Source organism: Biomphalaria glabrata, chromosome 2, assembly GCF_947242115.1.
Source record: "Biomphalaria glabrata chromosome 2, xgBioGlab47.1, whole genome shotgun sequence".
NCBI lineage: Eukaryota > Metazoa > Mollusca > Gastropoda > Planorbidae > Biomphalaria > Biomphalaria glabrata.
The window spans coordinates 42,955,489-43,243,846 of NC_074712.1; the positions used below are offsets into that span (position 1 = coordinate 42,955,489).

At 36.8% G+C, this 288,358-nt stretch overlaps 3 protein-coding genes and 1 long non-coding RNA gene across 18 annotated transcripts in view; 2 read left to right on the forward strand and 2 right to left on the reverse strand.

Moving 5' to 3' along the window:
* Nucleotides 1–28,554: 28,554 nt before the first annotated feature.
* LOC106056006 (uncharacterized) lies at nt 28,555–39,346 on the forward strand. Its single transcript, XM_056020704.1, has 12 exons — nt 28,555–28,737; nt 32,253–32,371; nt 34,530–34,649; nt 35,508–35,594; nt 35,803–35,866; nt 36,026–36,088; nt 36,368–36,408; nt 36,507–36,593; nt 36,742–36,824; nt 38,192–38,261; nt 38,460–38,499; nt 38,882–39,346. Exons 1-12 carry the CDS (start codon nt 28,575–28,577, stop codon nt 38,914–38,916), a joined length of 972 nt encoding a protein of 323 aa, XP_055876679.1. The 5' UTR covers nt 28,555–28,574; the 3' UTR covers nt 38,917–39,346.
* A 5,406-nt stretch (nt 39,347–44,752) lies between these two features.
* Nucleotides 44,753–183,041, reverse strand: LOC106050505 (transcription factor 7-like 2). 14 transcript variants are annotated; one of them, XM_056020706.1, is made up of 11 exons: nt 182,123–183,041; nt 181,894–181,963; nt 124,435–124,529; nt 88,554–88,671; nt 82,525–82,621; nt 57,008–57,208; nt 55,791–55,959; nt 54,433–54,706; nt 53,699–53,798; nt 50,421–50,519; nt 44,753–48,601 (listed from the first exon to the last, which is right to left on the reverse strand). In XM_056020706.1, exons 1-11 carry the CDS (start codon nt 182,276–182,278, stop codon nt 48,052–48,054), a joined length of 1,929 nt encoding a protein of 642 aa, XP_055876681.1. In that variant the 5' UTR covers nt 182,279–183,041; the 3' UTR covers nt 44,753–48,051. The 14 variants fall into 14 exon arrangements, with proteins under 14 accessions (XP_055876681.1, XP_055876680.1, XP_013060927.2 ...); XM_056020705.1 differs by lacking the exon at nt 55,791–55,959 and adding an exon at nt 55,402–55,612 and having other exon boundaries at nt 53,699–53,783; nt 182,123–183,040; XM_013205478.2 differs by lacking the exon at nt 55,791–55,959 and adding an exon at nt 55,402–55,612 and having other exon boundaries at nt 48,441–48,601; nt 50,453–50,519; nt 182,123–183,037.
* A 67,557-nt stretch (nt 183,042–250,598) lies between these two features.
* Nucleotides 250,599–253,702, forward strand: LOC129924828 (uncharacterized). The gene is made up of 3 exons (XR_008776761.1): nt 250,599–250,735; nt 251,739–251,906; nt 253,389–253,702. It is a non-coding gene; the product is annotated as an uncharacterized LOC129924828 (long non-coding RNA).
* Nucleotides 253,703–282,805: 29,103 nt separating this feature from the next.
* LOC106050506 (uncharacterized) overlaps nt 282,806–288,358 on the reverse strand; it is an 18,485-nt gene continuing 12,932 nt past the window's right edge. For both annotated transcript variants that reach the window (XM_056020717.1, XM_056020718.1), the window contains one exon: nt 282,806–288,046. In XM_056020717.1, the coding sequence (XP_055876692.1) occupies nt 287,825–288,046 (222 nt within the window). In that variant the 3' untranslated portion in view covers nt 282,806–287,824. The remainder of the gene's footprint in view (nt 288,047–288,358) is intronic.

Genomic DNA, 288,358 nt, shown 5'->3' on the forward strand with positions numbered 1-288,358 from the left:
TGCAAGATCTAGTGTCATATTGGTTTAAAGCGCTGTGGTAACAGGTAATGGTTTCTAAATTGCTAAAAGTACATTTTATTTGTATCAAGTGGTGTCGTTAGCTCATTTTGTTTTAGATCTAGATCTAGACATAGAATCTATAAGAATAATGGAATTATTCGATCCTCCTAAACCGTTATCACTAGACGGTAATCTATCTGGAAGATGGAAAAAATGGAGACTAAGTTTTGAACTGTTTATAGTTGCCACAGAAAAGAATATGAAGCCCGAGCCAGTGAAGAAAGCTTTATTGTTACACCTGATTGGTGAACCCGCTTGAGACATCTATACTACTTTTCAAATATGTGAAGCTAAGACTGTAGACAAATTAATTGAAAGGTTTGAGAATCATTTTTTGCCTAAGTCCAACACTGTGTATGACAGATTAAAATTTTTCACAAGAAATCAGAAGACGGTGAAACTTTGAACAGTATTATACTGATTTGAAGAATTTGGCAAAAGAATGCAAGTTTAACAACCCTCGAGATTAACTCATCAGAGATCGATTGGTGTGTGGCATACAGTCGGATCGAGTGAGAGAGAGAGAGAGACTTCTGAGAGACGTAGACTTAACTTTAGAGAAAGCAGCAAGCATAATTAGTCCTGACGAACATACCCAGAACCAAATGATAGATATTAAAGGACCAGATGTAGATGCTGCTTATAAATTAAAGAAGACAGACGATAGAAAGCCAGTCAAAACCTCACAGGAAAAAATGGCTAAGAATCACGTAACAAGTATCATTAGAGATGCCCAGCATTCGGACAGACATTCCGAAAATGTAAAAAGAGAAATCATTTCGCTGAAAAATGTCTCTCGAAACACTTCAAGGCTGTTGATTTACTGGAAGACGAAAGTCAAGTAATGTTTTATTAAACCCTTGAATCAATAAAGCCTTGAATTCGGAAATTCCCGAAAGCAATAGTCCTTTCAAGAGCGCGATAGTCCTTTCAAAATCTTTCAAAATACTTCTAGATCTCTAATCAAATTTAAATTTGTTTTTTTTTTACTTAACAAACTAGAGTTTTCCCCGTGTGGCCAACGAGCTAGTAATTCTTTTCTCAGTGATATACATCAACTGTTAAATTTCTAGAAAAATCGTTAGAGCCGTTTTTGAGATCAGCGTCCAGGTTCCTCAGCCCTCTATGAAGTTCTGACTTGAATAGAGGTATTGTAAAAAAAAAAGGCTTTATCTTTTTTTAACCTTTGCTTGTTTCACGCTAGAGTTACATGCTACAGGCATGGCTTCATTGCATTCTATTTATAAACAGCATGGTTAATATGTCTAATATTTTAACCATTATCTACCAACAAAGAACTGAAGCAAACTGTTTATCTCCGGGGAAGGGAAGTAAATACAATAACAACAAAAGTGACCTACTGACTTAGATCTGCAGAGATCATTTGACCTTTAAAGAGTGTGACATTCAATTTTTAAAATGTATTTCTAAAGATTATTTGTACAAAGTTTTATCGAGATTAATCTTGCATGTAGATAGTAGCCTGTATGCTTAATTTAAAAAGACAAAAGGAATTCAAAACAACAGTAGCCGTTTAACTTAATTGGAGGACCATTCAGGCGATGATCAAATCAGATATTCAGTAGCAGTTTCAAATAACCACGTGACAGGCGAGAAACCACAAAAGAATTATATTATATATTATATATATATATATATATATATATATATATATATATATACATGCCTATAAAAGTGTGAAATAGTTTTATACACAGGTGCGCTTTTCAATGCTTCCATTACTTCAAGCAGTTTTTAGTGCATTGGCGTCCATTTTATGTGGTATGCGTGCTGGATTGTTGTTCGGACTTGTCGACGGTCCCGGGTTCATACCCTGCCCGCTCCCATCCCCCGTTGTCTTGCGGGAGGTTAGGACTAAGAAGTTAATTATCTTCAACTCTGAAGGAACATCCGTAACATGTAAAACATTTTACAAACAAACAAACATAACTGTGACTTCTTGTAAGACGAGCTTCTAATCCAGTCAACGGATCATCAAAAGCTTTTTCAAAGAAATAGAAATAAAAGAAATGTACTTTCTACTAGCAGACAATTCAACAAAATTTTATTAACTGGTAGCTAAAAACAGGAACATGTGGCTTAGTCCATGAAACAATTACAAGAGGCATGAACAGGTTTGATTTTCATGTTCAGAGTGTCAGAGTGATCCTCTGTATTCTAGCATGTCCTTGAAAAAGAAGGCCAGTGTTAGTGGGTTAACTTCATGTATTAAGGCCAGGGTTAGTTAACTTCATGTATTAAGGCCAGTGTTAGTTAACTTCATGTATTAAGGCCAGTGTTAGTTAACTTCATGTATTAAGGCCAGGGTTAGTTAACTTCATGTATTAAGGCCAGGGTTAGTCAACTTCATGTATTAAGGCCAGTGTTAGTTAACTTCAAGTATAAAGGCCAGTGTTAGTTAACTTCATGTATTAAGGCCAGTGTTAGTTAACTTCATGTATTAAGGCCAGTGTTAGTTAACTTCATGTATTAAGGCCAGTGTTAGTTAACTTCATGTATTAAGGCCAGTGTTAGTTAACTTCATGTATTAAGGCCAGGGTTAGTTAACTTCATGTATTAAGGCCAGTGTTAGTTAACTTCATGTCTTCAGACGTCCTTGTAGATGTTTCATGTTTATTAATTAAATAAATATGTGCCTTAAATTCATTCCAAGTGTTGCAATAGTTTGCGGGCTTCGACTCATATAATTAATAAATATTGCTATAGATGTTTATCGTAATTAACAATTATCAAAAATTTTCAGAAGTGAATGTATAATTTTACACACTTTTAAACCAGGTGCAGAATAAGTACCACTTTAGGTAGGCCTACTTTCTGGGAATTCGTTGTTTTCATTTTGTAATACGACAGAGAATTGAGTAATAATAGTAGGATTTCAAGGATACAATATAGTCACAGAGTGAGACTTTTCTGTAAAAACTGAGTTAGTGCACAATCTCTAGCAATCCAACTCAGATGTTTCACCTTGAAGTAATCTAACTCTATCTACTGGTCAAGTGGATTAAGCAAACACAATTTCTTGTTGACTGGTCAGATCTAGGCGTGCCATTATCGTGGGACGCTTTAATGTCTTCATATCAGGCCACTAGCTGGCGGCAAATATAATCGCCTATCAGCGGCCTATGTGTTTTGTTTTAGACAGATACTAGTACTAGGCCTAAATAGATGCCTAATACATTTTCATTACTTTAGTTTTGCTATCAGCATTTTCTAATACAAAGGTGCAATCTACCTCTATTTTTCTCTCTAAAGTGCACCTTTGTATTAGTATTAGTAGTATATAAATATAAATATATATATATATATATATATATATATATATATAGAGAGAGAGAGAGAGAGAGAGAGAGAGAGAGACATAGACACAGATCATTAATATAGTTAAATGGAAAAACTCATAAGTTTCACCTCTCAAAATACGGTATGTATATGTGCGTCCCTTAACTTTTGATGAAAACTTTTTTGGTTCTGTACAGTTACATCCTTTAACTCTAGCCCCTAAGTAAAACCATATAAAAGTGTCTAGTAAGTAGTATTAGTAGATATTTGAAAGACAGACAGATGGTCTTATTCGTTTGGTCTATAACATTGCCCCTCCCTCTCTCTATGTTGGACATTTATTATAGATTGTAGCTAAAACGTTGTAGATTACTGTATGCGGACACATTATTATGTGTGAACAGAATGCTGCGCTCAGCATAAAACAATCGCTAAGATTGGCTTCTAAAGTTGTTTTTCTGTTTTTGTTAATGTTGTATTCATATAAACAAATGTAATCATAATAAGTGCAAGAGACCTACCTACTGGCAAACACAAGAAAATCATTTAGACTCTGTTTCTCATTATTATGAAGTAGGTTTTGTTACACGTAGCAGTGAAGGGGACACACTGGAGAGGACATAGTTGTCCTTGAATTAATGTACTATTTCAAAGCTCATCTTCATTAATAAATGTAAACAAAAATGAATTATAAAAATAATAAAGCGTGTTATTTTTCTTTATTTGATGTTTTGTTACATAGTTGTAAGTAGATCATTTCAATTTAACGAGCAAAAATGTCAAGTTTTTTTTTCTACTTCAATGTCGTCTGCTCCTGATTGCCAGACGTCATCAAAAGCAGGATTCAGTTTTGCAGATTTTGTATAACGACAGATGTAGGTGTGTATGTGTGTGTGCGTATGTGATTCTACTTACGTGTGTAAAAATATTAGTGAAAATCTAATTAAGATGATAACCAGGGACGCCACGACCTACTGTGCAATGTGTGTCACACTCAGGTGACCACATTTGGGGGCGGTCCAAAAAATATTCCAAGGTTACCTAATTGAAAAAAAAAATGGTTTTAAATCATAGAGCGTATGGACGGTGTTCAGCCCACAATCTTAATTTAGTAATTAGGGATTCTGCAAAAAATGATCTTCGAAACCGTATCTGTTTAACATTGTCCAAGAGCTTTTTTTTTCTCTGTATCCAATTATATATTTAATATCCTGACAACAAAATACGAGTACTTCAACTTTCACCCTTTCTCTGAAGTCAAATAGTTGCAATAACTGTCCATGTCTCTCATATGGTCTTCTTCTACAACGGCCTTAACTTTTACCAATTTGTGTGTTACTAGAACTATGGTCTGGATTCTAAACTGAGGAATTTTAATTAGATTTTTTTTTTTACAAAATATTAAGTCGAATCAAAAACGTAAATAAAATGTTACAGAAATCTAAATTAAATATTTTATCAGCATCGGCAGCATTTGAAAAAGTTTAACATTATTTTATATACCAAAGATTTTATACAAATTTCGCTAATATTATCCTGGAAGCAAGAGAACAGAACCCAGCTATAATCACTGATTTTATTCTGAATTTCAGGATTTTTTTTACGAACCTGAGTCTACATAACTCTAATGAGTACCTGACATTTGTTTGGAAAAGTAAAGGCGGTTGGTCGTTGTGCTAGCCACATGACACCCTCATTAACCGTCGGCCATAAAAACAGATGACACACATACATCATCTGACCTATAGAGCGCAAGGTCTTAAATGTGTTTAGTTTATTTTTTTTGTACAGGCTCTGATTCAGAATTTCCAACATCAGATATATGGGATAAGAAAAAGAATAAACATTTGATTACGCTCATTATAGTGAAAGTGTTATTGACCCTAAAAACATGTTTTGAAATCTTCCTTGTCCTAATGTATTAAATGTCAGATTTGAGATGTTGAAAGTACATACAGACATTTTTCAACTTTAATACAAAGAAAGAACATTTGCAGATACATTGTTCCAATTGATAGTTAAAACTGATCCTCCAGTAAACTGATCAGCTCTATGTGTAAAATATGAAGAATTAAGAGCAACATAAATGTATTAAAAATCTGAAATGAGGTGCTGTTGAAGTCTTCTACTGAAATATATTTGTAGAGTTCATTTGTCCTCAACTGGTTCTAATTTTGTCATTTAAATGCGAATTTTATTTTTCTAACTCTACCCTCGTCAATGGTGGATAAAAAAATCTCATACAAGAATGAGTAGCAGCTCTAGAGATATCAATCAGACAAGAAAGTGACTTGACTTAGAATCGCTCAGAAAAAAACAAAAAAATTTGCGTCATTGAAAGCAAGGAAGAAGATGCTTTTCAATTCTTAATTTTCAATTAAAACTTTTACTCAGAGTTAGATCCCCTGGAGCCGTTCGGCGCATAGGGCGGCAAGCTTTCTCCATAGAGATCAGTCACTGACTGTCTGACAACGTCTGCAGCCTCTTCGCAGCCGATGTTTCTGAGGTCCTCCATAAAGGTTTGTCGTCATGTTATACGAGGACTTCTCTTTCCTCGTATTGGCCTCCATGTTCCCTCTGTTTGGAGGACGTGCCCACCACATTTCACAGACTGCAAGGACGTCCAGCTGGTAGGTGTCAAACTCTTGTAAAATTTAGGGCCAGTTTAACGCATTGGTTCAGAGTTCTTACTCTCCATGTACCAATTAGGATCGGTTTCTTTACATTGAAGGGCTTGCCATTGGACGTCCTGTTGGCTTTGGTCCAACGTCGTCATGTTGGCCACCCTCGCCGCATGTAAAATAATCTCTATATTTAAAGTTTGAAAATTCTGTAGCAATTGGGGTTTTACCGGGTGGGGGTCGCTAGCCTCACGCCAGACCCTCCCCCTTTATCACCCGGGCTTGATAAGAACTTATAGTGAAAATACCTGTAGGGCCTATGTTGTTTTTTTTTATTAGGAATATTCACAGTGAAAACTTATTTTAAATGATTTGTTATAAATGTTCAACTTTTTACACTTTTAAGAATTTTTGTCTGGAAAATAAACAAGGAGCGTCATTTGTTTTCACACGCAACCCTCGTGACGGCCCCGCTAAGCTTCATTTAGTATACTACAACGGATGGAATTGTACAGCTTGTGTAATTTCTCTTTTAATAAAAATAAAATTTATAAAAATAATGAAAGAAGAATGGAGAAAGGCTTTCCACAGATCATGTGTGGTTCCCCAAAGGTCCAACAGACTAAACCGTCACTAAGGGATAAGTGAAGATGAAGATTAATTATTTGTGACTAAATTCTTTATTGAAAAAAAAAAGAGTTTCCAAACGGTATTAAAAAAATACCAGTCACATCAGAATTTGTTTGAAACAGAGAAGACCGCAAACCAAATGTTACAAATTGCTGTATTTGACAACACTATTATTTCAAACAACTTGGCCTATACATCTCGTCATTATCAAAAGATCTAGGACAAAACAATGTGTTCAAAAGTTCAAAACGAAACTTAGCGCTCAAATAAACATGAACATTTGAACATTTGGCAGCATCTCTAAATGGTTACTTTTATTTTCTTTCTTTTTATCACTGTCTCATTCGCGAAAAAAAAAATAAAGACCAGTATTAGCTCTAGATCTTGACTACAACTTCTTATTGGCTGTCTTGCTGACCCATCCTAACTTGGTAATCTTCCACTACTAACATAGATTGTTACATGTATGTAGGAAGTGATTAGATCTTTTTTGTGAAGTAACGTCTATATTATATAAGATGTCTACAGTCTGGAAGTCTGGAGACTGTTTGTAAGACTGTTTTGTTCTTATCCACCTAGCAAACAAATATCCATAGATCCTAGATGTAGGTTAAACAAATATCCATAGATCCTAGATGTAGGTTAAACAAATATCCATAGATCCTAGATGTAGGTTAAACAAATATCCATAGATCCTAGATTTAGGTTAAACAAATATCCATAGATCCTAGATGTAGGTTAAACAAATATCCATAGATCCTAGATTTAGGTTAAACAAATATCCATAGATCCTAGATGTAGGTTAAACAAATATCCATAGATCTAGATTTAGGTTAAACAAATATCCATAGATCCTAGATGTACTTTAACACCATTAAAAGAGAGCATCAATAGAGAGTTCATATGAGAGCCCCATTTACAGTGAGACTTATTAGTTACTACAAGAGACGACTTTGTTTGGTACTTTTCAAATATCTGTCATTAACATTCAGTATATGATGTTTAAGTTGGGACTTTTTTTTTCTTCGTTATGACTCTTGTTGATAAGAATGTTTTATCTGAAATATTGAGTAGATTATTAGAGAGAGAGAAAACAAAATGTGTCACGCTAAAGTACAATCAAACCTAAGAAGTATACATAGGCGTTACTAGGCGTAACTACAATGTTATTTAACCTTGGTTAGGCCAATAATAGAATATGCTTCCTCCGTTTGGGACCCCTCAACCCAAGAAAACATTAAGAAACTGGAACAGACACATAATAGAGCAGTGAGATTCATAACAAACGAATATTCACATTTGACTAGAGTAACACCTTTAGTAAAATCACTAAATTTAGAAAGCCTTCAGGACAGAAGAATCAAAAGTAAAGTAGCAATTATACATCAAAAACTGAACCATAATCTTCAAATACAAAAACAAAATTTAATAAAATACTCTGAAAGACACAAAGATAAAGGCACATTCCTCATCCCATATGCTAGGACAAATTTGTACAAATACTCCTTCTTCCCTAGTGCTATTAGAGCATGGAATGGATTGTCTGAGCTAGCCAGGAAAACCAGTGACTTGGCAGAATTTAATTCATTGGTTAATATGCATGACTAAATGCATGACGCGTAGGACGTAATCATCTTCTTTTTTGAAGTAACGTCTGTATTCTATAAGATAAGGTACCCTTGATAGTTAAAAAAGGACAAAAAGAGATACATGTATTCATTAAAGTCGGAAACAAAAAAAAAAAGGAAGGGGGTCTGGGGGGGGGGCACTACAAACATGTTGTTACGTGAATTATACAATGTATACCAACAGAAGGAACTCAGCTTGCTTTATAGCCTCATGCAAATCTAACACAACCAGATCAACTGTCTGGTAAAGCAGTGGTTCTCAAACTGGGGTTCGAGAGGCGACCGAAAGGGGTCCACAGAAAGATACAAATTTTGATAGATAGATAGATTGATATATTAATAAGCCCTTACGTTTGGTTTCCTTGCATTTAGCCTACGTAAGATACCGCTTTAAAAAGCGCTTTGTAATAAATGCATAATTTGGTAAAGTAAATTGCTTCAATAACATCTGCAGCTCTCTATTGTTCACATCGTCCAAATGAAATAAGCCAGCTATTGTCCATCAAACTGAATGACAACAATTGTTTGCCTACGTGGGCTCTGTGAACATTGGCTACAGGTTGTGAGATGTCAACATCCAATGGTTCCCTTCATTATTATGGTATGCAAGCAACATTTGGTTAAAAATAACATCAGTTTTTACTTAGTCAACACGTTTCGCGGCTGACCTATTTTAGACCTCAAAGCAAATGTCTTTTTAAAGATAGCTGAACTAGAAATATGCACTTCTAAAGCTCACCATGCAGGAGGCGGTCTCCCAAGAGTTATAATGAGTTCACCTTCCAAGACTTTTAATGTATATAATTATGTCATGTTTCTCGCTTCAAATATTTTAATCAATAAATTTGAAAAGTGATCCAACTGCCATCAAGTCCAAGAGACCAACAGATCTATTTGCGAAAACAATGGCCCTAGGATTGATTACACGATCTCTGGTGTACGAATGACAAAGATCCAAATTTAGCAGTTATTCATTCGTTTGAAGAAAAAAAAGTATGGTCAATGGGAAGTTTTACCATTTATCTCCCCTTTAAAACACGTACCTAAATAAGGAAGATCTAGATAAAAAAGTCTGTGGTAACGCCATTGCCAGAAACGTTACTTACTAGTTTTTCTTCTAGAATTGTAGTTTTTTTTTTTTTAAGCACATAACAAAAACAACTTAAAGGATCCTACAATTATGCAGTCGGGAAAAAAAAAGTGACTCTGGCAGCTTAGCGAAAACGTTAAATCTGCTTAGCAAAACTCAAACTTTTAAAAAATCTCATGAATAAAATATTCTGCTTATTAAACTCAAAGTCGAAAAACAAACAAACTTGCATGACTACTTCATGACTACTTCATGACTACATGACTACTTCATGACTACATGACTACTTCATGACTACATGACTACTTCATGACTACATGACTACTTCATGACTACATGACTACTTCATGACTACATGACTACTTCACTAACAAGTATTATTGAACGTTACTATGCCCCTCAAATTAAAATAAACGTCCTATTAATAACTTTTTTGTTTGTTTTATTAAGCAAGACAATTATTTAAACTCGTAAAAGTTCTTTTATTGGAGTTGTTATATCGCAATGCATAGTTACACAGAGTCTAACACTCATTGCAAGATAAACACTGGACACTTTTCTCTGTATTTTTAGTAAAGGTCAGCATACAGTGTAGGCCTATCATACATTGACTTCTCTGTTTTACATGTTTCGGACACTCCTTCAAAGTTTAAAATTATTACACCCTAGACCAGTGATGCCCAAAATACGGCCCGCGGGCCAAATCCGGCCCGCGACGTGGTTATATCGGCCCGCCGAAACGTTGACACAAAGTGGAGAATATCCCCACCAAAAAAAAAAAAAAAAAGGTTGAAAAATATTTCTTTACCTACTTAGGACTCTCATATTTTCTCTGATGTATTGATACCATGACCTTTAACGTTTGTGAACAGAGACTCTGAATGTAGAATCTACCAGGAAAAGTGGGAGGATCTTTACTAGTTTGTGGAACATGATAATACGCCTACATCTTTGTTTTATAAAGAAAGTGTGGCTGTTTAAAAAAACATATATATTGGCATTATAAAATAATTATGGCGGCATTATTGGATTCAACCACGAATAAAAGATTGTTTAACTTCAACTAGAGATTTCAGGATCGATGGGAATATTAACCAAAAAGAGACCTACACTGTTGCTAACATTTGAAGTAGACAAATGAAGTTATTTTCTTACGCCTAAAAAATATAATCGTCAAATATCACATAAAATGATAAATGTAGCACTACATCCGAAGGGTTTTGGTAAAATAGTTTCAGAACAATTTCATTTAGTTTTTGTAACTTTTCGGTCATGTGGCCGCGAAAGGAGTGTTGGAAATTAAAATGGCCCGCAGGTCGAATAAGTTTGGGCATCACTGCCCTAGACCAAGCTTCTCGCAGGACGGTGGTTAGGGGGATCGAACCCGTGACCATAGAGAGTTCAGAGTGCAATTCCACGCGACCTTTGTCGCAATCCAGCAGTAACATAAGCCATAAATTGCGTAACTTGACTAAAACGAATTTAGGCGCGCGGTACTGCGTGGGCTGAAACGCTGTTCGCTTGACTAGATCAAGAATAAGCCGACAAACAGTAGATCTAACATGCAAAGCCATAAATTGCGTGATTTGACCTAATTTCCCCAACTCTAACATCCACTTTATATAAATTGGTGTGTTTTAGTCGCCTTTGTTTTCAGAAACTGGCATTCCTGTAAAAAGGAATAGGGAAATACGCTAAGCCATAAACTGAAAAATTTGACCTAATTTCCCTTAAACTACGTCATCGACCTTGGTTGTCTGGTAAATACTGATCTCGAATGGCTTCGAGATTGTGAAATTTAATAGTCCCTAAAACGCACATTAAATCTAAATAATTACAAAGAATATATGTCTAATATTTCGTATGTATGTTTTTTTTAAGCATTATGAAACTAAAAAAAAGGATTACACCGGTTTCCGCGTCTGACCCCAAAACCTCTTCAGTTGGTCTTTAAGGCTTACGATAAAGCTTTTCGGATCCAGATATAAGCTTTGTAATAAAATAGCTAAAACTAGGCTTAACACACCTTAGACTAAAATCTAGACCTAGACCTTTTGACTAACGTGCTTGTTGTCTCCAAAATGTAGGTTAGCTTGGAAAAAAAAGAATGCGCTGTATCGAGATCACTATAGCATTGACACTAGCCTTAACTTTAAAAGAGCAGGTGAATGGCGAACGGGGCGTGGCTAGTTAGATAGCATAACATATTACGACATATGTTTGTAAACATTGTATGCCTTCAATGGAAGAAGAAGGCGGCGGGGTGGGAGGGGTAGTTCCTGTTTGTCACATGATTACTTTGTTCAAAATATATACATGACATGTATCTCCAGAGGTTCTCATTCCGATTTTATGCGGAATATTTTTTAAAAAATTCTGGATATGTATTCGTTTTTTTTTTATTTCTACATTTACATTCGGAATGTCAATGTTTTAAAGATTAGATTTGAACCTATTTACAAAGTTCGCGGCAGTGGCGCTGTGGTTGAGGGGTTAGGCACTTGGTTTCCGAACCTGAGAGTCCTATATTCGACTCTCGGTGAAGATTTTTAATTTCGAGATCTTTAAGTCCTTCTGAGTCCACCCAGCTCTAATGGGTAGCTGATATTAGTTGGGAAAAAGTAAAAGTTGGTTGGTTGTTGTGCTGGCCACATGACACCCTCGTTAGCCATCGAACATAAAAACAGATGACACACACATCATCTGCCCTCTAGATCGCAAGGACTATTAGCTTTGAATATGAGTAGTGACATGTAGACAAAATATTTAGAATTGTGGGTCCATGTTTTCAAAACAAAGAACTGGTCTAGAGACAGAGCATTTTGTTTGTTATTGTGGGTCCAAGTTTTCAAAACAAAGAACTGGTCTAGAGACAGAGCATTTTGTTTGTTATCGTGGGTCCAAGTTTTCAAAACAAAGAACTGGTCTAGAGACAGAGCATTTTGTTCTCTCTCCATAAATAAAAGAAAGGAACAAGATGAAACAAACATTTCAAACGTCTTGACACGTCACAGCCAACAGACATACGAATAAAAGCCTAAGTATTACAATTGAAGATAGCAGGTTTTAATTCTCTTCCCCTTTTATACTCTAACCCCAACCCTCAAAAAAAAAAAAAAAAAAAAAAAAGGTCCAACTCAGCGAATGTCTGAATCCACCCTTTTACTCCTTTTCAATTTAAAGTTTTTAGATTAAAAAACATATTGACAAAAAATGATGGTAATTTAATAAGCCTACATAATAACGTGACAACGTGAGTTTGTAATACACAAGCTGTCTTTTGACTAGATTCAAAGTAGCAGCGCCTACTTCGTTCAAGGCATTGAAGAATTTAAATTGGATTTTCAATAGCCCTTTTATTTACTTATTAGAAGATTTTAAAATGACTGATAGACAGTACGTCAGACGCACAGAGAGACCGAAAATAAAAACAAAACAATAGTGGCTTATACCTACTGGCAATCTAAAAAAGTTAGAATGCATTTGTTAGGGGAAAAATAGTGTTTCCTGACATGTTTCTACCACATTAGAAGCCTTTCAACACGATATTACAAAATAATTTCTTCACGACCAAGACCATGGTTTTCAAGAAAAAATAAAATAAAACTATATTATTGTTATTTCCAATAAAATCTAAATATAAACCTTACTTTCCATAAGGCACATTCCTTGTTCCATATTCTAGGACAAAGTTATAAAAATGTACCTTCTTTCCTAGTGCTATTTGAGCATGGACATAGATTGCTTGAGCCTGCCATGAAAACCAAAGACTTGTCAGAGTTTAAGTCATTGATTAACATGCATGACTAGATTGACGTAGGGACACTGGACACGCGTAACACATAATCTTCTATTTCGAAGTAACGTCTGTATTTTATAAAATACTAGCTGGGTATGACCCGCGGTCTAAGGGTCTTAGTTTGGGTATTACTGATCTATTGGATTCGATTTAGATCTATCTCAAACATTTAGAATGTACCCTTGACATTTTTTTAAAATTTTGCCGACATATTCATGTGCAGGAGTGTACGCTCTGATAACCGGTTTACCCAATTTGTTTAAAAGTTTCGTTCTTTAAAAGTGAAATGGTTTAGTACTTTTGTTTATTTGTAGGGCCCATTGGTTATGGGACGAACATTGAACATACACTATGGTCTCCGCCATGATCTAAAACTAAGGAATAGTTATGTCAAGTTTTATCAAGATTTGTCGAACGTTTTTGAATTTTATTCCTACATACATACATACATACATACATACATACAGAAATACAGAAATACATACATACATACATACATACATACATACATACATACATACATACAAACCATGGGCGTAGCCCCCCCCCCCCCGAAATGAAAATCCCCCCCCCCCCAACTGGGCGGGGGCTCGGAATTTAGTGACTTATTTTTGCTTTGATTCTGTTTATTTTAGGTGTGATTTTAATACTAAAGCATCACTTGGCCCAGCGCAGCCCAGGGGATTTTGAGTTTAAAACCCCCTACCAGTGTTTTTTGCAGTCAAATCCCCCTCTTCTATAAAATAAAACAAAAAAAAAAAAAGACGGCAAACGACAATCCCCAAATTCCAAGAGCATAGCTAATGAAGCTATTGATTTTAAAAACCCCTCCGAAATTTACGATAAACACCCCTCTTCAATATAAGACTATCCATACATCAGTGATCAGATTCTGTGAGCGTAGTCAAAAGAGGTTTTTGTGTTTAAAACTCCCCTCCAGCGGGGTTTAGAGCTAAAAACCAATATAAAAAATATATATAAAAAAAGCAAACTACACACTCAAAAAATTCTATGAGCGTAGCCAAAGGGTTTTGAGCTTAAACCCCCCTTCAACGGGATTTGAAGCTAAAATATACCACTTCAGTATAAAAAAAAGAAAATTACACACTCAAAAGGTTTTGAGTTTGATCCCTCCTTCAGCGGGGTTGGAAGCTAAAGCCAAGGGTTTTTTTTTAGTTTAAACCCCTCTCCTCCAGAAGGCTTTTTTAAAAGTTTAAAACCCCTCCTGATGGTTTTGATTCACCAAATTCTATGAGAGTAGCTAAGGGGTTTTGAATTAAAAAAAAACAAACTCCACAGATTTTTTAGTTTAAAACCCCCGAACAGATGACTTTGACGATATTACTTCCCTTTTCGATATAAAATCTAAAGCAAACTACAGTCAACTAATTCGAAGATCGTAGGCAAGAGAGGTTACACATTTCTACCAGTCGCTGGGCTCCACCATCTGCCGAAATTGAAAAAGACTAAATCATAATGTGGCTCAACAAAGAAGGCTAAGACGGATTTTAGGAGTCATTTATACAGATCAAGGAAATCCTATGCCGAACTGGAGTCCAACCTTAGTAAGAGGTTTGCGGGTTATGTTCTCCGACAAAATGAATTGCACATAATAAGAGTTGCGATCACATGGAGGCCATTACGAAGAAAGCGCAAACAGGGACATCCTAGTACAACTTAGTGCAACACTTTCATGGAGGTCTTCAGAGCAGGTGGGAAGAGGCTTCAGACATAGCTAGTGACAGATTTTTGTGGAAGCATCTTGCCGCCCATTGCGCCGAACGACGCGGGGGTGGGGGTGGGGGGGTCTAAGTCAGTAAGAATAGCACATAAGGTTTTTGAAAGTTTTTTTTTAACAGCAGGATAATGCACTGTAGATATTTCAGAATATGCATTTTGAAGACTTTCAATACCGGAAATAGTGCTTGGTGGCACGCTGGGGGAGCTCACAGGGCATGCAGTCTACAATTTTTCCACAAACTCTAGGAAGAACTGTAGGGTACAATATGCGTCTTCCGAAAGAATGAAAGGTCAGAATGTAATAAAGATTAATTATTTACACACACAGACGCACGCACACACACACCACATACACACATATATATGTATGTATGTATATATATATAAATATATATATATATATATGCAGGGTTCCCCCCCCCAAACCCACCCCCCGAAAAAAATCCTGGCTACGCCCATGATATATACATACATACATTAATACATGGGCCTACATATATACGCTCAGTGACGTGAGGTAAGGGGCACAATGCCCGTCTCGCCCTCATCTTATTTTATACAGTGTTCATGGAACAATGGGGGGAGGGGGCGTCAATAAAGTTTCTTGTCCCGGGCGCACGTTTTGCTGACTATGCCTCTGCATACGCCTTACTTTCTGCTTTATATTATAAAGAAAAGACAAGATACATTTTCCAAAAAAAACAAAAACAACTAGGAAGTTAAAGGGAAGCAATACGCAAAATTCATATTAGGCTTTTGAGGCGTCAAAGGTAAAGGGAAACAATAAAACATTTTTGATCAAAACATTTTATAGTAATAGTTGTGTCCCCTTACAAAAAAAAAAATCCAAATGTCTGATTATTTTTGAAAGAAAATTTTTTTTTCCTTGCCGGATTTACAGCTTCCAGAGGCATCACTTTTAAGTGGGCTTCCACACACTTAAAAAAAGTTTTTTAAAATTATAAAATAATGAGATACAAAAGTACCGTCTACTTTGTGAGCAACTATCAAATACCCTTTATTATATTTCAAAAAAATTACATTTGTTTACCTTCATTGGTAGGCTATATAACATTGTTGTGCAATTCCACATTTATAAACAAGCAAAATGATCATTAATAATTCTGTCGGAATGATTATACACAATTTCCATCTTATTATCTGCTAGGGGTGTAAACAAAATTTAAGTAGTTGACTACGTTTATATTTCGAATTAGCTTTTTAAAACTTCTTATGTATTTTTATACCACATCTGTGTATATCAAATTATATAATAATTATATATCTACTTTTAAAACATTAATGAGCATTGAATATCATCTTGTAAGACAGATTAACTTCAGCATGTTGATCATAAACTTCACCAAAGCTAAGTCTTACTGAACATCATGACTGTACGCACATCCTTCACTGGTATATACAATATTTATTTTGTAATCCAATAATGTTTCCATTCCAATCTGATTTTATAGAGTACACAATCAGGTCTTATCACCAATACAATGTTAATGTAAAATATTATTTCGAAATAAAAATTGAAATGCACTATTTCTTCAAAAATATGACTTTTTTTTTTTTTTTAGTTCAGGAGCCTTCATGCAGGGCCGCCGCGAAGGTTGTAGCCGCCTGCGTGCGAAATTAAAAAATACCGCCCCCTTTTTTTTAATTCCTTAAGACTGAGCTGGACACTGTATAGTACTTTGATTTAAATCCATTTTTGTTGACCATTTCTTTTTTTTTTTCATATTAGCACCCTTGTCGTATCCCCATGCCCTCTAGGATGTTTGATTTTTAACTTTCACTTAGCATTTTTTCCTGTAATGAAATGGAAAAGAAAAGTAGTCAAAATTATAACAATTTATAAGTTTAATTTTTCATTTATAATAATTTAACATTATGTATAGAAAATCCGAATTAAAGCAATGAAATTTCACTTCAACGAGCCATCTCTCTCCTTTTCAACTTCAGAAATTCTTTTCCCTGGCGTTTACAAAGCCTTTTTCTTGTAGTGAGAAGAGAGAATATAAAATAGGCCAGAACGCACAACTCATCCTAACAAAAAAAAAAGTCGATGGCCCTATAAAGCCTAATAATAAAGAGGAAACCCTGGCCAATAATATTATACGAGGAGCATTATAGGTAGGCCTACATATTGCGCACGGACTTCTGTAATGGGCGTCATCTTTTTTAGCAGTCCCACGAAAGGGGAAAAGTCGCTATTAGTTTTGTGTGAAATGTCTGTCCGTCTGTCCGTCCGTCCCGTTTAGATCTCGTAAACTAGAAAAGATAGTGAAAATCCGACATCACAATATTTAAAGCTCTTGATTAGGGGAGACCACCGTTTTCCATATTTTTAACACATTTATGCAAACAGATGTAGATTTTTTGTCAAAAATTTTTGTTTTTATATTTGTAGTTATGTAAGTTCTGTTATACTAAGTACTCTATTTACACACAAACCAATGTTTACTATTTTTTTAAAGAGGAAAAATCTATTTAATATGCATTATAAGTTACATAATTTAAAACGAATCTTGTAAACTGCATTTGCTTTTTTTAATTATTTTTTTTTGATTTACGACACACGCAGGGATGTTTGTTTATTCTTGAGGATTCGAATAAGAGATGGAGCCTTTTCAACACAATTAGATCAATTATAAGACATCAGTTAGGCCAGAGGAGGCTCTGTGGCTGAGCAATATAGCGCTTGGCTTCCGAACCGGGGATCCCGGGTTCGAATCCTGGTGAAGACTGGGATTTTCAACTTCGGAATCTTTGGGCGCCTCAGAGTCCACCCAGTGATTTTTTTCCAAACCCTAACCCTAACGCCCAGTAAACCCTAACCCTACGCATAAACGTGCATACAGTGCGCGCGCGCGCACACACACACACACGCACACATACACACACACACACACATATATATGTGTATATATATATATATATATAAATATGAGAATAAAAAAAGCAGCATTTCTCAACCTTCGGCGAAAAACAAAACAACTGGGGCAGCGCTATAAGCGTTTTCTTGCTTTTTTAACTGCAGAAACGCATTCTCCTGACAAGTACAGCTCATTATTCATCAATGGAGTTCGGGGCTTCCATAAGCGTTTTCTTGCTTTTTTGACTGCAGATACGCATTCTCCTGACAAGTACAGCTCATTCTTCACAATGTAGTTCGGGGCGAAGCCCCGACGCCAAAAGCGTTTTCTTGCTTTTTTCACTGCAGAAACGCATTCTCCTGACATCTACAACTCATTACCCATAAATGAAGTTCGGGGCGAAGCCCCGACGCCAAAAGCGTTTTCTTGCATTCTTCTCTGCAGAAACGCATTCTCGTGACATCTACAACTCATTACCCATAAATGAAGTTCGGGGCGAAGCCCCGACGCCAAAAGCGTTTTCTTGCATTCTTCTCTGCAGAAACGCATTCTCGTGACATCTACAACTCATTACCCATAAATGAAGTTCGGGGCGAAGCCCCGACGCCAAAAGCGTTTTCTTGCATTCTTCACTGCAGAAACGCATTCTCCTGACATCTACAACTCATTACCCATAAATGAAGTTCGGGGCGAAGCCCCGACGCCAAAAGCGTTTTTTTTCATTCTTTTCTGCAGAAACGCATTCTCCTGACCTGAAGCTCATTATTCATACTATTAAAAAACGACCTTTCGAATAATGTTGTACTTGAAAAATATTCTAATATGAATTTATAGTCCCTGAATACATTGCAAATAAAACCGATTTGTTCCTTGAAAAGATAGGATACCCCACGTATTTAGATTTTTGCTTTGAGGATCGCCGCCGAAAAAAAACTTATTCGATATATAGTATTCAAGAAAACTCTAGTATAAATTGTGAGTTATAGTCCCAAATTTATTTAGCTAGAAAAATATCAGATTGAGTAAAGGTTGGGAAAAGGCGACTATGAAAACGTTATTTGAGTTTAGAACTCATCTCAATCATGACTCTTATACTGAAAAATTTCGTTTGAATTCTAACTTTTCCAATGCAAAGTCTTTCTTAAAATACTTATGATAACTTCATGTGAAATTACAAAAACTCTGTCTGGCAATGGGAATGGCGGTAGAGTGAAAACGATTAATCCTCGCTCCTTTACTAATTTCTGCTAAAGATTGCATTTGGCATTAAAGAATATGGGTGGGGCGACTCGATATAAGAATTTAATTTATAGTATATATAAATAATATTAGTGACAGATTTTTTTAATTTTGTAATTTCTTAACTATAATACAAAAAGAAAAAGTATTGATTTGTCCGATGGGGGAAATGCGATTGCATGTATCGCCCCTCCCACCTGGTACAACCCTTTTTCATTTAAATTTAGGCTACTAATGATACAATTTGAGATTAGAGTGTGGTACGACATATTTACAATGGGTCACATATCAATACGTAGTTTATATTATATAGATATTCAACTAATTTTATTCACAAACTATGATTCTCCACAAAAATAGGACCGCCCCCCCAGCACTCAGAGAGCTAGAGTGGGGAGGGCAGTACATGCAATCGCCCCCCCCCCCCACCCCACCGAATCGGCCAAAATACCAGAAAGGGAGCGACATAATATAAAATGTATATATTAATTCAACTAATTTTGTTCACAAACTATGATTTCTCCATAAAAACGGACCGCCCCCCCCCCCACTCAAAGGGTTTAGGTGGGAAGAGCAGAAGAGGTATTCGTCCCCCCCCCCACCAATCGGCAAACAGGGAACGACATAATATAAAGATCGGTTATCAATAACAAGTTACAGGGATATAGATATTTAATCGATTTGTTAGCAGGCTGTGATTTCTACCAATAAATTGGACCGCCCCCCCCACTCGAAAGTGTAGGGGGGGGGGCGGAATTGATACCATCGCCCCCTCCCGACTCCACCAAATCGGTCAACATACTAGAAGGGGGGGGGGGCGAAATAATCTAAAAATATGTTGAAATATAAATAATTAGTATATATTTTTAACATAAGTAATAAATTCGTATACAAATTGTGTGAATCCCCTACCGCCCCCCCCCTGGATCCGCCAGTGCTAGTCAATAACAATATTGCATATAACCACAAAGGTTTAATGGATTAATGATATGATGAGACATACATTACAAATAAATATCAATAGCATTTACAAGGCAACTACAAATTACATTCAAGGGAACTATAGCACACCTTAATCTCAGTGCCAGAGTCGATCAGGGCTCACAACGCCCCACCCCAACGACACGGACAAATACCAAGCCTACAACTCAGACTCGACTCCAGCAGAGTCCCAAGCCTGCGTCCCTAGATAAGAAAAATACACACTCCTTTGAGACCGCCATTCTCACGATTATAAAAGAAACGATTTTAGATCTACGACATTCAGAAGGCAGTAAAATAAACTAACTTACCCAATACTGGGGCAATAAAAACACCGAGAACTCCATCTCAAGGCACAACAAGAGAACTCCATCTCAAGGCACAACAACAGAGCAATGACACCAATATAGCGCATCCTTAGAAACTAAAACTAACAAAACCTTATGGTGCACAAAAGACAATACCAAGCAAGATGCGCACGACAACAAGGTCTTATTAGAAGATGAAACAACGTCTCTGCTAATGATAATTTAATTTGTAAAACTTTGGTAAAATGTCATTTTACTAATATTCAAATAAATTACACTGCAAATAAAACATTTTTTCGCCGCTCCCTACCCTTGTTGTCGGTTGGTTGTTAGTTTGTCGCTGCGAATAACTAATAGGCGTCTTATATTTTTAATAAATAAACTTCAAATAACTTGAACAAACTTCTTATGTGAACAAAATTTCAATATAACTGTTATTAAAATATTCAAAATTTCAACTTGAGATGAGAATAGATCTAATAGTCAGTGGCGTAGCATCTATGGTTCGAAAGGGTTCAATGAACCCGGGCCCACGACCATATTAGGGGCCCATCGCCGGTAGCGTTGCAACAATGGCGCAACCGGTTCATTGCGCTTAGGCCCATGACTCATGGCCAGTTGGGGCCCACGTGAAAACATCAAAGTGAACAAAATAAAAAATTTTAAGAACCGATTAAAAATTACAATCTAAAAAGCTCCCTCAAATGTCATAAAATGTATACCAAAACTTTATATTCATTTTAAAGCATTAATACGTGTTTTAAGTTAGAGTGAGTGTACCAGAGCATTGGATTACTTTATATAAGAAACGGCTTTTTGTCAGATTTATTGTAATGGTGTCTAGCCCTGATCGTGCATTGGAGGTGACAATTGATGCCAGATCGTTCCATTCTTTTTTTGTTTTAACCTTTTCTAGTCATACAACCATGAATAGTATTACAGGAATTGGGGTGGGAGAGATCGAGTTTGTTTGAGAAAATATGTGGTATGTGCTGTATGTCCAACAAAAGGAAAGGGGCGCGGGATACAATAATAACTAGGTCTATAGTCTATAGAAGTAGTCCTGATTGTCATGAATAAAAATTTCGACAAAGCTGCTAATTATTCAATTTTCTCAAAGCTGAATTGGTTTCTTTTTTCTCTATTGAAAATAAAATTTTCAAAGACATTTGTAATCCAAAGCACCGTAAGATTAAACTTAAAAAACAAGATTTTTTCATGTTGTGGTAATTAAATAACGAGCTGCAGCACTTACAGAAACAATAATAAACATTCGGGGATATTGTTCTGCTTATTGTCCAGTTCAATATTGTAAGAGCAATGAACGCTGTGTCAAAACTGTTGGAAAGTGAGCAGCCAGATCGACATCAAGCAGAAAGTCAACCAAAAAAAGATTTAGAATGAAATAAATTAATGGAGAATGACTTTCAAAAGTGTAAAAATAGAAGCTGCTGAAATAGCTGGGTCTTGAGTTATTCACATAGTTTATTACACACGTCATTTACCCATAGGGAATACACGTCATTTACACACAGGCAATGCACGTCATTTACCCACAGGCTATACGCGTCATTTACCCACATGGAATACACGTCATTTACACACAGGCTATACACGTCATTTACCCACAGGCTATACGCGTCATTTACCCACAGGCTGTACACGTCATTTACCCACAGACTATACACTTTCATTTACCCACAGGCTATACACGTCATTTACCCACAGGGAATACACGTCATTTACCCACATGGAATATACGTCATTTACACACAGGCTATACACGTCATTTACCCACAGGCTATACACGTCATTTACCCACAGGGAATACACGTCATTTAACCACAGGCTATACACGTCATTTACACACATGCTATACACGTCATTTACCCACATACTATACACGTCATTTACCCACAGACTATACACGTCATTTACCTACAGGCTATACACGTCATTTACCCACAGGGAATACACGTCATTTACCCACATGGACTACACGTCATTTACCCACAGGCTATACACGTCATTTACCCACAGGCTATACACATCATTTACCCACAGGGAATACACGTCATTTACCCACATGGAATACACGTCATTTACCCACAGGCTATACACGTCATTTACCCACAGGCTATACACGTAACTCGAAACGATATGGTGTCCGAAAAAAAAAAGGTCTAATTCAAAGACAGCCAAAGCTCTCCAATTGACGTGGTCCTCAAAAGTGGCAATGTGTCCTTTGTGTGTGTGTGTGTGTGTGTGTGTCTGTCTGTCTGTCTGTCTCTTACCATAATACACAGTAAACAAGATCGAAGTTTACAAACCAAAGTTTCAGAAATCTCTCACCAAAGAAACACAATTTTGTTTATAAAGTTTATTATTTCTGATCTGGAACCAAACTACTTCCTGGTGTGTTTTTGTGTGAGACGTTTCTTTTTTTTTTAGATATCTCTAGGTAGCTTTTTTTTTTGTAGAAATAATAGCAACAATAGTTATAATATAACAATCCTCTGTTTGTAGGCCTACTTTTAATGTAAAAATAGTTAAACACGCCACGAGAATATAACAATATGTTACTATCCAGTGAACGATTTATCGGAGAACGATTTATCGGTGAACCAATTGTCAGTGAACGATTTGTCGTATGAACCAATAGTCAGTGAACAAGTTGTTGGTGAACAGGTTGTCTGTGAAACAGTTGTCAGTGAACGATATGTCGGGTTAAAAAATTGTCGGGTGGACGAATGTCGGGTAAACGACTTGTCGGTGAACGAAATGTCTGTGAACGATTTGTCGTGTCCCCGACGACATTTAATGGGCACTCCCTCACTACACCGCTGACTTAATGAACACTCCCTCACTACACCGCTGACTTAATGAACACTCCCTCACTACACCGCTGACTTAATGAACACTCCCTCACTACACCGCTGACTTAATGAACACCCCCTCACTACACCGCTGACTTAATGAACACTCCCTCACTACACCGCTGACTTAATGAACACCCCCTCACTACACCGCTGACTTAATGAACACCCCCTCACTACACCGCTGACTTAATGAACACTCCCTCACTACACCGCTGACTTAATGAACACCCCCTTACTTCTCACCCCTTCCCTGATCCTCGTCTTAAGAAAATGAGCTACGCCACAGTGCAGGCCAACAGAAGACGTCGGTAAGAGTGTTTGTTTTAGGTTTTGAAACTCTCAGTTCGTTTCACTTCAAGATAGAAGATGCTCTAATCTCTTTCACTCATACTTATTGGCGCCCAATGAGAGTAAACACACACATATTGGCCTACATATCTTGTTTAACTAATATTGGTTTTAGACGTTGTAACCAGGGCAGACGACAGGACTTATGCTACTGTATTTGTTTGGAGATAGGATGATCCCAACAGGTGAACAAAAGGTAGGCCTACGATCGAGTTTTTTTTTTTACTGCTTTAGGCAACAATTTGTCTTGGCTCAGTATCCTTCTATCCACACGTCTGTACATTGAATATGTATTATGTAATTATTTTTTTTCTAACCTAACCGTGGCCATTAGAAGAAAGGGAGAGTAGCATTTTAGATTAGATCAAAGTTACACAAATTGTCACCTAGTACGAGTTAATATATCACAGCCTTTGCGGTATTATATTAAATGTAGTTATTAAATTAAAAATTAATATATCAAGTAACATAAGAAAGTTTTTCTTTCTTTTAAAGAAAAACAACAACTATTCCGCCTTTATGAAGCTGACGACTTTTTGTAAACTCTCAATAACTAATGTAAAGTTATTATTTAAAAAAGGAAAACATTCTACTCGGTTCACCCCCCCCCCTTTTTTTTTCCTCAAAAAAAAATAATTTTGGTTGAGCCCATTCATAAATCTACTCAGAGTATAGAAGATTTTAGTTTTGTGATTTGGAAACATTAGAATCCAGCAGTCTCAATTGGAATACCGGTACTGGAACCCTGGTGGCAGAGGCAGCCATAGGGGGTGGCGAGTGGGGCAACTACTCCACGCCCAGCACCTTAAGGGGGCACCGTCATGAGCGTAGCCAGGGGGGGGGGTTGGGGTTCAACCCCCCCCCCCCCCCCGAAATGAATCCCCCCCCCCGAAGGGGGGGATCGGAATTTAGTGACTGACTTATTGCTTTGATTTTGTTTATTTTAGGTGAGATTTTAATACTAAACCATCACTTGCCCCAGCACAACCAAATGGGTTTTGAGTTTAAAACCCCTACCAGGGGGATTCGAGTTTAAAAACCCCTACCAAGGGGTCCGAGTTTAAAACCCCTACCAGAGGGGTTCGAGTTTAAAAACCCCTACCAGGGGTTTTGAGTTTAAAACCCCCTACCAGGGGTTTTGAGTTTTAAACCCCCTACCTGGGGTTTTTGCAGTTAACTCCCCCTCTTCTATAAAACAAAACAAAAAAAATGCAAACGAAAATCCCCTAATTCCAAGAGCACAGTTAAGGAAGATTTTGATTTTAAAACCCCCTCTAAAATTTACTATAAACCCCCTCTTCAACATAAAAAAAGCTAATTACGCACTCAAAATGTTATGAGCGTAGCTAAATGGGTTTTGACTCAGTTTTGAGTTTAAATCCCACTTCAGCGGGGTTTGAAGGTAAAAAATACCTCTTTAATAATAAAAAAACAAAGCACATTATACACTCAAAATGTTATGAGTGTAGTCAAAGGGGTTTTGAGTTTAAACTCCCCTTCAGTGGAGTTTGAAGCTAAAAAGTACCTCTTTAATATAAATCAAAGCAAATTACTCACTCTAAAATCTATGAGCGTAGCCAAAGGGGTTTTGAGTTTAAACCCCCCACCAGGGGGGTTTGAGGCTAAAAAATACATCTTCAGTGTAAGAAAAAAGCAAATTACGCACTCAAAATGCTATGAGCGTTGCCAAAAGGGGTTTTGAGTTTAAACCCCCATTCAGAGGGGTTTGATGCTAAAAATACCTCTTCAATATAAAAAAAGCAAATTACACACTAAAATTATTTGAGCGTAGCCAATCCAATCGGGGGTTTTGAGTTTAAACCCCTCTTCTACAGATGGCTTTTTAAAACCCCTCCAGATGGTTTTGAGTTTAAATCCCCCTACAGAGAATTTTGAGGTGGAAAAGCCACAACAGATGATTTTGACGATAAAACTTCTCTTTTCGATATAAAATCTAAAGCAAACTACAGTCACTTAATTCCAAGAGCGTATTCAAGAGAGGTTACACATTTTTACCAGTGGCAGGGCTCCATTAATAAACTGCATTGAATAGTCATCTGCCGAAATTGAAAAACACTAAATGTGTCTCAACAAAGATGGCTAAGACAGATTTTAGGAGTCAGTTATAGAGATCGGGTCTAAATCAAGGAAATCCTGTGCCGAACTGGGAGTCGACCCCTTAGTAAGATTGTGAGAGAGCGACGCATGAGGTTTGCGGGACATGTTCTCCGACAAATGAATTACGCATAAGAAGAATTGTAATGATATCCTAGTACTTGACGCCACTCATTCATGGAGGTCCTCATGGCAGGTGGGAAGAGGCTTAAGACGATACCAGTGACAGATTGTTATGGAAACAGCTTGACGCCAAATGCGCCGAACGTCAGTAGGAATAGCACATTAGGTTTTTGAAATAAAACTTTTTAATAGCAGGAAAATGCAGTGTAGATACCTCAGAATATGCATTTTGTTGGCTTTCAATATCAGAAATAGTGCTTGGCCTCGCGCTGGGGGAGCTCCTAGCGCTCCACAAGACCCCCTGGAAACAGCTTGAGGGCAAATGCGCCGAACGGCGCGGGAGGATCTAAGTCAGTAAGAATAGCACATTAGGGTTTTGAAATAGAACTTTTTAATAGCAGGAAAATGCACTGTAGATATCTCAGAATATGCATTTTGTTGGCTTTCAATATCAGAAATAGTGCTTGGCCCCGCGCTGGGGGAGCTCCTAGCGCTCCCCCAGACTCCATAGCTATTTATGGCAGGGAATCTACAATTTTTCCACTAACTCATGGAAGAACCTATTCTAGGGCACAATAAACGTCTTCCAAAAGAATGAAGGGTCAGAATGTAATAAAGATTATGTACACACACACACACATAAATACATATAATTTTTTTTGCGGGGAGGGGGGGCGGGGGGGGAGAAAAAAATCCCCCTCAAACCCCCCCCCCAAAAAAAAAATCCTGGTTACGCCCATGGGCACCGTGATAAATATTTTTTTTGTCACTGTCAGCCCATTGTAGCTTACAAATAGTCGTGGCCCTGATATGATACTCGCCCCTACCCCGCGCACTGCTAAGGCCGCCTCTGCTGGCGAAGAGGTTCAGAAGAGGAGATTTTGGCTGGCAGATAAAAAGATGTATGACCTTCAGTGGGCTCTCACAGTACGTTCTAGCAAACAGTTCTCGAAGGTCACTCGCGTGATGGCAGCCTTCTCACAGTTAGTGGCGAAGGAATTTTAGCTCTCGATTGCTTTTATCATGGACCATTACCAAACGTTCGTTTGCACCAAGAAGTTAAGGGTAGAGAAGTGTCTAAATCGAAACATTCAATTGGTGTGGGAAAACTTATCAATAAATGATACTTTATGATGACAACTCTGAGGTGAATTGGTGGCAATATAGCTTAATATTTGATATACATCTAAGCGAGATAGGGACAGACTATAAAAAACTAACTAAAATTGTCTAATATATTAGGTGACCAGATATTTGGGGAGCGAAAGCTGGACACATGTCTATAACTGGTTCATAAAAAGAGTAGGCTTTGATTTTTTTCGAGCAACATTTGTAAGTAACTTAAACGTTAGTACATCACAATGTACACTCACACGCAGTTTACACACAATGTAGGCCTACACACACAATAATTAAAATAATTACAGGCTTTCTGAAACGATTTTCAAGATAAATCATCTTTCTGTGCGATCCATCTGAAAGCGCTAATAGGCCGCTTCCATAGACTTATATATAGGCCCTACTATATCTAAACTGGACATGGAGACTTTTTTACACTACAAAAAATGTCGAAATTTTTTTAGAAAGTTGGATGAAGGCGTTGTTTTGTAAAGTTGTTAAAAGAAGTAAAGTTGTTGGTTTTTTTTTCAACCCTAACCTATGTAACATATAATTCAATTTTTAGATCTAGATCTAGTAATTGAACCTCAAAAATAAGAGTACTCTCGTCTCATAATTATTATTTTGCAATTTTTAGATACATAATATAGAAAGATCTAGATAATCATTCTATTTAAATGTACATGATTTAAATCAACATGAATTATTTCCATCTAGGATTTTGGAAACATTATCTCAATGGAAACAAACAGGAAATGGCTTTGTTTCATATATTTGCGTGAATATCCGAGAAATGATTTTGCATTATTTCTAAACTTTGAAAACTAAAGATCATTACTTTTCTAAGACAAAATAGATTGATTGGGGCGACTCCCCCTTGAGCCTGAAAAAAAGAGTTTACGTACATAAAAATCTATATATAGATACGCCTGTGAATCGATCAGTCGCGGATAAAAATTTATTTCCGGTTTCCAGTCTAAATATAATATATAAGTCTATGGCCGCTTCTCTCTCTGAAATACTCGGTACTATTTTTTTTTCTTTTTAAATTTTACGAATGTCGCTAATACATCACTTTTTCTGAACAACTCGCGACAACCAAAATAGTATAAATAAAGTACTGTACTGTATGCAGAATCAGCGAGAAACATGAGGAATGACAGCACGCCAAGAGACGACAAGGAACGTGCTGACATCAGTTTCTGAGAAGAAGGCATGATCATGCCAAGCACTACCCATGCATCAAACACAGGAGCCTGCAAAGCAGCGCACATGAAATAAGGATCAAGAAAGAAGAAAGCGACGCAAAACTTTAAAAAAAAAAAAAACATTGTTCGACTTTTTTTTTGATGAAATTGGGACATAGGCCGTCCCGCCAGAAATTTCTTGAAAAGCGTGACAGACGGTCCAAAGCGGGACTGTCCCGCCCAAATTGGGACGTCTGGTCACCTTAATTATATGCTTACAACATCTTTGATTATCTTTACTGTCGCTTCACCTATCCATTGAGATCTAGTGTTATTCCAGTTTAATTTATTGACTTTTTTTGTGTGTTTGTATCTTTGAAATAGATCTACAGACTACAGTCTACATTACTGTCTACACGTTTTATGAAAGTTTCGATTAAAAAAAAACAAAACAAAAACTAGGCCAGTTCTTTGAGCATGCGCAAAGGTATGCTATGCAACGAACAACCACTTCCGCGTCAATAAATGGGTACGAGATTGCTTTTTCCGTGTGCGAGAACGTGTTTCATTTCGTTTCGTCGTTTGTCGGCGACTGCTAGGTTGTTTTCAGCGAAGAAAAAATTGAAAATGTCTTATGTAGCGGTTGAAAGAGGCTCACCTAATACAAAAAATTACAGAGTTTTCTTCCGTGAGTGCTTTACATAAAAAAAATTACACTATTCTAAATGAAGGTCATGTTCAAATTTGTCAAAACATTTCTGACTTTTCATCATTCACTCTGAGTCTGAACTCGACTCATTCATAATCAAATTCATGTGTCGGCAGCAGCGCGAGTGAAGGAGAATCATATAAATTATAATGACAAAGACTTGACACTAGACTAGACTATCTTTCTTAGTATCTAGAGTCTATATACTAGTTACTAGTTATCTAGATCTATATATAATATAGTCAATATAGATCTAGTCTAGTCAGTCTAGATCATCATCATGAGAATACGATTGATCATTGAATATTATTCATATTGAATATCATAATCATGTCATATGAGCTAGCATCTAGATCTAGAATCTAGTACTCTATACTAGTCTATAGTATAGTATAATAGTAGTGACTTACACTGACTTATTGACTAGTGTAGTAGCAGTAGACCTATTAGTAGGAGGCGGAGGTCTAGATCTGTTGAGTATATAAATATTACTATTAGTATAGACTATAGTATAAAAATAACCAGTATATTATATATGTCTAGATCTACTTAAACTTAATGACTTAATCTACTAGACTCTATAGACTTAGTGACTAGACTAGTACTAAAGTAGAATTTTAGATCTAGTCTATCTATACTTATTAACTTAATACTAGATCCACAGGGACGGGATAGTCACTAGTGAGTCTATAGTGACACTATAGTCTATACTGTCTATAGATATAGAAAAAGTAAGGAATATAGTCAAGGTAGATTTAGATCTAGTCTAGTAACAATCTAGTTACTAGAAATTCTAGATCTATAATTTAATTAACTCTACTCTAGATGATCTAGATCTAGTCTACATTCTACATTTTGTTTAGAGCACTTGAGTTATTAGAATTGTATTGTGTATTATATATAATAATATATATATATATACCTTCTAGATATATAAAGATCTACTTTAGTGTAGTCAGTGTATTATTATTATAAATCTAGATCTAGTCACCTATAATGCCTGTATCTAGATATGATCAAGTCAATTCAAGTCTAAATCATCCAGATGTATTCTAGATTGTTCTAGTATGACCTACAAAGCTTATGTTCACTTAATAGTGTAAAAGTAATAAGATCAGGTCATTCCAACATGTATACTTATGTACTGCTCTGACCTCATGTGGCTCTACTATTCTGATGATGCAATGGCAACTGAAACATGGCCACTTGATTACTGATAGCCAAAAGCTTCTTTAGGGATATTTAGGGTCTAAGCTTTGATAGAAAATGCTCATGCTGCTTGAAATAGCCAAGTGATTCAGGATATTTAGTCTTGAAGATATCCATACAAAATATTAACATTTGCATTTATTCTTTATTGCTAACCCACTATTAAAAAATTTTTTCTCTATTATGGCCTGCAGGCCAGATGTTTACATATATATAAAGACTGGACTATATGTATTTATAAGGTTGTGTCATGCATGCTTTCTTTTTATGTGGCACAAATGTTTATGTAACTTATCATTAGTTCCTCAATGTTCAGATGATATGTCCCTTTAGTACTGATAAGGTTTTCTTCTGTCTGCCTTTCTATGCTTATTAAAGAAGAAAACCTCTTACAGAGTAAATAGGTATAAGATTATTTTAACATATATATAAAAGAAGTCTCTCCCTCTCTCTGTTTTCTTCTAGTTGCTAAACATGTTATAGATTAAAACTGACAGTTTAAGAGATAATACAATTAATAGGTTTAATTTTTAAAAAATACCTCTCTTCATTGGAATTTTTACTAATATTGGTAGGCTTACTACTATTAAGTAATAGTAATCGTAGGACGTAATCATCTTCTTTTTTGAAGTAACGTCTGTATTATATAAGATAAGATAATACGAAATCAAATATATAATTAACTAAAAATTATGCAGTAATAACTTCTATGCAATTATATCATGTTATAGATACAAATTTCAATCTTTTTCTATAGTTTTTTTTTTCATATGTAGGCTGACAACTAAATCATAAAATAATTTTATTGCTGACTTAAATGATTTATATCAATTGATTAGATTTATCTCAGGACAGTTGATGCATAGCACTGTTTAAAGAAAGATTAATTTGTTTTTCTTACACATTGACATTTTAGAGAAGAATAAGAAAATGAAAATAAATTATATTTATTGCAAGAAAAATTATAACTTTAAGGGGAGGTATGGCCCTGAAAATCTTATTTTTGTTATTTCTGAAGCTAGGCCTTTGAAATTTGTTATGGTAACATATAATGATATTCTAAAATAAATAATGCTAAAAAAAAGTTTTTTTTTTGAATGATGGTTGCCATGGTAACGGGGGCCATATTGTTTATTGTATACAAATTAAAACTCTGAATTTTGTAAAAACTATTGATCAGAAATACATGAAATTGAATTAAAAGATAAGAAAAAAGGATCCTCTAAATTGGTACAACGTCAGAATTAAAGATTTAAGTATGTTAAATTTTTTACAAATTTTTGAATTTTTAGTATTTTTTAGACCTAAAAAAACAGGATAAATATTAATTAAAAATACTTTAAAAAAAAAAAGTAAATAAAATATTGAAAAAAAATCATTGTACGAGTAAAGTTAATGATGTCCTTAAGAAGTGTTTCAAATATCATCAAAATCTGTCAAGTAGTTTAGGACAAATTCCTAGTAAAGCACAATGACATGTGCAAAAACTAACATTTTGAGAAAAATGAGTTTAAAGTATAAATTTTATTAAGATTTTGTCTCATAGCCCTTACAAAAACATTAAAAAAACATGTTTTAGACACAGATTTAAGCAATAAAAATGATTGTAATGTAAAGAAAAATGATTGATCTACTTAATTATGTTATTAGTTAAAAATCGATATCCTAGACCTAAAACTCAATTTTCTCTAGGGATACCTCCCCTTAAAGATTTCAAATTCTTTTTAAAAAGCAGATTGATCATGTCGTAACTTGCTTTTTTTTTTTTTGCTGGTGATGCTAATAAAAGGAATTCATAATTTGTTTTTAACATTTAATTTTGTTTATCAGTGGTTTAGTCTTATTTTTTTCAGGAAATTATTTAAAAAAAGGTTATTTCACAAAAAATTCAGGCCACTATTTAACTCTTTGTTTGTGCACATCATTTTTTGTCGTCACTGCTTTGTGAATTGATCACAAAACTCTCATTTGTATTCTGCTAATCCTATCTGCCAACATAGCCCTCGCATAAAGACATTTAGCTCTGCACAATGTGTAAGCTGGCTGAACTACTCTCTCTTTGCACTTATCAATGGTGAAATATAAAATGGGACTTCTGTTTCTCAAATTTTGTCTTTATCACCAGAATCTGCTGAATGACAAAAAGTTTTGACTTTCTAGAAACTCTGGATTGTTAACAGGTCATTTTCAGAGTGTTATTCTGTAAGTTACCATTTTTGTTTGGTGTTTTTGTGATATCCAACTTTTGGATCATGTTTGTATTAAAACCACTTTGTTCTCCTCAGAAAATGAATCTGGCTTTCCCATCTCCCCATTCCATGATATACCACTTTTGGCAGATGCAGAGAATCAAATTTTTAATATGGTTGTGGAGATTCCCAGATGGAGCAATGCCAAAATGGAGGTTTGTATCTTTAGTCAGAAAATAAATACAAATTAAATTTTTTTTTAATACTGTACTATTTTACTGCTAAAAAATAATATAAAAAAAACTTTTAGGAGTGGGGGGGGGGGGGGGGACTTAATAGCGAAAAAGTATACTATAGTTCTTCTTCTGCGTTCTCATACTATAGTTTAAAAAAAGGGCAAGCTATTCTGTATATTTATTTGTTTGAATGGGTTTAACAAAAACGTGTGTTAAGGTTTGCATTTCACAGCTGGTATGTTCTGTACCAGTATATAAAATAGGGGGTGGTTTGGCATGTAATACTCACTCCTTGCTAACACTAATCTTCCCATTGAAAATTAAATATGTTCCTGACAAACAGCAGAAGCTCTGCACATCTGATGAAGATAGTGAAAACATTTGCTTTTGATAAAATGTCAAGAATTGAGGCTTTTCACATCAGGATGGAATTAGAGAATGTCCCTAAGTTAATATTCTGGTAGGCCTAACAAGTAATTTTAATTCCAGCACAACCTTTTAGGATATCTTTTATCTAGGCCTGCTCTGGCAGACATATTTGGATATGTAGCTGTCTGAACTAGTTGTGTTTACACACTGGCTGTAAGTTAACATTATAGACCAGCTGTCATATTGGGCATTTAAATCCTTGATATACCTAATACATTTTGTGTTTGTGGTTTAAAATTTGACATGTTTTAAATTATTCTTTTAAAAAGTCTTAGAGTGGGGGAGGGGAGAGAATCCAATTTCTGGGGAAAAAAATATTCTTACTCATGAACATCATTTCTTATCTAGTGAATAGAAATTTCTTGGAAAGGCTTTTGACTTTTTTTTTTTTTTTTTAATACCTTTTTTTTTATCAATTTAATTTGAGTTATAACAGTCCTGGTTCACACAAGACTTAACCTTTTACTTTATGTTTGGGCATTCCAAATGTTACTTTGGGTAGCTAGTTTTTTATTTTTTTATTTTTTTTTACAGTTTTGTTCTGTATCTCGTACTTTCTACAGTTCTGGATGTCTCTACTATATTCTCTTCTTATACCGTTATCCTTTTTTCTAAATGATTGGTAGACATTCTTTACCTCTTGTGTCCTGTAACTGTGGTTTATCCAGTTTGACATTAATACTGCTGTCAGCATATTTAGGTGTGCTATATTCTGCCTATATATATTACTTAACACATTTTACTTAATATTGATTTTTTTCTCATCTCATTGACAGCTTTGTCAGCTATTTTTAGTTTATGTTATTGGACATCACACATAGACCTTTTTTTGTAAATTTTTTATTGATTCAGTCATTGACCAAATTGTAAAGACTGACTCTAGTTAAGTATATCTAATTCTCACCTTTTCTTGTCTTTTAGTTGGTTATGCTGTCCTACTTCTGACACCTAGCATAATTAAAAACTGGATGTCATTGTTGCATTAAAAGCACTGTTGCTATTCCATTCTTCTCTAAGTTTGAGAATTTGCTATAGGAGTGGTTGTGTATTGAGAAGGGAAGGGGCAAAGTAAGGCACATGCTTTCATATCCAACTCTTTATGCATCCCACACATACAGTTTGTAGTAGTAGTTACTATCTGTGTTTGCATTGCCCTCTTTTTATAATCCTGTGTATTTAGTAGTCACCTCCTAATTAATGTGTTTTAAATATATATAATCTGAAGTCTTAATGCAATTTTAACTGTTACTTTGATTGGCCCTGCTAATGACTTTCATTTGTAAGGTTTGCACTTATTGGCATCATATTCATCTTCCATTTATGTGTGCTCTTCACTTCACAATAGCATGACCTTTACCCCCAGCCTGACCTGTAGCTGTGGAACTTAGTTGAACTTTTAACAAACCATTCCTCCCTTCTTCCCTTCTTGTCTCATCTGGTTTAGATAAAAACTTGTATTAAGAAACTATTATTTAAAAAGTATCATTCCCTTTCATTCTTTTTTTTTTTCTTTCAATGATTCCATATTTAAAAAGCAAGTAATCTACAACATAATATTCTAAATGTAGCCCAGAAGACCTTTGCATTCCCATGTCATGTGGAGTAATAGACTTGTTTGGAAACTATTTTATTTATATAAAAAGTTATATTGGTGTTTAAACTATTATGTTACTAATAATGGGTTTAAAAATATTTTGTATCCCTACAGATCAACAAAGAGGAAGGTCTGAACCCAATCAAACAAGATGTCAAAAATGATAAGTTAAGATATGTGAAAAATATATTTCCTCATCATGGCTATATCTGGAATTATGGAGCCTTGCCTCAGGTTGGAGTTAATGTCTAGTTTTACTAGTTTCTTTACTGTTCATTACCACAGAGAATCTTGGACACCCTTTAATTCATATCTTATGCTTACTGATATCTTTCATGAAACAGCTTCCATTTTATTTTTGGGACTGTGATTGTGAATTGAAAAACATTTCTAAGACTTGTGAAACATACTATAACATTGTCAATTTTCTTTGTTTCCTTATAGACTAGCAAAACTTTCAATAGCTCTGATTTTAGAGCTACATCTACTTTTTGTTTGTAGTAGTCAACACAATAAGAAATTTAACATTTTATGGTTGGAAAAAAAACATGTGAACTGTTAACATGTGGGCTGGTATACATAACTAATAAGTGAACATTATGGTCAAACTGTAAAACTTGAGTCTTCTAGGCAGAGGAGAGTCCTAGTAAAGGTCAAACTTTTCCTTGTAGGATTTTAAGGGCTTTTTTTGTTCACATGACACCCTCATTAAATGTGAGGCTGCAGTAAGACGTCAGCTATACATCACATACCACACAGACGACTTGGTCTCAAATGGATTTTTTTTTACCATAAATATTAAAAGGACTGGACTTCTCAGAGCTAAGCCTAAAGCCTTGATGTTCTTCATCAACTTGTGGGGTGTGTACCAAGAACCGAAGTTTGCTTGAACTTGGCTTGACTACCTATCAAGAGTCTCGAGGTTCGACACCCAACTCTAGCCGAGTTATGTTTACTAGGCAGCATGGAAAACAGATCCCCCCCACCCACCTTAACTGGTCCACAAGTGAGATTTGAGCATAGTGCTCTAAGTATGCTACAAGCATAAAAATTGCTCTATATAAAATCCATTAATCCACTATTTTGTTTTAGACATATGAAGATCCAAGTCATGTAACACCAGATACTGGCTGTAAGGGTGACTCAGATCCACTAGATGTTTGTGAGATAGGCTTCAAGGTAAAATGTATTTCTTTTTGTAACTAAACTTTTCATATAAACACAGAATGACACTGCTTTAAAAAAAATCTTTATTTTTGTTTATTGTCATTCTAAGAAATGATTTCATGATGCATTTCTCAATATTTAAAGTAAACAGGAATAGTAGATAAAAAACAATGGCATCTATAAATTCTGATAAAAAATTTTATATTGATGTTTTTCTTAGATACATCCACGAGGTTCTGTTGTCCCTGTCAAAGTGTTAGGAGTTATGTGTCTTATAGATGAAGGTAGGCTACTAAAGTAGGCATAGTATAGGGAACACAATGTTGACACTTTGTTCTATAGTCCATGTAATGTGTCTCTGTTTTGTTAGGACTTGAAGTAAGTGGGATCAATGTGACAGTTGCATAGCTTCATCATTTTTTTAAATTTTTGTTTTTGTGTAGGTGAAACAGACTGGAAGATTATAGCAATAGATGCCAGTGATCCTCTAGCTCCTCTATTGAATGGTAAGTATTTGTCATGAGCTAAATGAGAAAATATTTTGATCCTATGCAAGTTTTCTTATTTAGCTTCCACCCTCAAACTAACTTTCTCTCAATACTCTTTTGTTTTAAAGGTTATCCTAGTATTTGTATTGTCCAGTCAAATGAGTCCTATTAATTCACACTAGTCAGCTTTCTTTTAGTCTTTCTATGTCCCAATCATTGATTCCACATTTTTAGTTATTATTTTATGCCCTTCATCTACTACACTGTAAACCATGTACAATTTCATTTGGTTCACAGATGTACAAGATGTAGAAAGCCAGTGTCCTGGTTTGCTGAGGGTAATACAAAAATCAAATTAGTTTTTTTTTAATATGTTAAAACTTTTTGACAGTGTAGTGAGGTTGACATGCTTCCACTCTTTTCATTTTATTTTCAGGCTACGTATGAATGGTTCAAATATTATAAAGTGCCTGATGGCAAACCAGAAAACAAATTTGCCTTTGATGGAGAAGCTAAAAATAGGGTTAGTAGAGGTAGTTTCATGAATTGATATTCTGTGTATTGTGTTGAAGGTAATCTGAGTTCAAACATTATTTGCTTGGTTGTGTGTTGCTCTCATGTTTATTTGAGAATTATGTCTGGTTTATAAAAACTAAAATGTTTTTTTTTAGGACTATGCTTTGAAAGTAATTCAAGAAACTAATGAACAGTGGCAAAAATTGATCAATTCCACAGGAGACTCTGCTATATCAAGGTTAGTTTTGTTTAGTACTTATCTTATATTATACAGACATTACTTCAAAAAAGAAGATGATTACGTCCTACGCGTCATGCATTTAGTCATCTAGTAATTCAGATAAGTAGTGGTCTGTAGTTTGTTTTACACATGCAGAACACTACACCTCCAGATTTTATTCACAAGCCTACAAAATGAAGCAAAACCTATTTAATATGGTATTAAAAGTTTCCCTCATTCTTTGCTATGACCTAGTCACTTCTAAAAAATGATCAATAATACTGTTTTGATTGGCTGTTGGCTCTAATTAATTTGAAGTAATTAATTCAGGATTTTGCTCCATTTTGAAACATTAGGTTAAACACATTTGGACTGGCATTTATAGTTTAATCTTGGTTGCCTAATCACCATTAGAATAGAGCTAATAGAGTTTACAATGCAAGTAGTAAAAGCTTCTGGAAAAAATTCAAGCACACAAAAATGAGCTTTAGCTTGAAGTATCTTGTATACAATTATTTCTAGATGACTATCTTCAGCTGCTGTTTGTCATAACCCAGTAAAAGCATTAATATTGTTAAAAAAAATTTTTTTAAGTTTGTTGTGTAATATTAAGAAACCTAGTCATCACATGAATTTAAACAAAATTAATATTTTGAATTGCTTTTTTTTTTCTAAGATGAAATGGAGTGAAAGAATTTTAAAAAAAAATCACCTTTCAAATCCAAGATGTCATACAGAATTATAGTGCAAATAATATAATAGTATTAATTTATCCTTATGTGTACCTAAAAAAAGTCATATTGGTAAAACTTGTACATTTAGAAACTTTTTTTTTTAAATTATATCTTATATTAAGTCTCTGTACTTTCATTGGCATGTAATCAAGTTAGTTAGTTTTCAGTGTAAAAAAATATACTTTTCTATTTATCATAACCAAAGAATAGAACTACTGGTATATATATGGCTCCTTTTGTCTCGAAAGGCAATGGATGCGCCCAAGTGAGTCACTGGTATATAAGACACCAGATTTTGACGATAGTTTTTTTTTATTTTTTTTATGTTAACTTACAGTACTTATAAATACAAATATCCCTTTTAAAAACACATATATAAAATAATAATTGCATTGTGTTCGATTCCAAAAGATAAGGATGAGTGCAGTGTTTCACATGACTGTGCAAACCCAGCATATTTTCCCACATCTGATGCAGACAAAACCACTGAGGGTTTTATAAATTTCTTTTTGTCTTCTTTGCCTGTCTTCAACTATTTGTTTTTCATTACAAGTTATGTTTTAACATGTTCCTAATTATTTTTCTTGCTCTAGCTAGCTCTATCTTTAAATATATATATATATATGACTAATTGCTGCTGGTTTGTTTCAGATTAAACACCACAGTGACCAATAGTCCAAATAACACTGATGTAGGAGAAGCTGAAGCTGTTTTAAATAAGGTAATCTCCCTTTACAAAAGTCTTTTTGTTTTGAGATCATGATAAATGATTTTGGTGTTTCTGTTGTAGATGTAAAATAGTCTCAAGTTAACATTTATAAATTTAGGCTTTATAAAAAAAATCTAACTGCACCCCTTTTTAATATGCCTTGTTATAGATCAGACAAATTGATTTATTTTTTTTTTTGTTTTCCTCCAGTCTCCTGAGCCTGGTCCTGCAGAGGAGATAAGTCAGAATGGTGAGTTCAGTGTTTCCACAGTTGTCTACTTACTAATAGGTGGTGCTGTTTTTAAGCTATTAATGTTTATAAGAATTACTTTTTTTTCAAGTGCATTAAACATTAGTGAACTAACTAAGGTCACACTAATTATTCTGAAAACCAGCTTTGCACAATTTTTTTATTGGGGTCTCTAAGAATTTTTTCTATTAAATTGACAAAAATTTATACTAATTTTTTTTTTTTTTTTTTAAGTATTTTAAATGTAAATAGAAAATCAACAAACACATAATCTTGTCACTATAACATCATTTACTCAACATTTAAAGCACCCAATTATTTTAACTGCTTGTATTTTCAATTGAAATAGTTGAATTCTAATTGTACATTGTTATGTCTCTAGAAAACAAGTGGTACTATGTCATCCCCAAACTGTAACCTCCAGTCAGTGACTGTGTCAACAGTTGTTCACTATCAATAACCAGTGCTACTACCAGAATCTTCATCCAGATTCAGCATCCATTGTTTCGAACTTGACCAAACATTGACATGATCTTTTCTATGCTTCCTTATTGTCCATGATTTGTGTGTGTTAGGTGCATTGCAATTCCAGAATGCTTCAAGAAATACTGTTGAATATATTTATGCCATAATTAATTCTTGTAATGTTGTCTGTGTTTTGATCAAAGCAAACTGATATCTAAGTGTTTCATTTGCTAATTGTACATTTAGTGGACTCTGATTTTTTTTTTCTTTATGTAATGCTACTTGGTGTTTATATTTTGTAAAGGGGGGGCATGTTTGTCTGTGTCATGGTTATGTTTACTACTGGTCTAATTCTATTGAAATAAATCTATATTATACAATACTAAGTTGTTTTCTTTTCCTCTTATTCAGTGAGACATTTCCAGGTTCTATTTTCTAGATTAAGTAAACTTTTATCATATCAGACCAATGATAGTGTAAATAAATACCTGTACTATTTAATGCCGAATAGGAAAGGCAGGGAGCATTTTCCAAAGGCTGCAGCCTATTTGGACTAACCAAGCCATTGGACTCGAGACAAAAATACACCTCCTCAACACAATCATCATTCCAACTGCTACATATGCATGTGAGACGTGGAAGTCATTTGTCAAAATTGAGAAAAGACTAAATGTGGCTCAACAGAGATGGCCTAGACGGATTTTGGGAGTCAGTTACACAGATCGGGTCTCAAACAAGGAAATCCTATGTCGAACACTTGGTGAGGTTGTGACTGAGCGTCGCATGAGGTTTGCGGGACAAACGTCAAAATGAATTACGCACACCAAGAGTTGCGATAACATGGAAGCCAAAACGAGGAAAGCGCAAACAGGGACGTCCTCGTATTATTTGGCGACACACCTTCATGGAGGACCTCAGAACAGTGGACACCAGGTGGGAGGAGGCTTCAGACATTGCCAGTGACAGATCTTTATGGAGACAGCTTGCCGCCCAATGCGCCGAACGGCGCGGGAGGACCTATGTCTAAGACTAGCCAGCTTCACACTTTAAAAGAAAAAAGGGAATCTTGAGAATTAAGTGCCATTAAAATTACAAGGGAGACCATCATGATCAATACACTTGGTGGTATTAAGGTCCATCTATCATATAATGGTAGTAGTTATAATAATGTAATTAATAGAGCGCTGTTAACAAACATTATGTAGGCTCACGAGAGCTGAAATGAATCTAAATAAGTTTTGAACGGATAAGTCTTCATGTAAACAATGGGGAGTGAATCTCATCTTTAGTCCATACACTGAAAGTTATGATGTATGCAGTTCTCAAACTGTATTGCTGACCCATATTGAAAGAATGGTGTGTGTGAAGGCGATCAATTTATTTTTCAAGGGCCAAAAAATGTATTTCAATTGTAGTTATAAATTGTTTCAAACACCGGTATATTTTCTATGTCAGTTTTAGAAGACAGACTTTGCACCATTTTTTATAAAGCTTATATTAACTGTGTCTGTATGGTAAAAGGCTTGTAGACCTTGTTTCATCTCGATCAAGCTAAAATTTTGCACAATTATTTCTTTTACCTGACAATATAAGAGTCAATAAAAAATAAATACCAATTAGTTAATTAACTATTAGTAATTAATTATTTTGTTTGGTACCCGGTATCTCAAACAAAGAAAAAAATAGTACTTGACCGATGTGGTGGTATAAGCAGAATTAGTCCCCTTTATAGGTTACCGCTTTAAAATAAGTTTGAAACAAACTATACCGGTAGACAACTATACAATTTTTCTATTTTCATACGCACCTCACTCGCAGAGTGGTTAAAATTTCGGCTTGAAGAGGCTTGAGTTCGAATTCAGGTTGTTCTCAGTTGTTGCTTTAAAAAAAAAATGACGGTAAAATCCACCCAGATAACCCTTTCTCTTCCCCCCCCCTCCCCCCATTTTCCCAACTGGTCCAGATAAGTGATAGGATCATAGCGCATAGCTAAACGCCTGAAATTGCGCTAAACAAAAACAATTGGCAAAAAATATTTCTAATCGCACATTATTTATTTTAGTTAATCTAGATCTATTTCAAACTTAAATATATGACCGATCCAAACTAATTGAAAACAACTACACTTTGTATAAGCTTTTTTTAAAAAAAAAAGCATTTTAATGTTTTTCTTGTTACGCTATGCTTCTGCAACTAGGTTGACTTACGACTTTTCAATCGGCATCTCTGAGAACGCAATTCTTCTTTTTCTGGTTAGAACGGTCCCATTTTTTCTCGTGCATTTTTCTGTTCAAAACTTTTGCTTGGTACGGAACCACTGACGGATCCAGGGGGAAGGGGGGGAGGGTCGATCACCCCCCCCCCCCCCCACTCGAAAAGGGGGGACGGACGAATTTTAGTATAGAATTCACTCAGTTTGTATACGAATTTATTACTTATGTTAATAATATATACCAATTATTTATATTTCAACCAATTTTTAGATTATTTCGGTCCAATTTACTTGTAGAAATCACAGCTTGATAACAGAATCAGTAAAATATCTATATCATTAAAACTTGTTATTGGTATTGTAACCGATCTTTATATTATGTCGTTCCTATGTTGGCCGATTGAGGGGGGGGGGGGGGCGAATACCTCTATTGCCCTTCCCACCCTTTGAGGTTGGGGGGGGGGGGGGGTAGGGCGGTCCTACTTTATGGGGAAATCATAGTTCGCGAACAAAATTAGTTGAATTAAATTATAATTTTTCTATTATGTCGCTCCCCTTCTGGTATCTTGGCAGATTCGATGGGGTAAAAAAAGGGGGGGGGGCGATTGCATCTACTACCGTCCCCACCCTATCCCAATGAGTGTGCGGTCCTATTTTTATGGTAGACATTGATTTTTTGTAGGCAGTCGAAGTGATTTATTCCGCCAAACTCTCGCCTGAAGGTGTCCAAAAGCGCTACAGGCCCTGGCCAGACGGTTATCAACTTCCTTTGAAAGTGAGGCGTCATTTGATACTATACTATCCAGATATGTGAAGTGGTCTGCCACGTTAAGCGGCTGTCCGTTTACGGTGATCCTTGGGGCTGAGTATGTTTTATTGGGTGACTTCTGGAACATGACTTCTGTTTTCCCGAGGTTTATAGATAAACCGAAAGAGGCGGCAGCGTATGCAAATTCGTTTACCGCTTTCTGGAGATGACGTTCATTGTGAGCTAGCAGGGCACAATCATCGGCAAAGATAAGCTCTGTTATGACCATCTCCTTTGTTTTTGTATGGGATAGTAGACGTCGAAGATTGAACACATTGCCCTCTGAACGAAACCGGATGTAGATGCCTTCGTGCAATCGCTGCCTAATTTGACGCAGCATTAGGGCAAAGAAGATATAGTGTAGGAGCAAATACACAGCCCTTCTTCACGCCATTTTCTATTGGGAAGTGATCAGACAGGTCACCATTGTGTCTGGCCTTTTTGTCCCACGTGAAACTGCTTGCGGATAGATAGGAACGTAGGTGGTCATCCCAGCCTGGCAAAAATCCTCCACAAATCATCGCGACTGACCGTGTCGAAGCCTTGGTGAGGTCCACAAAGACAGCGTAAAGGTTTAGGTTTTGCTCTTTGCATTTTTCTTGTAATTGTCGCAGAACAAATATCATGTCAGAGGTACCTCTACCGGCTCTGAAGCCACATTGGCTCTCAGATAACACCTCGTCCACTAAAGAGTGGGTTAGTCGGTCGAGCAATTTTCGAGCAAAATTTTTTATTGCTACTGACAGAATGCCTCGATAGTTGGAGCAGTTAGACTTGTCACCTTTTTTGTATAGGGATATGATTACGGAATCTCGAAGTTCATCGTGTTGGTTATCGCAAGCTTTGCTTCAGAGCAGAGTTCCAACAGGAGCCTGTCGTTATTGTTGCAGTTGCCAATGCCATGTCTACCTAGGACACCCGGCCAAGCGCTGTAGTCTTTCCCCATTCGAGCGTTGAAGTCACCCATGATAATAAGTTTGTCAGTAGTGTCAACCTTGCACAGGACTCTCCTCAGGTCATCATAGAATCTATCCTTGGTTTCAGGCTCTGCCTGCAACGTGGGGGCGTACAACTCTATTCAGAGTACGGTAATATATTGAATAAATACAGATATTAAATTTAACAACAATTTACTAAAGAATAAGGGCTCAGTCTACACCATTAACTCTAAACAACAAGGCGGTCTCCTTTGTCGTCGTGTTCGTTTATTCTCGTCTATATTTGTTCGAACTTTTTAAATGATCTGTCGCGTCACTACGGAAATACCCGATTAAACCCCAACTTCTACGCGTCTTGCTATTGTGTCATTGCAACTCTTTCAGATCATCGACCTGGATGACCATGGCGTCTACGAAATGTTTTGTGTATTATTTTGTGTGTCATTAGCAATTAAAATATTTTTTCCTTAACAATCCAATTTTAAAGAAACTGGCTGTTGGTAGAATTTGATTCTTCAGATGCAGAGACGAGTGAGTCACGTGCATGTCAATTTTACTAAAACTATTCAATTTTTTTTTTTTTTAGTATTTCATACAGGTACTTTAACTTTGATAGGCCTCCTTCAGTCATAAGACAACTTGAAAGCCCTCCTTCTGTCATAAGACAACTTGATAGACCTCCTTCAGTCATAAGACAACTTTGATAGGCCTCCTTCAGTCATAAGACAACTTGATAGGCCTCCTTCAGTCATAAAACAACATTGATAGGCATCCTTCAGTCATAAGACAACTTGATAGGCCTCGTTCAGTCATAAGACAACTTGACAGGCCTCCTTCAGTCATAAGGCAACATTGATAGGATAATAGATCTAGAATCTAGACCAACAATAAATCTGTGCCTTAATAATATTTTTTACCAATTGTTTAATTGATTTTGCTTAGCGTTATTTCATTTTCATACTTTTAGCTTTCTCAATCCGCTATGACTGATCCTATCCTTTATATGGACAGGATTGAGAAAATGGGGAGGGGGGTAGGGAAGAAAGAAAAGTTGGATTTTTATTGTAATTGACTTTTAACAGCATTTACAACAAAAACAAAAAAAGGGAACGACTTGAATTCAAACTCGTGGCTAACGCATCCCTGGGCCGACATGCTAACCACTCTGCTAGTGACTAGAGAAGATTGTATAGTTACATATTGTTTGTTTAATTCTAGAGCAGCGCCCTTTAAAGAGGACTTATTCAGCTTATACCACCTCTTCACTCAAGTACAATTTCTTTCCCTTGTTCGAGATACCGGGTACCAAACAAAATAATTAATTACCAGTAGTTAATTGACTAACTGGTTCATTTTTTTATTGACTAGTCACTAGTATATTATCAGGTAAAAGAAACACGTGTGCATCATTTCAACTTGACCCATGTGTAGGAGACATAACGTGTACAAGCTTTTTACCAGATAATAAAGAAAGTAGTAATAAAAATATACTACACTGAAAGTTTTAGATTACAAAGGCTACTGGAATACTACTACTTCTAGAGCAAGTAACATGTTCATCTTTTAGATTTGTACAAGCAACATTTATTTATGGAATTTCCAAAGTTACCACCATGCTAATACTTCCGAGATTACCTATTACTTCAAAAACACTAAGGTACAAGTATGAACATTTGTTCATTGGAGCAAGCTGTACAGGTACGTGTTCAAAAACTTCAGACATTTGTCAAGCTCAAGTTTTAAGGGGAGACAAGTTTGGTTGATTTGACAATAGTAGAACAATCCCATTACAGACAACCAACATACAAAATAAATTAAGCCAATGTTGGATTGGATTTTCTTCTTGGTATTTATTTCTTATGCTGATATAAACATTATATTTGAAATAACACAAACACTAAACACATTGGATGAACATGAGATTGAGACAAAACACACACACAAGTAGTCCACACATGAAATCATGGAGTGAAGCCATGATCCGAAATAAGGAGAACAAATTAACAGTAAGAAAATACCCGCTTCTGTTAATTTCAATTATTTATTAGATTCTTACTTTAAACATAAAATCAGTTGTTGCAGATCTACACACAAAAAAAAAATATATTTCACAGCTGAATGCTCTCCAGGTCATTACAGTAAATGCAGTTTTAAAAATAAACAAAATACAAAATTTTTGAATGGTTATAAACCTCTCTCTCTCTCAATATATATATATAAACAAATTTATCACGGTCATATGAAAATCACCTAAATTTTCTAACATAAGTTTTTTTGTTATAAATGATAAAACACCTATGAATATCTAGATAATAATAAAGTACATTTAGAAACAACTTTAGTTAATAAGTTAGTCATAGGCCTTTGGCCGATTAAAGAATTGCCTTAAGTTATAGTTCAATAATGTGCTCAAAAGACTTCTCAGAAATGACGTGTGACTTGTGATATGGCATTGACAAATTGTAATAGTGTACACTAATTTAATGTCTGCTTTCGGCAAACAGATTTTAAAAAGTAAAAAAAAATCATCAAAAAAAAAAAAAAAGAGTTAAGTATGACAAGACATGGCTGAACAAAACACCAAATAAAAAAAAAAAAGATATGTTGTACACGTTATATAAATGCATATACTGAGGGTATCATCTGCAAATAGAAATATGGCAACTTGAAACGCTTAAAGCTCCTGCAAGATTCACACAAAGGAAAATAAAACAAAAGTGTCATTGAATGATTCAAATGGTTCTACCACATGAACATGTAACACCTCACATCTAAAACATCTTTGCCAGTGATTCAAACGGTTCTACCACATGACAAATCATACCACACATCCAAAACATCTCCGCCTATGATACAACTTACCATCACTCAACCTACACATTCTCCCCAGACCTTTCTCTCTCTATACATTGGTATTTATATATACATTATATATTTATTTTTGAATGTTTATATATATATATATATATTATAAATTCTTGATATAAAAATTTGTCAGCATCAAAGTACACAGACCATGCATGGCACACATTCATTATATACAGGATGTGCTCATGTTCTGATTTAAAACAGCAAGGAACTGGGAAACACAAACTGACAGCTGTAGATATCAAGTGAGTCCCAAACCAGCAAGTGACTGTCTAGGACAGGGTGATGTAACTCTTCATTCATTCACAACAGGGTCATGAATATTTTATTTTAAAAACTTGTGCAAGTTGCTGTCAAAATCTAGGCACTACCTTAAAGAGTTCATCATTTCATTACTTATTTGTTTGCTTGACTGAATGGGCAAATCACTATTTCTATTTATAAGAACTTTTTTAAAGGGGTAAATAATATGTATGGTCCTTAAAGCAACAGTTTAGAAGAGAAAAAACAACAACAAAATAACCCACAAAATAACCATGTCTCTTTCTCAATCAAAGCACAATCTACCCATGAAAGGAGAAGGCATGGAGTCTCTTCAACATTTCATTAATATGACTAAGCCACACTAGGATGTGAACAAAGGGTCTACCACCAAGTGCCTTAATAATGTAACATAAACAAATCAAATGAGATTTTGATTATCAATAAAAATATTTGTCATGTGATACCATTAATAAACAAAAAAAGAATTACTGTAAATCTTCTAAACTGTTAACCCTATGACACATAAACTAATATCTTCTTCTTACCCTCAGTAGCATGCATTCTAAGCAATAATAGTTCTAAGGACAAGGAAAAAAATGACTCTGAATAAAGTTAGTTGTACGGTACTCAGTCAAAGCATGAACCATGGAGATGGACAATAATGAAGGAGAAATTCAAAGATACTGCCTCCATTTAAAAACATGCTCACCAAAAACCTACTTAAGTATTTAGACAGCTTGAAAGTAAGAATGAGTCTATGAAATAATAATCAAAGAATGCAAGAACATTGGACACGCTAAGACAAATGAGATTATTCATAAGAATGGAGAATTGACATCTAAAACATTGCACTTAGCTATATAATAAAGCGTCAGATTAAACAGCTTGCCAAGTAACAATCTTTTCCTTTGTTCAGTGGTCACAAGGTTTCATTTTTTTTTTTACATTTTTTTTTTTTTTTTTGAAATTTCAATATGAAAATTCATTCTTTGCTAAAACATACAAAATATTTTAAGACTTTTAAAAGAATATTTGATCAAGTCACACACAATAAATTATAACTCTTGGTTTGAAATTAAACTAACAGCAAAAAGCATCCACAAAGTCTGTGATTCGTCCACTAACTCAGTAAAGGGCTCTACACAGTTCACTGGGCTTCCAAAAGAAAGACAACTCTGATCACAAAGTCTCAATTAATTCTCAAATAAGAACTAGGACATTTCCAAGAAGATCTAGATCCTAGGCATTTCCACATTTTGTAATCAAATGCTAGGAAGGAATTCCCCCATATGCCACATAATAAAACACAAGAATAAGAAGTTAAAAAGTTTCTTATGAAATAAAAAAAAAAGTAAATGCTTCATTTGTATAAGAAGAAATAATCCACATTTGTGCTTAGGACAGTTTGTTAGCTAATTCAGATACATTTAGATATATTTATTCTATTAATTTCTCAGGTATGTGGGTTAAAGCCAGTTGTAAACTTTTTTTTTTTTTGGTTTCCAAATTATGAGAACAAAATATGGTGAAAGTTGTTGTTTTTTTTAACACTAGACAGAAAAAAAAATCAATGACAAAAAAAAAAAGGTTTGTAACTCTCCACTTTCATCCACAAAGAGAAAACTTATGCTCTAGCTGTCAAGTAGTTCCATACACTGGACAGTTCATTCAAATATTTGATTATTACATTCAGGGGGGAAAAAAATAAAACAATAAACAACTTTCTGCACACAATGATAATTAGATTCTTTGACTCACTCGATTCACTCAATGCATTCCAACAATTTTCTCCAAATAGACTGTCAATTCAAGTTCATAGTGAATACTTTATATATATATATATATAAAATGTTATATACATTACAAATGGGCTGGACTTGGTGTCATCAAAAAACAACAACAACAAACAAAAAAATAAAGATTGCAGTTCATGGAGTCTCTGTGTCATTCCTACACTTCAGACACACAATCCCCTTGCTTACACATGATGACCAGGCTCAGAAAGGCTTGATGTCAAGCGAGAAGGGTGATCCATCCGCTAGTCTAGAAGTACTTGGGGGCTGAGGATACTGGTGCATGGGCGGAGGATAGCTCAAGTACGGCAGGGCCAGTGGAGATGGGGGCAGGGGGTAAGGTAAGCGGAGAGGCAGGGTGGGAAATAAAAACGAGTCCACTGTGTGAGGGGTTAGACGCCGGGGCGGAGGCAAACCCGGAGGTGTAGTTGGCAGCTGCGAGGTAACAGATGCTGGTGACGAAAGATTTACTGGCTGCATCGGAGATTGTTCATCAGATCTCATCTCAACCTCCTCATCCACGATGGGGGACAGGGGAGACGACACACCCCTCATGTTAGTCTCTTGGTTGGCATCACTGCTGCACTTGAGTGACCTGGGGCTATCAATCATGTTACTTGAATCTGACTCACATCCAGAAAGGAAGGAGGAGTCTGCAGTTCTGTTTCTGGCCCCGGAGTCCTCATTATCCTCTTCATCCTCTCCAGCTTCGTCACCTTCCCCCAGCTTATAACGTATGCACTTCTTCTTTCGTCTGCAAAACAGTAAAAACAAAGACAAAAAAAAGATGAAAATAAAACCAATGCCATGTTCACTCTATAATAATAAGGTCATGGAACAAACAGAATACAAATGCTTAAAGTTTCACTAACAATATGTTACAAAAGTAGGCTAGATTAAGCTTGTTAACAAAGTAATTTAATGTAAATCGTTATAAACTTCACTTCTATGTTATGTGCATACTACAAAACTTCAAGTATTTATTATTCTAATTATTTAAGAACTCTAACTCTGCATGCAATATAATCAAATTGAAAGTAGGGCGATAAAGGAAAAGCAATAACAAGAGGGAGAACTGATTCCCAACAATCCCAACACATAAATCAAACAAGTTTTCAGTAGGACCTGGAACTATACAACAAGACTTTATGTCATTGTTTAAACTTCTTTTAAACTTAGTTTGAGTGTCTAGCAATAAATGTTTCTTTTATAAAGTTATAAAAGACTGAGTGTCTTGCTTGTAAAAGACATGACAGCATGGAATCAGAAGTTTAAAACTCAAAATTAATATTTGCTGTTTATTTTCCCACTCTTGTTATTAAAGTAAGCAAATAATCCTTCAGCTTTGAAAGCCAGCAGTCATCATGCATTAACATTTAGATTGTCATACTTTTTCCAAAGCTTTGAGAAGCTAAACCTTCCCAACAGTATTGAAGCAGAATTATTTAAATAAGTTAACCCTAGAAAGAATAAATAATTTTAATTCAAAATGTTTCCAAATGGCTGGGTTCATGTTGCATTCCAGTCTATTCAGTGACTTCTTTCAAACATGTTAGAAACTAAACAGTTAGTAGCACAAGCTCTAGAGTTGCAAATTAAAAAAAAAAAAGTGCTATCAAGCATATAATAGAGATTGCAGAACACTACAAGTGGAAGATATATCAAGCATATAATAGAGATTGCAGAACACTACAAGTGGAAGATATATCAAGCATATAATAGAGATTGCAGAACACTACAAGTGGAAGATATACAAGAAATGCAGACGGGGAAAAAAAAGAATTCAAAAGAAAAAAATAAAATAAAGCTGAAAGTCAAAAAGCATGAAAAAAAAAAAAAGAGTGTTGTTTACTAAGCAGGCTCAATGTATTACATCTCCAACACCCCCCCCCTCTCCATTTAAAGAACAAATCAATTATATTTGTCAAATACTGGTTACTAAATAATTTTTTTTTCAGATTCATTTTAAAATTTGCTTGTTTCTTTAAAAAAAAACAGTATTGATTCCTAGGTACCGTAATTGTTTACATACTGATACATTGAGATGAACCTCACTCAGCTAAATAAAGAAACTTTTTAGTGCAATGGCTAGACTACATTTTATTGTATGCAGAGGTGTGAAAGTAAGGATGTGAACATAAATCTTTGCAAACAATTCTTCATGCAGTCACCTAATAAATAATGCTTGCCAATCACAAAATGAAAATTGTGTTATGAATTGTGTGCAGAATTTTGTAAGCATAACCAAAGCAAAGAATAGTTTCCAGGCAAGGCAAAGACATGGGAGAATATGATATACACACAAGAACACAAAATGCAACTATACAACCCATTTCATTTTCATTTGGCAGTCAGCAGTATAACTGATAGTTGGTTGAACATCTACTGAATGTTTCTTTAAACTGATTTGTCTGCTTTATGGGTTAAATGGCAAAAAAACAACAACAACACAACAAAAAACAACCCAAAAAACCCAAGGTTAACCCTATACTGCTGCTTGCTAAATGCTATGGTTCAAATGAGTTGTTTTCCACACTAAACCAAGCCAAAGAGATGAGAGAGGGTAGATATACAGTGTTCCATGCGTTAGGCTCGCGGTTGGTACCTTGACAAGGAGGAAATTTTTCTGGTCTGTCTCAACCAGAGCCTGATCGGATTTTTCATGTAATGACCTGCAAAGTGTAGAGCATTGGACATGAGTAGAAGTTGAAGAGGTAAGTTAGTTAGCAAAAACTCAGTAGTACATTTGTTGTTTCAAATAAATGTAGATATATCGTAACACTTCCTTAGTTAAATAATACTGTCAATAAACATAAAACATTAAAGTTCAAATAAGACTGTCAATGAATGAGCATAAAAATGGATTTCATTAGAATGCTATTAATAATGCTATGTTATCCTACTGTATAAGAATACTTCATGAGCTTTGTTCAATGATGAGACTAAACAATTCAGAATGAGTTTATTTGCTTTTCATATTTTGGATGTTCTTTCAGATTTAAAGATAATTACATCCTAGCCCAAACCTGCCCAGGAGGGGATGATGGCGAGCAGGGTTCAAACCCAGGACCCTTGATTGACAGTTAAGAGCACATACCACACAACCAGGCAGCCATCTTTAGGTATAGGACTGTTGTTAAATAATCCTCCTTTACCAGTGTGTTAAAATATTTAACAGATTTAAAAAAAAACAACAAAAAAAAACAACAAAAAACAGTAATAACCCTAAAACTCATGTATGAACCTTTACTTGTACCTTATATTCAACATTTTCACTTTGTAGATAGAAGGCTAACTCCCATTTTTTTAAATTATGTCCTTTGTCAATACATACTATACTGTTTATTTAATGATTTGCAATTTCTAACTAAAAGTATTTAAATGGTATCTGTTTAACTAGATTTTACTGGATGAAAAAAAATGCCTGTTATTATTTTCATTAAAAAAAAGTTTTTTTTCTACTGGGCATAGTACAGCTTAATTGGCACTAGACAAATGGAAGCAGACTGGTTAAGAAATTAAGAAAAAAAAAGAACAAAAGATTAATGAGCATTGACTGTGCAATTAGCCTCATTAATATCAGCTTCTAAGGTGAACCTATATCAGCAATAGTGACAAAAGGTGAACTCATTTTATTAGTTTCAACACTCATTCAAACTGGTGTCCAAATTTTCTACATTAATTAGTAGTCCAAAGAAAAAAAATTCTTTCACATAACTGAAAGTGCTTATAAACAAAATGACTTCATTTGCATTGTAGAAAATAAAATAGTTGGAAAGGCAGTGAGTCATCATACAGACATTTTAAAAATGAAACTTGACATATTTTTTTTTTATTTAACCTTCCCCCCAAAAAGTTATCCACTAAATTGTAGCTAAATATTGAGTGGACATTAGATTTGGGAACCTGCACAAGCCTATATAAAAATAAATGAAACCCAAAAAAGTTCCTATGAACATATTCTGCTTTGTACAAAATTGCCTGAAACTATCAATTGAAGTTTCTACTACTTCCACCCTAACAGTGTCAGCAAGATCAAAGAGAACCAGCTATTGATTTCTACTAGGATTTAGTCAGGTTTTAAATAAAATTTCTGTCCAAGAAAATCTTGTCTGATTCCCGAGGGATAAAAAAACGTCTGCAGTATTTCCATCAAATGGGTGAACAAGAGAGAGTGCGATTAGAAAACCTAAAAATAATAAATTTTTTTTGTACTTGTATGAACTGAACTTGACAGAGCTGACTAAAAGATGTAAACACAGTAGGAATGGAGTCATCAATACCAGATTTCAGAAAATTTGTTTGTGCACACCTAACATGCCAAGAATGCTGGTGAAATGAAACTTGTAATTTCTAAGATGAAAAGATACAAGTTGAAAAGAGGGGGGGGGGGGATGGAAGGGAAGTAATTTTAAACTTATGATAAAAGTTGATTTCAATTAATGTGTAGAGAACTACTGCTGTGGAGATAAAGAATATAGAAAATAAATCTACTTGGCAACTTGGTATGCCAGGGAAATGGGAGGGGGGGGGCAGATTTTTCTTGGTGATACATGCCAAATGAATTATCATTTGGTTCTCATAAATCAGGCAAGAAAAAAAAAAGGACAGTTGTTGAGGGGCAGGGGAACTAACTCTGAGGGCTCCAGTGAATGAAACTAGATCTTCACAGATAACTTAAGACTAGGAGGTCTGTTGCAACTGATCCATTGTGTACTCTTCTGCTAGCATTAGATCTCTGCCTGCATAGACACTATGTGAGTCCAGCAGGTGGAGAAGGGGAGACAAGTGAGATGATGTCAGGTGCAGGAACAATTGTGAGAACCTGACCACCAACTATTTGCTCCCCTTTCTCTACACCCTGACACCAAACTGATCAGTGAGCCTTAATAAACACTATTTGTTTTGTTCCTTCTGCTATCTGACCAGAATCAATCTAGTCAGCTGTTGTTATATAGGCAATGTCTGCTTGTTCACAAAGTTTGGGGGGGGGGGGGGGAACTGTTGAGGGAAAGGAAAAGTAGATTATGTCCCCTTGATTATGTCAATAACTTCCCTTGTGTTGGATCATAATTATGTCAAATAAGAAAAGCAAGGCCCACGACACTAGCTCCAGCTGGAATAACCTGCCCAGTGTGCGGCCGAACATTCTGGGCTCACATAGGTCTCACCAGCCACATGAGGAGGCATAAAACCCCAGTGCAAAGCCCTCAGCCCCCTGGATGACAAAGTGGTCATCATCGAACCACGATGGACGAACTATATATATATACATCACTATGGTCAAAAATTAGAGAAGCAGTTTGTGATGTAATAATTTGACATAATTATGTAGTGATGACTCTTTATAAGAAGCACTTTGATACCGTTTCTAATGTTAACATTTTGTACTGATGCAGATTGACACTAACATTTGGATACTTCAATTGAACATCAACTACTTGAGCTATGAGACCTTATTATTAACTAAATTCTGAATCTTTGCCCATTTGTAATTAGACTATCACTGGTATATGAAAAATGGCTTTATTACAAAATAGTTCAGCAGATGGTAACCAATTATTTCATCATGTCTAAACACACTGTGTACTGATATTAGTAGTTTAAAAATGTAATCATAAGTGAAATGATGTAGCTATACAAAGATGTAATGCATATGAATGTCATAAATACATATTCATGTCACTCATTTTAAGTTTATAAAACCAACTTGCTTGGAGAAACTATTACAAATCTTTAGATCTAATGTTTAATCGAAAGCTAAAAAAAAAAAAATAATAAAAAAATACCCCCTCACAAAAAACAATGTAATTGCCAGGTCTAAAAGTTATTATTTAAGTCTTATACTGACCTGCAAGGCTTACACCATCTCGACTGTTGATCCATTCCATATCGCGCACGACATTTCTTCTCATTTGGACACTCCCCTGAAAAGCCTGAAAAAGGAAAGCCTACTCACATTTTATATCTTGCACACACAATTAGCTTTATTTATTAATTAATTATATACATTTTAATACTTACTTAAAATGATCAATTAACTAATTAGCTATTAGTACTTATAGTTCTTAGCACAAATCATATTGAAAATGTGTTTTACAGTTTTACATAAGTGTCATATCCTTTCTCTATTGTCATCATTTACAGTGACAGGATTTATTGAATAAAGGAATCTCTCTGTTTGGTTTAAAAGTTGTAATTTTTATCAGAGTAAAAAATCAGTACGCAAATTTTTAAATTCTTATCTGGTAGTTCAATAGATGGTTACCTTCAGGAGCCACATAGAAACAGTCGATAAAGTTGTCATGACAACCTTGCAGTGTTCACAATTTATGCACATTAATTTAAAGTCAGGGATATACAAGTAGAGCTTACACAATCAACTATCTACTATATTTACTTTCCTGAGTCAACACAAATTTTTAAAAAATTTAAGCTATTACACATTACACTCCAATTTCTTTATGTGGGTAATGCCCCTTTCCAAAACATACCTGACCTGCTTTTGAAAGCTTTCCTATCACCTCTATTACACTGCCAACAGATTTATTTTGTTAACCTTGAATTGCAAAATTATAAACTAACCTGATTTGCTGTCAGACTCCATACACATGCCACCGAGATGACCACCGGAACTCATGCTACTGGACCCACCCATTGGGCTTAGACTGCTGGAGCCCATGGAACCGCCCCCACTGCTGCCTCCACCAGAGCCATCCTTTTTCCGTTTCTTCTTTTTCTGGTGTGCTGCGTAGTTATCTCTGGCACTCCAGCCTGGATAGAGCTGCAGGTGTAGTTCCTTCTCCTTCCTGGCCATTTCATAGTACTTGGCCTGTTCTGACCTGTCCAGTGCATGCCACTGAGAACATTGAAGAAACAAGTGTCAAGGCTTCTACACATGGACACACACAAAAAACTTAATGATAATCTTTTAATGTCCATACAAAATTAATTCTCTTTTTATCTGTTATGTTTTTTTTTCTTTGAATTCTCTTTATATTTACAAAACAAGTAAATAGTGAATTTAATGATAAATTACTTTGTACTTTTTTGAAATTTTCAAATTTAATGTCTAAAGTGACTTGTCACGAGAAAAAAGCAAATTTTATATAAAAATACAATAAGCGAATAGTTCTTGTAGAGTCAAACATTACAAATCCTTTAAGGAAACATAAGGGGATCAACCTTTACTCTGAAATAGATTCAAGAATGATGAACCCAAGACTAAATGTATAACATCCAAACATGTACAACACTGAGCCCAATCAAAGCCTACTAATATGACTGACACAATGAGTCATATATCTTAAGTCATGAACTTTTGATTATCCTTGAGCATGAACTAAATATAACCCTTACTCATTACCTGTTCAAGAGTGTCATTTTGGAATGAGTTGGTCAAGGAAGTCCTTAAGAAGATTCCACCCACATGAACTGACCCAACCTATAGGGATACTAAATATCAGTCAGTATGTATTCTAGCACTAAGAGAAAGGATGAGTCTCTCCGCTGGAAGGCACTCAAGTTATTTCCCTTCACCATACAAGTACTCACCCTCCGGCCTAGAATCTGGTTAATGGCAGCCGACTCCTTCAGTGTACACTCAGAGATTACTTTGGGCCTCATTTCTTTCATAAATAACATAAAGGCGTTTAATGGTTTCTTTACGTAAGGTTTTTTTCTGGTCTCCTCGCCGGACCCGCCGCCATGATGCGAGGACTTACAACCAGAGTTCTCGTCCCCATGAGAAGAGGAGTTTAGCTGCCTGCAAAAATAAATGTCGTAGGGAGGGCATGACTACATACTCAAAGATAATCATAAGAACATATCCCCTCACCCCCCCGCTCCAGCTGACTTCTACTGGCATATGGGTGGGGAGGAGAAAGGAGAGGAAGGGGACATGACTGGAAGAGTGGGGAGGAAACTTGCACGCCAGCACTTACCCTCCGGCCGAGAATTTGGTTGATGGCCGAGGACTCCCTGAGCGTGCACTCTGCGATAACTTTTGGTCGGTGCTCTTTCATAAATAGCATGAAAGCATTTAATGGTTTCTTTATATGGTTTTTTGTCTTCTGTTGAGGGGGGTCAGCTGAGTGGTGGCCCGAGTTACGACTGTAAAGAGAACAAAGGGGTTACATGATGGTCACATAATACTAACTGGAGGGGGTGGGTGGTGGGCTGACCTGGTCATCAGAAAATGTGTAGAGCCTAAAATAAACAAGAAATCAACTACAACAACAAAGGAATCCCTGCCATGTGGTCTCCACATCTTGCTTGGGGGTCACACTGGTGGATGTCAAGTTTGGGATCACTTGGTCTCAAGGCTGCTTATAGATGGAAACTTGCAGGACAAAGTCATTATATAGGCAAACACAATATATGAGCATACACACAAATATCAAGATGAATGGGACATATTACACAATTATTATTGGTACAAAAATACATAAGAGACCTGTTGATTTTATGACATTCTTCTTCACAAAAGTAATATCAAAATAAATACATAAAAATAATAAAATTTACAAAAAATGGAAGATTACAGCTGTGTCTTAATAAATGTAAGTTTATTTCAAGTGGCAGTTGGGAGGTCAGGGTTTGCCTAAACAGACATTTATCTTCCTTTTATTTTTCAACTTTTAAAAAGTTTGGTTACGTCTGGAACAAGTAGAAAAAGATGGCCCAGCACAGGGGACAAGGGAGATTATTTTTTTTTTGGCGGCTCTTATTCCTATAGGGGTGACAGGCTGTAAGTAATTAAGCATACTTTCACCACTGTTGAAACATAATGTGGAAAAATAAAATAAATCTACATTTTAATAACAACACTTGAACTCCAAAGGCTGTTGAGTATTAGTGTATATTTGTGTAAGGCCCATCCTCACCCATCAAGAAGCATCTCATCTTAATTGTTGTTTAAAACTTGTATCAGAATGACGTCACTACATTTCCCCTTTACTGTGTGTTAAGAAATGCTACTAAAATAACTGACATACAAGACTCTAACACTTGGTAACATTGTACATCATACTGTGGCCCCACCCCATCGCTGTCCTCTTCATGTCAACCAAGCCCCGCCCTCTCGGATGCTATAAAATATATAACGTATTAAAACCATCATCTCCATTGTGTTGGACGAGGGCACCCTAACAGAACTCACCTGTGGCTGTCTTGTAAGAGCTGTGGGGACATCAGTTCGGATTTTGGTACCGCCCCTAACGACGCTGGATGTGGAATGCCTGGATGGCCGAGACCTGGGTGGGTCAGCAGGCTCGGTGGCCCATATCTCGACAAGGACGACAATGAGGGCGGGAATGAACCCGCGAAGGCACCAGAGGTGAGAGGATAGCCTGGTCTGTGCCTGGGGATGACAAGACAGCAAGTTGTGAACACAAAGACGTACATAGCTAGTGAACTTAAGGAGTCAAACATGAAATGCATTCGTTGTATGCACGATCCACATTCATTGTACAGAATAATTATTAAAAAAAATAATAATAACGTGACTCACTCACAGGTATACATGTGTAGAGACACACACACACACACTCTCAGTGATACACGTCACACGCGAAGACACACACACACACACTCAGTGTGTACACGTGTAGACATACAAACAACACCACAACACGTCAAGTGGTTTAGTTTCATACATCACAATGGTTCGTGCAAGCAAACGTCTGTAACACAGACACCCCCCCTTGTGTTCGTTTTCCTATTCACTGAAAGTGGTTTAATAGAACTTTACATCAATAGTCGATACCTCTTCCTCCTCTCCCCCTAAAAATATATATAAAATGCTGATTTCGTCACAAATTGACGTGAATGAGACTTTTCTAGACTCGAGTAATCTACGTCTAGAAACAAAAAGATGTATGCCACATTTATTTGTGCACGGCACGCAGTTGTTAGTAAAGTAAAGTAAAGAGTAAAGATCCACTTTTAGTTTTGTTTCTTCAAGCCCCACTACGTGGCTCCCAGAAGTCATGTCTGATAACTCTCTCAAGAATCTAGTGTGACTTTCCCTTCCACCACTTCTGTTAAGACTCCACAAGACTTAACAACGACACGAGCAGACAGCTTTATTATTTTCATTTCAAGTTATAGTTGTCTTGAACTTTAGGAGTTCCCCGGTGTGCACAGCCTTCGGCCTCGCTTATAACCTGGCCGTCTAGAGACACAAGCCATCGGTGCTAGGGATAAAACAAATTTAAGTCGGCTTGGATCAGTCCCAGACCGAACAATGCATCAGACATGTCGGTGAAGGGAAAGTTCCATGGACCTATAGTTTCAAGTCTTCGACTCAACTCTTGTCGGCACACACAAGGTTAAATTGCAGAATTCTAGAGCGTTGGCGGAGACAGGACTTGTCGGAAAAAGAATGACGTCACAGGGTAGAAATAAACGGAAGCCATATTGTTTCTTACAAGAGCCAACCCACCCACAAACAAATAGCCAAATGATCAATTGAAAAGCTTGACTCGGCCTACCGATAGTTCACCCTTAGCTCCAATGGCCTAAACCCAGGTTACTAGTCAGTGGAAACAAATGTGCCAAAAGTTGTGTGACAAGAATCAAAAGTAGTCTAATCAATGCAGAAAAGTTGTGGAAAATAGAGGAGGGGCCAGGCGAAGAGGCGTGTCTATGATGCTCTGAACTGTGCGTACCTTGACCACAGCAACTGTTCACTGACTGGCGTGTTCATTGAGCGCCCCATCACGAAGCGAACAGTAAAACGAAGTAAACAAACAACAAAGTTGTAGATTTTTATTATTCCCCAACATAACCGTCCACTGAAGCCGGGGCCATGGATTAGTCTTTGGTTGAGACAATGCTATAAACCGAACTGGGAGCTGGAGAGTTCCAACAGCAATGTGTGGCTCTGGGCGGAGCATGCGATAATTTATGACACGTGGAGGAGTTATCTTGACTCAAAACTAATAAAAACAACTGCTGAAAATAGATTGGGGGGGGGTGGAGAGAAAGAAAGAGGAGACAAACAAACCCCCAAACAAACGAGACTGAAAGAAAGGAAACAAGTCGAAATAAATTCAAGAAGAATATGTCAGAAATTGTTTGTTTTAAAATCCACCCATCCACCCCCCACGGGTTTATGTCACATCGCCAACCCCATGGAAGACCATCTCAAGAGTAATTCAGGAGATCAAGGGATAAACTCAGGTCTTGGAAATGGGTCTCATAAATGTGCCAAAAGGTATGACAGGTCTCATGCCACCGATACACGCACGCAGACCCAAGCACGTACACACACACACACACTACTGACATATAAAACTGAGGTGTCTCCAGCACACAGACGTCTCAAGAGACAAGATATTTATTGTTATATACAATCATCCCTGGCTCTATAAGGGAGCTAGTTTTTTTTAACTACTTTCTGTTTGTATATAGTTAATTTGAAGATATCAGAGGAGCGTGTGAACATTGGCTGTGCTGTAGAATAAGTAAACCTGACAGGCAGGCATCTATCGCAGACTGCCAGAGTCGTAAAGAGTCAAAGATTAGGGGAGGTGGGGGGCCTTCGACATTTATTAGCAACGAACCCCCTCCCCTCCCCCATTTTCCTCTTGTTTTGATGCAACTGAAGCAAGAGGTCTGATTCTAACCCCCCTCCCTCTCTCATCGCACTTGGACTTCCATAAACGTGTCACGCGCCTGCTGCCTCGCACATCTGCGCTACACGAGATGTCACAACAGAGGAGTGTGTTGTCACAGTGTCACGACAGGACACCCCTCCTCTCCATCCTCCCCCAACGTCACACCTTGTACCACCGCCCCGTGTTATCATCCGTAACGGTCCAAGTTCTGTGTAACAAAGTAACAGATCAAGATAAGACAATGTGAGCGATGCTCTATGGGTAACGAGAAACTCACATGATAATGAATCTGTGGATGAGTCAAGCTGCCACAGTTTCCCTTCAAAAGGTGACCAACAAATAAAATATCATCATCACCAGACTAGACGAAGCTAAACATGAGAGACATTTAGAGACTAGACGAGGCTAAACATGAGAGACATTTAGAGACTAGACGAGGCTAAACATGAGAGACATTTAGAGACTAGACGAGGCTAAACATTAGAGATCTCATCAATAGTACAATAATATACTTTTGAAAAATTGCCACAGACTTCTTAAGGACTCATTAATGTTCGAGTCGGCCTGAAGAGATACAGTTCGCAGAAGATACGAGTCAGTTATTTCTTATCTTGGTCTAGGTAATTTAAATACAAATGAGAAGCTAAATGGTGAAACAATAAATGATGCATACTTGTATAAAATTACAAGGTAATTTATTTTTCTAACGAGAATAGATTTTATGTGAACCAATTAATTAGCTTCTAGAAATAAGATTAACAAACGATACAAATACTAGTGAAACTGAGGTCGCTAACAAACGATACAAATACTAGTGGAACTGAGACTAGACGAGGCTAAACATGAGAGACATTTAGAGACTAGACGAGGCTAAACATTAGAGATCTCATCAATAGTACAATAATATACTTTTGAAAAATTGCCACAGACTTCTTAAGGACTCATTAATGTTCGAGTCGGCCTGAAGAGATACAGTTCGCAGAAGATACGAGTCAGTTATTTCTTATCTTGGTCTAGGTAATTTAAATACAAATGAGAAGCTAAATGGTGAAACAATAAATGATGCATACTTGTATAAAATTACAAGGTAATTTATTTTTCTAACGAGAATAGATTTTATGTGAACCAATTAATTAGCTTCTAGAAATAAGATTAACAAACGATACAAATACTAGTGGAACTGAGGTCGCTAACAAACGATACAAATACTAGTGGAACTGAGGTCACTAACAAACGATAGAAATACTAGTGGAACTGAGGTCGCTAACAAACGATAGAAATACTAGTGGAACTGAGGTCGCTAACAAACGATACAAATACTAGTGGAACTGAGGTCGCTAACAAACGATAGAAATACTAGTGGAACTGAGGTCGCTAACAAACGATAGAAATACTAGTGGAACTGAGGTCGCTAACAAACGATAGAAATACTAGTGGAACTGAGGTCGCTAACAAACGATAGAAATACTAGTGGAACTGAGGTCGCTAACAAACGATAGAAATACTAGTGGAACTGAGGTCGCTAACAAACGATAGAAATACTAGTGGAACTGAGGTCGCTAACAAACGATAGAAATACTAGTGGAACTGAGGTCGCTAACAAACGATAGAAATACTAGTGGAACTGAGGTCGCTAACAAACTATGGGTTCAGGTGTTAATTTTTTTTTCTTCAAGCTCGATGATCTTTAAATCAATCTGCGTACATGAATCCATACAGAGCAAAGGGGAAAATTCATTTCTGCTATTCTGATAACTTGGCATTAGTCCATCCCGTGTCCTTGGTGCCAATAAGATATCACGTGTAGAGTGAATGTTACTCCAACGGAGAAGACTTCCACCCAGTGCTCTATTTCTGCTGCACATGTTGTAGGCTTCCAAATATGTTAGTAGAAACACAAAATTAGAGCTACTCTTTTCAAAACAATTGTGTACGTCTTTGAAAAGATTTGTCACCGTAGTTAGATCTAGATGAATTCTGTTTAGAACTAGTCCAATGTTTTGGATCACACTAAGAACTCCGTAAAGGTTGAAAAGCTTCAGAAACGTGGCGGAGATATATTCCCACAGCAGAGGATGTTACGTGACGTTAATTAGGCTTAGTTGACTGTATAGTTGCTAAACACCACGTCCGATTGACTACTGAAGAGCACAAGGCTAGGGTTCATTCTAAAAATATTACATCGTTGAAACGGCGACATTCAGGATTCGCCCCCCCCCTCTACACACACACACAACCATCCCGTGCTATTGCTGCCATCTTTACAGGTAGTTAGAGATTAAAAAAAGAAATGACAAATAGTAAAAAAAAAAAAAAATTGCATTAGAATACGTGATTTCAAACCATATCAGGCCAATGGCATCCTAACTTCAATGAAGTCCAGTAGGGAATCGGCGCCTGCAAGGGCGCCGTGATCCCGTTGATTGTTAGAAAGGCTTTTATCCAACAACCAGGCCTGGGCATGGGATTTCCCATCCCGTGTCCTGTCTGAAGGCTCCCAGTTGTATCGGCCATAATGGTGACTGGACGGAAACCGGGCCGTACCATGTACACGGCGCACCGCCCCCGGAACGGGCCCACTCGCTATAAGTGGTCAGGGAGCAGCACTTACTATGGGGAGCTTGTCTCATATTCCTATAATGTTACCGCCATTGTTCAGTGCGGGAACCGCCAGTCACTGATGACGGCCCCTTTTGTGGAACGGTGTGGCGGACTTTTTGGACTGGGGTCCTACTATCCGGCCCTTCTGTCACAGCACGTAGAGGATCGGTTCCATTGAACTCAACGATTTTTAAATTTATTTTTTTTTTTTTGATGATACGGTCAGTGGCAAATGACGGAAATGTCCTTGGCCTTCAGGCTGAAATAGTTAAGACATGACAGTGTTACATCCATAGCATGAAGTGAAATTAACTGAAATCATTATGGAGATTGCACCTCAATGAAAACTCCTTTGGAAAAAAAAAGGCTGACACCCTAAAGGTGATGCAGTACAATACATTATAGTTTTAAATGCATCTTGTTCTAGCTACTAGGTATAAAGACGGAAATGCTTAGTCTTACAGCTTCAAAAGTCAATGGCCTCAGAGGGCAATGTGTGCCAAAGATGACTCAACCTGCCCCAGGGCGTCATGGCAGGCAATATTTGCAGGGGCGAATCAGCTTTTTGTTCAGTCTACAGCCCTGGAGGAGAGCCCAGTACGTTCTGGCAAAACAGTATGTTCCAGTTCTAGTTAATCATCATAATAATAATGGCTATGCCTTCGATTAAAGATGAGTGCAGTCTTTCACATGACTATGCAAACCTTTAGCTATTCCTTGTATTAAAAATCAACATTTTTGATATTTTTACCACAAGTCATTGATACTACCGTTAGTTGTAGTTCATTGATTATGAGTATAAATGTGTGACCCAACTTATTAATTAATGGTCTGTGCATAGCCAAAACTATGGATCAGATTTTCCTGCTCCAAGTCTGTTCAATGATAGAACTACTTCTCAGAGGTAAAGGGTTTCTGGGACGCCCCCCCCCCTCCTTTTTTGTGAGTATTTCGAAGGTATACAGGTTCTGTTTGTCAACAAAGGTTATTATTACAGCTAAGTGCCATAGAAGACACGTGACTTTTGAAATGAAACAATTCCAGAAGTAACCTAACTGTTGAAACAAATGTCCAAATAAATGCTCTCTAATAAATAATTATGACTCCGTAAACCTACTCGCAGGGTGCACAAAGGAATTCGAGCAATGTGATGTAGAAGGACCTGAGGAAGCATGACAAAATAGTCTTTGAGAAATCTCCCTTCATTTTTTTTTTTAAATACAGGGTTTAATCATTAATTCGGAAGGTTTGGGGGGGGGGGGGACTGCCAAGATTTCGAGAATGAATTAAAACAAAGAAAAACAACTGTCCAAATGGGAAGTGGCCGGGCGAAGATCCCGGCGGTATTATTTTTTTTTTTTTTTTTAGCAAGGGGTGAAACACGCTGACAGGTCGTCGTTTATTCTTACAGTTTAGAAACAACCTGAAAGATGATCACGCGGATTAGCCACGGGAGACAACCACTGTCTACCTTTGACTGAGTGGCTAACTTGCTGGGGGAGGGGGCATCTGAATAAAATACATTTGTCGATTCAGCGCCCCTTCCTTTTTTTTTTAATTGTTCGGTCGGAATGAATAGATTTGTGTCACTCGACTGTATATCGCTCTGTGTGTGACCATAAATAACGCGAGGAATCAGTCTGTGTCTCGCTACCGTGTAACTTCTTTAACCATTCCAGACAGGGGCCTATTAATGTCTTATGCAAATGAAGGCTGCGCATTTTGAGCAAAATAACAGCAAACTAACTGCATATAAAACAAACAGCAGCGACATGTTTTCGGTGTCAAGAACAGACCAAAAGGACATGCATGTAACAAGGAGTTGAGACAAAGACTGGACATGCGCAATAAAACTACTAGTTTATGGCCTGGTTAATGACCTATGTAAGAGTGGAACTTCTTTCTATGACTGGCCGTGGTAAGACCCCTGACGCGTGGAAGGAGAGGGTTCGAAACTATCTGTTTAAGAATAACACTTCCATCAGGGGGGGGGGAAGGCGGAAAGGTAAGAGATTCTACATATATCACCAAGGCCGGCCTTAGATAATTGGAGGCCTTAGGCGAAGTGAATTAGGTAGCCAAAAATGAAATTAAAAAAAAAAACAGCGAAAAAAATGACGCAACTTATTTCAAACCATGTGTACTTCAGCAATAACATTGGGCACAAGTTTCGCTATTTCTTCTCTTAAAAATTGTTTTGAGACCTGTGTAAGTCCACCACTCAATCGGGGGCCCTAGGCGGCTGCCTAGTTTGCTTACGCCTAAGGCCGGCTCTACTATTACGCCTCCAAAATGCACCTTATATGCTATGAACAAAACTCATTTCCTTCTCCCAAAACTTGCAAAGCAAAAAAAAAAGAAAAAGAAAGTGAGAGAGAGATTTACGGCAGCAGGACTTGAACTCTACCTCTACGTAGGTAATTCTTAGTGGTATTTTTTTTCCTCTCAAAAACAGGACCCAAATCAAGTTGTACACTTTAGCAGACAATTGACCCTAAGGCCCCCAGGTGTTGTTTTCCAAAATGTTCGCATCACTTTGGATTTTGTTCTGTTTTCTTGAAAGACTAGAAGGCATGTTGTTCCCATTCTTATAATGTCATTACAAACAGGAATTCAACACAGCAGCAGTTAAGATTCTAAACAAATTTAAACAAGGAGAGGGGTGGGCTAAGTAAGTTTCAAACTTTAAACACAAAATAACTTCAATGCTCAGGTGTAAGAAAGTCTTCAGCCTAAAGTGTATAACTGGAGGGGAAAAAAAAAGGGGGGGGGGTGTCTTTGATATGTTTTGAACAAATGTTTATTTTTTATTGTTGTGTAGTGATAAATACCATACAGGTCCTCGGCTTAACAAGTGACACACTTTGCCGGGTATACCTAGATGTATCATTTCCTTTCATTAAAAACAAAGAAGAACTAACCTGCCAACTTGAAGCGTTGAAACATTCGTGTACGAATTAAACAGGAACCAATTTCAAAATAAAATTTAATTAAAAAAAAAATAACTCGTTAAAATACTATGAGAAGTTTCGTTCTATACACCGCACATGTCAATATTTTGTCGAGGACCGCTGTAAGAACTATTGGAGTGCTATGAGATACACAAATATTTAAATGTATACAACCATCTATGCTAAGCCATTGGACTGTTGAAATAAGCCATCTTTGGTCCAATGGACTACATACCGGAGCTAGCTTGTGCCTTTATTTGCATTGGCTTTCAACAAAACGTTGAGGTCGCAGTTTTACTTACTCTTCAAGATCATGTTTAGAACATGCGATAGAGACTTCAAGGAAGTCCCCACTCACAGAGTCGGCCCTGGTCAGGGAGGCACATCAGACCACGACCTAGTTGTGGTTGATTTGATTTGATTTGATTTGTTGATTTGAGGCACATCGGCACAATTTAGGCCATGTCGTGCCTGCAGTCCCTCAAGGACCACTCTCTCTCTAAACAACAAGGGCCAGATTCTATACAGTCATATAATTAAAATCAAGGTCTATTCACAGTTAAAATAGTAAAGGTAGTAAAAATTTAAATATTTGGTAAAAATCTAATGTAAATAGTGCATGTTCACAAATTCAGAAATCAGATCTTCGTAGATAGCCCCACTTCCCGAATAAAGCCCAGTACCTTCCCAGGGTCGACATTATTAAATAGTGTTTTTAGATTAGTGGCTCTAAAATATTTCGCCCTGACATCCTGGTATCTGGGGCAATCAACGAGGATATGTTCCACGGTGAGGCGAGAGTCACAGTACTCGCAAAGTGGGGGCTCCTCTCTCTTCAGTACAAAAGAGTGCGTGATGTAGGTGTGGCCAATCCTAAGTCTGGACATGGTTGTGCTACCACGCCTTGTCAGACCCTTAGATGTGGGCCGCCACCTGACATCCGCCACAATCTGCCTGAGTTTACTGTGAGTCTCAGCCTCCCATCGGTTCTGCCACTCTCGATAGGTGGCAGAGGCAATACTTTGTCTCAGGTCCGAGTAGGGAATTTGGGTTCCTGACACCGCATGATTTAGGGCTCTCTTTGCTTCTCTGTCTGCGGCTTCGTTTCCCTCAATGCCAACATGGGAGGGGACCCAGATGAAGGTGACATCCCTACGGTCGGCTGTTATTAGGTCCAACAGCTTCAGGCTCTTATGTACCAATGGGATGTCAGTCTTCATCCGCCCCAAAGCTTGCAATGCAGATTTGGAGTCGGAGCAGATTATAAATTTACTCCTTTCTGATGCTTTTACGGCCATAAGTGCAAGCAATATTGCGTGCAATTCGGCCGTAAAGATGGAGCAGCCATCGGGGAGTCTACGGGAGATTGTTTTGTTCCGAAAGGAGCAGGCACACGCGACCTTTCCCTCCATTTTGGATCCGTCTGTGTAGATGGTGCCACAATCTCCGTAGCTCTCCTGCAGTTCCCTAAAGTGGACTTGTAGTATGCTTGGGTCTGTATTTTCTTTTTTGAAATTAAGGAGGGATAAATTTAATTTGGGTTTATTCATTAGCCAAGGAGGATTCTGAGGGGTTTCTATTTTAGAGATTTGGTCAATGGGTGGGGTTAAATTTTGGATGGGTTCTCTCATTCGAAGGCCCAACGGCTGTATGACGTTAGGCCTTCGATTGTATAATTCTACCTCTGTGGGGTTAAATATGGAGTCAAAAGCAGGGTTCGTGGGGTTGGATTTTAGCTTGACTATATACTGCATTGCAAGCTTTTTCATTCTTATATCCATGGGGAGTTCTCCAGCCTCCACATGAAGACTTGGGATAGGTGATGTACGAAACGCGCCGAGACAGAGACGCAGGGCAGCATTTTGTATTGGTTCCAGTATTTTTAGGTACGACTTCCTTGCTGCTCCATATATTATGGATCCGTAGTCTAGCTTGGATCGAATTAGACTCCGATAGAGCAGCAGCAAGGTATCTCTGTCAGCTCCCCAGTCCGTATGGCTGAGTACTCTTAGTATGTTTAATGACTTTTGGCATTTCTTCTTAAGTTCCTTAATGTGGGGGAGAAAATTAAATTTGGAATCTAAGGTGAGGCCTAAAAATTTTGTAGTTTTCACGACAGGGATCTTCTTTTTGTGTATAAATAGTTCAGGGTCTGGGTGGAGTCCCCTTAGATTACAAAAATGCATACTAACTGTTTTGGAGTCTGAGAATTTGAAACCATTATAGTTTGCCCAACCCTGAATTTTGTTTAAACATAACTGTAATTTCCTTTCTAAGGTGTTCATGTTTTTCCCATAAGTAAGAATGACAAAGTCATCAACATACAAAGAGCACTCTATGCCAGGGGACAGCGCATTTATGATGCTATTTATTTTAATGTTGAACAGGGTGACTGACAGAATGCTGCCCTGGGGTACACCCATTTCCTGGTCATGAGTGTCAGAAGCAGAGTTGCCCACTCGAACCTGAAATTTTCGATCTTTCAGGAATTCCTCCACAAAACGGGGGAGGTGTCCCTTAAGCCCCATAAGCGCCAGGTCACGTAGAATGCCATTTTTCCAGGTTGTGTCATAGGCCTTTTCTATATCGAAGAATACAGCTACTAGATGTTCTCTTCTGAGTAATGCATTTCTAATATAAGCTTCCAGCCTTACCAGGTGGTCAGTTGTTGTCCGCCCCTGCCGGAATCCGCACTGGTAGTTTGAGATCACTTTATTCCTTTCCAGGTACCAGACCAGCCTACTGTTAATCATTCTTTCCATGGTTTTGCAGATGCAGCTTGTTAGTGCTATTGGTCGATAGTTAGCTGGGTCAGAGCCGTCTCTTCCCGGTTTAGGTATCGGTATAACTGTGGCTTTCCTCCAGCTGTTTGGGAAAGCGCCTGTTTGCCACACACAGTTATAGACCCCTAGCAGGACTGCCAATGAGGGTTCGGGAAGGTGCTTGAGGAACTGGTAATGGATTTCGTCTTCTCCAGGCGCTGTGTCATGTGACTTGTCCAGCGATTCCCTCAGTTCCTCAAGCGAGAACGGTTTGTTGTAGTCTTCATTGTTCTCTGACCTGAAATCAATGGGGTGTCTTTCCTCCCTGGTTTTGACTTTTTGGAACTCTGGCGTGTAGTGTGCAGTGGATGATTTTTCTGCTATTGAGGATGCAAGGCAGTCAGCTATTTCTCTGGGGGACGTGACAGTTCGTCCTTGGTTTTTCAAATGCCCTATTGCATTTGATTCTTTCCCTTTGATTCGCCTTACTGCCTTCCAAACCGCTCTAGCAGAAGTTTTGGCATCCAGACTGCCGACAAAACTTCTCCAGGAATTCCTTTTGGCTGACCGTATGGTTTGTCTAGCCTTTGCTCTAGCTATCCTGAATAGCTTTAGGTTTTCCTGGGAAGGATTCTTTATAAATGCAGCCAGTCGTTTTTTCCTATCACCAATAGCACTTTTGCAAGCTGTATCAAACCATGGTTTGCTAGGCCGTTTTGGATTTGCAGAGGTTAGGGGTACAACTTTCCTGGCTATACTTAGTAGCTTGCTAGCAAAGGTATCAGCTGGGTTCTGTTCATGGAGGATATTTTCTGTGATATCCTCAGAGCATCTTTTTTGGAATTGTTCCCAATCGGCCTTATTCAGTTTCCACCGCTGAGGTCGTCCCAATGAAGGGAGATTGTTAGTAATGATGATTGGGAAGTGATCACTTCCCCGTAGATCATTGCTAACTGACCATTTAAAATCGTCCAGAAGTCCGGGGACGCATACGGTGAGGTCAATGCATGTGAATGATCCAGTTCCTGGGTGCAAGTAGGTCGGTGATGCATCATTAAGTATGCATAAATCATGTTGGAGGAAGATATCCTCCAGCATACGACCTCTTGTGTCGGTATTGTTGGATCCCCACATGGTGTTATGGGCATTGAAATCCCCAAGGATTAAATAAGGCCGGGAGAGTTGTTTCAATAGGTCCTCCATGTCTGTTCGGTTTAATGGAGCGCCTGGTGGTAGATACAGGCTGCAGCAAGTGATAACCTTGTGAAGGGTTATCCTAGATGCTACGGCCTGTAGTGTGGTCTGTAGTTCTACCCTCTCATGGGGGATGCTATCCTTCACAAGGATACAGACTCCACCTGATGCTCTCTCTGCATCCTCAACATTCTTGGTGTAAGCACGGTAGCTTCGGAAGCTGATGCAATCTTTCAGAAATGTTTCCTGTAAGCAGACAGCTACAGGAGTCTCAGAGTCCATCAGTAGCTGCATTTCCTCGTAATTGGCCTTGAGGCCTCTACAATTCCACTGTACAATTCTGGAATCCATGGCTTATTCTAGATGACCTACTTGGAGCTATTTGGCCTTGGGAGGCTTCCGGAGGGGTTTCCCTTTATTCCAGTGACCTTGGTATTTTTATTCTTGGGTTTGGATGGAGAGGAGGACAACCCCCTTTTGGGGGAAGTCTTTCTCTCTGGAGAGGGGAGATCCCTCTGGTTAGAGCGGAAGTTATTTCCTCCTCTCTCACCTCGGGCATCCTCTCCGCTTTGATTTCTCCCCTTAGGGAGTTGGTCAACCTCTAACTCGGTAGAGGTTTGGGTGTCTGGCTGGGTTCTCTGAGGAGAACCTGTGTCAGACATGATGTCTCCGGGTTCTCCCGGAGTATTGGTTTTGACATGCTGCTCAGTCTCCATGCTCTCATCAGCGAGCACAGAGAACCTGTTCTTTAGCATGACAACAGGGCTTTCTTGTTTCTTCAGAGGTGTGTTCTTTGGCGGTGTTTTCTTCTGAGTTGGGGGAGGAGGAGGGGGTGGTGGGGTCAATGTGTCCGTCTGTGTGGCTATGGATCTTCCTTTCTTAGCAACAGCCTGGGCGTAGGTCTTTGTCAAGCCGAATTGGCCCTTGGGTAGGGCCAGTACAGCCGATTTCGCCTGGCTAAAGGTACATCCGTTTCTTGCCTTGTACTCCTGCACGGCAACCTCCTGTTTCCACACAGGGCAGTCCTTGGAGTAGGCTGAGTGGCCAGCTTGACAGTTTGGGCATTTGAACTGGGCTGTGCAGCCCTTGTCCTCATGACCCTCTCCAGCACATCTGGCACACACAGTGTTCCTCTTGCAGACTGCCGCGCCGTGTCCATAACCCTGGCACTTGAAGCACCTCATGGGGTTAGGTATGTAGGGCCTCACTGGAACTCGTAGGTATCCTGCCTTCACATACTCTGGCGGTGTCCTAGTTCCGAATGTGAGGATAATAGTGGCGGTTTTGACCTCCTCACCCTCCCTGCGCCTGGTAATGCGCCGGGCATGGGTGACTCCTTCAATGCCCTCCACTATTTCCTTCTCGGAACATTCCAGTAGGTCCCTAGAGCTGATTACACCTCTGCTGGTGTTCAGACTCTTGTGTGGCATGACTTCCACTTGGAGATCACAGAGTCTTCTGCATCTTAAAAGCCCATCAGAGTGTGTCTTGCTGTCTACTTCTACAAGTAGTTCCATTGTTTTGTGTAGCTTAGACACACTCTTGGGCTCTCCCACTACTGACTTGAGTCCCTTATAGATAATAAAAGGGCTCAACTTGGTCAGGCTTTTTCCCTCCTCTGTGCATCTAACCACCAGAAATGATGGCCAGGTGGCACAGCTTTTTGGGACCTCCTCTTTTTTATCGTCGATTCGGCGTTTCTTGCCCAGACATAGGTCTGGGGCAAGTAGTTTTGTGTGTGTTTTTTTGTCCATATATATTTTGGTTAATTCGGCACCTGTGCTCCCCACCCGCCATCGAGTCCAACAAGGGGACGGGCCATTCGGATGTCCAGAATGAGCCCGTCAGGGCTACACAGGTGCTATACTCAGTCAGCTGCTACATCGGACATGTGTCCGATACAGCAGCTCCCTGATTGACCCTCCAGCCACCGCCCTCCAGCATAGGTCGACGACCTATGCTGGTAGCTCGGCATGACCAGCCGGTTGACCCAGAGCGGGCCATCTGGGTCTCAGGTCTAGGGGAACTTGGAGCCAAAGTATTGTGTTGTTGTGGTTTATCCTCAGATAGCCACCACTCAAACACCAGGATCTCTTTATCCCCCCTTACCCGTCGCAGTCCACGGCAAACGGACTGGTCTAGGACGTAGTGAGAATTTAAAGTTAAGGAGACAGTGTGATGATCAATGAAGGCAGACTTAGGAAAAGAGGAGGCAGACACAATGATAGAAAAGAAGTAGGGCACTTTTGAGCTCCAAAAGTGCTAAGGAAAGAGGAGCGCAGTTTAACGTCATGTCTCGGGACGCCCTAGTTGTGGGACCCGTGAGATATTTGCAGTTAATAAAATGGCATGTATCCTGACAGTCGCGGTTTGTCATCTTAACCCCGAGAGGACAGCACAGGTCTTGCCAGAAGTCAAGTGACGAGTGGTCACGTAGGGAATTGTCATGGCCCCTGTTTGGCTTCAGAAACGAGGACACGAGGCAGGTGGTCAACCACAGGTTGCTGAGGTGTTCGCTTATTCTTTTATGCAAATAAGTTGGAAACTATTTCATACCTATTTTAAAACAAAAAGATGGTAGAACATAGAGCTAGGGGTGGGCAAAAGAAAAATCCACAGGGGCTAGTTTCGCCCCTTAAAGTGTTTCTTGGAGTGGCGCGTAAGGGAAGAGGAGGGTGTCAGGCAAACAATCAAGGGATGATTTGTCTTCATTGCCCGAGACGGTGGCACACGTTAATGCCAGCAGCTATAAACGTCTCTCAAGGTCTTAGTTGCCGAGGTCTGACACCACTCAAATTTCGCCACTAGTGACACGTAATACATTTACTGCATCTCCACACACGGGGCCACTATTTCTAGCCCTCCGCCCCCCTCACTGACACAAACCTTTGCTTAACTTCTTGCTCACGAGAGTTCTCCCCACCCTTTTCGTTTCTCAGTCAATGATGCCTATCAGGAAATATTACCATGAATATTTAAAAAAAAAAAAAAAAAAAATTCGAAAGATTAAGGTGCAATGGATACTGGGCCGGGAGAAAATGGATTGGAGCGGAGAAGGGGGTGGGGGTAGGTGGAGCCCCAAAGCTTTTCAAAATAATGTCATCTACATTGTCAGAGCGAGGAGCTGGGGGAAAAATCACTTTTTGGCAGAGGCCGCTGTTAACCAATCAACGTGAGCACATCGCTGCTCCCCCACTGAGTTGCATAATGATGATGTAGAACAAGCCAGCTATGTAGGTAAAGACCCTATGAGTGTCTTGTGTGTGTGTTTGTGTGCTTCTATGCCTCACATCATCACTCTCAAACATGCACTGCAATGAAAACGAGGTTTGTGCACGCGCACTTTATGTTGACAAAGAGCTATGCGGCACAAAATGAATGGATTAATTAACTTTTGTGACCACATTAATTACGACACAAGATGGGGCGAGACTAAATTCACATGTTTACTGCTAGAAAGTCTTTTTCCGCGAAGAAAACGTGTACAGACTAGATCACGTAAAAAAGTAAATGTGCAGTCAGTCAAGAGATGTCCTCTTACAAGACCATACCGATTGGATAGTACAGATTTAAGATTCTAACTTGTTTTCCCCCTAATATGGACTTTACTGGTATACTACCAATGCACTTGTGCGCACAACATTAATCCGAGAGTAAATCAATAAGAATTGCTACAAATCATGGGAGTTTTTTTTTTTGACTAGGTCCATTATGTCTCGCAACATTTATAACTCCACACAAAGGCACCACATGCAGCCAAACCACGGCGTAGAGTGGGCATCGTTGCAGCATACTTTGCAATGCTCTATCCCAATGCCATCATTGTAGAGAGTGAGGGGAAATGATGTCGCATATCTTGCATGCCCCAGCTCCAGGAGCTGGAAAGGAGAGGGGGGGGGAGCAGGCACCTGGAAGGTCACTAGAATCGTAGGAGAGCTACGAGGCATCATAACGCCGTCAGTTTCTTGCAAGAGCAGTACAGGAAGAGCTTTCTGTCCTGATTTGTTGCCAATCGTTGCCCATCTCAATCAATTGACTTGCACATGTGCACATATTCATATTCTGTTGCACCTATTCATGTGCACAGAATATTAAAGAAACCTACTGACAGGTAACGACGATGGGGGAGGTCACTTCACTAAATGATAAGCAGATGAAAAATTCCAAAGTCCGCAAGGGCAAAGAGAGCTTCCAAACCTCTGACATCATGGACATTGGCAGGAGTGGACAAACTGCTGGACAACTAAGTCGGCTGTTAACAAAAAAAGTCGAGTCACTGGAACGTTGTGTTTGTTAGTTTCAATTCTACGAATGACTTCACACAGAAGGATCACACACTTGAAGTTGATATTTCAGCCCAGGGTTTATAGGTTTGAGGAAAGGCTGCTGATATTTAATTTTATATTAAGCCCATGTGTCTACACAGGAGTTTACAAATAAAAATATTAATCACTACTACCATTTATACTACTATTAATAATAATTTTTAAAAAATATAAAAACCAGACTTTTTAGGCCAACTAGATCTAGACGGTGTATACAAAATACATTTTTCTGCTCAGTTCGAAAATGATGTATGCCAATAATATAACGCTACACCACTGCAATGAAATACCTGCAAAAGAAATTAACTAGTTCGCCTCACAGCGCTTTAGCTCTGCACCGCGCAGCCATAAGTCTCTCCCCCCCCCCCCCCCCCAAGATACGCTGGTAGTGCCCTAAACAACATCGAAAAAAAAATGTGCTTACAATGAGCCAAAGACTTCAAAGCATCACACATTGAAAAGCAGTTAACTTCGTAACAAACCCAAACTAATACTAACAAGAAACAAATCGGACAAGACATGAAGAAAATCAATCCAGGCATTAAATGTGTACGTTGGTGGTGGGGGAGAGGGTGTGTGTGTGTGCAAAATGAGGTCGGGAAAGCCAATCGTGGACATGATCTGGAGTTTTAATTTCTGAAAGTCAACCTTCCTACGGGATGTCAGTTGAAGATGCACGGCGTGAACATGTTATCTTTTAATCTCAGGAATTCATTGCAGTTGCTGTCGGTCTCCCCCCTGACCCTTTCACGAGTAATTTTTTTGAGCTATTGGCCAATCGTCTAGCTGTATCATTTGAGCAGCTCAGGGCAGTTTGTTTTAGCAGACTTCTGTTTGAAGAATGAATGAAGCAATCAAGAGTATTCCGAGTGTTTTTCTAACTTTCATATAAAGAAATTACATGTAGATCTACTAGCTAATAAAACAAACTATCATCAATGACTAACATGTAGATCTACTAGCTAATAAAACAAACTATCATCAATGACTAACATGTAGATCTACTAGCTAATAAAACAAACTATCATCAATGACTAACATGTAGATCTACGAGCTAATAAAACAAACTATCATCAATGACTAACATGTAGATCTACTAGCTAATAAAACAAACTATCATCAATGACTTACATGTAGATCTACTAGCTAATAAAACAAACTATCATCAATGACTAACATGTAGATCTACTAGCTAATAAAACAAACTATCATCAATGACTTACATGTAGATCTACTAGCTAATAAAACAAACTATCATCAATGACTTACATGTAGATCTACTAGCTAACGGAACAAACTATCATCAATGACTAACATGTAGATCTACGAGCTAATGGAACAAACTATCATCAATGACTTACATGTAGATCTACGAGCTAATGGAACACACTATCATCAATGACTTACATGTAGATCTACGAGCTAATGGAACAAACTATCATCAATGACTTACATGTAGATCTACGAGCTAATGGAACAAACTATCATCAATGACTTACATGTAGATCTACGAGCTAATGGAACAAACTATCATCAATGACTAACATGTAGATCTACGAGCTAATGGAACAAACTATCATCAATGACTTACATGTAGATCTACTAGCTAATGGAACAAACTATCATCAATGACTTACATGTAGATCTACTAGCTAATAAAACAAACTATCATCAATGACTTACATGTAGATCTACTAGCTAATGGAACAAACTATCATCAATGACTTACATGTAGATCTACTAGCTAATAAAACAAACTATCATCAATGACTTACATGTAGATCTACTAGCTAATAAAACAAACTATCATCAATGACTAACATGTAGATCTACTAGCTAACGGAACAAACTATCATCAATGACTAACATGTAGATCTACTAGCTAATGGAACAAACTATCATCAATGACTTACATGTAGATCTACGAGCTAATGGAACAAACTATCATCAATGACTTACATGTAGATCTACGAGCTAATGGAACAAACTATCATCAATGACTTACATGTAGATCTACGAGCTAATGGAACAAACTATCATCAATGACTTACATGTAGATCTACGAGCTAATGGAACAAACTATCATCAATGACTTACATGTAGATCTACGAGCTAATGGAACAAACTATCATCAATGACTAACATGTAGATCTACGAGCTAATGGAACAAACTATCATCAATGACTTACATGTAGATCTACTAGCTAATGGAACAAACTATCATCAATGACTTACATGTAGATCTACTAGCTAATAAAACAAACTATCATCAATGACTTACATGTAGATCTACTAGCTAATGGAACAAACTATCATCAATGACTTACATGTAGATCTACTAGCTAATAAAACAAACTATCATCAATGACTTACATGTAGATCTACTAGCTAATAAAACAAACTATCATCAATGACTAACATGTAGATCTACTAGCTAACGGAACAAACTATCATCAATGACTAACATGTAGATCTACTAGCTAATGGAACAAACTATCATCAATGACTTACATGTAGATCTACGAGCTAATGGAACAAACTATCATCAATGACTTACATGTAGATCTACGAGCTAATGGAACAAACTATCATCAATGACTTACATGTAGATCTACGAGCTAATGGAACAAACTATCATCAATGACTTACATGTAGATCTACGAGCTAATGGAACAAACTATCATCAATGACTTACATGTAGATCTACGAGCTAATGGAACAAACTATCATCAATGACTAACATGTAGATCTACGAGCTAATGGAACAAACTATCATCAATGACTTACATGTAGATCTACTAGCTAATGGAACAAACTATCATCAATGACTTACATGTAGATCTACTAGCTAATAAAACAAACTATCATCAATGACTTACATGTAGATCTACTAGCTAATGGAACAAACTATCATCAATGACTTACATGTAGATCTACTAGCTAATAAAACAAACTATCATCAATGACTAACATGTAGATCTACTAGCTAATAAAACAAACTATCATCAATGACTTACATGTAGATCTACTAGCTAATGGAACAAACTATCATCAATGACTTACATGTAGATCTACTAGCTAATAAAACAAACTATCATCAATGACTAACATGTAGATCTACGAGCTAATGGAACAAACTATCATCAATGACTTACATGTAGATCTACTAGCTAATGGAACAAACTATCATCAATGACTTACATGTAGATCTACTAGCTAATAAAACAAACTATCATCAATGACTTACATGTAGATCTACTAGCTAATAAAACAAACTATCATCAATGACTAACATGTAGATCTACTAGCTAACGGAACAAACTATCATCAATGACTAACATGTAGATCTACTAGCTAATGGAACAAACTATCATTAATGACTTACATGTAGATCTACGAGCTAATGGAACAAACTATCATCAATGACTTACATGTAGATCTACGAGCTAATGGAACAAACTATCATCAATGACTTACATGTAGATCTACTAGCTAATGGAACAAACTATCATCAATGACTTACATGTAGATCTACGAGCTAATGGAACAAACTATCATCAATGACTTACATGTAGATCTACGAGCTAATGGAACAAACTATCATCAATGACTTACATGTAGATCTACGAGCTAATGGAACAAACTATCATCAATGACTTACATGTAGATCTACGAGCTAATGGAACAAACTATCATCAATGACTAACATGTAGATCTACGAGCTAATGGAACAAACTATCATCAATGACTTACATGTAGATCTACTAGCTAATGGAACAAACTATCATCAATGACTTACATGTAGATCTACTAGCTAATAAAACAAACTATCATCAATGACTTACATGTAGATCTACTAGCTAATGGAACAAACTATCATCAATGACTTACATGTAGATCTACTAGCTAATAAAACAAACTATCATCAATGACTAACATGTAGATCTACTAGCTAATAAAACAAACTATCATCAATGACTTACATGTAGATCTACTAGCTAATGGAACAAACTATCATCAATGACTTACATGTAGATCTACTAGCTAATAAAACAAACTATCATCAATGACTAACATGTAGATCTACTAGCTAATAAAACAAACTATCATCAATGACTTACATGTAGATCTACTAGCTAATGGAACAAACTATCATCAATGACTTACATGTAGATCTACGAGCTAATGGAACAAACTATCATCAATGACTAACATGTAGATCTACTAACTAACGGAACAAACTATCATCAATGACTAACATGTAGATCTACTAGCTAATGGAACAAACTATCATCAATGACTTACATGTAGATCTACGAGCTAATGGAACAAACTATCATCAATGACTTACATGTAGATCTACGAGCTAATGGAACAAACTATCATCAATGACTTACATGTAGATCTACGAGCTAATGGAACAAACTATCATCAATGACTTACATGTAGATCTACGAGCTAATGGAACAAACTATCATCAATGACTTACATGTAGATCTACGAGCTAATGGAACAAACTATCATCAATGACTAACATGTAGATCTACGAGCTAATGGAACAAACTATCATCAATGACTTACATGTAGATCTACTAGCTAATGGAACAAACTATCATCAATGACTTACATGTAGATCTACGAGCTAATGGAACAAACTATCATCAATGACTTACATGTAGATCTACTAGCTAATGGAACAAACTATCATCAATGACTTACATGTAGATCTACGAGCTAATGGAACAAACTATCATCAATGACATGTAGATCTACTAGCTAATGGAACAAACTATCATCAATGACTAACATGTAGATCTACTAGCTAATGGAACAAACTATCATCAATGACTTACATGTAGATCTACGAGCTAATGGAACAAACTATCATCAATGACTTACATGTAGATCTACTAGCTAATGGAACAAACTATCATCAATGACTTACATGTAGATCTACTAGCTAACGGAACAAACTATCATCAATGACTAACATGTAGATCTACTAGCTAATGGAACAAACTATCATCAATGACTTACATGTAGATCTACGAGCTAATGGAACAAACTATCATCAATGACTAACATGTAGATCTACTAGCTAATGGAACAAACTATCATCAATGACTTACATGTAGATCTACTAGCTAACGGAACAAACTATCATCAATGACTAACATGTAGATCTACTAGCTAATGGAACAAACTATCATCAATGACTTACATGTAGATCTACGAGCTAATGGAACAAACTATCATCAATGACTTACATGTAGATCTACTAGCTAATGGAATTGACCACTAACACTGTCTTGAGGCCAAAATTGAATGTATGGTTAAAAGAGCGACACCAACTTTTATGGTAGCAACTAAATGCATAGCAGCCGCTGCACACAAATAGTAAATGTTCACTTTTTAAAAACAACAGAGTGGCTGCATTTTATGGTCATGTGTGCGAGAGAACATTTGGCTAATGGTAATGTGTTCGCTTCATTTAGTTTGGGGCCGCTTTGTGGCTGTAGAACATCAGATTCAGTGAATGTTGTAGTGAGTACTGAAATCTACTTACTCTACAACAAGCCACTCACGTCATCACGAGTTAGGTCAGATCTAAAAGACCTAGCTAGTGTTGGATCTACACGACTGTGGAACTCAATCCTTGGTAATTTCAGACTTAAAACCAAATCTAATCCACAGTGAGTGCCTACAATGGCTTACATCAACTCGCCTGAACTCTCAAATTCCCCTCGTTTTACCATTGCTGGGCATAGCTCGTTTCTAACGTATGAATTAGTTGCTCAGTACGTTGTGAACGTGTTAGCTCGTGTAGACCAGAAGCCTATAGAGACCGAGCTCTGGGTCGAGATGGATTACGTGATACAATACTAATACTTCACACAGTCAAGTAACCAACGAAACTCTAGTTCAGATGATAAAGCTCAAGGAATAATTAGTAAATAAATGAAAATAAAAGACACATTTTTCTTTTTTTTTTTAATTCTTACTATAGTTGTAACATAGCGGCGATGCATTGATCACTTCAATAGTTTGACTAATCTCTTACACTGCGGGAAGAGATATCTACACGCTGACTGAACGCTCCAGCTTCTGACACAACATATTGAACTTTATTTAGTCGATACATTGGTTTATAAACTAGTCGAGGCGACTGGCAGATGTATGAGGAAAATAAAATAGATACTGGCGGCGCTGGAGGAAGTTGACATTTGTGTACACTGACGAGGATGCCGTAATGATTCGGGTACAATTCCAGTTCAAACACATTAAAAAAGTAATTTAAAAAAAAATATCCAGTCAAAATTGACCAATTCTCAAATGATACCAAACTACATTTTAGTTATTAACACAATATCACTCAACAACTGAGTGTTTGAAAGGGTGAATTGGTCCACTAAAGAATGTATATGAGATTCCAAGAGACTAGACCTAGAAATATTCAGGGCTATTGAATCAAGTTTCAAGCTGCATTTAAAATGGAATTCATTGAACATGCTAAAAGTGAGCTCTAGGTGACGCTGTATTAAACTGGCAGAAAGATGAAGAGATGCAATAACTCGACTTTTTATTTGTTTAAAGCTCGCCTGCAAGTACAATCAAAATATATTGGGGAAAAAATGTAATACATGCTTTTCAAAGCTTCGAGATCGCATTGAGTGGTCAGGTTACATATCAGTGTTGGTTCAGTTCAGTTGGTTCAGGGAAGATGCTAAAGATATTGATTTGAGTGAGGCATTATGGGTAGACTTCAAGACAACTTTACAATAGACTGCCAGTAGCTGGGAGAAGCTCATTGGTTTGAAGAACTGCTCTACAAATTGTTGCCACAGCCACTCCTCTTCACGTTCAGCCATTTCTCTACAACAGGGGTGGGCAACCTTTTTCTACTGAGGGCCGCATTAAAAAAGTTTGGGGACTGGCGGGCCGCATACATTTTTTTTTACTCCCGATTGAGGAATTATAACAACAGTTAGCAATTTCTTGAACTAATTTTACGAATAATTTTTTAAATTTTGTTATTGTCTCTTTACATTACAACATTTCACCACAAATGTACAATTGTACTTAATGTGAAGCATGTAATTGTTCACATGCTTGCATGATGTTCTGTAACTGTAGAATTAGCTTACTAGTTGTTTTGTTCTTGCGACTGCTATCAAATTACAGTCAGTGAGCATCGACCTGTTCTAACACTTCAAAATTTTCAAACAAACGAAATAAAGTGTGTTCACAGATGAATTAGGTTCCGAATAATGTGACAGCTTCGCAGCAAAGTTTTCTTAAGTATGGGAATACAGCTTCTGTGGAAGAACTCACTGGAATTACTCTTTCAGGTCATAATTTGCTTGGAGGTATGTCATCTGGAGCTAAATCAGCTTCTGCATTAAATGGTGAGCTGATGGTATTGAAAACTAGTTCCAAGATGTTGACGTCTTAAAATTTGCTTTCAAATTCCACAATCAAGGAATCCAAATAAGTCTTGTAATTTCATCCACTTCACTAGAAATAGTTTCACCATTCAGCTAAGGAAAATTATAAGACCCTATTTCACTCGCTGCTTCAAGAAGTTGAATAACTTTGTTTGAAAAGATTTAAGATGTAGATACATTTTATTTGCAAACAAAACAAGGCAATGCATCTAATGATAAACATTAAGTCTGTCTTCAACTCTTCATTAGAAATATTAGTAACAAAGTCACAGTCAATGTCCTTCAATGAACCTAACTATTTCTTCCTTGAGATTCCATATTCTTCTAGGCCAGGGGATACTACTGTGTAACCGAACATCGGAATGTTTTGTTTCAAATCTTCAAGTACTTCTCGGAACTGCCAGTCATGGCCGGCAGATAATTGGAGGCCCTTGGCAAAGTGAATTTGGTGGCCTCAAATAAAATAAAGTAAAAAAGCGACAACAGTAAAATTATTCAATTTATTAAAAACCTATTGTACTTCAACAATAACATTGAGGACAAGTTACGCTATTTCTTCTCTAAAATAAGAAGGAATAAGTCAATGCAAGATCCCCACCAATTGGTGACCCTAAGCACTATGTCTAGGCCTAAGGCTGGCCCTGTGCAAATAATAAGATCATTGAGAAATCAATTCCAACAATATATTTGATACTCAATGCCTTATTTTATTAAAAAGCCTGGTTTTTTTTTAGTCAAAGCTCGAGCTCCATTAGTTGTTACACTTACCATCTTGTACAAGCCGACCCAACACTTTCAACACAGTTTCTGATAGAATTGAATAAATACTGGCTTGTGTTTGTCTTTGACTGAATGTTTCGAAATATTGCCATTAAGAATAATCTTCGTTTACTTTAAACTTTTTATAATGACGTTTAAAGACAATGTTTCTTTAGCCTCTTCATAATAAGTGATGAGAATTAGAAGTTTCAACTATTTCTAGATCTATAGATATTTACAATTATTTATATAAATATATTTGCATTTTTATTTGTGTAATGTGTGGGAACACCTGATTTCTTTAAGCGTCGGCGGGCCGCATAAAACACTTCGGCGGGCCGCATGTGGCCCGCGGGCCGTAATTTGCCCACCCCTGCTCTACAAAGTTAATTGTTCAAGCTAGCACGACGGGAATGCAGACCAGAACTTCTAAAACACATTTAGATCCATACAGATGTATCAAAGAATCAAAGTACTGGAAAGTTTTAATAGAAAACATTATCCGCTCGGTATGGTGGAAGTCCAAATTGATGACGTGTGTCTTGCATTGGATGTGTTGATATTTTACACACACACAAACGAAACTCTTACATAACTTGATGAAAGCTGCTAAGGTCGTTTTATTTGAACAGTATCAAGAAGGGGAACTTGTAAAATGATACAATAGATCAAACCTTAGTTCGATTAACACTATATTGCTTACAACATAGATCTTGATATTAGACCCTCTACGAGTGTTTTCAAGTCTTGGTAAAACGTCAGCGTATCTCCACGGAGGGGAGCTGGTCCCAATGGTCTGGCAGCCGCAGGTACTCCAGCCCAAATAACCACGCGAACAGGGGCAACATTCATAAGCGCCACGGCAGATACATAGATGACATGTAGACCCCAGACATGGCATTCAGCTATCACACACGACATTTTGATACAACAAACAAATATACTAGTAGAGAGAGCACCAGAGCCACGTGACCGAGGCTCACCCTAACATAAACACACAAACATACTAGTGTACTCACCACGGGGAAGCACCTGTAAACTCCGGAGAGTAAAGCGGGTGTGAAAATTGACCGGGTGGGGCGGGGTAGGCTGCATACATGGGAGGCCGCGGTAAACCTGAAAAAAAAAAAGACAAAAAGATATTAGTCAACAGATCATGTGATACACTGGCAGGTGAATTGTGGTACGATATTGAGATCTATTGTAAACAACACGATATGCGAGTTTATGTAAGGACTCCAAAACTTAAGCTAATAGACATATTTGTAATATATAATAATCAGCAATTAGATTAGGAAATAATGCATATTTTTATTTTGGCGAGGCTACCCAGATCTAGCAGTGCCAACATTTTTTTTTACATCTGACGCAGATCAAGGCTCAAGAGTGAAACAAAACTATACATACTCAAGAAATTTAAACCAAAACGAAATATTTGAAATGGAATAAAATTTAGAAAAGAAGTAGTGCCAAAAGGTCATTTGAAAGCGTGTTCATACACGTTTAATCAATGGGGAGATGGGTGGACATAGACACAAACAAAGAACAAGGTTACAAAGACAGTTTGTGTGGAAACACAAACTCAAAATCGGCCCCCGAAGAGGTTCACCCAGACGGGTAAAAAGGCAGGTTTCAATATTTTCATAAAGAATATCAGAATGAAATTCTATCAAAGGCAAATGACAGAGAAGAATGGAGAAAGAATGTTGACAGATCTTGTGTGGTGCCCAGCGGTCCAGCAGAACAAGGGATAGGTGAAAGTGAAGGTGGAGTCTAACGTGAGCCTGGCCTAACATAACTGATGTCATATAATGATTATCTAATTGACCTAATTGTTTTGTAGAGGGCCAATGTCTTATTCAAAGCCTCAAGGAAAGAAAAAAACATTTCCTTAAAAAGCAATGTTACAAAGACAGTTTTTGTTAAAACACAAACTCAAAATCGGCCCCCGAAGTAGTCCACCCAGGCGGGTAAAAAGGCAGGTTTCAATATTTTCATAAAGAATATCAGAATGAAATTCTATCAAAGACAAATGAAAGAAAAGAAGGGAGAAAGAAGGTTGACAGATCTAGCGGGGTGCCCCAGCGGTCCAGCAGAACAAAGGATAGGTGATAGTGAATGTGACGATAGATGTCAACCTGGCTTAATTGATGTCTTATAATGAATATCTAATTGATCCAATTGTTTTGTAATGGGTCAATCTCGTTTTCAAATCCTCAAGAAAAAACTTTTCCATAAAAAAATAAAAGAAAAGAATATTTTTTCTGTACTGATTATACTCTTAGGATGCAGTTCACGCGATAATATAAAAACTAATGAATTATTGTTTTAAATTGTGCTCAACTTATATGCATACTGAATAGATTTTTTCTCTCTAGAAAAAGTAAATATTTTTTTTTTGTAAATGTAGTAGTTAGTATGACAGAACTTACTTAACTTAGCAAAACAAATGTAAAAAAAAAATAATTTTTTTTGTGACAAAAAAATCTAAAAACCATTTGGATTAATGTGTTAAAGATGTGGTATATATATATATATCGGATTATCTCTTACTAAACAGCTTCACGTGTTCGTTACTATTAAAAGTGAATAGTTGTAAAAATGGTGTAAGTTTATGAAAACAACTGCTTGCATAGGTGATTTTAAAAATTAAATTTTTCGCTTTCAGGAAAGAAAAAAGTCGCCGTTGCATCAGAACTTTGAAAGGTTTAAATATCACGATGTCGGATTTTCAAAATCTTTTGTAGTTTACGACATCTCAACGGGACGGACAGATGACGGACAGACAGACCACACAAAGCTGATAGCGTCTATCCCGCTAAAAATACAACCAAACTGTGAAATCAAATGGGCATATGATTTGTAGTGGATCAGATTTTCTGACTTCATATAAACAAATTGCCAATTAAATTTTGTTTTAACAAAATGTCACTAGGATATGTGCATCAAATGTGACTTTTCATTAGCCGATGCCGCAATGAACACATCTATACTCTTGTTATATTTGTTTTATATACTGCTTCATTTTAGGACATTTTTTGGACATATAACTAAACTGTATAAATGCTCATAAAATCCTATATGTTGCATTGTCCTCATGATTTCTCAGTGACAAGTATTCTTTATATTTGTATATAAAAAAATCGTACTGCATATTTATTTTTTAATACAAAAGAGTTCGATTTCAGAAAACTAAAAGTTGCCGTTGCAGTACATTTAACAGATACAAAATATAGTATAAAGTTTTTAATTTTTTTTTTACATAGAATAATGACACACAGACGGACGTATGGACGGACAGACAAAACTAGTAGCTGCATTTTTTTTTTTTTGCCTTTCATGGCCCGCTATAAAGCAGTGTACTAAAGTAATCACATCGAACACAAAGTCATTAGATTGCACACATTGAATTAGTAGCCTGAACTTGTGCGGTATCTTGAAGTCTCGTTTCTTTTGTTTGTTTGTTTTTACCGACATTAAGCTCTAACACTGTAGGTAGGTCTAAGGGTTCTAAGCGGCCCGCGCTGCCGTAACGAAACTTCTGCAGACAGTTAAGAGGCTCAGTTCCATTGGGCTGGACTATTTTTGTTTTAAAGTAATGCAGCCCGGGTGCCGTTCTATTGGCGCAGGGCAGGCAAAGGTTGGACATCAATGTCCTTTACCACCGTCACGCGTTAACACACTACCTAGTCTTGAAGAAAGTAGCAGCACGGACTCATGCAAACTTCTTCATTGCAGCTAGAGTACCATACGGCCGGTGGTTTCGTCCGGTTTCATCGATCAATCATATAAATGCTTTAGTCTTTATACCTTCACGATTTCTCTTTTTTTAAAAAAAAGTAATCTGGTGCAGTAATTTGGTGCATGGGCCCGAAACCCTGTTTGAGCTGGAGAAAGATAGAAGCCCGAATAGTTCAAAGGATGCTGAAATATATCAAGAGAGAGAGGCCCAAAGACATGCTGAAAAAAATTCAAGAACAAGAGAGAGGCCGAAATAATCCAAGAGAAAGAAAGGCCGATTTAGTTCAAGAGAAAGACCGAAATACTCCAAGAGAAAGAGAGGCCGAACTAATTCAAAAGAAAGAGAGAGGGACCGAACTAATTCAAGATGAATAGAGAGGCCGAACTAATTCAAGAGAACGAGAGAGAGAGAGAGAGAGAGAGAGAGAGAGAGGGGGGGGGCCGAACTAATTCAAGAGGAAGAGACAGAGGCCGAAATCATTCGAAAGAAAGAGAGAGGTCGAAATAATTCCAGACAAAATGAGGCCCCAATAGTTCAACATAGGTACATCAAACGTCCAGCGCGTATGAATGAAAAAAAATGTTATGAGGAGGAGTCAAACGTCCAGCGCGTATGAATGAAAAAAAATGTTATGAGGAGGCAGCAAACATCCGCTCCATGAAGATCACGTGTCAGGACAGCCAGAACCTAGTTTTGTACATTCTTGGCATGTCAACAATAAGTTTTGTTTTTTAATCAAACAGAATTTCAAGAGGGCACACACACACACACAGATTGTGACAAAGCGTGCTAATGAAACAATTAGATTCTGTTCAATTGGGCTAATGCGCTCAGAAGATTGGTCTCTGAAGGCGATGTCGGCATCAAACGTGACCAGACCTCAGTTTCTAAATTACCAGAAGCCAATGCTAAACGTGTTTTTGTGATTGTAAATAAGCGAGTTAGTTTGCAGGAAAGGCTACATTATTTAGATATTAATATGAATTATAAAACATTATTTAAGTGAGGTTTCATTAGCAGTAATATAAATCTATGAATTAAATCCACAGATACGTAACATAATCTATTAGTTCAATCCACAGATAGCTAACATAATCTATGAGTTCAATCCACAGATAGCTAACATACTCTATGAGTTCAATCCACAGATAGCTAACATACTCTATGAGTTCAATCCACAGATAGCTAACATAATCTATGAGTTCAATCCACAGATACGTAACATACTCTATGAGTTCAATCCACAGATAGCTAACATACTCTATGAGTTCAATCCACAGATAGCTAACATAATCTATGAGTTCAATCCACAGATAGCTAACATAATCTATGAGAGTTCAATCCACAGATAGCTAACATACTCTATGAGTTCAATCCACAGATAGCTAACATACTCTATGAGTTCAATCCACAGATAGCTAACATAATCTATGAGTTCAATCCACAGATAGCTAACATACTCTATGAGTTCAATCCACAGATAGCTAACATACTCTATGAGTTCAATCCACAGATACCTTTCATGAATCCATTTATTCCATGCATTCTAAAGGGGTCAAAATATTTTTGTATTGAATTGCTTGTGTACAGCATATCTATCACGCTCGGCGTTTGTAGTGCTGAATTTACCAATGGGCAACATAAGCTACCAGCTTGGCCTTCACATGTTGTGAAGAAATGACAAAAGAATAAGCTGCCTTATGTTGATTACAAGGGGCCCATATCACAAATTAGGGCTAGTCAGTAAGTCTAAATACGGTCCTGAGTGCTTCGTCCAATCATTTATCTTTTTTTTTTTTTTTTTTTTTTTTTGATGGTTGAGTGGATGGATCTATGAGAGGATCTCCGTGCTGCCTTGGGGAGCTCAGCAGACATTGACTCAAGATTTGAACCCAAGCCCCCTTTATACCTAGCGGTTTTTTTTTTTGTTTTTTTTTTGGCAATCCGCAATTGCACCTACGTTTGCGTCTACGTGATAGTTCGCTGAAAATATTTTGTTGTTATTACTTTGAGATGGTGACCCCAATGGGTGAATACACCACCGTAACACAGTGTTTTTATTTAGTGTTACAAGTAAATAGATACATGTGAAATATTAACATAAGTTTTAAATACAGTCTAAGGAATATAATACAATATAGCATTGAACAATTATCAGATTTAATAAAGTAATTCTTTTTAAAAAAAATGCTCTTATATATTAAACTCAGTGGCACATAGTTCCAGATTTAATGGGGAAAAACAAACCTCCCCCCCCTATTCAAAACATCAACGTAATCATTTGTTTGACACTGAATAGCAAGCATGTGTGGCTGAGTAACACGAACCGCTTGGTTGTTTATCAAGGGAGCTCGAGTTTGAATCCCGACTGTGTAACTAAAAGCAGCACGGAAACCTTCTCCCGCATACCGCTTCCGGTACACTGACCCACGAACGAGGTTGGAACATAGCGCAATGAGCATGCTGTAAGCATGGAAGTCAACATCACGTGATGCTAATCAATCTAAAACAGTGACATTTGAATTCCAACAAAATCTCCAATTCCTAACAATTACGCTAAGACATTAAAATATTTTCTTCTAAAAGATATTCTTTTAATATTCAATACAGATTCAAATTTCCCTTCTTCATTATTGTGACATATTTGTAGACCAGAAAACTAAATAGAACATTCGATTTCATGACCTTATACTATGTGCTAGCTACATAATAGTTGAAACAGACGACTTTGTTGATATTAAAGCAAGATAAGTATAGGGGGTTAAGGTCACCCTTGCAGACCTCGCAATATATGGGGGCAGATGATGTAAAGGTCATCTGTTTCTATGGCAGACGGTTTAAGAGAGTGTCGTGGCCAGCACAACGACCAACCGCCTTGACTTTCCAAATGTATGTTACGAGGGTCCTAAAAAACAACAACAGAAGTTTAAAATCCCAATCTTCACCAGGATTCGAACACAAGACTTATGGTTAGAAGTTCGCCTTCGTAGTCTGGCGCCTGCTAATGGCGAGATAATTCTGTCATTTCAAGAACATTTGGCGTTCTCATGCTTAAATAAATATGGTGAATATTCCTACATACCGATTGGCGTAAAATGTAAATTTCTTTTTTTTAAAATAACATTTGAACTATTATTGGGACCTCATCAGCTTTAATCTCAAAAACTATATTCAGCACCTACAGATCAACCCAACAACAGGAGGAAGGAGTCCACATGATTAGTTGGCTCGGTAGGAAGTAGCACAACATTTGAAGGCAACAGTTTGGGAACTATGTCAAGACGTAAACATACAGACTGTACTCACCTGTTTTGGGGTCTGTGTACACCGGTGAGTAACCTTTATGTGCAGGAGGGGGTTGAGCAAAATCATTGTACATGACAAGTCCTGGGTAGGGGGGTTGCACCATACCGAACTTGGCGGCCTAGGAAAGACAGACAAATAACACATAAGAGAAGGCCATACAAATACAATGAAACTTAAGATTTTAACAAGTTCACTCAGTCCTCAAGGGGGCTGATTCAATTTATACCACCACATCTGTCAAGTAGGATTTCTTTCCTTTGTTCAAGTTACCAAGTAAAATAATTAATTACCAAAAGTTAACTAATTGATTATTTTTTAAAAAGAAATAATTGTGCACAATTTCAGCTTAATTCGAGATTGGGGGGGGGGGGGGAAATAACGTGTACAAACTTTTGACCAGACAGACAGAGTCAGTTGATAAAAGCTTTGTAAACATGACATAGCAAACAACATCTACAAAATTTACCACTTACAGAAACATGTAAAAAAATAAAAATAACGATTCATCGCAAGAGTTTCAGTGACATGAAAATACTGAATATAGATCTGGAATCGATAACAAGCTAACATTGAACACTGGGATTGTATAATGTACAGAGCTACATTGCATAGACATGTATTGTATTTTTATTTTGTGATATTTTAGTCAGGAGATATTTGAATATTGAAAAGAAAATAGTTTTATGAAAAAAAATTTATAGCCTACAGTATAACAGTTTTCATTCCTCGCTACCTGGGCCAAAATAAAATGTTACGGGGGAAATTTCTAGATCTAGAATTAATTTAATGAACCAACTGAACAACAAATCAAAACGTTAATGAATAGAAAGTTTTCAACATAGTTTCTTGGCAGCGCCAATAAAACTCAAATTTCATTATTCCTTATGCGTTTGAAATCTGTGCAAATGCTACAAGAAGACTTCATTTCTGAAACCGTATCTTTGTGGTTTAAAAATGACATGCGTATATCGTCTGCATAGACTTATAAACAAGTTCATGTTTCGCACATTCATTTCTTAAGAGACTAAATGCACTATTAAAAATCGCAATGCTGCCCTGGTCTTTATTTAAAACACACACACTAAATGTTTAAAAAAAAAAAGCGTTTTGTTTTTATAATTATTCAGGCATATTTTATGCACATACATATTCACCAATTTAAAAAAAGGTACTTGTGTTACGCACGAACTTCTTTGGTAAATAGATGGTACCATTGAAAATCAGATTTCACTATTGTCTACTTCGTGTTTTAAATCTGTTCATACATGCAACAACGTTTTCTCTTTACCTATCGTACGCAGCGTGTGCATAAATCAATTTGAAAAGAAGATCACAAAGGGCAGTTCGTGTTCTTTACTAACTGCATGGGATACGGATAATTTCCCGCCAAAACAATGCCACCACAAGTTGGTCAAATCTCTCTAAGTCTCTCTCAACGGGCTAATAGTGGGTCCTAGGGGGTCAGCGTTGTGAAGCGATACATGTGTGAGGTTGTGAGTAATGTGGAAGTACGACTGGCCGGCAAGGTCCACCATGCGATTTCTTCTTTGACCTTTCTTATCGATCAGTTCAATGACATTGTTCTGACATTTCGTTACCTACACGACACACGCATTCTTATTATTATTCCATTCTTAATGAGGGACTTCATGATAAAATCCGTAAACAAATATAAAACACTAGTCGACTGGCGGCGTAGCATAAGCCGCTATTTTGCAGGGCAGGTCTTAGGCCACTGCAACCTATGCGACCGCAGGGGGCCCCGCACTTTCATAGGACCCACTCTAATTCAAGGTGTATAAATTATTAAATTAAACCGTATGATAACTTAAAACAGATTTCCCGCGCCCTCCTGTCGATTTACCAGGAGCTCCTGGAAATCTCCCGAAATTACAAAATAAACGAAAAAAATCCTTAAAATATTCGGAAATATATAGACAAAAATTTTCATTTTGGGGTGTCATTCAATATGGAAAATGCCAATCCTACGCGCAATATATAAAAACGGCATTATGCATTAGCCGTAATTGTGTAATCTGGTGAAAGAAGCTTCTCGCGCCTCAAACTAATGAAGAATTACTTGAAGTCAACAATTTTCAAAGATAGATTGAAACTTTTTTGTAATTCTTGCTATTGAGCGTGATCTATGTAGGAAACAGAATTATTATGATATACTGTATGGCTTTGCTACACGCAAGGCTCGTAAAGTAATTATGTACGTAGTAAAGAATGAATAAAATGCATAGACGAATTTATTTTCTAATACAAACTCTTAAATTTCACTTATTATCCGCTTCCCTGGCTAAGTTTAAAACATGCTCGAAGGGAGTGCTTGAAAAACTTGTTCATATTACTTTAATAAATCGTTAGTCGTTAGTCAATATCACGTTTACTTTACTAAATGTTGTTAGTCAGTGTCACGCTTAGTACAAGAGGCGTGCTCGAAATACAAGAGGCAGTCAATATTTGATTCCTCATGTAAAAAAAGAAAAAGTTCAAACTAGATGTTTTCCAACAAGTGTAGGCAACGGCTCAAGGCAACCGAAACAAGAGTAGCACCGGAAGATCACATATTAGGTTCAGACCAAAACTAGGGATTTCTACTCCACGGTGTAAATCCACCCACCCGGCCATAATTGTTTTTAACATTAATGGTGGCGGGTACTCATTTTTTTTTGTGCTGGTTATATGCCCCACCCCCGTCACCGACCCCCCCCCCCCCAAAAAAAAAAAAAAAAAAAAATCTTCTAAGCTGGACAATGGTTATGATTCATGACATTAAAAAAATAAAAGATTGTACGCACACAACAATTAGCTTGGTTATTTATAAGTTACACTTTCATGCCTCTAATGACTCTGAACCTGTACACCTATCGCCGTTTATTTATAGTTGTATATATACCGGTATATTTTTTTAAAACTTTTAACTCAGCTAGAAAAACAAAAAATCGTAAACATACACATATATGTCTTAAAAACTAGTCAAAGGTTTTTCAAACTAGCCACGCAAACGTTTAGAAAGTTAAAAAATCTGAAATATAAGAAAACGAATTAAATAGTCTACCGCTTAAAAAAAAAAAAAAGAAACACATTCGTAGCTCTAGTTCTATCAAAATCTGCTGAAATCAAATAAATACTTTATTAAAGTTTAAACATCGTGACCATAAAAACTAAATGTCAACATTTTTGATCAGGTAATGAAGACTTTGGTTATCTGAAAGGAAAAGGTTGTTGAGACTTATTAGAGAGATGACCAAGACGACAATAAAAAAATATAGTTAAACACAAAATTAAGAGCTCCCCCATCCCCCCCCCCCCCCAAAAAAAAAAATATATATATTTCGGCATTCCGTGACGGTCCGTAACTTCTGCGATGCATTTCCGCAGTGTACATCTAGATCCGGCACTAAAGCATTGATAAGCTAAACACACTAAAACAGTGTGATAAAAACGAAACCCGCTAATGCCCCAGAGGTGCAACAGGATAGCGATGCGTGCGAAAAGCACATTCGTCGGCTCTTTTCGGCTTGTTGGGCTCCGAAGATCTTGGCAGAGATGGGCAGGTAATGCAATCTACCTCTACTAGCCGCTATGACTTGATGTTAACGTACAGGTGAAGTGCCGAGCAGCAGAGATGGGGCAAGTCTAGTTGCCCGGGACTATTGCAGTGCCCATGACTGAAAAGTTAATGACGTTCAAACATGCAGCTGTATTAAACATGCCAATGAAAAAACTCAGTGAGGTCAATGATGGTAAGATGTTTAAACACGCCTTAAAAAAAGTTAATCATTTTGGTAATCAAAACAAGAAATCGAATGGATAACTCGTAGTCAGACCTTGTGATCCCCGTTGTTTATCGACAATTGCAGATTTTTGTTACATGTATATTTTTAAGATGTATATTTCATACTGTAAGAACGTATAGACTTTTAAATGCAACTAGTTAACAACAGCATTCACTGTTTAGAAGAAAATGGAGCATACCAATGGACAACAAAACAAGTTGTTGAGACAAAAGTTACTGGCAGACCACAAAGACGTCACATAGGGTTTCCCAATATGTGGCCTTCATTACCATTGTTCGTGACAGTCCAGGACCCACACTTATTTTATATAAAACATTCATCATTCACAAAATTATTATGTTGATATTGATGGATGGCTGTATGGTCGTGCGGTTTGCGCGCTGGACTGTCCTTCGGACTTATCGATGGTCCCGGGTTCAAACCCTGCCCGCTCCCATCCCCCGTCGTCCTGCGGGAGGTTTGGACTAGGAAGTAAATAATCTTCAACTCCGAAGTGACATCCGAAACATGTAAAACATTTTACAAACATATTCGTAATTGTCCGGAAGTTATTGAAACAATTGATCGCAACCAGCTTTTAAATTTATAAAACTTGATATACTATTTATTAATGTATTATATTATTTATAAATATTAACCTAAATATGAAGTTTTCCCTCATGTCATAATTGCTCTTGGGATATGCTATCAAAAGCTGCTATTTGCATATGATAATTAATTTTCAATAAATTGCCTTATGTGAACACACACACACACACATGTATATATATATATATAAAGAACAAAAACGTTTTTTCTTTTTTTTTACAGTTGTATTTTTTAAAATAAAGACGTTAGAATTTGTTGCCAAATATGTCTCTATTAAGGACATAACATTTCTTAAATCTATCACAGCATGAAATTTGAATTGCTATCATGTAGAGCGTCTTGGAGTTAGAAATTACCTTCCGAATGTTACAATTCTGAGCAGCGGCTCGGCATCAGGATTTAATTACCTGTATATAGTCGTCGTTTTATCTCAGACAAGGAAAGTAAATATTTGACAGTGTCATCCCCACACACCTGCACTAACCTGAATAAACAATACTAAGTATCGGCAAGATCAAGTAACAAACCGATTTCACTAAGACTGTAATGACAGCCGGAAGTAACCCAGTACGTCTGCCAGATCCAAGTTACTTCCCGCCATGATTTTCTACTTATACAATTAAAGGCTCACTATACCGCACACACACACACACATACACAATGGAGAGAAGAGGATATACATTAATACATGGAGAGGGCAGAATCGGCCTTAGATAAGTGGAGACCCCAGGTGAAAAGAATTTGGTGCCCCCCCCCCCATGAAATAAAAATAAATAAATAAACAGCGAACAAATCATATGACGCCATCAAACCTAGTGAACTAGAATAATAACACTGGGCACAGGGTTCACCATTTCTTCTCAAAACTTTTTTTTTTTGAGTCCTGTGAGAGGTCCTAGGCGGCTGGAGAGGATGAGAGAGACTTGGGGCACAAGGCAAAAAAAATAAAACAATACATATCTCTGTCGTCATTTACCCACCGCCACTGTCGGGCTTTGGCAGCAACAGCAAAAGTCAAATCTCTGACATTCATGCCCCCGAGAGGCTCGTATCACGTGACTCCCAAGGGACCCCGAGAAGCCGTCTGGGTTGTTGTTGTCTGAAGATGTTGTGATCTCCGAACGCTTAGAGAACAACAAATGTCGTGTCTAGAGGGGGGACCAGGCCCGTTGTTTTGTTCCGAAGGCACTTGACAATTGTCGTTTCCAAGGGAACAAATGTCGTGTGTCACTCTTCGGACCAGACCAGCATTGGCCATCAGCTGTCGCTTTAACTAGTTCATGGGACGGCTAGTTTCTGGCCAAAGTGGCACTCCGTGGCTGACTTCACCAGACCCAAAGGTTGTATAATCAAGAGTTTCGTATTCCTCGTTCAATGCTCTGCAGCTTGGCTTTGAAGTGTACAATTATGAAACATATTATATTAGAACAACAGTGTAGTCAAATAATAATCTAGTTGTTAGTGAACTTCAAGAAAAACCATCGATATAATGTTTCATATCAGTCTTCACGTGTATACCTAAACATGGCTTATTCTTGACACATTAAGGAATAAGATCTAGACTTAGGCATACAAAAGAATGTAATTAGAGAGTTCTATTAAATTCTCGATGTACTGTTTTAGATTTTACAAGTGTGTTTATATATGGAACATGGTATGTGGTTTACTGACAGTAAAGAAAAAGGTTTACTGACAGTAAAGAAAAAAATTATCTTTGGGCGTTTTGGGCAGGATAATGATTATATTTGTAACAGTGGTCGATCAAAGAAACGCTTCATACTCTATATCTTTAGCAATGGAAATATCCCCACCCTGCGCTAGAAATGATGTTTTGAGATGAAATGTATAGATCTCTATATAACTACGGTAGTGTTGAAATTTTATCAGCTTTTACTAAACAATTTTTAAAAACCATATAACTTGCATACGTTATCAAAATACCATAATAGAGATACTGTCCCTTTGAAAAGACAAATACTGGCCCTTTGAAAAGACGAACTGTATAGCGAATTGTCAGATTAGGAAACTTACTTCTTCAATTAAATATGAACAGGCTAATTATTACAAAGATCGTCTTCAACAGAACATAATACTAAAATTGTTTTCCGTTGCTTGTTTTCCATTGCTTTATCTAGTTTCTAAAATAATGATTCAAACAGAAGCAACTTGTTCCGAGACTATTATTGTTATATTAATAGTAAGTTGATATACATATCATAGGTATTGGATCGAGACACATTTATTCCGAGACACATTTATTTCAAGACGTCTAGTAATACTATATGAAAACTTGATAAATCTAAATAGAGAATAAGTTTGTTTAATTGATGACTTGAACTCATATTGACATAAATATATACTTAGATAGCTCTATATAGGCCTAAGATCTAGAGCAGTGTATCCCAAAGTGTGATCCGCGGAACCCAAGTATTCCGCGATGCCCAAATAGGTGTTCCACGAACTACTAGTAGGCCACGACGTGAATTAATCTCTCTAAAAAAAAAAATATGCTAACCGTTCCGCTAAATACCCAGAATGTGCGAAGTGTTCCGTTAAGGAAAAGGTTTGGGAAACATTGATCTAGAGAAATATTGTGAGCGTCTCGAGTTACATGAGTCGTTAGTATTTTTTTTTTTTACATGATACCATATTTTAAAAAATTATAAGAACATAACGGGTCATATTAAAAAAGATATTTACTTTATGAAATGTAATACCGATTCTTTATACCGAGATACTATTGTATATAAACATTATGAGTGTATATGTAAAACCAAGGTTTCCAGAGAAATTCAAATAATAGAAATCGGTGAAGGCCCAACAAAAGACGCTCATATTCAACAAAATAGTTCCTTAGAAACCAATTGTTTTAGGGGGCATTTTCATGTAATGAATTAAAAAAAAAAAATCCAAATCTGTATCCAAGACCAATGTGTGATCCTTTGGGGAAAGTACAGCACATAGATCTCTTAGTAGGGTTAGTGAACCACATAGATCTCATTTATAGAGCTAGTTAGTGAACCACATAGATCTTTGTAGGGTTAGTGAATTACATAGATCTTCCTTTGTAGGGTTAGTGAACCACATAGATCTTTGTAGGGTTAGTGAACCACATAGATCTCCTGTGTAGGGTTAGTGAACCACATAGATCTCCTGTGTAGGGTTAGTGAACCACATAGATCTCCTGTGTAGGGTTAGTGAACCACATAGATCTCCTGTGTAGGGTTAGTGAACCACATAGATCTCCTGTGTAGGGTTAGTGAACCACAAAGATCTCCTGTGTAGGGTTAGTGAACCACATAGATCTCATTTGTAGGGTTAGTGAACCACATAGATCTCCTGTGTAGGGTTAGTGAACCACATAGATCTCCTGTGTAGGGTTAGTGAACCACATAGATCTCCTTTGTAGGGTTAGTGAACCACAAAGATCTCCTGTGTAGGGTTAGTGAACCACATAGATCTCATTTGTAGGGTTAGTGAACCACATAGATCTCCTGTGTAGGGTTAGTTAGTGAACAGTGAACATCTCTCCCTCCTCTAATTCGTACTTTCCTAACACACTGCTTAAAGTTGAGAAATTTGCAATACGAATGAAAATCGTTAAAGAAAAACAAAAAAAAAGAACTTTTGACTTCGCACTGAGCCACCTCCCTACATGATGCTCTTAATAAAAAGTTTATCAATAATAGCCTTAAGAGACAAATGATAGACGCGTGTGTTATGATATACTGGAGGAGAGACAGTTTGAAAACCTTATTCAAACATACTGTCAATTTAGTGGTTTGCATTTCTTAACGTTCTCTGATGCCCAACAGAATTTTTAATTTTCAGTTTCTCTGATATTATAGATTTTCTTTTTTCAGTTTCTCTGATATTATAGATTTTTTTTCAGTTTCTCTGATGTTAAAAGAACCTTTTTTTTTAGTTACTCTGATGTATACAGAAATTATTTTTTTTTTGCAGTTTCTCTGATGTTAAACCAATGTTTTTCAGTTTCTCTGGTGTTAAACAGAATTATTTTAATTATTTTTCTCCAGTTTCTGATCTTCTTCGTTCTCATTTTCCATTTCAAAGGTTTCAAATAAGAAATACGTAATCCTATATCTGAGATGAACTACGCAGTGGTTTCCAGATCAGGCAGTTCTCCGTATAGTTTTTTCTGCTATAGGAGGGTTTTGAGGCCAGAGTCTTGTTCAGGACTTTTCATAAAGTATGCCCAGTTTCTCTGATGTTAAGCTTTTTTATTTCAGTTTCACTGGTGTTAACAGCATTTATTTTCAGTTTCTTTAATTACAAACAGAAATGGTTTTTAGTTGATTTTTCTTTTATAATTTCTATGATGCTTAAAAAGATTTTTGTTATTATAGCAAAAAGGCTAATTATCTACATCACGCAAGAGAAAATTCTAGAAAATCCTAGAAATCTTCTGAGCAAGTCTTAAAGTTGTTTAATATCTGACTATTTCTGCGACTTAAATAGTAGTCCCTTTCAAGTTTCTTTTATATATAAAATATATTTTCATGTTAGATTTCATTATATCTTTTGAAAAGTTGTAAGCGTACCCGGTAAAAATAACACATAAAACTTATAATACTCGTAGAAATGACTTAAAAAACACCACCCCTCTGCTCCTTAAAGAAAGTTATACTGGATGAGTTCCAGATTCTAAACCTCATTAAGTTCCAGCTATTGTAATTTTTATTTCGCTGCAATAAGAACAAAGAAGTCCGCTGTGGGCCCCAAACAATCAGTCCAAAAAGGGACTTCCTTCCAGCCACGAGTTCATTCAGTGTGACGGTAATCGCTGGCCGGAGCGACTGGTTGCCCTCGTACTCTTCCCCCACTCCCCTACACAGACACTCACACCCCTGAAACTCCTCAACGAGTAAAAAGATGAGATTAGTAACTTTATAATAATGCTGAGGTACAATCGCTAAGAAAGTAAGCACTTTACATCTGTACGCGTGTTCACCACTGTGGTGTAATAGCTGTAAGCAATAAACAGTCAAACATCGATGAACTGAAGACTTCTGTGACTTCGGATAGACTTTCATTATCTTTCTTAATATTAAGCAGAGCTTACATTGTCTTTATAGGTACATCAAGGAAATTCAAGTAAAAAAATGTAAAAATTTATTTCCAATTAAAATTTCGCACATGGAACTGTGGCTGAACAGCTAAAGCGTTGGGCTAATGACTTGAAGATTGTAGATTCAATCCACATATTTTTTTTGTTTTAACGAAATGCAAGGTAGCAATGTAGAACAAGCAGACAATATATATATATATATACACATATATAACTTGTCTTAATCATTCTTTCTCTCAATCAGTCAAAACAAAATGAGCTCCTAAGATCGGTTGGAATAATCAATGTTCGCTATAAGAAACAAAGACAACTCTAAAGTTTTATGTTTTCAAGTCACTTAACTTCCGACTGTCAGGTCTTTAAAGAGGTCGCACTCCGAAATACAAGATTTAAAAAATAAAAGTTAGTTTACATTTTTGTAAATTGCTGTAAGTGTTTATATTAAAAAAAAGTGCTAATTAATGTTTTGTTTTTTTGGTCTCCATTTTGTTTTGGTGTACATTCATAAAAAAGACAACTAGATTAATTAAGCCCACTGAGAATGTAATGTCTTTATTTATGTAATGACGTTATTATGTCCTACATTTATGTAACGGCGTTATAATGTCCTACATTTGTGTAACAGCCTTATTAAGTCCTACATTTATGTAACAGCCTTATTAAGTCCTACACTTATGTAACGACTTTGTAATGCCCTACTTTTAGATAACAACGTTTTAATGTTCTAAATGTGTACACCTATGTGACGGCGTTATAATGCCCTACACTTGTGTCACATGAACCTGATGTCCATGCTTTGACCTGATGTCGTGCAATTCAAGTTATTTAAGTATATGCGTTTCTGAGTACATCCTGGATAGAGGCTTGTCAAAATTAAAGAGAATCCGTGAATGTAACAGATCGAGTTGTTACTTCAAGAACTATTTGGAAGTTTCCCTCTGTGGGGATATCCCGCCTCTGTGTGAGGTTTTCTGTCGTACACGGGCTTCAGTTTGACGGCGGGGTCAATCATGCATCAGTCAGTTAACGCAAATTGTCAAATCTGAAATTTTAAATAAACATGGATACCCTGTCAAATATTAAGCTGGACATGTCATCTTGCCTGAAGGATCTGAACCCCAAGACATCGGGGATATCGCCAAGTGCGAACTACTGGAAGGCTATGTCATTGAAACATGCTCCTATTTCAATTTTCCATCAACATTGTTGATCAATGACATTTGTAGGTCGGATCTTCTTTTCAATACCACAATCTATTTTACGAGTTCATTATTAGGTTTGCTTGAGATGAGAAGACATATATGGACTGGATGAGACGTTAAAAAATGTCTCAGTGCAAACTTTATTAATTATTCCTAAATTAAAACACATCAACGAGAATTTGTATTAACACAAAATATACATAATGTAATCACTGAGGCTGACAGAGTAGCCAGGTATATAAACCTTGATATATAAGGGAAGCCAGGTAAGAAAATATATCTTTGGGTAGCACGGTATATCATTTATCTATGGGTAGCCTGTTATATCATTACTATGGATAGCTCGGAATATCATAAGCTAATGCAAGTCCGTAAATAATTAGCCAAGGGTATCTCGCTTTATCGTTAGCTAGTGATAGCCCGGGATATGATAAGCCAATAGTAACTAAGTGTACCTATTTCATTTCTCTAGAGTAGCCCAGTCGCTCAAGTAACATCTCATGTAAACACTTGAACACTGTAATTCTATGGTGCTCAGATCGGAATCATTACGCATGGAACAATGTCATGTCATCACAGAGTGGAAAACATTGATTTAAAATAAAAATACTAAAAATCCATGATAAAAAAAAAAAATTAAATAAATTTAAATTTGACTTAGAGAACAAGATCTAGGTCTAGGTCCAAAATCGCTTTTGAAAGGACTATCGCATTCGGGATTTCTGAATGTGAGGCATTACAGATTCAAGAGATTAATAAATTAATGTCCAGAAACATTTTGCGCATCGTCTTCTAAGTCTAAGATCTAAAAACCTATCATTGGAATATTATAAAGTATAGTAGATCTAAACTATACATTCGCTTAACCAGGAGTCTTTCTCGTGATGAGGGGGGGGGGAGCGTGGTAAAAAATGTTGGCTGTTTTTTAATCTGATAATCATTAGTAATCTATAACTATCTATATCGCAGAGCCATACAAAAACTCGTTCGTACCTCACTCGGTCAGACTATATCACCGCCAATCGTTGATCAAAGAACATGAAAAGCACCAAGATACCTGTGTGTAGTCGCTGAATGAACTCTTTATGTTGTGTCTGTTGTATTTATGTGAATGTTTCTGTTGTGTTGTCTTTATATGAGAAAAGAGTCCTTGTAATAACAACACATTTTCGTAAGGATCAATAAAACAGTCTTAGTCTATAACTTGTATAAGGAATGTATTGTCTTTAAAAATATTTTTTTTTAATTTTAAAATGTTTTTCTTGTTCAGACTTTATAGTAGAATTTGTTAACGAAAGATCAATGTATAGATACAATTTCGGACAAGTATTGAAAAGCGAATCTAAAGTCATTGCCATTGTTTGAAAAATTTTAAAAGCGAAACCGAATCCCATCGACTCTAGTCGTTGTCGGTATCCTCATGAGAGTAAGGACGAAATTTCTGAACACGAGATACTATCTACATGTATAAGAAAACAAAATAGGTTCACATCTTGTGAGGCTGCATTGGTACGTTCATAGATCACAGAGAGAAAGAGAAGAAAAAACGAGGTATAGATTGTGTCAAGACACCAGAGTATAACAATTCTAAAGTGACCCAACTGACTCTGCTATCTCTTTGATTGTGTGCTGGCACTCGGATGTCTCAATGAATAGAAGCATCTTTAGAAAAGAAAAAAGGAATAGTGTCAAAATCAAAGGAGCTGCTTCGAGAATATTATTACAAGGACGAGAACCCGGGGGGAAATAAGTTGATAAAATAGTGAGATAGCTTCTTGAAATTCCTGGCTTTCTTCCCCTGTGTTCGTCCTCTCATTGAATGCATCGGAATGGGACAGGAGAAATATAGGAAACGCACTAGGGGATTTCAGTGTTTGTCAATGCTTTCACTCTAGTTTCCCGCTTTGAATATCTACACATTTACCATTTCTTCTTTCTCTCTCTATTTTATTTCATTATGTCTCTATTTTATTTTTACCCTCCATTCCCCTTCGTAGTTTGCCCATTTTTTTTTATACAGGCGACAAGAGGTTGGGGTGGAATTCACACATCCTCCAAGCCCATTAAACAACGGGTACAATGGCGCCCTCTCCTGCCCCCTCTCACTGACGGTAACAATCACACCAAGATTTCGCCAAAACAGCCGCCCCTTTCTGTGCCGAGAGGGCTTTTTTTTTTTTTTTTTGTTGTTTGGTTACATGGCCATTAATCACAACAGCAATGGATATTGATGTTTCTAGTCAAGTTTACGGGGCATGACAAAAATGAAAATTCGCTTGGCACTTAGGCTCGTCCGCGAGCGAGGGTAGAGCGGGTTGCGATAAACGCACAGGTGAAGCCGTTTTCAAACGAACAAAAAGAAAGTCGGGGGAAGAAAAATCATACTTAGCAACTAATTAACCCCCCGGAGGACAATCACAGGTAACGGGAATACAGCAGTCTGACCCGGCTAGCTCCCGCCATGACCTTTCGCTCGAACAGAAATTATTTTTCTTCTCTTTACAGAAACAAAAGGTGCAGATGCTTATTAATAAGGTTTCTCGCAGCGGGTCTGACACCCCTCATCGAATAGACTCGCCCATTGTGACACCCGTCCATCAAAGCTCATGACTGCAGGGGTACAAGAGGCCTGCTTGCAAAAATATGGACTGTACTGAGTTAAGGAAAAGGGGAGGGCGGCAATCCTCTTGTGTTAGGCGCCCCCCCCCCCCCTTTCTTAAGAGAGGCACGATATCTGATAACGGGAGAGGATTTTGTGGGAGAATGCAGGCTTTTTTTTTTTTCGACGCTAGGGGTATATATGTATATAAAGTCTAGCAAAATAGGAGCACACAGCCTACTTAAAGTGTTAAGTAAAATTGTATTTATATTGTTGTTAGCTGGGGGAAAAAACACGTTTCTGTGTACTAGTCTATCCATACATAATAGCTAAATGTTACATATAATACCTTCTTTGTTTGACCATTTTGTCATAGGTTTGGGGGAGGGGGGGGGGGTAAAGTGTCTCTTTTGAGGAGACCTAACAGAGAAATAGGATTAAAAGCCTAAGTCAATCTTTGACAAGGTGTGTGTGTGTGTCTAGTCAGACGCATGTGTCAATCCCCCCTCTCCTTTCTCTTTTCACTTACCAAAGAGTTCGTTTGATTCCCCCCCCCCCCCCCACATGCCTACCCTTAGTTTTCTTTCAGATGCACACCACTCTATTAAATCCAGTAATGAGGGTGAGGACCCCCCCCCCCCCTGCTCCCCTCTTTTCATTCCCCTCAGCAGTTGACATCGTCCAGATACTATCGGGTATACATGTATGATAATTCTATTTTGACACGTTCATCCACTAGCTTTGGCCCCCGTCTTGCTGAAGATACAGTTTTCACCCGATAAATCTAATAGATAAGCCACCCATCTCCCCGTCAGCCTTGGTGCACTCTACACCCCCACATACTCCTCTTGTTAAAAAAATATTCTTTTTAGATATATATGGTAGGGTGGTTAGTGACTTGTGTTTTTCAGCTAATTTCACAAAGAGATTTGAGTCTGTGATCCGTTTTGAAATCACGAACAAAGAAAACAAATATGCATCATAGAAAGACCTAAATTGGCTCTTAAAACATGAGATACAGTAAAAACGTCAACCAGATGGTGGTCAAAATGAAAGCCATAAAATGATCAAACAAATTATGGGCATGATCATTATGAGAAGATTAGGACAAGATCGTCTCTGGACTACAATGTTGGCCAATGCACAAAGGGAAGAAACGATTCTGAATTATTGCTCCAGTCACGGCTTATATCTTGTATATTTTGACTTTTGTTTTGTTTGTTAAGACCGGCACATGGAGGCAGGATTCCGTGCGCCTAGAGTTCCAAAAGTCTGAAACTCAAAACTCTTTAGGACAGTTACGAAGTTTTTCTGAAACGTGGCCCAGTTTTAAATTAAACCTACGAGATACAGCACAAGCTGAATGTCCCTCAACTACATAGGCGTTTCCTTGGACTTTCTACTTAATCAAAATGAAGACTGAATATTGTTAGAGGTTCGAATTATTTAGAAAGAAAAAGAAAATGTTTCAATAATGAGATAATACATTGACACTTCTATTTGCCTCGCTTTGGTTTCACTAATCAATGTAAGACGTACCTTCAAAGAAAACAAAAAAGACTTGGTTCTCTAAATTTATTTATTTAGTCGAATTCGTGTCAATATGAACTCGTTTTTTTCCGGCTGATTCAGGCAGCACGTACCAAGCTTAGATTGCATTTACTTTAGTTATTATATGAGATTTTCCTAGCAAATGGCTTTTTAAAAAAATATTCTTGTGTCTGAAATTTGTGTTTATTTGGCTCTTTTTTTTTCTTTTCTTTTTTTTTTTTTTTTGCTAAGTTACAGTTAAGCATGTGTGCATTAGTAAGTTAGTAAAGTTTCCATTTCAGACATGTGGCCAGCACAACTAGTGTCAGCTACCCATTAGAGCTGGGTGGAGCCAGAGGCACCCTAAAGATCCCGAAATAAAAAATCCCAGTCTTCACCAGGATTCGAACCCGGAACCCTCTGACTCGGAACTAAAGCGCTTTACTACTCGGCCACCGTACCTCCATTTGTGTGCATTAGTTTCTCACAACTACGAACATTTATAATCAGCCAATTGATGGCACATTTAGGGATATGACACTTTCAGATTTGTAACATGCGAGTCAACTACATAAGAGAGAAATATTTCGCCTCTTCCAACCACTTCTATAGGCCTTACCGCCCTCACTGAGACTACCTCATTCGACCCCATCGCGGCTTAGACTACCTCATTCGACCTTACAGTCCACCACAGCACCCTAAAGTTGCATCCAAACCTGGCGACGTCTGTAGCAGAATATGTGGAAATCCTGGCACGTTTGAGTGACAGCCACTTCAGATGGGGAGGGGGAGAAAGTAGAACAAGCCTTGAAGAGAGAGAGGTAGGGGGGGTTGAGGTGATCGGTACATTGTCCCGACTTACTGGTCATAAGATGACCTCAAACTGGGGACAAGAAAAAAAATTTGGTCAAAACTCTGACCTCCGTGTCCGCTAAAGACCACGATAATGTTGAACTTTTTCCCGTTCGAGCAACCAATGCTTGACATAATGGACACGTCGGAGTGGACATTAAAACAAAAGTCTGGAGGAAGTTCTGAAAGTTAGCACAACAACAACAAACAAAAACATTTTGAAAACATTGAAGTGTGTCTAGTTTATATTGGGTGTCTGCCGAGAGCTAAACTTCTAACTTGTTAATCTAATTTCAAAAACTCGTTCGAAGAACAAGGTTATCAGTAACAAACAATACACAATACATATAGTGTCAAAGTATAGACTATTAGGACCGGAAAATCTTACCACAGAAAGCACATTTAGATGATGCGTTGCTATGATTGCATACTGCATGTATCCACAAGTCCTTCAAGAAGTGAGAAAATGAAAATCAATTTTTTTACTCCCTAAATTCAAAAGTGAGGCGCAAAATGACAATTTGTTTTAAAGATTCTACTTTCAAAGCGACTCTGTCAAGCAAGATCCAATAGAAACAAACGCCATCTTTTTTTTCCATTCATTTGAAAAACCGTTCATTTCTTACTTTAATATTTTCATGCTATTTACTATATACAAAAATAGCTATAACATACACTGATATTAACAAAAACCGCAATAATTATTACTATTGCAGTGCCACTCTATTAAAATGTTAAACAATCACCGGAAAACGTTTACAGAGTATAAAACTATGAAAACAAACGTTTATATACGTTTGAAAGTTGGAATAAAAACGTTTTCGAGGTTTTATTAACAGTGCCGAAAAGGGTTCAGCTAGATATCTTAGTGACTAGCGTAAACCTACAGACATCTTGTGGACTAGCGTAAACCTACAGACATCTTATGGACTAGCGTAAACCTAGACATCTTGGGAACTAGCGTAAACCTACAGACATCTTGGGAACTAGCGTAAACCTACAGACATCTTGGGAACTAGCGTAAACCTACAGACATCTTGGGAACTAGCGTAAACCTACAGACATCTTGGGAACTAGCGTAAACCTACAGACGTCTTGGGAACTAGCGTAAACTTACAGACATCTTGGGAACTAGCGTTGATCTACAGATATCTTGTGGACTAGCGTTGATCTACAGACCTCTTGAGGACTAGCGTAAACCCAAAGACATCTTGGGAACTAGCATAAACATAGGCATCTTGGGAAATAGCGTAAACTTACAGACATCTTGTGAACTAGCGTTGATCTACAGACATCTTGGGGACTAGCGTAATCCTACATATCTTTTGGTAACTAGCGTAAACCTACAGACCTCTTGAGGACTAGCGTAATCCCAAAGGCATCTTGATGACTAGCGTAAATCTACAGACCTCTTGAGGACTAGCGTAATCCCAAAGGCATCTTGATGACTAGCGTAAATCTACAGACCTCTTGAGGACTAGCGTAATCCCAAAGGCATCTTGATGACTAGCGTAAATCTACAGACATCTTGGTCGACTACGTAAACTTAAGAAGATTCTATTTATCAGCCATAGGGCGAGGCATTATTTTCTTTATTGTTATTGACATCATGAGACATGCTCCGACACTGGAGAGAGAGAGAGACTAGATAGCATTTATAGATCGAGAGATAGAAAGATACATAACATTATCACTTTGTTATTTTTTAAAATTATCTTCACACTAACTAAATAGTATCAATATAATAACTGTGAGATAAGCGTAATACAGATAATCAAGAGATCTTAGTCAAGTTTTTCATTAAAGTTATGGAATGATGATTCCAACTGAGGACTTAACATCAAGTCCCTAATGTACAGTTACTGTTTGTTTAGCTACCACAGCGCTTTGGTTTTGTGCTTATATTTCTGCTAGTTCACCAAAAAGAATGACATGGACATTTTGATAAACGAGATCTGGACCGATAGTTCCTATCTTCAATGAAGCATAAAACTAATTGAAAATATTGTTTAAGAAAAAAAAAAAAAGCAAACCAAAATGTGATTTGTTTCAAACTGCCAAACATTTGGCTCTGCACACCTGTACGTGGATGAATACGAGAGAAAAGTTTTTTCCTATACGTTAACATCTTGACAACTGAAATAGTTTCTGTATGGAGATAGATTGGATCACATTGTTCAATCAAGAAAGATCACATTTTTAAGTGGTAGTCTGAACAGTCGGCAGATCTGTTTGGTTTGTAGTTTGTAACGTTAGACGAACCAATCAGAACTGAATCGTAAGTCCTACATACGTTTGAGAAACAATATTTCTGAACCAATCAAAAATGAATCGCAAGTCCTACATACTTTTCAGAAACAATATTTCTTAACGTCTAATTATCTGGGGCAATAGTCTAATGACAAATGTGAAGGTTAGACTAGACTTGAAGAAAACATCAGATGTGCCATTTTGAGATGTCGAATCTAGGAGCAAGTGTCTCAAAGAAGGAGACATCAGATGTGCCCCCTTTTGAGATGTCAAATCTAGAAGCAAGGGTCTCAAAGAAGGAGACATCAGATGTGCCATTTTGAGATGTCGAATCTAGAAGCAAGTGTCTCAAAGAAGGAGACATCAGATGTGCCATTTTGAGATGTCGAATCTAGAAGCAAGTGTCTCAAAGAAGGAGACATCAGATGTGCCCCCTTTTGAGATGTCAAATCTAGAAGCAAGGGTCTCAAAGAAGGAGACATCAGATGTGCCATTTTGAGATGTCGAATCTAGAAGCAAGTGTCTCAAAGAAGGAGACATCAGATGTGCCCCCTTTTGAGATGTCAAATCTAGAAGCAAGGGTCTCAAAGAAGGAGACATCAGATGTGCCATTTTGAGATGTCGAATCTAGAAGCAAGTGTCTCAAAGATGCGTCCTATATGAGTGGGGGAGTGGTGTAGCAAGAAAAGCTCAAGAGCTGACCAACATAAAATCCCTTCCAACCATGTATCTAGCAAATATGGCAAGTTCAACTACACTTAACTACGAAACCTGACACTTTGTCACTAGCTACCAAGCAAATGAGCTTCACTTTAGGGTGTGTAGCTATCTACCTCAGAGACCGACCCAGCTCTATAGAAACTCCACAGCTATTAGAATCTGTAGATGGATCAAAAACATGTTAAATGTCCACGACACTACAATGTAGTGGTCAGGTCAGAGAAATAGAATAGAAAATAAGTGCGTTTAATAAGTTTAATAAATAATAAGTGCGTGAGTGTGGACGCTACATTCCCCCCCCTCTCTCTTTATATCTATATATAACTGTGTAGACTGTATACAATGTACAGAAGCGCCCCACTAAGAGACACGTCTAATTCGCCGCGTTAAGTTCCGGACAGACTCTCGTTCTGTCGTCATAAAATTAGTATTCCAGCCAGCTAGCCGTGGAGAAGGGCATTCAACATAAATGTGTCAAAAGACCATAAATAGGGAGTGAGAAATCTGGGCGGAACTCAGACTGTGGATAAAGAAAATACCCAACTTTGGAGGGCTGAGGTTGTTTTTTTTTTAAAGATTTCTTTTTCAACTGCGAACTTTTTTTTTTTTTTTTAATATTGCTACTTCGGTAGATCTATGAATCTTGAATTGCAAAATCAGAACATTTTCAGTTATTACTCTAACACTTCACCATCAAAAAGAATTCCACATATTAATATTGAAGTATCTTGTAAAAGGGTTTTTTTTTTTTTTTTAAATTCTGTTCGAAATTATTATTATTACTATTATTATTAAAAGTGATTCTTGAACGTTGGTCTCTGAAGAGATATTCCAGAAAAAGTCTCTTTCATTAACACCAACGCTCCTTCTTTTTATGGAGACGAGTCATTACGGGAGACGATGGGACCAATAGAGAAACAGACAACCCCCTCTCCCTCCCCCTCCTTAGGGTGCCTCAGGACCGAGACCAATCGTTATAGTAGGCTTCAACCCTAGCCTGCGACGTCGGAACCTGTGGGCAGTTTAGACCAATAGCTCATTGCCGCGTCACTGGTCTGACATATATATATAATCTTACTAAAACTTAGCCGAATCTTTCTAAAGGTAAGGTATAAATAACAAAGTTAAGTTTAAAAAAAAAGCTGAGGTGCTTAAGAACACAATACGTAGAAGTGGATGTCAGAGAAGAGGTTTATCAACTAGCAAGGTACGTGTCAATATTTATCTATTAATCCATCAAGCTACGCCCCTGCACCAGGGCCGCCTCTAACACATACAATCTAAGCAGGGGGCTTCAAGAGCGATTTGTGTCACGAATATTTTTTTCCCCTGAGCGCTTACATTTCATTCTTGTATAATTTGTATGGTTCTTGGTCTTTATAATCTTGGCTTTTCAACATTAGGAGAAATAGTTTCAAAACCCCTTCCCCTCCTATTGTACACTAAAATCTATTTGGGGTTGAGGAGGATAGGCCTAGACACCTTTGTTCTTTAAGAGTTCTCTGCATGAAGCACCATTTTGTGAAGTTTTTTTTTTTTGGTAATCTTTCTTCTTGTTTTATTATTTCTATTATAATATTTACAACCTACTTATTCATTTCAACCTTCATATTCATTTCAAACACCTAAAATGGTGTATCGTATAACTCGTATCAACTGTGTAGTATACAGTATAGTCTATGTGTTGAATACACATAATTCTACATGTGGCTTAAAAGTATAAAAGTGTGTCCTAGGTTCAATATAGACGAGCAACTCGCGACATTTAGCTGATGTCATTGGGTTCCGGTCTATTTTGGTGAACGTCTAATATTTGTTAAGAAACTAAAATGTCCTTTACTAAAACATATTCCTCTGTTTTCATCGCGCAGCTGTCTCAATTATGAGCATTGTGATATCAAGTGAACAATCAAAATCAATCATTTTGATACTAAATGAACAAGAAATTGAATGAAATATAAATCTTGCAATCCCTCAGAATAAATGGTTTTACATTTTAAAAAACAAATCAAGATACTGGTACTTTTCGCGGATTTATATGGAATATTCCCACATGTGGCAGCACTGACCACTACAAAATACTAGCACAATTCGTACAAGGTAAAAACATATAAACACATATACATGTTACATAGAGTAAAAAAACAGAAGTTCAAAGTCTTTGTTACGTGATGCAATGCAAGTACTGAAGGGGTAGGACCACGGCGTGGAGTACTTCTCTTTAGACCAAGATTTCGATACTTCTAAGTGGTACGGGATTATACTCTTACAGATAACAGCAAGTTCCCAAGTACCTAAAAGATAGTCCTCTTCAATGGGATTTTCCACATGTTTACTGCTCATTAAGAGGACACGGCCTCTTAACAAAGAAATTCTAAGCTAAGTAGCAAGACTCACTATTTTAATTTCTATTCAAAAGAATGAAAAAAAAAAACGATGTTTGAACATGAATAAAGGAACCAGCGTCCCTATACGACAGCCACTACGCCACCTCTTACCACTGAGCAGTTTTCACCAAGTTTGTTTTAGAGGGATCGGCGGGGGAAAGTGCATAGAGAATATGGCGGATAGAGTCATTTCTTGGGTAAGCAAAACCTCTTCGTGAGAACCCAGTCAAAGCGGTATATTACCCGAGTGTCTAACGCTGTTTGAAGTGTATCAGACAAATCTACTCTGCACACAAGTTCGAGATAGAGTAAGAGTGAAACGAGTTTTTGAGGACATTCCAACAACGACTTCTTTTGACAGATATTTCATTCCAAACACAGGTTTATCAAACTGGAGATAGACTATTCCAAAGCCTACAAGACTAGCTGGACAATTCAAACCTAAAGCCTATCCACACTAAATCTAGACAAATCATAACACAATACGTGAAATAAAATGCAGCTATACAAATATGAAACCCTACAGATCTAGCATCCATTCACATTGTCCATTTGTTGTCGTTATAACAAACCATAACACTAGACTGAACACTTTCCACCCCACCCCCCACTTTTTTCCCCTTTAAATGATTTAATTACATACTCGTATTAATAGACATTATACACAATTGAAGATAAATTACGGTATGCAAATCAACACAAAAGACAATGCTATTGAGAAACTGTACTGTGTCGATTATCTAAAAGCTTCCTATACAATTCTTCAATACGTTTAAAAAAAAAAAAAAAAAAAAAAAAAGAGAAGACACGTTGTTTATGATTATGAGAGTTATAGAGTCGAACGGTTCATGGTTCGTGCCCTGGTGAGAACTGTCCACTGTTTCGCTCTATTTAACTTCCAAATGAAAATGTGACCCTTATTGCTGCCTGTATATATGTTTGATGTCTGCATCATTCATTGTTTCAACACTTAAGTTTCACATGTGTATTTGGTTTTAAAAATGGCGCCGTAAGTCAATAAAACAAAAATATTAGCTCATAGCTATACCAGAACTCAAATGTAGCCAAGTGTTATCTCATGACGTTACATTCAAGATGATTGACCAGTGAGGACAATTATCACGTTAGATATAAGAGTTCAAGTTAAGCCAAAAAATATTTTTAAATCCCTAGAAAGCTGAAGACTCTGTGCTGTAGCTACCGGTCCTCACTAAATTAATAAATCGAAAAAAAGAAAGCGATTTTTAACAAAATATCTGGCACTGTGACACAAGTGTTTTGCTATAGGTCTTCATGCATAGTCAGTGGTAGCAATGTGTGATTGGAATAAGAACTTATGGAAAGACAAAGGCATGGCCCTCGGCACCAAAATCAGACTCGTGCGCTCGCTGGTCATGGCCACATTCTTATATGCTTGCGAGTCTTGGACGCTGACTGCAGAGCTAGAGAGGAGGATTCTAGCAATTGATTTGAAATGCTACAGAAAGATCCTAGCAACACAAACGAAGATATTAGAAACAGGGTTACTACAGCTATTGGACCCCATGATGACCTACTTACTACAGCTATTGGACCCCATAATGACCTGCTAAAAAAAAAAAAGCAAACTAAAACTCTATGGTCATATTACAAAGTCTTCGGGGCTCGCAGAGACCTTCCTTCGGGCAACAGTACCAGGAAAAAGAAGAAGAGGCAGACAGAGAAAGCGATGGAAAGAAAACATAAAAGAATGGAAGGGCCTACCAATAAAAGAGGCTCTATCCAAAGCAAAAGACAGAGAGGAATGAAGAAAGACGGTTGGTCCCCCACTCGTACGGTCGAGAGACTGTACACTGCACGTGGTAGGGATGTAACAAAGGCTCGCTAACCCGTCCAACCCCCCACTGATTCGTTCCCCAACGGGGGCCATACGCGCTGTGATGGACCCTCGCACGGGTTCGGTGGGACAGTATAGGCATACGAAAGGCCCCCACGCGGCTCGGCCTCCGGCCTCGCACGAGAGGGGGATACTCGTGTGGGGCTCAAGGGGGTCGTGTCCTGCGACATACCGGACGAGAGTACATGATCGTTTCGGATAAGTCGGGATTTCGGACAGAGGGATTGGTGAAGAGCCGATGCCTCATCCTGGCCATGGATAAAAGCCTTTCCCTGGTCAAAAGGTCCATAAAAGGGAACCGGAAGTTCTCGGACCTTCAGGACATCTGTAACAGGTCCCCCAACGGTCAAACAGACTTTGCGATAGGCAAAGGTAAAATCAGTCGTAACGATGTGTGATTGGAATATGAACTTATAGTTGGTGGAATCTGATGGTATTGAATTTATAAACTTTATAACACATTTATAACCTTACTGGAACTGTTATATCTTAATGACTCATTTGCTTATTATTAAAGAATGACCTAATGACCTAGTGGTTAAATGACCTTGTGTTGAATAACAGAGTGTCTGCAGATAATGAAATCTAAATTTATTCTAGTATAACCCGAAAAAAAAAAGTAGGGTATTAACAAGGGGGCGATATCGAGCCCAGGGTCCATCTTAAAATGCTATTTATTGTTTATTTCTATATACGCCTTCTAAATTCTGTTGTCCATTTATATTTTTTTCTATTCGCTACTGAACATATGCTTTAGTACCTAAATACTTAACTAGAAAATTTATATACCAATGGCACAAAGTCAAGATACGTAGTCCTCGCTAGATCTGTCGCAATGGCACAAAGTCAAGATACGTAGTCCTCGCTAGATCTGTCCCAATGGCACAAAGTCAAGATACGTAGTCCTCGCTAGATCTGTCCCAATGGCACAAAGTCAAGATACGTAGTCCTCGCTAGATCTGTCCCAATGGCACAAAGTCAAGATACGTAGTCTTCGCTAGATCTGTCCCAATGGCACAAAGTCAAGATACGTAGTCCTCGCTAGATCTGTCCCAATGGCACAAAGTCAAGATACGTAGTCCTCGCTAGATCTGTCCCAATGGCACAAAGTCAAGATACGTAGTCCTCGCTAGATCTGTCCCAATGGCGGAAAGTCTAGATCTATAGTCAGCAGAGTTAGAAAACTATCTGCAACTAGTATATATATATATATATATTTGTTGTGAAAGGTTGCCACCAGTTATTTCAAGATTCAATCTAGTCTATATTGATGAGTTACAGAAGTTTTTACCAGCATATTTTACACAAATACAAAAAAAAAAAAAATACAATGTATATGAGTGAAACATCAAAAAACAAAAATTCGGAAACTAAACAAGAACGAAGAGTTACTAGTCACATTTTGAAATAGTACCAATGATGTTGGTGACTATTTAAAAAAATATTTTTTCTTGTGAAATGTCAATTAACGTGACTATTTATGAGCTAGTATCAATAAAATGTAATATTTATATAAAATATCACTACATTTTACTATTGTTGAGATATCAATGACATACCAGCTAAATCCCTAAATTATATTATGATGTAATTAAATTATACCAACATATACAACATAAATAAAATAAATAATATTTATCTGATAATATCTATCAAATCCAATGGAGTTTATATGTATAAAAATATAATATTTCTTTGAGAAGTTACTAAATTATAATATTAAATAGAACTGTTATGCTTTTACCAATATAGTATCTATGCGAGATATAACATTTATACAGTAAAAAAAATGTGTCGAAAAGAAAATCTTACTTCCATAAATTGTAAGGTAGATTCGCAACAAACAAACAAAAAAAATAATCCGGAGTCAAGACTTCCAATGTACAAGGCTCAGGAACAAAATGTTTTAAATTTTAAATAGATTGTACGATGTTAAACTTCCAGATTTGTTGGTACCGAATACACATGAAAAGAAAAGTGTGTCTTGATCTGGTTTGAAAACTGCGGATCACAACTAAAAATAGAAAAGTGTGTCTTGATCTGGTTTGAAAACTACTAACATTAAAAATTCTTCAACTGGGAGGCACATTAAGCTACAGGAATCCAATGTTTTATTTATCGACTACATCTGCCTTTCACAGTTTCACCAAGTTTTGTGTTTATTTTGTCCATGAGCCCAAGTTGCTTGAGTTCCAATAAGTTTCCTACCATTTCACTGACTATATAAACGATAAAGTTAGGAGAGAGTCAAGAATAAGCAAACAATACCCCCCACCCCAACCTTTTTTTACTTATTATGACGTCAATATATTTTTATGACGTATTATCTACATTTTTTAAGTCTACACAAAACTTCTCACATTTTTGCTTTCATTACTTCGTACCGGACCGGGATCAAACTGCCCGGAGTAAAAAAAAAAACGTCGGGAGACCATTTGAAAACTAATATGTAGGAAAATCGTAGGTAGAATATTTGAAATGTTATATCTAGCCTATTAGTAACGGTCATACAAAACTATGTTCGTCTTTGAACAAATTAACCAATCTAGAAATCAATTCTACAAGCTATAGGAAAACTGCAGCACTTAATACGCTGATATTGATATGATGTATCCTATCTATACAAAGATATAGATATGATGTATCCCACCTATACACATAGATTTGTTTTTTTAAGTTGATTAAATGTCTAATTTACAAGATCTAGATTTAAATCTTTTCTTTTTTAATTAAAAAGGGTATAATTGGAAAGAAATCTGAAATGATTGTAGCATCCAGATCTTAAGTAGCTCTAGGTATCTACATTTCATTAAATTAAAAAAAAACAACCTGGCGTCAGTTCTCAATATTGTGTGTAAATGATACTAGGCTGAGTCTGATTTCGTCTGATGTAGATAACAAAAAAAATATTTACATCAAAATGGATTTTAATTTGTATCGTCTTGTTCTAACAGTTTGTTTAAATTTCACAGCTAGAGATACGAGGGACTCAATAAACACATTTCATTACTGAAATATTCAAGGCATCGAAAATAATTGGGGAGGGAGGGAGGGGGGAGCATCAGTATGTGTGAAATTACTTAGAGAAACTTCATTTTTATATTTTGCTTTGTTAATATTATTATCAAGTGTCAATTTCATTATTGAAAAATAAAAGGAATTGAAAGTGAGCTAATACTAGGAATAATGGAGGGGAAAAAAAACAAGAAAAATGTGTCTGAAGTAACTTAGAAAAACTTGTTCATTTGTATATTTTGTTTTGTCCACAGTACTATCAAGTATCAATCTGTATTGTAAATAACAATGCTATAAAAACGAGCACAAGAAATAGGAAACAGGCGACTAGAGACAAATGTCGACTGAAATGGAGAGAACTTCTCTTTGTCTCGGGTTGCCTCTCCAATTCTTTCTTTCTCCGGAACATGAGAACTTAGACAGGGCTCATTCAATTAGACAGTTTTGTGTGCGTTTTTAGGGGAATTTTGTTTAGGATAGATTTTTAAATATTTTATATTTCGTACACACACACACACACACACACACAAACCGCTTCAAGTTTTGAATGCAATTTGTAAATTTTGTCTAAAGAGATATAGTGAGAACAACAAGTCAAATAGGCCTACTCGTAAAACAAGTCTATCAAAAGTAGACACATCATTTCTAAAGAGATATACTGAGAACAACAAGTCAAATAGGCCTACTCGTAAAACAAGTCTATCAAACGTAGACACATCATTTCCATCTAATAGACAGAAAACCTCTTCGACATCTTTGTGCTTCAATTCCGCTGACAAAAGGTACGACATTTGTATTGAAATGTTCATGATGTTCAAACTAAAGACAATAGATAAGGAATAAAGACTGACTTCCCTCCACCAGCGTATTGCTATGTGTGTATTCACTCTAATTCAATTGACACCCCTTCCCACCCACCTAGCCGTTAGTGTTGTCTACATTGTTTACTCAAGCCTCAAACCAAAACCCATTGATAGAAGCCTCTATGTAATGATGTGTTGGGATCTTTACAACAGAAGGACATTCCTAGGTTGCATTTCTTGCTTTTACAAATTAGATCCTAACATACACATAGTCTAGATATTTCCTCACGTACACAGTCTAGTTATATCCTAACAAGCACATAATCTCGTTAAATAATCTAGAGAAATGATGTTAGCGCAATAGAAAATCTCTTTCGAAGATTAAATAATTTTAATTGTAAATCTTCTATTAATTTAAAACAAAAAAAAAATGAATTCTCAAGTTTTCTTATTTTTTGTTTCAAATTGGATAATTACGATAAATCACAGCGATGTGTGACATTTGAAAACATCATGCCTATTAGATGAGCTACATTTTCTAGGTATAAAACTAGATTTGAAAATTTAAAAAATCTAGAATGGTTTTAACTTCATTTACCTTAATTTTAGTTCAGTCTTTCAATTATCTAACCCTAGATCTGGGTGGTAGACCTTTTAAATTTGGAAACAGACCAAAATAAATTTCTTGGAAATAAATATATCAATTAGATCTAAATGCTCAAAAGTAGTAGGTCTAGTATGAATATTATTAAGTTAGCTTATTGTCTGGTGTACCTCTATCAATACAAACATTGATATGCCATCTGAATGTTTGGGGTGGGTCAAACATTGACTAGGAGTGACAAATTGTGTTTGCTGTTGATTTAGCTTCTAGTCTAGATCTAAATTTAGATGTTTCCAACATAAGGGAGAACCCCAAAGCGCCTTCCGAAAATCAGATCTAGACCTAATGTAGGTCAACTTAAATAAATGAATAAAAAAAAAATCTTTGTAAAAAGCACAGTGGCACCAGACTGATTTATATCTCTGGACGTTTGATAACAGATGTACGAGGTGTTTCATTACAAACTCAAGAATCGAATTGATCTATGCGTAAAGTACTTACTGGTAAAAGGTCTAGCACACATCCAATAGTGCATGGTTCCGGCAGAAGACACGGGCATACGGGCAGAGCAGGGGTCATCTTATCTAGCAGCAAAGTGCTGCACGTCGAGCACATGCTGCCCGGCAACACCATGTGACCGGCCGGACACTCGGTGACTGCAGCACACTGACCAACCAAACGATGGTCAAGTGCACGCAGGGATTCTCTGCTGAACGTTGTCAAGCGTAGGATCTCCTTAGAAATTCTCCACAAGTTTCTATATATATTTCTTTTTTCTAATCACTGTAGGAATTACTTCTATGAATCGAACACAAGAATCACAGCAAACAAAACACGTGTAGGTTATTCGCGTTATTAAAATCCACTCCACATGATACAACACAATGTATTCGTAAGTAGATATGTATAAGTAAATTACTTTAGATCTCGGTGTTTACACATTCCAACATCTAAGCATAAGAAGAAAATTATGCGATTAAACATACGCCGATATAGAGTAGAGATATATTTGCAGCCTATAGCAAACTGCTAAGTCTTAAAGACCTAGATCTATATCTAGTTAGTAACAATTATTAAGGATACAAATATGAAGTTAAAGCCCGATTTAAAAAAAAAAAAAACGAAGACTTCAGCCAATAATACAAATATCGAAAACACAAAAAAAGATCTAGATCTAGATCTATAAATCTTAAAAGCGATGACTTTGAAAATCTACCATTTCTTACGCATTCGGTGTATGACTAGTCTACATACTACCTAGGATCAGCAGTATACTGCACACACCAATTGATCTAGATCTACGTGTTGGCTATCTCTATCCAATGGTGCCGCGGTGAGAGTTTGACTTAGGACGATGCTAGGAAAGCAAATCGGAAGCTTCCATTGTGCTCGCCTCCACGCCTTGGTGTTTCAGATCTCCAGCGAGTAATTAAAAGTGAACTAACGGAACTTCTGCATCTAGGCTGGACGTATACCAGTGGCACTTCGGCAATTAAGGTAGAAGGGCGGGGTGAGGGTGGAAGACAGTGGGGGAGGGGGGCTTGTCTCTGGATATTACACAAACCTTTATCTTCTCAATATTTCCTCTTGTTTGCTCGTGTGCAGCACTATGGGGAAAGGGGGAAGACTAAAACAACGAGCCGCCTATCAAGTGGCGTAATTAGCGGGCAATCAAATGATGGATCTTATTAAGCATTCCAGACTAATCTATTTGCTTGAGGTCGCATTACCGAATCCATTTGTTTTATTCCCTAGTAAAAAAAAAAAAAACACAATCTCAAGAACACGCATCCGATCATCGAACAAGAACACACAAAAAAGGAGAAATTTGTAACTACAATGTAAGTATCATTAAATGTAGGCTATTTAGGATAATGAAAACCGTTATATAGTAAAATGTGTCGACATTCAATAGATCTAGATACGTTGATTCACCGTGAATACAACAGCACTTCGCTCAAACACCATTATGACTAACGTTTGAATTGAGCAGATTGTGGGGTGAAATGCCGCTATCTCCAGGTTCAAAACTGATACAACTACGTGGAAACAGAGCCGGCTCTACCTACTTCGCTCGTCATAAGGTTCGCATCGAGTGAAGGGCGGGCTATGTAACAGACGAGTGCAGCTGGCGAGCTAATCAAAACCTCCAGGTATGACACAAGCCGAACTGGCGAACTGACCTCGAGTGACCGCTTTCGTTAACATGCCGGGCACTAGAGTAGCCCCCTACACTGTACACACACACTTACACAAGAGAAGCCCGAGGTAGAAGCGACAACGGAGAACAGGAGACGTAATCCAATGAAACTGTACGAACAACACAAAATAAATTTACAAAAAAAAAACTCCCAACGGGACAACATCCTAAGCGAGGAGCGCTCCGAGGGCATAGTGCGACGCATTCAACTGACGCCCTCCATCGTACGCCAGCTCGACACAAGTACTAACACTATCCACCGAGCCAGAAGCGGCGCTATAGACCGCAAAAGGGGAGGGTGCACCGGGCAGAACATTGAAGAGTACGTGTGTGTGTGGGGGGGGGATTACATTTATCCATACAGTTTAAATGACGCTGCGGCCTCCACACTGACTGTAACCACTTTTTTTTTTAAAACAATTTCCAGTGAAACGAGTGGGGCTTCTGAATGTTAGGTTATTGTTTTGACTTGCTAGCGCCAAAACGGAAAAAGCACTTCAATATTATATTCATACGAGCGGAAGAGGAGGTGCCGGGAATGGGGTATAACTCCAGGGACGGGGGGGGGGGGGGGGGTATACCTCCAGGGACGGGTACTGTGCATGGGTGAGGGCGGTCGCAAAATGCTATAGCGACTCTCGAAATCTCTGGCACTGTCGCTGTAGGAGGGGGTGAGAGCTCTTAGATCTGCCTTTAACAGTGTTCAACGAGTTGAAAGTTTGTTTTATAAACTGATAGGGAACTTAGTTTGGAAGGTTGGGAAGAAAGCGCCCTGAGGAGTTTCAGACTGAAGTTACCTACTTTTTGTTTTTTGTTTCACCCCCACAGCCTCAACAAACAAACAAGAAACAAATTAAACAAAACTCTGGGATCAAAATCACTCCCCCCCCCCCACCAATTAAAAAGAGCAAAACTCTGGGATCAACATCACTGCCCCCCCCCCCCCCCCCAAACTTTAAAACATGAAACAAACAAACAAGAAACAAACAAAAAACAAGAAACAAAAAACATAAATTGCGATGGGAAAAGTTCAGTTTGAGGGGAGGGAGAGCATCCTCCTGTGTGTGCACCCCCCTCCTCCCGATCTGACTTCAGGGGCAATCTATCATGTCAGTTGTTAAGCCATGACACTTGACAGCCCGCCAGTCGGGGAGGGAAATCCCACACCATGTATACACGAGACGAGAGAGAGAGAGAAGAGGGAGAAACAGTCAAGACGGTGGGGTGGTATGCAAGGGGGTGGAGCCTAGCGATGCCAAGCATACAGTTCACAGAAATCGTCTCTCTCTCTCTCTGTCAATTAATTTAAAAGTTCTTATTGTTCTTATTAAATCTTCACTTTCAAAAAAAAATCTCTCTACCTTAGAAGTACTTATCAACAAACTTATTTCATTATTTCACGTCACGAAACATGTCCAACAAACAGGACTCCCTATGGCCTATCAAAACGTGAGCTCTTGGTCGAGGTCGGGAAGGACTGGGCTAATCGAAACAAGACTCACAAATCAGTTTACACCCCTCACTGATCGCCCTACTCTCTTGACAAAAAAAAAGGAGGGGGGTAGTGAACTAGCCTGGAATGGGAGAGGGGAAGGAGAGGAGCACTGTATCGACAGGATACGGCAGCCATGCGGCGGTATCTCACAACAGGTGTAAGAGCGGAGGTGGCACCACTACTCTTTCCCGCCTTACTCCTCCCCCCCCCCCTTTTTCTTTGAAACAATAGGCTGACCCCGCGTACATAATTCTTATAATGCTGACGTCCATTAGAACAATGCCATGTCGGTATATCAAAGAAAAGTACAGTCTCTCATTGCACATTGATTTATAGGACAGTCGGGAGTCATGGGGGAGTGGAGTTAAAACCTGTGACCTTCATGGCTGTATCATAGGTCCAGCTCAGTGACCTAAAGCCGCTAATGTACTTTACACCCAGCAAATCTAACAGGAGCCGTACTGAAATCTGTCATTTAAACATTGGAATTAACACCGGGATTCAAACTCGTGACAAATACATATACATACATACTGTGTCAAAACGATGGTGCTTGAACTGAAACTGGACGGCCGAAGTTAACAACAACGGCTACTGTTAGGAAGATATGACCTTAAGGGACCTTTCCCCTGTGGTCTACGTATCTATCTTGTAGAACAAATGTTATAATTCATGCTCGTGTACTGTATACAGTTTATTCAGACCACGAGCATATTTTTATTTCATTTTTTGTAATCATGCATCTGGATCTAGATGTAATGGTTGAAAAAAAATATAATGAACTTTAACATTAAAGAAAGGAGAGGGGAGACTACTGCATAAAACGTGTTTAGTGACATGGTTTCAAATTGTCACAATGAAAGTTATAGCTGACAAATTCAATGATAGGTTAGTACCAAAAGTACTTTGCAAATTATGTTGAGATAGAAATTCTTAATGTTGTTACTGATTTATTACTTCATAGTATAGCCATTCTTGGTACAGTACACAATAGTTGAAGTTTGATAAAACAATAGCAATGTGGTCGAGAATGAAATTATTCAGTTATAAGTATTTATCATAAAAACATGGGAAATAAATACGATATTTGTGTTAATTGTCCATCATTATCAAGTGAAAGCATAAAGGAAATATTTGTCACAAAATTTCTTTAAAAAAAATAATAAAAAACTTAGAGGCAAAAGCACAACTCCAGGTTTTTGAGGGGCTAGAGACTTTGAGTTAGAGCCTGACGAAGAAGTGCATTAGTCTTGTTCAGAGCGGCACGACACGCCAGACACTCTGGGACACGCTAGAGGGACACACGCTAGAAGAAGAGTAGCAGCACGTCGTGAGAATCCTTGAAGTCCAAGCAGTCTGCCCAGTGAAACTAATCGCCTTCATCAAATCCTGAGTTTGTCCATGACGCGTTACAATCAAGTCATCCTTTTGTCTAACACCAACAAATTATGATATTAATAAATAGACCGACATTAAAAGCATATCAGTACCCACCCCCCGCCCCCAACTCTTTTGTTTTCTTAGTGCCCAGCTTCCACGGTGCGTGTGTGCGTTGGTCAGAGAAGAGGGGGGGCACTCGTAGTCAGGCTCTAGGAGTCCGAGGTCTAACGTGTCAAATACCTGAGATATGACGGTGCATAATGAGAGAGAGAGAGAGAGAGAGAGAGAGAGAGAGAGAGAGAGAGAGAGAGAGAGAGAGAGACGTATGCTGGGGGAAGTCTATTCTTCTTTTTTTTAAAAAAAAAAAGGGGGGGGGGATTTAATAAAAAAAAAAACCCACAATGATTGAATGTGTTGGTTAAACGACAGAAAGTTTCGTTCAGGGCTATGGCCTAATATTCAAGCAACAAGAGCAAATATAAGCCATTCTTGTATCCACTCTTTTGTTTTACTTTCAACCTTTTAAGTTTTTTTTCTTTTAAAACTAAAAAATCAAAAAGGTTTAAAATTTCATTTAGTTCAAGGGGGTACAAATGATGTGGGATAATTGTTTCACACACATATATCGACTCCGCGATTGACAATTCCATTCATGAAAAAAAAGAATATAATTAGAGAAAAAAATATATTTCATTAAATTATCAGGTTTCTTAGAGGGATACAATTCAGGTAGTCAACTTATCAGTGTCAACCGGTATTTTTTTTTTTTTTTTTTTTTTTGGGGGGGGGGGATGTTAATAACGTAAAAGAAGTGAGTAACAACTAAGATTTTACACGTACGTACTCACTGTCTAGTTATACGTTTCAGAGCCAGTTATTTTGAAGAGTAAAGCGTTATAAATTACTTACATGTATCATTGCCCAGCGGCCTAATTGTGCACATCAGGCGTTCTAGACACTAGAAGAGCACTGCTCGTTTCCTCACAAAACATTGCCCTAATTTATCACACAATATCCCCTATTGCCTCCATAGACAGGGCTCTCTCAAGACATTACCCCCCCCCCCGTTTCCACCATGAAATCCAGACAAACTACATTATACAATACAACTTCAAATGAAATGTCGCGGCCCTTATACTCACCAAGATGGCTGGGGGCAACATAAAAAAAAACCTATGAAAAACTATATTTAAAAAAAAAGTTGGGTGTTATAAACAGAGGGACAGAGTTTAAAAAGTGTGAGGGGGGGGGGGGGAGTGCTAGGTCCAAACAAAAAGTCGTAAAGTCATTTTGTTTGAGATGTTCTCTAGCAACCGACATTCTCTTCCCAACGGTCTTTTAATTCCTTACACCGGCACGCAGTAGCGCTGACACATTGCTGAAATTCCGGAAAGCCTCACCCCCCTCCTCCTCCTGCACTATAGTTATCTATTCTTTCTCTCCCCCCTTCCAATTCCCCCCCCCCCCCCGTGATGGGGAGATACTGGGATGTTGGAGCTGAAGCTTGTCACGTGATGAGGGGGAACCTGTTAGAAAGATGTCCAATAAAGAGCCTGCAGTGCGCGTGTCATACTTTACTGACAGGCTGACTCCATGTTATTGTCTAAAGACATGACACAGATGAAATATATTTGTGACATTTGAATATCTAATAAGAAGGTAAAAAAAAAAAAAAAAGCAAATATTTCAGAATGCACCTGAAGAAATGAAACAAAACATGATAGCCCAGCAGGAACAAAGGAAATAGAAAATTCAAACATTTGCTGTTTAATGGAAGCAGAAAAAGATTTCCGTTAAGTCTCAGAATGTGGTTAAAAACAAATGGAAGTCGCAGACGACAAAGAAACCGTTTTTAAATTGTCCTAAGCCCATTCTTTATTGTATATATTTAATGTAACGACATCATTTCGCGTCAGAGACAGATAAATATACACCACCAGCAGCGGGGGGGGGGGGGGAGGCCCGATGTTTGTGTAGACCATGTATAAACAAGACTCCCCAATCCTCATTTTAAGGTAACTCCGGAGGGGTCATGGGACGGCCCCAATACCGTGAGAAGTCTGTGCTCTTGCATCACTGTTAAAATATCTCGCCAAGAGAGATCCCGCACCGAGGGCGAGCACAGGGGCGAGATCAGAATGCATGTGTTTATTTAACTTGTCTGACGGCGATCTATACATCACCTTGATTAATACACAATGTAATAGTTGGGAGCGCAAAATAACGACTAATTTTTACAGTGACTAATTGTTTTAGTTATGCAAATCAGGTCACATGGATACGGTGAGAACGGACAAAAAATGTGGCACAATATGTCATTCTCGCAAAAGAAAAAAAAATATATGGGGGAAAAAAAGGTGGGGGGAGATCCAAAATGGACCCTGTATTTAATTAGGACACGAAGACAAGCAAGTTACAAGCAGGTTAATTTATTCACGTCACTATCGTTATTACAGTAGACAAACGATTTGTTGAGTATTTTAAAGAGATATGGGTTTAGTGTGCAGAGATCAAGCAGGGGTAACTCTGTATGAGAAAGTGAGCAGACATATTTATTGGCGCTGAAAGTCGATGTGGTCAGTGGGCTATTTAATTTGGGACAAATTTGTTTCCCTACCTATGAATGAGGCATGCTTTTACAAATTATTATTTCTACTAAATGAGCTTTTGTTTCCTTTAAATTGAAGAGAGTTAGCTGGACTGCAGTGAGTTCATGAATCAAATGAAGCAAAGCAACTAAAAACAAACAGAGAAAACTATTAAATAGAGTCGCCCACTTGGAAAGTCCTATTATTGCCCTGAAGTTGTGAATTTTTAGTACTAATATTTAAACACGCAAGTATAAAAATAAATACTTAAAAAACAAACAAACCACAAAGCTTAAAATTAGGTAAGAACCGCTCAATTACTACTGTATTTCTTAATACTGCAAGATTTATATCCCTTTTTCTATATAAAAATAAATTAAGTAATTACCACTAATTAACTAATTGGTTAATTTTAAAAAATTGATTCATGCGTTTTCATCGACAATCAACAATTCTGCAAAGTTTCAACTTGATCCGAGAATGGGACATGGCAGAAGAAATGCGTAAATTCAAGAATCCTGCCAGACAGACTGACACTGACAGACAGACAGGGAGTTAATATAAGCCTCGTAACAAAAATAATAATATTACAAATAAAAGATGAAACAACAGTAAAACATTTGTGAAAACAAAAAAAAAACAAAAAAAAAAAACTATGTGATCCTAATGTTTTAAACTTTCAGACATTGACCATCTAGACCTAGTAGGCAAGAGAGTCATTGAAGTACTTTGTTGAAATAATATATGAATGTACTTCTATCACGTGGAAGTGAAAAGCCGATGCCTTACAAATGACATGTTTAACTGCAGCTGTTAATGAGCAGATACATTCTCTCACAAGCGGACACAAAAATAAAATGATAAACAATGAACAGCAGATCTAATAGCGTGACTTACCCCATTTGGGTAGGCCGAGGCATATGGAGGGATGAAGAAACCGAGAGACCCTGGGGGGCCGTGACCAGGTGCTGCTGGCCCAGACGTTGACTTTTCTGAAACAAACAAAACAAATAAAAATTAATTAAAATAATGCATTTATACTGAAATTAGAACTCAAATTATTTAAATAACAAAAGCAACTCATTAACAATATCAATCGAATTATATATTACAATAAACGCAATAACATCTTTATTATCCATTAGAAGAATTATTTACACAGTTTGTGTTTTACATATAACAAAATCATTCTAATGATAATAAACGAAATAGACGTTCATAATACTTTCTTCTCAGACATTACATGTGGAATCTATATATCTTAGTTCGATAGTATTGAAATGGTTTGATTACCAGGTCAATCACAGACTCTTATAGAAAATATATATTTAAAAAAATTAAAGAAACTATTTTAAAACAAAAAAAAAGATAACTACGTAATCCTTAATTAAACAGATAATACTAAACTAGAGATTATATGAAATAAATAGATGGATAGGTCGCATTTACCACATGTAGATAGGCAATATTGTCCAATAAACAAGTTCCCATAACTCAATAAATACACGAGGACAACACTGGTTACCTCCCTTGCGCTATAAAAAAAAAATCCTGTTGATTTTCTTTTAAAATGATAAAAATTTCGAATGGAAGATATAGATTGAGTATTTTGTATACTAAAGAGAAAAATATCAGTAATAAAATATTTTTTAAAATAACGATTGATTGTTCCTATCTGCTAAACGCGTAGCATGGTGGACTAGAGTTTTAAATAAGAAAACTAGAAACGAGTACTAAGCATAAAACGTCGATAACATTGTCGGATACTGCCAGTTTGTTACATACAATCGTGAAATATAATAAATAATAACACTTTTTTTTCAAAATGCAGATTATTATCTCCCACTCATGATTGGTTACTATGTGCTTACATTTACATTCCAAAACTAATCTAACTATGAAGTCATCAAACGTTATGGGAATTCATTGTCTCATTTCATCCTCCCTGGTCATTCACAATTTAAAATAATTAAAAATAAAACAACAAAAACTCCTTGTGTCATTATTTGAGATGAATAATTGGCTTAAAGAGCAAAGGGAGACCACCATTCTACTCGTGACAGTGTTGAGACTTTACTTGTTGCTGAACTTGACTTCTTCTCCTCACGTCATTGACAGTGCTTAGAACGAGCTCCAATCTAGACCAGCTACTAGCAGAGTAGTGGATCTGAGTGGTCCCCTTCACCTCGGAGGATGAAGAGATGGACTGTCAAAGGTGGATGAAACAATAGGACTGCTAGCCCTTACGCACAATGTGTCACGTATCATAAGGACATAGTACCATGTCACGTACCATGTGGCACAGTACGTCACGTACCATGTGATACAGCACCATGCCACGTACCATGTGACACATTACCTAGGCCGTAATCATGTTTAAAGTTACGAAAAAACTTCTATTCAGACATCTGATATGCCATCCCCCACCCCCTTTTTACTTTTTTCCCCAAATCATAAACACATACACATATAGAATGTTCAATAGCAAGACGCAGACCAGGCCAGTCCTCGACCTACTTAAGCGACCACCCCCGCAGATAGCATGTAAGCTTTCATGTTGCTTTTTTTTTCTCTTTTTGTTGCGCAAACGAGTTGAAGCTAAAACAAAGGAGATTTTCAAAAAAAAAAAAAAAGGTAGAAATAGTAGATCTACCCTTTTACCGAACACCCTCCCCTCCCTCCTTCTGTGCGCCCGATACACCCCGCCACAGCCTTTTGAAAGCAACACAAAATATCTCAACGGATATTTCCATCTCGCTCTTCAAGTGTTGGATCTTGCGTTTGATCTCGCCGGGGGTCAGAGTTCACGTTTAATTGCACCTGATGGGGCCAATGGAGAAAGCGACAGGCAAATAAAAACAATAAGTAGATGCACCTGTCGATAGGGGGCGCCCTTTGATCGCGGCTTTGCCTTGCACGTCTAGGGTGGCGCGGAGGCGGGAAGAAGTATGTGTGGGGGTGGGGGGAGAGAAAAGTTGTCGCTTCTCCTAATACTACAACCCTGACCCGTCATTCCATACATAGATATATGTATAATTCGAATATATATATAGCAGTATGTAAAAAAAAATATACAAGGATCTATCTACTTTCTATTTCTTATAACTGAAAGGACAACTTTAAACACTTTGACTACACTGAATATTTTGGCAACAAGACAGAAATGTCTTGCATGAAACATTGTTCAAGTGTCTCGAACTCTCTTGTAGATGTCAGTGACTGATGATAGTCCAAGCAACAAAAACAAAACACAAAAAACAAGCAAAACAAATTGTTGACCAGGTGGACAAACATAAACAGTCTCGTTTTATAAAGCAATACCTTACAAACCAACTGAAAAAAAAGAAACAACACCAACAACAAATAAATATACAATGTAGATAACCATCACGGAGAGCCAAAGAAGAGAGCAACTATTTTAATAGTCCATTCAGAAGTTAGTTAAGAACTCATACAGCGAGAAAGTTGAGGTCCCCGATTTTTTAATGATTTTTATTTCGCGAAATAAATACAACTAATTATACTTTTGATTGAAAGGAAACACATAGAATATAGATATATAAATCTGAAACTCAGCATAAAACTAAGAAGAATACGACAGGACTTGAAAGATCTAGCCCATGGTTTGTAAGTGCAGAGGTATGTTGGAACAAGCTCTAATTGTCTAACTGGTGCCATAACTGGTTTCGATCAGGCCGCTATGAACGGAATTTCAAGCCACCAAACAATGGGTCCTACTAATGAAGCAAGGGGGCGGGAAATACAAACAACTCTTCCAGAAAGCACGTCTTCAATGGTTCGATCGCCGCCTCGCCAGTGGTCTTCAGGGTTGAATGGCAAACAACGAGTGTCAAGTATGTTGCCTACTTGTACATTGCTGTAAACTCAAAGAGTTAAACTGACATTGTGGGGTGGGACAAACAGATTGTGTGGCGGGGCAAACAGATTGTGGGGTGGGGCAACTATTTCTAGCATGGAGTAAAAGACAGGGTGGAACGGGTAGACTGTAAGCTTCCTCTTCGCTTCCCACCCATGCGTGCGCAGACAAAATCTAGAAACATCTACAATGACATGCTACTGATTCGTCCAAGCTCTTAGTCTAAGTTTTTTTTTTCTCTTTCCGCATGAGTGATCAGCAATGAGTTCTTCTAGATGAGGAGAAACGCGTGGAAGCACCGACACACATCCACGCCCAAGAAGAGAGCAGAGATGTGCAAGGGATACACAGTGCGACAGAGACGGTAATAGCATTTACTATTGCTCAACAACACTCGCACCAAACACACACACACGCACGCACAGCTACCTCGCGGCGTCCTGAACGATCGGCGTTCGAAATCTGAGGACTCCCCAGAATGTGGTAACAAGATTTCCCGTACCTTTATGGGATCATATTAAAATATTAGCACTTGGGGTGTTCATTTTCAGCAGAAAACATGCTGGATAGTTCAATCATTCGCGAGAGAGGAAAAAAACAACAAACAGAAAGCCCTAATAATTTTTTAAAACGTCAGAATTTCTGAGAAGTTGTTGTTCTAACAAATGACCACAATTCTTTTATATTTTAGTCTTCAACGTATTTGGTTTTATTTTCAAAAAGGGAGATAAGAGAGGCAATACCAGGATATAATTCTGATCAAAATAGGGGGAGTAATAAGAATTCGGGGGGGGGGGGGGTGAAGAAGACACCGATCTAGATCTCAATAAAATCAATAGTAAGCGGCAAGTAACTGAGCCTCGACTATTAAGGACATCAAGGACTGGTCATAATTACTGGACGTTAAGCGAGATTAACCACGTGCACGTCATTTCTACATCTAGTCAGACAAGAGGAGACAAACACACGATTTAGCTACGCAACGCAGGCACTTACCTCCCTTGGATCTCAACCATACATTTTTGGGATAGATAGTGACAAACAAAACCATATCGCAAATGAGAGAGAGAGAGAGAGAGAGAGAGAGAGAGAGAGAGAGAGAGAGAGGGGGGGGGGTGATGGTGCATACATTAGCACTTTGACACGAGATTAAGGACAAAAACAACAACATAAACGCAACCGATTCCCCAACTTTCTGTGAATCAATCCTGTAAACATGGACATGCTAACCTATTTATGAAAATCGATTCCCTTATCCTTTGTACTTGAGCTCAGTAAATAGAAACATGTCACCATCATCGTCCTCCAATCTAGTGCAACAAATATATATCATAATACTAAAGGGAAGGCACACGTTTGGCCTAAAGCGCTGCAAAGTCTATAAATCTACTCAATTAGTCTGTGATAAATTAACTTGATTATAAAGCTCAGCTGAAAGGTCTTAATTACCAAGAACAAAGATTATCAGACAGCAATATTGGCGTAGGTCTATATTTACAGATGCAGAATTAAGCGCCGACCCTCGCCCCCCCCCCCCCCAAAAAAAAAAAAAAACAACAACTCGGCGGCTCCTCGAGGAACAAATCTTCCTCTCTTTCCCCCCTTCTCTCCATGCAGTACAGAGTAATAACTGTCTTTAAATTTAAACACTGTGTTCCGTAAGTCTCATTAAGCTGAAGGAGATGCCTTACAGAAAGCTAGATAGGCTAATCATTGGGCCTCGATGTTTCAGAAAGAAAAAGAAAGACATGCATCGATAAGGCAACCGGCATAAAGAACAAACCGGCATAAAGAACAAACTAGCTAGATCGATGATACTAATAAATAGTGATTGGTTACTTGTGTGCAGCACAGTCCCTCCCCCGCCCCGCCCCACATCTATCCACCCGGTAGCTCAATTCCCCAGTGCATTCTTTATTCGTAGCCGAAATGATTGCACAGGTTGTATAGTAAACAATGAGTTTATTAGTCAGGACTATATGTTTAAGGCATATGCTGATGTGGGGTCAGGGGACATTTCAGCACAATCAACTTCTTAACAGGCTACGCTCACTTAATGTGCTGAAAAGACACCAACACACCCTCACTATAAGTATCGGTTCGTTTGAAAGACCCGAGTGACAAGGGAAGTAACCCCACACCTCGTTAGCCAGCCCGATGTACAGCCCGAGACTTAGGTCGTGTGCGCCTTCTTCCAGAGTCAGCGGTAATCAGCGGTGGGAGCCCTCCCTCTACCCTTACGTCAACATTGCATCTCTGCAGCCAACTAAACTAAATGAGATGGTGGTGGTGTGGGGGGGGGGGGTACTTTGGGTCAGGGCGGGTAACAGATGCTAATTAAGCTTCTCGGCAGTATGGTTTCCCCTACCCCCTCCAGATTGTTCTTTATTCGGATGATAGCCCATCGCGGACCAATCAACAAATTAGGGCCAGCGATCATCAGACATATGCAAGGCAAGGACTAGTCGTGTTCATTAGTCAAATTTGGTCTTTGTTCGCTTCACCCGGCAATTTGCTTTCCCTTCACAATAAACTCTGATTGTGTGATTGTGTGCCTATGAGAAACATACAAGACTTAAATGACGTTTCCCACAGAATAAAACACGTCACGACTTTCTGCTGAGTGCTAATTATCTGGACACAAGTATACGTTACTAGATACTGTAGACTAACATGCAGAAATCATAAATACTATTGTTAAATGATGTATGCCAACCACTATATTATCTCCAGCGTAGTTAAGCAGATACCAAAATGGCTACACAAATCGAACAATGGATGAAAACAGTGATAAACATGGTCGATGATATCAAAGATAATTCGGGCTACGGCCAAGAGATCTTGTTAAATGTATTAATAACTGATAAATAAAGCAATTTTCGTTTCATCATTGTTTTAGTGCACGGCATATTGGTCTTACAAAAAATGTTATGAGCATTGCAGTGATATGCGCGTGATGAAATTGTTTGGGCATGAACAAAACTGCAGAGCCCATAAGTTTTCAATGTCAAGAAACAGCCTCAGTTATTTACCATTGGAAGTAGAGCGCTTCAATTTGAAAAGAAAAAAAAAAAAAAGCTTACAAAATGAAAGGGGAATAATTGTCATAACTAGGAACCAATAATAGTTTACTTTTTTTTTGTTTTAAATTGAGGTATCCAAATGAAAAACAAAATGCAAACCAAAACGCATCCATTCCTATTATAGCACCAGTTACAGTTGTTGCTAACATTACATTGGCTAATGTTCCATTACAGCTGAATCAACTACTGTACCATTAAAAATATTACTAAATATTAAAAAAAAATATTGTGTACAAAGGCTATCGCTACACATTAGTGGCTAGTACTGTAAAATTACTGCTATCGCTACACATTAGTGGCTAGTACTGTAAAATTACTGCTATAGCTACACATTAGTGGTTTGTACTGTAATATTACAGCTATAGCTACACATTAGTGGTTTGTACTGTAATATTACAGCTATAGCTACACATTAGTGGTTTTTACTGTAATATTACAGCTATAGCTACACATTATTGGTTTGTACTGTAATATTACAGCTATAGCTACACATTAGTGGTTTGTACTGTAATATTACAGCTATTGCTACACATTAATGTCTAATACTGTAAAAAGACAGCTATTGCTACACTATACATCCGCGTGTAATTATTATGAAGCAGCATGTAAGTGACTTGAAACATAAGCTTGTAACATCTGGGACCTGCAGCGTTTGACAACAAGCGAATCCAGCAGTGGGTGGTAACATACAAATAGTCTTGAAGTTCGAGAGGTCGAGAGTATCAATGGACTATGGAACCCTAAGACTAAGTGTATCCTATGTCTTTGCAGTGGTTTGGCATGCTTTGTGATTTTTCAAGAACACTTTGGCTTGTTTCAAAACCTTAGAGAGTTTACTAATTTTAAATCAATAATTTAATACGTAGGAATGCAGACTGGTTATCATAGAACAGTAGTGCCAGACCTGTGGTATTCGCCTATTTTAGAGACATAGACTTTCTAGGGTTTTTCACTTCGCTGTATTAGATGTGCCATTTGCAACTCTAAAATATAATGTACCACATTTTGTCTTAAGTAAAGGATTGATTAATCCTTTTTTTTTATTATAATATTTGTCAAAAAAATTGCATATACACACAATATTGATCAGTATCAGTTGGAAACAATACTAGAAATAGATCAACATTAAGTATATCCATAAACACAGGCAGACCCCCCCCCCCAAACACCCAGCCCCTTTCAGCCCCCCCCTCACACACACACTCAAGACATTACACGCTCTCGCCTGGGCCTCGCACATCAACTCAGTCAATTCTGAACACGTCGCCGAGCCTCGACTCCAAAAATCTCTTTCAAGTTCTGCCTTGCTCAGGACATCAAAGGGCCGGTGATAAACCAAAAAGATTTCTATGTGCAAAAAGGAATAGTCGTGTGGAGAGAGGGAGAGAGAAAGAGAGAAGAAAATCCTCTTAACTCTTCTCATCTTTCTTTTTTTTCCCACCCGCCCTTCCTTCAGACACCAACCTACCCCCACCTTCTTTATAGTCTCTATAGCCATGCTCCCCCACCTAACCAACAATAACGAACTTTTCTCGGGTTCGCCTCACGCACTTTGCCATCGGACCAGTGAAATTACTGCCGGTGTTTACCTCGGCTAGTCCGCAGAAAATTAACATCTTCAGATGCGCAGAAAATGAGGAGAAACAGAGTAAAAAAAAAAAAAAAAGGGGGGGGGGGAGGGGGAATATGCATGAAAGGGGCTCTTCTGGACATTTATTTTTTTTTAATGGTAGATCTAATAATGTCTGAATTAATTGACAAATACTTTTTTTAAAACTGACATATGCTTAATATTTACTTGTTCCAGACGTCTGGGCGCATAAGAGTCTATATATTAGTATATACAAGTAATTCATTTGACGGATAGAAATGCAGGATTGTGGTTAAGTCTCTCTTTTTTTTTTTTTTTTTCAAACGCACAATTCTATTTAAAGTTGTAAACTAGGTCATGATCTTTGCGAATAGGCTGCAACATCAATCGGAAGTTGTCATAACTAAAGAATTATTCCGTTAATAAAATTTTGGTTTGAGATTTTGAAATACATTATTGGAACTATCGCACAAGTCTCGTAGCCTACCTGTCAGATGAGTGACCATGTTGTACCAACACCTTCGTCAACCAGTGGTCTCAGACGCCTGCAGGCGGTTTGTTGGTGTGTTTGTTTTAATGGAGGCTATTGTCACAGCTGTACTTTTTCTTCTTCTTCTTCATCGTTCTCATTGTTATGTTGGAGTGTTCATATGACTAGACCAATACATGAGATGAACTGCGCAGTGGTTTCCTAATCAGGGAGCTCTCCATATAGTTTTCTTTCTATTGGGGTGATTTGGGGCCAATGTCTTATACGGGCCTCTTGGTAGAGAGAGCAGTTTTGGAGGACGTGGTCGGCATTTTCTGGTAATACTCCACATGGGCAGATTTCACTGGTTCCTATTTTGAGCTTCCGGAACATGTGTTGTCGCATTCAAATGTGTCCGGTCCTGAGTCGAAAGATTAGACGTTGGTCCTGTCGGGATAGCTTATAGTAAGCGTCATCTTTCTTGTGATTTGGATGAGAGCTCGTATATCTTCTATTCAGCTTGCAAATTCATGGGAACTGGGAAAAACCTGGACACGGATCTCGAAAACGGCTCTTATATTTTTTTCCTTGAAATTTGACAATTTATGTACATCTATGGGAAAAGAATTACTAGCGACGCACTGAGAAAACTCGAGTTTGCCGTTATAGTTCTTTGAAATATTATTTTCTAAAATTAAATTTGGTCTTAAAAATCTGTCTCTTGAACAGACAGGTCACAGCGGCTATTCCCACATGTACCGGTAATCATTAAAGAGTTCAAGAAAGAACTAGACGTTCAGGAACATTTTGCGCCCCGTCTTGTAAGCCCTGAATGTATAGGCTTAGCATTTCAATGTCATAAACTGAGTAGATTTAGACATTTGCTAAAACAGGATTTTTGCAAAGTGTTTTGGGGGGGGGGGGGGATAGGGGCGGAGTAAAAAAAAACAGTTCATTTTTTGTAAAAACCAGCATTCATTAGTTATTAAGCGCATTTTAAGGCAGATAACTGGATCTATTATAGAACACAGTAAACTATCTAGACCTAAAATTAATACCATAGAAAAACAAAATGATGTCTATTGGATTTTAGCGAGGTAGTTGGACTCTACTCGAGATGTTTGACAGTTACTCAGTGTGCGATACCATCTCTATCGCGTGAGTATTCCGTGCGTTTGTGAGTGTGTGTGTGGTGTCTGTGCTTGTCATGCCAAGCGAGAAATGTCACTAAATAAATTACGTGGACACAGCCTCGATGACATGATGGTTTGACAAGATCGAAACAAATCAAATACATGAGCCACAGCTACATCCAGAATAATGTCAAAAACTTGGAGATGCCGGAAATAGACGAGTAAGTCTCTGTAATTTAATGCTATTTACAAATAACAATGCTCAGGGATCCCCCACCATTCTGAGATTAGGATTTCAGGAGATTTCCAGGAGTTTTTCAGGAGAAAATATTCGAGTTCAGGAGCGGAAAAACTATATATTTAGTAATAAATATAAGAATTACCATATACATGTATATTTTTTTTCCTTTTCAAATTAGCAAATTCAAAAGTAACTGATTAAAGAGTAAAAAAAAGTACTTGTATACCAATAAGCCTATTTGCACTACTCTCTCTCTATATATTGCTTGTATTAGTCAACATTAGGAATTAATTAAAATCTCTAAAAAACAAATTGCAATGTATAACACATTATCAATATCAGTTTCCTATTTCAGTGTAAATCTCTTGCATTGATTGTTTTTATTAACAATAGCTGTCTTTAAATCTATAAAATCTAGCTCTGAATCATAAAGCTAGAAGTGAATTTGAAATTAAAACCATGAATAGTTTAATTTTATATAGCAGCTTATAGACTATATTACACTATATTCTAAGCCCCATCTACTTCACTATCTATCTAGATTTATAAAACTAAAACTAAGAGAGAGATTCCAGAATCTAAGTAGATCTCTATTAGATCTAGAATTCTAGAAATATAATCTAGATCTATACCATATATTATATATATATATATATATATATATATATATATATATATATATATATATATATATATATATATATATATATATATACATAGGGCCTCCACCCTAATCTAATATTAGTAATATCAGTATCTATAAAATAAAATTTTATCAAACTAGCTTTGTAGAAAGATCTAGTTCTTGATTTAGATTTTTAGATCTAGTCTAGATTATATCTTGGGTCTTAGGCTAGAATAGGCTACCAGATCTAGATCTATAGTATTAGAGTATATAGAATGACTAGTACTACAACTATATTAGATCTAGATATTCTAAGTCACTTGAACTTACTATGTAGCTAAGTCTAAGTATATAGCTTATTAGCTAGTCACTGCTAGTGACACTGTAATTCATGTAACAGTTACAGTTTTAAATTTAAAGACGTTTTAAATTTAATAACTAACTTAACTAAGTCTAAGGCGAAGACTGTAATCTACTTACTAGGTCTAGATCTAGATATCTATTTCTAGATCTAGTATCATCTATTAGTTAGATCTAGAGATAATAATAGTACAGTAAAACTGAGTAAGAAAAAGTCTCTAAGTAAGTCTAAGTCACAGTATAGTCTCTACTCTAATCTTCCCTAACTCGACTCTATCTAGATCTAGACTCTATCAGACTCTATCTATCTCTATCTAGAATCTAGATCTGACTAGAGATCTACAAGTAGTACTACTACTAGAATCTAGATCTAGAGGATAACTAGATCTAGAATTTAGAATAATCTAGATTGACTAGATCTAAATCTAGATCATTAATAGATGGCGGCAGATCTAGAGTATCAGTATCTACTGGACAAATCTAGATCTAGGCTACTAGATTACTAGAATCTAGAATAGATCTAATCTAGATTTACGGTCTAGATCTTAATTTTAATACCAAGTCTTTTTAGATTTGGATCTAGATAAAATAGATCTAGTATTTTCATTCTAATTCTAGATTCCAGATCTATCAAATCTATGTATCTAGATCTAGATTTGTTATTAAAAAATCACTTTTGTTTTTTTTAAAGAGATCGAGATAGTAGATAGACTTAAAATACTTGGATCTATATTATATGCCTGTGACTATTTAAGTAAACTAAGTATTAGAACTTCCGTTTTAGGTTTGAATTCGCCATATTATTACATTTTTATTAAATGAAAGCCGACAATGCCGTTTTTTTTTCTTAATCGCCCGTAGGATCGGCATTTTTCATATTGAATGACATCCAAAAGGACAATTTTGTCTATTTTTCAGGAGATTCTTATGACTTTTTCATATATTTTGCAATTTCAGGAGATTTCCAGCAGCTCCTGTAAAATGGTGAAATTGTGGAAACCCTAAATGCTTTTCTTGGATACATAAGTATATTAGCTTTTATGTTTCTAAACGGGTATCCTTGGTATTGCATATATTTCTAAAAAATTTAATTACAAATAATAATAATAACAATAATAACATAATCCTCATCTTTTCTGTTTATTGTACTAAGGAAAGTGACTAAGAAAGAAGCATCCAGGCGTTAGTAGGCCAGTCTGTTCATATACATTTTTTTGTTCTTTTTTTTTTGTAGCCCAGTGATCAATAAAACAAATCTTAAATTGAACAGTATTACATGTTGTTGTTTTTTTAAATCCCCTTCCATTAGATATGTTCTCTTTAGGCCGTCACTTGCTTCCTGCGTTACTCAATACAAACGAAACTAACGTTAAAAACAAAGCAAAATATAACCCAAAAAGAATATTTTAAAAAAGGAAAGAACTCCGCACCTACAACTATATCTATCAATAATGCAGAAGTTATTTCCCATATTTGATATCAAACAAAACAATTGCCAACAATTAATTGATTAATTTTTTAATTTGTTCATGTTTTGCTAGGTAGAAATAAATAATTGTTTAAAGTTTTAACTAAATTCGAGAATGGGTGTGGGGGCATTAACAAGTTCAATTATCTAAGGGGACGAGGCCATACATATTTAGCAGTATCTGTGAATACTAAAGGATCAATTGCCCTTATTGGTATCAAGCAAAATAATTTATTACCAGTAATTAATTGACTAATTGATAAATTTATTGTATTGATTCGTTTTGTTAGGTACATTAGGTACAGTAAATACTGGGGTAATGTTTCAACTTAATCCTAGAATGGGTGTGGGAGATAGAAGCTTTGTAATGATTTAAATTTAGATTAAATTCACGACAGGATTAAAAACAACCGTGATTATGGAAAGGCAACTCATACAAGGGGAGGTAAGCACAGTTAACAAGTTGGAGCCTAGAGTCAGACGACGCTCATTCATGCACAACAGGGCATGTGGTAACAATGGAGAAAAAAAAATCATATCCTATCGATCCTATCGAGCACATAATACACATACACACAAATAAATGCACACACACATACGCAAAGATAATAGGCGGCATTCAGTGTTTAGTGCAGATCGAAACACTTCTTTAATTGTTGGTTTGCTTGTGGATTCGAACAAGACATGTTATCATTTAGCTCCAGACAACAAGATATTCAGAACTCGTGTCAGCCTGTTTTTTTTTTTCACCTTCAGGAGGAGACACAAAATGTCAGAGCTAATGAGTAGCTGTAATAATAAACCAAACTAAACAATTCATTTATCTACGATTTGGTCTGGCTGCTGCATCCAATGGCGAATATTGAATTGTGGTGTCTTTTATTATTTTTTAACACATAAATGGGCATTTTTTTTTTTTAAATTACATATTGTGGAATGTGTGGCATAAGTGACATAAACTGCTTGGCTACATATCAAGGGCATGGGGGTGGGCTAGAGTTTGAATCCCGACTCGAGTTCAGGTGTGTTCGCTAAGAATACACTTAAGGATAGCCGCCTGGTCGTACGGTTTGCGCACTGGACTGTCGTTCGGACTTATTGATGGTCACAGGTTCAAACCCTGCCCGCTCCCATCCTGTCATCATGCGGGAGGTTTGGACTAGGAAGTAAATTATCTTCAACTCTGAAGGAACATCCAAAACAAGTAAAACATTTTTACAAGCACGTAGACTTGCTCCCCCCACCCCACCCCACCACCAAGGGTTCACGAAAGTTTGGGTCACAGAGAACGGAGCATGCGCTATACTAAAGTAATTCAAAATAAAACAAACAAAAATGTATTGCAATAACGAAAGCAAATCTGGACATCCTATCAGTGTGTGCTCAATTATCAATCTTACTTTATTATTTATAATCAATAGTTCAGACTCGGTTGTCTTCTATTTGCCTATTTTCAAACAAGACACACACTCACAGATATGACTTGAGATTTCAAAGATAGCATAGAAACCACGTGAAGTCCAGAAAGACAGACGCCATTTAAGATATGCATTTAGAGAACCAGCCAACACTATCCTACACAATCCTTTGAAATATGTTCTTTAATACTACAAGCGAGGACTAATGACATCAAAACTAAAGTTAGACGACAGAAGAAGACGGACTAAAAATGAGGTTTGTATTGATCTGACCGTTCCGATTAGTATCATTGACCCAATCTTAAAAAAAAACAAAAAACAACCTAAGTGATCTAGGTTAAAGATAGGTGATGCCATCGTTTTGTTTGTATGTTTGTGTTTGTTTTCACGTCATGGATCACTCCTGAGCAATGTATTTCATATAGACCTAGTGACATAGTAAACACTTTAAGAGTCTTCTTCTCTACCGTTTCCAGCTATCGGGAGATCCTCACCACATACTAAACACTGGCAAGGACGCAAAGTTGAACGTCAGTGTTGCCAACTCAATCAAAGCTACAAACGGAAGAGCCTTGAAAATTTGGTTCTGCTGTGCTAAAAAGTGCACAAAAAATTATAACGTTATAAAAACAACACCTAGCTTATCAACACTACCTTACTCTGTACACCGGATATACCTCCATGTATGACAGTTGCCAACAAGAAAACAATGCAAAGTAATTTGTTTCCTTCTATAGACCAGTGCTAAACAATGTATAATGAACATTCCCTCATGTGATCATTTCAGAATCATTTAGATAAGGCAATTGTTGGAGATGAATACGTTGTTGGATCAATCCCGTAGTGACTATCGTACTGTGTATGTTGACGCCAAGCATCAGTGACCAGGAGGGACATCAAAGAGCCTGCACACCCAAACGTTGGGCAATACTCGCTACCATTAGTATGTTCCATGCTTCATTGAACAAGATACAGTGCCTAACGGCGCTCATCATGTTAGTGCTGCTGTCGTCTGCCAGGTGTCACAACGAGGTCACTCGAGGGGGGAAAAGCGATTCCAACATTTTATAGGTCAACTCTAATTTAAGTGTTTAAAAAAAATCAATAATGCAGCTAATTAATGAACTAATTGTCTAGATTAAGAATGACATAAGGGACTCTACATTTCAAAACTCTGAATATAGTGTCAATGTGAAGTCGGACAGACGTAGTATGTACAGCCAGGGAGACTCAAAAAGAATGCGCCAAAGTCATCACGCATTTATTCAGTTCGATAGCAATGGACTGAATTACTGGCCACCAGTAGTGGTCATTCCTTGTTTAACAAGGAGTCAATTTCAACTTGTCCGTTTCAATATGTCTTTGTAAGAATATCATTTGTCTATTCACCCCCAAAATGGCGACATCTCAGCAGAAGACGTTTTGTGTGCTAAAGTTTGCGGTCACAAATGCCATTGTCACATTGCAACGACTTTTTCCTATGGGGGGGGGGGGGAGTATGTTAAAGACAAAGTTTTAAAATAAAATTTCGCCAGTAAATACCAAAGACATAAAAGATCGAAACCCATCTGCTATCAACATATGGAGGAAGGGGACATCCTGAGGCGCGTTTGGCAGAAATGTTCAGATCGGCTGGATTGTTGTCCGTTCTGCCGGTGGTGGTCACTAATTGAGGCTCGTTGGGCACTTGTACATGATGAAATCAAAACTGGACGTTATATGTAACTCTTGTGTCCAGCTAGGTATCATTCTTTGTCTAAATATAGCGCACTGGTTTTGGTGCATTCTGTTAGAATTAGAATGCTTTTTTTCCTAACATTTTCTTATTGATTTTATTTTAAATGTCCCACTATTAGTTCACACTTTCTTCATGGATGGAAGGTGCAATGTGGAAATTGGAAGTTTTTTGTTTTTTTTTAATTAATCGTTTATTTAAAGCAACAATGTTCCAGCTAAGATGTGCGCTCATCTGATCAAAGTCTCTCCCCTAATGTTGAGATGTCGAGACACACATTTTCTCTTTATTTTTTACATTGTTATTATAATAGGATTGTATTGTTAGTTTACTGTATTATTTTAATCTAAAGTAGATTTTTTAAAAATATATTACTTGTATATCATTGTGTTTTCTATTGTGTTCTGTCCTGTAACTGGATGTCGGCCCGTCTAAGTCTTCTGATTCACATGGGATAGGAAATGTTTTTTCCCCTCAATGTGCCTGATATCAGAAAATTATGTTATTTAAGTACACAATGCCATCGAAGTTAATCAGCCTAATTATTTCCATATGTTTTTGTATGTATTTTATTACAGTCCCAGTTATATCACTGAAAATAAATAATAAAGCTAAATTTAGAATATGGTTTAATTATTATTATTCTTTTATTAAACCAAATAGGAAATAATCCAACCTAAAGTTATACGCAAAGTGTTCCGCTGATTCTCCAATTGTACAAAGTGTTCCGCTAAAGAAAAAGTTTAGGAAACGCTTGTGTAGGCTCCTTTTAGATATATGCTCCCTATTTTTTTTTCCAGAGCACAACAGATATACCGCATAAATGTTCAATGTAATCTTAGGTATGAACAAGAACGTAGTAGAGAAACTATACAAAGTAAGTTTCCCTTTCCAGACCTTGAAATCTATGGGGCTTCGATGATGTTGAAGTCATCTGTTTCTTTGACCAACAGTTAAAGAGCACAACGACCTTTACCCAACTATAGTCAGGTAAAAATCCTCGAAATTCAAAATCCCAGTCTTCACCGAGATTCGAACCCAGGACCCCAGGGTTCGTAAGCCAAGCGCTTAACCACTCAGCCACCGCGCCTCCAGTAGATCTTTGCGAAGAACAATGTTTCTGTAGTTGACATTACTGTCACAAGATAAAACATTGTTTTCTGCCCATTTTATTTCTCTAGGTGCTTCAGGTCTTTACTTAAAAGTAATAACGAGGTGGACATAAAATATCCAACTTTGACTTAGTTGTAAAAGTATAAATAGAAGATACACAATTTCTAGTTGTACCTATTTTTTTTATAATAGGATTGAAGATACAACTTTGATTTGAGAATTAAAAAGTTTAAAGATGTTGAATATTTTTATGTAAATATTATTGAAATGAATGGATATTATGAATTCTCGGGTAATTACGCCCGTTTATTCATTTTGTGATTTCTTATTGAGCTATAAAAAAAATATGACAGGGTTCAGTTCATTCTTAAACATTGTATAATATACCCTACTTATCCTGGTTATAGGATTATAGTATTAAATAATGTATTGCATCAACCACGCAATACCATCTTCGTGCTCAATTTGATTAAGATCTAGATACGTGACACGCTGGCTATGTCTGAAATATAGAATCCTATTACAAGTATTATGCATTTTAAATGAACCATATTAATGTTACAATGTCAAAAGAGAAGAGCAAAAGAGATTCAGGTTGTGTAGGCCCTCATGTATACTATCATCTGCTCTTATTAGAAGGTGATATTGTAGCATGACATATTAGAGCTGGGGCATGTGATATGGAAGTCCTAAATTAAAGTTAATAGACCCCTGAAAGTTCCAAATTTTAAAGCTGATAAACCCCTTGGAACTGGAGCATGTGATCTGAAAGTTCCATATTTTAGTTGATAGCCCATTATTAAATAAATAGCTGCTGATATTCCTGACACATGTTCAATATTTATTACTTCTGTAACTATTTTTTTACAAATCGACTTTCAACCTGTGATATCGTTACTATGATCATGGAACTATACTAGAGGAACAGTAACTTTCACCTGACAGCGCAAACATACGGAGCTGTACTCCCAAATATAAATGTGATAATTAATTTCAGACGTGCCGAGTTAAAAATAGAACATTTTGCACAACAAAGATAGAAATCCAAAACAAGAATCAAAGATAAAAAACAAAACAATTATTTTTATATTCAAATAAACACATTTCACTCTAGTTGTTGATTTACATTGGTAATGCTCCTGGTGTAAATTTCCATTTTGAAATTCAATTCTGAACGTTCAAAAATAAAGACGAAACATTTTTTAAATGGTTTAAAAAATGAAGTTTATCAATTCTTACATATACTGTACACCGACGACAAATAAATTGGCCTCCATTTTATGAACATATTTACTATTAGAAGAATTCTAAGTCCCGCATGTTGAGAGACTCTTCATTAGTGATAGTGAAAATCACTTAAATTAATTTATTGGTCATTTAAATTATTTCTTGATTTAGCTTATAAGTAGCTTCTAACGGTGGAAAAGAAGAACAAAATGTCAGGGAGAGAAAAGAGAGAGAGAATGAAAGAAAGAATGAAAAAGAAGGAAAGAAAGAAAGAAAAAGATAGAAAAAGAAAGAGAAAGTAAGAAAGAGAAAGTAAGAAAGAAAAAAAAAGAGACAAGAACTGCCAAAGAAGGTTAAACTACACTGCAGCAAAATTCAAATGTAACATTTCTCTGCAAAATGTGGAGAGAGAGAAAGAAATATGTTGTGGGTTTAAATCAAATCAATAGCCTGAGATTATGAAAGAAAAGCTGCTACCAATCTCATGGGTATTACTTGCTTTGAGTAAAAATAAAACATTGGACACACACACACATACACACAACACACACACTAAAAGTGGTGGCGGAGACGGCAACGTTGCAGACAGACTGACAACATGAATAGACAATGTTTCTCTGATTGGTCTTTTCTCTGCGTTCTTTTGGTAGATACAGCTGGACAATGGCTTCACAAAATGGCAAATATTTGAACAGATTAATCAAATGATAAATAAAAAATAGGCTTTTTATCCTCAAGTTAAATGTGGTTAGAGTAGATTGTATACAAAAACATCTAACAAAACTATTTGTTGAATGAAATCTACTTACTTTTCTAAATTTGTGTATGTTGTAAGAACTACAAAAAAAAAAGTTCATTGTTTGACTAACGCACGTCAAAAAGAAAACACAACTAAGGGCTAAGAACTGTTTCTTTTTTTTTTTTTTTTTAATTGAACCTTCAACGTACGAACATTTTTTTTTTTGCATCGATCTTTTGTTATTTTAAACTGGACACTGAAAGTTATTTTGGACCAAACTTTTAAACTTCTGGTAAACGTTTTGTTTCTTGCTATACAGTAAATGAAAAGTGAAACTCAAAGAGGCAAAAAATTAAAAAGGGAAGATGAAAAAAAAAAAAAAAAAAAGGAAATATATTTGAAATGTTCACGACATATGTCTATTAATTTTTCAATGCATATTTTAGGCAAACCACTTTTATTTTGTAAACAGTCCAATCATTATCATTCAACTTTATAATTAGCTGTTAACTAGGTCTTGTTAGCTGTTAACTAGGAATAGTTTGTGTATAAATGTAAAAAGCAGTTTATAAACATTTATAGACATAGAACGACTATCTCATCAAGTTTTGTTTTTGCAGCTTTCACTATATTTAAAACAAAAATAATTTTGTTCTTTCGTTTAAACTGCTGTCAGATTTGTAACAACTTGGAAAGTAAGTCTAAAAAACAACAATGTATCTGAATCTGTTCTAAAGCTGATCTAATCCAAGACAAAGTGTACAGAAGCAATGTGAGTGATCCAAACTGAATCTGTTCTAAAGCTGATCCAATCCAAGACAAAGTGTACAGAAGCAATGTGAGTGACCCAAACTGAATCTGTTCTAAAGCTGATCCAATCCAAGACAAAGTGTACAGAAGCAATGTGAGTGACCCAAACTGAATCTGTTCTAAAGCTGATCTAATCCCAGACAAAGTGTACAGAAGCAATGTGAGTGACCCAAACTGAATCTGTTCTAAAGCTGATCCAATCCAAGACAAAGTGTACAGAAGCAATGTAAGTGACCCAAACTGAATCTGTTCTAAAGCTGATCCAATCCAAGACAAAGTGTACAGAAGCAATGTGAGTGACCCAAACTGAATCTGTTCTAAAGCTGATCCAATCCAAGACAAAGTGTACAGAAGCAATGTGAGTGACCCAAACTGAATCTGTTCTAAAGCTGATCCAATCCAAGACAAAGTGTACAGAAGCAATGTAAGTGACCCAAACTGAATCTGTTCTAAAGCTGATCTAATCCCAGACAAAGTGTACAGAAGCAATGTGAGTGACCCAAACTGAATCTGTTCTAAAGCTGATCCAATCCAAGACAAAGTGTATAGAAGCAATGTAGTGACCCAAACTGAATCTGTTCTAAAGCTGATCTAATCCAAGACAAAGTGTACAGAAGCAATATGAGTGACCCAAACTGAATCTGTTCTAAAGCTGATCTAATCCAAGACAAAGTGTACAGAAGCAATGTGAGTGATCCAAACTGAATCTGTTCTAAAGCTGATCCAATCCAAGACAAAGTGTACAGAAGCAATGTGAGTGACCCAAACTGAATCTGTTCTAAAGCTGATCCAATCCAAGACAAAGTGTACAGAAGCAATGTGAGTGACCCAAATTGAATCTGTTCTAAAGCTGATCCAATCCAAGACAAAGTGTACAGAAGCAATGTGAGTGACCCAAACTGAATCTGTTCTAAAGCTGATCCAATCCAAGACAAAGTGTACAGAAGCAATGTGAGTGACCCAAACTGAATCTGTTCTAAAGCTGATCTAATCCCAGACAAAGTGTACAGAAGCAATGTGAGTGACCCAAACTGAATCTGTTCTAAAGCTGATCCAATCCAAGACAAAGTGTATAGAAGCAATGTGAGTGACCCAAACTGAATCTGTTCTAAAGCTGATCTAATCCAAGACAAAGTGTACAGAAGCAATGTGAGTGACCCAAACTGAATCTGTTCTAAAGCTGATCCAATCCAAGACAAAGTGTACAGAAGCAATGTGAGTGACCCAAACTGAATCTGTTCTAAAGCTGATCCAATCCAAGACAAAGTGTATAGAAGCAATGTGAGTGACCCAAACTGAATCTGTTCTAAAGCTGATCTAATCCAAGACAAAGTGTACAGAAGCAATATGAGTGACCCAAACTGAATCTGTTCTAAAGCTGATCCAATCCAAGACAAAGTGTACAGAAGCAATGTAAGTGCCGTTAATCAGAACGTAAGACATGCTGGGTTCACGCATAGGTTCCACTAGACAAGACACTGTAACTGTAACTTAATGTCTTTCTATAAAATGTGAGCTGCACATTAAGTAAGTATCTATGAAGTATGGGAAAATTAATTTCCTTTTGAAAATAATTTGTTTCTTAAATTTAAAAAAAAACAGTTTATTTATTATAGAAGCGAAAATGAGCATTAGTGATGTGTCTCTGTAAACTGCTAAATCTATCTACAGAATGCCCAGGCCGGATTTCGTATTTTGCATACAGATCTAAAACGATTTTTTTTTCAATAACACTCAAAATCAAAAGAGTTGTTCACAATTAGCAGACACAATGTAAAAATGAAGTACCCGAACTTATCTACTAGTATATATGTCAATAAAATTATCTACTTGTGGAATGTATTATTACAATATTATATCATTGAACGCACACTCAATTCAACATGTTGCCACTGTTTAAAATACCAAGTCTTTGTTCTAATTATTAAGATCCAAAATGTTGACGAAATCAGAAGTTCTCTCAATTCTAATCAAACTTTGCAATATGAAGAGCTTCCCAAAGATCAATGAGTGGACATGGCACGTATCTTAGTTTTGTGCAGGAGTCTCCCAACAAGCTAGCCCCCCAACAAGCTAGCCCCTTTCAGATGATAGGAAACGACTTAAAATGTCTATATATCTTGTTCTATCAGAACATCCTGTGCGTAATGAAAGAACACAGCCAAGAAGAAAGACAAGCGCCATGTGGGTCGGTTATTTGCAAAATCGAAACATCAAAGGGAGAACATTCGCATCAAAGAGATTTTTCTCTTCCCTTTTTTTTTTTCTTTAAAGATTTGAGAATTTTTTAAAATACTTATTTGTACATTTCTAAGAGGTGAAAGGGTTACATTAAGATTACATTACCACTTCACACATAGACATACATGCATTTAAAAATCAAGAAATATAAAAGTAAAGAAAATGTAAATCTACCCTGAACCATCTTTTTTCTTCATTACATTAACATTTTAGAAATCAACATTTACAGATACAAATACCACAGAACGAAACTTATACTGCCTCAATATAGAATAGCATAATACAGTCTTTTCAATAAACAGTCATCTTTTCAATATGTAATCTATCTTTTCAATATGTAATCTTTCTTTTCAATATGTAATCTTTCTTTTCAATATGTAATCTTTTCAATATGTAATCTATCTTTTCAATATGTAATCTATCTTTTCAATGCACTTCTTTTGTTCTAGGACTGTACAACTTTTTTTTTTTAAAGTTGTTATTGTTTTCACTACTTGTCATGTAAAATTTAAATTAAAATTTGAAGAAAGGGTTGTATATTAGCTGACCGAAAAGTGGACTATTGACCAACATGTCATAGTATGAAGATAGTATTATGTTTGCTATAGGATTCCCTGATCATGCTACATTCAGAGAGAAATAATATATATATATAATATTTTTTTCAACTACCCAAACCAATTTTTTTCAAGTAAAATGCCAGAAAAAAATACCAAGATCAACCCAGATTTAAAGCCTTTCACTCTCCATACCAAGTGTGATACACGCACATGTTACACACAAACACACACCTAATATATGTATAATGGCAATATCTATTGGATGCCTACACACAAACAGGCCTAACACTCCCTACACATATATATTTCTACACTGTACTGAATGTGTGCGTGTGTGTCCACTGGTAGCGCCAACCTGGGTCTGCACTAAGTAGCAGTACTGAATATCTTCCAGTCTTTCACGTTAGGTTTTTTTTTTCCCAAACTAAGAAGCCATGGACTGACTTCTCCCCAACTCCTTTGATAACTTGCTTTGAAGTTTTCTCTTTTGCTTATATTAGACCGGGAGAAGAAATGAATTGGGACAGAGTGGGTGGAAGAAGGGGGAGTACAGGGGAAAAAAAGGGGGGGGTGAGAGGCGGAGACGAGACCACAAAACCTCTGCTAGGTGGCGTTTTCTTTAAATTACGAAACTGCGGAAATGCAAATAATAAAAAAAATGGACCAATGGCAGACGCCGTACCTTAAAGTACATGATGCGCAATGAAACTAGTCTAAATACAAACTCCCGGCTTTGATCTCGCGATGGTTTCGGGCCTGAAAATAGATAGATGTGCCATCTTATAGGATTCGACGTCAAGAAGCTCAGAAGTGAGAGAGAGAGAGGAGGGAGGGAGAGAGAGAGACCTGGGCCGGAGGGAGGTGGTACTGGCGCAAAGATGTCTGCTTACATTTGATAAAAGTCTTACTTAACGAGGTGGGTCTCGCTAACCAGGTTGTGGGGACGGCGGTGGCTGAAGACGTTCGCCTAGGGGCAAAAACTGTTAGTAGAAGTACCGTAGCGCGCATTAATTATGAAGTAACATTCATTGGTTTCAGCATTAATAGTTCCTATGATTGATGACTGAAATCTGGAACAAAGGACGGGTATATTTCTACGCTAAATTTAACATGGAGGGAAGGGTTTGCTGCTCTGGTAAGTACAATGGGCAAAAAAATGGGCAGGGAATTACGGCCCCGAACAGTGAAGGCGTTATTGTCACCAACAAAAAATGTGTTCCTTCCTTCCAATACTTTTTATAAGTGTGGGGGGGGGGGGGGGGGGAGAGAGATAGACGGCTGTGCATTTACATTCCTGTATTTGGTTGAGACCAAAGTCGCTTCGTTGTCTTCCACATGGATCGTTGTTCGATCTGATGGTAAAGTAAATAGGAAGTAGGTATTGAATGTCTGCTGACCAACATGACCAGGTTACTTGCTATCTTGAAATGACCAAGTTCGCTGATCACTATGGTGTGCGTGTGTGTTGACTGTTGTAATACATGTCCTGTGTTGACTAAGATGCTATTGTATGTACCGGCTAGAAGATAAAACGGCTCTGGTGTAACGTGTGAGTACTACATGACGCGGAGAGGGAGAGACTGAAGTGAGTTGACAGCTTGAATATCCTTTCCACTTCATTTCATTTTTCTAGAGTTCTATGGTTTCTTTTTTTGTAAAAATAAAAAATGGTTTTATTGTTCAGAAAAGGGGCTTTGTAGCTTTTATTGAAATCTGCGAGTTCATGAATACTCCTACAGGCTATGTTGCATGTTGGTTGTCTGGAGCAAAGTGGGAAACAACAAATAATGTTCATTTTCATGTAAGAACAAAATAAAAAAAAAAAATAAAAACTACAAACTATGAAAATGTTTATATAGTTGGACAGTTGTTTATATATATATATACTGGTACATTAATAAAGTAAACAAAAATCAAATATTTCAGGATTTGAACATTACGAAAAGTGGACAAGACGGAAACCATCCTTTTGAAAGTCTTTAGCGTGAACTAGAAACAAACTATAACAGCACTTAATGGACAACCTTGTCTTCAAGTGCAACACATGTATTACTCCGGGCAGGAATCTTGTACATTTAGATGGATTCTATAATGAAATTTGCTTTTGGGCAGCAGGTTCGGTTATATTATTATTTTTTTTAATTATTTTCTATTCAAGTAATCACCTCATTATTTGAGATTACAAAGCCTTTTTGACCGTCTCTTTATTATTCCTCAATTTATCGCTATACCGGCATTGACATCGTAGTACTAACATTTTTAGTAACATGTAATAGTGAAGATCAAGGTCTTACTTTTTAATTCATAATAAGTCCGGGTGTGTTTTCTTAAAGTCTGATTTCTCTTTCGAAATCTCGGCTTGTTTAAGACCTTCATTTATGTCGTAACTGACACAGCAAAACAATTTATTCACGGACTGACTTAACGAGCTGTTTCTTTAAAACAGAGAATCAAACCCCAAACCCCTTAGCACATTAACCCTCGACTGCTAGTTACTAAAACCCATTACCGTTCAAATGAAGAAAATCGATTAACATAGAGATGAGATCTTAAGTTCATTCAAGCGTAACGCACATGCACTCTGCTGCTTGCCTGTACAGTCAACGGATATAGATAGAGCCGATAGATTTCTATTTCAATAGAACTTTTCCCCAACAAGGGGCGCGTTCAGAAGAGAGGTCCTGCACCAGATGCGCCACTAAACAAATGTTGACTCTTATAAGAGGTCGCTACTCGCCTTTTAACTGTTAAATATTTAAGGTTAAAGGCTTACAAACTTACTAAGCTCAGACAGAGACGTTTAATCCAAAAATCAATATATTTAAGAAGAAATGTTTAAGGTGTAGTGAGAGAGAGAGAGAGAGAGAGAAGAGAGAGAGAGAGAGAGGTTATAAAGTAATGACTAAGAGACTAAGATGTGGAGGATGATGACGCCTTGAACAGCACCGTCGCTAATGATCCCACAAAGGGGAGGGAGTGGGGGACTAGATTTACTTGTAAGTTTTAACTTCTTCCCTCCCGGCCTCTGAAGGCCGGAACTCATCTGCGTCGCCTGCAAGCCGGGGAAAGCTTAAGTTGGAAGCGTCGTGCCCGATTATAACTGTGGTCAAGGGAAGACAGGTCACGTCAAACGTCTAGTGCCTGAGCGTTAAGGTATCCAGGCGTCAGAAAAACGAAAAAAAAAAAAAACAATCTTACGCATTGATAATTTCTTTCTTTTGGTTCTACCAGCTGAGAAGTGAACGTGATTGGTAGGTTAGAGACATGAAGACATAATACACTAAGCGAGTTCTCTAAGGCAATATACTTTATATATCAGATATACAAAGCAATCTAGGAGGCCTCCTGCAATAATGTAAACAAACATTTTCCTGTTATAATCACTGTCACGGGGCTGTATTTCTCTCCGTAAGATTGTAAATTGTCCAATCTCTATCTAACTTCTCAGCCTAAAACTTTCAATGGAACTGAACCCTATTGAAAATACACTAATTAGTCATGTCAGTTGTTTTTTCTTTCAAAATTAAGGTACACACAGACATAATTGAATCACTGAATTGCAGGGAATTCAGATAACATGTCCGAGGCTTTTAAGCAGAGACCGCCCTTTATCCTAACAGATTGACCATTGGGTATAATAAACTCTAACACTACCTGTAGGGTTGAATGGTCAGCTAAGAGATAAAATATCAAGATGCTGACAAGAAACAGAGATAGGGGAGGGGGTGGAGAGAAAACTATTGTGAAACAGGTTCGACTTTGGAACTCACATTTCCATTGACTTGAGGTAAGAGCTGAAGTGTCTCAATCAGTGAGTCATGTACAGAGGATGCGCTAAGTCATGGTAATCACGTGTGTCTAATAAGACGACGAGACCTAACAACTGGAAATCAGACTTGGCCAGTCCATTGGATCCTAAGAATCAGCGAGATCGCCCCATGCCCGTTGGCTGTGAGGAAGACATTTAGTTAAAAAAAAAAAAGAAGTCCTGGTTTGATTCTCTGCTGTGCGTCTCTCGCTAATCTGTCATCTCCTCTTTTGTGTTTGTATTTAATTAAGCTTTACGTTTAATAACTCAGCTCACAAGACATCAAAGTAGCTGAGGGGGTTACAAGGTTAATCATCATAAAGCTGGAGAGGCTCTGCTTGTGATGTTCACTTGATTGAATCACAAATTGACGTCGTCATTGCCACGCGAAACAACAGGAGCGGGAACGTCAAGGAGGAAAAACAAAAAAAAAAACTCGCTAAGTCGACACTTAAACACGTTTGAATTTTAATATTTAATGACTGTCTGAAGATTTTACAGAACTTATTAGAGTGAATTATTCTCATCAGATCTTCATTTACTATACAAGGCATAACACACAAAAACAAAACTATTTATAAAACAAATACCTAATGTAATATAATTTTATGACGCAATTAATATGATGTTAAGGTTCCAGATTCCTTATCCTTCCTTGATAACCCCTCGATGTTTCCATCAGATCCTTGCTGCCCAGGCCAGCTCGTGAAATGTTGAATGTCTTGTGGCGTTCAATGAAATGTCTAGTGAAAACAGCTTTGCTGGAGCTGCCAAACTACTAAGCAACGAGGAAGAGAGCGAGACTGCTTCAGCTTACGAGTGGCCCGAGTACGCTGTAATCCATGACTCAATGTGTACAGATTGTTTGTGTGTGTGTGTGTGGATGCGTTGAGGAGAGAGACACGAGGTGAAGGAAATACAATAAAATCAAAGGAACTGTTCACAGAGAGTTTTATTCAGCCAATCAAAAGACTCCTCTCCCCCAGAATACTTTCCTTATATAGCCTACGTTTGTCACATTTCCTTAAAGATTTGGACCAAAAAATAATAATATTAAACATTATTTGGTCTAGAGATTCTGAAAATGACGCTTGTAAAATAAATATTAAAAAAAAATACAACCAAAAATTAAATTAAAAAAAAAATACAACCAAAAATTAAATTTAAAAAAAATACAACCAAAAATTAAAGAAAAGACCCTGCTCTCTTCCTATATATATACAAACGTATTATATATAAGAAGATATTATATTTACAGGTCACTGTTAAGAAAGAAATTGGTCGAGCTATTCAGTCGCTATTTGGTGCGTGGTTTTTGTTTCAATTACTTTAGACTTATTCTGAATTAATGGCTGTATATGTGTATGCTTTTGTATGTCTACACCTACAGCTACAGCTACACAGTTGTATTTGTACAAATAATTGGATAGTGTGAATTAATGTACACGTTTGTATCATGTTGATGACTTTAAAATGTTTATGACTTTAAAAATGTTTATGACTTTAAAAATGTTTATGACTTTAAAAAATGATATATCGAAAAAAAAAATTCATAATGTAATCACACAAGACTGAGCAATGATGAAGTATATAATTTGAGACGTGAGTCGAAAAGCAGTACTCACGTTGCTCCCACGAGGCCTCACTAAACTGTGTCAGTTTACTAATGATGAAAAGACAGGGAAAAACAAAACAACGTCATTGTCCTGGCCTAGATTCAAACGCGAGACATTCAGCGGCTTAAGTTTGTTGAAAATCCGAAAATCAATAGCACGATAAAGTCTTTACAGAATCGAACAATTTTAATCTCGCATTAGAAAATGATGAGATTCTTGGGGAGGGGGGGGGGGGTCGGACAGTCGCTTACAATTAAGAAAAAAAAAACTGCTCACACAAAGTCTGCAGTATTTAAAAACCCATGAGCTAAGTGTAAATGATTTTACGCAGAGATAATCTTACAATAATCTTTCTTAACAATCATCGCCGACCAGTTCTCCCGGTAGACACCTCATAAAATGTTAATTCACTGCTGTATTAATTTCTTAAATATAAAAAAAAAATAAAGGAAGGAAGAAAAACGGCACCCACTACGCACACACACACACACTCAACATCGTAAGGCGATATCATCACACCGTTATCAACATCGGATCACAGACACGATGCAAGAAAACCAATAGTCAATACATTGGAAAGCAGCTTTGAGGAGGAAGGGGGGGGGGTAGGTTGGGAAAACAAGACTCACCATGGAAGTGCATCATCAATTTACCAGCTCCATATTTTTTTTTATATAAATTATTTACGGAACAAACAAAAGCTGAGAACAGTGTTACAGAGAAACAGTGGGGGGGGGGGGGGGGGGGGTGAGGTCAGTGCGCCAAAAGACTAATGCTCCCTCCCCCGGATGCAGCCATTGTTTTCACCGCGTTCGGCCGTTAGATAAATCCATAGACAAGCAGGGTGTACCAATTAAAGACAAGCAGGGTGTACCAATTAAAGAAACAGTCTTGAAACATGGGCTAGGGGGCTGAAGCATGTCGCGGAAGGGCCTCGGGCGGTGCACGACGCGAGACAGGCTGTAAGAGGGCTCCCCCGAGTTCAAGTGTCTCCAGACTGAATCGCTTCCCTTCGGTCGTGGAATGAAACAAGGAAACCTCGTCCCACAATCAAAGGTGGCTCAAAAATTGGCCAAGAGAGCAAACAAAGCAGGACAATTATAAGCTTATATAAGAATATAAAAGAATCAAAGTTTACAATACAACAAAGTGGTGAAATAAGGTTTAGATAAAATAAATCGTTTTCATTCTAGCATTGGCTGTTAGTACCGGAAGCTAACAAGAATTTCTGATTTCGAAAGTGATGGCATTGATTTCATACGTTCAATGTTCAGAATCAATTAAAATGACGTAGGCTCCTGTTTTGGTTTTATGCCTAAATAAGACATTTTGAAGTCAACAGTAAGACTAATTTTATGTGAGCCCTTTAATTTGGTAGAGAAAGTAGTGTGAACTAAAACAGAACATTTGATGCCATGTGAAACCTTTTCAACTGTGTATCTCAACTGGCGATATCATCGGAACAACATGAAATTAGGCTTTTTTTTTCAACGCACTTAATAAATGAAAAATTTTACAATATTCTAAAGTATATAGCAGGATTTTTAAAAATGTTATTTACATTTAGATTGTTAGATTATGTTGTTAGATTGTTGACTAATTTTTGGAATTGCTCAGAAAGTATTTGATAATTAAGTCCCCGAGATGTAGAACTTATTCCATAGTTGAGAGTCTCATTTGGTTGAAGGGCTAGGGAAGACCTTTGAACTCCAACTGATCTATTCTGTACAATGTCGGTTTATTTGTAAGTTAATGTTGTTGTTGTCCACGCAATTTAATGACACTGGCACATTATTGGTATCATTTTACTAGACATTATTACATTATGAACACCTCATATAATACGTGTGAATAGCTGTTTTTTTAAACGAAGATCTAACCAAATAATCTGAAACACAAATACAACATACACACACACACACACACACGTGAACCAATTAGAATATGTAGCCAATCAACACATCAATCGGGGCCCAAGTTTCAAAGCAATTTAAGTCTCCAACCCCACAATCATTCGGATGGACAGAAGGTGGGTCTAGGATGAAATGGGGAAAACAAAGAACACATTTATTTTCTCGTTCTTTCTAACTTCCATTGAAACCAGTAAGAAAATGAGATTTCCTAGACAGTTTTGTAGATCCTGAAGTGGAAGCGCAACTGCAATGAAATGAGATTTTTGTTATCTTCCTATCACCACCACCCCTTTTTTTTTCCGCATTAACTAATATCACCCCCTTTTTTTTTCAACATTAACTAGTACCCCCCCCCCATCCATTTTCCATATTTTTTGTGTGTGCAAACGCCGCTCTGCTCTCCCGTGTTAAGGGTCGTTTAGGGACTGTTGATGATTTATTAGAAACGGTGCTATCTGGGATCGCAGCCTCGATTTGGTTTCCTGTGATTTCGGAGTAAATGGAAACCTACACTTCCTTGTGTGGCGATGGATTAGGGAGATAGTTGGTGGCTGGGAAGGTGGGACTCGATTGGGAACAGCCTGGGGGGGGGGGGGGGGGGATAATGCACAAATCAATGAGCGGTGACAACCTATTCCAATAGCGAACTGACTGACTAGTACAAGCAACATGTCATTTGTGACCTAGCTCATAGCAATAAGATGCACACAGAATATTTATTACAATATTGGGTGCATAGTCCAGATTTAAAATGTATAATAAAGAGTGTAGACATTCCTGCATTTTCTTTTTTCTATGGCCACTTTTCTCTACCATCGCTCCAATCTTGCACATTTTCCCACGGCGACTGGCTTCCATCTTCTTTTTCTTTGCTTCCTATCACCTTCCCCCCCCCCAATCCTTTTTTTAAAAAAACCTTTAACATAATTAAAGAAAAAAAAAAAAGAAAAAAAAAACACTAGAATACCGTTCAAAGAAAAATATCACACCCCCCCCCCCCCAAGTTTTTTTTTTTTTTCTAAATAAAAAAAATACAGCTAAACCTACTTAAATAGGTTCAATAACTGAGGTCATGCTGACTTGTGCTTTAAAGTTGAAAACGTCGAAACTCCCCATCCTTTTTGTTTTCTAAGAACATCTCTCCATTTCTGGTCCAGCAGTAACTAGCAATAAGCAATCTATTTCAAATATTGATTCGATGTTCAATTCCTTTTGAAACTCTCCGAGTGACTTGAACCACTTTCATCCAGATCCTCAATGGCCTCCCATTCACTCGCTATCTCCAGATTTCACTTGTCCCGTGCTTTTTTTTTTTCTCTCTCTCTCTATAATCTATATTATTTTCATGTTTCCCTGGTATGTATGAGATTGTGTGTTTCTATGTAATCAAGCACGGCTACAGCTTTACATTTGTACAAAAAAAAAAAAAAAAAAAAGACGAAACGCACTTCCTTAACTTTGAACTCAATCCTATAGCCGTTATGTTTCAAATATCGTTTTCTTTCGTGTTCACAGGAGTAGCTATTCATTATAAAATGATGCACATTTGTATGTGAGTTAATCTATAAAACCTCAAATATCTACATTTGTAGTTGGGGGGGGGGCACTATTGTATTTCCAGAATGGATCGTGAGAATTGAACTATTGGAACACAGGGTGTGCAATGCTTGAATGTGACATTGTCTTTAGGAATATTCAAACATTTCTAAATACATTGAACAAAAATTAGGATAAGAATTTTTTATTTTAATGGGGTTTTTTTCTAAGACAAATAACTTACTATAAAACTATTACCGAATCACTTCGTAACTTCATTTTTTTTACTTAATAGTTTCAAGGATGCCTAGATTTAAATATTTCACAACGAGAGCTAGATTTTTGTTTGATCACATATGTATTAGTTGTTGTTTTAACTACGCAACCTTTTAAATCGAAGAAACCAAAAGAGAACTAAATCATCGCTGCCTGTATTGTAATTTAAAAAGAAAAATAATGATAAAGAATAAAAAGAGCGATCAAAGGAATCCAGCATGAAGATCATCTTACTCGGGCAGATAGGTTGAAACGTTCAAAGTCAGACAGTCCTTTTTTGTAACACACACACACAATTTATACAAGCGTTTTGATTTGATCTGGAAAAATACAGTATGTAAGTTCTATAGACATAAATAAATATAGACTGGCCGATTAAAGAGTTTTATTAAAACGAAAATTTGTGACTTGCGGTTTTCTGTACTTTATTATACAGCATTTATGAGCAGTATAAAAGTTAAGTATTCATATCTATTTCAGCCATAACCTATATAAGTATTACATATATTGTAAATAAGGAGGCAGTCATAGACATAAATAAATATAGACTGTAAAAAGGAAATAACTTCATGTAACTTGAAAACATGTATATCTATTGTTGTCGGATTTCCGAATTCTGACAAGTTGCCTGATCATCAGTCTTAGAGATTAATCCAAACTACACTGCTGTATAATAAAGTACACAAAATTGCAAGTCACAAATTTTCGTTTCATAAAACTCTTTTATCGGCCAGTCTGTATTTATTTATGTCTATGGAGGCAGTGTAGTTTTGTTTAATCTCTAAGAATGAAGATCATGCGATTTATCATAATTCGGAAATCCGAATACAACAGATATACATGTTTTCAAGTTACATCCTTCGGCCAGTCTATATTTATTTATGTCTATGGTAAGTTCAGTCTCAAATTATCCCCATTTCCTCAGAATAACTACAATTCGCTTTGTTGAGATGTAAACAAAAATGAAACCAGGCAATAACGAAACAAACACACACACACAAATGAAAACGAGGCACGACCTTAGGACGTTTTCAGAACTGTTCGAGTTTTCTTGACTGACGCATATTTTAAAAACGTAACTCTCTAATCAGACTTTAAGATCAAGACTCCTATGCAAAAGTATGAGGACTATTAAATAAAAGATCGGTATAATTATATAATATATGAAGAAATCGAAATAAGAATGAAAATAGACATTTACAGTTGGAATAGATTTCTTTAAAAAAAAAAGATTTTGTTAATAAAAAAAAGTTTGTAAACAACAGATCAATTCCTTCACAAATGATTGAGGCAGTCAACACGTTACACGTTTTACTTTGGCCAATGGATGTCAACTGGACAGACGGGTGAGCTCTATATAAGGAAGTGAGTTATGGAATTGACCCGCGGTTCATTAAACCACTTTTCGTGCGTGTGTATCTCGTGCTAACGAATCAAAACAGAAATGAAAACATCGTTTTAGCGCTATCATCAAGCAACATTGTGAGGGGCAGGGTGGTGTAAAGGACAGAATAAGAGGGGAGCAACGGGAGGGGCGCAGCACGGGCGCCTGACATCACACAACGAACATGCTCATACAATGTAGGGTTAAATATAGGGAACAGCCAGATTGGGGAGGGGGGGGGAGAGCACTGGGGGGGGGGGGATATCTGTGGGGGTGCGTGAGTAGGTGGGGTGGGGAGACGAAGGGAGACACAGGATCAGTTTATGGAAATCGATCCGCGCGTGGAGTGGATGCCGATTACTGATAACAGTGGTCAAACATTTTCTTGTTACAGAGATAAAATAAATAAATAGATGCTGAATGAAGCGGTCCACACACTGACTCGATACGGACCCGCTTCCGTATTTACCCGATGGAATGGTCGGAGGAAACTCGCTAGTTTGAGAATGAAATTTGACATTTAGGGTAAGGGGAGTGATGGGGAGGTAAAAGAAAGAGGTGCCGATGTGTGTTTAGACACCTGTGTATGTGTGTGTGTGGGAGGGGGGTGAAATCAAAAGCTAAATCTTCCTCACAGACATACACGAAAAAAATATAGTTTAATTGTAATAAAAGTCTTGACTTAGTGTACAAGAAACAGTTCATGTACGAATCACGTGAACGCGGGAAGGAAGGCGATTTGGTATGCATAGACTTAGTGGGCATTCTAAAGTTACTAAATTTATGTACATATACACAGATTCAAAAACTCCTTTAATTATGAGTACGAAATTCTCCTCCCCCCCCCCCCCCCAAAAAAAAAAGAAAAACAAAAAAAAACAAGCACAGGTACTTTTATTGTTTCAGTTGTTAGTTAACCGTAAAGTGTACGTAGGAATAGTGTTTTAGAATAATTTTTCCAATCCTTTCCAAAACTGACTTTTTTAAAAATTTAAATGTTCCAACACATGGGACTGGGTTGCAGATGTTATAATTGATTCACTGATCCGAAAGTAGTTAAGACATTATCATGAAAGAAAAAAAAAATAACTGTTTAAGCCACATAGAGGACTAAAGAGTAATCTATGGACGACATATGCACATGTCTGCATCCAATGGAAACCTCGACTTCGCGCTCGTCTAGTTCGGTTTTATCTGTAGTTCTAAGTCGGCACACTTACGTCTGCTCGCTAAGTAGGATGTGGTCTTCCGTCACGGTACGCTGCACCTGTAGTTATGTGCGCGCGCAAGGCGCACGTGCAAGTTCCAAGATGCGGGTTGCAGTCAAAAAAGGACAACACCAGTTCTAATTGTTGTCAATTTGAGGTCTACGGGACAAACTGATAGGAGGGGGGTGGGGGGGGGAATCAAGGAGCCTCGAGAAGTCAGCAAGAAATAAACAATTCAAGTTCATGAAATGGGAAATAAAGCCAACGACATGTGCCTGTATTTTCAGGTTCCACGAGCATGTGTCGAGTGCTTATGATCCTTGTCAAGAAACACTTCAGACTTCACCAGTGTTACCAGTTCCCATTGAGCTCTTCTACAGAACATATACTGTTGGGGTCATACTGTTGGGGTCATACTGTTGGGGTTTTCTGCCTCAACGCAATGTGCTCCCTAAAACCATCCAAAGACAACGACGTCTATTGCCAACAGTATTCATGTAGCCATGTTGCTATTTCTTCGCGGTATAAAAATGTTTTAAGTGTCATTCCCCCCAACACACACACAATTTTCCTCCTAAACACAAAAATGTTGTAAACGCCGTTTAATTTCCTTTTGTTTTTTTTTCTTCTAATCAATTTTGCAACCACATCAAACCTGCTGATACAGATTCCTGTTCCACCCCACCCCCCTTTTCCACCTACCAAGAGAATAATCCAAATTTAAAAATAAAAAAAAAATTATCCCGAGACAGTTTGAGCTGCGATCTCACTACATTGTAGAGGATTGTTGGAGCTGTCACTTGGGGAGATTTCTACCTGCCAAATAGTAAATCAGCGTTCTGTCACTTTGGTTTTATGATCTGTCCTACGACTTGTAGCACACCTGACAAACAGAACGCTAGTGTGTGTATGTATATGTGTGTGTGTACTGTGAAAACGTGTCTGTGTGTGTGGTGGGTGCAGGAAGGAAGGGGGGGGGGAAATCCAAACTTGATTATGACGAAAACAAACAGGCTAAAAAAATTGACACCTTTATAAATCCCCCAATAAAACCCTGCCTAGTAGAGAAGTTTTAATTGGAGGTTGAACAATGCAGTCAGCTATACAGTTAGCCGACTAAGGTCATGGAGTCATATTTATTTTTTACTTTCTATGGACCGAATAAATATGGTGTCAGAAGTCAAGCATAATGAAATTCTTTAAAGATTCTCCGTGTAATTTTTTCACGTTACAAATATTTTTTTTTCTTTTTTAAACATTTAAGGTATTTATGAAAAATACTGTTTAGATATCTATTTGATTTGAGATTTATATGTTATAATGAAAGCTTTTTTTTTCTTTGAAAAACAGAAAAGATGCAGATTCGTACAAGTCGTGCTCTTATACTTCACAGCCACCTTCACACTAAACTAAAGGTGCTGCGATGCTCTGCCAGCTGTTCTCTTCGCCAAAGCTCAAAAAGTATGTTACTTAAAGGGAAGCAGTTCCACCTGAATTGTTTACGTCCCCTCAAGAAATACGATTGAAGAACCAGTGACATAGAACGTCACTTGTCTAGTTTTTCATAAAGTTAATTTAAAATAGTTCCCCTCGATTCTGCATTATAACTGGACTTGTAATACTCCGGTAGCCGAAGAACTATCTACAGATAACGGGAAACAACAACAGAGGGGAGTCGTGGTAATAATACTTTGTTTGAAACTGAAGGGGACGCTAGAGACACATTCCTTTAAGAATAACCCGCACACCAAGGCATGATGTATCCTGACTCCAAAGCATCGCAACGGAAATCGTTTGACAGAACAATTTCAGTCCAAAATTGTCTCAAATTAAATCATGTGAGTCAAAATCAATCACGTTTTTTTTTTGTCTCCCCGTGACACAAGCATTTTTCCTTCAGCGTGTAGACCTTACCCGCAACCCCATTTTACTCGCCCGACTTAATCAACAAGCAATTTTTCAGGACATTATGCAAAAGGTTAATCGCGTTCCTCGTTTGACTTTTGGACACTTAGGATAGCTTCACCTACTAAACACTCGCAAATCGGCTCGTGATTTAACGAACTGTACACGCGAGTCCGGCGGAGACAGCTTTAACAACATTAGATATAGTTCTCTGGGATGGTGTACCATCAGGTTGCCTTAAAGCTATAGCCGCCGAAACAATCGCGGGACAGTTTATGTCTGAAAAGTGTTTATTGAACGCATAATGTCGCGAGTCATGTGAGATGGCCTAATAAGAAATCGATTCACGCGAACATTACAAGTCATTACTGTCTGCTGATAAGTCCAAAATAGTAGTGTTTTTTTTTTTGTTTCACTACATAGCCCCTATTATAATATTATTAGAACAAATAATGTGTGCAGATAATTGAAAATTATGTTTTTAAAAAGTTAAGCTTTGGAAACAGTCGAAAAATTACTGTCTGAAAAAAAGAATAAAATAAATCATAAGTAATTAAAATGGAAATTATAAGGCAATATAAGACTAAGACTAAGACTAAGACTAAGACTGCTTTATTGATCCTTACGGAAATTTGTTGTGATTACAAGGACTCGTTTCTCATATAAAGACAACACAACAGAAAAAATACACATAAATACAACAGACAACATAAAGAGTTCATTCAGCGACTACACACAGGTATCTTGGTGCATTTCATGTTCCCTGATCAATGAGTGGCGGTGATAGAGTCTGACCGAGTGAGGTACGAACGAGTTTTTGTACCGCTCCGTTCTTGTTTTGATTGACAGCAGTCGCCCACTTCGCGACGACCTGGCGTAGTTCTGATGGAGCGGGTGGCCGTTGTCTTCCAAGATTTTTTCGATTTTTCTTAGGCATGTTTGTTCAAAAAGTTCCTTTAAATGTGGTAATGTTGTGAGTGTAATTTTTGATGCTTTTTTAATGATGTTTTCTAGACGTTGCAACAGTTTAGATGAGGCGTTGCCTTGCCAACAACTTATTCCGTATGTTAGAAGATTTTGTACAGTCGCGCCGTAAAATGTCTCAAGGATCTTCTTATTTAATTTAAAACTGTTGAGTTTGTATAGAAAAAAAAGTCGCTGGGCTGTTTTCTTTGTCAGAGTTCCAAGGTGGTCTTCCCATGAAAGCTTGTTGTTGATGATAATGCCTAGATATTTATATGCCTTTACTTGTTCTATAGATGTAGTGTTTATTTGCAGTTCACATATAGTTTGTTTTGATATGTAAAACTTAAGAGTTCATCACACTAAGTTCAAATTGTGGTCAAAGCAGGTCAGCTTTAATTATATGCTATGAAGTAAGATTGTGTGTACGATTCTAGCTAGAAACATTCACAAAGAGGTGTAGTAGTATAGTACTGTTGGTGTTTGATTTGTGAGCACAACTTTAGAGAAATTTAAGACAAGGTGTAACAAAGCCAGGTGTAACAAAGCCAGGTGTAACAAAGCCAGATGTAACAGTGAATATTTAAATAGCCCTCCCCCAGTCGATATTTGAGACAGTGATGGAACATCTAGTTCCAGTTTTTATAATAAATGTAAAACGCGAAATGAGTTTTAGGTGTGAATCCTTTTTTTAAAGCCAGCAAGTGAAAAGATTTCTAGCGGACAATGAGAATAGAAGAAGAATCCGATTTGATCAAACTTCTCTGTAGATATAGACTGGTAATACACAAATTGTAAGACACATTTTCTTATGGATAATAAAAGATTATTATTATTGTTATTATTTATTAATGTATAAAGCAATCATTCTACACCATTTCACTCGGGCTCTAGTCCTACAACACTCTTTCCGTTACTTTGAACATTCGTGAGTAAATAAAGAACAAGGAGGGAACAAAACAAGCGACCTACTGTCGACTTAAAGATGAGGAGTGTGGCATGATGTGACGAGCTGTGTTGAGTGTCATTATCTGAGGAGAGCTACGCACGAGAGAGAGAGAGAGAGAGAGAGAGAGAGAGAGAGACTCTTTCACCATCCAGCTCACGGGGAGAGTAGATGGAGACGCCCCGAGTTGTTATGCCCTACTACCCCCCCCCTCTCCATATTTCTCTTTCACTCACACACACACACATACATATACAAAGTGTCTCACTTCTCTTCCCCCCCCCCCTCCACATAAACCTGCAGTTGTCGGGCATGTGACGAGGGACAAAATATGCTGACATCTTATTACGTGGCATTACACCTGTCTTCTGTTGAAAGGGCAAATGCGATTATTCAACAGATGAAGAGTGCAGTTTATATCATTGGATTTCTAGTTCTTTTTTTTTCTAATATGTTTTTTTATTACATGCATTCCCTTCCACACCCCTCCCAAAAACAAAACAAAAAAAAAAAAACACGGTCTTTCGCACACCCCTCTACGTAGCGCTCGGTGGTTGGGAGACTTCAGGTTGGCAACCATGTTGGAATAATGCCGTTTCTCGTGTCAGCTGTCAGATGACAGATGTCTACTAACGGCGACCAGACACGTGCGAATACGTCGTAACACACTCCTCTATCATCGCTTCAACCAACTCAACCACCCCACTCCTCACCTCGTTAAATGATTTTTTTCTCACAAGAGTGCATTATAAAAAAAAAGTGAAGAAAGACGAATTCCTAACATGGTTTTAATACTAGACATTTAAAATGACTACATATAATGCTTGGCGCTCCTGCTTTCTTTAACAATGTTGAGAACGATATTATTTAAACAAATGACACAATAACAATACACGACTGTCCAGAAATCAGTTGAGATCAATGTCACACGGATTTCGAATAGTGTCACTGACTAATATGTGAACAGACTCTCCGATGCTGTAGCTAAGGATCTGAACAAACCCTGGCAGAATAAGTAGGCCCCTGTCTATCGTTTGGTGCTGTCTGTGTTTAAGATTGTAAAAAAACTTCATTAAAACGTTTTTGAAAATTTTATTAATCATCGCTTGAAGTAATTTGGTTGAAAGGTCACATTTTTTTTGTTTGTTCCGAAAGAATCATTTTTTCTTTTATAAAACACACATTTTATATTCACATATGTATAAACCAATTTTACAACAATGTTTAAAAGAAAGACATAATGTGTTGGCTTAATCGTTTAATGTTCATACCACAATTCAAAAGCTAGTATATGACTGTCTTCCTACTGCACGAAATAGTTGCCCATGACAAGTATAGTCCTACAAAGTAGTAGAAACCAGTAATCTTTTTTTTATTTTTGTGTTTAACATTAATATATATATATATATATATATATATGCCCCTAAATAAAAAAAAACATTTAAAAAACAAGAGTTTCATACGTCCCATCATGTCTACATGTCCTACTGGTGTAAACCCGAATACACATAGTGTACATATTGTCATACATACAACGTCTACGTATCTATATAAAGAGAAGCCCTTTGTATATTTTTGTTCAACAAAAACAAACAAAAAACAATCAACTCAATTTCTTTTCTATTCCACAAGAACGTCCGTTAATAATTAGAATGGTTTCATCGAGATATATATGAGTTTGTAAAAATACTTGTATATGAATAATCTTTTTAGGGGCCGCCTACGAGTTTACAAGGAAGAAACATTCCCCTTGACACACCTTGTATATTTTATTAACGTATATGTTTCCAAAATTTCTTGAGGCCATGGCGAAAGTTAAGAAACTCTTCAAAAGAAAGGTGTAATTATTAGAACAGAAATGTAGGCACGTTCAGAAATGTTTCTCAGCCGAACTAACGTCCATTGTTGGGTTGTTTTAGGGCACGTGCAGTCAGTACATTGGGTCAATTTTCTGTCCATCTTACTAACGTCACCAAGACTGTGTCATTATTTGGTTTTGTGTTGTACACATCTACAAATACGCACTATATTCAACCAAAGCAGCCTACACTGGCAAACACACACACACAGCTTTCAGTAGTGCCTCAGTTAAAGAACGATGACTCTAGTCCAGCAGAAAGATGGGCCTACCAAGGGCAGTGGTGCACACCCGGATATCATTGCTGATGATGGATTCGCGAGAGCGTGCGTGTTACATGCGGGATGCAGCCATGGATGACCAAACAGAAGATTACTTCGTATACATTCTAAGTGTATTTAGCAGCCGATATAACGTGTTGTACATAAACACTTTAGAACTACCTCACTCTAAGTCTAACACACACTTAGTCTACCTCACACTAAGTCTACCATACACAACACACTTAGTCTACCTCACACTAAGTCTACCTCACTCTAAGTCTACCATACACAACACACTTAGTCTACCTCACTCTAAGTCTACCATACACAACACACTTAGTCTACCTCACACTAAGTCTACCTCACTCTAAGTCTACCATACACAACACACTTAGTCTACCTCACTCTAAGTCTACCATACACTTAGTCTACCTCACACTAAGTCTACCATACACAACACACTTAGTCTACCTCACTCTAAGTCTACCTCACTCTAAGTCTACCATACACAACACACTTAGTCTACCTCACTCTAAGTCTACCATACACAACACACTTAGTCTACCTCACTCTAAGTCTACCACACACAACACACTAAGTCTACCTCACACTAAGTCTACCTCACTCTAAGTCTACCATACACCACACACTTAGTCTACCTCACTCTAAGTCTACCACACACAACACACTAAGTCTACCTCACACTAAGTCTACCACACACAACACACTAAGTCTACCTCACACTTAGTCTACCTCACTCTAAGTCTACCATACACCACACACTTAGTCTACCTCACTCTAAGTCTACCACACACAACACACTAAGTCTACCTCACACTAAGTCTACCACACACAACACACTTAGTCTACCTCACACTAAGTCTACCACACACAACACACTTAGTCTACCTCACACTAAGTCTACCACACACAACACACTTAGTCTACCCCACACTAAGTCTACCATACACCACACACTTAGTCTACCTCACACTAAGTCTACCACACACCACACACTTAGTCTACCCCACACTAAGTCTACCACACACCACACAATTAGTCTACATCACACTAAGTCTACCACACACAACACACTTAGTCTACCTCACACTAAGTCTACCACACACAACACACTTAGTCTACCCCACGCTAAGTCTACCATACACCACACACTTAGTCTACCTCACACTAAGTCTACCACACACAACACACTTAGTCTACCTCACACTAAGTCTACCATACACCACACACTTAGTCTACCATACACCACACACTTAGTCTACCTCAAACTAAGTCTACCACACACCACACACTTAGTTTACCTCACACTAAGTCTACCACACACTTAGTCTACCTCACACTAAGTCTACCACACACCACACACTTAGTCTACCCCACGCTAAGTCTACCTCGCATCTAAAGCTTTGCAATCAAATTATACTAATCTAAAGCAGGCGTGTGAGTTTTTGTGTGTGTGTTTAGTCAGCAAATAGATTGTCATTGATTCTCTATTGTAAACATATTACATAATCAATTATATATATTTATCAATGAGAATTTAGCTGAATGTATGGTGTCAAACACAAGTAACAGAGGTCCTTGACCAAGTTACAACAGACTCACAAACACAAGTAACAGAGGTCCCTGGACCCAAGTTACATCTGACTCACAAACTATTTGCTTGTATTGAGCGAGCTCTTCGTATTAAGAAAACCTTGACTGCAATTAAAAAGCGCTGTCTATGCAGTAGTTCCAGAAAAAGGAACAAGAAATGGATTTGTGCAGTGATGCACAAACTAATGTCCGCGGGCATTATCCGGTACGTGATACTCTGCTATATAGTCTCTAAAAAGTCTGCCACGGTAGTGCTTATAATTCTACAAAGCGGCCGTGCTTTCTTATTTCGTTGTAAAAATTCATCATTTGAAGACTTCTCTTTGCAAGTGAATACTAAAACTGGGCACTGATAACATTTTAGTACATGCCTTGTGAAACAAGACCACAGGAAAGCAGGCGGCCCGTCAATAACGTGGGCACCGCTATTTGTTAACGATAGCGAGGGAACAAATTGAACATCAAAAGCTGAGCTCTTATTGACCAGGAGGCGAGGGCTACCAACCAAAACAACAGATGCTCACGTTATGAACTGCTCACTGTACTAGTACATACACGGACATGGGCCCATGTCAATAGCTGGTCCTGTAGAACACAACATCTAAGACTATCTATCTATCAAATGTCACCAACAAAGGAACAGGACCAGGCGACACTCTGTGTCACCTAATCTTTATTAACCAATAAATATGTGCTCTCTCGAAGTCGTAGGGAGAACAGGGGGGAGGGGTGTAACTCGTTAAATTCGATAGCCACGTTTTCCGATCGACACCTCACCCCTCTCTGTAATAGGGACAGACAGGTTAGGCAGACAGATTTGATAGATAGATAGATAGATAGATAGATAGATAGATAGATAGATAAATAGATAGATAGATAGATAGATAGATAGATAGATAGATAGATAGATAGATTTAGTTACATTTATATATTTAACAGTCTTGTTGTCCAGTAGATAACGCAGAAAGTATGGGTGCTGTGTAGCTATTACAGCTAATTAACAATTCTAGTATTGTCTGAGAGGAGTCTCTACCGTTTAACATCTAAACAATTGTGAGTAATAAAACTGGTGCCCCCCCCCCCCTCTTCCCATCATTGCCGTGACAGTTGTCCAATGTGTCACACAACAATACCTGTGACACACGACAGCTTAGGCTCACCAGGACCAGGTGGGGAGGGCAGACGGCTCTAACACCGGCTATGAAACAATTTATCTTCTATATTATTATTATTATTATTATCATTGCTATTATTATAACATTGTTATTATCGACTATGTCGTTCGTGAGTAAATACAAACAGACAAACGCCTTGGTATGGCCTATCTTTTGATGTGTCTTATAAATGATGGAGCGCATTTAGTGTTTAACTTGTGTATAGGATGCCAGTACGTTTATAAAAAACAAAACAAAATGGCAACTTGTACCTATTAGATAAATATTTAAATTTTATAGCTTAAATTTTACTGTAAAAGCTCTTTTCTTTCATAACAAGCTTTAAATTTATCTACCCCCCTCTCCACCCCCCCCCCCCTTTGCGAAAAAATAATCTGGCTAAGTTCAATTCATCTTACGTAAATTAATACATGAAAAATATAAAATAGAATTAAAGTGTTTTTTTTTTTTCGTTTTTTTTTTTTTACTGTTGGTTATAGATTGATGATTGAACAAAAAATGTCAATACTTAAATTATTTCAAGAGTGAAAAGTGTGCTTTTCCTATTTGTTAAAATTTAAATTATATTTTATCTGTAATCACATTCACTGATCTATAAAAAAAATTACTTTGTTTTAGAAAGACATACACTAAACATTATATGCTATTCTTCTTACCTATCTATCTATATCATTATGTGCATTTTTATCCACTGGACAATAGTTACATGAGATAAGACCAGCAAGTCTTAATGTGGACAAGCTGGTTAAAGACAAATGACCGCGGTCAGCGCAGAGAATATTCGCACTTTTTTTTAAAGTCATTATATATATATATATATATATATATATATCGCCAAGTGGTCATTTGTACATTGAAACACAACGCAAATCAAATCCTTTTAAAAGAACAAGACAATTCAATTCTTGTGTCCATTGAGGGAATTTTCTCAATACATGATTAAATCAGTACATATGTTCTTGAGGATCTATGGACTCTTTTTAATGCAAACTGATTGTGTACTAGTTAATAAGGCTGTAACTTTAGGCCTGTCCATGCTACAAGTCTACAATGATCAAATGCACAAATAGACACACACACACTGAGATATCACGGAGACAGACATTTGTACAAAGCCCTGCGCTCACCTAAAAATTACAATTTTTTATCCTACACAGATATGGTTAAATATGTCGGGTTTTGTCCCCTTCAATAATTTCCTCCCCAAGTTGAAACTTTACACCTTACACAATTATTTATTGTACATAACAAAGCATGAATTAATTAAAAAATTAGCCAAATAATCAATTAATAACTGATAATTATTTTGTTTTGATATCGAAAAAAAGGAAATAACTTCTAATTCTTGAATGATACAGTTGTTAGTGCGGAGTTCTTCCCTAAGATAAGCCTTTTTTTAGCGGCCCCCGAAAGGGAAAAAGACGCTATTAGTTTTGTGCGAAATGTCTGTCCGTCCGTCCCGTTTAGATCTCGTAAACTAGAAAAGATATTGAAAATCCGACATCACAATATTTTAGACCATTCAAAGTTCTGATGCAACGGCTACTTTTTTTTCTGAAAGCGAAAAATCTAATTTTTAAAATCAATTATGCAAGCAGTTTATTAAAGAGAAAAAGCTAATTAGTAAGCATTATAAGTTAGACCTTAATTAAAACGAATAGTAATCTTGCAAACTCCATTTTCGTGAACTTTTTTTTTATTTCGAAAAATTTTTTTTTTTTTTTTTTAGCATTCGAATACGAGATTGAGCCTTTTCAAAAAATTACATCAATTATAAGACTTCAGTTAGGCCAGGAGAGGCGCGGTAGCTGAGCGGTAAAGCGCTTGGCTTCCGAACCGGGGGTCCCGGGTTCGAATCCTGGTGAAGACTGGGATTTTTAACTTTGGAATCTTTGGGCGCCTCAGAGTCCACCCAGCTCCAATGGGTACCTGATATTAGTTGGGGAAAAGTAAAGGCGATTGGTCGTTGTGCTGGCTACATGACAACCTCGTTAACCGTAGGCCACAAAAACAGATGAACTTTACATCATCTGCCCTATAGACCACAAGGTCTGAAAGGGGAACTAGTTAGGCCAGGTTCACATCTAACTTTGCATTCACTTGCACCTATCCTTTGATCAGCTGTACCGTTGGGGCACTACACAAGATCTGTCAACCTTCTTTCTCCATTCTTATCTCTCATTTGTCTTTGATATAATTTCATTTGGATGTTCTTTCTGAAAATATTGAAGCCTGCCTGGGTGGACAACTTCGGGGGCCGATTTTAAGTTTGTGTTTCCACACAAACTGTCTTTGTAATCTTGTTTTTTATAGATTAGTTATATTTCGCTTGTCTAGATCTGTATGGGACAGTTTTGTCTTCGATTCCGATTCATTCACCGCTAGACACAAGTCTTCTACCTCTTTAACTCACACTATTCAAAACAGAATGACACACTCACAAAGACGCGATTCCACTAAAACACACACATAGACATGATTTCGATAGTTTGTTTTTTAAAATTATCCTGACTACTAAGACAGTGAACACAACAAGCCCCCCCCCCCCCTTAAGCTAACAGCATTCAATACTTAGGTCAACGTGTCATTATTTACCAGTTTTCTTATGTGTGATTGCTCGCGCGCGTGTGTGTGTGTGTCTGCTACGTTGACATTTATTTATTGACATTACAAACCAGGGAACGGGTCAGAGCAAGGAGATCAAAGGCGCTCTAAAAATACTTTTTCCCCCTCATTTCAACACTCGGCTTAAATGAAGATGAGGTCCGCTGTGTGAAAATATTAATTAAAAGGAGAGACAACCGCAAATGGGAGATTATAAACAAACAAAAATGAGATAAATATGTCGTAGACGGGAGTAGTCGTACTTTATAATCTGTAGCACAGGAACAATGGAGGCTATTGTTTTGGTGTACAATACTGGCAATGTCAACAATCACTTCTCACCAGACACACATCTATAGTTTAACACTAGAGAATCTCCACACAAGACGAGGGGACGACGAGGTCTAAAAAATATAAAGACAAACGACTGAATTTTTTTGTTTTTATTAAAGTATTTTATTTTAGTTTTTGGTTAGGTCGCGAACGAGACGATGAAATACAAATTGAGGGGAGAAAAAAAAACTAATGAAATTATCCATCTTAAAAGTAAATATTAAATTCTTGGCGAAGACATTTAATGGGACATCAAACGAACGAATGTGGCTGATTCATTTGAATATTTGCTTTAGGCAACATACTTGAGCTACTTAGAGTTTGTTTTTTTTTTCTTTGCTCCACCAGCCAATAGGAAACGCCGTGGAAATGTTGTTTTAAATCATTTAATTTTCAATTCTAAAAGTAATCAATAGCAGAGGACTGCTACATAGAAATAGCATTTCCTGGATTCACTTCAATACTTGACATACGCAGCTCGAATTTAAATTTAATTAAAAAATTATCTATTAAAATTTAAGTTTGATATTATTTTTACTGAAAAGTTTATATTTCTTTAATTTATATGAAAATCCGTGGTGATCAATATACAGACCTATGATAAAGTAAAGTTCCTCTTTCAGACCTTGCGATCTATAGGGCAGATGATGTAAAGGACATCTGTTTCTGTGATCCACGGTTAACGAGGGTGTCATGTAGCCAGCACGACGACCAACCACCTTTACTTTTCCCTAACTAATTTTAGGTACCCAGTGGAGCAGGGTGGACTCTAAAGATCCCGAAATTAAAAATCTCAGTCTTCATCAGGATTCATTAATATAAAAAAGTAAGATGGTATGCCAATTTCTGATAGATATAATTATTTTTTTATTCACCAGATGTAATTGCGAAATGCTTAAATACTTGGTACAGCGAAACCCCTTAGAAGCGTGGTGAACAGATAGCAAATAAACTGCAGAGAAAAAAAAACAGTTGACAATCATTAGGAGATATCTATAAGAACGAAGTAAGTAAAAAACTATTAATTTTAAACAAGCTACAACTCGCATATTCGTCTATTCTTGTCACGTTTCCGAGACTGTAGAGAACAAACAAAATAAGTCTATTTGTAGATACACACAAGATATCTTTTTAAATAATGGACTTATCGCAAAGTTGAACACCTAGCCTGTATTCATTACGGAATACGGAACAGCACATAATACATTGCTGATATTAGAAATTAAAAAAAAAAACTTTAAAAATATATATATATGGTTTGTGTTTTTGTTTTCCTTTCAGACCTCCCTAAAAAAAAACAAATAAAATTACCAGGTTCCTGACGCAGTGATTAATTCATAAATGTCAATTCTGAATTTTAAATGCTAAGTCTGCTAATTGTAAATATTACACTGCTTCTAAAGAAAACAAAAGTCCCTGAACGGGCTTTAGAAGAAATAATTATTATCAAATTAGAATATAATTTTTTTTCCATAAAAACAATATTTTGCAGCAATACAATCAAGTAAAACAAAGTGCAAGTCCTGAATTAACAATAATGGTTGAAAAAAAAAATATATTACATTTCAATCTCTTGAAGTCTAAAAGACCACAATCGTTTACATGTCATTTTTAAATGGTCTCTTAATTTTGTCGAAAGCAGCAATTAATTGTCAGAAGGTGGGTTCCGGCTCACTTAGAAAAGCACCAAGTTAGGTTTTAAAACACAAGTTATGGGGTGTCGGTTACGCGCCCGTACACACACTGACCATAACCCTCTCCTATGTGATCTCGCTCGTGATCACGTGGCTCTCCAAACTGACCTACTGGCCCCTGACACAAACCGCGACTCATAACGTAACCACCATACACACTTTGCGTTAGTTGCCCGCGGTGAGGGCCCGCTGAAGAAATACCTCGCACTATAAGAACTGATTTGCATGGTTCAATGACCAGGGAAAGATATCTTTGACTTATTTTTATAGAAACAACACAAGAGATCACAAGGTTGAATTATAGGCTGTAGTTTGTGTTTGTTCAAACAGAAATACTGAGGATTTGAACTAAATATTGCTTGGTTTTTCACACAACAAACTACGAACATGCTACAACGGAGTAACTTGTGTTTCGATGATGTTATGAGGATGTTACGACGGAGTAACTTGTGTAACGAGGTTGTTATGAGGATTTTACGATGGAGTAGCTTGTGTTACGATGATATTATGGGAATATTACGATGAGGTAACTTGTGTTACGAGGATTTTACGATGGAGCAGCTTGTGTTACGAGGCTGTTATGAGGATGTTACGATGGGGTAACTTGTGCTACGATGATGTTATGGGGATGTTAAAAGGCAGTTACTTGTGCTACGAGGTTGTTTTTATGAGATTTAAATATTACTAAGGGATTAAATATATGATACAAATAGTAAAATGTCAAACACAGGACTTCTGTCACAGAATTCAAGAGGCCAACTCATCAGTCACCAAATCCATCTTTATTAGTCACGACATGGGTGGTACAGACATTATGCGAGATTTTCTTTCTACTTTAATAGTTATTATTATAACTTAGAATATTAAATACATCATTACACAAGTAATTGATTCAAATGACTGTTGTGAAACAAATAGAAATCGAATCAGCAGTGACACAAGTACTCAACATCAAAGAAACACGTCACGAGGCAATGGTGGAGGCCCAGAATCCAATGGGGGTTTTCCTATTCTCTCTCTCTCTCACCCCTTTCCTCTTCCGTAATGATGTACAACCCACATACCCTATCTCGTGTAGAAAACTTAAAAGAATATTGTAACTTCAGAAACAAAAAAATCTGAAACAGCTTTATGCTAATTCTCTACGAGTAAGTAAATAGCTGGAGGTATAAAAAGACAATTATAATACACGAGATTAGCGGTGACCAGTGTCAACACTAGAAAGAGGATTTATGGTCCAACAAAAGCGATACATTCGTTATTCGCTCTATCCACAACTAGTTCTGGATCCTGACATATTTATGACCAACGAATAAAATACACAAAAATTAAATAATCTAGACATGTAACTGGCAAAAAAAATAAATAATTATGTAATAAATGTTAAAACTAAATTACAGTTTCAAATTTCCATTTGGGTTTTGAATTTTTGACGCTGATAAATTTATAAGAGTTAAATTAACTCTGCCAACGAATGAGTCAAGATTTAACTTTGACTAAAATTACATTTCAAAGCGTGACAAGAATATGTAACGTAGGAACAAAAGTTACGTTACTAAAGCAGACGATAAGTAACAAAATAAAAGTTGTTTTCTTTTAAATCAAAGTACTACTAGGAGCTGTAATGTACTGCTAGGAGTTGTCACGTTTGGGTCAAAGCACTACTAGGAGCTGTAATGTACTGCTAGGAGTTGTCACGTTTGGGTCAAAGCACTACTAGGAGCTGTAATGTACTGCTAGGAGTTGTCACGTTTGGGTCAAAGCACTACTAGGAGCTGTAATGTACTGCTAGGAGTTGTCAAGTCTGGATCAAAGTACTACTAGGAGCTGTAATGTACTGCTAGGAGTTGTCACGTTTGGGTCAAAGCACTACTAGGAGCTGTAATGTACTGCTAGGAGTTGTCAAGTCTGGATCAAAGTACTACTAGGAGATGTAATGTACTGCTAGGAGTTGTCAAGTCTGGATCAAAGTACTATTAGGAGTTGTCAAGTCTGGATCAAAGTACTACTAGGAGCTGTAATGTACTGCTAGGAGTTGTCAAGTCTGGATCAAAGTACTACTAGGAGCTGTAATGTACTGCTAGGAGTTGTCAAGTCTGGATCAAAGTACTACTAGGAGCTGTAATGTACTGCTAGGAGTTGTCAAGTCTGGATCAAAGTACTACTAGGAGCTGTAATGTACTGCTAGGAGTTGTCAAGTTTGGATCAAAGTACTACTAGGAGCTGTAATGTACTGCTAGGAGTTGTCAGGTTTGGATCAAAGTACTACTAGGAGCTGTAATGTACTGCTAGGAGTTGTCAAGTCTGGATCAAAGTACTACTAGGAGCTGTAATGTACTGCTAGGAGTTGTAACGTTTGTATCAAAGTACTACTAGGAGCTGTAATGTACTAATAGGAGTTGTAACGTTTGTATCAAAGTACTACTAGGAGCTGTTAAGTACTACTAGGATCTGTCAAGTTTGGGTCAAAGTACTACTAAGTACTACGTTCTATGTGCTCAAACTTAATTTTTGAAACGTCTGTTGCAGCTAGCCCCCCCCTTTCCAATTCCCAAGCCTGTCCTCTCTCACTGTCGCCACAGACACACAACACATAACATTGTCCTCAGGTTACCACCCAAGGTTAAAAACTTAAAGTACACGAGAACAGGCAGAACAATACATTCGTTAAGTCACCGGAAGACTCGCTACCTCCTCGTTTTCTAGAAACAGCCATGATGGTATATTTTTGTGATATTTTGTGTTTTTGGCCCATCGGCACAATTTAGGCCATGTCATGCCCACAGCAGCCATAATGTCAGTCATTTGTACTAAGAATTACGACAGAAGACAAGTCGGCATGTAGAGAATCAAAAAGCATTGGGGCCAAGTGCTTGACGGTGCAATGTCGTATTTATTTGTAATGAGAATGTGGCGATTTGAGGCAGATGCATACAAACTGTATGTTGACGCACACCAGAAGGTCTAGTTCAAACTAACTCGCCGATCTTTAAATTGAGTCGTTGGGAAATCGAACAATAACAGACAATAGGCTAACACATGCAATGGCAGAAAGAGCTAATTCCTGTTTACTTAAGTTTTTCAACTCAAATCAGGGTTTAGAAAGTATATGTATATATATATGCAACAATACGTCCAGTAAAACTCAAACCAAACAATGTATCTTTTTTTTTTCCAGAGAAGGTTTTACTTTTTAACTTAAGCAAGCGACTATTTCACTTTTATGTAAACAAAACCATAAAGAAAACAAACACACACACACACTCACCCACCAATTATAAATACAATAATCTGTAACGGTCAGATTGAGATGTTTGTCTTATATTAACAGCTTGGAGATGGGAGAGAAAACTGCAACGCTTCTTTGACAATTAGCGACCAAATAAAAAAAAATAGGGAGTGGGGGGGGGCTTTTATTGCTTTGCATTTAAACTCAGCAGATTGAATGGGGGGTGAGGGGTTGGCGAGGCTTACTTAGAAGCCAACAAGCTGACGTCAGCTATTAAACATTTGATGTGGATAAGCTTCAAAAAGAAGTCCACAATGGTTAGCGCATTTAAAAGCGACTCGGGGATGAGTCAATCGACACAGCTTCGGTTAGTGCTTCACTTTCACGAGCCTAACAAAAACACGTGCTAATTGCTCGTGTACAACAACAACAACACAATACAACAGTAAACCACTTTAAACAGTAGAAACAATGACATTAAAAAAAAAAAAGAGTATATATTTGTCTGCATTCTAACCGTGATATCACTTGATGAAATATATAAATCTAGATTCTTCACTAAATCTTGGTCTACAGGTGTTTACACGATCTGCAACCAACGTTTGTTTATAATATGACCTCGTTTCTCTATGACTATACTATGGAATGCTAAATATTGATTTTAATCACTTAGTATAAAATGCTTGATCTTTATCGATCTTTAGGTCAATTGTTGTATATTTTAGTACATTTAAAAAAAAAAAGTTATTTAAAAACAAAGTGTATATACAAAATACACGCAGGGCCGGCATTAGACCACTGCAACCTATGAGGTCGCAATGGGCCCCGCACTTTCATAGGCCCCCGCGCTAATTCTAGGTGTAAATTATTAAATTAAAACATTATAACTTGTACATATATAATAACAGGGTTTCCACGACCTCCTGATTTTCAAGGGCCTCGTCGTAATCTCCTGTAATTGCAAAATATACGAAAAAGTCCCGGAAATCTTCTGAAATTATCAAAATCTCATGAGAACTCATAAAAAAAATAAAAAATAGACCAAAAAAATAAATTTTGGGTTGCCAATCCTACGTGCGATAAAAAACCCGGCAAAGACAAATGTATTTTCTAAAACAAAATCTTAATTTTGATATTATACTTATCTCTACCCAGGCTGGACCCCACGCAATCCGTTCCGCATAGGGTCCCGCATTTGTTAGGGCCGGCCCTGAATACACGGGACGTCTACATTAAGGCTTTTCGGTTAGCCGTAAAAAAAAAAGTTATGTTCTAACCAAACATCTGAACCATTCCATCACCTCTAAACCAAAATTCGATGCTACTTTTTGTATTGATAATTACACGATTTTATTTCTGTATATGAGTTAAAACTGCCATCCGTGTCACAATACACTTCCAGTGACTGCCAATAGACAAGACACTGGGACAATACAAGTTTTTAATGAAATTAACAATTTTAACAATTTAGTTTAACTGTTCATTAATAACACTTTCCAAACCAAAAAATGAAATATTCCATTCTGTACCTATAAACAGATAATAAGCCGATGTAACAGGCCGTGCGACAATCACAGCGGGGGCTCACCATTCAGTAATATCATTACCCCCCCCCCCCCCCAAAAAAAAATGCGGGAATATTTCCAGCCAGCTAAGGGCAGGCCATTCATACATTTACGAACAGAGGAAACAATGGCTGGCCACCTAAACTAGAGGAGCGTCTCGTGCAACATATGGACCATTATCAAAGAAAATCGAGCCTCCCCCCGAGGGTGACGGCCAGTTACGTCAAACAGTGTGCTGCAGACTTGGTCTTCCACGCACATCAATTAATGTCAAGTGCGGAAAACAGACAAGGGACTATCAAACGAAGGGAAGAATACAGTTTTGTGTTAATGGCGGTCGGTAATGATTTAAATATCAACATCGAAGCCTTTATTTTTATAATTTATGGTTTAAAAAAGAAAATGGCTCTATAAAAGATGAAAGGAATAAGGAAAGAAAGTTAGTTGCCTCCCCTATATGTCTTCTCGTCAAAAATAAAATAAATTGGAAAAAACAAAATTTAACTGAATATTGAGAAAATCTTGTGTTTGATCCCCAGACTTATACAGTCAGCGCTAAAGTTCTACATAGATCTAACTATTGACAACAAGGTTTATAATACACAGGGGTATACTATTCACGAGAACGTGTCCATTGATTCTTTGCATCATCAGAACAAACAAACAAAAGTTGTCGGTGAAACTTAAGTCCATTTTTGTTTTAAATGATGGATCATAATTCGAAGATTCTTTTAGATCTATGTCAAAACCAAGAGTGTAGATTTGTGTTAAAACAAAGCAGATTTAAAAAAAAAAAAAAAAAAAAAAAAAAAAAAAGATATATATATATATATATATAAATGAAGCTGTTTACGGCAAAAGATTTGTGGAATGTTAAGTGCATGGAAATATATATATATGCTGTGAGCAAAACAAATATTACAGATTTGTGACTAAACAAAGAAATTCAATCATAAATTTAAGAATCATTTTACAAAGGTCTTGTTTTATTTTCAGACTTTACGATAGTATCAAGATATTCTTGTTTTCAAAATATCAAAAAAATGAAGAAGAAATGGAACTATGTATTGATTAAACAAACAATGGTAATGCAAGTAGTGCCAAACAAAATGAGATGTTAGAAGTGTGTTGTAACCATACAAAGTAGTAGAACTTGAAATATAACCATACAAAGTAGTAGAACTTGAAATATAACCATACAAAGTAGTAGAACTTGAAATATAACCATACAAAGTAGTAGAACTTGAAATATAACCATACAAAGTAGTAGAACTTGAAATATAACCATACAAAGTAGTAGAACTTGAAATATAACCCTACAAAGTAGTACAACTTGAAATATAACCCTACAAAGTAGTACAACTTGAAATATAACCATACAAAGTAGTACAACTTGAAATATAACCATACAAAGTAGTAGAACTTGAAATATAACCCTACAAAGTAGTACAACTTGAAATATAACCATACAAAGTAGTACAACTTGAAATATAACCATACAAAGTAGTAGAACTTGAAATATAACCATACAAAGTAGTACAACTTGAAATATAACCATACAAAGTAGTACAACTTGAAATGTAACCATACAAAGAAATACAACATGAAATATAACCATACAAAGAAATACAACTTGAAATATAACCATACAAAGAAGTACAACTTTAAATTGAACCAATCATGACCAAATTAAAATAAAAAATAACTATCAATATAACAAACAACTGATATAACCAACAAACTGGAATATTATGTGAACATTCACACAATTGTTTACCAGCAAATAGATTTGATATATATTATATATAACCAGCTAAATTGATGATATCATTGACAACACAATAGTAACAATTCCAGTAAAGAAAAATACTTTTGTGACTATCACATAAAACATGATTACAATAAATCATTAACTTTATGACAGCAATAGACACACTTTATGACAACCAAAGAAATATGTGTATGACCTGTCACTGATGTGTAGAAACTAAAATGTAATTGTGGTCATTTGATCAAACACCAATGCTAAATAAAAATGGACAATACTGGATGAGATGTGAAAAATGAGAGACATGTCAATTTACACACAAGGCTGATGCTTTACTAAGAAATATTAAAATTTTAAGTCTAGTCACTTGACCAGTTAACTGTTTGGCATTAAACTTAGAAGTTTTCTAGTACAAAATTTCTTCTGTTAAACTTGTAGATTGTGGAGAGTTTGAAGAAGAGGATTCTAAAAGCTGTTAAATTGAGTTTTTAGTTTTCTTTGTTGTTTAATCAGAAAATAAATACCTTGCCCATCTTAATAATTAAATAGCTATAATAATAATTCAGAGCTGTTTGATTAACTCTTTCTCTCCATAATTATTTACCACATTCAGTTGGAATCAACGTTGGTATCGTCAGTTAGGAGAGAAAGAGTTAATAAATATATATTTCTAAAGCCAGAGTAAATTATAAGTGAATATTTTATACAAACAGAAAAACCAAATAGCTTTATATAATCTTTCATAATTAAAAAGCAATAACTTTTTTAAGTCTTTAAAGAACAACTTTAATTTTTTTTTCTGTAATTATTTAAGATCATACAGTTTCCATTTAGTATATATAGATATACAGTTATATATCATTTTTTGAAAATATCACAAATGTTAATAATTTTTTAAAGGTCCTCCTTTTCTATTACACTATATCTGCATAAAACTTAAAAGACTTAGATCTAACCATGCTCCTGATTGAAGGAAAAAAAAAGATTTTTTGTAGATATTTTATTTTCTATTCTAATAGGCACAATGGATTTAAAATAAACCTTAAGGAATTAAAATCAGGGGCAGTAATAAAGGCGGCCTTTATCCTTTCTCCGAAATATTTGCCTTTTTTGTGTGTTTTTTTCTCAGAACAATACATGTTATTTGTCTGAGGGTTTCTAGTTCAAACTTGCTACAAAACATTTAGATCTACCTTTCTGAAAGTTGACTTCAGTAATGGATGGCCCTTTAAAGTTTTTACAGAGTGTCCTTGTGGTGAGAGAAAATAAATTTTGGGATTAATGACAGAAGACAGATTGTAAATAGCACTAGACAATCCAAGCCTGTCACTCAATGCATTGTTGCAGTCTTGTTAACTGCTAGTGTGATAGTTAGTTGCTGTGTTGTTGTTTTTTTTTTTTATAGTTTTTAGTTCTTGGCATTTTTATCAATGCTTGATAAAAAGAGAAGTATTGCTAAACAAGCAAAATGATTTAACCAGTTATACAAACAACAATTTGAATATTAAAGATGTTCAAGGTGTAACAAATAGCTTTAGGAAGTGTAACAGAAACTCTAAATTGCATTTAAAAATCACAGAAAAAAAATGTCTAAGTTTTCTTTATTTGAATAACTTTCACATTTAATAAATTTATTGTGTATATATCTATTATTTATTTAAGATTATACATTTCAAGAGCTAAAATTGTATATCTAAATGTATATATAAAGCATCTATCTGTTTTAATAGTGAGAGGCATTCATTTATTTTACTTTTTTTTTTGGTGGTTGCTTTTAAGCAAAATATTTTTCTTTTATGACACAATTTCTCAATTGTTTTGTTTTTTAAACAGTTTTAATGTAGCAATATAATAATAATAATAATAAAGCTTTCTTTTAAATTCTTAAAAAAATTCTTTACAATTGAACCCATAATAAGTTTAAATAAAATTTCATTATTTAATAGCTTATTTATACTAAAAACTTTTATAAATTATGTTTTTATGTTTACAGACATACTAAATCTAAACTATGTTTACACTTTGCAGACATATTAATTTTATCCATTCTTAATGCCTAACAGAGTACAATTTAGTAAGATTATAACAAAAGTTGATAAAATTAACTGAATCTTTTTGTATGTTTCAGTTTTAATATGTATTTTTTTTAATTTTATATATTTTTATTGTATTTAATGTAACTATGATGTGTTTTTTTTATTATGTATGTATGCATTTATTATTATTATTATTATTTACTTTATTTGTATATCGAATATATATAGAATAATTCTTAGAATATCTTTAAAAAAAACACATGCAATTAACTCAGAAATGTTTACTCTAATTGATTTGCTACTGAAATAGTCTACATTCTTATGTCTAAAATTATTTTCAAATGCTGTTTTTTGGCTTTTTAGTTTCATGTTTTTCTTGCAATGTGAATCAAGACACACTTTTGAAAGTTCCACTAAAAAAAAATATTCTGCGACCAGACAGCTTCATTGATTAAACACGGCGTGACACAGTTACTGCCAGTGTGTTAAAGTCTGCAGACGTGTGTGCTGTGATGTCACACGGCCAAGGTAACACGTCTGTTGTGAGGGGATTAATTCGTTACACGGAAACAAGGCTACTTCTTTAAGCTTGTGGTCATTTCTGCCCCCCTCCCCCTATTTATATCAACACAATTCGGGCATGACGACCGCGGAGTTCGGCTACACACTCCTGTTTTCCTTCTAACCAGTCTCACCACTACCACCATGCCCAAAATTAAAAAAAAATAGAATAAATCTCCTACGCACATATGTGCCCTTTTTTAAATGTTTAGTTTTGTTTCTTTTTGAACAGCAAGGCCCTCTTTTGAAATGTCTATCAATGGGAGCTGTCAGAATGAGAAGACAAAAATTGGCCGAGACTAGATCGAGTGAAACAATAACAGTCCTTTATTTAGTGTAATCTCTCGGGATAGCAATAATACGAGCTTGGTGAATTTAGAAAGGGAAAAAAAGTAGGATTGTTTCAAGCACACAATACAGAATAATCTTTTAAATCATTTAGGCCTACACAGATGAGAAATAATCCTACGCATGTTTCACTATGTCTATGTGCTTTGTTACGGACCCACCAGTTACGGTACATATAAAAAGCTAAATCTAATCTAACTACTACGCATGTAGGTGTAGTAAGAATAGTCTAATGGTCTGGTCCTGGACTTTTTTTTTTTCTTCCCTTTCTTCAAAAGAACAAGACTTATGAGACTTATGTTATTATTACCAGATTCTAGTCTACGGCTAGATCTAGATACATTTATACAGAAGGGTTTGCAATTAAAGCGGATAAACTCAGGTTACAAACATGATTGGGAATTATTAAATATAGATTACTACAATACTAGATTTAGGTATTCTAGATTTAGAATAGATCTAAATTTTTGTGGGTAGTATCTATCATATAATTATAATAAATCTTATGTATTTTCATATATTTATTAATTATAGATCTATATAAATCTAGTTTTTAGATATAAATATTAGATTTAGTTTCAAGACATAAGTCTAGATAGAAATGTGGATCTAGAATAGATGATCGATATGAACAACGATTTGATCTTAGATTATCTCTAGTGTAGAATTAGTGAATCTAGAATCTAGAACTGCAATAGTGTTATTTAATTCTGAAGAATAATATTGAAGCATTTATCCATGAATGAGATTTAAACTAACAAGTAATAAGGCATTATAAGGGTTTAAATAAGATGTAAACAAAGCCTAGAAATAAGCTATGAAACTATGATATTTCTCTAGATCTAGATCTACCAGGTTTAAATTTAAGGGGCAACACACCTTTGTTTTGTTTAACACGCTAAGTTAAATTCTTTCAGCACACCAGTTTTCTCAGCCTTAGTCACTTCTCTACCCCACCAGCCTTTCCCCTACCTTCTTTTTACATTCCCACTACAGTTTCCTTTGATCTTTATCCCCCCCCCCGTTTTTTCCCCCCTTTAAAAAAAAAAAAAGCTCGACCTACCGTCGTCTGAAACTGTGTTGCTTGACTTATCAGAGCCTGTAAAATTCGCTTGAAGCGATGTGTTCTTGCCCTGAAATTTGAAATTTATCAAACTTTAAAAAAAAGCAGAAAAAAAAATCTGGGCACAAAAGCTACATTCCCGGCCATGTAATATACTTCAAAAGCCCCAGTGACCTCGAAAAAAAAAGATCAAAGGCTCGGCATTTGTTTGAAGAGAGACTGCACTCACCTCTTCCGATTCAGTGACGAGCCCCAACTTTTCCTCGGTTAAATTTTCCGACGAACGTTTTTCCTCGTCTTTATTTCCTTCATCCTTATAAACTTTCACCTCGTCCGTCGAATAGAAATCCTCAGATCCACCCGAACTCATGTGCGGCATAGTCATAAGTCCCACAACACACACGAGAAAAAATTAATTTCTACACAGGATCCTGACAGCCCTTAACACACGTTTTGAATCCGCCATGAATTCTATGCTAAAGCAATCTTATAACACCCAATTACTTGCGAGCATCAAAAGCAGTCGAGCCAATGAAATCGCTCCTTACAAGTTAGTCATGCGCCGTGGTCCAATTTTAGCAACTGTTTTTCTCTCACGGTTTGTGTCTTGTTGTGTGTAGTCCTAACGCTACAAACTAGATCTAGATCTATGTGTTGTTGTTTTTTAAATTTATTTACATGTAGCTAATAAAACGGGAAAATTAAATACCAAAGCTAGAACGATTACTAAAGCTATATAAGAGAGACTATTTATGTTACAGATCTAGGCGAATATTTACCAGGTCACCGGTGTAAAACAAGAAGTGCGTTATCAGATAACCCAACACCGCGGTAGAGGCGCAGTACAGGCGGCTACACGCGAGCGACACAAAAACACACACCACACGCTTCACTTAGCAGCAAAGTAATCCGCGGGAAACACACGAACACACACACTGCACACTAAACAAAGCGATGTTACGATCATCCTCCGATTGTAAGAAATGACAAACACAGTAGCAACAAAAGGTTGATCTGAAGGGAAAATGTGAAATTAAAAGGAAAAAAAAAAACAGAATCGAGATCTAGACTACTGGCGGTTTAAAAGACTCGTCAAGTCCTCGTAGACTAGAAGAAAAACCGACTGAAGGTTACCAACTGTAGGCTAGCCCTGTCGTGGCGCGCATTCTAGTTATGCGATTGAATTGGATGTTTCAGGGGGGGGGGGGGGGGGCTGCCTTTGATCTCGCGCGCGGCGCAATCTTCCACATCGCGGCCTGGACGAATGCTCGCTAGCCTAAAGGTCAAGAGGCGTGGGGTTGAGAACTCGTTGCTGCTGCGCGATTGCACTACAAGTGACCGCCCAAATTGATCGCAACCATTTTTTCTCTTTTATTTAACAATATACTTTTTTTTTTAAAGGAGAAGGTCTTTCAAGAATATCTATTTGAAAATATATGTATAGATATATATAAGAAACAACAACCAACAAGCCCTTTCATGTTGAGGAAGAGGAAACCTTTCCTTTGAAGTCGTTTCGAATCTACCTCCCTTTCTTAGGAAGTAAATACTCAGTCAAAGGTACTCCCCCCCCCCGGTTCCTTTTACTCCCCCAACCCGTCTCCCCCCCCCCCCTTCCTCTTGAATCGTGTCGGTCTAGTCCTCTGTCTGTAATACTAATGTTACCTTGCATATCAAACCTGACTAAGATGGCCGTGTGCTTGCTTCAAATGGCATAGATGCATTGTACTATAGGCTACAATGTTGTCATAGTGTGTGATCTCATAACGTTGTATACGAACGACGTGACAGGGCAAGGGTGGCGCGTCGAATCTCAAAAAGGCTCATCCCATCCACATAACTTGCCCAATACGCCTACATAAAGATCTCGCGAAATATAATTCTTCGATGGTTCTCATTTTTCTTGCCCACTTTCCTGCTGTATTCTCTGCACTACATTTTCAACGCCTGCCAGCCTGTAGATCTAGCAGACAGAAATTGAACAGAAGTGCTGCAAATTTTGAATGCCCCCACCAACCGCAAGAGATACGCCTACAACTGGGCGATAGTCATCAGATAGAATAAGGCAACTGAAACATTTAGGAGGAAAATATTTTTGTTTATATGCTTCAAAAGTTTCTTCAGAGTGGAACATGATCACTTCCTTGCTCCAAACATAGACATGATGGCGGGGAATGGCGCGTGTAGGGTTCGAACACGGGGCAATCGAGAGACAGCCCAGAGCACGTACCTTACGACCAGGCTAAGAAAAAAAAGTTTTAAAAATTTGAGGCGGCTTGTGTAAATTTTAAAACAAAATTCTAATCAGATTTAAACTTTGGGAATATTTTTATTTTACCAACAGTGATATTGTCGTCATTCTTGGGACACAAAGAGCATGAACAGATCGCCCTCCTTTATTATTTTTTTCTTCCAAGCCCTGAAAGGTCTCTGTAGCAGCCTAATGCATATCTTAGAACTAATGACCTATGTCCAGATAAGAAAAACAGCAGCAGGCAAGTCTTGCGTGTCAAACGAGCCATGCCTTACCACTCGGACTCCCACAGACGCGGCATTACCAACAACAAAAGAACAAGGAGGCAGTAGTTGGACAGGGGTGTGTGGTGAGGGAGGAGGAGGGCGGTTGGGCTGTAGGGAGGTGGGGGGGGGGAGGAAGCGGTAACTCCAGCCGAAAACAATGTGTACATTCTTGCAATGAAAAAGAGAGAGCGCAAAACAATGGCCATATGGATAAGGGAAGTTGGGAGGTGGGGGAAGGGGGACACCATGAGGGAAGGGGGGGGGTGAATGTCCGGATGTGCAATTATTAAGTAATGGGCTGACACCAACAGAGAGACCCGATAATGAGCCGCACTTTGAACTGAATGTTAAACTTGTGTACAGCGACACTATAAAACAACAACAGTCCATTGTTTGAGTTTATACTTTGTATTTGGAGTTGTCAACAGCGATCATTCCATACCGTGATTCATCGCCACAAGTAGTGGTCTATTCTTTTCAACCCATTCTTTCCCACCAATACCAAAGTCAGAAGAGTAAACATTTTTTTAAAGCAAAGGCGGAGGTTTATGTCTAATTTACAACATGTTCTATGTTCGTTTGTTATTTAATTGGATTCACATTTGAAAAGTTGTCCAAGGTGTAATCTACGAGAATGTCACAGAGGTCAAGTCTCTAATGAGTTCCTCTCTAAAGTAGAAAAAACAAAAGTAAGAAGTCTGGACTAATGAACGTTTTTTTAGTCATTCTATATAAATATCTGTATATCTGATTTGAGTATATAAATATCTGTATATCTGATTTGAGTATATAAATATCTGTATATCTGATTTGAGTATATAAATATCTGTATATCTGATTTGAGTATATAAATATCTGTATATCTGATTTGAGTATATAAATATCTGTACATCTGATTTGAGTATATAAATATCTGTACATCTGATTTGAGTATATAAATATCTGTATATCTGATTTGAGTATATAAATATCTGTATATCTGATTTGAGTATATAAATATCTGTATATCTGATTTGAGTATATAAATATCTGTACATCTGATTTGAGTATATAAATATCTGTACATCTGATTTGAGTATATAAATATCTGTATATCTGATTTGAGTATATAAATATCTGTATATCTGATTTGAGTATATAAATATCTGTATATCTGATTTGAGTATATAAATATCTGTACATCTGATTTGAGTATATAAATATCTGTACATCTGATTTGAGTATATAAATATCTGTATATCTGATTTGAGTATATAAATATCTGTATATCTGATTTGAGTATATAAATATCTGTATATCTGATTTGAGTATATAAATATATGTACATCTGATTTGAGTATATACATATCTGTATATCTGATTTGAGTATATAAATATCTGTATATCTGATTTGAGTATATAAATATCTGTACATCTGATTTGAGTATATAAATATCTGTACATCTGATTTGAGTATATAAATATCTGTATATCTGATTTGAGTATATAAATATCTGTACATCTGATTTGAGTATATAAATATCTGTACATCTGATTTGAGTATATAAATATCTGTACATCTGATTTGAGTATATAAATATCTGTACATCTGATTTGAGTATATAAATATCTGTACATCTGATTTGAGTATATAAATATCTGTACATCTGATTTGAGTATATAAATATCTGTACATCTGATTTGAGTATATAAATATCTGTATATCTGATTTGAGTATATAAATATCTGTATATCTGATTTGAGTATATAAATATCTGTACATCTGATTTGAGTATATAAATATCTGTACATCTGATTTGAGTTTATAAATATCTGTACATCTGATTTGAGTATATAAATATCTGTACATCTGATTTGAGTATATAAATATCTGTACATCTGATTTGAGTATATAAATATCTGTACATCTGATTTGAGTATATAAATATCTGTATATCTGATTTGAGTATACAAATATCTGTATATCTGATTTGAGTATATAAATATCTGTACATCTGATTTGAGTATATAAATATCTGTACATCTGATTTGAGTATATAAATATCTGTATATCTGATTTGAGTATATAAATATCTGTATATCTGATTTGAGTATATAAATATCTGTACATCTGATTTGAGTATATAAATATATGTACATCTGATTTGAGTTTATAAATATCTGTATATCTGATTGGAGTATATAAATATCTGTATATCTGATTTGAGTATATAAATATCTGTACATCTGATTTGAGTATACAAATATCTGTATATCTGATTTGAGTATACAAATATCTGTATATCTGATTTGAGTATATAAATATCTGTATATCTGATTTGAGTATATAAATATCTATATATCTGATTTGAGTATACAAATATCTGTATATCTGATTTGAGTATATAAATATCTGTATATCTGATTTGAGTATATAAATATCTGTACATCTGATTTGAGTATCTTCACGGTAGAATGAGATGCGCAGATCTTTTTTTTTCTCTTTTTATAGAGCTGACTTTCCCTTGATGGCTGTCTGGTTGTGCTGTTTGCGCGCTGGACTGTCGTTCGGACTTATCGATGGTGCCGGGTTCAAACCCCACCCGCTCGCATCCTCCGTTGTCCTGTGGGAGGTTTGGACCAGGAAGTAAATTATCTCCAACTCTGAAGGAACATCCGAAACATGTCAAACATTGTACAAACATATCTTCTTAAGAACTTGAATTTGGGTCATTTCGAAAAAATAAAAAGTCGACATTTTCGCATTGGTCGGAAGTTTTCCAAAACAAAACAAAACAAAAAACAAACTAGAAACTCGCTAGTTTATATGTTGCATCTTGATGATGAATATTGAAGTTGTATCTTGATGATGAATATTGAAGTTGTATCTTGATGATGAATATTGAATTTATAACTTGATGCTGTATGTAAACGTTGAATCTTGATTTTGCATGTAGATTTATGTTCATGTAAGTTTTTTGTTGATGTTTTATTTTGTTGTTATTCAATGAAATTTAAAGTAATTAAAAAAGATTTGGACTCTCTGATTTCATTGCTTCAACTCTCCTGCTGACATGAAAGTTAATAGATACTCAAATAAAGGCAAAAAGAATCTGAAATTGAGATCCGTTATTAGTCGGAATCAAGGGCTGACATTTTCTTTTTTGGAAAGGAGGGTGCAGATGTGGTGGAAGGGGGTGACATTTATATTCTATAGGAAATAAGGTTAGCGGCCTTCTTGAAGGGAAAGGTCGCTATTATGTTTGGTGTCTGTTTGTCCGCACGTCCTGTTTAGATCACAACAAATTAGAAAAGATATTGAAAATCCTCTATCATGTTATCGTAGATCTTCAACATTTCTGATGTAACGGTTAATTCCCTTCTCTCCCCCCCCCCCCCCCCACATGGACCGTTTAACTTTTAAAATTAAATATGCAAGCAGTTTTCAGTACAAAAAAATAGACTATATTAATAAGGGAGGTGATTACATAAATAAATTATGTGCAAACCGATTTTATTTTTATAAAATAATGTTTGAAAAATATTTTATTACTAAATTAAGTGTTTTCTGTTATACAAAATACTAAAAGTTGAAAGAAATTTCTTAATTTTTGTTTTGAATGGGAAAGAATGCATTTAGTATGTATATAAAGCACATCAAAAATATTTGTACCCACTTTACGGTGATTGATACATATTATCTGAATCCACGGCACCTCACATTAATTCACACTGTAGGGTGTTGAATAAGAGAGACTGACCCTCCATAAAATCCATAATTAGAAGATCCTTTAATAAGATAACATCCGTTAAGCCTTTAACCAGGCTTATACAAAACAATATAATATCATTCATAACAATCAGTTCATTGAATACACATGAACATTCATAATTTTATAATAATAATACCCTGTGGTATCATGTCGTCATTCGGCCCAACAATACTATCAGCCACCGCCTTCGTCTACAACGATTGGTCTCTCTTTGGCATGCGCTCGTCTCTTCTTTTTTATATGGACGGAGACAGGGCTGTAGTTGTAGCTCAGAGTTTGTAGTTCAGAGTTTGTAGCTCAGAGTTTGTAGCTCAGAGTTTGTAGCTCAGAGTTTGTAGCTCAGAGTTTGTAGCTCAGAGTTTGTAGCTCAGAGTTTGTAGCTCAGAGTTTGTAGCTCAGAGTTTGTAGCTCAGAGTTTGTAGTTCAGAGTTTGTAGCTCAGAGTTTGTAGCTCAGAGTTTGTAGTTCAGAGTTTGTAGTTCAGAGCTTCTTATATTCATGCTGAGAATATTTAAACCTGCATTTTTTTCCTTCCTGAGTGGCCCACATCGGGGGCCGATTCTGAGTTTGTTTTTACACAAATTATCAGTGTAACTTTGTTTAATAGAATGTCGTCTCCTCCACAGTTTAGGGGAAAGTCGTTTTCAAACCGCTGACACTGGTATTCTGTCCCGAACAAATAAATCCCCACAATGTATTCTTATATAAGGCATGCAGCTTATTTAAATGTGCCCTATCAGGCATGGAGCTTACCTTAAATGTGCACTATCCCTTTTTTTTGTCAAAGAAATAAACAATAAAATAAAGGTATCCGCCACTTCTGCTCGTGATGTCTGCCATACAGAACTTGGTCGCTGCCCCCCCCCCCCATTTTTTCCCCACCGCCACCCTATCCTTCTCCCCCGGCTTTCACTTTATTACAGGCCATAAACAAAATGCATTCTAAAGCTCAGCTTTGTCAGTGGATTAAGTATCAAGGCTTCTTTGATAACGATTAGCCCGACTTTGACGGACAAGAGACAAGTCTGGTCTGGGTCTCAGACATTTGTAAGCAGTGGCGGCCCGCGGGTCATTCAATAATGGAGGAGATAGAAATAAACAATAGCTATAAGCTGCTTCAAGACACATAGAGGGAAAAAAAAAGGAAAATGTCAGAATTTATTTGAATGTTCTAAAATAAGATTATTAAATGACTAACTTTTTAAATGATATTCACAAAGATTATAGCAATAATAATGGCAATGTCGTTCGATTGCGAAGATAAAAGATGAGTGCAGTGTTTGACACGACGATTATAACATTTTGTGAATGTGCTACAGGCCTACAGTTGTGTAGCCAATCGTTGGAAGATGAGAGAACAGAGAATGATTCATACATACATATGACGTCAGAAATAATTATAATATTTTACTAATGAGTAAAAGAGTATTCAAGCATTAAAGAATTCCATTCGTTATTTTCTAAACTCAAATTGTCATCTCTATCGATTTTCTTTATGAATGAAATAAACTAAAAGGGCGCTAACTGGAACTTCTCTGTCGCCAACTAAATACAATTGAATGAAAGTCCAATGATTACTTAATGCTGAAATCATTTTGTTCTAAAAATACGGAAGAGCTTTGACAATTTGATTCAACACTTCTACAAAGTTCATAAAAATCACCGTATACTTTATAAAGAAGTCCTTTAGTTTCTACACCAAAAAGCCAACTATTTATAGTTGTTGTTTTTTTTTTCGCTATTTATAAAAATCTGAAATAGAAGAGATTTTAAAATTCCGTAATGCTAAAACTGATCAGATTTCTTGCTCTGTGCTCTAAGAACTGGACATGCTCTGAGCAGATTTGTAGAGATTCTAAATCTATTGGTGCCCCCCTCTCTTTACCCCCATACATGCAATGATTCTAGCTGCTTGGGATACCTTGGAGTTAACTAACATGAGAACTATTGATATTGGATCACGTGATCTTCGTTTCGCGTGGATCAGAAAAGGTTGCCGCTCTGAACCTAATTTCAGTCATCTAAGCACATATGTAACATTGCTAGATTGAATATCTGCAGATTACTTACTAAGTATTTCAGTCATCTAAGCACATATGTAACATTGCTAGATTGAATATCTGCAGATTACTTACTAAGTATTTCAGTCATCTAAGCACATATGTAACATTGATAGATTTAATATCTGCAGATTACTTACTAAGTATTTCAGTCATCTAAGCACATATGTAACATTGATAGATTTAATATCTGCAGATTACTTACTAAGTATTTCAGTCATCTAAGCACATATGTAACATTGCTAGATTGAATATCTGCAGATTACTTAATAAGTATTTCAGTCATCTAAGCACATGTGTAACATTGATAGATTTAATATCGGCAGATTACTTACTAAGTATTTCAGTCATCTAAGCACATATGTAACATTCATAGATTGAATATCTGCAGATTACTTACTAAGTATTTCAGTCATCTAATCACATATGTAACATTGATAGATTTAATATCTGCAGATTACTTACTAAGTATTTCAGTCATCTAAGCACATATGTAACATTGATAGATTGAATATCTGCAGATTACTTACTAAGTATTTCAGTCATCTAAGCACATATGTAACATTGATAGATTGAATATCTGCAGATTACTTACTAAGTATACAGGGAGGGAGACCTGTACATTGCGTACAAACATGGACATGACTTAGTCAAAAGTGTACATGGCCGAGCAGACGTATCATGTCAATGTCCTCCTTAACTTTTTTTTTTGTTAGTATTTCTCCCCCACACCCACCCGCTTTGCTGCCTCGCGCAGTGGACAGCTAGTCAAGACATCACGTGGTTTATATCCGGTGCAGACAAGGGTTATGTTAACTTAAAAAGACAACATTATTGCCAACATAACATTTCTCAGTAGAGTTCTTATTTACATGGCTTCTAAAATGTTACACAAGCTGTGGGTGTGTGTGTGTGTGTGTGTAGGAGTGTGTGTATGTTGTCAGTGAGATGCATCGTTCACAAAGAAAACAGGACAAAGGGGGAGAACTGGGACACTCGTCATGGTCTCAGTGATGACGTGGGGGCTAACAAGAGAGAAAATGTCAATTCTTATCCTCGGCCATCTCTATACTGGGGTGTTTCTGCATGAGATGGTTACGGTACGCTTCCACTCTCCCCCCCCCCCCCATTTCCCTTTACACCAGCAACACTGGGTGTGTTCCCGTAGAGGCAAAGAATAGGAAGAGAAAATATCCTTGCATTGGGTACACAATGCACCAATCTCTGACTTGCATCACCAGACTTGCTCTGATCTGGAATCCAACAAGGCAATGGAGAGAACTCTCGTACAGAATATAAATGTAGACATGAGTTCAAGGCAAAAGAAATTTTACTGATACTCAGTAGTAAGAAAATACAATATAATTGGTAGTTCCGGTAAGTGGTAAAGATGGAACACTGGGCTTTAATGGTAAATATTTTTGTAAATTGAATCATTAATTAATGAAAAGTACTTTCTGAAACTTTAATAAAATGTCTTAATACAGTAACAAGTTAATGTGAGAAATTTTATCTGGATAGTGAACTGAAAAGTTCTCATAATAAATAATTTAATTTCTTGACTAAAACGAAAGCGTGAGTTGATAATAGATGGAGAAAAGGTTGAATGAACCCATGAGGCCCTGAAGACCTCCCTCACATCCCCAACTTCTACTTTAATAAGTAATGACTCTCTACTATTTTTTTTTTAAACTTTTGCAATGCTTCAGATAGCACTTTACCACATGAATTGTCTAGCACTTTTATAAACACATTGGTTTGTTTCAGTACAATGATCTCACATCTAAAGTGTAGATGGCCTAAAACATCCCCCCTCCCCCCAACACCTTTACATCATTTTGATCTCAACCTCTCCGTCCCTTCAAGAGTGTCCGTCCGAAAATGTAACATTAAAAACATATTTTTACCCAACAATCATATATGATTATAGATCTAAATAAATTAAGTCGGCAGTCGTCTAATAGTATCTGAGACCGGTCGACAGTACAGTTAGGGTGTTAGTTTCGTATCTGAGCCCTGACATTGGTTGACAGTACAGTTAGGGTGTTAGTTCCGTATCTGAGCCCTGACATTGGTTGACAGTACAGTTAGGGTGTTAGTTCCGTATCTGAGCCCTGACATTGGTTGACAGTACAGTTAGGGTGTTAGTTCCGTATCTGAGCCCTGACATTGGTTGACAGTACAGTTAGGGTGTTAGTTCCGTATCTGAGCCCTGACATTGGTTGACAGTACAGTTAGGGTGTTAGTTCCGTATCTGAGCCCTGACATTGGTTGACAGTACAGTTAGGGTGTTAGTTCCGTATCTGAGCCCTGACATTGGTTGACAGTACAGTTAGGGTGTTAGTTCCGTATCTGAGCCCTGACATTGGTTGACAGTACAGTTAGGGTGTTAGTTCCGTATCTGAGCCCTGACATTGGTTGACAGTACAGTTAGGGTGTTAGTTCCGTATCTGAGACTGGGTTGACGGTACAGTCCGGGTGTTCGTCCTTATACTGATTGACAGTGCAGCTCCGAATTTGGTACTTGTAGACTAATGGAACATTCATGCAAACCAGCAAGGTCTTTAGGATTAACCTTTCAAGCTCTTGAATAACGAATTGCGCATAATATTTTATCCTATGATACGCAAAGAAGTCAAAGTTTGATTTGCGTAACAAGTTACCAAAAGCATGTTGATCTTAATCATCAGCGAATAGCATCGTGTTGATAGGTATGTATGGAGCGGTGCCTTCGACACGGAGGTCACGTATGGAGCCCCAGTTCTTGGTTAAACCGGAGACGAAGAAGCTTAAAAATGTGAACAGCTAAAACTTTTTTTTTTCATTTAGAAGTGTGACACAAAATAAAAGGAAATATTTTGAGTTGACATAACCTTTTTTTTTTAATTGGGAAAAAAAATTCCCTAAGTGACTAAGACATATGTATAGGCCTACTATAAAATTAAATTCCATTAGTGTATATGAGTGTTTTGATTTAAATTTTCATTTTTTATTTTGCTTCAAGTTTTTGTTAAGAGTAAACTGAAGTGTCAATTTCTGACTCATTGTTGCGCTTTCAATTGGAGTCATTTCAAGTTTCATTATTGAACAAAAAAAAAAAAAAAAAGCTGCTCATTAAAACACGAAGCTGCAAACATTGCAGACACGTAGCACGAGATATTCAATTCAGACAACCGGATCTCGTCCACGTCAAACATGTCGAAAAATTGTTTGAGACATTTATTAGACTGCAGTTCAATTCGTTGAAGATGCAGGCCTCATTGCTTTAAAGTTTATATTAAAAGAAACACCGAAAATATCTCAATCTTTTTTTAGTTACACTAAAGCATTGAAATGGTTGCCCTAAGTCGGCCATAAAGTTTTCTCGAGTGATATTTATAAAAAGTAGTCTTTTTTTTTTTTTTTTTTTTTTTTTAGCTTAACAGATGAACACATTGGGAGATTTTCACACTATCACAGTAATCTGCCATTTTACACTTTAATTCTTAAGATCCCAGTGGCGTAGCTAGGAATTTGTCATCATTTGGGGACCCCGGGGTCTTGACCTTTTTTGGAGCCCCTACATAATATTTAATATTTAATGTAAAAAAAAAATTCGAACAGTCATTTGGGGGCCCTTCTCAAGTGGGGACCCGGGGAGATTTTCAAATTCTTCCCCGCCTCCTCCACACTAGCTACGCCACTGTAATATCCCTTTATGTTTCATAAGCAATCAAATTAAGTAAAAGAGAAATAGAAAGAGCAATGTGAAGAAATGTGGTGGCAATATAATGGAGGCTAAAGAAACACGTTAAAGAAAAGGAAAAAGCTGATTGGTAGATTTATATAAAACAAACAATGTCAAGGACGCCATATTAAAAGATCATCTGGGTAGTTAAGTGGTTAAGCACTTGGCTTTCGAATCTGGGGTCTTGGGTTCGAATCTTGGCGAAGATTGAGATTTGAATTTCGGGATTCTTAGAACACCACTGTGTCCACCCAACTCTAAGGGATTGCAGAAATTAAATGTGGTTGGTCATTGTGTTGGGGGCTGGCCACATGACACCCTCGTTAATCGTTGGCCAAAGAAACAGAAGACCTTAACATCATCTACCCTATAGGTCACAAGTATTATGTGAAAATCTTTTTTACTGTTACCAACTAAATAATAGAAATTACTTTGTGCTACAAAGAGCTTTTAGAAATTTGATTTCACAGTACTGAAAAGTGAACAGAAATTATTAATAAAATACTTCGCTTATCAATACTTGTGTACTCTTACACCGGTTACACCAAATAGCTATGGATCTGCCTCCGTGTATATAAAATGTTTTCAATAGAGCAAGTTGTTGTTTGAAACCATTCTGTTTCCCTGAAATAGCCTCAATCAATTCTACTTTTTCTCTTGTATCTATTCATATGGCAGATAAGATCATCAAGTATTAAATCTGTACTCCGACGGCTTAATTGAAATGTTTAGTCATTTTTTTTTATAATGGGACGGGAAAGATTTAAACTTTCTCTCGGTCAGTGTCTAAGGCTCCAAGACTGCCATGTACATTTAAAATTTATTTCTAAACATGTTGGTCAATTGTTTTCAATTATAGTGACATCATCTCTAGATGAGGAAGCGCGGTTGCTGGGTGGCAAAGCGCTTGGTTTCCGAACCGGAGGGGCCCGAGTTCGAATCTTGGTGAAGACTGGTTTTTTAATTTCGGGATCTTTAGGGCGCCTCTGAGTTCACCCAGCTCTAATGAGTACCTGACATTAGTTGGCGAACAGTAAAGGCGGCTGGACGTTGTGCTGGCCACATGACACCCTCGTTAACCGAAACAGATGATCTTTACATCATCTGCCCAATAGACCGCACGGTCTGAAAGTAACTTTATTTTCTTTACTTCAGCCAGTGTCGGTCCTCGGTTCGCTCACATCTAAACTAGATCAATTAAGTAAAACTTCCATAAACTTTTAGTATTACTAAGTTTGTCACTATGACCTTGATATTACTTTTAGTCGCACATAAAAAAAATTTCCATGGCATAGTTGTTTTTTTAATCCTTATCAACGTGTTAATGTTTTCAAAGAAATTTACCAGTTTCTTCGATCCCATTGTGATTGTCTAGATAGATGACCCATTCAGTTTCCATGTGTTCTCGAGCTATCGAGAACCACTTTTTGACAAGTCATCGGAAATGTCAAAGTAATAATTACTTGTAAGTATCCCGTAAATTGTGGCGTAATATTGTTCCGGCATCCTCGCTTGGTGTAGTTTTGATTCACTTCAGTTAGGATTTAATTGATGACATTGTCACATGTAGTCAAGTATATCTTGAAGATTGGTTACCGATTCGTCCACTCATGGAAGTGACTAAATGCTGTTTGAAAAACATTATCTGATATCTTCAAGTGACAAAGAGAAAGTTCTTTATTTTTATTTTTTTTAAGATCTGGTTTCAAGCGTGGGAAATTAGCTTAATTTCTTGACACTTCCGACATGAAACAAACTTAGATAATGAAATGTCACAGTGGACAATTGGTTTTAGAGAGTATGTCAGCCGAAGGTTCCAGGTTCGATTCTTAGTGAGGTGCGGTATTGACTCGGTAGATTGTCTTCGATTTCGAAGATTAAGGATGAGTGCAGTATTTCACGTGACCAGTTTCGACCTGCATATTTTGCCACACTGGTGCAGACAAAGCCTTTTCCCGTAGGTGTCTATGTAGACAGATAACACACCTTTAAAGTCAGTAGAGGAGATTTAATATAACTACATGACACCCTCTCAAAAAGCTCGCCAGATAGACCAATGTGCTTTAAGTCCCCTCTGCTGCATCATGGAATTACCCGTGGCTTTCCATATTAAAGCAACAAGTGACACAAAATCCTGCCGTTAACAATGTTTATTTAAAAAATATAACAACATCTTCATTAAATTTTAGTTTTAACCCACTCGCAAAACATCTAGATTTATATTTAGACCAGGTGGATTATTGAATCCACGGAAAACATCCATAGGACATCACTTGTCCAAAGCAATAGAAGTACGGTAACCATCGATCTAGGAGTACTCATTTCATTAAAAATATTTGGTCTTTGGTTAGCCGTGAAAGACTGTGCCCATCAATGCGGGTACTTTACATTTGTTGAGGTTCAGCAGGTCATGTGGCTCGAGCCCTGGTGATCAGGCCGTGTCGTTTAAGCCCTGTTCGTTAAGGTCTTTTGTTTACAATATTTAAATGAGATTCATGAGGCTTATAATCCGAAGAAGTCTTTGTCTGTTTTCTTGTATAGAGTTCGTTCGTCTAGTTAGCTTTTGTTTGTGTGTGTGTGTGGGGGTGGGGGAGAATAGAACATCATTTAAAACTTTCATTTCTCTCTCCCACACTATTGAAAGCACATTAACGCACTCTGGAGGCACGATGGCTGAGCGGTAAAGCGCTTGGATTCCCAACCGGGATCCTGGGTTCGAATCCTGGAAATTTGGAATCTTTGAACGCCTCTGAGTCCACCCATCTCTAATGTGTATCTGACATTAGTTGGGGAAAAGTAAATGCGGTTGGTCGTTGGGCTGGCCACATAACACCCTCGTTAACCGAGGGCCACAGAAACATATGACCTTTACATCATCTGTCCCATAGATCACAAGGTCTGAAAGTGGAACTTACTTTACTCACGAACTGTGACGCACACAGCATCGAACAAATGATCTTTAATTAATTTGTAAAGCGTCTACTGTTGCCTGAAATTTGTAAAGCGTCTACGGTTGCCTGAAATTTGTAAAGCCTCGGATGTTGCCTGAAATTTGTAAAGCCTCGGATGTTGTCTGAAATTTGTAAAGCCTCGGATGTTGCCTGAAATTTGTAAAGCCTCGGATGTTGCCTGAAATTTGTAAAGCCTCGGATGTTGTCTGAAATTTGTTAAGCCTCGGATGTTGCCTGAAATTTGTAAAGCCTCGGATGTTGCCTGAAATTTGTAAAGCCTCGGATGTTGCCTGAAATTTGTAAAGCCTCGGATGTTGCCTGAAATTTGTAAAGCCTCGGATGTTGCCTGAAATTTGTAAAGCCTCGGATGTTGTCTGAAATTTGTAAAGCCTCGGATGTTGCCTGAAATTTGTAAAGCCTCGGATGTTGTCTGAAATTTGTAAAGCCTCGGATGTTGCCTGAAATTTGTAAAGCCTCGGATGTTGTCTGAAATTTGTAAAGCCTCGGATGTTGCCTGAAATTTGTAAAGCCTCGGATGTTGTCTGAAATTTGTAAAGCCTCGGATGTTGTCTGAAATTTGTTAAGCCTCGGATGTTGCCTGAAATTTGTAAAGCCTCGGATGTTGCCTGAAATTTGTAAAGCCTCGGATGTTGCCTATAATTTGTAAAGCCTCGGATGTTGCCTGAAATTTGTAAAGCCTCGGATGTTGCCTGAAATTTGTAAAGCCTCGGATGTTGCCTGAAATTTGTAAAGCCTCGGATGTTGTCTGAAATTTGTTAAGCCTCGGATGTTGCCTGAAATTTGTAAAGCCTCGGATGTTGCCTGAAATTTGTAAAGCCTCGGATGTTGCCTGAAATTTGTAAAGCCTCGGATGTTGTCTGAAATTTGTAAAGCCTCGGATGTTGCCTGAAATTTGTAAAGCCTCGGATGTTGTCTGAAATTTGTAAAGCCTCGGATGTTGCCTGAAATTTGTAAAGCCTCGGATGTTGCCTGAAATTTGTAAAGCCTCGGATGTTGCCTGAAATTTGTAAAGCCTCGGATGTTGTCTGAAATTACTAAAGCCTCGGATGTTGCCTGAAATTTGTAAAGCCTCGGATGTTGCCTGAAATTTGTAAAGCCTCGGATGTTGCCTGAAATTTGTAAAGCCTCGGATGTTGCCTGAAATTTGTAAAGCCTCGGATGTTGCCTGAAATTTGTAAAGCCTCGGATGTTGCCTGAAATTTGTAAAGCCTCGGATGTTGCCTGAAATTTGTAAAGCCTCGGATGTTGCCTGAAATTTGTAAAGCCTCGGATGTTGCCTGAAATTTGTAAAGCCTCGGATGTTGCCTGAAATTTGTAAAGCCTCGACCGTTCTCTGACATCAAATCTAAACCAACTGATAATTTTTTTTATTAAAAAAACATTAAAACCAATTATGGTTAAAAATTACAATGCTTGAGATAAAAAGGCCCCGATAGGCCTACAGCACGACCCCGATACGGCATTAATTCATTAATATTCTTAAGTACATGTACCCCCAGGGATTAAACATAGAGTTGAAGCTAGGTGCTAAAACAAATGTGATACATACATATATTAAACATAAATGAATAACAGCACCAGGGACCAAGTTTTTTAAGAGAGAAAGTAGTGAATTAAAATGCTAATTTTGCATACGGGCGAAATGAATATGGATCAGAAGAATGTTTTTTTGGACATTCCGATGGTCTAGAGCAGTGGTCTTCAACCTTTTTTTGCCTACCGCCCCCTTTTCGAATTTTTTCTTTACAAAAATTCGCCAGCGCCCCCCTCTAAGAAAAACAGTTATAAAGAAGCGTGAGAAGGCAAATTTGAACAAAATATCATCTATCTATTAATTTTTATGCTGTCAATAACACTTATCCCGCTTGGGAGACGACCGCATGCCAAAGGCGATTGTTGTGAACTCCTTGGCCTATGACTGACGAGCTTTGAGGAGGACTGAGTTACAGAGGTGCCCCCCTCCCCCTTGAGCGCTATAAAGATTTATTCAGGCGCCATTTCACTCTCACTGGCATAGAGGAAAGTACCTGGCAGCATTCTCTGGCAGCAGATAGCCTCTGAGAGAAACAGTTCGAGAGCTCTTACAAAAACTGAGGGACAAAATTTGATACTCAAAGAAAAGCCAGCATACAACGGCTTTGTCTGCATACAATTCGGGAAAATATGTAGTTCGCAGTTGGGTTTTTCTTAGTTATGTGAAACACTGGACTCAGCCGTAATCTTCGGAATTAAAGGCAAAAACAGGCAATATTATCATTATGCAAAAATTATGTCAAATAATTTGCAGTGATTACACAAAAAAATTAATTGTAAAGACTTTCTTTCAAATCCTAAGAATAGTCTCCGTTAAAATTTTATCTTATCTTATCTTATATAATACAGACGTTACTTCAAAAAAGAAGATGATTACGTCCTACGCGTCATGCATTTAGTCATGCATATTAACCAATGACTTAAATTCTGCCAAGTCACTGGTTTTCCTGGCTAGCTCAGGCAACCCATTCCATGCTCTAATAGCACTAGGGAAGAAGGAGTATTTGTACAAATTTGTCCTAGCATATGGGACGAGGAATGTGCCTTTATCTTTGTGTCTTTCAGAGTATTTTATTAAATTTTGTTTTTGTATTTGAAGATTATGGTTCAGTGTTTTATGTATTATTGCTACTTTACTTTTGATCCTTCTGTCCTGAAGGCTTTCTAAATTTAGTGATTTTACTAAAGGTGTTACTCTAGTCAAATGTGAATATTCGTTTGTTGTGAATCGCACTGCTCTATTTTGTGTCTGTTCTAGTTTCTTAATGTTTTCTTGAGTTGAAGGGTCCCAAACAGAGGATGCATATTCTATTATTGGCCTAACCAAGGTTAAATAACATTTTAGTTTTATGTTCTTATTTGATTTATAGAAATTTCTTTTAATAAATCCTAATGCTTTGTTTGATTTTTTTGTAGTTTCATCAATATGTGGATTCCATGACAGTTTTTCATTTATTATAACACCTAGGTATTTTGCGTTTTTAGTCTGTGTTACTGGTTTGCCATGGATAAGATAAGTGGAATTAATTTGTTTTAGTTTTTTTGTTACTCTTAACAACTGACATTTTTCTGGGTGGAAAGACATGCTCCAATTTGATTCCCATTTCTGTAATTCATCTAATTCTCTTTGTAAAATATCTGTGTCTTGTGTTGTTTTTATTGTTCTATATATTATGCAATCGTCTGCAAATAATCTGACTTTTGTTCCTGAAGTAATGCAATTTGGTAAATCATTTATGTAAATTAAAAATAGTAGTGGACCCAAGACTGTTCCTTGAGGTACACCTGAGTTTACTGTTATCGGTGTTGATTTAGAGCCATTTATTATTACAGTTTGTTCTCTCCCTATCAGAAAGTCTTTAATCCACTGATGCAGTGGACCATTAATGCCGAAATATTTTAATTTTTTAAGCAAACTATGGTGGTGAACTTTGTCAAAAGCCTTAGAAAAATCTAGTAAGATAGCATCTATTTGTTCGCTATTAATAATAATTTTGGAATATTAGGGCTACTGTTTTTAGGTTTAATTGTAAATTTAGTTTTACTTTTAATATAAATATTATTATTGCTGAATTCACTACAAAATGAAATTAAGCTATTGGTAACCTTGTGCCTCCTGCAATCTGACAATACTAGAAATTTCAAGCTTTAAGTTTGCCAAAGCGAGGCGAAGGTCTCCTCTAGTGGCTACATCCAGTCTATTTCTTTGCTTATTCATTAACTTTGTTACGCACTAAATCTAGGTTAACCATGCATGTTGAAAAGCTAAAACATAATTCCAATTTCGACCACAGTTTTGGAATTTTACTGAAACATTTAAATGCAGCCACATCTCTGTTGTGCCTCCAGGGGCGTAGCTAGGAATTTCCATCGTTAGATGTGCAGGGGACTTGACATCTTTGGGGGCCGCTGCATTTTGCGTAATATTTAATAAAATTAATTAAAAAAGCACTAATTTGGGCCCTTTTAATGGGGCCCGGAGAATTTTCAATTCCCCCCCTCCCCCCCCCCACCCTAGCTACGCCACTGTGTGCCTCCTATGTTTACATTCTTTTTACTGAAGACATAGTTTTGTAAATCTATTTTTTCATGCAACTCAATTTGAACGTCACTAACAGATGTTTAATAATTGTCATTTATTATCATCTGAAAATGCCATCAAAGTAGAACTTACTTTTTTTCTAGTGGCAATTCACTAAATCTCAAGGAAATATCACATGACATCCCAGAGAGTTTTCGTAAAAACATTTTATCAATGTTTTTTGTTTGTAAAAAGTTAAATTATTCTATTAAATGTTACCTTTAATGTTTTTGCAATTAATATTTTAATATCAATATATTAACATATCTAGATATCATGGGCGTAGCCAGGGGGGGGGGGGTTCTTGGGGTTCAAACCCCCCCCCCCCCCCGAAATGAACGGAATTAAGTGACTGATTTTGGCTTCCATTTTGTTTATTTTAGGTGAGATTTTAATACTAAATCATCACTTACCACAGCACAGCCGAGGCAGTTTTGAGTTAAAAACCCTCTACCAAGGGGTTTTGAGTTTAAATCCCCCTACCAGGGGGTTTTGAGATTTACAAAACACCTATTAGGGGGTTTTGAGATACAAATCCCTCTACCAGGGGGCTTTAAAAATAAAACCCCCTACGAGGGGTTTTGAATTTTAAACCCCCCTACCAGAGGTTTTTGCAGTTAAATCCCCCTCTTCTATAAAACAAAACAAAAAAAATGCAAACAACAATCCCCAAATTCCAACAGCACAGTTGAAGATTTTGATTTTAAAACCCCCTCTTCAATATAAAAAAAGCAAATTACACACTCAAAATTCTATGAGCGTAGCCAAAGGGGTTTTGAGTTTAAACCCCCCTCCCCTCCAGTTGGGGTTTGAAGCTAAAAAGTAACTCTTCAATAAAAAAAAAGCAAACTACACACTATAAAATCTATGAGCGTAGCCAAAGGGGTTTTGAGTTTAAATCCCCCTTCTCCAGATGGCTTTTTCTTTAAAGTTTAAAACCCCTCCAGATGGTTTTGAGTTTAAAATTCCCCTACAGAGGGTTTAGAGTTGAAAACCTCTCTATTCAATATTATTTTAAAGCAAACTACAGACACCAAATTCTATGATCGTAGCTAAATGGGGTTTTGAATTAAAAACAACAAAAAAACTCCAGAGATTTCTTAGTTTAAAACCCCTCAACAGATGATTTGACTAGAAAGTTTCCTTTTCGATATAAAATCTAAAGCGAAATACAGGCATGTAATTCCAAGAGCGTAGTCAAGAAAGGTTACAAATTTCTACCAGTGGCTTGGGCTCCATTAATAAAGTGTGAATAGTCTTCTGCTGAAATTGAAAATCATTAAATGTGTCTCAACAAAGATGACTAAGAAAGATTTTAGGAGTCAGTCATAGAGATCGGGTCTAAATCAAAGAAATCATATGCCGAACTGGGAGTCGAATCTTTAGTAAGGTTGTGACAGAGCGTCGAATGCGGTTTTGCGGGACATGTTCTCACACAAAATCAATTACGCAAAATAAGAGTTGCGGAAACAGCTTGCCGAAAAATGCGCCGAACGGCGCGAGAGGGTCTAAGTCAGTTAGAATAGCACATTAGGTTTTTGAAATAAAACTTTTTAATAGCAAGATAATGCACTGTAGATACCTCAGAATATGCATTTTGTTGGCTTTTAATACCAGAAATAGTGCTCGGCGGCGGGGCTTCGACTCGCGCTGGGTGAGCGCTGCCAACGCCCCCAGACCCCCTTGCTAGCAAGGGCGGGGAGTCTACAATAAAAAAAATTTTTCCGCGGGGGGGGGGGTCAGTGGGGAATCCCCCCCCCCCCCCAAACCAACCCCGAAAAAAAATCCTGGCTACGTCCATGCTAGATATAATCTAGAAGGCGTAATACCTTGTTTGTTGATCAAATCTTAAACGTTTATACGCGCAAGATCCAAGGACAATAAATACTCTCCAATCACAGTAAAAGAAGCAAGAATTTAAAACGCTGTTTTTGTTCTTAACTATAATTTGTCTATATTTAGTTTCCCAGCTTTAATGTAGAAGAATTTTTAAATTTGTTTTGTTTCAGAGCACCTTTAGATTCTTCTTTCCGCCTTTATGCCCAGCGCCCCCTTACCGCCCCATTTTGTGCCCAGCGCCCCCCTACCGCCCCTTTGGCTCTCAGCGCCCCCCAAAATCTCGAAAACGCCCTTTAGGAGGCGATATCGCCCCCGTTGAAGACCACTGGTCTAGAGGGTAATTTCGCTTGATGCGTTATCGCTAGGCGGTGGTGTCGAATCCGGAGTCACAGGTTCGAGCCTCGGTCGGCACATTCCCTTATTTTCGTAGCATTTTACCGCTTTTACTATTTCCCAACTAAAGATCCCGGAATTAAAAATCCCAGTCTTTACCAAGATTCACACCAGGGACCTCCAGGAAGCCAAGTGCTTTACCACTCAGCCACCGCGCCTCCTCGTCCAGATCTAATGTCGCTATTATTGAAAAAAAAAAAGACCAATGTTTTAAGATATTAACATTCGATGGACTTGGCAGTCTTGGAGACAGTAATCAATCTTGAGCCTAACTTCTCTAACAGCGACAAGTGACGAGAGACTAAACAGATAATGACAAGAAGGTCCAAAGAATATTCGCACAACACGTCAGTCCAAGAGATAGGAGACTTAAGACGTAGGGCTGACGTGGCAGGAAGTGATTGGAGAGTACAGATTGTAATCCCGAGATCCTGAGGAGAGATGGATGTCAATACAGTATGTTCTCGTGTCTATCAGCGTCGTTCAGTATTTCATCACCTTCCCGAGGATCACGCGAGCACTCGTTAAAATAAATTGAATTATGATTAATTATGTTGATAGCCCAAACATTATGTTCATATTGATTAGTGTCAAAACTTTACATATGTACATACGTATTTACACGAATATCTTAAAACTAAAAGAATCTATCAGTGGATCATCTATTTTTTGAGCTGATATAAAAAATTTAAAAAGGGCGGACCGCACCCCGGCTCCTACGCCCTCCTCGCTTCCTTAGCAGGCGATCGTTCAAAAAAAGAAAAACGGAACTAACGTGCCGTAGACAGCCACCGTCAGAGCTGTGGAGATGTGAACAGCTTGAGCAAACAAGTAGTACTCACGTTCTTAAGACACTTTAACTCATGATTATCACATTTCCTTTGTCTTCCACCCCCTCCCACTTTTCCTGAGTATCTATCTCCCCCCACCCTCACCCCCACCAATTTTCTTTTTCCGCCACACAATCTCCCACACTTTTTTTCCAATGTGTGCGTGTGTATGAAATCACGTTTTGAAATGTAAAGTATCTACTTGGACTAACAGGTATCAAAGTCCAAGTACTTGAGGTCTCTCATCAACTATTTCCCGAGCAGAAAGTTATTACATGAACACCGCTGACTAAACTACGACAACAAACATATAACAAAAAAATTCAAAACAGTAAAAAAAACAAATATTTGATGAATGAAAAACAAATATTGAAAGGAACGAGATCCCATTAGAGATGGAGAGACCAACTTTGGATGCCTATATATATATATGATGACGTTGTACATCTATTTATTTATTAAAATTTCATCCTTTCGAAATATTTCTTAAATAATTTGATTGAGATTTAAAAACAAAAAAAAAAAAAAAATTTTGATCATGTTTACATGTTAAGAAAATTATAGAGGTCAAATTTGTAGCATGGGCCGAGGCCAATCGTTTCAGGCCAGTACAACGTGGCAATGAGCTATTGGTCTCCAGGGCGACATCGCTGGCGAGTGTTGAGGTCTTCTTTAACAAATGGTCAGAATATATCAAGAAGAAAAACATAAAACATACTTTTAAAAAAAAGCTCATGTTAAGTGTAATTGTATCAATGAATTTGTACCAGTCTTGTAATTGTATGTATAACTGACCTAGACATAAAAATCTGTGCGATTAGAAATATTTTTACCAATGGTTAGCTTTGAGCTTTCTCAATGCGCGTTGATCTTATCACTTGTCTGGACCTGTTGTGAATGGAAGAGGGAAGAAGTGGGTATCTTGGTGAATGAACGTATTTTTAAATACATAAAAAATGTTCACTCAGGGCCGAAGTGGATTAATTCAACTTACACCATCACATCTGTCAAGTACGATTTCTTTCCTTTGTTCAAGATACCAAACAAAATAATTAAATTACCAATACTTAATTAACCCATTGGTTGAATTTTTAAAATTGATTCTTGTGTTGTCCGGTACAAGAAATAATTGTGCATAATTTCAGCTTGACCTGAGACTGGGAGAGGGAAGAATCAAGTGGACAACCTTTTGACCAGACATAGTGAGTGGACATACGTTTTGTAAGAATAATGCGCTTCACTCCGATTATAAACTTTCTTAGCTGATAACAATTTTTGTATTCAAAGTTTTCTTTAAAATTAAGTGTTTTGTAACCCCTCCCACCTTTTTTTTTCCCATGTGTTATGTCTTTTTTTTTTTTTTTGGCAAGTCTTCATAGAGGCCTAAAGATAAATTTATATTATTAGACACCAATTATTTTGTTGTTTAGATGAGACTTTTATTAGTTACGCGGTGGTTGAGCGGTAAAGCGCTTGGCTTCCGTACCGGGGTCCTGGGTTCGAATCTTGGTGAAGACTGGAATTTTTAATTACTGGATCTTCGGGAGACTCTGAGTCCACCCAGCTCTAGTGGGTACCTGACATTAGTTGGGGAAAAGTAAAGGCGGTTGGTCGTAGTGCTGTCTACATGACACCCTCGTTAACCATAGGCCACAGAAACAGATGACATTTACATCACCTGCCCTATAGACCACTAGAGGTCTGAAAGAGAACTTTACTTTTTACTTTTATTAATTGAAATTGTGAAACTTTAAAGGGTTATTGCCCATGTCATTGTTGTGATGATTAGGTATATCGACTGCAGCAGTAAACGGCATTTAATGTAGCTCCCCCTTCCCAGAAGAAAATCTAAGGATCCCTCCCCCCCCCCCAAGCAAAAAAAAAATTTGATTATAAGTGCTAAAAATGGTTTAATGAGTAGTTAGCATACAACTTCCCAAACCCACCCAACCCTCTTTTTTTCTCTCTTTTATTTCCATCTTACTCAATTCGCCGTGTGTCTATGTTAAATCCAGTGGCGTAACTAAGGGGGGGGAGGGGGGGGAGAATTTTAAAATCCCCCCGGGCCCCCAACTAGGGGGGGGGCCCCCAAATGGGTGTCCGAAATTTATTTGTAAATACATAAATTAATATATTTGATTGACAAATAGTGTCAACGGGTGTCTTTTTTTTCCCAACATTTATGGATTAAAAATTTATCACAAAGACCAAACCTAGATCTAGGTCTATCAGTACGTTGACTTTGTTGACATTTTACAAATATTTTTTCCCACAGAGATCAAAGTTTTTTTAAAAGTTGGTTTTACATTTTAAACTTTGTTGCCAGGAATAAAACTGCAAAATTTACAGAATCGAGTATGACAGATCCAAAAGTTATTCTTAATAATGCTAGAATAGTCCATTATTCGGGTTTGGCGTCTATAATTTCAGAATTAAACTTCACACTCGAGTTATTAGTCTCTTATTACCCCTCTATTCATCTTTCCTAATCCAATGTAAACTCTATTTTTATTTCCATCTAATCCTTTTGCGTTCGCACAAAACATAAACAACAAACAATAACGTAATATCATATAATATTAGCACATCCTTCCTTTTGAAGTTATTATCACACCCTTCTATTTAAAGTTCTTAAGAGTGATATGTACTAGCAGGCCGGCCCTAGCATTTGCGGGGTCCTATGCGAAACGGATCGCGCGGTGCCTAGTCTGGGTAGGGATGAGCATAATGTCAATATTATTTTTTTTGAATTAGAAAATAGGCCTACTTTCGTCTTTGCAATAAATTTTTATCAAATGAAAGCTCGCAATGCCACTTTTTATTTATAGGCACCCAAAATGTCAATTTCGTCTATTCTTCAGGAGATTTGAATAAATTCAAAAAAAGTTCAGGACTTTATCGTATATTTTGCCTTTTCATGAGATTTCCTGGAGGCCCAGGAAAATCAGGGGGTCGCGAAAACCCTGTTATTTTATATACATTATCATGGTTTAATTTAATAATGTACACTTAGAATTAGCGCGGGGCCTATGAAAGCGCGGGGCCCACTGCGACCGCATAGGCTGCAGTGGCCTAAGGCCGGCCCTGTCTACTAGGGACTTTAACAATTCGTCCACTTCTGGTTGTCTTGACTGGCACAACAAGTTCTCTAGACGTTGGTCATTAACTGTCTGTTTCGTTTGTTCCAACAGTTTGCAGTTCTTGTCTCCATCGGTATCATAGTACCCAGAGATATCTTCATCGAAACTTTTATTCAAAAAGCGTTGATTTCTTCTGTATGTTTTTCCGTTTGTCTTTATAATGTAAGATCTGGGGGCTAAATGTTTTTTATGACAACTGCTTTCTGCCATGTTTGACCTAGACGAACTCTCCGACAGAATAATCTTTAGGTAGTCTTGCTTTTGCATTGTATTTCACTTTGCTTTTCATCTGTCGTTCGTTGAGTAATGTCTCTGCGTTAATGTCTCTGCATTTTCAGCATTTTCAGCTACCGATGGTTTCAATAGTTTGGGATCAGTTGGAATAATTCCCCGAGTCTTCTACTCGTCAGCAGTTGTGATGGTGTATACTCGAGCATAACGAGATATAGATCTTTCCCACTTTTGTATGCTCTGAATCCTTTTGCTTGCGCAGAAAACATAAACAACCAACAATGACATAATACCATATAATATTAGCACTGAATCTTCTTCATGCAGTGGAAAATTAAGAATTTTTTGCCTATCTTGAATTCTGGTCAAACCTCTTGCGCCCAATTTATATAGTTCAGAAAAACTACAAAAGTCTGGACTGCATATACGGGAAGCTGCTAAAGAAATTAGTAGGCCCTACCCTTTCATGCTTTCTGCAAAATGATGAGAAACTGACAAAAACCCAATCCATCGAAAAAGCAAAAGAAGGTAGTGAATACTATGGATTCCCTGTTATCAAAACAACCAGAAAAAAGAAAAAACTTGATGGGGAGTTGAGTTCTGATGTAGGACTGTCAATAGAACTGCAATTCAAACGTTGCGACAGAAGTGCTGGACAGATTTCAAATGGAGATGAAGGGCAGATTTCAAAGGCTGGAAAGAAAATGGATACCTTTGGGTTTCTTCTTGAACCAAGACACCTGTTAGATGAAGACCCGCTTATGACAAACTGTGCTACTTTTCCTGTTTGTATGATGAAATAAATGGCAAATCGCTTTTTCAATGATGCCATTGATGCACGAGCACTTTTCATCAACAAACCAGTAATACAATCACCAATAGACATATTGAGGAAACAGGCTTCATATGGTAATTACGTGTGCTCAAACTTTGCAACCTCCTCCGAATACTGCTAACTCAGGCCACTTCTATTACGTCATGTGAGAGATCATTCTCAAAGCTCAAGTTCATCAAAAGCTATCTCAGGAGCACAATGACACAAGAAAGGCTTATCATGGCTTTAATGTCAGTGAAGTCACAAATACTAGAAAGTATCGATGTAGTTGATGTTATAGATGTCTTTGCTGCACAGAATGCACGACGTGAAGCGATATCAATTTAGATATGTCACTTGTGCATTATTTAACTTATAAACAAAGGTATTATTCATTAAAAGAGTCTTGATTACTTTTTGTTAAGTTTACTGATATACTGAACCAATTTGATTTTTGGGGCTTATATATTTTTGCGTACATTATCCCATGTCATATGTCGAATGTCAAAATGCAAGGGGCCCCCAAAGAGGTCAATCCCCCCGGGCCCCCAAATCCCTAGTTACGCCCCTGGTTAAATCCTTGATGTAGTTGACTCTCCAAGCCCGGTTCCAATCTGGCAGCAAACTTGGCGGTCTACTGTTCCTGGACTTTGGCCAGGAGTAACAGTGTTACTGATCTTAGCAGCCCGGACGCCCGGAACCGCTGACCGCGAGGCGAACAATGCTTCCATAGATGACCATGACACTTGGACACATTGTTGCAGACGAATGGACGAGCCCAATGAAAACAAACTCCTGAAAGGTCAAAGGTCGCGTTTATTTATAACTAACTCTGGGCACGTGTAGGGAGAGGTAGAAGAGGGGAAACATATTTTTAAATCAACACACTGGAGTCAAAACTAAGGGTGGGCAACATTCTTCTATCGAGGGCCGCATTAAAATAATTTGGGGAATATGGGTCAGCATATATTTATACAATATGTACTTATAACGTAGAAAAATAAGCTAGCTAACTGTGAATAATGTCTTTTTATTGACATGTATAATGTATTTACATTTACATTTCATTTTTTTACACTCCCAATTAAGTAATTATAATAAGAGTTAGCAATTTCTTAAACTAATTTTACGAATATTTTTTTATAAATTTTGTTATTGTCTTTATACATCACAACATTTCAACACAAATGACAGTTGTACTTAATGTGAAGTATTGAACTGTTTACTCTCGTCCAAGTTGCTGCTAGATTGGAACCGGGCTTGGAGAGTCAGCTACATCAATGATTTGACATAGACACACGGTGATCCATTTTTTTATATGTGTAATCTGTGGGCACACCTGATTTCTGCAGGTGTCCGCTGGCCGCACAAAACACTCCGCATGTGACCCGCGACCATATTTTGCCTACCCCTAAGCTAGTGGGTTGGCAGTGACGGCATTTTGGTGGAAAGAGAGTACACGTAGCACACATGTAACTCTGTAAGAAGTTAATATATGTAATTGTTTTGTCTTAGACCTACCTATATAAGGCTCGTTCGTTAGCCCTAGCATACTTAAATACTTGACTTAAATACTTGACTTAAATACTTGACTCAAATACTTGACTGAAATACTTGACTTAAATACTTGACTTCTATCAGAAACCCATTCCTTGTCAAATTCTTTCACTAAATGTGTATGGCTTTGTTTAGAAAAGAGTAATCGCGCAATTTAAAAAATTAATCGCTAAATCTTTTTTTTTTCAAACCTTACAACCAAATGATTGATTTTTTTTTCAACTAGAATAACTCATGAGAAAATCTTAAGTGAAAAACAAAACCTCCCCGAAGTTTTCTGCCTTGTCCGGAGTCACCATTACTTTGGAGTTTGATAAACACAGGCGAGGTTAAGGCGTAGGCCAGGCCTGGGGCCGATAATCCGCATAGCTCCTAACCTTAGCCTAATCACTTAAAAGATTAAGAATCACTGGCGCTCAGTTTAGAGACCAACACGATGACAGATACGACAGATACAACCGTGACCTCCGTGTCGAAGGTGCCGATACAACTCATGGCTAAAGTCTTACATTTACCTTTTAAAAGTATAAATCATTGTCCTTTTTTTTTTAATTTGCTGGTCATTGTTTACTTTTTAATTTGCTGGTCATTGTTTACTTTTAATTTGCTGGTCATTGTTTACTTTTTAATTTGCTGGTCATTGTTTAATTTTTAATTTGCTGGTCATTGTTTACTTTTAATTTGCTGGTCATTGTTTACTTTTAATATGTTTTCGTCCTGACATTTCAACAAAGTCCACATTATGTGCCGCCTATGTAGATCTGATAAGCTTATTGTCACAGCTGGACAAACTGCTGACAGTGTCACTGTGCTCGAGTAGCAGAATAAAGAACTCCATTGTCCAGCTAGATACTCACTAAAACACATACATATAGACTTTCATATACCCAGACACAGACAAAAGTTTTGGGAACTGGCCTTCGTGCACCCCTCACCCCCACCCCACGCACTTTGGACTGGTGAATGTGGTGATGTCGAAGAAGACAAAGGCTTCCATTGTGAACGAGAAGCAGTCCAAACTGATAGCTATAAATCATGATGACAATAGCAAGGTGTCAAGTGGCAGGCAAAGTGGCGGTACATTCTCATGTTTAATGTTGTGATTTGGTCTCTTATATGTTTTCAATTCAACGGTAGTAGTATTTTTTTTTTTGTTTTTTCCAGGAAGTGTAAACCCTTAGAATTCTGTCAACTTGGGACACTATCTACTTGATCAAGTAAAACCTCCCTTCAAGTCCTGTTCATGATGTACAGACATAGGTTTCACCTTCATCGCTTATTCTGAGAACAATATTCAATCAAATATTTGTTAGGCAGACTACAGGTCTTGTTCTCCAAGTTCCATAACTCTACAATTTCCATGTAACTATCTTAGGATCAAACTACTAAGTGATAGGTAGTGAGGGCAGATAACTTGATTCCTATACATATTGAACGAATAAACATTTTACATAGTTTTGTGCGTGTTTTTTTTTATAGGGGAGAGAGTGGCAGGCTGCAAGAGAAAAAAAAAGTTTAGGCCGCATTTAAGCGTATGACAGATAACAGACAATGTCTATATCAAACTAGGAACACTTTGTGGTCTTACATAGTACCATCATTTCATTCATGTTTTAAGATGGACAATTATTACCAAGTACATGCTAAGAGTCAATAACATTTAGGTTAGCCATTGGTTATGAATGATACAAGATATGTGGCATAGTTACCGCATGGTCTTAGGACAGACGACTCCAGAACGTAAGACTGAAAGGTTGTGTTATTGTAGTAAGTTAGACGTTGTTAAAGAATATTATGACTAAAGTCTACTACAGTTCTTTCATCTCATTTGTACTTCATTTTGTTTGTATTATAAAATGTTATTTAGTTATGTTCACAAATGGAAGTTATTCAAGTTATTTTAAGTCTTATTAGTTAAAATATATTACGTCTACAGCAGTTTAGTTGTCTACTAGCAGCCTGGTGCTACAAGTCAACAACAGGTAACAACATCCATATACAGAGAGAGGGATATGGTATACGGTAAATCTCATAAATACCCATGTGTTATCTAGTCCCTCGTAATAGTTACAGGCTTAAACTTTGCCATTTCTCTGGTTTTACTGGGTTTTTCTGGCAACAAGTTCTATGTTCTAATGGCACTAAGGGAAAGAGAAAAAAACTTATACAAATGTGTCCTAGCATGTGGAATAAGAAATGTGTCATTAGTTTTTGGTGTTACAGTATTTTTAAGTCGTGCTTTTGTTTTACTTAAAGGTTATGGTTCATTGTTATATATATATATATATATATATAACTACTGTACTTTTTTATCCACTATCCAGGAGAGTCTCTAAAACTTTGAATGAGTGTACAGTGATGATACAGTAGTACATTGTAGTCTCTAGCAATGGGATGCGTTCCATCTCCACCTGATCACACAGGACCACTTTCAACTGTTTATCATTTGGCTAGTGAAGTACGCCCCCCCTCCCCGCTCTCCGAGTCACACAATCATTGTCCCCCCAGTCCTCACTCCTCTTGTATTGAACTAGAATGTCCTCCAAGGTGCTATGTGCCTGCAGGTATGGGCACTGGGCCTTTGATGTCCACGTATTTGTAGCCAGTCATGATAACATCCCCAGGCCAGGGTGTCACCCCTGTTCAATAGGCTATAAGTCTCAAACTTTCATTCATCAGCACCTCACCCGTAGCGGTCCTTCATTCGCGATGTCCCAACAAGTAACAGACAACATTGATTTTTTTTCTCTAGGTAAAAATACGAAATTCATTTATGTATGTAGCAGTAGCCGTTGTATAGTTTCACACACTCACAGGATTCTAATAGTTACCCTCTACATGTAGAATAGAATATTCTTTTAGACACCACACACAAACTGTATATGCAGAAATAGATGCGGAGTTGTGCAATGCGTTGTTTATTTTAATTATTATTATTACTCATAGAAGTAAGTAAATAGACTCAATCACTACTATTAAATGACTTTGCTCTCTATGCTCCCCCCCCCCTCTTTTTTTTTGTTATTCAAAAACAGCTCATCTTACGTGGCTCGTTATGCTTTGAATTCCCTCAACCCAACTTTGTAAGACAATGGTCGATTCGGCCTGGACTCTTCGAGGATAATGCGTGAAACATACAGCCGTCTTTGTCTAGATAATGTAGGCAACTATTTAACAGTTAATGATAGTCAAGTTCAATTCATATTATAATGTTTCTTAGGGAATGATGTCTTTCTTGAAGTGGAAATGACAATGACATGAAAAAGAGACCAAAGCATCGAAATCACAAGTTCTGTCTTATACATGGCATTTTATGTCTTTAGAGACAATCTTTTCCCTTTGCAACTTCTTGTGTGACTAAAGAGGCCATGGGCGTAGCAGGGGGAGGGGATCGGAATTTAGTGACTGATTTTTTGCTTTGATTCTGCGATTTTAATACTAAACCATCACTTTCCCCAGCGAAGCCAAGGGGGTTTAGAGCTTAAGTTTTGCAGTCAAATCCACCTCTTCTATAAAAAAAAAAAAAAAAAAAAAAAATAAGAATGCAAACGACAATCCCCAAATTCCAAGGGCATACATAGCTAAGGAAGATTTTAATTTTAAAACCCCCTCCGAAATTTACGATAAAACCACTTTTCAATATAAGACTATCCATACATCAGTCACCAGATTCTATGAACGTAACCAAGGGGGGTTTTGTGTTTAAACCCCGCTCCATTGGGGTTTTGAGCTAAAAACCACCTCTTCAATATAAAAAAAAAAGCAAATTACACACTCAAAAATCTATGAGCGTAGCCAAAGGGGTTTTGAGTTAAAACCCCCCTTCAACGGGGTTCGAAGCTAAAAAGATATCTCTTCAATATAAAAAAAAGCAAATTACACACACATAAGGCTATGAACGTTGCCATAGGGGGTTTTCAGTTTAAACTCCTCTTCAGCAGGGTTTCAAGCTAAAAAATACATATTCAGTATAAAAAAAAGCAAATTACACACTCAAAATTCTTTGAGCGTAGCCAAGCCAAGTTTAACCCCCCCCCTCCTCCAAAGGGCTTTTGTTTTTTAAAGTTTAAAACCCTTCCTGGTGGTTTTGAGTTTAAATACCCCCATACAGAGAGTTTTGAGCTTGAAAACCTCTATCTTCAATTTTATTCTTAAGCAAACTACAGTCACCAAATTCTATGAGCGTAGCCAAGAGAGGTTACAAATTTCTACCAGTGGCTGGGCTCCATTAATAAAGTGCAGTATATAGTCATCTGCCGAAATTGAAAAAGACTAAATGTGGCTCAAAAAAGATGGCTAAGAAGGATTTTAGGAGTCAGTTATAGAGATCGGGTCTTAATCAAGGTAATCCTATGCCGAATTGGGAGTCGACCCCTTATTAAGGTTGTGACAGAGCGTTGCATGAGGTTTGCGGGACATGTTCTCCGACAAAATGAATTACGCATAATAAGAGTTGCGATGACATGGAGGTCATTACGAGGAAAGCGCAAACATGGACATCCTAGTACAACATGGCGCCACACTTTCATCGAGGTCCTCAGAGCAGATGGGAAGAAGCCTCAAACATTGCCAGTGAAAGATTTTTGAGGCAGCAGCTTACCGCCCAATGCGCCGAATCGGAGGATCTAAGTCAGTAAGAATAGCACATAAGGATTTTGAAATAAAACTTTTTAATAGCATGATATTGCCACACTTATAGCACACTTTAATAGCATGATATTGCATTGTGGATACCTCAGAATATGCATTTTGTTGGCTTTCACTACCGGAAATAGTGCTTGGCGGCGGGGCGAAAAAAAAATCCTGGCTACGCCCATGAAAGAGGCCAATCCAAGATACAGAGCTGCGGTCACAGGTTGGATATATATAATCACCAGGCGCCGTTGCATTTTCAGCCTTCTTTCTGCTTCTGTTGTGTATGGCATCAGTAATCCGGACCCATCCTTTGCTCTCGCTCTCCATGTGAATCTATCCAGTGCCACTTTTCCCAGCTGCCAATGTCGATTTTGAAGAGTTTCATGTCGCGTTTGCATTTTGTTGTATACCTGCCTTCTGTTAGATCGCCATACAGAATGTCTTGTGGAAGTCCAACTTCTGGCATTCTATGAACGTGGCCAAGCCAGCCAAGGCGTCTGCTGCTGATAACACTGCGGATATCCTGGCACATAACATCACATATTCTTAGACCTGGTCCATCCAGCTGACAACCCATCTGGGGTAGGAAGGTTGGCATACCTTACTGCAATCTGACAATTATTTTCAATCGGATATTTTTCTTGTTTTAATGAAGCTGTTATTGGACTAACAAGTAGGTTTTTGTCGTTACAGTTGAGACTATTTTTCTTGAGACACTAGGCCCATGGAAGCTACCCTCCATCTGCATTTCTGAACATTTGTTTCTGTCTGGGAGAGCTCCAAGCAGATGTGATTCGTTACATCCCTATCATCGATGGCTTGTATTCCAGGACATTCGGGTTAATAGAAGAGGCCGAAGGCGCATCGGGGAACTCCCCCCTTCTTATTTCTATCTTTGTACCACAGCAGCTGTGTCCGCCATAAGACGGTGGAACGGTGTAAAGATCATGACAGGGTTTGACCCTCTTCCATCCTCGCCAGTGCAATGAACACTGTTCCTTCTCATCCCAATCTGGGTTCTGTTTTGTTTCCTATCGGCCTTATAGTCTCCTCTAACGAACGTTTCCAGCCGCCTGCCACGTTGAGGATGAGAAGCGTTGCTCTTCAGGCTCATTGGGATTGGGAATTTATTGCCGTACTATCAGATGGTGCAACACTCGCTGTTTCTACACTACCTCGTCACAACATCATGGACGAAGAGCGGAGGGTGGAACAAAATGGACACGGATCTCAACAACGGCTCTAACGATTTTCTTAGATATTTAACAGTTGGTGTATATCGCCGACAAAAGAATTACTAGCCCATTGACCACACGGAGAAAACTCTAGTTGAAACGTTATAGTTTTTTTTTTTAAGTAAAAAACACAATTTTAATTTGGCTAGAGAATTAGGTATACATCTAGATCCAAGATCGGTTTTGAAAGGACTATCGCGTTCGGGAATTTCCGAAAGTAAAGCATTATTGATTTAAGAGTTTAATAAATGAATGTGCAGGAATATTTGCGCATCGTCTTCTAAGTCTAAGATCTAAAGGTCTATCATTGGAATAGTATAAAGTTTAGTGGATCTATACATTCACTTAACCAGGAATCTTTCTCGGGGATAAGTGAGGGGGGGGGGGGTGTAAAAAATGTTCCATTGATTTTTAATCTAAAATTCATTAGATTAAGAGAAAAACTATCTCTTTGTAAGCTGTCAAAAGGAGGTATAGTCTTTTCAAAAAAGTATTTTTTAATGTTTATTATTCTTTGTATCTTGAATTTTTTAAAATTGCATTTTTGTTGCCACAAAAGTGACTAAACAATTTATCCTTTTTTTTTTTTTTTTTTTTTCCTAACCATATTTTTGTCCCTAGTTATTGAGATAATAGCCTGTTAAATGTGTCTGAGACCTGCGTGTCAGAATGTCCTAATTTCCCCCCAGAGTCCCGTCTGCCGGCTTTATGCTTCGCAACTGGTCTTTTGTGCGGAGCTGCCTTCACGTGGTCAGCGCAATGAGTGCAAGCCACTTGATTGATTTCCTTTCCTCGTGCTACGTCAGGAAGGAGAAGAGAAAAAAAAAAGATGGGGGGGGGGGTATCGTTTGACCTTTCTCTTGTCCGACTAGTCTGCAGGGGTGTGTGGAAAAAAAAAGTATCAAAGATGTGACGCAACAGACCTGCCGACGTCACACAGCAGACTGGCCGAGGCCTGCTAATTGATTGACACGGGTGTAGTTCAGTGAACCGTGACCAGGGCATGGCTACACGAGTTTCTAACTTTTCTTTGTTGCTAGCAGTGCCACGGCCTTACTATCAATGTGCCGTTCAGGTCACTGATGTATAGTTAGAGGGATTTAGGGAGTCTATCTGGCACTTAAGGGAGAGATCATACTAAAACCTTTTTAATCTCGTATGAAAATTCTATTTCTTAACATTTAAAAACCAATAGCAGAATGTCTACCCCATACATAAGGTCATGATCATTTCTTATGTTCCATCTTGGTGAATTGGATTTTTGTTCTCTGTCATTGCTGGACTTTCTACGCAGGGACGAATCTAGAAAATTTTGACACAGGAAATTTAGGCACCCGTAAATATAGGCACTTTTTGACAAGGCCGAAAATAGGGCACCGGAAAATTAGATACTCTATAATAGCGACCTTCATTTTGAAAATAATTAAAAAGTTTTAATGTATATTTTATCTTTTGGCAACTATAACAATTTCTAACTGTGAGTTGCCTACATTTCCACCAGGGACAAACTGTTTATCCGAGCATTTAGGGCCTTTGAGCAAATGCCTCGTTAGCAGCCAGCCTACGGGCGTATGTACAGCTGTCGAATCTTCCGCATTGAAGGACATTAAGACCCATACATTGGCCATACTAGACTGTTCAAGATTTTGTAATAATAATCGTTCATGTTTGAGTGTTGGGTCATTGGTCCGCGTTGTTGTTGTTTTTTTATAAAAATTCTCTTACAGACCTAATGATGCAATACTAGTCCAGCACATTGTCCATACTAACGGAATAGCCTGGACGTAGAATCAGGCCTGCACGCGGTAAATCACCAAACTTGACACATAATGAGAAAAAAATACCAATGCATGGTACTCTTTGTATGGGAATGCCAAGCCCGATTTGGACACCATGGTTTCTACATTGGACGGACGAATGCACAAGCAAACAGGCAATTTTAATGGCACAAAAGCTTATCTTAGCACAGTTATTAGATAGACATGATTTCATTGTAAAAAAAAAAAAGGAACTATCTTTGCAATCACGCATTTCTTCTTTCGTTTATTATTTCTTCTCTTTCACTCAGTTTCTCAATCACTATCCATGACATCAAACATGCGTTGAAAGAAAAGTTTTTTGAACGTAAATTGTCAGTGCGAGTGTCAGCTCCATGCTGCAGGACTCCATTAAATAAAGCTTCAAGAAACAACGACCTAGTACTCAGATTTTCTGTTTCAAATATCAACAATGTGTTTTCTGTTATTTCTTTGAATGACCACTGTAAGCTGATAGTCCAGGTTTGACCGGACCTTCTTTCCACTCTTTTGTCCACGGCCGTGTCCGTCTGTTAGGTCAATGGCAAAGGAGAGGGCGGTCAAGTGATGTCGCTAGAAGTCCCAAGAGATTAACACGGTTTGAAAACACAGCCCTCTTTGAAACCTGTCGGTAACGAGATTTTCCTTTCAACTCAAGCGCCCCTTTTTTTTTCTTCCCCCGACCCGCCCATTTCTTTTACGCCATCAATTTCCCGCCCTCTCTCCTTTCACTTTCTCCCCCCCCCCCCTCAATCATTTAAGTTGCCAAACTTCATGGGCGAATGTTTTTTTTTTTTTAACCCACTGGTTACCACATCAAGTACCCAATCTATGGCATGCAGACCAGTACCACATCAAGTACCCAATCTATGGCATGCAGACCAGTACCACATCAAGCACCCAATCTATGGCATGCAGACCAGTACCACATCAAGTACCCAATCTATGGCATGCAGACCAGTACCACATGAAGTAACCAATCTATGGCATGCAGACCAGTACCACGTGAAGTAACCAATCTATGGCATGCAGACCAGTACCACATCAAGTACCCAATCTATGGCATGCAGACCAGTACAACATCAAGTAACCAATCTATGGCATGCAGACCAGTACTACATCAAGTAACCAATCTATGGCATGCATACCAGTACCACATCAAGTAACCAATCTATGGCATGCAGACCAGTACTACATGAAGTACCCAATCTATGGCATGCAGACCAGAGCCACATCAAGTACCCAATCTATGGCATGCAGACCAGAGCCACATCAAGTACCCAATCTATGGCATGATGACCAGTACCACATCAAGTAACCAATCTATGGCATGCAGACCAGTACCACATCAAGTAACCAATCTATGGCATGCAGACCAGTACCACATCAAGTACCCAATCTATGGCATGCAGACCAGTACCACATCAAGTAACCAATCTATGGCATGCAGACCAGTACTACATGAAGTAACCAATCTATGGCATGCAGACCAGTACCACATCAAGTAACCAATCTATGGCATGATGACCAGTACCACATCAAGTAACCAATCTATGGCATGCAGACCAGTACCACATCAAGTACCCAATCTATGGCATGCAGACCAGTACTACATGAAGTAACCAATCTATGGCATGCAGACCAGTACCACATCAAGTAACCAATCTATGGCATGCAGACCAGTACTACATGAAGTACCCAATCTATGGCATGCAGACCAGAGCCACATCAAGTACCCAATCTATGGCATGCAGACCAGTACTACATGAAGTACCCAATCTATGGCATGCAGACCAGAGCCACATCAAGTACCCAATCTATGGCATGCAGACCAGAGCCACATCAAGTACCCAATCTATGGCATGATGACCAGTACCACATCAAGTAACCAATCTATGGCATGCAGACCAGTACCACATCAAGTAACCAATCTATGGCATGCAGACCAGTACCACATCAAGTACCCAATCTATGGCATGCAGACCAGTACCACATCAAGTAACCAATCTATGGCATGCAGACCAGTACTACATGAAGTAACCAATCTATGGCATGCAGACCAGTACCACATCAAGTAACCAATCTATGGCATGATGACCAGTACCACATCAAGTAACCAATCTATGGCATGCAGACCAGTACCACATCAAGTACCCAATCTATGGCATGCAGACCAGTACTACATGAAGTAACCAATCTATGGCATGCAGACCAGTACCACATCAAGTAACCAATCTATGGCATGCAGACCAGTACCACATCAAGTACCCAATCTATGGCATGCAGACAAGTACCACATCAAGTAACCAATCTATGGCATGCAGACCAGTACCACATCAAGTACCCAATCTATGGCATGCAGACCAGTACCACATCAAGTAACCAATCTATGGCATGCATACCAGTACCACATCAAGTAACCAATCTATGGCATGCAGACCAGTACTACATGAAGTACCCAATCTATGGCATGCAGACCAGAGCCACATCAAGTAACCTATCTATGGCATGCAGACCAGTACCACATCAAGTAACCAATCTATGGCATGCAGACCAGTACCACATCAAGTACCCAATCTATGGCATGCAGACAAGTACCACATCAAGTAACCAATCTATGGCATGCAGACCAGTACCACATCAAGTACCCAATCTATGGCATGCAGACCAGTACCACATCAAGTAACCAATCTATGGCATGCATACCAGTACCACATCAAGTAACCAATCTATGGCATGCAGACCAGTACTACATGAAGTACCCAATCTATGGCATGCAGACCAGAGCCACATCAAGTAACCTATCTATGGCATGCAGACCAGTACCACATCAAGTAACCAATCTATGGCATGCAGACCAGTACTACATCAAGGAATTTAGGAAATTTAGGCACCGGATATTTAGGCACCGCGTATTTACGGATATTTAGGCACCGGATATTTAGGCACCCGGAAATTTAGGCACCCGGATATTTAGGCACCCGGAAATTTAGGCACCCGGATAATTAGGCACCCGGAAATTTAGGCACCCGGATAATTAGGCACCCGGAAATTTAGGCACCCGGATATTTAGGCACCCGGAAATTTCGGCACCCGGATAATTAGGCACCCGGAAATTTAGGCACCGGATAATTAGACACTTTTTGACAAGGCGGAAAATTAGGCACCGGATAATTAGGCACTCTTTAATTAGCGACCTTAATTTTGAAAGTAGTTTTAAAATGTTAATGTATATGTTATCCTTAGGCTATGGGCTATCGGTGACGTTATCAAAAAATAGCAACCATAACGATTCTAACTAAAGAAAAGCTGACAAAATGGGGAAAATGACAATCATGAGAATGTGTGGAAAAAAAAAGACTCCTGAGTCATTATATAATATAGACATCACAGCATTCAGGGGAGGGGAGGTAGAGAGGATTCTCCGCTCATTGCTTCCGTCCATTACCAACCCCTAAGGTTGACTGGTGAGTTTTTTAAATTGATGATTATGCAAATTGTGTATATATTTAGTTACTAATGTAAATACTTAGGATTAAAAAGTATTATAAAATATTTTTATTATGTCGGGGAGTGTTGGTGATAAATATAATCGCAATCGCCCTCTGCTTGTGGAAAAGGGAGGGGTCGTACTCTTAAAATGGGATGGGCGGGGTGGGGGGGGGCGCACACATTCTCACACATTCTCACTTAAATGAGAGGATTTTTCGCAGGTAGATGTAAACTTAGTCGTAAAAGTTACGTAGTGAATCTGAAGGCTACACTGGACTAAAGGGTATGGAAACACAAAGGTGTTCAAATGGAAGTCTGGGGATTATATTTTAGAGGCCTTCCAAAAACTTTGGTAGACACATTTCTGTTAAAACCATCATAATAATAAGAACAGTAATAAAAATAATAATATATATAAGGGAAATGAACATCGGCAGTTTTGAAAGTTAGGGAAACGAGTGTTTTTTTTTTGTTTTGTTTTTTTTAATATGTGTGTGTGTGTGTTTAATAATGAGTGTATGAAACCTTTTTTGTCGTTTTTTTTTTTCATTCTGAAGAAAAAAATAATTGTATAAGGTAGGCTTACTGAACACAAAAGGAATGGAGGAATCATACCTTCTCGAAAATTGTAGTAAATATATTTGGTTTATGATAGAGAAGGCGGGGTTAAATTGGAACATCAACAATCTTCTATAAGCAGAGTAAGTATTAATAAGAGACCAATATTCAAAAAAAAAAATGATATTTAAATTTTTAACTCATCTGTCTTCTCCATAAACTTTTTTTTTAATTTTCAAAACATTATATTTTATCGTAATTTCTAGCCGTTTTGCGATTTCCATTGCTATTTATATAAATATTATATTACATAAATCTACATATTAATTCAATAAAAGTTAATAACCACATTTGAAGGACGTAACACACCTATACACTCCCACAATAGATCTTGTTAAAGGGGTTACCCATTAACAATATAAAAGAAGGAGTGTTGATAATAGATATTAATGCTATTATAAAATATGTATAGGGCCTACTACTTTAGTTTATCAACATATTTAATTCCTATAAGCAAATCCACCCTGCTCATTTCCATTCCCACTATAAGAAGACAATTTCTCCAGACTTCCATTTTAGCAGTTATGTTCAATGCTGTACCCTGCCCTGTACTCCAGTGTGTAGCCTTGAGACTCATTGCGTCATTTTCACGACCTAGCTCAACATCTACCCGCGACAAATCCTCTCCCTTTAGTGGGAGTGCGTAGAGGGGGAAGTGCTAAGGAGTTGAAGCAATGAGAAGAGAATCAACTCTACCTCCCCTTCCCTGAATCCTGTGAGGTCTATATTTTATAATGACTATTAATCCGGAGTCATTTTTTCCACACATTCTCACGATTGTCATTTTTTTCCTCGTTTTGTCTGTTTTTCTTTTATATCATGAAAATTCAGTTAGAATCGTTATAGTTGTATTTTTTTTTATAACGTCACCAATAGCCCATAGCCTAAGGATAACATATACGTTAACATTTTAAAACTACTTTCAAAATTAAGGTCGCTAATTAAAGAGTGCCTAATTATCCGGTGCCTAATTTTCCGCCTTGTCAAAAAGTGCCTAATTATCCGGTGCCTAAATTTCCGGGTGCCTAATTATCCGGGTGCCTAAATTTCCGGGTGCCTAAATATCCGGGTGCCTAAATTTCCGGGTGCCTAAATTTCCGGTGCCTAATTATCCGGTGCCTAAATTTCCAGATACCCTACATCAAGTAACCAATCTATGGCATGCAGACCAGTACTACATGAAGTACCCAATCTATGGCATGCAGACCAGAGCCACATCAAGTACCCAATCTATGGCATGATGACCAGTACTACATCAAGTAACCAATCTATGGCATGCAGACCAGTACCACATCAAGTACCCAATCTATGGCATGCAGACCAGTACCACATCAAGTAACCAATCTATGGCATGCATACCAGTACCACATCAAGTAACCAATCTATGGCATGCAGACCAGTACTACATCAAGTAACCAATCTATGGCATGCAGACCAGTACTACATGAAGTACCCAATCTATGGCATGCAGACCAGAGCCACATCAAGTACCCAATCTATGGCATGATGACCAGTACTACATCAAGTAACCAATCTATGGCATGCAGACCAGAGCCACATCAAGTAACCAATCTATGGCATGCAGACCAGTACTACATGAAGTACCCAATCTATGGCATGCAGACCAGAGCCACATCAAGTACCCAATCTATGGCATGCAGACCAGAGCCACATCAAGTACCCAATCTATGGCATGATGACCAGTACTACATCAAGTAACCAATCTATGGCATGCAGACCAGAGCCACATCAAGTAACCAATCTATGGCATGATGACCAGTACTACATGAAGTACCCAATCTATGGCATGCAGACCAGAGCCACATCAAGTAACCAATCTATGGCAAGCAGACCAGTACCACATCAAGTAACCAATCTATGGCATGCAGACCAGTACCACATCAAGTAACCAATCTATGGCATGCATACCAGTACCACATCAAGTAACCAATCTATGGCATGCAGACCAGTACTACATCAAGTAACCAATCTATGGCATGCAGACCAGTACTACATGAAGTACCCAATCTATGGCATGCAGACCAGAGCCACATCAAGTACCCAATCTATGGCATGATGACCAGTACTACATCAAGTAACCAATCTATGGCATGCAGACCAGAGCCACATCAAGTACCCAATCTATGGCATGATGACCAGTACTACATCAAGTAACCAATCTATGGCATGCAGACCAGTACTACATGAAGTACCCAATCTATGGCATGCAGACCAGAGCCACATCAAGTACCCAATCTATGGCATGATGACCAGTACCACATCAAGTACCCAATCTATGGCATGCAGACCAGTACCACATGAAGTAACCAATCTATGGCATGCAGACCAGTACCACATCAAGTAACCAATCTATGGCATGCAGACCAGTACTACATGAAGTACCCAATCTATGGCATGCAGACCAGAGCCACATCAAGTACCCAATCTATGGCATGATGACCAGTACCACATCAAGTAACCAATCTATGGCATGCAGACCAGTACCACATGAAGTAACCAATCTATGGCATGCAGACCAGTACCACATCAAGTAACCAATCTATGGCATGCAGACCAGAGCCAACATTCAGTTTACGAACATTTTCATATGCACTCATTGATTGATAGAGCTATTTAAATACAAATAAAAAATGAAATGTATATCTTTTTTTTTTTTAAAGGCATAAACCAATTCTTCTTGGAATACACAAACTAATGACTAGAGTTTGGCCACGCCCTACAAGTATTGATATTGTCCTGTTATATCAACACATACTATTTTTTTAAAAAATCCTTTGTCTTTTAATTTGGGGGGGGGGGGGATTTGGCCGACACTAGATGACTGATTCTACCAAAAAAAAAATATAAACCAGATTCAGTCCGCTAAGGCTATGGCTATATATTTGAAGACACATTTAGAAAAGAGAGAAAGAGAGAGTGAGAGAAGAGAGGAGAGTCAATTTATACGTTTATCTGGCCACAGCGTCCAATGGACCTCATTCACCAATCGTAAATAAACACATTTAGCCACGTCATAATATTGATAAAACAATGAAAAATACCTATCACGTGACAGCCTTTATGGATTACATAATTTGTATAGAAGATATAGAGAATCACGTGGCTAAATGTTGTTTGTTTACGATTGATGAATGAGGTCCATTCTTTTAGTGCTATTAAGTAATAGTGAAGTGAAAAAAAAAAAAAAGCCCTTCGCTAAAAGCACTTCTTTAAAACCAACAAAAGACCCAAAAAAAAAACAACGTAAAAAAAGTTTATTTAAGAGGAAGAACTGCACACTCCGATATACTTCTATTATGCAAATTTTAGCTCCCCTTCTTATAACGATCAAATCATTAAATACAATTCAACTATCGGATATAAACATTTCACATGTAGCCTTTATATGTATCTGGTGTGAATGTATTTTTTTTCTAAAGTTATAATGTTTTGTTTGGTGTAATGAACAAGTTGTATGACGATTTCCATATGGATGACTGTTATTATTATTATTATCATCTCCCTACAGCTTAGCTGTAATAATTGGTCAATTTTTCGATAGATTCACGTTTTTATAGGAGCAATGAATAATTGTGCAAAGTTTCAACTTGATAGGAGACTGGGAGGTAGAAGACAAAACGAGTACAAAAATTGTACCAGACAGACAGACAGACAGACAGAGTGACTTGATATAGGCATTGTAAAAAGATGTTATTAAGTTATTCCAATCGGAAGCAAACTATGTCTTTACGGTGTGTGTGTGTGTGTGTGTGTGTTTGTTTGTGTGCGTGCGGGGGTGATAATACTCCGAATTGTATAAAAATGGTTAAACATTGCTTATTATGTGACAAAAGCTTTTAAACATTTTCAGTGTTCGTCCAGAGCTGCCCCCTGGCGGGTGAGTTACGTGCATTCATAGTATCAAACACTTGGCACCCGAAAATTTGGCAACGTTAATTAAGTGTTCATTTTTTTGACAAGGCGGAAAATATCGCATCGGAAATTTGGGCACTCTTTAATAGCTACGTCAATTTTGTAGATACTATTTGAATTTCTAATATTTTTATTGACAAATATAGACCGAGTCCACGTCGCTGTCTAAGCAAACACAAGTTGTCCCGAACATTTTGAACCAAACCTATCACATTCGCACCGTCACAAGTCTGTCACTTGTCTCCAGCTTGTTTACTTTAACTTACAAAGATTATATCACTCTGTCTGTCTGTCTGTCTGTTTGGTACTTTTTTTGTACACGTTTTTTCCCTACATCCATTCTTGGATCAAGTTGTTGTACTAACAAAACATGGATCAATAAAAAAAATTAAACATTTGATCAATTAATTATTTTATGTGGTATCGATAAAGGGAAATCAATGCTACTTATTTATAGATGTTGCTATATATGTGGAGTTATTTCCCTCATTACGTTTGTGTATGTTTTTCTCCCATTCCCATTCTCAGATCAAGTTGAAATTGTGCATAATTACTCAAGGTTTTTTTTTTTTGTACAAAAAATAGGTGCCCGTACTCAGTGATTAAGTGCTGGTACTCAGTAGTTGATTGCCTAACTTTTAACTACTAAAAATTAATAATATAGGTTAAAATACAAGAAAAGTAACTTTTTTTTTTTACAAAAGGGTGCTGTTACGGTACGCCGTATCGGCGCGTACTGTCACAAAAAAGCCCCGATTACTCATAACTCATAGTCGATGACAACACAAACCAATTAATGAATTAATTAGTGGTCAATAATTACATTTTGTTATATATGTTGTGGGTTTTGCGTCCAATTCTATATTACAGACTAAAGACCTGCAGCCCTACAATAATTCATTCATATGAAGACAGGGGCAGGTAAAAAAAAAAATAAATCATTCAGCGACGTACGGGTGGCGAGAGATGCCAGAAAGGAACCGTGTCCACGGTGTTTTGCCTTTTAGCGCGCACACCCGGAAGCTTTTTTTTGGGGGGAAGTGGCCATGTGGCTATTGGGGCGGATGGTGCGGCCTGGAGAAATATTCCACCTCACTACATATAGAAAAAAAGGAACATATTCTTGCTGTATTGAGATATATGGCATCGATTATGCGGTTTTCCCCTTAGATAAGCTTTGTTTTTAAACAGATTAAAAAAAATATATATTTTGCTTGTTATAACCTCAATTGCGATGGGCTTTCTCTTATTTACACAAGAATCTGTTCAGCCTCGGGCCACATAAAGGGAATATCTGCCATAATTTTACCCACGGTTACATTACAAGCACGCACACACGCTCCATATAAAAAGATTATTTGCAGGTTGATAATAACAATTTTATTTGTTTTGCCACAACACACAAGTGCTACAAAGGCTGTGAAAGTAACAAAGTTATCGAACTGGCTCAACATACCTTAAGTTTATAAATTGTATTAACTCGAATAGAATGTCTATGACTATCGTCTTGTCTTAAAATTGTGAATTTTACTTTTTTTTAAATGTGCCTTTGAAAAAGGATTTTTTTTTTTTCAGTCATATTCTGGATTTCTTCTCCTCCTATGTGAATGCCAAATATGGATGTATACAGTTTTTGACAATATAACGCTAACTGTATTGTTACTTCGTATAAGTATTCCATGTTTTAAAAACGCCTCTTGATTTTTCTACATGAAGAACCTAATCACGCCAGTTCGATATCGTAGTGATCTAAACTTGGCCTTTTTTTTTAAATTAAAATATTTGTTTTCCCAGATTTGAAGATGGCCAACCTGTTCCTCTCAATATACCAGATATTTCATTTGATATCTGTTTCTATGATATTGGGATAGCCTGACAAACTGACGTGGAAGAGAGATTCATGACAAAACATGCTACTGGCAATTGCGTGGCTATTGATGCTAAGGATTTGAACGTTGACATATATAGATATCACCGATAATATGACGGTTACCTCATGGCAGCGTTTCTCGCGATCTGTGAGGCGCGCCCCGGTGGCGAGGAAAACGTGCGCCAGAGCTATCTGCATCTGACCAAACATATCCATGCCACGTAGGCGGCCGGCTTTTTAAAGCGAGGAGTGGACTTTGCAGTCATTTTCAAATGTGTGTGGCGCCCTTCCCCTGAGAGTGGCGCTCGGGGCATCGCCCCATTGCTACCCTTACTACCACCAACAATTAATGTACTTATGGTTAAATTTTGTTTTATTGATTCATATCTTGTCAGGTTTAATAAATAATTATACAGTTTTAATTTAATGCGAGAATGTGAAATGGGAGGAGAAACATGTTCAAACTTTTTACCAGACAGACAGGCGGACAGACAGACAGAGTGAGTTGATATTACCATTTTTTACCATTAACTATCCCTTAGTCTGTTGGACCGTTGGGGCACCAGGCAAGATTTGTCGACCGTCTTTCTCCATTCCTTTTTTTTTGCCTTGTTTAGAATCTCTCTCAATGGCAGGCCAGTCCATTCTTTAATGTTGTCCTCCCATCGCTTATTCTGTCTGCCTCTTCTTCTTTTCCCTGGCACTGTTCCCTGAAGGAAGGTCTTTGCGAGCCCTGTAGATCTTGTAATGTGGCCAAAGGTTTTAAGCTTTCGTCTTTTTCGTTTGTCCCCCCATTTTGTCCTTTCCATCTGATGACTATGAAGAGAGTGTGTGAACTAAAATAAGAAATCAAATGACGCCAATGGAAAAATTCATTGCATACGATGACGCCTTGAGGAGAGCGCAGTGCAAGGTTTGTTGAGTCTGTGCTAGCTATGTACAACAGTCTGCAGCTAAACACAAACAATTTTTTTTTCTGAGATGGGAATCCAACAACAACAGCAGCAGCATGGCGACTAAAACTGACAACAACAAACAACACTTACAACCGCATTGACAAATAATGAACAATACTCCTGGCTGGCTGACATCATCAGATTTAAAACTTGTTAATTACCGCTCTGGACACATATTGATTATTGAGTAATGGTGCCTAGAGCGAGGGGAAGTAGAGACATATTGGGAGGGGGGGTTCCTCATAGCTACAACAGACTGATAGAGGTCTTATAACTAGATATCCACTTACCTGTGTGTGTGTGTGTGTGTGTGTGTGTGTGTGTGTGTGTGTGTGGTTCTGGGTATGCGTGGATGTGTTTTGTGTTTAAAAATTTAAAGAGTTTGAAAAGGGAACGCTCATTGCTAGTTTCCATGGTGACGAGATGAATGTTGTTGACAACTAAGAACTTCATTAATACTATTTACATTCGGGATCTTTGGGCGCCTCTGAGTCCATCCAGTTCTACTGGGTAGCCGATATTAGTTGGGGAAAAGCGAAGGCAGTTGGTTGTTGTGCTGGTCACATGACACCCTCGTTAACCGTGGGCCACAGAAACAGATAAACTTTACATAATCTGCTTTATAGACCACAAGGTCTGAAAGAGGAGCTTTACTTACTTTTACTTTCAGCAGACAATATGTGATGTCGATGGAGTTTATACTATCGTTAAAAGTCTCCCTTCCAGACCAGACCTTGTGAGCCTTGTGTTCTATAGGCAGACGGTGTAAAAGGCCATCTGTTTCTATGGCCAACGGTTAACAAGGTTGTCATGTGACCAGCACAACGACTCATCTTCTTTACGTTCTCTAAATAAGGCCAGGTGCCCGTTATTGTTTGGTGGACACAGGGGCGTCCCGAAACACGAAATTTAAAATACCAGTCTCTCCTAGATTCAAACCAGAGCCCTTCGGTAAGAAATCCAATCGCTTAACTACTCAGCAATCTGGGCAAACCTATTTAACAATCCACCAAAAGCAAATGTTCGTTAAATGTTGTTAGCCCTCTGTCTCCAATTTATAAAAGATGTTTATATTCAAGATAATTGAATTTTCACTTCGGAAGGCAATTTTCACTTTGTTTTTGGATATTTGCTTAGCCATTTACTTTCTGCTAGAGCTCAAACATATATTCAGATAGTTTGAAGCGAAATAAAACTTATTCATTTACTTAAATATGCAACGAAATAAAGCAAACCAACCCAGCTGCGCCTGACATGTTCGTGTAAAAGTTAATATCTTTTCATCCTGTCTTTCCCTTACCATTTAGTTAGACTTTGAATTGATGACTCTCCACATACGGTATAGAAGCTTTATGACGTTATCGTCAAAAGAGATTCTCAAGAAAAGTTGATTAACAAACAACAACTTTAATTAAATGTAGGCAGTGTATTACTCGCCCCCCCCCTCCCGTACCACTTTGCTGCTTAAATTAATAACAGTCCGCCCAGTCAATAATTAAATCAAACAACTGCAGACGTTTTATTGTTTTTCAGTAAAGTAAAAATTCTAATTGTTGATTAAAAAAAAAAAGAGTAGGCCTAAAAATAGTGAGCAGCTTTTTGTGAAATAAAAAATACAACTTGAATGAATAATACTTTTCAAACACATCTCCGTTCAATGTCCTAATTTTAAATTCCAGTGTCTCAAGGAGTTCTTATACATACACTGTCTCGGAAGACAGTAGAATAACAATGAATTTTGATTACTTTGAAAACAGTGCCTGAGAGTGGCAATTAGCTCAAGATTAAAACAATAATAATAAACGTATTCAATACATGAACATGACATACGTCATCAAGCCTCTCAAAGATCTTCCTTCAGGGAACAGTACCAGGAAAAGAAGAAGCAGCAGACAGAGAAAGCAAAAAAAAATAAATAATTATATCTAACGAACCCATGAACCTTTACCTCTAGTCCCCCAGAACTGCTAAGCACATTTCTTTTTCCATATGCTAGGACCAATTCGTGTAGGTGCTCCTTCTTCCTTAGTGCCTTTAGAGCATGGAACGGGTTGCCTGAATCAGTCAGGCTAATCAATGACTTTGCATAGATTAAGTCTCTAATTAATAGGTGCAACTAGATGAACACACGAATACGCACAGTACGTAATTATCTTCTTTTCTTTTAAAGGAACGTACTTTATAAGACATGAAGGTTCTATAGGGCCCAAACCTTTCCCTGTCCAATTTGGTGTCTGCCAGAGATGTAAGCTTTAAGTGATCGAGGCCCTGGCCAGTCTGCGATGTTGTCCTGTTTCAGGATCATTTTAAAAGGTATAATACTTTTTTTTATTTCCATTGATCTATCATTTAATGTTAGTCTCGACGAAAGACAAGTTACAACACACACACAGAAAGAGATGTATAAATAAACACGAATTAAAAACCAAAATTTAAGCTTTAATTGTTCAAACATAGACAACAGCGTTAACAGTTTCTTTATTACTAGTAGAGCTAATGAGTACGTGTATTTGTGTTTCTGAGGTTTCCTTTAGAAAAAAAAAAAAAAAGATAACCATGACGACAGAGGGGCTGATGTTTTTATCAACTCACTCTGTCTGTCTGTCTGGTAAAAAGAAGTTTCCCACATCCATTCTCGGATCAAGTTGATACTTTGCACAAATATTCATTGGTATAGACAATGTATGAATCAATAACAAATTAACTAATTAAATTAACTACAAGTAGTTTTGTTTTTATATTTTGCTTGATAAATTAACCCTTCAATATAATAATAATAATAATAATAATAATTTTATTTATAAAGCGCTGTTAACAAACAAAATGTAGGCTCAAGGCGCTGTAACAACATTACAAACACAAACACGACAGCTAAAATGACTATTAATCTAAAAAAGTTTTTCATAGATATGGCTAAACATTTAGTGTTTGGTCCCTTTATATAATTGTTCAATTTTTTTCTCCCATACCATTTGTACCCATTTCTCCCATTTGTACATTATTTAGATATATAACTTTAAGTGCGGAGTTCTTCCCCTGAGATAAACTTTCCTTTTTTTTTTTAAATATTTTTTTTGTATTTTAGTTGTTAGGTCGTGTAGGCTGAAGAGTTACTAACTAAGCCACGAGGCGGAGGTCTGTTGTGATTGAAAAGAGTGAAGGAGAGATCGAACCAGAGACGTGAGAGACGTGTATTTGTACTGAGTACTCTACCTTGTTGTACTTAGCAGTTCAGTTTTGTTTCTACTTTTACTTTCAAGTTGAATTTGTGTGTGTGTGTGTGTGTGTGTGTGTGTGTAAGTGCCGTAGCTAGCGATTAGCCATCCTTTAGGGGCTGGGGGGGGGGCTGACCTATTTGGGGGCCCCTGTATTTTGATATTCGACATCATGACATGTGATAAAGGCGTAATATTTAATATCTAATGTAAAAAAAAATTTGAACATTCATTTGGGGGCCCCAACCCTAGCTACGCCACTGGTGTTTGTGTGTGTGTATTGTTCATAAAATGTACATTCAGTTTTATTCAAGTTCAAGCTAATTTCAAGTTCTATATAAAAAAAAAATGTTACGCCTCCATCGGCCATGCGAGGGCATATATACATAATAGACCAATAGCTCGTTGCCACGTCACAGGTCTGTACACCATGGCAACGAGCTATTGGTCTAAACTGCCCACAAGCTGTCACGTTGCAGGTCAGTGTTGAGGCCTTCCATAAGGAATGGTCTCGGTTCTACCGTCTGTTTGGACCTCACCCAGCAACAACAGTGTGTCAACAGAAGCACACCGAGAATCATTAAATCTTGGTGACAGTTAGGCCCACGTGAAGAAAACACTCACCAGTCATCCTCATCAGGTCTAAGTGGGCCTTGATTTTTTTTTTTGTTTCAAAGTCAGAAATTGACAAAGATAAATTATTTGAAAGCTTCGTTCAATCAAGCATGCTTATTGATTGCAGTAAAATGTTATTGCCGGCTGAAGAAGAGATAAAAAGTAAACAGAGTGCAAAGTTCAATTAAAGTAATGTAGCAGGTTTTTTTTTTTTTTAATTGTACAGCTTTAAATTACACAGATGGTAAGTCCTGGTAAAAATACGAAGTTTTCAAACGAAACAATAGTGCACACTGAAACGGAAGCACTTTTATGTTGTTACTATTGGTCTTACCATTCAAGCAAATAATCCTGATATGAACGTATATATATATACTAGCTCATTGCGACTAGAAAATAAAAACTCGCTTAGCCGCCATATCTTATTACCACTATCCTTACAGTTTGAACATTTTTTTACAGCTTTTTTTTTTATTTCAGAAAGTCTTGTGTGAAAATTATTTATGAAATAGATGTTGGCGTCTGCTTACTTAACTCTTTTTCTCCTAAGTGACGATAGCATCATTGATTTAAACTCATTAAATTAAATTAATGTTTGATTTTATAAACTTTACTTTGTTTATATAAAAAGAGCCTGCATTCCCCTTTAACCCTATACCAAATAAAACATTTTCTGATAACCAACGAAAACGTTATTGAAGCTCAATGAAAAATTCCGTCAAAACGCGGAAAATAATTACGGAGAGAAAGAGCTACAAGTTTTTCAGCTATTTTGAAGATATGGACAAGTAAGGTTATCTGGTTAACGCAATGTGTATAACGCAGCGAAGCACGAGTATCAGGGCTACTAGAATTCAAGGGCCAAACGACTGTGTGTAGAAGTGTTAAAAACTTTGATTTACTTTAGATCTTTTCTCCTACACCTTTGGCAGGAAATAGGAGAGATGGGATCGAGTGTTAACAATTGTGTTGTTGTTATTGTTGTTATTGTTGTTAGACATCATAGAATTTTCAAGCAAGTTTTTAGTGTGATGAATCGTGGAACGGGCTAAGCGAGTGAGTAATGCTAGTATATGTGCTAACACGGGAAATGCAACTCTACTGATTCATCTATCACAAATCCCCAAGGGCCGAAGACTGCCTTGAAATTTTGTACATAGGATATTCTTGCTTCTTGGATGCTCTCAGACATGGGCGTAGCCAGGATGTTTTTTTCGGGGAGTGGGATTTGAGGGAGATTTTTCTCTCATTCCCCCCCCCCCCGCAAATGTGTGTGTGTGTGTACATAATTCATCTTATTACATTCTGACCCTTCATTCTTTTGGAGGTCGTTGATAGTACAATAGGTTCTTCCTGGAGTTAGTGGAAAAATTGTAGACTACCAGCCATTGCCTACAAGGGGGGTCTGGGAGAGCGCTGTGAGCTCCCCTAGCGCGGGTCAGAGCCCCGCCGCCAAGCACTATTTCCGGTATTGAAAGTCAAGAAAATGCATATTCTGAGGTACAGTGCACTATCCTGCTATTAAAAGATTTATTTCAAAAAACCTTATTTGCAATTCTTACTGACTAAGATCCTCCCGCGTCGTTCGGCGCATTGGGCGGCAAGCTGTTTCCACAAAAATCTTTCACTGGTAATGTCTGAAGCCTCTTCCCACCTGCTCTGAGGACCTCCGTGATTGTGTGGCGACAAGTTGTAGTAGGATGTCCCTGTTTGCGCTTTCTTCGTAATAGCCTCCTTGTCATCGCAACTCTTATTATGCGTAATTCATTTTGTCAGAGAACATGTCCCGCAAACTTCATGCAACGCTAGATTGAGACCCGATCTCTATAACTGACTCCTAAAATCCGTCATAGTCATCTTTGTTGAGCCACATTTAGTCTTTTTCAATTTAGGCAGATGACTATTCACTGCACTTTATTTATGGAACCCAGCCAGTGGTAGAAATGTGGAACCTCTCTTGGCTACGCTCTTGGAATTAGGTGACTGTAGTTTGCTTTATATTTTATATCGAAAAGGGAAGTTTTATCGTCAAAATCATTAGTTGGGGAGTTTTAAACTAAAAAATCTCTGGAGTAACAAATTTAAAAACCCCTTAGCTACGCTCATAGAATTTGGTGATTATAGTTTGCTTTAGAATAAAATTGAAGAGCGAGGTGTTTTTTTTTACCTCAAAACTCTCTGTATGGGGTTATTAAACTCAAAACTATCTGGAGGGGTTTTAAACTTTAAAAAAAAGCCCTCTGGGAGAGGAGGTTTAAACTCAAAACCCCTCTGGCTTGGATACGCTTATAGAAGTTTGAGTGTGTAATTTACTTTTTTTTTATATTGAAGAGGTATTTTTTTTTTAGCTTTACACTCCGCTGAAGGGAAGGTTTAAACTCGAAACCCCCTTTGGCTACCCTCATAGCAATTTTAGTGCGTAATTTGCTTTTTTATATTGAAGAGGTATTTTTTTTAGATTCAAACCCCGCTGAAGGGGGGTTTAAACTCAAAAACCCTTTGGCTATGCTTATAGAATCTGGTGACTGATGTATGGATAGTCTTATATTGAAGAGGGGGTTTTATCGTAAATTTCGGAGGGGGTTTTAAAATCAAAATCTTACTTAGCTATGCTCTTAGAATTTGGGGATTGTCGTTTGCATTCTCTTTTTTTTTTTATAGAAGAGGAGGATGACTGCAAAACCCCCTGATAGGGGTTTTAAACTCAAAGCCCCCTTGGCTGCGCTAGGGCAAGTGATAGTTTAGTATTACAATCTCAACTAAAATAAACAAAATCAAAGCAAAAATCAGTCACTAAATTCCGATCCCCCCTGCGGGGGATTTCGTTTCGGAGGGGGTTGAACCCCCAACCCCCCCCCCTCCCGGCTACGCCCATGCTCTCTGAAGAAATGTTGGATAGATTCAAAATCTAATTGTGGAAATTCGCGACAAACCGCAAACCATCATTAACCCTTTGTAGTTTTTGTCTGTAATGTTGAATGTAATGTTAAAGTTAAAAAAAAAAAAAAGGACAGCGTGTGCAGGAAGTGACATCTCGGAGAAAAAAATGACATTATTGCATTCCGATGTAATTATATCAATGGATGACACAGTCCTTTGCAGAAAAAAAAAAACAACAACAACAAACTTTCATGACGTGGAGAAAAAAATATTTGTGACGTCACAGTGTCCAACGCTTGCCTCACCATCTATCGTTACCAACTCACATTCTTTTGTCCCAACCCATTTTCTTTTTTAAAAAGAAAACCCTCTCAGTCCAAAAAGAGTCAACGCAGGAAACTCCAAGGAAAACAAAAGGGATTACACCGCGAATCGTCCGTCGCCTGGCGACGCACCGAGGAACAAAGAAAGACAACCCAAGCAAACAAGAAGAAGAATTGTCCACGGCTGAGGTATTAGATAACTTGGTTCCCTGGGTAAATAACGGAAGCGTTTAATGAGCAAAGATGAAATACCCCCCTCCCCACTCCACATTTTTTCCTCTCCCTCCACTACAAGTAAATAAATGCACATTGAAGAGCGAGGAAAGAACTTAATTAAATTGAAAACAAACAAATTACCCTAGAAATACTCTAAATTAGTTCAATACAGCCTCTACACAGTAATGGTAGCACGTCGCGATTATATATATATATATGCGGAGGATGACTAAATGATTTGCTCTGAAAATTTAGATTTAAGTGAGAAGGATTCGCACAACACGTCGACCTCACTCTCTCGCCCTAGAGCCCATCCTTTTCGAGAAGCAAGATTCTGCCAAGACGTCCGGAGACGAGCTTGTGGTGCAGTGGATGACCAGAGATTATGTGTCTTGTCCTGCTCTAGAGTACTCCACAGCGCTGTGCTGGTAGTGGCCTTTGTGTCCGATTTGTCTAGTTTTTGTGACGTTTTGCACATTTATCTATAAATGTTACTTGACACAACTGCCCATTGAATCAACAGGGATCTAGCTCTTGTCTAATTAATGAGGGGAATTCTATTTAGATGTACACACGACATGGAACAGGAAACTGTTCTAAGAAGTCACACAGCCAATGACGGTGACGGAGGAAACATAACAACAAAACTAGGACTATATTGGGCAAGAAACAAAACAACAAAACAATGACTATATTGGGCAAGAAACAAAACAACAAAACAATGACTATATTGGGCAAGAAACAAAACAACAAAACAATGACTATATTGTGCAAGAAACAAAACAACAAAACAATGACTATATTGGGCAAGAAACAAAACAACAAAACAATGACTATATTGGGCAAAGTTGAAGACAGTCTAGAGACCAACAAACCATGCCACACAATTTTGTTGGCTAAACGTGAAACTTCGTCTGAAGGGAATCAAATTTCAATTAGAAACATCAAGCAGTAGATCTAGATGTTTAGTGAACTTAAACAAAGAAATGAAATATGTATTTCTAATTTAATGGCGAAATGTCTCTAGAGATCCTCATCTAGTGTCCACACTTCGCAATATCTCTCTTTAGTTCTTTGTTTTTTAAAGCTTAGTTTTTTTTTTTTTACAAAGCTTAAATCAGCTCACTGTCTGCCTGTCTGGTACAAATGTTCTACATGTTATTTCTCCTACTCGGATCAAGTTGAAAAATTTGCACAATTATTCAATGTCCCTAACAAAACACGAATCAACAAAACAAAATTACCAATTAAGTAAGTAAGTAAAAAGTAAAGTAAAGTTCCCGGTTCAGACCTTATGGTCTATAGGGCAGATGATGTAAAGGTCATGTGTTTTAAGTAATTAGTGGTAATGAATTAATTTTGTTTGATATAGAAAAGGGAAATAAATCTTAAAATATTGAGATACATGGGTTTAAATATGCAGCTCTTTCCCTTATCTAAACTTAATTATTTTAAAAGTATTTTCTAGATTTGCTTGTTTTAATCTTTCTATGCTCTCAGGTCACAAGACGTATTTTTGCTTAACTTAAACAAAATCTCGAAAGAAATGCTCAAAGTATTGGATAGACAGGAAGTTGTTTTCTTTCTGTTTTGTTGAAGGAGTCTTTGTCATGAAACGTTTTCTGTGTTATTATATCAATGAGTGTCTTCCAATGGTTTGGACACTCGATTTAGCGAAAACGTATCAAATAAGCTATCCATTACATATTAATACAGTGGACTCAACGGAATAACTCAATAGCAATTTTAAATTTAGGCCTAAAACAGCTTATGTTTTTTTGAGCTTCTAAATCAGTGCCAGTCTTTTGTTGAACATTGAAGTCTCTCTCAGTCTTACCAGCGACACAATGAGGCACAGCAATGCAGTTCCAAGCTCTCAGCCCTCCTGGATAACGAAAGTGGTCTTCAAGACTTCAACTATAATCATATACAAACGTAAAGCTGATCAAGCACATTATTGGAATCATTAAACAACAAGCTATTGATACCAATTAATCTCGGACTCACCATTCAAGTATTATTTTTACAGAGACCTTCCAAGACGTTCATGACAATGCCAGTGTCTTTTTGTGATTTAAAAGAAAAAAATAAGGACAAAGATAATATTAACACGGTTACAAAGACAGTTTGTGTGGAAACAAACTCAAAATCGGCCCCCGAAGTGGTTCCCCCAGGCAGGTAAAAAGGCTGGTTTCAATATTTTCAGAAAGAATATCAGAATGAAATTCTATCAAAGGCAAATGTCAGAGAAGAATGGAGAAAGAAGGTTGACAGATCTTGTGTGTTGCCCCAGCGGTCCAGCAGACCAAAGGATAGGTGAAAGTGAATGAGAAGTTAGATGTGAACATGTCCTAACAGATGTCATATATTATTAAAAAAAATACTTAACAAAAAATTCCTTATTTTTGTTTAGTTATGTGTACCGTATTGGCATTTGGCAACGCAGTTCTCGCAATAATATGAAAAACTACTTATTAATTGTTTTAAATTATGTTTCACATATATGCATAATAAATAGATTTTTTTTCTCTTAAAAAAAGTAAATTTTTTTTTTGTAAATGTAGTAATTAGTATAAAATAACTTACTTAACTTAGCAATACATTTTTTCAAAGCATTGTAAATTGGTACCCCCGTTACTAAATAGTTTTCATTGTTACTACTACTAGTGAATATTTGTAAAAATGGTGTATTTTTATGAAAAAAACTGCTTGTATAGTTGATTTTAAAGAAACAAAAAATTGCCTTTGCATCAGAACTTTGAATGGTCTAAAATATCATGTATATAGATTTCAGATTTTCAATATCTTTTTTAGTTTACGAGATCTAAACAGGACGGACGGACGGACAGATAGACCACACAAAACTAATAGCGTCTTTTCCCCTTTCGGGAGCCTCTAAAAATAGTGTCTATCATAGGCCTATAGGACTAGGTGTATGCCTCATTTTGAGTTCTTTCCACTTGCCCTGATCCAATCCTAGCACAGTGACCTCTCTACAATTTGCTCTTTTCAGCACTCTCTCATGAACTTCTGGAGTCACAATCTCTCATTGAAGTCAATTGACCAATCACATGCTTTAATCCGTTAGCGATATTGAAGAGTAAAGTAGGAAAGGCTTCCGGCGATCTTCGCGCTCGTTTCCAACTTTTTAAAATGTCTCCTGGCAATATCTCCTCCTTCGCTAGAAAAATATCTGTGATTACTATAATTTTTTTTTAAAGTTTTTGGTCTGAAAATGTACAGTCAGGCATGGGGCTATTACAGTCCATTTTGTATCTTTTGGTTCATTTGTATTTTAAAACCTTAAAAAATATAGAATAGATCTATATTTTAGTTTTGCTTGTTTATCGAACTGTGACATGTAATGTTTAAAGAAAATTGTTCTAAACGAGCGTATTGTATTGTATTGTATTGTATTGTATTGTATTGTATTGTAGTGTATTGTATTGTATTGTAGTGTAGTGTATTGTATTGTAACGCTTTGAAACTCAAGAAATGGATCAAGCTAATGAAATGGAGACTACATACATAATAGACAACTTTGACAACGTAAACATATGAAAGCATTACAACATTGATAACACTATAACTTTGACAAGCGTCAGCTTCAGAAACCAAACTAGTACATATTAACGAGGACTTTTTTGGAAGCCTTTCCTGGCATCTACATGATCCCCATTACCATGAAAGCTCTTAACATTTTTAGTTTCGAAATATGGCACTGCCAGTACTTACGTAAGGTGCCGGTACTATGTTCTGTATTAATAATAAGGCCTACGGCATTCGAGGCAGACCAGCCCGTTAACAAGATGTGGTACGGTAATTTTAGTCAACGCTTACGTCACCCGGGCCCGCGTATGACACTCGCCCGGTGTCCCTCGTACTGGTAGGGCCGCCAAAGTTCACAACATTGATGACTTTACAACCGCGATAACATTTTAACATTGACAACATTTTAAAATTGACAACATTCCATTGACAACATTTTAACATTGACAACATTTTAACATTGACAACATTCCATTGACAACATGTTAACATTGACAACATTTAAACATTGACAACATTCCATTGACAACATTTTAACATTGACAACATTTTAACATTGACAACATTTTAACATTGACAACATTGATAACTATGGAACTTCGAAAGCGCTTCTACACATTTACTCTACCCTTGTAGTCCAAGATTGTAAAACAAATTGAAGACCTGAAGGCAATACATGCATCGCCAAGGATTTCATTTCTTTAATTGAAAATATTTGTTGATTAGTAGGCTATATGTTCTTAAAATCTATTTCTTATCGCAAACCTCTTGGACCAATCAACAAGCATCTCCCATCACCCTCCTATTTTTATTCAAACATTCATATCTGATTTGGTGGAGGGGAACATACCCACACCAGGCAACTGATTTGGTGGAGATGAACATACCCACACCAGGCAACTGATTTGGTGGAGGGGAACATACTCAGACCAGGCAACTGATTTGGTGGAGGGGGAACATACCCACACCAGGCAACTGATTTGGTGGAGGGGAACATACCCATACCAGGCAACTGATTTGGTGGAGGGGGAACATACCCACACCAGGCAACTGATTTGGTGGAGGGGGAACATACCCACACCAGGCAACTGATTTGGTGGAGGAGGAACATACCCACACCAGGCAACTGATTTGGTGGAGGGGGAACATACCCACACCAGGCAACTGATTTGGTGGAGGGGAACATACCCACACCAGGCAACTGATTTGGTGGAGGGGGAACATACCCACACCAGGCAACTGATTTGGTGGAGGGGGAACATACCCACACCAGGCAACTGATTTGGTGGAGGGGAACATACCAACACCAGGCAACTGATTTGGTGGAGGGGAACATACCCACACCAGGCAACTGATTTGGTGGAGGGGAACATACCCACACCAGGCAACTGATTTGGTGGAGGGGAACATACCCACACCAGGCAACTGATTTGGTGGAGGGGAACATACCCACACTAGGCAACTGATTTGGTGGAGGGGGAACATACCCACACCAGGCAACTGATTTGGTGGAGGAGGAACATACCCACACCAGGCAACTGATTTGGTGGAGGGGAACATACCCACACCAGGCAACTGATTTGGTGGAGGGGAACATACCCACACCAGGCAACTGATTTGGTGGAGGGGAACATACCCACACCAGGCAACTGATTTGGTGGAGGAGGAACATACCCACACCAGGCAACTGATTTGGTGGAGGGGAACATACCCACACCAGGCAACTGATTTGGTGGAGGGAAACATACCCACACCAGGCAACTGATTTGGTGGAGGAGGAACATACCCACACCAGGCAACTGATTTGGTGGAGGGGGAACATACTCAGACCAGGCAACAACGCTAACGTTGATCTATATTTTCGTAATCAACATTTTAGCGAATATTAATGTCAGCTACCGAGATCCAACCCCCCCCCCTCCCGACATCGCCACCCTACATCTTCCGTCTAAAAAAACAGCTATCTCTGAGCAAGGCTCGGTGTTTGAAGGTTGAAGAGAAATCCTTTGATCTTGGCCGCTACTGAGTATACCGTTACCAAAGCGAGGTTGGAAAAAAACCCTGAAAGAATGAACAAATAAAAGAGAGTGAAAAAGGTTAAAAAAAAAAGAGGTCTATATAAAAAAAAACACATTTCTTTGATGCGCGTCTTCATGCCTCCAAGCACTTCCTGGTTAGAGTTAGCCAGTTACAGTCTAGCCTTGATGGTTCGGCTCCAAGTTGATTCTAGAGGCGGCACCAAATGTATTCTAGAAGGCGGCACTCACTTGATCCTGTTGACGGTTTCAGAGTCGGAGCCTAGATTCGACACAGGCGATGCCTTTTTTTTTTATCGGAAGGCGGAGACAATAATGAATCCTGGGTGGGCACTGCCGTGTTCCAGACTGAAAAAAAAATGTGTAGGATTGCGCAAGACGCCCACGAAGGATGAGGTTGAAAAAGAAAAACGACTGGAGTTCCTTTCTTGTATAGACAGCTGGTGAACTTGTTGTTTAATTGTTGCTGTTTTGCCCTCAGTAAAATCTACACGCTGAGACGGTCTCAAAGGTGTTCAAAAAACTTGGAAGCTTTAAGACTTGATGCAACAAAACAAAACACAACTATTTTTAATTTCTTTTTTAAATTTACTACTTTAATTTTTAACAGACGAAATGAATCGTAGAGATTATTCAAGTGAATAAAAAGAAAAGAAATAAGGGAAGTGGTTCATTTTGTCCAGGTTCGTTTTTAAGTAGAAACTTTAAACAAAAAAAAAAAGAAAGAATTTCTCAAACTATGTCATGAGCAAAAAGTAATTTGGTTTCCACGTTTCCAGATTTAAATTGGGAAAAAAGAAAGAAGAAAACAGTAGGGGAGGAAATTTGTTCAAAGGATTAACAAACATTCAGGTAGGTTAGTGCAATTCTGTTTGTAAGACTTAATAGCTGTTTATTATAACAATCTGAAAAGTACTTTCTGCCAGTTACACTTTACTGTAAAAAAAACCGGCTATGTTATCAAAACTTATCATTTCTACATCACAAACCCCAAATATAAATATACCATTAATGTCATCGTTTTAGGGATTTCAAATTGGTTTTCTACATTAACGCCTGCTAGGTAATTTAGTAACTAAAGATTATATTTAAAATTTCATTATCGAATAATAGTGTCCAAATTTGAGGATTCGTTGATACATTGAAGTAATATTGCGTCTGAAAGTCTTGAAGTAATATTGCGTCTGAAAGTCTTGAAGTAATATTGCGTCTGAAAGCCTTGAAGTAATATTGCGTCTGAAAGCCTTGAAGTAATATTGCGTCTGAAAGCCTTGAAGTAATATTGCGTCTGAAAGCCTTGAAGTAATATTGCGTCTGAAAGCCTTGAAGTAATATTGCGTCTGAAAGCCTTGAAGTAATATTGCGTCTGAAAGCCTTGAAGTAATATTGCGTCTGAAAGCCTTGAAGTAATATTGCGTCTGAAAGCCTTGAAATAATATTGCGTCTGAAAGCCTTGAAGTAATATTGCGTCTGAAAGCCTTGAAGTAATATTGCGTCTGAAAGCCTTGAAGTAATATTGCGTCTGAAAGCCTTGAAGTAATATTGCGTCTGAAAGCCTTGAAGTAATATTGCGTCTGAAAGCCTTGAAGTAATATTGCGTCTGAAAGCCTTTCTTAGTTGTAATGAAACCATGTCGTTCATAAGCCCTAGATTAATCTGTCAAATTATTTTGACACACGGGGAAAAATCCATTTATGAACGATACCTGGGACTAGATGTAATGCTTTAAACAACTTCTTTACAAATCAGCTAGTAGGTCAAATGTGGCCATATTTTATTTCACGAGTTTAAATTCACTGAATTAGGTTTCTATGAAGATGGTGAGTTTGAAAGTAGATTTTTATGGTGAATTTGAAAAGGAGATTCTTATGGTGAATTTGAAAGGAGATTTTTATGGTGAATTTGAAAGGAGATTTTTATGGTGAATTTAAAAGGAGATTTTTATGGTAAATTTGAAAGGAGATTTTTTATGGTGAATTTGAAAGGAGATTTTTTATGGTGAATTTGAAAGGAGATTTTTATGGTGAATTTGAAAAGGAGATTTTTATAGTGAATTTGAAAGGAGTTTTTATGGTGAATTTGAAAGGAGATTTTAAGATTTCTAGGCTATAGAAAGAATATTTTCAGAATGCCTTTTAGTTTGTTTGTATGTAAAGAAGTGAAATCAGACTTGCACATTGAATTAATTGAAATCCCCACTCCCCTCAGAGTTCTACATGGGGCTTGTTGGAGTCCAATATTCCATAATTTAATTTTTTGCTTAGAGAATTTGTGCAACAATTGCATCTTTATATATTTATGAGCAGTCTAGAAAAATCTATGGCAGAAATAAATTAGCAGTGAACAACTTATTTTACACCAATAAAAAGTAATTTCCAATTTGATGTTCTGAAAACATCCACAGCTTGAGCTCATTTATAGCTTTTGATGCAAAATTTCTGTATTTTCTTTTTTTTTAATATTATGGGCAGTCAGTTTTTTCCTTTCAGTTTTTGGCCCGCTTTTAAAAAACTACGCTCATGAATGATATAGATGTCCAAATGAATAGCTGTCAAGAAATATTGATCTAGATGTCCAAATAAAAAGCTGTCAAGAAATATTGGTCTAGATGTCCAAATGAAAAGCTGTCAAGAAATATTGGTCTAGATGTCCAAATGAAAAGCTGTCAAGAAATATTGGTCTAGATGTCCAAATGAAAAGCTGTCAAGAAATATTGGTCTAGATGTCTATTGGTTGGTTTTGATTTGGCTCATGTACCTACCTCCTCCTTAGAACGTTTTACTGTAAAACCTGATTTTAAAAGGAGCTCTCCAATTTGGCAGAAACCATTGCCAATGTGAGAGATTCAGTTTTAAGAATCTAAATACAAAACAATTCTCATATCCACGGTCCTTACACCAAAAAAGAAATAACCATCAATTGTTTGCAATCATTCTTTTGTTGTTACTTCTGGGGAGAAATCAGGCAATACATTGTTTGACAAATGAACATCGCATTGAATTGTTTTTGTGCATTACACCAAACAAAAAAACAATATAACTATAAGAAACCAAAGTGTACATTTACACCAGACTCACTCATAATTTACATGTGACAAAGTTTATACCAGATTGTTCTTATTTAATGATTTGATTGTCAGGGGAACAAAAAAGTGTTTGTGTCTGTCTTTGCTATCGGTGTCTTGTATCTCTTTTGTGATGGTAAAATCACAAAATCCTGACACAAAGGGTGATTCTTTATTTCGAGGATCTAGTTAGCTTTTTATAGATGTTTGTCTCAAACAACTCCCTAAATGGGTTTTGTTTATTTGCCAATGATTTTACCAGCAGCAGTTAATGTATAGCTTAGAAAAAAAATTACAACCTAATTGGCCAATATAATAATCTTAAAATTACTTCTTTTTTATTTTGATCACAGCATCATTGGGAATGATCGCACACGACTCAAAAACGTTTCTTTTTATTCAGTAACAGTGGCGTAGCTAGGGTGGGGGTGGGGAGGGGGAATTTTAAATTTCCCCCCGGGGGCCCACTTGAGGGGTTCCCCCAAATGAGTATTTTTTTTACATTAAAAATTAAATATTACGAAAAATGCATGGGCCCCCAAACAATGGAAAATTCCTAGCTACGCCCCTGTTCAGTAAATAGTTGAATAAAAAAATAGTCGTACGTGAATATTTTGCGTATCATCTTACGTAGAAGCCTGCGTAGAATCATTAGCTGAATTGTTAATAGAAAAACATTGATTGTCTGAAACTCAGTAGAAAGTCTTTTTATAATAATGAAGCGTTACAAACAATGACTAGAATGGTAAAGTATAGACCACGTTCAGCTGCATAAGAAAGATAGAATAAAATAGAACAACTTGACAAAAAAAATAATTATTAATTTGCTTTTAAATAACTTTGATTAAAGGTTTAATTCCTAGATCTATATATCAAAAGCTGACTGGAATATAGTTTTGACTGACATCAAACACATGTGCTATATAATACATCTGAATACAAATTGTTCTAAAAACCATAAACATTTTTGTTTAGAAAATACAGTAATAGAATATAACATATCAATTTTATATTAATAATTAAAATGATACACTTCCCGGATTCATAATTATACACATTTTAATCATAATGTCTCAAGAAAAATTTAGTTCCAGCACTGATGTCCACACAGTGATGTCCACACAGTGATGTCTATACAGTGATGTCCACATTACACAGTGATGTCCACGTCCACACAGTGATGTCCACACAGTGATGTCTATACAGTGATGTCCACATTACACAGTGATGTCCACGTCCACACAGTAATGTCCACACAGTGATGTCCACATTACACAGTGATGTCCACACAGTGATGTCCACATTACACAGTGATGTCCACGTCCACACAGTGATGTCCACACAGTGATGTCTATACAGTGATGTCCACATTACACAGTGATGTCCACGTCCACACAGTGATGTCCACACAGTGATGTCTATACAGTGATGTCCACATTACACAGTGATGTCCACGTCCACACAGTGATGTCCACATTACACAGTGATGTCCACGTCCACACAGTGATGTCTATATAGTGATGTCCACATTACACAATGATGTCCACGTCCACACAGTGATGTCCACACAGTGATGTCTATACAGTGATGTCCACATTACACAGTGATGTCCACGTCCACACAGTGATGTCCACGTCCACACAGTGATGTCCACGTTCACACAGTGATGTCCACGTCCACACAGTGATGTTCACGTCCACACTATTTAGGATAGGGGGACGTATATAATTTTTTGTGACCCACGTGTCATGAACCAATTCAGTATTTTTTTTTCTTTCTCCTTTAAATTGCACCGCATCACTGGCTGGATGCGGCCCGCGGGCATCAGTTTGCACATCACTGGACTAGGGGAGAAATGAACGATTCGATTGCTGGGGCACATGTTGGAAAAAAGGTTGCGCTATAGAAGTTATCTTTCATAGATGGTATCTTTCATAGATGTTATCTTTCATAGATGTTATCTTTCATAGATGCTATCTTTCATGAACAAGAAAGCAAGACATTGATTGGAAGGAGCGGGGGGGGGAGGGGGGAGAAGGCTATCACACACTTTCTTATAAATAAGTGAAAAGATTTGCTAATTATTTTTCACAGACACGGGGAAATTGAAACCGACTTGTCTTTTCGTGTCCTGGCCTTGACGTCATCAAATATCTTGCGTAAATAATACGACAGAAGAATTAGATCTCTAGAAATTGTATTCATTATAGCTAATACAGGAAAGAGGGGTAAAGGATGGTCAAGATGATGCCATGAACAGACAGCACATACCGGACAGTCCGATATGAATTTTGACGTTCAGTCTATAACCAACAAATATTTATGTTTTAGAGATTGCAGTCATGGAGACCGCTAAGCAAAATACAATCAACAAAAATAAAAAATTATAAAAACTTGATTGAAACTAGAAAGCAGATTTCTATTCTTTGTTGTTGTTTTTTTTTGTTTCTTTTTTTTTTTTGTGTGTGTGCTTTACTTTCTAAAATGTAAAGGCGCGGTGGCTGAGCGGTCAAGCGATTGACAACATACTGTAAGAATGTTAGCAAACAATTATGTACCACACTTTAGAATGTTATACTTGCACTCATTATAATGTAAGAATATAATAATATGTTTGCCATGTAAGTTCATTATAGTTAAAAGCAATAGCAAGGTTATTAAATGTCTGTGTGTATAAGTAGATATTAAGCATACATAATACAGATATTAGAAATTGTACGTGAAATGGTCATAATTTTATTGCTTGGTACTAAATTCTAGATCTTTAGACCCTACACCGTTCTAGCCTAGACTGAAAGCATTTATTCGCTCTTAAATGGAGATGATCATACCAACGATGGCTGCCGGGTCAAAGATCAATATAATTTCTTATTAATTTGATATTTATAAATCTTCCACTGCATATTATGTGAGTAGGCTAATCATTCTGACCGGGTAGAATTCATTTATAGAAGAAAATATTTTTTTTCCAGTTTGAAATGTATTATTTAAGGTCCTTTTCGCTTTGTATCCACGGAGTTGGTACCAAGAGGCGACCTCTCGTTTAGGACAGCACACGAACTGTGCTCATAGATCTATCTGTGTAGTGGTTGAACACATTTCTGGCCACTCCTTCCCCAAGCCTTCTCCAGTTCGATGCTATAGACTTTACCTTAACCGTGTCACCCCCACCAACCCCCCACCACAGGGACACAACTGTTTCTCAGATGGCACTGCGTTCGGTTCCATTAGACGCTGTCCTTTGATCTCACCCCGTGCATCCCCCGCCGGATGAAGTAGCCCGGAAAACTGGATCAGATTAACGATAATCCCCCTGGCATCCGGTTTGCGAAGGATTATTGCCGCGAATCAGGTACCCTGTCCGGCTATGTTCACAGCGACGGAGATAGCCGTAGGAGACAAGGGAAAAAAATAAAGAGGGGAACTAACTCTAAAAAACGACAGCAGACGTCGCAGAATGTTATACAGCAGACGTCGGTGAAAAGGCTTGAATGCAAACAGCGCCCTGATTGTTGATTTTTAAAATACATTTTGTGAAATGTTGAGGTATTGGATGATAGGGTGACACTCAAGCCATGAATTTATTTTGTCCCGGAAATGTTGCCGTCATGATTTACGATTTTCTTTTCAACGATTTTGTTGTAATGTTTTACGAAATGACTAGGTCAAGATCTAAGATAGATAGAATATAGCCTACTGAGATCCCAGATGTTTGGGAATAGATCTCGATGATTATGTGTTATTCTGGTGACTAGGTCTAGATCTAGATGGAAAAGATTTCGATCTAGGTGTTTGGATTAGACCTAGATGTTTAGGGGACCAGGTTTAGCTCTAGAATAGATTTAAATCCAGATGTTTGGAATAGATCTAAATGTTATTGGTGACTAGATCTAAATGTTTAGATGTTATTGGTGACTAGATCTAGATGTTTAGGTGTTATTGGTGACTAGATCTAGATGTTTAGGTGTTATTGGTGACTAGATCTAGATGTTTAGGTGTTATTGGTGACTAGATCTAGATGTTTAGGTGTTATTGGTGACTAGATCTAAATGTTTAGGTGTTATTGGTGACTAGATCTAGATGTTTAGGTGTTATTGGTGACTAGATCTAAATGTTTAGATGTTATTGGTGACTAGATCTAAATGTTTAGGTGTTATTGGTGACTAGATCTAGATGTTTAGGTGTTATTGGTGACTAGATCTAAATGTTTAGGTGTTATTGGTGACTAGATCTAGATGTTTAGGTGTTATTGGTGACTAGATCTAAATGTTTAGGTGTTATTGGTGACTAGATCTAAATGTTTAGGTGTTATTGGTGACTAGATCTAGATGTTTAGGTGTTATTGTTGACTAAGTCTAGATGGTAAAAATAGTTTTTGAAATGTCTATGCTAGCTGGATTACAAAGATTCACCCAGCTCCTGAAGTGGCGCGGCTCCTCACAAAGTACCGAAAAAAAAAAAAACTCAGACAGATATCTATTTGTTGTTATAATTAGTTTTAATTTTATTACACTTTTTTATTTAAACAATTATTTTTTATTTTGCTTTGCAGTGATGCAGCCCGTTGTAACATAAATTCACATTTTGACGTCACACTATGACGTCTTTTATGATGTGATGATATGGAAGGTCATTGTGACGTAAAAATACGACTTGAACTCTTTTTGGCCACACTATGACTAAATGATGTCCCCTCTGTTGAAACACAATAAAAGCCAATACATATTATTTACAAAATAAAAACATTGCACTGAGACAACGGACCATGATTCGTTGAACACTGTGCAGCAAAGAGACAATACTACGCCAACACAATGAGTTACTTGAAATTGAAGATTACAGACAAGGTTAGCTTTAAGCTCGGAAATACAAAACATGTGGTTGACATTATGCTGGGTTTTTTTCAACAAAAGAGACATTCCAAAACAAACAAACAAACAAACAAAAAAAAAACCACTCCGAATGTATGAAATATAGACTTTTGTCGCTATATGTTTAAAAAAAAAGTGCCTCGTATCAATTGCAATTGATTGCAAAATTGCAATACATTTATTTGACGTTGTTAGGTCCCTATGACACTTTAAGGGGTATGGTGGAGGTGACGCGATGAGCGGGGAATCATCTCTACCGCCCCTCCCTTGAATCCAGCGATGTCTATATTATTTAATATTACTATTTTATATAATATTATATAATGACTCTTACCTCGGCGCCATTTTCCCCTCGCATTCCCATGATTGTCTCATGAAAATTCAGTTAGAAATTATTATATATATATATATATATATATATATATATATATATATATATATATATATATATATATATATATATATATATACAGAGAGAGAGAGAGAGAGAGGGAGAGAGAGAGAGAGAGAGAGTTGGTATTTTTGGTAACGTCCCCAAACAATTGCCCTTATCCCAGGTATAAAAGATATGTTAACATTTTAGAAATTATTTTAAAAATTAAGGTCGCTATTAAAGAGTGCCTAATTTTCCCGGTACTTAATTTTCCGCCTTGTAAAAAAGTTTCAAATTTATGTGTGCCTAAATTTCCGGGTGTTAAAATGCCCGGTGCCTAAATTATTGTGCCTGGTTCTCATGTTAGTTCGGGAGAATTAACGTGTACAAACTTTTTAGTATACAGACAGAGTGAGTTGATATAAGCTTTTAAAAAAATGAATAAGAACTTATATTCATATTGTTATAATGATATAATCGATGGTTTCAACCAACTATTAAGTTATGATCTATGAACAAAGATCAAATATTATCTGACTTACGAACACCTAAAGCTTTGCAGTGTATGAAGAAAGGTCGTCGTAGACCAACTAAATCAACAATATTTCAGAGATCATCAATAACTCAGTGAAGACATCTCAATGATGTGGACATATTGACCATCTCCCCCCCTCCTCAATCTTTCCTCTCACAATGCTCTCTCTCTCTTTCTCTTACTCTCGCCTGCTCAAGTCATTTCCTTACTGAATAATGTTGTGTCTAGAATTGACCGCGGCTTACGTCGGAACTGTTAGTCAAACACCTCCCGACCCCCCCCCCTCTCCCGGCCTCATGTTGAAGATGATGCTCCTCCTCTTCTCGTGTTCACACCCATCTCTGGCACCCTATGCACTCTGCATTCCCTCCTCCTCCTCATGAAGTCGGTAATCACTCCAAGTGAAAGGCCGCGCCGATCTATCTTGAGCCAAGTCTTTTTATCTTTTGCGGCTGCCTGCTTTTGAAGTTTGGGACAGCAACTTGAAAGAGAAAGGAGAAGGGTAGGGAGGGGTGCACATTTTTTTTCTTCAGACAGCGAGTTCTCGCCAAACTAACGTGAGATTATGACCGCGCGTGAACATCTCAGAAGCATGTCCGATCTGCGGCTCTCAATTCCATTTCATTGTTTTAGCGAATGAGCTGGATCTCTCGCTAGATGGATACAACATCTAGTTAGCTTTGTAATTAACATTTAATTTGATTTACATGTAGTACTAAAATTATATATATATATGTTGCCGGCAAAGTGCAAAATGAAGTCATTCTATAGAATACCTAGACATTCCATGCAAAGTAGCAAATGAAGAAATCCATTCTGACTTTGCCTGAAATAAATATATAATATATCCGCCAACAGATCTCAGGTTCGAATTTCTATGAAGACTAAGATTTGGAATTCCGGGATTTTTAGGGCGTCACTGAGTTCACCCAACGCTAATGGATACCGGACCTTAGTTGGGGAAAGTTAGGGTGGTTGGTCGTTATGCTGGCCACGTGATACCCTTGTTAACAGTGGACCAATCGATCGAAGGGTCTGAAATGGGTATTTTACTCCTTTTTTTTTACACTTGGAAAACGACTTGTGAGGTTAAGGAATAACAATAAAACGTATTTTTATCTAGGTCGAATTAGAGCTGCCATAAAATATCAAAGACAACCCTTGGTATAGGTCTACTCAGAAAGATTCTGATACAAGTCACAGAACGCTACTTTTGAAAGGCGTTAACGAATAACTGAATTAAGTATATCATTTATTTTCGCTAAGTGACAAAGACACATAGACACAAAGACACATAGGGTCTTTCAAATCTTTCTCGTCCTCTGGGGGAAACTTTAAAGTGTTTTCCTGACAATTTCTCAAGACTACTTGTCTTCACATGTTATTTCACTCTGTGCATACATGTGTCTCAGTGTATTTGTGTCTCAGTGTATTTGTGTCTCAGTGTATTTTGTATCTCGGTGTATTTGTGTCTCAGTTTATTTGTGTCTCAGTGTATTTGGTCTCAGTGTATTTGTGTCTCAATGTATTTGTGTCTCAGTGTATTTGTGTCTCAGTGTATTTGTGTCTCAGTGTATTTGTGTGTCAGCAATTGGACTCTACTATTACCCGCTAACTACGGTCATAAAACATAAACTTAAATTCTCTGGACAGTTCACAAGACCCTTTCAAAGACCTTCCTTCAGGGAACAAAGTCAACAAAACCAGGAAAAAGAATAAGAGGCAGACAGAGAAAGCTATAGGAAGACAATATTAAAAAATGGACAGACAAAAGCCAGAGAGGAATGGAGAAAGACAGTCAGCAGATCTTGTGTGGTACACCAGCGGTTTAACAGACTAAGGGATCTGGGAAGGTAAATGTAGCGCTGTCTCAGTGTATTTGTGTCTCTTTCTTTCTAAGGGCTGTCCTGAGTTGTTTATAGAACACAAACACAAAAAATAAAAGAAAACATAAAAAATACTTAAAAAAAAAAACAACAACAAAGCTTCTACGAAGTGTAATTGTATCAATTTGGATCAGTCATGTCATTAAGCTTGTAATAGATTTAGACCATAGACTTAGATCTATATAGTATACTAGACTGGACATGGAGATTTTTTAACACTACAAAAAATATGAGAATTTTTTAGAAAGTTGGATGAAGGCGTTGTTTTGTAAAGTTGTTAAAAGAAGTAAAGTTGTTTTTTTTTTCAACCCTAACCTATGTATTATATAATTTAATTTTTAGATCTAGATCTAGTAATTGAACATAAAAAGTAAGAGTAGGCCTACTCTTGTCTCATAATTATTATTTTGTAATTTTTAGATACATAATCTATAAAGATTTAGGTAATCAATCTATTTAAATGTAAATAAGATGATTTAAATCAACACGAATTATTTCGATCTAGGATTTTTGAAACATTATCTCAATGGAAATAAACAGGAAATGGCTTTGTTTCATATATTTGCGTCAATATCCGAGAAATGATTTTGCATTATTTCTAAACTTTGAAAACTAAAGATCATTACTTTTCTAAGACAGAAACGATTGATTGGGGCGACTCCCCTTAGAGCTTGAAAAAGAGTTTACGTACATAAATAAATAAATAAATAAATCTATATATATAGGTCTATGAATCACTCATCTGGACTCCTATCACTTATCTAGACCAGTTAGGAAAATCTGGGGGGGGGGGGGGGGGGATGGGTTGGAGAGAATGATATTTACCATAATCGCTTTTTAAAAGGATTTATAAAAAAAAAGTGTGTGTGGGGGGGGGGGTGGAACGACCTGAATTCGAACTCATGCCTCAAGCCTCCTCAAACAACGTTCTAACCACTGTATGCTGGTGTAGAGCTTATGAAGTCAGAGGATTCTATAGTTACCTATTGTTTGTCCCAAACTTACTTTCTAGCAGTAACCTATAAAGGGGACTAATTCAGCTTATACCACTAAGTTCAGTCAGGTACAATTTGTTTCCCTTGTTCGAGATACCAAACAAGATAATTAATTACCAATAGTTAATTAACTAATTGGTTAATTTTAAAAAAATTGATTCTTGTATTTTCAGGTAAAAGAAAAAATTGTGAAAATTTTCAGCTTGTTCCGAGACAGGGTGTGGGAGAGAAATATCATACACACACTTTTTGTTACCAGACAGACAGACGGACAGAGTGAGTAGATATAAGCTGTGTAAAATGCGTCAGAGTTCTCTTATAATTTGTAGGAGGGCTGTTTTGGCATCGGTGAGGAAGACGACTTGTTATAATTTTATCAATAGCGTCAATAGAATTGATGCTTAAATTGCATCGAAGCGCCCTAAAATGTAAGTCTTTCGTGTCGATCTTACAGCTGACAGTGCCAGGCGGGAGAATCGAGGCGGACAAACATATATGGATGAAATCACGAATTAGACAGAGACAAATCCTCAACAAGCACAGCAGTAGAGAGCAGGGGATGTTTTGAAGTTCCGCAAGAATCAACATTGTCATCCACTAGACCCTTCCAAGTGGATGACGAGATAGATTCTAGAAGAAGAAAATTAACTGTTAGTGCACTGACATTTAGATTTCAGGTAATACAAATTGAATAGATCAAGTAGGCCTACAACTATTTTGAGATAAACAATTTATCACACTGTGTTTTCTGTTACTATCTGCTCTGGTTTCCCTGTATTAAAATCTTACATTAAATCACAGAGACTTAAAGAGGCGTCTTCAAAATGTTTTTGTCTTGTGTGAGAAGAAAGAGAACACAGTTGCCAATGTTGTCTTTTTGTTTTGTTTGTTTACAAGCAGCATGTCTCTGTGTTGGCACTTAATTAGGAAATCAATGCTTCTCAAGAAGTCAGACATCAAGCCCATCTGAGAAGTGATCTCCATTTAGACTTGTAACATTTCCGTGGCGTGTGCATCAACCGAGACAAGATAATTGGAGCAACGATTATATATGTGTGTGTGTATGTGTGCACATGCGCGTGTTTGTGTCAGATGTCACTGGCTCAGTAGATTTCTGTTACTATATGTGTGTGTGTGTGTGTGTGTATGTGTACTAATTGTGTTAGTGTTGTTGTTTTTGCCTCTCAAATCACGCGGTAAAGTAAAAATAACTCGCATAATTGACTTTGTGTTAGGCCTTCACATAGTTTTTATACTCTATTAAAAAAAAATTTCTTCAGCAATTTAATAAGTTATGAACTTTATAAAGAAAAAACAAACCAATAGACTTTCAATTTCAATTTATCTGAATTACATATTGTTATAATTCCTCCTTAAACAATGAAATTCAGAAAAGAATCAATCGTTTTGAAATAGAGATATGGCTCGTTTCTGAATGAGCTTGTAAATCTAGAAGCGATAGGGAAGAACCACACCCATCTTTGATTATCTCAATACACAGGTGAGATTGAATGAGGTCAAGTAAGTCTAAATTAATCAGTCAGTTTTGACATGTGTATGAATATATAATTACAAAATACAACTCATCGATTCATTTATATATCAAGAGATCTCATTCAATTCGCATTAAATTTCGTACACAGCATTCTTATACTTCTGAGGTGCTTGCACAACACTGTTTGACAGATTCGCAGCCTGAACACCGCAATTCGCGAAAAAACGCAAGCTTTATATTAAACCTTTGTATTTGATTATCGGTATTTCGTCTAGATATATACACAGCGCTTTTTTGTGACGATACGCACCGGTACGGCGTACCGGCACCTTTTTCAATGTGGGGGAAAATGATTATTTTTGTTGTATTTTAACGTTTATTATTATTTTATTAGTAGTTAAAAGGTAGGCAAGCCATCACTGAGTACCGGCAAATAATTTGTTTTACTAAAAAACACTGTATTTATATATATTAATTTATCTTTTTCTCCATCTCTGCCTGCCTTAATATCTATCTATCTATCTATCTATCTATCTATCTATCTATCTATCTATCTATCTAATCTATCTATCTATCTATCTATCTATCTATCTATCTAATCTATCTATCTATCTATCTATCTATCTATCTATCTATCTATCTATCTATCTATCTATCTATCTAATCTATCTATCTATCTATCTATCTATCTATCTATCTATCTATCTATATCTAATCTATCTATCTATCTATCTATCTATCTATCTATCTAATCTATCTATCTATCTATCTATCTATCTATCTATCTATCTATCTATCTATCTAATCTATCTATCTAATCTATCTAATCTATCTATCTAATCTATCTATCTATCTATCTATCTATCTATCTATCTATCTATCTATCTATCTATCTATCTATCTATCTAATCTATCTATCTATCTATCTATCTATCTATCTATCTAATCTATCTATCTATCTATCTAATCTATCTATCTATCTATCTATCTATCTATCTATCTATCTAATCTATCTAATCTATCTAATCTATCTATCTAATCTATCTATCTATCTATCTATCTATCTATCTATCTATCTATCTATCTATCTATCTATCTATCTAATCTATCTATCTATCTATCTATCTAATCTATCTATCTATCTATCTATCTATCTATCTATCTATCTATCTATCTATCTATCTATCTAATCTATCTATCTATCTATCTATCTATCTATCTATCTATCTATCTATCTATCTAATCTATCTATCTATCTATCTATCTATCTAATCTATCTATCTATCTATCTATCTATCTATCTATCTATCTATCTATCTATCTATCTATCTATCTAATCTATCTATGTATCTATGTATCTATCTATCTAATCTATCTATCTATCTATCTAATCTATCTATCTATCTATCTATCTATCTATCTATCTATCTATCTATCTATCTATCTATCTAATCTATCTATCTATCTATCTAATCTATCTATCTATCTATCTATCTATCTATCTATCTATCTATCTATCTATCTATCTATCTATCTATCTATCTATCTAATCTATCTATCTATCTATCTATCTATCTATCTATCTATCTATCTATCTAATCTATCTATCTATCTAATCTATCTAATCTATCTATCTATCTAATCTATCTATCTATCTATCTATCTATCTATCTATCTATCTATCTATCTATCTATCTATCTATCTATCTATCTATCTATCTATCTAATCTATCTATCTATCTAATCTATCTAATCTATCTATCTATCTATCTATCTATCTATCTATCTATCTATCTATATCTAATCTATCTATCTATCTATCTATCTATCTATCTATCTATCTATCTATCTATCTATCTATCTATCTAATCTATCTATCTATCTATCTATATATCTATCTATCTATCTATCAATCTATCTATCTATCTATCTATCTATCTATCTATCTATCTATCTAATCTATCTATCTATCTATCTATCTATCTATCTATCTATCTATCTATCTATCTATCTATCTATCTATCTATCTAATCTATCTATCTATCTAATCTATCTATCTATCTATCTATCTAATCTATCTATCTATCTATCTATCTATCTATCTATCTATCTATCTAATCTATCTATCTATCTATCTATCTATCTATCTATCTATCTATCTAATCTATCTATCTATCTATCTAATCTATCTATCTATCTATCTATCTATCTATCTATCTATCTATCTATCTATCTATCTATCTATCTAATCTATCTATCTATCTATCTATCTATCTATCTATCTAATCTATCTATCTATCTATCTAATCTATCTATCTATCTATCTAATCTATCTATCTATCTATCTAATCTATCTATCTATCTATCTATCTATCTATCTATCTATCTATCTATCTATCTATCTATCGATCTATCTATCTATCTAATTTATCAATCTATCTATCTATCTATCTATCTATCTATCTATCTATCTATCTATCTATCTAATCTATCTATCTATCTATCTATCTATCTATCTATCTATCTATCTATCTATCTAATCTATCTATCTAATCTATCTATCTATCTATCTATCTATCTATCTATCTATCTATCTATCTATCTAATCTATCTATCTAATCTATCTATCTATCTATCTAATCTATCTATCTATCTATCTATCTATCTATCTATCTAATCTATCTATCTATCTATCTATCAATCTATCTATCTAATCTATCTATCTATCTATCTATCTATCTATCTATCTATCTATCTATCTATCTATCTATCTATCTATCTATCTATCTATCTATCTATCTATCTATCTATCTAATCTATCTATCTATCTGTCTATCTATCTGTCTATCTATCTATCTATCTATCTATCTAATCTATCTATCTATCTATCTATCTATCTATCTATCTATCTATCTATCTATCTATCTAATCTATCTATCTATCTATCTATCTATCTATCTATCTAATCTATCTATCTATCTATCTATCTATCTATCTATCTATCTATCTCTCTATCTAATCTATCTATCTATCTATCTATCTATCTATCTATCTATCTATCTATCTATCTATCCATACATTCACCCATTCATCACTGCCATCCTGTAACCTCCCAAGTAAATCCCTGGGTATGACTGCCTTATCAATACTCCGCTCCAGTTAATACCACATTTCTTCTGCCAGTAAGACTTGATGTTTTTATTAAAATATCCTCACGCCTGGCTGACCAGATGGTCAAAGAAATCGGTGTATGAGTTTTTCATCAGTTTCCTACTTTTGTTCCTCCTTCTTCTTCCCTTGTCCACACATTCCGACCCGGACTGTCCATCGGGGTGCCTAATATTGGTCATAACATTTCCAAAATAGTCACCACTGGCCCAGTGATGTCGTGACACTCAGAGCGTTAAGCGTTTAGTTCTGAAGTAAAGAAGCAAGCAAATAAAAAATAAAACTCCTTGAAAAAAAAAAGACCAACAAGCAACACAGTTGACAATGAGGAAAGGAAGAAGGACACTATGAATGTGTAGGGTATTGTGAGTTGTGACTCTGCAGTTGACAATGAGGAAAGGAAGAAGGACACTATGAATGTGTAGGGTATTGTGAGTTGTGACTCTGCAGTTGACAATGAGGAAAGGAAGAAGGACACTATGAATGTTTAGGGTATTGTGAGTTGTGACTCTGCAGTTGATAATGAGGAAAGGAAGAAGGACACTATGAATGTTTAGGGTATTGTGAGTTGTGACTCTGCAGTTGACAATGAGGAAAGGAAGAAGGACACTATGAATGTGTAGGGTATTGTGAGTTGTGACTCTGCAGTTGACAATGAGGAAAGGAAGAAGGACACTATGAATGTTTAGGGTATTGTGAGTTGTGACTCTGCAGTTGACAATGAGGAAAGGAAGAAGGACACTATGAATGTTTAGGGTATTGTGAGTTGTGACTCTGCAGTTGACAATGAGGAAAGGAAGAAGGACACTATGAATGTTTAGGGTATTGTGAGTTGTGACTCTGCAGTTGATAATGAGGAAAGGAAGAAGGACACTATGAATGTTTAGGGTATTGTGAGTTGTGACTCTGCAGTTGACAATGAGGAAAGGAAGAAGGACACTATGAATGTTTAGGGTATTGTGAGTTGTGACTCTGCAGTTGATAATGAGGAAAGGAAGAAGGACACTATGAATGTTTAGGGTATTGTGAGTTGTGACTCTGCAGTTGATAATGAGGAAAGGAAGAAGGACACTATGAATGTTTAGGGTATTGTGAGTTGTGACTCTGCAGTTGACAATGAGGAAAGGAAGAAGGACACTATGAATGTTTAGGGTATTGTGAGTTGTGACTCTGCGGTTGACATTTGTAAGTCTATGAATTTTGTTAGAAAGGAAATCATTTGTGAGTATATATATATATCTATATATTCTATTTTCTATTAATAAATAACGTCTGATTGGTCAAAGTTTCGATTGATTCATGTTTTATTAGGGGCAGTAAAAATTGTGAAAATTTTTATCCATGATCCGAGAATGGGAAGTGGGAGAAATGACGTTCACAAAATGTGTCCCAGACAGACAAAGCAGGTCGATATAAGCTTTGTAAATACAAAAGTTAATTGAGTAAGTCAGAATAATCAATAGGAATATACTAAGTTGTGTCCAATGTTGAGCACTACACAATCAGGTCTCTAAGTTCTACGTTTGTTGGACCAAGTAATTTTTAATTTAATAGTTGGCGAGAGTTATCTTCCAATACGTGACATTAGTTGCTTTTTTTCTTCTATAGTTTCTCACAATCATCTTCCTTTTTCTTTGATTCCATTTGATCACTTGAACATTTCTCCATATCGCTTCATGTTTTTTTTTCTTTTAACTTCCTGCTTTGTAATGCTGACAGAGTCATTGCTTGAATGTCAACTGAATCTTTAAAAAAAAATTATATTCAATGAATAGCAGATTAATGTGATTAACTTAATCATGAAAATAAACATTTTTTTTTATTTCTTAAGAATTACTAAATCCTTTTTTGTACCGGCAATTTCCGGTCTATGGAAAACGATCTTGATATTTTAACGAAGCTTATATCAATCAATTCACTCTTTTATCAAGAAAATAATTTCTTAGGGAGTATTCAAAAGTCCTTTTCCCCTGTAGTGGTAGCGGTGGGTGTTAAGCATAATTAGACAAACAGCAGGTAGGCCTATTAATTAAACCAACACAATTGGTCTCAACAAAATTCTACCAATAGAATAATAGAAGTATAGCCATCCAAAAATCAGGTTGCTTCCTAAACTGACTTTTGTTTCTTTACGAAATAAACGCGACCATTTTTTTTTTCATATATTTTTTTTTTTACGATTCGCCACGAAAAGTTTTACTTTTAAGACATCTTAACCTCGTTTTGAAAACGAGTCAAAATTGAATTCCAACACTTTTTTTTGTTCTATTTCGAGGCTGCTAATTTGAAAGGGGAAGAAAGATCTAGGAAATGGGATTACATTTGAAAACAACACAGGACGCTAAGGCGCGAAGATGTTATAGTCTGAGGTACCAGTCCGAATGTCTTAAAGAAGTTTATCCTTTGAGTCCTTTCAATCTAGACGTGTTTGTGACTTAGACAGTCAACTTGACTCTTATCGATCTGACGTCATCGGTCTTTAACGACGCTGTGGTTGGTGGTGGAAAGTCCTGGTAGACCGGAAGTCAGACACTGGAGCCCCCAGTGGCGCGGAGTAGTGCTTCCTTTCTTCAGCTCGGGGCGCTGGCTGACACGTGGGGAGAGGCTGAGGATTTAATTGCTTAAATTGAGATCTGACTGAGACATTTTGATCTTTAATTTCAGATCCTTGTCTCTCTCTCTCTCAACTCTTCGACTGCTTTTTTCTTATTCTTCCTTTCGTCTACCTAAAAAAAGATTCATTTAATCACGTATTGTTTCAATGGTAGATCTGACCTAATCACGGCAGATATGAGTGCTATTAATTAGAACTGTACTTTTGTTTTCACTTCTTATCAATGGGATTATTATTAGTGGTAGACCTAGAAGTACTAGAAGTACTAGTAGTCCTAGAAGTACTAGAAGTACTAGTAGTCCTAGAAGTACTAGAAGTAGTAGTAGTCCTAGAAGTACTAGAAGTAGTAGTAGTCCTAGAAGTACTAGTAGTCCTAGAAGTACTAGAAGTAGTAGTAGTCCTAGAAGTACTAGAAGTACTAGTAGTCCTAGAAGTACTAGAAGTAGTAGTAGTCCTAGAAGTACTAGAAGTACTAGTAGTCCTAGAAGTACTAGAAGTAGTAGTAGTCCTAGAAGTACTAGAAGTACTAGTAGTCCTAGAAGTACTAGTAGTCCTAGAAGTACTAGAAGTAGTAGTAGTCCTAGAAGTACTAGAAGTAGTAGTAGTCCTAGAAGTAGTAGTAGTCCTAGAAGTCCTAGAAGTAGTAGTAGTCCTAGAAGTACTAGAAGTACTAGTAGTCCTAGAAGTCCTAGAAGTAGTAGTAGTCCTAGAAGTAGTAGTAGTCCTAGAAGTCCTAGAAGTAGTAGTAGTCCTAGAAGTAGTAGTAGTCCTAGAAGTCCTAGAAGTCGTAGTAGTCCTAGAAGTACTAGAAGTAGTAGTAGTCCTAGAAGTACTAGAAGTAGTAGTAGTCCTAGAAGTACTAGAAGTAATAGTAGTCCTAGAAGTCCTAGAAGTAGTAGTAGTCCTAGAAGTACTAGTAGTCCTAGAAGTCCTAGAAGTAGTAGTAGTCCTAGAAGTAGTAGTAGTCCTAGAAGTCCTAGAAGTAGTAGTAGTACTAGAAGTAGTAGTAGTCCTAGAAGTCCTAGAAGTAGTAGTAGTCCTAGAAGTACTAGAAGTACTAGTAGTCCTAGAAGTCCTAGAAGTAGTAGTAGTCCTAGAAGTCCTAGAAGTAGTAGTAGTCCTAGAAGTAGTAGTAGTCCTAGAAGTCCTAGAAGTAGTAGTAGTCCTAGAAGTACTAGAAGAAGTAGTAGTCCTAGAAGTAGTAGTAGTCCTAGAAGTCCTAGAAGTAGTAGTAGTCCTAGAAGTAGTAGTAGTCCTAGAAGTCCTAGAAGTAGTAGTAGTCCTAGAAGTACTAGAAGTAGTAGTAGTCCTAGAAGTACTAGAAGTAGTAGTAGTCCTAGAAGTCCTAGAAGTAGTAGTAGTCCTAGAAGTAGTAGTAGTCCTAGAAGTAGTAGTAGTCCTAGAAGTAGTAGTAGTCCTAGAAGTAGTAGTAGTCCTAGAAGTACTAGAAGAAGTAGTAGTCCTAGAAGTAGTAGTAGTCCTAGAAGTAGTAGTAGTCCTAGAAGTAGTAGTAGTCCTAGAAGTAGTAGTAGTCCTAGAAGTAGTAGTAGTCCTAGAAGTAGTAGTAGTCCTAGAAGTCCTAGAAGTAGTAGTAGTCCTAGAAGTAGTAGTAGTCCTAGAAGTAGTAGTAGTCCTAGAAGTAGTAGTAGTCCTAGAAGTAGTAGTAGTCCTAGAAGTAGTAGTAGTCCTAGAAGTACTAGTAGTCCTAGAAGTAGTAGTAGTCCTAGAAGTAGTAGTAGTCCTAGAAGTAGTAGTCCTAGAAGTAGTAGTAGTCCTAGAAGTAGTAGTAGTCCTAGAAGTACTAGAAGAAGTAGTTCATTACTTTTGTAATCAACTATTGGTAATTTTATTTTTTGTTATCTCGAACAAGGAAAAGAAATTGTACTTGACTGAAGTGGTGGTATAAGCTGAATTAGTCCCTTTTATAGGTCACCACTCTAAATTGAAACAATATATATATGTATAAAGAGAGAGAGAGAGAGAGAGAGAGAGAGAAAGGGAGAGAGAGAGAGAGAGAGAGAGAGAGAAAGGGAGAGATGTGAAACTAGTTTTCGAAAAAAATAATGTTAGAAAAAAAAAACGAACACGTTTCTGACGGATATAGTTTTATCTCCTTTGTGTAGGCCCCTTCCTTGCGTATCCTGCCTTCCCTTAAATCCGGCCCTGAATGAAGCCACCGCCCTGCTGAACAAAGTGTGAAGTAAGAGATAACAAGCATGTATTGGCAATGTTTGAAAGAATAATTGTCTAGAATAGAAAAAAATAACGCTAGTAAAATCTTACATTGATAAAACAATGAACAGGTTGCTAAGTAAATATATCAATAGTCCAAGAATATGATACATTTCAATTCTTACAACGAACTCCTTTTGTTTACATTTTTTAAGTGCCTGTGTGGGTCCCTATTGGTCATACGCTCGGGTTCATTGAACCCCTTCACGCCATAGACGCCACTGAATCAGCTCACATTTCGTAAGTACTGATTTAATTAATGTGAGATAAGGACCTAAACAAAGTGCCAAATCGAATGAAAGATTCTGTTGCTTCCTTATCAATTAAATTTGGACTATTTTTTCCCCTTGCCTGCCACTTCCAAATGTAAGACTTAATTAACATAAATAAATAGCATGGCTTTGATTGTAGATCAAGCGTGTCCAGACAAAAATTCGCATCAATGAAATCACGAGACAACAACAGAAACGTCCGTCCCTAAATGTGCAATCTCGTGGAACCCAAATCATTAGTTGTAGTATTTTATGACGCCACTCCAGCTAATGAAATAACTCGCGTCACTGTTTGATAAGCTAGTCATACAAACAAATGCGGGCGCGAATGGCGATAAAGAAAATAGCGCATTTAATGTCTTATAAAGTGGTGATCAGTAAATATCATGAGATGTGCTAGATCAAAAAAAAAATTAAAAGCCGCTTACATTAACTTTGGTTATATGCATATTCAAGTAAAAAATTGTTGGCTTCATATAAAACAATTAAACAAGAAAAAACATTTCAAAATACTTTTTTTTAAAAAGGCAATATTTCTTATAGAACTTAGAGATGTTCTTCTTCCTTCTTCCTCGTTCTCATTTTTATATTGGAGCGTTCAGATGACTAGACCAATATATGAGATAAACTGCGCAGTGGTTTCCAAATCAGGGAGCTCTCCATATAGTTTTTATTCTATAGGGGTGTTTCGGGGACAGTGTCTTGTACGGGCCTCTTGGTAAAGTTTTGAAGGACATGGTCAGCATTCTCTGGTGACACTCCACATCGGCAGATTTCACTGGCTCCAATTTTGAGCTTACGGTACATATTTTTCTCTTGATAACTATTAACAAATGCAACATCAATACCCCCCCCCCCCCCATCCCGACGAATGTTGCTAGTAGACTTTATACTATTCCAATGATAGGCCTTTGTATCTAGTGTTAGAAGAACAATTACTGGCTCGTTGGCCACACTAGAAAAAAGTTTGTCCGTTCTACTGTAACACAAGGAAAGATTTCAATGTATCTAGAGAACGAGAAAAGATTTATCTCTCTAACGGATTATAACGGGTATTAGCGCGCGATGTAGGCATTTTACATTCAAGAAATGAATAAATTAATTAATTAAAGGTCTATTATTGGAATTTTAAAAAAATTAGTAGATCTATAAATTCGCTAAACCAGGATTCTTTCTCGGTTGGGGGGGGGGGGGGGGAGGAAGGAGCCATGTGGCGGGGTGAAAAATTATCCTTTTTTAAAAAAAATCTAACACTCGTGAGTGATTAAGATAAATAGAATGGCTCTATAAGCTGTGTAATGGAGGTATTGACATTTTTTTTTAAAAGTATTTTTTACGCGTTTACCGCTGCACAGGTACAAAATAAGTAAAAAGAAATTCTTACAAACCGCACCCTTGTATACCCCGCATGTGCGGAGCGTGACTTGGAGTAAACTACCGGTACATAAAGTACCATCATCGGTACTATTTGTTTCCTTGAGTTTTAGAATCAGATGTCCATAAAGTTTTCCAATGTACAGTTCACAACCACACAGCGAACTCTTGGAGGTATAAAGACACACCGGTATGTCCATAGTCTCAGTCTCAGTTATGCTATCTTCATGAGTAAAATAAATTATGTAAACCCCGCACTGTTTTATAACCCGCACAGCTACCACTTGTCTGGTAAACTTGTATAACCCGCGGGTTATATGTGCGACCATGCGATACTTAAATCTATGTATATCTATAGATCTATGTACAAGTAATATAAATCTGTATTTTTCAATCTTATTTATGTTAAACTATGTGAATCAAACCCAAGACTTTCGCTTTAGTATTGCAACACTATCAACTTTCCAGCCAGTTTCTGTCATGTTTAGTCTTATAACTATTTCATTCATTCCTAACTGTTATCTCCCCTATTTCCATGTATAGAGTTTAAGCTTATAACGTGTTGTGGTATATATACTGACATTTAAATGAGTGGAAAATAAAATGGTCGCAATTTTTTTTATATGCTATCTATTTAAGCTTAAAAAATAAAATTAATTCAATCGTTAATGAAGTGATCTTTATGAAATTTCAATCAAAGATGTTGTCGTGGACTACGAGTGTATGTGTGACGTTTTATCTGGACAGGAGAATGAAAAGTTGTCGCAAAAAAGAGATGATTCCAATGTTGTAGTTTTGTTTTTTGACTTACAACTTTGACGAAAGTGTTTACCAAAAATGAAGACATTGACACACACACACACACACACACACACACACACACACACACACACACACACACACACACACACACACACAACACACACACACACACACAGACACACACACACACACACACACACAGAGAGAGAGAGTGTAAGGCTGGAAACTTAAATGACAATGTTTTTAGGTGCAAACAAATATTTTAGCTGGTCATTTTAGCGCCAGTTGTATGTAAGTTGTATGTAAGTTGTATGTGAGTTGTATGTAAGTTGTATGTAAGTTGTATGTGAGTTGTATGTAAGTTGTATGTGAGTTGTATGTGAGTTGTACGTGTTGTTAGACATAACGTGAACGCAAACTAACAGACTGCACAAGACAATAGTGGGGGCAGGTTATTTCCTCACTGTTTCCAACTAAACAATATCAATTACTTTGTGCTTCCATTGAAGATGCTAAAAATAGAAATTCTACAGTGTTGAAAAAAAAAAAAAGCAATACAATTATTCCATTGTTTCTTCCAATACCTCGTGTATCACTATCTCCGTGGTCTGTACTCCAATGCATGCTAGTTAGGGATTTGGCTCCATGGATGTCCAATAATTCTTTAGCTCGTGAGTCCAGTCCTCGCTATGGTAGCTCAACTCATTGGGATATATCTGACTTGGTCAAAACGTTTTTACCGGTCAAAGCGTTCCTACCACTAGACAAAAAGGATTTCCACGGATGTCTCTAAAACAGAATATTTCTAATGATTATAACAAGCAAAATATAATAAATATTTAAAAAAAAAAAAGAACTTAAGTGGAAGAATCATACCATCACTGCCATATCTCTCAATACTGCAAGGTTTAACTCCCTTTTTCCAAGTATAACGAAATTAATTAATAACCACTATACGATTAGCCAATTGGTTAGGTTTTGATTGATTAATATATTGTCATGGACTATGAATAATTGTGTACAGTTTAAACTTGGTCCGAGAATGGGAAGTGGGAGAAAAAAATGTACAAAATTTGTACCAGACAGACGGAATAAGTTAATAAAAGCTTTGTAAAATATGATCGCGATGAAAGATTATGACGGGTCCGCTTTACCATTACCAACAATATTCTAGAGAAACAAAGGACCCACTCTTATCTATGTTTAATTATTGTAATTAAAATTAGTTTACTGTGTTGTGTAATGAAATCTAAAGACAGTCCCTCGCACACTATCTGCTGATACGATAGGAAAAGTTCAACTCCGAATTGCACATCGCAATTAACACGTCTCCACTAATTCTAGAAAACAGGAAACGAAATGTCCACACAGGGGAATTGGCCGTGCGAGATGGACAGGCAGACACGGTGGACGACATCAAACGTGGACCAAGTCAACGTAACGAGCGAGGTGGCCCTTAATTTGATTGGTTTTAAACAATTTAGCTTCTGGACACAAACGGGGCGATAACTGGCTTTCACTTTTTATCTCGTCTGCTCCTGTTTCTATATTTTCAATTTATGCAATCTTTAGGCCTGGGACTTGCAATGATGATGTCATATTTCTTCAATGAATGAAAAAAATAATTTTTTGCCTGGGTGAAAAAAAAAAAAGCCAATAGTATCACGTCATTAATAATCACTGAAATTTGAAGGTCCCAATTATTATTTCCAGCTAACAATTAGAGTGGTGATTAACACGACGTAAAGGAGGCTATAGAATGAGTCAATTTGAAACGAAGCGCTAGATGTGTTATACTGAAAGGATATAAAATTAACAAGAAAAACGTAAAAATACTTTTTCAAAATTTCTAAAAAAAAACAAACAAAAGAAACCCTTATAATAAGTGTAATTGCATCAATTAGTTCAGATCAGTCATGTGATTAAATTTGTTATAGCTCTGGACACAAAAAAAAACAACAGAAAAGTATTTCGGATAAACAAGGAAGTATATTGGTTTGTCCAAACAGAACAGACTCTACCACAGTTTATATTTGACAGCTATTGCTATTAAAAAATGTCAATGTTTATTTTGTTTTAAAAATGTTAAGTATCATATGGATCCCTAGTAAAACTATTCTGTTTATGAAGTTTTTTTCCGTTCTTCAACATTAGGTACATCATTGATCAGTAAATTATATAGATCCATCTATAATTTTTTTTATTGATTACATTTGATTGTTTAAATATTGATAATGAGCATTAATTAAACTATATTTTCACATGAATTGAACTAATAGAGATCTGTAATAAAACATTTTTTTTTGTTTGAGACAAACATATATACAAAAAGCTAAAAAGATTCTATAAATAAAAAATCACCCTTGAGGTCAGGATTTTGTGATTTTACCAACACAAAACAGCTACAAGACACCAATAACAAAGACAAACCGACACAAACACTCTTTTTGTCCTCTGGCAATCAAATCATCAAATAAGAACAATCTGGTAAAAACTTTGTCACATGTAAATTATGAGTGAGTCTGGTGTGAATGTACACTTTGTTTTTTTTTATAGTTATAATGTTTTGTTTGGTGTAATGCACACATTGTAAGACAAATTTCCTTACGGACAATAAAGATTATTATTATTATTATTTTAAACAGCAGTATATAAATATAAGATATTCGTTTATTATGTAAAATAAGCAGAAACCTCTGAGAGCTATCTATTAAGGCCCTCACTAACACTTTGTTGATCTGTGAACATTCCTGGGTGTTCTTGAAGGTAGGATCTAACTCGGGTCACTTCAAGTCAACACTAGCAGAAGATTTAAGTTTCTATAAATCAAAGGAGGAGAATGAAAGAGCGCGTGCCTGACTTCGTAAATTGCTTCACCCTCCCCACCCCTATATATATATATAACTGGTTGAAAAAAGAAATTAATTACCAAAGATAAATTTAAAATATGCCCATAGATTTACTTTTATGTTTAGATCTTCATATACTTATAGTGTTGTTGTTTATTTTTTCGCAATGTTTGGGGAAATGAGTTTTTGTTGACTAACCCTAATTATTACATTTAATTCATAATTGAGTAAGATTAACATACCCCCCCCCCCTGCTGTCGCACTTACTGTAGTAAGTAAAGTTCCCCTTTCAGACCTTGTGGTCTATAGGGCAGATGATGTAAAGGTCATCTGATTCTGTGGCCTACAGTTAACGAGGGTGTCATGTGGCCAGCACAACGACCAATAGCCTTTACTTTTTCCCAACTAATGTCAGGTACCCATTAGAGCTGGGTGGACTCAGAGGTGCCCGAAGATCCAGAAATTAAAAATCCCAGTCTTCACCAGGATTCGAACCCCTCGCACTTACTGTAAAAAGGCAAAATTTGTTATTTTTGTAAAAACATGTGGAGACTTCCTACTTATTATTTAAAAAATCTGTCACGTCTTATCATCTTCTACACTTTCTGAACATTTCCATTTTGAGTAGAAATCTTTTTGCATAACTTGTTACTTTCTTGTAAAAACGAGTAAATCTAAATTTGGCCTATTCTGAAACTTTACACTCAACTAGATATGAATATTTCATCTCACAAGTCCAAACTTCAAGAACAAACTGTTTTTAGGCTACTATAATTTTGGATGTAGCCAAAGTCAGAGTGACAGCTGGATCTAGTCTCCATTGAGAGATCTACATACAGTAAAAGTGACAGCTGGATCTAGTCTCCATTGAGAGATCTACATACAGTAAAAGTGACAGCTGGATCTAGTCTCCATTGAGAGATCTACATACAGTAAAAGTGACAGCTGGATCTAGTCTCCATTGAGAGATCTACATACAGTAAAAGTGACAGCTGGATCTAGTCTCCATTGAGAGATCTACATACAGTAAAAGTGACAGCTGGATCTAGTCTCCATTGAGAGATCTACATACAGTAAAAGTGACAGCTGGATCTAGTCTCCATTGAGAGATCTACATACAGTAAAAGTGACAGCTGGATCTAGTCTCCATTGAGAGATCTACATACAGTAAAAGTGACAGCTGGATCTAGTCTCCATTGAGAGATCTACATACAGTAAAAGTGACAGCTGGATCTAGTCTCCATTGAGAGATCTACATACAGTTAATGTGACAGCTGGATCTAGTCTCCATTGAGAGATCTACATACAGTTAATGTGACAGCTGGATCTAGTCTCCATTGAGAGATCTACATACAGTAAAAGTGACAGCTGGATCTAGTCTCCATTGAGAGATCTACATACAGTTAATGTGACAGCTGGATCTAGTCTCCATTGAGAGATCTACATACAGTTAATGTGACAGCTGGATCTAGTCTCCATTGAGAGATCTACATACAGTAAAAGTGACAGCTGGATCTAGTCTCCATTGAGAGATCTACATACAGTTAATGTGACAGCTGGATCTAGTCTCCATTGAGAGATCTACATACAGTAAAAGTGACGCATGTATGTCTGGGTGTGTATTTGTGAGGCATGACCAAACATTCTTTACTTCTATGACAACTTTAGCCAACGATTTGTTTTGTTTTGTTGTTTGTTTTCTTCTCCAGTTTTTTTATCTACTTTTTTTTGTTGTTGAAATTATCATCTCTGTAGCAGGAGCGTCTCCCCATTGGGACGGCTGCAGGAGTAAATTAATTGGACGTAGGAACTTCAAAGGCCTTTGAAATTATGCCTATTACGATACCACGGCTTTAATGACGGCCGGGACTTGGGCTGTAGTTAAAATTGGCAGAAATAAGATAAAGACGGAAAGAAGGCGTATTTTTTTTGATGTCTGGAAGAAAGAGATGATTTGGAAAGGGAAGAAGGAAAGGTGGGGTGCTTTATGAGATTTAAGGTTGGCATTAGGGGAAAATATAAAGGAAAGGGAAAAAATGATACCGAAACATTATAGAGATGTTTTACGATACCATCTACAAGCTAGATTTGTTCTGCTGGTATGCTGAGCGAATGGTATGAATTTAATAAAGGAAAGTTATAACTGTGTCTGTGGGTGTTATCACTACGGGATATGGTGAGACTTTGGTGAGACATGAAAGTTCGTTAAGAAATCGTAAATGCATTCACAAATGTAATGTAGTGTGTCTGTAGATGTATGTTTATAATACGTCGTGACTATTAATCGTGTGTCTCAATGTGTATAGGAATGTCTTTGAAAAATATATGGTGTGCCTATGTATTCATATGGTGTATTTGAATATATATATATATATAGAGAGAGAGAGAGTGTCTTTAAATATATATGGCATGTTTATGAATATATACAGTGTTTTTTTTTGTGTGGATATACATCATGTGTCTATGAATATATATATGGAATGTCTTTGAATATATATATAAATATAATACTTACTTTGCCACTTTGCTTCGAGATTACAGTATAGATTGTATTATAAAATAGATGAGTCTTTTAGAAGGAATTGTGAATGAACTGCAAGTGTAAGGGAGTTAATAATAGTATATATTTATTTTCGTTGAGGAACACGTTGTGCATTACAAGTAACAAAACGTTATAGCGATATCAAACGAAATATTCGTTTATAACACAGTTTCACTCAAACGTGATTTGGGAAGAAAAATTTAGTCCATGGGTGGGCTTGAACCACAGACCTTTCGGTTAATAGCTGAATGTGCTAACCGATTGCGCCTAAGAGACAAATACAAACATACTGTACTTTGTAACCATGTTAAGATTCAACGAAGTTTAACGTATAGTTGTATATAACATTTAGAGTGTTTAGGTACTGTGGCGTTACCCCTCACTCTCTCTCTCTCTCTCTTATATACATATTGCTTTCCAATATTTCTTGATTTTATTTGTAGCTGTTAGTGTCTTCCATAAAAGTTAGACTCAAAGTCTTGCATTGGCCTGCGATGTGTCTGCATGTGTCTTAGATAAATTTGATGTGTCTGCATGTGTCTTAGATAAATGTGCGGTGTCAGAGTTCAAACAACGAGTGTATTAGTAAATATTCTAATTTGAATCGTGAATTTATGTCTGTGCGTGAGTGTGTGTGCTCGGGAGTGTGTCTGTGTTATCCGGGGTAGTCCTCTCTCTTTTGAACTTGTCGGTAGGCTCCCGGGATCAAAGACATGGAAGGTTTATTGAAGTAGTTGGGCAAGTGTGTGGTGAGTTCAAGGAGGCTAGTGTTAAGGTTAGGGTGTAGGTGAATTGCAGATATTTCCAAAGTTTTACTTATGATGAAAATAATAAAAAAAACATTCATAAAATTTCTAAAATGGCGGCTTAATGGGTGAAATTAAACGGGCATCTTGCTTCAAACATCCACACAGAAATACAATAAACATGCATATATGTAACTCTATCGGGAGTTTGGGCCACGAGGCCTTCACCAGCTACAAAACAAACAAGAGGAAACAAACAATTAACAGGGTCCGGCACTGTTACATATATTCATGTTTATTGTATTTTCTATTCAGTTGTTCACCCTTGCAGCAGTAAATATTTGTATTTGAGTCTTAAAACATCCAACCTGAGTATTAAAAAAACCCCAACAATTCCAGTAATATATACAAATGTAGTTTTAATACTTGAATAGACTTTAGATCTTATCTTATCTTATATAATACAGACGTTACTTCAAAAAAGAAGATGATGACGTCCTACGCGTCATGCATTCAGACAACTTATTTACTCAACAATAGTGACGCTAAGTAAATTATTCGATGACTCTATCCAGTCTGTCTGTAGCTTGTCGAGTGCCCGGACATAAAAAGTCGGACCAAGTGTTCACACTGTTTCCTTACTCTCTGGACGTGGCTAGATCTAAATGTTTATTACTTATTGTGGTATCATTTATTCCAGTATTTTTCTTTTATTGCTGCAGGTAAATATAAACTTCTTATTATTTTAACATTTAAATATTACTAGAAGTAAGAAGAGAAGCAAGTAGTTTGAAGACAATACATGTTCCAACGGCAGCATGTATGCCTAGATTAGCTTTGATATTCAGTGGGGAAGAAATATCAGCTTCTTTGTAAACAATTATATTTGTTTATACCTATAATAATTCATTAAAGTTTGTTAAAGATGTTTGTTATGATTATGTTTATCTTTCAAATTTATACGTAGTTTTATTTGAGTTTTGTTAAAAAAATATGTGGATTTAACATTTCTTACTTTTTACATTATTTAGTGTATTAGTGCTGCTAGGTGTACACCTAGGTTGTGTCTACATTTCAGGCAAACTTTGAGAATATTTTAAATAACAGGTTCTTTTGTTTGACGTTGGCAGGTCTTTTGAATACCCCCCCCCCTCCCAAACAAAACTTTGAAAAAATGTTATACATTTCTGTGTAATCACACTATACATTAATTTTACATTTCAATTTTTTAATGCCAAATATTTTACGATATTCTCCCCCTACTACCACACATACACAATCAGATTTCAAACGTTAGGATTTTCTTCTTCTTTTTTTTTTTTAATTATTATTTGTTAAAACTGCAGAGAGTAGTACATATAACATAAGTATTGCTGCAGCCGAAAGTTGTTCTATATTTAGAACTGTATAAAATATGTATATAAGAAGATCTCTGTGTTGTATCTGTCAGCAGTCTCATAATGCCATAAATCTGTGTTGTATCTGTCAGCAGTCTCATCATGCCATAAATCTGTGTTGTATCTGTCAGCAGTCTCATCATGCCATAAATCTGTGTTGTATCTGTCAGCAGTCTCATCATGCCATAAATCTGTGTTGTATCTGTCAGCAGTCTCATCATGCCATAAATCTGTGTTGTATCTGTCAGCAGTCTCATCATGCCATAAATCTGTGTTGTATCTGTCAGCAGTCTCATCATGCCATAAATCTGTGTTGTATCTGTCAGCAGTCTCATCATGCCATAAATCTGTGTTGTATCTGTCAGCAGTCTCATCATGCCATAAATCTGTGTTGTATCTGTCAGCAGTCTCATCATGCCATAAATCTGTGTTGTATCTGTCAGCAGTCTCATCATGCCATAAATCTGTGTTGTATCTGTCAGCAGTCTCATCATGCCATAAATCTGTGTTGTATCTGTCAGCAGTCTCATCATGCCATAAATCTGTGTTGTATCTGTCAGCAGTCTCATCATGCCATAAATCTGTGTTGTATCTGTCAGCAGTCTCATCATGCCATAAATCTGTGTTGTATCTGTCAGCAGTCTCATCATGCCATAAATCTGTGTTGTATCTGTCAGCAGTCTCATCATGCCATAAATCTGTGTTGTATCTGTCAGCAGTCTCATCATGCCATAAATCTGTGTTGTATCTGTCAGCAGTCTCATCATGCCATAAATCTGTGTTGTATCTGTCAGCAGTCTCATCATGCCATAAATCTGTGTTGTATCTGTCAGCAGTCTCATCATGCCATAAATCTGTGTTGTATCTGTCAGCAGTCTCATCATGGCATAAATCTGTGTTGTATCTGTCAGCAGTCTCATCATGGCATAAATCTGTGTTGTATCTGTCAGCAGTCTCATCATTCCATAAATCTGTGTTGTATCTGTCAGCAGTCTCATCATGCCATAAATCTGTGTTGTATCTGTCAGCAGTCTCATCATGCCATAAATCTGTGTTGTATCTGTCAGCAGTCTCATCATGCCATAAATCTGTGTTGTATCTGTCAGCAGTCTCATCATGCTATAAAAACAGAGATGTAGATAATTTAGGATAACAATTTTGATTTTAGTTTGGTGTTGAAAAATATAAAGGATGGAGATTGGCGTCGACGGAACATATGTGGTGCCCCACGGGCCATCAAACTAAGAAGACAGCTGAAGCTCATAATGAGCAATTTCTCTTTTATGAGGAAATATAAAAAAATAATTTGGGCCACACAAACTATTTGAGTTTGACCTCAAAGCTCGCCCGGTAGATTATTTGGGTTCAAATAATTTTTATGGCTCTAATAATTTGTATGTTAATAAACAGACTCGATGTTTGCTTGGTGCGATGATTTAAACAGAAATAAAATGGAGGCTATAAAAGAAATTTATTTATTTAAATAGGAAATTAAACACGACATTAAACGAGATAATGTTAAAGTTAAAGGCAGTGTTTATGTTATAAATAAATATTTATATATAGAATGATAAATTATCAAAGGAAAGTCTACATTAAAGACAAAAAAGGAACAGCGAGAAAATAAAATTACGTAATTTATGAAAAACCTGCCTGGGTTTAAAGCTAAAGCAACAAATAACTCAAATTCATATTTCTCAATTTTCGTAATAGAGTTAGAGTTAGACTTAGAGTTAGACTTAGAGTTAGACTTAGAGCTAGACTTAGAGTTAGACTTAGAGTTAGAGTAGCAAACATAGAGTCATGGCGCTCTAGTAGGTTTGAGATCTGATTCAAGTTTCTCTTTTTTTCTTTTTTTTTTTGGTCAATTTTTTCTCTCATTTTTTTTTTGAGTCCTCTACGAGGTTCCACCAATTGGAGGCCCTAGGCCGGCTGTCTAGTTTATGTATGCTTTAGGCCGGCCCTGCCAGAGAAATAAAAAGACATAGACACTGACTGTTTTAAATGTACAAACACAAAAAATACACCCTTTTTTTGGTTCAAGAGACTGTATACACACCCACACAGTTTTACCGACATACATTATTTCTAATAGATACTGGGGCGTAGCAAGCTCTTCGTGGCACACAATATTAAGGTAAATCCCCACCCCTTTATAAAATGAATCATCCTGTATACGCCAGTGCATTTACATAAAAATATTTGTATGCATTTTCCAACTAAACAAAGAGTCATGACACTTAATTCGGGTCCAACTTTTTACAATAATCTATACTAACCTATACCCTTGAAATCAATAAACCACTATCTTTCAAAGGTCCCTGTGTGGCCCCTATTAGCCAAGGACCGGGTGCAATGAACCCCTTTTGCAACATGGTTGCTACGCCACTGTCCACATACATATTTATTCATATAATAGTGATACATTTATTCATACAAAATTGATACATTCGTTCTTTCATACATTGACCATTGACCACTACAGGCCCAACCTGTGTATCAAGGATTGGCTTCTTTAGTCCCACAAGATGTTACACAGAGAGGATAGGATTCCTTGAGACGCAGAAGGCCACAGAGAGATATTGATACATTACTTAATATAGAGACACATACTTGCAGGCCTATAGAAGCTGTGTATCAATCGTTTAATGTTTCAAACAAAATGCCTTCAAAAGCTGAGTTCACTGAGACTGATTTAGCCTTCCAATTCACTTTCTAACAGGTCAAACAGAAGCAATGATTAGGCATAATGCTAACAGTTAATTACTAGTCTTTAGCTGATGACTTTAATTATATTTTATATCGATGTTTTGAGCGCAGATAGCTCACTAGGAAGATGTACATTATTGATGAAAGAAAAACTGATTTAGCTTTTTAATGACACTCGTTAAATTTCCACACAATAGAAACACATTTTGAGTACTCTCGATTTCATGGCAATATCATGAGAAAGTATCGTCTAAGTAGTGTGTGTGTGCATGGGCGGACTGGCTATATGGGCATTCGGGCAAATGCCCGGTGGGCCGGTACCCAATTGGGCCGGTAGGGCCAGTGAAATGAACAGGGCCACGTGAATGCCACCAAGACTCGAATTAAATTGTAAAAAGATTTTATAATTTCACTCAGAGCGTCATGATTTACTTAACCTACAGTGTATTAGGGATACCTATGTAATGCACTTTCCGATATAATTTAATAACCTGCATATGTATACAGTGCTTTTTATAGGCTTCATCCATCATGGTGGCCTACACACTAAGCGAATAACAAGCAACATAAGGCATTTACTTCTTTTAAAAATATAAAGTTCACGTTGGTGTGACTATATTCGAATGAGTCTATAAAGGGACCAATCACGATGCTCCCAGTCTTAGAGTTGGAATGTCCAGTCACATACGAATTGGTATGGTTAAGTTATTATTATTATTATCTTGAGAAGAAAGTGCAGATGATGCTATTGTTGCTGTTAAGATACATAGTTTTAAAGATGTACAATTTATTGACAGGGGTGTATCTTGTAATTATGCTGTTTTGTACGCAAGGAGCTTGTGAACGAAGTCACTGCGTATTAAAGATGTGTAAAGAAGTGGCTGAGAAGCATCATGACAAAAGGCAGAAAATTTCATGGTGACGGCTGTTGCTAAAGACGTTCTTCGAGTAATCCTTTGGACAAAATCGAATAGTTTGTTGATGGGGGTTCTTAACGAGCCTTGTATGTGAATATCAAGTAGCCTACATGGTTATGTTAATATTGGCTTATATGGTAGCATGATTTTTTTCAAGTTATATAAAATCGAATATAATCATTTAGTAATACCAAATAGTTTTAGAAAATCATGAAATACACTAACTAACCATGCAGGCTGCCTACTAGTAGAAATGCATTTTGTTATGTAAACCCAGTTTTCGTCACATTCTCAAACTTAGTATCATAATATGATTTTTAGGAGATTTATAATTCAAAGTCCATCATATAGCATGTTGGTGGCCGGGTTACATAGAAATGCCCGGGCCGGTTTTGACACCCAGTCCGCCCCTGTGTGTGTGTGTGTCGTGCGTGCGTTTGTGCGTATGTGTTTGTAATTGTAAAAGCCCTCCCTCCTAAAAAAAAGTTTAAAAAAACAGAACTAAATTTGAATACATCTTACTTACTTAGACTTAGGTCCTCCCGCGCCGTTCGGCGCATTTGCGGCAAGCTGTCTCCACAAAGATCTGTCACTGGCAATGCCTGAAGCCTCCTCCCACCTGGTGTCTATTTTGAGATCCTCCATGAAAGTGTTGCACCAAGTTATACGAGGACGTCCCTCCATTGGCATCCATGACATCGCATATCTTGGTATGCGTAGCTTATTTTGTCGGAGAACATGTCCCGCAAACCTCATGAGACGCTCTGTTATAACCTCACTAAGTGTTCGACTCCTAGTTCGGCATAGGATTTCTTTGTTTGAAACCAGATCTGTGTAACTGACTCTCCCAAAAATCCGTCTCAGCCATTTTTGTTGAGCCACATTTAGTCTTTTCTCAATTTTAACAGATGACTTCCATGTCTCACTTGCATATGTTGCAGTTGGGATGACGACTGTGTTGAAAAGTTGTATGTCTGTCTTGAGTTCAATGGCTTGGCTTGTTCAAATAGGCTGCAGCCTTTGGATAAGGCTGAATACATCTACAATAAATTAAATGACAAACTGTAAGTATACAAATAAAGTACATCTTTCCGGAACATTTCAAAGTCTATGCGAGGTGGTGGGTTCACCAGGACATTCCATTGGGCTCATATTTCTGTTTCACCCTAAATATTTCTTTATCGTATCTTATACATTACAGACGTTACTTTGAAAAAGAAGATAATTACGTCCTACGCATTTGTGTCAATCTAGTCATGTATGTTAATCAAAGACTTAAACTCCGCTAAATCGTTGGTTTTCGTGGCTGATTCATGCAACCCATTCCATTCTTTAATGGCACTAGGGAAGAGGGAGCACTTGTACGAATTTATTCTAGCGTATGGAATAAGAAATGTGCCTTTATAGCCTCTATCTTTGTGTCTTTCTGAGTATTTCAGTAGGTTTTGTTTTTCTATTTGTAAGTTACGGTTTAGTGTTTTATGTATTACTTTACTTTTATTCTTCTGTCCTGAAGTGTTTCTAAGTTTAGTGATTTTACTAATGATGTTACTCTAATCGAATTGGAATATTTGTTTGTTAGAAATTTCACTGCTCTATTTTGTATTTGTTCTAGTTTCTTTATGTTTTCTTGAGTTGAGGGGTCCCAAACAGAGGATGCATATTTTAAAATTGGCCTAACTAAAGTTAAATAGCATTTTATTTTTATGCTTCTGTTTGATTTTTAAAAACTATTTTAATAAATCGTAATGTTTGGCTTGATTTTTATATACTTTCAATATTGGGATTCCATTATCATTCCATGATAACACTTAGATATTTTGAGTTTTGAGTACGTGTGACGGTGCGACTGTATATATGTATGTGATATCTCTCTCCGTTCACTTGACAGTGACACAGGTATGGGTCAGCTACTAAAAATAGCGCAAGAAACCTAAATGAGTATCAATAGTAGCTTTTTACACACAGACACAAATCTAGTAACTGCATGCGTCTCAGCAAACATCAACTATGGAGATTATCTCAAGTTGTGTCGGTTACAAACGAAATACTTGAACTTCTACGGGTAAACTTTTTTAGGCAGCTTATGGAACTTTAACTGGCCGCTAAACGAGAACGTTCATGGTCCATTGTAAAAAAAAGTTTGCATAAAAATAATATAACATTGATTTGCTGATAAATGACTGATACCTGGGATCAATCAATAACATCAATAAACCATTTCTGATGGGAACACCCGTCAATTCAAAATTTAATCTATATCTAATAGGTTGCTAAAACTAATAGACATTGCGAAGTAAATCTGTACAAAATAGTTGTGACAAATATTGTTTTTTAGCTTTGGATTTGTAGCATTGGACATTTGTTGTTTTAATACAAAAGAATATAATTCTATATCTAGAGAGGGAGGAGCTAGCTTAGAAGACAAAAAAAAATAATTAATCAACTTGTTTTAAGTAAACATTGAAATGAATCGAGGTCGTAATACAATCGGTCAGGACTTAATTCTGAATTTAACATTATTTTAATCTGCAGAGATCGTGGGTGTCGCGTGACATTAAATGCACATTAAATACAACTTCTCTATTAGCAGGCGATAGTTTGGTTACAGCAAACGATAATGATGACAGCAATAAGAGCTGGCATATATTTACCAGTCAAGTGAAAGATTACGCCATATTTGAAGTCGCTCAAATAACCATTAATCAACTTTTGATTTTGATCTGATATTGCTATGCCAGTTTTTTGTTGTTTTTTTTTCATAGTAGGATTGGAAGATGTGCTTAAACCGGAGTTTCGATAAGCTGGCGTGAAGTCTGAAAATGCAGTGACTTTAAAAAAAAAATAGAAAAAAAGATTTCTTAGAAGTATTTTTAATTGCAGTTTCTAATTAGAATATAGAATTATACATTTGAATTATTATGATAAGGATTAATGAAATATTTATCACTGTGTTTTGTATTTTTATTCCAAATCTTTGTAACTTATCTGAAGATGAATTACATTAGCAGAAGTGAGATAGGCTATTGTAACCGATATTGATGTTTCATAATGATAAAAACCTTGGCTTTCTTCTTTAACTGTCAGATGAGATTCAGCTTATTTTTGTCATTTTTTGGTTTGATCTCCCTGAACTTCTTTGTTTCCTCCCCCTTTCTTAAAATAAGTGCCAACTTCTAACTGATGATGCGGGTACTCCTGATACTTTTGTGTTATAGAAACCCTATATAGTTTTTATTATATAGGCCTATATATGTAGTAGAAACAACAAACTCCAAGGCGACATTGTGGATCCGATGTTTGGTAAGAAACTCTAATCGAAGGGCAGCCTTAGATTTGTGTAAAAGCAAGACATTATTGGCCTCCTTCAGTCGTAGAATGACTATGGCTCATTTCGAACACTTTTTCATGTGCCTTTGAAGACCTATTTTGGAGAGACACTCCCGTCTACGTATATTGCAGGTCAAAGTGGCTTTCACTTTGGTGATAGAGGAGTCAGCCATTTTTCGTATGGCACTCTTTTCTTCCAGATCTGAGGCGCATGTTTTCTCGCTGTCCATAGCTCTCCTGGTCACCGTCTCTCTCTAACTAGTGCGGTCTAGGGACTATGAAGCCCAAGCCCCATAGCTAGACAAACAAACATGAAATCAAATTACGTTTTTATAAGAACACGAAAGCGAAAGTCACAAATGACATATTTAAGTAACAGTTGTTAACATGGGCGTAGCCGGGGGGGGGGGGGGGGGTTGGGATTCAACCCCCCCCCCCGAAGTGAAATCCCCCCACGGGGGGGGGGGAGACGGGCTTTAGTGACTGATTTTTTGCTTTGATTTTGTTTATTTAGGTGAGATTTTAATACTAAACCATACCTGCCCCAGCGCAGCTAAGGGGGTTTTAAGTATAAAACCCCTACCGGGGGGTTTTGAGTTTAAAATCCAATAACAGGGGTTTTTGCAGTTAAATTCCCCTATTCTATAAAACAAAACAACAACAAAATGCAAAAAAAACAAAACAAAAAAAAAACAACAAAAAACAAATTACACACTATAAAATCTATGAGCATAGAAAAGGGGTTTTGAGTTTAAACCCCCCGCCAGCGGGGTTGGAAGCTAAAAAATACATCTTCAATGTAAAAAAAAAAAGCAAATTACGCACTCAAAATGCTATGAGCGTTGTCAAAAGGGGTTTTGAGTTTAAATCCCCCTTCAGAAGGGTTTGATGCTAAATAATACCTCTTCAATATAAAAAAAGCAAATTACACACTAAAATTATTTGAGCATAGACAAGCCAATTGGGGGTTTTGAGTTTAAACTCCTCTCCTCCTCTTACAGAGCGCTTTGAGGTGGGAAAACCTCTATCTCTATCTTCAATATAATTCTAAAGCAAACTACAGTTACCAAATTCTATGATCGTAGCTAAATGGGGTTTTGAATTTGAAAAAAAAAACAAACTAAGTCCTGAGATTTTTTAGTTTAAAACGCCCAACAGATGATTTTGACGATAACACTTTTCGATAAATTCCAAGAGCGTATTCAAGAGAGGTTACACATTTTTTTCCCGGGGGGGGGGGGCTGCGGGGGGGGGGGTGGAATTAAATCCTGGCTACGCCCATGTTTGTTAATATAGAATCATAGAGAACTAAGCATACCTTTAAGTTGACAAGTAGTAATAGAACTCACATCCAATACATGAGTGGTAAATGGCTTGACATAGGATCATAGATAGCTAATGAAAAACACACAGCTTAAAATACTCAGTCATAATTTAAAGAGGAAGCTTGGTTGGAGAAGAATAAAACACTGAATCAGAAAGTCACAAATACAAAACCTAATAAAATGTCCAACAAGGAAGAAAGAGGCACATTTCTTTTTCTATATGCTAGGACAAATTCATACAAGTGCTCCTTTTTCTCTAGTGCCATTAGAGAATAGAGTGGGTTGCCTGAATCAGCCAGGAAAACCAATGACTTAGCAGAGTTTTCAAGTCACTGATTAACATATGACTAGACTGACACATAAAAAGCGTAGGACTTAATTATCTACTTTTTAAAGTATCGTCTTTAAACTATAAGATAAAACATGAAATGATAGGAATATATAAATATATATACAATGCTTTCTTTTTGTAAAAAAATTAGGTGCCGGTACTCAGTGATGGATTGCCTAACTTTTAACTACTAATAAATTCTAATAAATTAATAATAAACGTTAAAATAAAATAAAATTGATATTTTCCCACAGATTGAAAAAGGTGCCGGTACGCCGTACCGGTGCGTACCGTCACAAAAAAAAAAAAAAAAACACTACATATACATATAGAGTGCTTTTCCTTTAGGCCCTATATGTTGCGGATGTACATTTAAAATTAATACATCCTAGCCCAAAACTTCCCTCAGAACGACGAGAGATGGCGGCGGGTAGGGTTCGAACCCGGGATGATGGTCCAAAGCGCATAGCACATGACCAGGCAGCTCAAAGGATAAAGAAGATTAAAGAGAGTGTAATAGAGAGAGAGAGAGAGAGCGCGATTGTAAGAAAGAAAATCAGTGAACTCTAAAAGTCACAGACTTCCAAAACTGCTCTGATTCGAGTGTGCGTGTGTGTGTGAATTGGGGCCAGTGTACGTCTGCTTCAAACAAGTGTATGGCTGGAGGGCCCCCCTTCCACTTGTTCAATGACAAGAAACATGGAGGACCTCAAAAAGAGGCTATACAACTCTTTTTCTCTTATCTTTCTCTCTCTCTGGCGTCTCGGTGCCATTTCTTATACAGGACAGATAACTCTGTGTTGCATTGAGCGAAGGCGCCCCTCCCTTGAAGCCCCGGGGCTGTGGAGTGAACACTGTTATTTTGTCGTTCAACCAGACTGCAGACATTCTATTAGAGTTAACGATTATTAGTTCAATGGAGCGCGGGAAACTCGAGGTACCCAGACGATGATCGAGTTCCATCTTCTGTGCACGGAGGAAGAGAAGAGTGCTTCTTGAAATAAAAAGAAGGTCCTAAAAAAATGAAGTATGAATTTTTAAATAGATGAAAAAGAAAAGAGCAACAAGGTTTATAATAAACACACATATATATATATATATATATATATATATATATATATATATATATATATATATATAAGCCTACACAAGGAAGTATTGACATATATATATATATATATATATATATATATATATATATATATATATATATATATATATATATATATATATATATATATATATATATAGACGTATGAAAAAAAAACAATACATGAAAATAAAAGTAAAATACAGTGACATTCATAGACGCAGACGTCTGCCGGAAGCTGGATCAGGTCCCGTCTACATCTTGATTGAAGGATGACACGTTGTCTTGCCAGATGGCCTGTCTTGCCGAGTCCACCCAAGACGCACAACACCTTGAGTTCAATTCTCTATGACCGAAACAGATTCAAAATTTTCGATCAGTAATTTTCGATGTTAAACTAATCAAACATCAGAAAACTGCTTGAAGAATCAATGCTAGAGTATATATCAGCATATAAAGCACATATCAGTGCATATAGAACATGCTATGGTCACTGGCAAGTCTAATAGAGGTCACAACCCAGTAGGTGTCCTATGGTTAGGCGCATTTAGTTCTATTTATAAAAGACCATATAATACAGTTTTCTGTTAGGGATCACAAAATTTTTTGAGAATTGTAAGGTCCAGATGAGACAAGATCGAGAAGAGTCATAAAATTTTAAGGGAAAATGTGATTTAGCAGCAAAAGTTTTTACAATAAAATGAATAACGAAATAAGATAACTCTTGTGACCCTCAGTTTATCACTTTATGACCAAGTTTTACTCTGCTAAAATTAAACATTTATTTTCTATAAATCAAATCAAAGAATAAATACAAGAAAATCTACATGAATGCAAGTGAAATAAAAGTAACTAAATCAACAAATGTAATTTTTTAAATACTAACCCCTTATCTTGGCTGAAAGCATGTAAAACATTGTTCATAAGAGTCAAAATTATAGAAAAAAAAATCAATAAACCTCAATTAAAACGAAAGTGTATATGCCTTTTGTTTTTTTGCATTTTATGTTTTGGGTGTTCAATTCTTTTATTAGGTTTTTGCTATGTAAATATTTGTTTGGTCATTTATGAAAAACTAATTTTAATTTCTAATTTAGCATAAATAATAATAACATTTAATAGAAAAATAAACTTCTACTATACAGAAAACCAAATGACAACAAACAAGAACAAAACATGTAAATTATGAAAGTTTTTGTACCTCAATAGACTCGAAAACACCAAATAATTTTAAAACCAAAACAAAAATACAAGTGATAAAAATAATTTTTTTTCCTAAATGATGAGATATCTATTGCCCAATAATTCATATTTTTGTTAATAGACCAACGATAGAAATTGTTATATATATTTTTTTTCAAATTATTAGATTGACATTTACAAATAAATGCTATATGGAAGGCATAGACTTAAAATCACACCTAATAAAAATATAAATATATGTGATTATTTGTGTTTATTATTTAATGATATATTAATTGTGAAATATATATATTAGCGGAATTATTATTGGAATGTGATGCAAGAAATGGATTTCCAATATTTATTTAGGAAGTTATTAATTTTGAAACAGGTAACCAAGGATGATATAAAATTAACAGAGGCCAGTAGTATTGAAAACATTCTATTCTTACGGAATACAAAATACAATATTTACACTTTAAAAAATCAGTATAAAGTCCTGAGAATTATGTTCCTTGCCGATAGATGTTGCTTGCTGGAGGAAAGTTTTAAACTCTTGTTATTAGCTCAAGACTAACATCGAAATGTAACTTTTAAGGTATATTTTTGTTATTGGCTTTATTGCTGATTATGTTATATTGAAAGCTATGGTTAATGTTTTATTTATCACATCAACTTTGCTGCTTTTCATTGTTGCGTTTCCAGGATACGTGTTGCTATATATAAGTCAGCATTGTTACATAGGTCAGTTGATAAAATAACAAAGTTTAAAATGAAAGTTATATTTTCAACACAAACAACAACAATAGAGTAATGTTGCATGACATGATACCAAAAAAAAAAAGCGTAACAGAAGTATATGTGAACTGTTGGCGCTGCATTGCTGTTGCTGTGAGTTGAATTGTTTGAGATAAAGTTGGTCCACGTCATACATTTGAATATTATAGTTACCTCCCTTAATCTGTATGGCCAAAGAGTTTAATGTTTATTATATTTCTTTTTAACTACATAAATTACACCCAGTGGCACAATTAGACCCACATGGCAAGTATTAAAACAACAACAGAATGTTAAGACAAGAGATAATGAAAATGCAACAACTAAAAAGATATAATAACATGTTAACTCAATAATATAACATATAATAATATGTGCTACATTAATGATATAACAAATAATAACATGCTTTAAATCAATAATGTAACAAATAATAAGATGTGTTAGATGTATGATACAACAAGAATGTGTATGTTTGATCCAAGTTCTTTGAAAGACAAATGTGTAGACTAACAAAATTATACAACACAGAAGTAGTCATAGAACAACAAAGTTTTTAAAAAAATGAAAGCTATGCATCAATTATAATTCCATCAACTCTGTGAGACTTTGAAAAAACAAAACAATGCTAAAAGACCAACATTCTTAGTATAGAATAAAAAAGGTCATTATATGTAATCATTTAACTTTATGACTTAAAAAAAAGCACTATAAATAGAGAGTACTGCTGTTATTGGCCCAAATAAATTCTTATCTCATGCTTTTAGAAAAAAAAAATCCACACACACACACAATTTATCAGTAAATCTATCTGTTAGCACATAATAAAACTGTCCATAACTATGTAAATAATACAGAAACTGATTGTAAAAACCCATTACAGAGACACACAGACATTAGCTTCTGATTGCTGGGTATGGAATATCTGGGTTTGTTTCATTCATAACAGTTTATCTTCAGGCAGATCTTTGAAAAACTTTGGGTTCCAGCGGAAGTACTGGCAGCAAGGGAGATAACATGATCATGCCAAGGGAAATATGGACTTGATTTATTAGGGTGATAAAAGAAATGAATGATGTGATAGAAAGCAGCTTTCATAAAACAATGTTTAAAAATGTTAAGTAAAGGATACATAAAAATATAATACAAGAATAATCTTTTACATATAAGAATAAATTGCATTGTTTGTAAAATGATAGTATAAAGGAAAAGTGGTATTCTAATTGTTATCACAAAAGCCATAAGAAGATATGTCAACATTGTTATCCCAGTATGCAATGTACAAAGTGTCTACAGTCTACATGAACGAACTAAAGATATAAACAGTATTAGGACACCTTATTTTAAAGTAAAAGTTAAGCTTGTGATCTATGGTGCAGATTATTCAGATGTCATCTGTTTCTGTGGCCCATGTCTAACAAGGGTATCATGTGGCCAGCACAATGACCAACCACCTTTACTTTTCCTTAACTAATGTCAGGTACCCATTAGAGCCTAAATTAAAAGTTCAAGTCTTCATCATGATTCAAACCGGGGACCCTCTGGTTTGTAAGCCAAGTGCTTTACCACTCAGTCTCAGTGCCTTGGGCCAAATTATTCATTCTGTGATTTCACAGTAAAACTTAAGAACAGTTATCTCTCTTGCTGGTTATAGACCAACTATTAAATAGTATGGGATTCTAAGTAATTATTCTCATTAATGAAATAATTTCAAAAAAATTATTTTGTGTATCTTTCATCTTCCATTAAACTATCTTTCATTCAAATAAATCAACAAATTAACTTTGATTACAGATTTTAAAGCCATTTTTAAAATCTGTAGTTTAAAGACAAAAAAACTATAAGGAAAATATATGGAATAAAATACAATTAAAATAAAATACTTTTAAATGTATCACAGTTTACATGATTTAAATCCAAACTAAAGTATCTTTATATATCAAACACTAATTTGACTGAATTATAAAAATTGTGTGTAAAAACAATAAAGAATTTTAAAAGAAACTAATGTCATTACAATGTCATATCAATAAAAACAACTTGCTGGTTTATTTATAAATGTTCATAGCTAGTGGTATTAAAACACTTTTTGGATTTCTAAAGCATTTAATATTTCAGAGTTTACCAAAAGTGAAACAAAGCAAACATAATAACAAGTAAAATATAAAACAAATACTTTAAAAAAAAAAAAGCCAATATTGAGTCAAATTGCATTAAAATTTTTTGAACCAATCATGTAATTATAATATACAAAACCATAATAAGACCAACAGCAATGTATGCAAGTGAGACCTGGACACTGACTAAGACATCTGAAAATTTACTTAATACTTGGGATCGGAATATCCTTAGGAAAATCTAAGGTGCCATACAGGATGAAACAGGGTGGAGGACACGCACTAACCATGAGTTATATCAATTGTATGAAGACCCACCAATAGTGAACAAAATAAAAAAGAACAGACTATGTTGGGCAGATCACCTTGAAAGAATGTCAGATAACAGAGGAGCGAAAATCATATACAGGCAAAAAACAAAAGATAGGCGACCCAAAGGCAGACCCCAAATGCGATGGATTGATGATGTGGAGGCAGATCTGCAACAGCTTGGGGTTAGGGCATGGAGATGAAGGGCCCAGGAGAGATCTGAATGGAAGGATGTGTTGAAGCAGGACAGAGCCCTCCATGGGCTGTAGCGCCACTGGGATGGATGAATGGAATCATGTAATTAATTTTTAGTAGATCTAGACTAATCAGGGTCAGCCTTGGGCCGATTTCATTGATTGCTCAAAATTGGGCCCCGTGCCCAGCAGGGGTCCTGCAAATTACATTTAGCATATTACTATTAGTCGCTATTAGCTAAGTAGCCTACCTTTTCTGTACAACAAAAAATTTATTAATTAGGACTGACTGATTAACTAATTGGTTAATTTTTTAAAGTTGATTTATGTGCTGTCATCGGCAATGAATGATTGTGCAAAGTTTCAACTTGATCCGGGAATGGGAAGTGGGAGAAACAATGAGTATGAGATTCCACCAAGACAAGAGTGAGATGATATAAGTTTTGTAAAAATGTAACAATATGAAATAGTGATAAAGCCTTTCACTGACTGCCTTTACATTAAATAATTTACATGCATGATATTCAATAAGTTAAAAAAAAATTCTGTCTAGGAATTCAGAAAGTTAATTAGATTTTGTAAAACAAAGACATTTATCTAACAAAACAAAACTTTGAAAACAACTTGATTAAATAAAGCAAAACAAATCTTCATTTTTAAAAGTTTATAAATTACTTGTGGCAATAACATGTAGGTACTGAAAAGTACACAGTGTAATTTTATCATCTTTAAAAATGGTATACATTATATTTAAAAAAACAAATTGTAGGCTTTCAAAAGACTAAAGTAAAGTAAAATTTGAAGTTAGACTAAGTAAGATAGAGGTAGTTTTAAAACCATATCTTTCACTTTTTTTTGGAGCTCTAAACATGACAATCATCTCTTTAACAATAGCAGCTTTTACCAGGGGAGAGGGGGCTGCTAAAACAATATGGCATGAATATTAATGGGTATTAAAAACAACAATAAAAAAATAAATATATTAAAAATAATAACATTAAAGAGAACAAAAATACACACACTACAAAACAATTACCTAAAGTGAATTAATGAACATTTTTCCTGGAAGCACAGTCCAACACAAACCTCGTTTTTCTTCAAAAACTACATTAATTTTGATTTTTTTTAGCAAACTACATAAAATATCCAAAAGCATCTTTAACCTTTCGTGATATCAAACATCAGGACATGACTCAATTCAGCAGTTGTCACAGCCATAAGTTTCTTCCCGTTGTGACTAAACTCTAACTGTCTTAGCTCCATTCCGATGGACACAGAAAAAATGCACCGACCAGTCTTTGGAAGCCACACTTTGAGATAGCCACTAGTACAAGAGGAAGCCAGAAGGGAAGTGGAGCTGTTGAAACAAACCTGATTCACCTGGCAGAAATTAACAGAAACACTTTTTGCATTATTCAAAAACTAAAAAGTAGAAGTCCTCAGTAGATGAAATAAATAACAAAATAAATAGTAAAGCTAAATGTGAATGATAAAACATGAAGAAACAGATAAACAAAATAAAATATTCAAATGACTTAATGACAGAAGGAAAGAAAAGACGCAGGTAAAAGGGGGGGCATGGTGGCCGAGTGGTTAAGTGCTTGGCTTCCAAACAGAGAGGTGGTGTTCTTATCTTGGCAAATGCAGTGATTTTGAGCTGGATTTTAATGATATCCACCCAACTCTAATGGG

What these genes read in the sequence shown, in the direction of transcription:
- LOC106056006 (XM_056020704.1), top strand. Translation starts at nt 28,575, where the DNA reads ATGGGTACGAGATTGCTTTTTCCGTGTGCGAGAACGTGTTTCATTTCG. An exon ending in ATTATGGAGCCTTGCCTCAG is followed by an intron (nt 34,650 to 35,507) that starts GTTGGAGTTAAT and finishes ATTTTGTTTTAG; the next exon opens with ACATATGAAGATCCAAGTCA. An exon ending in TATGTGTCTTATAGATGAAG is followed by an intron (nt 35,867 to 36,025) that starts GTAGGCTACTAA and finishes GTTTTTGTGTAG; the next exon opens with GTGAAACAGACTGGAAGATT.
- LOC106050505 (XM_056020705.1), bottom strand. Translation starts at nt 182,278, where the DNA reads ATGACTATGCCGCACATGAGTTCGGGTGGATCTGAGGATTTCTATTCG. An exon ending in TTTACAGGTGCTTCCCCGTG is followed by an intron (nt 57,209 to 82,524) that starts GTGAGTACACTA and finishes TGTCATCCCCAG; the next exon opens with GCACAGACCAGGCTATCCTC. An exon ending in AGATGGTGTAAGCCTTGCAG is followed by an intron (nt 50,520 to 53,698) that starts GTCAGTATAAGA and finishes TACACTTTGCAG; the next exon opens with GTCATTACATGAAAAATCCG.